Consider the following 288,358-nt stretch of genomic DNA (forward strand, 5'->3'; position numbering starts at 1 on the left):
CCCCCCTGCACTGGAACAACCTCCCGCCACCCATCAGGCTTTCTGATTCCCTTACCTCCTTCAAGCGCTCCCTCAAAACCCACTTTTTTCGACTAGCCTATCCCTCCTCCTAACCTCTTTTGATCCTCCTAGCCTGCCTCCGTTCCCCTCCGTTCCTACTTATCCTGTTGTTTTTCGTTCGTCCACCCACCTATTTTTAGTATGTTAACTCTTATGAGTAGGGTCCTCCTGCCTCACGTACTCACCCTACCTCTTTACCTCACCTGTCCTCCTGTCCTGTTCTTCCCTTCCTCTACTTCATCTTCAGTCTCCTCGACAATTTTGACACCTACTTCTGAACTGATGCTGATTTTATTTCTACCAGCTATACCCCTATTTATACTGTATTTTTCAACACACCCTGTACGTTACCTTGTCATTTGTTTTTGGTTTGCTATGTACGGCGCTGTGGACACTTTGCGGCGTCTTATAAATAAACGTACTACTACTACTACTAGGGTGCATACAATTGAGTGTAGCTGCATGGGAGGGGCATGGCTGTAATGCAGGGGAGGGGCATGGCTGTACTGTCTCCCGACAGAGACCGCACCCCCTTGTAATGCCATTGGCTCAGGTGATCCTAGGGAGGCTTACAGCAATTTCACATAGACTGTGCCTACCCGGAGTGTCCCTTACATGCTGTGGGTGGCTGTGCAGTAGTGCTACAGGCTAGAGGATACTATTCCAGGCACCCTGTAAGCTACTGTTGCTGTGGGGCAGCAATGTTGTTTTAATTGTCATCTCCTTTCTCGGTTTTGCTGAATGATTATATAACAAGGTCTCACTGATAAATTCATTCTAATGCTATATATCCTGGAATAGAGATCTTGCATTTGTTGATTGGTGGAAGACCATGTATATCCTCCGTTTAGTAAATCCAAGACAAATAGGTCTGTATGGGGTTACCGGGAACATATAAATTTTTCATGTCAATTGCCTGATTCATAAAGTCAAGTTTAATCAGGGTGAAAACCAATGTAACTGTTTAGGAATGTGGTTACCTAGAGCCATACTAAGAGCAATGCAGTGTGGCACCCACAGCACACAGCGCCTGTTAGTCTGTGAGACGCGTTACTGCAGAAAATGAGAAGTAGAATTTAAGGGCTGTTTATAATGTGGGCAGTTAGTACATTTTTCTAAAGTATAGCCCATACAACCAAAGTCAGTTCCCTGACACAGGGGAAAGAGAACAATTTTCCAAGGACTCAGTTTGGGATAGTAGCAGTGGCTGATCCCAGGCTGGTCCAGTTTCCTCTCTCTCCCTGAATGATGTGCCACTGTGGCTGTGCTGCTATTAAGCTGCCAGTGTTAATGGACATGTGAGATTGGAGGGGGGGGGGGTCTATGACACTAGCCCTGGGGTAGCCAACCCTAGTCCTCGAGAGCTACCAACAGTGCATGTTTTGCAGGTCTCCTCACAGAATCACAAGTGAGCTAATTAGCTCCATCTGTGGATCTTTTAAAATGTGTCAGTCATTAATGAGTGCAGCTGTGCAGCAGCTAGGTTGTCTGGAAAATGTGAATTGTTGGTAGCTCTCGAGGGCTAGGGTTGGCTACCACTGCACTAGCCACTCCCCATGGATCTGACCTGGCAAAGTGGACATCTTGAAAAGAACAGAAATTAAATATTGAAAATAGAGTATGAAGATCACAATGATTGTTCTGTTCCCCTCACCCCACCCCTCCCTGGATACACCAATAGAAAGTGGGTGATCTGTGAAGAACAGAAATGGGAATAGAGCAAGAGGATGAAGATTCTAAAGTACTGTAGTTCTATGTCTCCTGTCTTTTGCTCACACAACTTATGGAGATGTAGGAGGAGATATGCATTGACCTGGTTATTTACAGACCTGTCGCCATACCCCACCTGTATCTCTATGAAGAGCATGTGCTTAACAGGTAGAACAAAGGAAAGTCAGCTGCAGAGCTGGTAAAAGTTAGGTCACATTCTAGTAATCTGTCCAGGAACTTAAAATGAGTTGCTGTCTCTATATGACAGGAGCACATGTGAAATTGTAAGAATTTCTAGAAAAAGTGAGTTACAGCTATTTTGGAATCAGCTTTATTGAAAATATTGAGCCTACTGTGGCCATTTTCAGTAGTGAGTGTAGCAAAATGGTCCCAATAGACCTTACCTCACTGGGTAATCCCAGCTTTGATTCAGTTGTTTGTTGTTTGTTTTATTTGTTCAAACAAAGTATACTGAACAGGGTTGCATACTGTAATTTCTGGCTGCCCCCTCCGGTAGAGGGCAGCCAGTGCAGTGAGGCAGGTGGGACGGGGCCGCTGATGGGGTGGGAAAGAGGCGGGACAGGGTGGGAAAGAGCCAGGATGGGGGCAGTGTGGCCGGCAGATCATGCAGAGTGGAGACGTGATCAGCATGATCGTGTTCTTGTGACCACGCCCCCCGCCATGCAATGCCGGTATTTCAAGCATTGCACAGCGGGGGACAGGGCTACAAAGACGCAATTTGTGTAATTTGCTCCCACGAACCCCCTGCCAATGAGAAGGGGTCACGGGAGACTGGCCACATTCTGAGAGGCTTGCCCCCTTCTCCAGGGGCCGGGGGGGGACTGATTTCCAGGACCCTCCCGGCCATTCCGAGAGGGTAGGCAACCGTGATACTGGACCAGATTTACTAAACCTTGAAAAGTGATAAAGAAGAAGCTGAAGTACCAATTTACCAGCTCCTAACTGCAGGGCCAGGTTAAGCCTTGGGGGTGCTTGAGGCACTAAAAACAGGGTGGCCCTGGTGGAAGGTGATGGGGGGGGGTATATTAGAATGTGCATATCTCTCAACGTGACCCATTCCAGGAGGGACAAATACTCTCTACCTGGACTTCCTTGTTAAATTATGATTGGCATCACTTGTGTTGAACTATTTAATTGATAAGAAAGATATTTCAATACAGGTGACTGCAATCATAACTTGGGAAGGAAGTCCAGGCAGAGAGCATTTTGTACCTCCTGGGATGGGTCGTGTTAGGATGTATGGATTGTGTGTGTTATGTTTAAACCAATGGTATATATTAGATTTAAACTAAATCGTTTAAAAATGCCCAGGCAGCCAGGCAGGGAGGAGGAAAGGCCGAAATCCTTTTGTCACTTACAGCTCTCTCCCCCTCCTATCTCTCCTCTGGTCCAGAGCTGCACCTGATACTCCTGTGTCTCTGCCTGCACTGAATACTGTCCTGCTCATCTGACTGCCTGGTTCTACTGATGCATGAGAAGTAAGAGATAATGATGTCATTTTCCCATGCCAGGGGTTGGAAAACTCCCTAGATGGAGCAGAGAAACACTTGGTTGGACACTGATTGGCTGGCTGCCTGGAGCCCGAGCTTACACTGTGTCCCCGGGGAAACTCGGGGGTGCCTGAATCCTGCACTGGAGAGCTTGTACACCATGCACTAGTATGGCACCTGCACTGCGTACTCTCCCTTTAGGTTAGCATTGCAGGTCCCCACCCTGGGTCTTTTGCCTGGGGTAGGACAATTTTTCACACCCCCACCCTGGCCTTCTGGCTGGGGTCTTTATATTTATGAATTTCTTTTCCCTCTCTCACGTTTGTCACTTTTTCAGTTTTTTGTTAGTTTGCTCACGTTTTTTTATGGGTTGTGTGTACAACCCTTATGGACTACCCACTCCCCACGTACCAAGGCTCTCTCCTTTTGGGGGTGCTGCAGTCCCAGAGGGCGACCCCAAGCCACAAGGCGAAGGGAAGCCTACCGAGGGTCTCTCCAAACTTCGGTGCGGAGGACCCACCCGCCATCACCCTTCCGGGGGTTGAGGGAAGAGGTTCTTTCTAAGCTTTGGCGAGGAGAACCCATCGATCCCTATTTTTCCCTCTTGGGCATTATGGCTGAGAGGGGTTACGCGAGTAATTGGGTCCTTCTCCTTCAGGAGAGGGTTCATACGTACGTAGGCCCTTAATGTACAATTTAGGTCACTGCACTGGGTGTTAGAGCACCACTCGGGCTCCAGAAAAAAAAACTATTGATGTCAGTGTGCTCTAGTTGGGAGGTCCCCTGACAAAGGGGGGCCCAGGGTACAGTATGCTTCCATCCCCCCTCCCCTTTATCTGGCTATGCCTAACTGTTATTTTTTAATGCAGCCTGTAACCTGTCAGTTAGGAGGTGATTGGCTAATTCTCTTGATCACTTTTCACAGCTTAGTACATCTGGCCAACTAAGCACTCGGTGGTTGTGCCCAACACAGATAGGGGGCAGCACTCTGCAATATCAAGCACCAATCAAGATACATAACAGTATAAAGGGTAGGATTTGTGTAGCTTCTAGAGGCTGCATGTCTATATTCCAATGTGTATTACTGTACCATAGCCATGCACAAAATTATTACAGTAATCTGCTGTATGAACTTTTGAATCTGAACATTTCAATCTAATGCAATTTACATTAAGATGTGTGCTGGGACTTGAATTAAAGCAGGGTGCTTACAGGGTACTCCCACTTTCTCTGCCTGCCAATGACATGCCCCAAAACAAAACAACATGGACCTTATTCCAGTTTTGGAGCACTGGTGCGAATTCGCAACAGTGAGCGATGTTTCCTAACTGCTCATGCGCATTTCTGTGTATGTGGATGCGCCGGGTGCAAGTTGCCTCCACCAGTGCAGGCAGAGGGTGTGGGCCGTCGGCCGATAGTAACAATCATGGGAACGCCCATGGGAGTGTCTGGTGGCATCACCAAATGTCAGCTGCCCGCCATGTTCCCCAGAACACATGCAAAACTAAGACACCTTAGAGTGTCTAATACCCCTTTCACACCAGAAATGCAGGGACAAACCCGGGAATTACATTCCCCGGGACAAGCAGGGACATTCCCGGGTTGGGACCCTTTCACACCAAAAAAGTCCCTGCATTTTCTGGTGTGTGAAGGGGGCGGGGAGGAGGCCAGGAGGTGGGATGGCGGCGGAGGTGGTAAGAATACTCACCCCGGTTGCTGGTCCTCCGCACAGGCCAGGGATCCACACAGGTGGCGGCGCAAATGACGGGACAGGCGGTGGATGAAGGTGACGCAGCTCTCCGGCGCCCTCACTGCCTCCTGAGAGCTACTGAGAGCTGCGTCATCATCATCCACTGCCTGTCCCGTCATTTGCGGCGGCCGCCTGTGTGGATTCCCAGCCAGACAGCACACCGAGGACCGGCAACCCAGGTAAGTATACCCTACCCCATTCACACTAGCCAGGTCCCCAGGTTGAACCCGGGAACAACCCTGCTACCTAGCAGGGTTGGATTGCCGGCAAATTAGCCCAGTAATTTGTACCGAGCCGCAGCGAGCCACCGAGCCTGAAGCGTGGCGAGGGGACGCGCATTACTTCACAGGTATTACGCGTCCCCTCGCGGGACTTGCTGCCCTCGCCATGCTTCGGGCTCGTTGGCTTGCTGCGCTCGCCACACTATATAAAGTCAACTCCACGCCGACGTGGATAATGGGGGTATGAAAAGGTCGGAGGACGCGTACCACCGCCCCTCGCGGGCTCGCTGCACTCGCCACGCTTTGGATTGGCGTTCATCGTGGGGTGGCATTAACAATGGGGGGGGGCATTTGACATACAAATTACCCATCAGGGTGGGTATTCAGTCAAAAATTGGGGGCCCTTTAACATTGGTTCCTAAGCAAAATTGGGTCCATCGCATTGGTCGCATTGTATGCCATTATAATGGCATACAATGAACCCGATTTTACATAGAAATTTAACATTACATACAATGCTTACAATGTAAAATTGGGTCAGTCATTATAATGGCATGCAATGGACCCGATTTTACATTTGTCGGGAAACCTCAAAAAAAGCCCGAAATCGGGTTGGTCGGGTCCCATCGCATACCATAAGTTAAGGTATGCGATGGGACCCGATGGGCGCCGTGCTAGGAAACAAGTACCAAACCAATACACACATTTGTAATGTGTGCTTGCCCCAATTTCTTTCCATGTGGGTAATACATCTTCAATAAAAGCCATACCGTACTGTATCATAAGAATAGCACAATATCATGCATACATTGTAGCTAATGGGTGTTATACTCCTACAGTTTAGACAGCAATATCCATCAAGGAAGCACTGAACACAAAACACAATAAAACAGTAGAAACAAAGGTGCCCATCACACGCAATAAACCAAGGAACATCAGAACATGGATGCCTATAAAAGACTGCTACTGTACTTGTTATCAAAGTGCCTTTCTCACTGAAGATATTACCCAGGAGAACCCAATCCCATGTAAATACTTCAAAGGCCATCCATGGCCTTATGGCACTGGGTTTATGTAGAACTCATGAGTTAAAGTTAGCTAGATCCTTGTGAGAAAGTGAAATGATTTATTATCAGGAAGCAGAGCTAATGCATTCAGCTTTACAACTCTCCTGGTAGTCGGGTGAGAAACTGCATTTATTTCCTACATAATGTCCATGCAGAGCACTGTATTATTCATAACAGTGGGCTTCTTCTGCTGTCACGATGGTGATAACCTGTGAAGAAATGCATATTGTATATAAATTTATAATCTAGTTTTTATACTTATCTATCTATCAAACCACGAAATAAATATTATGCGTTAACATGTTCTTCTCCGTAAACAAACAGAAAAAAAATCAGGAAATACAAATCATTTCTCATATTTCAGATAACAGATGAATTTCTATCTTTCAACATTTAGACAAGGATTTGTTGAAATGTCAGACTCGGGAAAATGCCCTATAATCATTTTGCATTCTAATGAGAGTCATTGAAATCACAAAGACTGCTTTTCACATACTGTATCCTAGCTGACAGAATTACTGTATTCCTTATGTCAGAGCTTTTAAAATAATACAGAAAATCAGGGACTGTCATCTGCTACCCATCATTACATTGCACTGTGTGTAAGCCACACATGGAATTATTCTGCATGTGTTAGATTAGATATCAGCTGTGTAAACCATCTATGTTTAGCTGTTCAAAAATGAAAGAAAAATAGATTTATCGCATTAAAGTTTTATACAGTATGTACATAAATAGTAATGTAAATATAAAATACAACTAGGTAGCAAGTCATTAGAGCTTCAGAACCGTGCAGTTCCTGGCATGGAAGGAGACAGTTCTTTTGGAATTTAATCAGGGATGTTTTTTCAGTTGAAGTAAAATCTTCTTCCAGCTAGCGATGTGTATCAATGTAAATCGGCCCTCATTCTAACTACCGGTGGTGAAGTTCTGCTCAGTTCTGCTGTGCGAGCACCCTCGCCGACCTGCACTATCGGCGTGGTGCTTGCACAGGGGAGGGGGCGGTGCCCCGACATGGGAACTCCCAGAATTCCCAAGCAAAGGCTGGGCGTCCCCATGTAAATTGCGGTGTGACACGGGGTGCTGGGGGCGGGTGGCTGATGTCACATGACATGACCAGTTTTTAGCCGCAGTACAGGTCTCGTAAAGCCGCATTCCCCGTGATGCTGCCTCCCCTCAGCAGCCTCCCAGCAAGTGACATGCATATTTGTGACGGCACACACAGGGCCTGGAGGATGGCATAAGGCGACGTTAACAGAGGGGCTCGGCGTGGGAGCGGAGGGTGCGCAGTGATTGGCTGCTGGATGCATGGAACAGATTTCTATGCAGACTGTCAGTACGCGGAAGCCCGGGAGCGAGCCATAAGGTACCAGCTTGACCAGGCTTGGGGACCCTGATTAGGAGCAGGTGGGGATGCCCAGTCTAGGAATGGACTAAGCTGTCGCAGAACCTCGGTGCTATCGCTGATAGGCTGCTCACCCAGAGTTCCTGCGGCCACTATTGCGGTTTCTCAGTGACCCAAGCTACTGACAGTAACAGCCAGCGGGGGACACTTAGTGTGGATAATATACACCACAGTCTCCTGTTCACACTGATGTGCAAATGGATCATACTCATATGCCGCACCAGAAAAGCTTTGAACTGTACAATAGCCACACACCCTTTACACCTGACCACGCCCCCTCCCCCAATTTGTACCGATTTTGATGTATGAAATGTTGGAGGGTATGTCAACTTTGGCAAAAGGTTGACACAAGCAATTGTCGAGATAGCAATGGTTGACACATGAAAAGGTTGACATGAGTTTGTCACGATATTTTCATTCAGATAACTTGTTCTCCCTTTACAATTCATGTGGACTACAATTGGAAATGGCAATGCACAAAGCATAGCGTTGACAGACACCCTTTTGTCCATGTTGACCTAGTCCTGTGTTGATCTTTTCACTGCCGACCTCTTGATTGTTTACCTACTGTAGTTATTGTCGCCCTAATAATCCACAATCTTTAAGAAGGTTAGCAGAAGTATATTATTGCTACTGCAATCACCATAGATGGCGTGCGGTAAAAGGAAAAATACTTTATTGAAAGATTTTATTCCTAAAGTAAAGGTGAAGGTACATGAGTGGCCCTCAGCTGGGCCGGATTTCCCACTATGCACGTGAGGCACATGCCTATGGGTGGCACAGCATCACCCCTCGCTGGGGTCTGCGAATTGCGGGAGGGGGCGGTCACGGGGGGGTGGGGAGCCCGAGAATAATGGGAGGGGCGGTCGCGGGGGCCATGATTCGCGGAGGGGGGTCATGGGGTCTGCGAATCGCGAGAAGGGGATCGTGAGGGGGTCTGCGAATTGTGGGAGAGGGGGTCGCGGGGGTCCGCAAAATGTAGGAATCTCACAAATTTGTGGGCTGTTATTTGGGCAAGCACAGAGCAATTTTATGTGATTGATTCTACTCAAACTGGCATAATACTCACTTGCCATCGACCCCACTGCATACAAGGTACACATTCCCCCATTGCCTTTCTGTATATTATATTAGTGTAAAGTTACTGACATCAGCATTCCGTTTGTCCCAATTTGTCAACTAGAGAATTCGAGAGGTATGGTGGAGCATTTTTGTGAATATTTAAATATACTTTATATTATGCTAACAGCTATTTTGAGACTTGAGGCTAGAATTTCAGGTGGGAGTCTTCTGTCTGAAAACAACAGCAGTCAGAGAACACTTCTTATACACTTTCAGGTGAATAACTGCTTAATCCATTTGCATGCACTAATTTCTGAGAGATATTTGTATGCAGACCGTTCCCTGCAATATCATGGGCACCAACTGGGACGCAGGGAACTGAAGTAAAAAAAGCTGTGGCTTGCCTGGGCTTTCTCAGAGGCATAACTCAGAGCAGGCTTTTAGTCCGCAAACCTGTATTATTCTTTCAGTAAGTTATATGCACCGTGTGAAGGGTACACAGCCATCTCCTTGTCGCCATACACTGATATAAATAACATGTCACAGCACGTTCTCTTTCCTTTTCCTAAATCTCCAGCAGCTGCATTTATGAGGCATTAAAACATTTCCTAATATTTAATTCATAACGGTAAGCATATTTGCATGCCAAAAGTTTTACTTGCAATGGAATTATAGCAAACTGGTTCGTTATATATTTCGGTGCGCTATATAAGAAACTGTAAATATATAAATAAGTATATATATATATATATATATATATATATATATTTATTTTCTCTCAGCCAGTGGAGGCATAAGGATAACACATTGCTCTGTGGTGTACCATCCTTCTGGGTGATTGTTTTTAAATGGAGGATCGTTTACTCTATAAGAATTTTCAGAAGTGGGCGGTGCCTATCTCTGATATTTGAAATACAGTTTCTTTGATCAGAGAAAGACTCCATTCTTATCAAGATCTGCTTAATAGAGGTTCAATTATTCATATGATCAGTGATTGGTAGATTTTTTAACATGTTAAGTGTTTTAAGAATACTCTTCGCTGTACAGACCTTGTTGTGGGTCTAGTCTCGCCACGCCCCTGATGAAGTCGTTTTGATGAAACGTGTTGGGTTGTGTTTTAAATAAAGAACTACTTGTTTGAACGAAGCATAGGTTTTATTCCAAAAATGGACAAGAGAACTTCTATATAAAATCTGATAGTCATATCATGTCAATAGAATAATTGTACTGATTGGCTAGGTCAGGCCTGGCCAACCTGTGGCTCTCCAGATGTTGTCAAACTACAAATCCCATCATGCCTTGCCACAGTTTTGCTATAAGGGATTGTTAAAACTGTGGCAAGGCATGCTGGGATGTATAGTTTCACAACATCTGGAGAGCCACAGTTTGGCCTGTCCTGGGCTAGGCAGTACTAGATTGATCACAATCCGATACCCTAGCATCCTTTCACATATATATATATATATATATATATATATATATATTCAAGCTGAGTGCCGGGCATCATCTGCCACTATATATATATATATATATATTCTAGAAGAGGAAGAGACAAACGGATGCGCCTCATGGTGCAGTAAGTTTTTTAATAAAATAATATATCACATATAAAAATCCACGATAGACGAGCCGGTAATGCTTGTACCAAGTATTCCCACTACTCTGGGCTTCAATACCACTTTATTTTATAGCTACCATAGGCAGATCAGCTAGCTCTCTTAACAAGTTTACCGTGACTTCCACCCACGCCACGGATCTTCCTCGGAAGACACAGACACGCCGGGACCTTCTCCTCCATTCTTCAGTGCACAATGGTCAGGCACACAGCTCCGCCCAAACACGTTTCGTCACGCAGACTTCATCTCTTTTGTCTCTTCCTCCTCTAGAAAACTATTATAACTGTAGGACATGGGCAACTTTGCAGCGGGGAAGTGACGGTCTGCAATGACTTCAGTGATCTGGTTAAGCTGGACTGGTTCCAGGTGTTAACCATTACCTCAGAGGATGTTTTTAAAATACACAAGTGAAGGCGCAACTATACACTTGTCATTATATATGTACAGTATATATATATATATATATATGTACACTTGAAAAACCGCACACCTTTGGGTGTGAATTCAGGGTGCCAGATCACATAAGAAATTGCATATGTGGGGTGTCTCCTTTAACAGAGAGTGGTCTGCACACCAACTTGAAGAAAAAAAGCATTTTATATTGATGCAAAATAAATCAAGCACATGGCATTACATTGGAATCAAAGCAAAAAAGGTGCAGGTTACTTATCCATAGCCCATAACATCATCGTAGGGGACCCGCCACCGACTTCCAAAGCCAGAATACCCGACAGACTGTTTCGGTGGTATGACCACCTTCCTCAAGGGTACAAGCATAACTGAAATGCTAGCCATATATAAAGGCCCTGACGGCGCCAAAATCAGTACAAACAGCACTCACCTGTCACTTAATCTCACCTGGTACACCTGTGCGGTGAAACGCACATGACCCGCACTTCCGGTATCTAAAATCCGGACAAGCTCAAACAAGTCCCAAACAACAATTGCCAAAGTGTAAAATCACCTGTATAGCACCGCCCGCTGACCCTACCGCACAGGCACAACACCGCTCACTCCCTCCGGCGTGAGCGGCGTGTCCGGCAGCCAGATCGCTAGCTTGTGCTCACCTAACTGCCGCTGGAACGCATCCTGTCAGGCCATGGAACGCACGGCCATGACACCTGCGTCAGCACAGGCAGGGCGAATTGAACAGGATATCCTCAAACGTCATCGCTGGAACACACACAGTCAGACCGTGGAACGCACGGCCATGACAGGAGCGCCAACATAGACAAAATATATGGAACATAAGAATAATATTACAAGTGCGGGGCAATCAATAATTTGAATAAATAACTAAATCCCAAGGTGGAAAATAGACTTATAGTGAGTATAAAGCCGTCTGTCACTGATAATGGCACACATCATTAAGCCCACACATTGGGAGTGCTTTCATCTTTAGCATATCAAATATCATTGTTCTAAAAAATGCCATACAAAATATAGTACATAAATATAATGATAAAAAAACCACACCTCACCATTGAGTGTGCCCCAATCAAAGCAATAAATGTGATAATAAAGAGAAGGAAGATTGTATAGATATAGGATGCGCCAATATAATAAATGTAGAATCAGTCTAGCATCAAACAGGTTGTGGTAGCATACCAGACTACCCAATATAACACATTAGTCACCTATGACATAAATACACAAGTAGTCCCCCTACAGAAAGACATTCAAATTAATTTCTTCATTCAGGCCCTCCGGAGCTAGGGAGTTCAGGTTATAAATGAACTCACATTCCTTCTGTAAGAGGGTTAGGTGCCGATCACCTCCTCTTTTAGGGGCCCTGATTTGAAAAAGAGGCATAAACTTGAAGTCCTTCATAGTATGGCCAACCTCAAAAAAATGTCTAGCCACCGGTGGGGTGGTGTGGTCACGAACAGTCATAGCCTTTTTAATCGATGAACGATGCATTCCTATTCGTTCCTTAAGCATCCGGATCGTTTTTCCGATATACAGGTATTTGCAAGGGCAAATAATGACGTAAATGACAAATTTACTATCACAGTTCATACGATGTTTTAATTTGAACTCAATGCCAGTCCTGGGGTTGCAAAAAACATCACCTGTTAACATATGTTGGCAATTGACGCAGCCACTGCACCTGAATGCACCACTTTTGCATCCAAGCCATGTACCTTTCTTTGGGGCTGGGCTGATGTCAGAAAACGTAATCTGATCCTTGAAGTTGCTGCTTCGTTTGTAGGCAAACATCGGGATTTCACTACAAAATGTGCCCATAACTGGGTCAGATTCCAGTATATGCCAGTGCTTAAGTACCACTTCCCTCAGCTTAGTTGAAGCTATAGAGAAAGTTGTGGGAAAAATCATCCTTTTGATAGTTTTATCCCTTTTGGGTTGTGTCAACAAAGTTCCTCTATCCAATAGAAGACATTTTTTGATGGCCTCTTCAACTTCCAGACTGTCATACCCTCTGGAAGTAAAGTCATCACCCATCGCCCTCAATGCTGTTGGTAATTCATCAGGGTTCGAGGTAATCCTTACCACACGAAGAAGCTGTGAGTAAGGCAACCCTCTTTTTAACGCGGGTGGGTGAAAGCTTTCTGCCCGTAAGACGGAATTAGTATCAGTTGGTTTTTTGTAGATGGAAGTAGACAATTTACCAAAATTAACACTTACGTCTACGTCAAGAAAACACACATTTGTGGGACTACTTGTGTATGAAAACCTGATGGTGCCAGGCAGTCCATTAAGGTGTTTCATAAATAAGTCCAGTTTCTCAGGGCCTCCGGTCCATATGAAAAAAATATCATCAATAAATCTCACATATGAATTGATAAAAGAAAAATATGAGTTATTGTTCAAAATGTGAGATGTTTCATAGTCATACATATACAAGTTGGCATAGGCCGGGGCCATATCAGAGCCCATGGCCGTGCCCTGTAGCTGCAAAAAAAAGGAATTATCAAAAAGAAAATAGTTCTTGTGTAAGATGAAATCAATTAACAACAAAAAATATTCAACCGGAGGACCCTGGTACGCTGGACTGTGGGTGACTATCCGTTTGATGGCATCAATACCTGCAATATGATTAATGTTGGTATACAGGCTTGTGATATCGCATGTTACCAACAAACAATCGATAGGTACACAATCGATTTTGTCGATCCGACACAAAAAGTCAGAGGTATCCCGTAGGATAAGGTCAATCTCTAGAACTATCGCCTGTAGATAAAAATCCACAAATTGCGATAAGTTCTGGCATAATGAATTACGGGAGGAAATTATTGGCCTCCCCGGGGGCTTTTGGAGAGTCTTATGAATCTTGGGCAGTATATAAATCAATGGGGTGACTGGATACAATTGAGTTAAAAACTCACAAGTGTTTTCATCTATCCATCCATTAGTCACACCCATTGATAATATACTGTCCAATTCTTTAGAGTAGGTAGATGTGGGGTCAAAACGTAGCGGCTTGTAGCATTGGTCATCCGCTAATTGCCGTTTGACCTCTGCACAGTAGTCACTCATATTCATGACCACCACTCCCCCACCTTTGTCCGCTGCTCGAACAATTATTTCTTTATTGGAGTTAAGGGCTTTAATAGCCTGTTTCTCGGCAACGGTTACATTAGAAAAAGACATTTTTTGTTTAGACATAAAAGGTATTAAATCACGTCTAACTAGTCTAATGAAGGTGGCGATGGATGCATTGTTACAGGGTGGATCAAACGAGCTTTTTTTCTTAAAGACCTTGATGTTAGTGGTGGTATTAGATGATCTTGAAAAATAGGCTTTTAATTTTAATTGCCGGTGGAATTTATGAAGTTCCACCTCACAATCAAAGGCTCTTTGTTTGAAGGTCTGAACAAAGGATAAACCCTTAGCTAAAACCTGTTCCTCCATCATTGTAAGGGGGTGGTCAGAAATATTGTAGACTATGGCTTTTTCTTGGATCGGGACGGTTGTTCCCTTGTGCCTACTCTTGCATTTCCCCCGTCTGCATTTTTTCCTCGATTTCGTCCCCGAGGGTTGCTGGCCCCTCCTAAAAAATGTGTACTAGAGTTCGTTGAAGACTGGTCTGAATCTGAGGTTTGGGACTCAATATCCGTGTATGGTTTATTGAATCTCCTCCTTCCACCAGCCCTTGGTTTCCAAACCCTAGTCTGACTCTGTGCAAATATCCAAGGATATACTCTGACCTCCTTGTAATCCTCACGTACTCGCTTGTATTTATTCTTTTTAAAGGCAAGAAGCTCTTCCCTAAAGGTATTGATGCCATCCTCTAGCTTACCCAACCAATCTGTGCCACTATCTGATTTTACAACATCTAAACCATGGCTTTCGCATTCCCCTATTTCCCTCTCCAGTGTAGCTATGTCACTATTCACCTGCTGGATGACCAGCACCATCAGGTCCAGACTGCATTGATTAAGAATATGGCACCACTGTTTGCAAAAGTCCTTATTATTCCTTCCAAGGGTTGGCTGGTTCCTGATCCTAAACCCCCTGGGAATCAATTTCTCATGATGATATTGAGAAAGAGTCAATCCATGTAAATTCAGTTCAACAAGCCTCTTCTTCATTTTAAACAGGTCGTCATATATTTCCTGTGGGCTGTCAACATCAAATTTTAAAGACTCAGTATTAGAAAAAAGAATTTTGCTAATGTCCTTGTCAAGGAATCGCTTGGTGCCCGATAAATCATTGGCGTCTAGATCCATGATAAAAAATACACAAAAAAATGAAAAAAAACCCAAAAGAAAAAAATCGTGAAAAATTTGAAAATAATGTGAAAAAAGCAAAAAATAATTATTTACATGCGGGTGCTGGTTCCACATAGAATAGTTGCATATATGTACACTTGAAAAACCGCACACCTTTGGGTGTGAATTCAGGGTGCCAGATCACATAAGAAATTGCATATGTGGGGTGTCTCCTTTAACAGAGAGTGGTCTGCACACCAACTTGAAGAAAAAAAGCATTTTATATTGATGCAAAATAAATCAAAATAAATCAAGCACATGGCATCCAGAGGGTATGACATTACATTGGAATCAAAGCAAAAAAGGTGCAGGTTATGTCATAGGTGACTAATGTGTTATATTGGGTAGTCTGGTATGCTACCACAACCTGTTTGATGCTAGACTGATTCTACATTTATTATATTGGCGCATCCTATATCTATACAATCTTCCTTCTCTTTATTATCACATTTATTGCTTTGATTGGGGCACACTCAATGGTGAGGTGTGGTTTTTTTATCATTATATTTATGTACTATATTTTGTATGGCATTTTTTAGAACAATGATATTTGATATGCTAAAGATGAAAGCACTCCCAATGTGTGGGCTTAATGATGTGTGCCATTATCAGTGACAGACGGCTTTATACTCACTATAAGTCTATTTTCCACCTTGGGATTTAGTTATTTATTCAAATTATTGATTGCCCCGCACTTGTAATATTATTCTTATGTTCCATATATTTTGTCTATGTTGGCGCTCCTGTCATGGCCGTGCGTTCCACGGTCTGACTGTGTGTGTTCCGGCGATGACGTTTGAGGATATCCTGTTCAATTCGCCCTGCCTGTGCTGACGCAGGTGTCATGGCCGTGCGTTCCATGGCCTGACAGGATGCGTTCCAGCGGCAGTTAGGTGAGCACAAGCTAGCGATCTGGCTGCCGGACACGCCGCTCACGCCGGAGGGAGTGAGCGGTGTTGTGCCTGTGCGGTAGGGTCAGCGGGCGGTGCTATACAGGTGATTTTACACTTTGGCAATTGTTGTTTGGGACTTGTTTGAGCTTGTCCGGATTTTAGATACCGGAAGTGCGGGTCATGTGCGTTTCACCGCACAGGTGTACCAGGTGAGATTAAGTGACAGGTGAGTGCTGTTTGTACTGATTTTGGCGCCGTCAGGGCCTTTATATATGGCTAGCATTTCAGTTATGCTTGTACCCTTGAGGAAGGTGGTCATACCACCGAAACAGTCTGTCGGGTATTCTGGCTTTGGAAGTCGGTGGCGGGTCCCCTACGATGATGTTATGGGCTATGGATAAGTAACCTGCACCTTTTTTGCTTTGATTCCAATGTAATGCCATGTGCTTGATTTATTTTGCATCAATATAAAATGCTTTTTTTCTTCAAGTTGGTGTGCAGACCACTCTCTGTTAAAGGAGACACCCCACATATATATATATATATATATATATATATATATATATATATATATATATATATACACAGATGTTACATTTTGGTGAAAGTAGGAATAAGTCTATTGTAGTAATACCTCTGCTAAGTGTATAGTATAATATGAGCCTATACTCCTGCACATGCAGCTGCACCTAATGGCTATTGCACATACATGAGTTTAGGCTATCGCCCATTTGCAACATTATGCAAGTGACAATACAAAGTCTTCCTTTGTGTACCTCCATATGTCCCACTGCACACAAGACTGAGGGCCTAATTCAGACCTGATTGCTGGCTGCTTTTTAAAAAAATGGACAAAATCATGTGCACTGCTGGTGGGGCAGATATAACGTTCAGAGAGTTAGATTTGGGTGAGATATTCTGTTTCTGTGCAGGGTAAATACTGGCTGCTTTATTTTAACATTGCAATTTACATTTTCCATTTCAACACAACCCCACCCAAATCGACTCTCCCTGCACAGGTCACATTTACCCCACCTGCAGTGCATATGGTTTTGTTCTAATATGCTATAAACAGCCCAGCATTCAGGTCTGAATTAGGCCATGAGATAGAAACATAGAATTTGATGGCAGGTAAGAACCACTTGGCTCAACTAGTCTATATGCTCATTGTCAGTGTCTGTACAGTAAGTAATACCTATTGGTGCATCCGTAGACGCCACCATTGATTGCACTATATACACTTCAGAATCAGAATCAACTTTGTTGGACATGTATACATGTGTGCACTAGGAATTCTTTGTGGACAACACAGCAGCACCAGTATGAGAACAAGAAGAAAGGGGGGATCTACATACATTTTAAGCATTTTAATCCTTAAGGTACATTTTTAGTGGACAGGTAGCTAAGAGTTTACTTTATTTTAACGGGCAGAGTTCAGGATTTCGCTTGCTTGGATGCGGTTGTTCAGTTGGTGGATGGCTAATGGGAAGAAGCTTCTTGCAGATCTGGTAGTCCTCACAGGGACAGACCTGAAACGTCTTCCCGATGGTAGAATCTCAAACAGGTTGTACCCTGGGTGCAGTTTGTCTGAGACAATCCTTCCTGCACGTTTCCTAGCCCTGGCTGAGTATATATCTTTGACAGCGGGAGGCCAGTTCCAATGATCTTCTCTGCTGTCCTCACCACCCTCTGTAGTCTTTGTTTTTCATTTTCACTGGCCCCCCCATACCAAATTGTGATGGAGGAGCATAGGACAGACTCCACGATTGCAGTGTAGAAAACACACAGCAGATCCTGCGGAATGTTGAATTTCTTAAGTTGCCTCAAGAAGAACAGTCGCTGTTGGGCTTTTTTGACATTAGTGGTTATGTTTGGTCCCCATTTCACATCACTGGTAATGGTTGTCCCCAGGAATTTGAAGGATTCAGCCCTCGCCACCTCTGCGTTGGATATTTCTAGCGGGGCCAGGGATTTTTGTTTCTTTCTGAAGTCAATCACCATCTCGACTGGAAGGGTTTAGGACAAGGTTGTTGTCGCAGCACCATGGTGTCAGTGTGTCCACTTCTAGTCTGTATGCGCATTCGTCACTCTTTGATTAGGCAGATGACAGTGGTGTCATCGGCAAATTTTATGATTTTCACTGATTTCGCCATTGAGGTGCAGTCGTTAGTGTATAGGGAGAGGACGCATCCTTGAGGGGCACCAGTGCTGATCGTGCATACACTGGATGTGTGGGCACCAGCTTTCCCCACCTGTGTCCTTTCCATTAGGAAGTCACAATCCAGGAACATATTGATTCTGGCACTCTGAAGGAATGGAGTTTTGGTTGCAGGATGTGGAGGGCGATGGTGTTGAAGGCCGAGCTGAAGTCCACGAATAGAACTCTCACATAGGTGCCGGGGAGGTTGAGGTGTTGTAGAATATGGTGCAGCACCAGGTTGACCGCATTCTCTACACTTCTATTTGCACTGTATGTGAACTGCATGGGGTCAAGGTGGAGGTTGCACACTTTTTTTAGGGCCTGGGCCTTTTTTTAGGGCCCACGTGTAGGGCCTGGGGTGGGAGTTGTGGTGTGTCAGGGGGAGTGGGCACGGCCTTGCCAGGATGGTCAGGCAGAGAAATTCTGCACTGGGCATCCTGTTCAAATCTGCAGTAAAATTTGTTTAGGTCTTGATGTATTTCAGGCTGCCTGTACTTATCTGTATTTAAAATTACTGTGAACACAGCACGTTGTATCTGCCCACCACAAGTGTTTTCATTTCTACTTACCTCTCTTCTATGAATATTTTATATTTTGCAGTTTTCATAAATTTTAAATAATAGGTAAATTGTATATGTCCAAGGTGCACACCAAGAAGACATTTCTTTTCTCTCTATGGGCCTTATTCTGGTTCGGTCGGTGCAACGTACTTAGGGTCCATTTCACCGTACGTTTCCCGTATTCGGATGGTGAGCGTAAGTCCGCCCACAAAACATCTGCATACGGACGGTCACAAACACCGACAATGGTGAGTGGCGTACACTTGAGCGTACGCCACCGTATACGGACGGGTCTCCTCTTAGACACCGTTAACTGGCGTACAACAGAGCGTACGCCACCATATACGGACGAGTCTCATCTGTTTTCACACCGACATCTTCCGTATATCGGAGCGTACGCCACAGTGCATTGACGGGTCTCGCCTTTTTTCAATGGAAAACTCAGCGTGTGTCAGCGTGTGTCACCGATCCTGAGAGTGAGCGTACATCCGTACATATATGGCACTGCAAATCTTCCCTTTCAACTATTGATCTGTGGCGCTCTTTATTTGTACTGTATTTTTGTTATTTATTCAATGTTATGCTAAGCTTTGTCTCCCTGTATTGTTCCTTTGTACGGCACTGCGAAACACTTGTGGTGCCTTATAAATAAAATTATAATAATAATAACTATAATTAAGACATTTAATTAATTATTCTAATTGTTATTCAATAATTGTTTTCTATTAACTCAATTGTGTACCTTAATAAACACCCTAATAAAAGAACATTTTAACTCTCATTACATGTATATTTATTATGTTCTAATGTTGCATTTTAATCACTATCTATGTGTCCCCACATTGGTTTTACTTTTAAATAAAGTTATGTTGGTGTTACAGTGAAAAAGTTGACACATGTCAACTTCTGTGAATTGAGTGTCCTGCTTTTTAAAGTATACCAAAGCACGGTACTTATGAGTTATCTAGGCGCCCGATTTTTTGATTGTATGCCTTAAGTTAAGGCATACAATCAGATGCGATGCGATGCGATATCGCATTGCATCGCATCGCATGCGACCATCGGATGCGATGACCCGATTTTTCCATAGGAATCAATGTTAAAATGGACGGAGTCCATTTTAACATGGAATTCAATGGGAAAAAGGGGTCCTCTTCATACCCCTACTATCCAAGTGGGCATGGAGTTGGATATAAACCTGTGGCGAGCGTAGCGAGCCACCGAGCCCGAAGCGTGGCGAGCGAAGCGAGCCCCGCGAGGGGACGGTATTCTATGTCCCCTCGCGGGGCTCGCTACGCTCGCCACGCTTCGGGCTCGGTGGCTCGCTACGCTCGCCACAGGTTTATATCCAACTCCATGCCCACTTGGATAGTAGGGGTATGAAAAGGACCCCTTTTTCCCATTGAATTCCATGTTAAAATGGACTCAGTCCATTTTAACATTGATTCCTATGGAAAAATCGGGTCATCGCATCGCATCGCATCCGATGGTCGCATGCGATGCGATGCGATGTGCCCGATCCGACCCGATTTAGAAATCGGGCGCCCGGATAACTCATAAGTACCCAAAGCACTTTCTGAATGGGTGTAGATGGTTATAAAATAACTACCTTGACATATATAAGCAGGTCTTAGAATGAATCTTACCTAAAATTAAAACAACCTTTACATGTAGAAAAGTGTGGAAAGATTTGCTTCCAATGTGTTTGAGGGCTGTGTGTGGCTTGCAGGTAGTGAAATCATGGTTTTCACTTAATAGGCTGCAGTATTGCTTATTACATTCAGGTGTAGTAATCAGCGTTAATTAGCAGACCCAGGCGTCCGCTCTCATGCGGTATCTCTAGGGGTGATCTAGAGCTATCTTTGGCGTCCGCCTGTTGTGGGCCCAAAATGCACGGTGTGTTCGCCGATCGAGCGGTTGTAGCACCGTACATTTTTTGTGTACACCCCCGTGTACGCCCATGTTTACGCCCAGTTTTCCTCATTATTCCGGCTTCTCCATAAAAACGCCCCCATGCCGCCCAGGATGACCGTACTCTTGCGGACAGGTTTTTTCGCACAGAGAGACCCGTCCGTGAGCGGTGTGAGGTCGCCGCACATGCCCATAGCGAAAGCTGCGCATGCGCAGATGGAAAAAAACCCAGATGCGCCCGTATACGGTCCCACTTTACCAAGCAGAATAAGGCCCAATGGGTGCAGTTGGTACCATACCCTCCTTGAATAGAACTTAAAGCACTTTACACATTTATAGAAAGCGAGGGAGCCATTTGATTTTGTTGATTTTTTTATATAACTATATCAGAATTTACTTTAATGCAAAATAAACATGAAAAATGTATCTGGAAATATATATAACTGTCTTCTGCTGTTCAACACCAATGGAAGCCGCCCCACTTTCTACTAACACTGCTATAATACTGATGTTAATATATTTTACACTGCAGCCAAAATCAAATCAACAGATACCGCAATAAATAAATTGGAGATAACAAAAGTGCACTTTTCATTACAATAGGAAAAATGTACAATGTATTATTAATATGTTAAAAAATGCATTTTTAATTACCCTTCCTAAATGTGTATTTAATTTTCCTTCTGGAACCAATTTTCATAGTGTGATTATGAAATAAATCAAGCCTATTCTGGTGTGATATGTGCAAACCTTTCCTTGACCCATTCACACATTTCATATCTGCACTAATAAGACTATTTCTTAGAGCCGCCATTTATGTATTTGTGAGCCATAATAATACTGATGCTTCAATCGACCTTTATCATCATCAGATCAATCCTGGTTCCCCTTTGTCCCCATAACACTCGCTTCTTTCTTCAATGTGATTTGTAGTTAATGCAGCAGTTTCTTGAAATAAAGAAATGCTGAAAATATTATGTTAATCTCGAAATCTTTTTTTTTTTTTTAACATTCTACTGTATAAATGTACTGTATACTGGATGCAGTGTTTAGTTTTAAAAACCTCCATGCACTAAACCAGTGATTCCCAAAGTTTTTGAATCACGGCGCCCTAGAGTATCTGAATTGTTTTCATGGCACCCCTAGGCCACAAGTTTCTTATTAAGTACGTTAGAAAAAATATTAAATTAAATAAATTTTGTTTATATGTTATCCTTAGGTTCAGTTATGTGGTGAGGGACAGGATTTGCTCCTGTTTGTCTATATAGTTTATGACTGAAAGCCACACACACTGGTTTTGCCTATTACATTAACCATAAATAATTTCATTGACCACCAATCAAGGGTGCCACAGCACACATTTTGGAAACCCACGGATATGCAAGCGGGCCGATGCCTGCCAGGGGCGGGCTGTTGAAGTCAGCAGGGTGGCATCTCAGTCACTTGGTAAGCCGCAATGTTTGCAGCTTACCGAGCCAACCTGAAGAAGGGCCTAAATGCAGATATTCATGCATGGATTGCACTGGCTCACTCCAACAGTGGTGGATTTTACTGGAGGCTGCAGTACTATTGATGCTTTGTGCTCATAAAGACAATTATTTATTTAGTGCAAAATATTTAAAACTGGGGTTCAAAAAAGCTGTGTGTATACAAAATCCATTTCAGGGCGAAATGTAATAGGGTGCGATTTTTTTCGTAAGAAAAAAATTGCACCAAATCGCACCTTTAAAAAATGCGATTTTTGCCGCAAATCGCACCCTATAAAATATGTGATTTTCGGGAAATGCCCGAAAACGGCAAATTTTGCGGAAAAAACGCAAAAAAATAAAAATCGCCTCCCATTACATTTCGCCCTCAGTCTCCAAAGATATTGTTAAATGCTATACTAGCCAGTTTAGCTATATTCATTATAGAGATCTGCAATTCGGTTCTCTATAAATTCAAATCAACCAGAAATTTTGTGGATCTGAACCAAACCAAAACCCGTTACAGGTCTCCAGAGTTAATCAAATCTGAGTCCCTGTTTAAAACTATTAATCCAAATTTCTGGGTTTGAATTTCAAAATTGTGTAATTGTCGCTGGGATTTTTTTTACTGTTTCCACTATTAACTGCATGTCAACTTAAAAGTCTGGATCCCATAAAGAAAGGTTACATTTTCACACCTTTCAGTTCAGCATGAACTGTTTGACTGCAAATTCTGCATGTCCATCACAGTGTCCATACATTTTTATAAACAAATCCCACTTTAAAATCCATTAAAGTACAACTCTCTGAATATTTTGTTGAAAATCCACATACTTTTTAACTTAACTTTTTAACAACATGGGCAAGGTCGACAGTCAAAATGTTTACATGGGGTTTTTCCCTTTTACAGTATGTACTGAATATTGACACAGTTAACATGGACACCGTATCGGTGCACTTCATGCTACCTAGTGGATGGTAGGGCATGAAATACCGCATGTCAGCACATGTTGGCTAAAAAAAAGTGGAAAAAACCATGTCGACCTTTAGATTGTCGACCTTGGTCATGTCAACCTAATGCTTAGGTTGACCTAATGACCCATCGACCTAAGCCCAAGTCAACCTTTTTAGGTGTCAACCTTGGCCCATGTCGACCTTCTGTGGTTGACCCAATGCATGTCGACCTTAGTGGAGTCAACCTAATGACTGTATACCGATAAACTCACCCCATATCATTGCATTATGCAATGTGAACCCAGCACGATATAGGCGACAGTGGTTGCATTTTAAATGTGATCATTATTAAATGGGTGGAAAGAAGGAAAGAAAGAAAGAAAGTGAGAAAGAAAGAAAGAAATTAAAAAGTGAAATAAAAAAATTGAGCGAAAAACAGAAAGAAAAAAGAAACACAGAAACCAAAAGAAAGCAAAAGAAGGAAAAAGAAAGACAGAAAGGTGTCTATTTATCATATAATATTTGTGGCTATGTCCCTGAAAACATCAGTTTTCAGAGGCTAACCTCAAATATAACATATCACCCAAATGTAAGAAAAAGAGGTTCGCAGCAGGTATCTCCAATACCTCCTGTGAGCACTCCATTGCCATTGGCAGCCTCATCCTGCATAGGTTTCTAGGAGGATCTGATGCTGCCCAACTTAAGAATGTGAAGCATTCCCAATATTGTCCCCGGGCACCACCAATGGACCAATCTGCCAGAAAAGGCTTTTGCTCAATGTGGTCACAATGACCACACATGTGCAGAAGCCCTGGTGGCCCTCACAGTACATTGAAGGGACTGGATACTTTTGGAGCCTTTGTCCCTGTGGGTGCCAGGTGATACATTCACCCAATATGATTGCATTATGCATTATGAGCGACCACGTTTCTTCTGTAAATGTGAACATTGTTAAAAATGAAAGAAAGAAAGATAAATAAAAATGCAAAACAAAGAAAAAAATATATAAAATAAAGAAAAAATAAAAATAAAAAATAAAGAGAAACAAAGAAAGCAAAAGAAAAAAGAAAGAAAAAGAAAGTGAATGACAGAAACAAAGAGACAGAAAAAGACAACAAAATAATTAAAGAAAGAAAACAAGAAAGAATAAAAGATAAATAAAGAAAGAAAAAGGCATAATAAAATAAAATAAAGGAAAGGAAAGAAGGAAACAGAAAACAAAGAAAAAAAGAAGGAAGGAAAACAGAAAAAAGTAGAAAGGAAAAAGAAATAAAACAAAAGAAAAGAAAAAAGTAAAAGAAAGAAAGAAAAAGAAAGAAAGCAAAATAAAGAAAAAGAAAGTGAAAGCGAGAAAAAAGAAAGATAGAAAGGAAAAGCATGAAAAAGAAAGAATGAAGGAAAGATAAAATAAATCAAAATAAATACATAGAAAGAAAGTCTGGTTTATGTACTAGATTTAATTGTTATTTACTTTACATAAAATTTTTGGTTTAAGGTTATTTCAGTGTGTACTTTCTAACCACTGCCATACTGTATTTTCCTCTTTCCACTGTTGTCTAGAGGCATATTCAGTTAACCTCAGGCCTTGTGGGTGCGCACTTCTTGCAATGGCAGGAACTATTCAGCTGTTGTGGGTTTCTGTTTGCAACTTCCTGGGGATCAAACACCACAGCCTCCATGCCAACCCAGAGCTCTGGGTACTTAACTTAATTGTGGGTTTATCACAAGAGGAAATTGGCTTAAATTTGAATAGCTTTGGGTGTTAAAGCTCAACAATATTCTCCTGCAGTTATTTAGATGTTTGTATATTGTTTATTGTATGTACAGCACTTTACTAAAATATGTAGGCTAATAGTAGGGTAATAAAAATAAGTGGATTAGAAGATGGGGGCCTCAAAACTCTTATCTTGCCTAGGTTCCCATTGAATCTTAATCCATCCCTGTCTAAGAACATGATCTATTTCCCACTTGTGTGTGCTCCCTGGTGATAGTTCCTGCTAGAATGTCTGTATGCAAACTAAGTGGTGCTGTTAAAAACTAAAAATGCCCTAACTTTGGGGATCCAAGTGGACTGAGTCCTGAATTGTGCCCACTATCGAGTTTGGAACTCAGATTTTAAAACTGAATCTGGAATTATGGATTTCATGTACTGTAGGTTCCTTTCCTTGTGATTTCAGGAGCCACTTCATTCAAGAGAGTATATGGTGAGGTGGGAAAATGTACTGGAAATGGCTAGAGATTAATGCTATTAGCATTAATAATATAATAAAAAAAAAGGTCCAATTACATGATTTTAGATTTAAAGTTTTCATAGATTTTTAGCAATTTTTAAAGAAACCCAGCTCCAAAACGATAATACGGTGATAATTTACAACAAAACGTGCCGATCTGGGTTTACCCGGATTTACCCGGATCGTAAAACGGGATTTTATTAGCTATCCAGCTGTCACATGTTCTGGAGCCAAAACACATGACAGCTGATAGCCAATAAGATCCCGTTTTGAGATATGGGTAAATCCGAGTAAATCAGAGTAAATCCGCATCTGCACGTCTATTTAGAATCAAAGTAGAAACTTCTACTTGCTTATAAAGCTATTAACCATACTGCACCAGCATATATCTCTGCACTTATCACAAAATATCTCCCATCTCGACCACTACGCTCTACACAAGATCTGCATCTCTCTTCTGCATGGATCACTAGCTCCCACTCACTATTACAGGACTTTCATGGGGTTGCTCCCATCCTATGGAATGCCCTTCCACGCACATTAAGACTCTCCACCAGTCTCCAAACTTTCAAGTGTTCCCTGAAAACTCACCTCTTCAGGCAAGCCTATCATATTTAAGTTCTACATGCATAACCCTCCGAGGCACTTATGTATTATATAGCTTCCCTTCTGGACTTGTAACTGCTATGCTATTACTGGTGCCTGTCCTTATGTTTCCCCCCTATATCCCTATAGATTGTAAGCTTGCAGCAGGGCCCTCCTACCTCCAAGTCTGTCTGTTGTTACCCAGTTTGTCTTATCACTGTCTACTATTGTAAAGCGCAACGGAATCTGTTGCGCTATATAAGAAACTGTAAATAAATAAATAAATAAAACCCTGGGGTCTGTGTACATCTCTAGTTACAACCCAACTTGTTTTGACAACATTTGCCAGCCAGTGACCCTGCAGTCAGCTTTTATTAGCAGTTACAATCGGTTCCATGTCCCTGACCTTTGGGAAATTGTACCAACCCCAGTCTGTTGGCAGAAGATATCTGCTAGTGTGTACTTAGCATTACTATTGTATACAAAATTGCAGGAATTATACTTTTTAGAAACTCTTACAGTATGTTCAGCTAAATAGTAAAACGAGTTTTTAGCAAATGTATTTTGCAGAATCAAAAGTTTTCCAAATGATGGCAAGCACTACTTGTTGTATGCATTATTCATATTACTGTGTTATTGTTTAAAGTCACAGTATTCAGCAATGATTTCTTTGCAATGTTTTGTTTTCTAGTTTGCATGCAAAAACTAATTGTCATTCATTTTATAGATTGCTATAATAACCTTTCTTTTGTCATTATACACAGCATGGGGTTGCTTATTATAATATTGTTATTCTTTTCTAATCTAAGATACCGTACAGCCAGGTTTGTCTTTTGCAATAAAACATTTTACATTTGCCTGACCTAAGATTGCACTTTTTCCAGATGTATAGTTACAGTAATTAAAGAAAGCGGACACAATTATATGTGCCTAACAAGAAAGAATTCACAAAGTAAAAAATGAATGACAAAGGAAACCCCTGAGAAGAGAGAACATCATACACTGCAGCAGACTTGTCTTGTGCACCCCCTAGTGGACTATAAGTGGTTCTCCACTTCTCAACTGGAGTCCTGGGAGATCTTTATGCTGGTAAGAACAGATCAGTAAATACTATAGTACAACCTCCTACTCACCCTAACACGCAAAACTCTGATTTTCCTTGTTTACATTTAGAGAGTCATCCTTGGATCATATAGCACATGTATGAGAGCCTAATTATACTACAGGCTGTAAGGGTGCAAGCCACCCCTCTTTTCTGTTTGTTAATGCCCAGCACTGTTATATCGACGTGTCTGTTTTCTATGTTGTAAAATGCTGCATTACTGTATATGCTGGCATAGTATAAAGAAAAGTAAATTCTAATAATTAATTTTAAAGTATAGTGCTCTGCTCAGTAAGCGAGACATATTCTATGATTGTCAAACAATTGCAAGTTAACAATACGTTCATGTTTTGCAAATGGGCATTTAATGTCCTAAATAGTTAATATTGGTACCTAATTATAAGAAAAGGTCTGCAGTGTCATACAGATGGGGGCCAGAGAAGAACTACACAATATTACAGAATAGATAGCACTGAGTTAAATAGTAGACAAAGTAACTAGATATTACACAATGAACAAACAGTAAGGAGTTCCATAGATCAGAGGGTAGAACATGAAGGGAGGATTGGAGCACAATGGAGCTGGATGAGGTCAAAATCCTGGCGGCCGGAATCCTGGCGGTTGAAATACCGACGCTGGAATCCCGACCACCACAATGCCGGCACTTTGTCCCTCTATGGGTGTCCATAGAGGAAGAATTAAATAGTGTGCCGAGCGTAGCGAGGCACTGGGCCCACTGTGTGGCGAGTGCAGCGAGTCCACAGGGGAGGGGGGCGATCCACAGCCCCCCCTTGCGGAAGGTCGGGATTCCGGCGTCAGTATTTCGACCGTCGTGATTCCGACCACCAGGATTCCGCCCGCCAAGATTTCATACTGATCCCAATGGAGCATATCATAATGGAATAAGCCTTTTCCTAGGCCAAGGCATGCCATACAGGTCAATGAAACCTATGGGCAGAAGGGGCCTGACCTGATTGACATGTTTAGGGTAATGTAGAAAGAATAAACATGAGGAAAGTGGAAAATATGAGGAAGTTATATACAGTAATACATTATATATTAATATATAGGAACTTTACTTCACCATCTAAAAATAGTACGATGGGACCACAATGTCAGTGACAGGATGGAGTACAGACAGGGCAGGCATCTGATGTCATGTGAGAACAGCCACTCGCCCTCAGCCAAATTACCATAGGAATGCCTAATGTTTTCATGGGAACACCCATGAAATGCTGGGCGTTCCCATGTGCGCACCCTGTGCCCACCGTCCAATGGCTCCCCCGCTCGCACTGCTCCATCACAAACAGAGCCTGCACATTCGCGTAAATGCTTATGCTTATGCGCAGATGCTAAACATCGCTCCACCGTGCAAATGTGCGGAGGAGCGATCAAATTAGAATGACCTCCTTAGTGTAAGTGTATCTGAATAATGCCTGAGCTGTAGCTAAACATTTTATCCCCTGGGGAAGGATGCACCTACCTATGGCGCATTACATCCCACCACTTATTGAACTGATATTAATTGCACATGTATTGCAAAGGGCACCTCTCCATTTTGCCCTTTGTGATGGCCCTGGACTTACAGATTTATGACCGGGGAGTCTATCTGTGCATGCACAGAAGGATGCGGTGGCATCGGGAGATGCTGGAAGTGATCCAATTGGATCCCTGTGATAGGAATGATGCAAAAAGTAGCCCAGGGGCTTCTATAGGGTAACACCAATTAAAGATGCAGTTAGTCTATGCATCAGCATCCAAGGCTTTGTAAATATGGAAAACTCATTGTTTTTTACTGTGTTTTCCCATTAGTACATCCCGCCCTGGGTGTCGGCAGCATCAGCTCCTGGTGTTTTTGGAGGATTGTGGTGGTGCCTGGCACCTGCAGGTGATCAGATGTAAAGAGTACATGCACTCACACATACACATACACACACACACACACACACACACACACATACGCATGTCCCTAATCAGTCCAGCTAGAAATGTTGCAGCAGAACACATTATGGGAGGCTGGAGATCAGAAAAGACCCCTCCCCGGTCACAGGACATTTTACATTTACCCATTTGACAATGTAACAAAATATTTTCTTTTATAATATCTAACAAACAGCAACATATTAAAAATGTTCCTTTTTAAAACAACACATATTGTCATCCCAACTAGACTAGTATATGAGGATAGGAAAAGACTTGATTCACTAAATGTGCATTGCCAGGTACAAATAAATGTAAGTGCTATAAAATGTTTTCTTACACTCATTTATTTGATAAAGTTCTCAAATTAAGAAAGAAATGACGGAACAGCAGGCAAGCCGCCAGCCAAAAAGAAATAAGGGAGCATTTTTCATATTTAACTCCAGCACATTTAAGACTGATCCTTTGAGAGAAATGAACATTTATTTTCATGTAACAACAGTAAAGGAAGCTGACTATTACCTACAGTATGTGTAACATTACTAACAATGCCAGGCCTTCCAGCTGGAGGCTTAAATTGTCAGCCATGATTTGTGTTCATTAATCATATCAACAAATACAAGAAGGCACAGTTATAGCTTCCAAGAGGTAGTCTACAATCGTGATTAATCATCACTGATTGGCATTTTAACTCCTCTATGCCAAGCAAGCGTAATACTTTAGAAAATGAATGCAGTCCAGGCATGACATGGTTAAGCTCATTGTGAGTTAATAACACAGATGCTGGATAAGAGCACATGAAAGCCAGAAGTGTTCTGGTAATTGGCAGAAGTACACACACAAAAACAGGTCAGAAATTATAACAGTTTGGGGAGATGGAAAACTAATTATGCAAATGCAGACATTTACAATGTCAAGCACTTTCCGCTAGTATGGCACCTATGTGCCAGTTTGATAAATACTGTTAGAGAATCACTATGGAAGTTTAGCTTGCACTTGTTATTTGATGGAAGAGCTTAAGCTTTCCCTTTTAACATTTTATTTTCTTGGATATAGGGAAACTAATCTTATTTAATGCAATCTTTTAAGAGGCTTTGCATGCTAATTACAGTTCCTCTGTTTACATAGATTCCACCAACATTACAAATACACAGTGGGCGGTATTCAATGAGCCAGAATCGCCAAGTTTTATGGCGATTCTGTGTTTTTTTCATGTGTGCCGGCGATATTATGAGCTGTATAAGCGAATCACCCTATTCAATGACCTATAATCGCCGTTGAGGACCGGTGAATGAAGCACCAATCGCCAAATGTAATTCTCTAAAAATCGCCGTTTTTAGTCTATAGGATTTTGCATGGGGAATCGACGGTAGTCGAGGGGAATCGCCAAAAGTGTATTCAATGTGAAGTTGGCGATTCCTTTTTCTTGTTACATACAATCAATACAATACAATCAACTTTATTGGCCATGTGTGCTTGCGCACACTAGGAATTTTTTGTGGATTACAGTGCAGCATCAAGCAGGGATGAAAAGGGGGGGAGGGAGACATTACATATATTACATAAAGACATTACAAGCATTTAATTTCTAGCTACGACTATGGTGGTCAGGTCACCAAGTAGGGACACGTTGTTTGGCTGTTGATATTGGGATTGCATTCGCTTTGGTTGGATTGTTCAGGTGATGGACGGCTAACGGAAAGAAGCTTCTTGCTGATCTGGACGTTTTGACGGGGATGGACCTGAACCGTCTTCTGGATGGTAGGATGTCGAACAGCTTGTGACCGGGATGCAGCTTGTCGTTTGCAATCTTCTCAGCACGTTTCCTTACCCTGGATGAGAACAGATCCCTTATCGGGGGGAGGTCGGTCCCTATGATCCTTTCCGCAGTCTTCACTACCCTCTGCAGTTTTTGTTTGTCGTTCTCGCTTGCGCCACCGTACCAGATTGTGATCGAGGAACATAAGACAGACTCCACGATGGCGGTGTAAAATACGCACAGCAGCTCCTTTGGGATGTTGAATTTCCTGAGTTGCCTCAGGAAGAACAGGCGCTGTTGGGCCTTTTTGATGTTTGTGGTTATGTTTAATCCCCATCTTAGGTCACTGGACATGGTTGTCCCTAGGAATTTGAAGGAATCAACCCGCGACACCACTGCGTTGGCTATTGTTAGCGGGGCTAGTGCATTTGTTTTTTTCCTGTAGTCGACCACCATCTCAACTGTTTTGGTGGGGTTTAGATTGAGGTTGTTGCTGCTGCACCACTGTGTCAGCTTCTCCACTGCATGCCTGTACGCGGTCTCGTCACTATCCTTGATTAGGCCGATGATAGTGGTGTCATCTGCGAATTTGATGATTTTCACTGACTGCTCAGCTGAGGTGCAGTCATTCGTGTAGAGAGAGAAGAGCAGAGGGGAGAGGACGCATCCTTGGGGGGCTCCAGTACTGATTGTTCGTGTGCTGGACGAGAAGGCGCCGGCTTTGACCACCTGTTCCCTTGCTGTTAGAAAGTCCACTATCCATGAGCATGTTGATCCTGGGACTCCTAAGGAGAGGAGTTTTGGCTGCAGGATGCTGGGAACGATAGTATTAAATGCTGAGCTGAAGTCCACGAATAGGACTCTTGCATAGGTGCCTTGGTGGTCGAGGTGTTGTAAAATATGGTGCAGCCCGAGGTTGACCGCATCCTCTACACTTCTGTTTGCCCGGTAGGCAAACTGCATGGGGTCAAGGTGAGAGTTTGTCACTTCTTTCAGGTGCTTCAGTACTAGTCTTTCAAATGCTTTCATGGCCACTGAGGTTAGTGCAATTGGCCTGAAGTCATTTAGGTCCTTCGTGGGTGTTTTCTTAGGGACCGGGATGATGATAGAGCGTTTGAAGCAGGCAGGAACCTTGCACAAGTCCAGGGAGGAGTTGAATATCGTTGTGAAGATGGGGGCGAGCTGAGCTGCACAGGTCCTAAGGCTGGATGGCGACACACCATCCGGTCCTGCAGCCTTCTTAGGTTTTATTCTTTTGAGTACTGCTTCTACTGCTTACATATCGCCGTTCCTCACCGAGTGTCCCTCGTCATTTTTTTCTGGTGAACTTTGATAGGAACATGTCAAATAATTGGTTTTAAGTGTTCTATTTAACTGTGCAAGTGTAATGTATTATTATTTGCTGCCCTTGTGTGATGTGATGGTCGTAGAAGTGCTATACAAATATATATTTAATTTTTTGAGGTATTTTTTTTTTCTCCCACAAAGCACTGTTCTTACCCATGGTGCACCTCACTTACCCATGATTCTCCTCCCCACCTCACTCCTTCGTTTGCCCTTTGTGCAGATTACCCCGATTTTGGCGTCTGCTGTATTGGAATGCGTTTATTCAGGGTAATTTGCATTTCTATTGCATTTCACTGCTTTTTTTTAAACACTGACGACATTACTGACGCTGCTTTGGGAAACGCAGGGTTGGCTGAGAATCGCCGTTAGGGCCGGCGATTCTCAGCCACGTTGAATAGGGTGACTCGGCGACTCCCCACGAATCCCCATGCATGGCGATTGACAGCAAAAAACCGGCGATTGGCAGGCGAATGAAAAAACAGAATCGCTGTGACAAACGATTCATCTCATTGAATACCGCCCAGTGTCACCTGTGTAATGTGATGTATGCAGAAAGAAAATAAATATTGCACCAACCACATGACTCTGTGGCTCAGATACAAGAATGAGTGATATTCTTTTTTTCACACATTACAAATGATAAATGGTGCTCCATCCAATCAGCCGCTAACTGACGTGTTTGAAAAAAAGTGAGGAGCAGGGACTGGTGTGAATGTTCAAATATTCTCTGCAAAGTGCTGTGGAATATGTGTGCGCTATGTAAATAACTGGTAAGTGAAACACAGGGGGTTATTCTGGTTGATTCACAAGCAGGGCCGGACTGGCCATCTGGGCACTTCTGGCAAATGCCAGAAGGGCTGATGGGCAGGTGGACTGAATTTCCTTACCTCCTCCACCGCCGGCGGCCATGTTCCTGTAGCCCGTGGCGCCGGCTTTCAAAACATGGCTGCGGGCTACAGGAACATGGCCGACGGCCACCAGGGCTATGTGGAGGAGGGCCCGGCCGCCTGCACCTCCTGATGCACGGCAGTGACAGACGCTGCGTGGGGAGTGGGACGTCATGACGATGACGCCATCTGCCCATGCGTCTGTGGAGGACGGAGGACAGCAGGCGGAGGACGGGAACGGTGGCAGTGGGCAAGGAAGCAGCAAGCTGGGCAGAGAAGTGGGGAACTGCAGCAGGACACAGAGGGAGAAGCATAAAGCAAGTGAGGATCTAACACCACAAAATAAAAAAATATTTCTGCTGTTTCATGTAGTGTCCTCCTTTTAATGTGCAGGGGGAGCAGCCTGTGGTGTCCTGTTCTTTATGCAAGGGAGCAGTGTGTGGTGTCCTGTTCTTTATGCAAGGGAGCAGCCTGTGGTGTCCTGTTCTTTTCTTTTTTTTATGCAGGGGGGGTAGCCTGTAGTGTCCTGTTCTTTATTTATGCAGGAGAGCAGCCCGTGGTGTCCTCTTCTTTTTTATATGTAGGTGAGCAGCCTGTGGCAGGGGCAGATTGGGACACCAAGAAGCAGGGGAAATTTCCAGTGTGCCGTGTCCCGCACCCCTCTCAGTGGCCTTTCTCCTACCAAGCCGGGCTGATACATAAAAAACCTCAGCTGCCACAATTGGAGTTGCTGCGCATGCATAGAAGCTCAGTTAACCCAAAGCCACGTGATAATGTCACTAGCCCCCATGCATCATATATTAGGCTGGCTGTGGGAGGCTGTCATTGTGACAGCTGCGGCCAATGAGCATTATGGTGTGTTCCATAATGTGTAATGGGGATTACGGTGTGTAGCCTTATATGTAATGTGCATTACGGTGTGTGCCATAATGTGTAATGGGGATTATGGTGTGTAGTCTTATATGTAATGGGCATTACGGTGTCTGTGTCATAATCAGCGTACTACAGTATCATAAATGGAGGTCACAAGCAGGTGGGCCTGTGTGCTCAAAATGCCAGGGCCGATTTTTGGTCTCAGTCCAGCCCTGTTCGCAAGGCTGCGAATTATCAGCCTTGCAAGTCCACCAAACCCCGCCTTGCGAATGGTTGGCTGGCTCCACCCATTCGCAAGGGCCACTTGCACGCTGGGGTTTGCAAAAGGATGTTACACAGTAACATCCATTCACAGGGCCGGGAGAACCTCCCACATCTTTCGATGGTCACTAGCCAACAAAAGATGTGAAAGGTGCATGCATATAAAAGTGACTTCCAAGTCACTTACATATGCATGCACGCTGTGAAGGAAATGGGTGGGCATCTGACATCTGGGGACTTCATCTGCCCGCCCCCGGCACCCACATCACGGCCTCATTAGCATGCGAATGCCCAGCATTCTCATGGGAACGTCCATGAAATGCTGGGCGTTCCCATATGCTAATGGGGCCACCCACCACCCCACGCCTCTCCCCAACCCCCTTCCCGCTGACCTGGGTGCGTGCATATGCACATGTGCAGAAATGCGCATTGCTCCACCATTGGTCCCTGCGCAAATGTATTTTGGTTGTGAAGCAACCAGAATAAAGCCCAAAGTGACACTGCTGATCCCCAGGTGATGCAGCCAGCACACACATTATATATAACATTGCATGGAGGTTGATTTGCGTTAAACTTCCCCCCATATGACATGCGTGGATATTGCTGCGGTCACTGGTAATGAGCAATAATAAGAATATACTGTAACTTGTTGTCAAATCTGCCCCTATGTTTAGACCAAGATGATCCCTGTTACCTAAGACACACACAGCTGCATCTTTTCCTATAATGTATACTGCATTTCTCAAGGATTTAGTCTTAATTAAAATGAGTAAGTAATAGAAAAGCACAACTTTTAATCAATTATTTAATTGACTCCAGGTTATTCTTACGGGAGCACACATTTAGTTTAATTGGAAATATTGACATACAGTATACGATGCGGGCTGTCCAGTTGCACTGAGTGAGATAAAATCACCAATCATTTACTTTTTTTGTTATTACAGGAGAGGATTTGTTTTTTTATTTATGGAAAAAAAGGAAATTCCCATTGTTTAATTTTCACCAGCAACTGGCTGCAGCCCTGCCTGCTGTATTGTTTGATATCACCATCTGTTGCCTGGATATTTGTACACCAGCACAGCTAATTCAACCACTGAAAAATACAGCATACATTTATGCACCAGACATTGGGATTCATTCTGAGTTGAGAGCAAATCAAGAAAAAAATAAGGAGGGAACTTTATATCTGGAACAAACCATGTTGCAATGCAGGGGTGCAAATACTATATTTATTTTGCATGCAGGGTAGATACTGTCTGCTTTTGCATGTAGTTCAAAATATTGGGCAGTAAAATGACACGGCTACTCAACCTGCAGTGCAACGTGGTTTGGCATGTTCGTATTCTCTTTCTTTTGCTCTCAACTCAAAGGCCGATTCAGGACCCAACGCAGAGCGGTAAATTCACAGCCCTGATGATCATTGGAGGACCGCACATGCGCACAGTTTGCCGTGCGCATGCGCGAGCCCTCCATGTGGCCTGCCACGCACTGGCTGATTGACAGCTGGCCAGCATTTGTGGGCAGCACTTCAACATTTTCTGAGAGTGCTGCGGAAAAACGCAGAGGGGCCCAGCCATTGGAAGGGCCACTGCTAAAGTAATCAGTAGCCCCAATTTTCCCAGGGTTATCACAGAGCCGAGTGAGTCTAGATTTACAACAACGCACCGGGTGGGTTGGGATACATTTGGTGGTGTGTGATTGCAAATGGATTTCCTTCTCTTTGTACATCTGCAGAGCCATTTGCAGCCATGCACATGGCTGGGATTTCACCGGTAGGGAGGGGGCTAACCGATCACTGCAACCAGGTCTGAATTGACCCCAGAATCAGCCCCATAGTGTTCTGAAATATACATTGGTCAATATCAATCTGATGCAAATTGTCATATTAAAACCACCCCTTCCTGCAATTGGTCGCAGGGTCCTACCTAGGGGTTAAAGCTAGCCAGAACTGCATTCCGTGAGTTCCATTTTGGAGGCGGAACGGTTCGCCTCCATCCGCTCACTTTGCCCCTATCTGTCCCTGCCTGCAGTGCATTGCTAAAGAAGACAGCCGGGGAACTAAGAGCTTCTTGGTGCACCTTACCCCCCACAGCGGCTGGCTGAGACCAAACGACAGTCTGGACAGAGGACTGATGACGTCAGTGGCTGCCATGTATGTGGTAATGTCGGTCCCCCGCCGGGTCCCAGCGTGTCTCCCTGCCGGATCTCTCTCCTGGCTGGGCATCCACCACCATGTGGCTGGACACTGAAGAAAGCAGGACTGTAGCCTCTGTGCTGGCTGTCCGCAAAGAACGTAAGAGTGTGCAGGCTGTTAACCCCTTCCACCTCGGTCACTAGCATGGCAATGACCACTGGGACCCTGGGGGATTTATACACATTGGATACGTTTAATATTTCTGCTGAGGTCCTCACTAGTGCAGCCTGAGCTTGAGCACTGTGCATGTAACCCCCCTGGCACTGTGCATGTAACCCCCCTGGTACTGTGCATGTAACTCCCCTGGCCCTGAGCATGAAACCCACTGGCACTGAACATGAAACCCTATGGCATTGAGCATGAAACTCCCTGGCACTGAGCATGAAACCCCTGGCAAAGAGCACGAAACCCCCAGCAATGAGCATGTAGGTAAGCGACACTTGTGTGGCATAATATGTACTAGACTTTACCGTGTGCGGCATATTCTGTAATGGGCATTATGGTTGTGGCATAATGTGTAATGGACATTACGACGTGCACAGTCCCGTCCCACAAACCCATGCACCTAAATTTTTGCTGCTGGTATTATATGGCCCGCATTATTCTTTTCAATGCGTGGGGGGGGGAGTTATATCCAATAGACTGACAATATGGGTAGCTCAGTTGGCTGTAAGATGTGAATAGAGGAATTTCTGTTTATCTGTTCAATAAATGTGCATATAATGCATTACGCATTGAAGTGTACAATATTCTTGGTTACTCATAGCCAGTTGTTTCTGTGCACAGTCCAAGAATCTGTGTCAGACTGTAGCTGCTTAATGTTTTGTTTGTTTGTTTGTTTTATAGATATGGCCATAAAGATCATTTTCCATTTGTTGGATCTGGTTTATTGGGATAATTGGAAACACCGCGCTGATTATTCTAATGGCACCAGGGTTGCATTTACTACATGCAGTGACAACAGTTTACACCAAAAATAATAAATGTTTATTTATCAATAAAATCAAATGCAATGGTGGCCACCCATATCAAACCATTAATAAGTATATTTTGTCAGTAAAATCATTCACATGTATAAAAAATATACAATTGAATATATAGCCGTATAACTATGAGCCTCTACTGGTTATTAATTTATTTGTTATGGACTAATGATACTTTATAGCCTTTTGAACTTAGTTTATAATATGTCCATTATCCAGAAGTATAATATAGGTAGATATTCCAAAGGTATGTTACCAGATGGCGTAGGCAAAACTGGTTACTTGCCGCCTCTCATGTAAAGTCTGTCCTCGGGAATACGGAGGACCGGCCGCTTGCTAGTGCTGTGGTGTTGGCAGACGGCACACACGGTGATGGTCCTGGAGATGGATGTGCTCGCGTCCGCCTGGAGCGGTCACTGCTTTTCACACTCACGGTGCCACTGGCTCCAGCTCCGGCTGACACGGCAGGGAGCTCTGAAAAATGTACATACTGTAGCAACATAAGTGCATGCTTAGCTTAACTGTTGCAGATTACCTGTATGTGAGTGAGTGAGTGAGTGAGTGAGTGAGTGTGTGTGTGTGTGTGTGTGTGTGTGTGTGTGTGTGTGTGTGTGTGTGTGTGTGTGTATGTGTGTATATATATATATATATATATATATATATATATAAAATACAAATGAACAATGCATGTAAGTGATACATATATATATATATATATATATATATATATATATATACATTCCCAAGGTTTTTGGTCACTTGTATGTGAAGGGCTGATATCCTGAAGACAGGGTGGCAACCCCGAAAGCGCTCGATAGTGCTATTATTGCCCATTTGAATACACTGATTTAAAAGCTGAATGGTGTCTGTGTGCCTCTATGACTGGATCCATATATATATATATATATATATATATATATATATATGTATATATATATATATATATATATATATGTATATAATATACACAAACACACACACACACACTGTGTAGTTGTATATAAAGTAGTTAAATATAAAAATACATGAAACCATTCTGTAAGAGTTCATGGACACTGAATGCTCAGACAAGCACAAAGCCAGATTCCTTTGTCATTGCTGTGACTGATATATTGCTGTGTACAGTATATGTGGCAAGCTTCTGCTAAAGGCTGTTTTGAAACTTAATTGAATCAACTTTGTTTCTCAATATGTCTGGTGTCCTCCAGCAGCATCCTGGTAATAATGGCTCTGAGCCACTAAACAGCTTCACCGCTAGCTAGAAAAATGAAAATATGTCATAAACATGATTGACAATATAAATATACTTTATGATTTTGTGTCAATCAATAAAATGTAATTCATAAATCATATTTGCCCACCTGACAACTGAGTAACAATAATGTACGCTGTAATGAACAGAACATAGTACAGTACCTTCCTATTTGTCTGTGTTACGGTGGTAGCTATTCTGTGATATGGAGCGTCTACCACTGTACTAGCAGCCAGCCATGCATGTCTAGAAAATGGGTGGAAAATCTCATTATCTATGAAATAACAAAACAGTTATACAGGAAAAATAAATACATCTCTAGACATTAGGGAAGCAGGGTTGATCATTTGCAACGTTTTCAATGTTTTGCACCTAGATAGCCCACTCTAGAAAAATCTATTGAATGCCGGATCTCTATTCTCAATACAAACTACACAAACATGAATGTGACTAAATACAATGAGCCAGATGTGTCAAGCTTCAAAAAGTGATAAAAAAAACCAGCCGATCGGCTCCTAACTGCCATGTTACAGGCTGAGTTTGAAAAATGACAGATAAGAGCTGATTGGATTGTTGTTTATCACTCTCCACTTTATCACTTTTTGCCGTTTGATACATCTGCTCACAAGTCCAGCTACTTGCCCTTTTTACGTCAATATACATCTGAGGTTACAGAAGAATCAATTGGAAGAGGCTGATGGTGTTGTAAATGTAGGATCTTCATCCTTGCTGTCCACTGCTAAGTCTCTACATTTTTGAAGCTGGTGCTCCATGTACCATTTTATGGATACTGTACTTGTGTTCTGTGTTTAGCTTCTCCAACTCAGCCAGCTCTGCTGTAGTGAGCTCCTGGTAAGCATGTGGAGTTGATAAGAACAGGTAATACATTGTTTTGTACCTCTACGTCTGGGCTTGCTGTATGCTTGTGCTTGCTGTGCACAGTAGTTCAGCAAGATAATAAAGATACTCATTGTGTTAATGAACTTGCCAATGCTACAGGAGTATTGTGCTCTACATATACTTTCCACAAATGGATACAGTTTGTATTTGGGCCCTGCTTTTAATTAATAAATTAGCATAATTTGTATGGGATATGGTCGGTTGGTCTACCTAAAGACGGTCGACAGTCATTAGGTGGACACGGCTAGGTCGACATATTGGAAGGTCAACAGGTGTCTAGGTTGACAAGGCATAAGTCGACAGGTGACTAGGTTGACATGGCACAAGGTTGACAGGTGGTTAGGTCGACACAAGCATTAGGTTGATATGGTCTAGGTCGACATGGGATTTTACACTGTTTTATGAGCTGACATGTGCCGACAGGCGGTATTTCATGCCCTACCCCATCCACTAAGGCAGGGCTGGGCAATTGCGGCCCTCCAGATGTTGATGAACTACACATCCCAGGATGCTTTGCATTAGTTTTGCTATTTGGCCATGCTGAAACTGATGCAAGGCATGCTGGGATGTGTAGTTCATCAACATCTGGAGGGCCGCAATTGCCCAGCCCTGCACTAAGGTGTGGTGGGAGAATAAAATAGTGTGCCGAAGCGCAGCGAGACACGGTGCACTTAAAACTGTGTCCATGTCGACTGTGAAAAACCACATGTCGACCTTTGGACTGTCAACCTAGACCATGTCGGCCTAATGCTTGTGTCAACCTAACCACCTGTCGACCTTGTGCCATGTCGACTTACACACATGTCGACCTTGTGCCATGTCCACCTAGACACCTGTCGACCTTCCAGTATGGTGTCGACCTAATGACTGCCGACCATCTTTAGGTCGACCCAATGATCCATACCCATTTGTCCAACATCAATGCTTGCCTCCTCACTGGGGCCCTTATTCTGATTGACGCGTACTTTACCGCATACTTTCGGATCGCGTCTTTACGGCGTCTGCGCATGCGTGGAGAACGCTACGCGCATGTGCCACGCCTTGACTCCGTACCTGTTCGGGCAAATCCCGTACAAAACTGGTCACCGCAATCATTCGGGAAATATGGGCGTATTATGGGCGTCATGCGGAATGACACATGGGCGTAGTTTCAAAGTGGGCAAAACGGGGCGGAAACATGGGCGGACACGGGGGAGTACACTTATGTTGGGGGGCGTGCATTCGGATACCACTCCGAATGCACGCGAACAAAAAGGGAAGAAATGTGCGGTGTCCAAAAGGCCACTATTGCTTTGCGGACACCACTCGTTCCTGCGGGAGGCGAACGGACCGCCTAATGACTACAAGCATTAACACCTGAACCCAATAGAATCGACTCCTTTACTCATTACTCACTAATAGGACGCTTGTCAGTGCTTTAATTGAAACCATTGCTGCTTCAAGGAAACCTTACTAATCACCCACATATGCTGTACTTCTGACACACTTTAAACCTGCTAACAATGGACATGACTGAATATTAATACTAGCAATACACATGTGTATGCGACATGTACTAATTAAACCACACAATTGTTGTAAAGTAAAGAAATTTATTTATATACATTTCACAGTCAATGCCACTGTGATGCAATGACAAAAAAATAAAAATACCAAAAAAAACAAACCATGGCAGGAATGTACCAAAATAAATTATAATACAAAACAAATATAATTGCACACAGATGGACTCCAGCACCTCCTATGTGCCACTGCACATGCAGCCAGTGGGAAATGAGGAGGCTGCTGGCCCTTCTACAGCAGGGCAACCTGCACCTGACCATTCGACAGCAGGGCAACCTGCACCTGGCCCTTCTGCAGCAGGGCAACCTGCAGCTGGCTCATATGCACCATCAGCAGAATCATTTGGAACACAACCGGGGACTTAGCAACATCACTTCAAGTACAGCTGACAGTAATGGCAGGCAAAAGAGGGCAACAGGGGAACCAAAAAGGACATTTGAAGCAAGGGCTCATCTGGTTACCCTCAGCACGTGATTGGACATAAGAAGCTGACACACACAGCACAATGGAAGAGTTGGGATGACATAACGGTGGAGATTAATGCAGCCACAAGTTCATTTGCGACCACGTTTGGCCTTGGTAGGCTCCTTGGCCTGTGCAGCAGCTCTTCGGCCACGGCCAGATGCTGGGGCAGGTGGAGCAGATGCTGGTGAGGGGTTGGCTGGTCTACCCCTCCTGCCAGCAGGGAGTGTTGCTGGTGGTAATGCACCAGAAACGGATGACATTAGGACCCTGTTGCTGTTAACTAGCTCCACCATAAGCTCATTATGGTGGAGGAGGAGATCATTTTGGCGGGTGGCTTGCTCGGCCAGCACCTGAGCACTTGCAGCCATGGCCTGATGCGCCTCAGCCATGGCCTGCATGCTCCCAGCGATGGCCTGCTGGGTGCTGACCAAGCTCGCTATGATCTCCTCGGTCCTACGCATCCGTTCTGATGCCAACTCTCCCTGCTGGTTTATGTCCCCAAGCATGTGGGCCAAGGCGGCCAAATCGGCTTGGGCCGATGGCTGCTGCTGCACAGGCCTACCACTGGGGCCAGGTGGCACGGACTCCTCCACCTCCTGAGCAGAGTCGTCACCAAGCAGTGGGGTGTCTGTGGAAAATGATAAACACAATTAGGACACATTCTAAGATAATTACTTGCACAAGCTTATGGCATGACAAATATTTACCTTCAATAAAAGACGCAAACACTTCAGCTGGGGCCTCGCTATCCATCGTGCTCACCCCCCTGATCTCCTCAACTGATATACAGCTCTCGGCCATCAACTCCAGGGGGGTGAGCTCTAGCCCTGATGGCATGGGCCCGGCCCCAGATCTCTGGCTGTGTTCCCACCGCTTGGTCATCTTCCTCTTCAGGTTGGTTTTGAAGTCCTGCCACCTGCAATGTAAGTTGACATATTAATACATGTCACTCCAGATGTTTGATGTTGCAGCCATTGCTCTGTGCTACATATTACGACATGTGCTTAATGTCAAAAAGATAACATTACATGCAACTATGATATCAACCGTTACAAGACACATTCACAATCACCCTACTCTAACTCTCAACTAAATAACATGTCAATAATGTCTGTGTATCGTAACAACCTCACCGGTCATTAGCAAAATCCATCTAAGCATGAATTCAATCATTACTTGTCTATTACTGGGCACATGTATCACAAAACAACTTGCCTCTTTTTGACGTGCTCCGTCTCACGAACTTGTGGCGCAACTTCATTAATCTCTGCCGTTATGTCTTCCCAAATCTTCCATCTGCGTGTGTGTGTCAGCCTCTCCGATGGACACTCAATCCAATCACGTGCTCGGGGAACCAGGATGGCAAGCTCCTGTGCTTCATATGCCTTATTTCGGGAACTTGGTTCCTCTGTTGCCCTCTTTTTCCCCTTGCCACGGCCATGGCCACGCCCAATGGCACGTGGCGCTGTACTTGAAGTGCTGGCCATGGTACTATCTTGTGAAGTCCCCGGTTGTGTTCCAAATGATTCTGCTGATGGTGCATATGAGGCAGCTGCAGGTTGCCCTGCTGCAGAAGGGCCAGGTACAGGTTGCCCTGCTGTAGAATGGTCAGGTGCAGGTTGCCCTGCTGTAGAAGGGCCAGCAGCCTCCTCATTTCCCACTGGCTGCATGTGCAGTGGCACATAGGAGGTGCTGGAGTCCATCTGGTCAAATAGTTGCTGCAGCTCCTGGTCCACCTCTGGTTGTGATCCAGACATGTTAGCAACAACATTGTCACATTCTAATACACCTTTATATACTGTTTGTGTATCCTGTTTGGCGGACATCAGCGGCAGCTGCGTTCCGTGCGCGAGCGTACGTCGCTGTTTTTTCGCGCCGCATACGGTGGTGGAAATTCCATTGTGTAAAACCTGGCGAAACTTCGACATGAAATACTGGTCACCAATTCTAACATTGCATAGAATCTTCTGATACACCTGTGACTATCGCACAATACACATGCTATTTGCTAGCATGACATGACATTTGGTTCATGACTACTGTGGTATTGTGGAGTTTGATTGCAAGCTAAAAGTAGCCCAATCCCTTAGAAAATCCAGGCCACAAGTCATGCAATACTCATCACTACTGTTATAGACCACACATGTGAGAGGCCTATAAATAGTGAGTTGCTGCTAGAATCATTTTTCTCCAGATTTATTTATTTATTTACAGTTTCTTATATAGCGCATACATATTACGCAGCGCTTTACAGAGAATATTTGAACATTCACAGTCCCTGCCCCAGTGGAGCTTACAATCTATATTACCTACCACATGTACATGCACACACAGACATTCTAGGGTTAATTTTGTTGGAAGCCAATTAACCTATCTGTATATTTTTGGATTGTGGGAGGAAACCGGAGTACCCGGAGTAAACCCACGCAAGCACGGGGAGAATATACAAACTCCGCACAGTTAGAGCCATGGTGGGGATTGAACCCATGACCTCAGCGCTGTGAGGCAGTAATGCTAACCATTACACCATCCGTGCTGCCCAAATAATACATATTCTCAGTCCTGGTTCTGTGTTCCTAAGACTCATTAGCCTCAGAAGAGAAAGGCTGGAAAGCGTTACCATTGTTATCTTGTATTGTGTGGTCAGGGGCGAGCCAAGCCGCCCCTTGCGCAGTTTCAGGCGCTAAAATCAGGTTTTGGCTGGTGGCAGTGTACCTCAAGGAAAGGACCCGAGTGTCCTGAGTGAACCCCAGTCACGGCCGGCGCTGCTCAGATTGACGTATCGGAGCAGGCGACCGGTGGGTCCGTGACATTTGGACTTGTCAGGGTCTAAGGTAAGCTCTTCCATGGTCCTTGTAGATATGATATCCATTAAGCTAAGTGCATACACACTGTGTTTTATATATATCAGATTTGTTCATTCCCATACATCAGCACTACTGTATTTAAGGCATGCGAATTTGTCACCATTTGTGTTGGCGCAGAGACGCTGTTCATGTAAAGATGAACAATAAAGTTATTAACACAAATAACTGTGGAGACTTCCGGTTCCGGCATGGAGAGGTGAGCAGCTTCTCTCCGTCGCTCCGTCACCCACCTGAAAAACAGCTAGATCTCACCCTGAATCCGGCACGCAGGAACCGCTCCAGATCACCTCGCCGCCCTCACGCTGACATGGACTCAGCTCAGAGCCCGCAGCACGGAGGAAAAAGCAGCCCAGCGCCTTTACATCAGCGCCAGGACAAGCGGAGGGGGGAGCACAGCATGGCGTCCGATCCGGACAACGCCCAAGGCACTCCGGCAGCAAAAAAGCCTATTACTGCGGACGGAGGCAAACACACAGACATACAGAAGCTGCAAGGTATGTCTTTAACATCGCAGAAAGACCTCACAGCCATCATACAAGCGGCAGTGCAGCCTTTATTACAAAACGCTGTTGGAGAGATCACAGCGCAGCTGGGGAGGATTAACACACGTTTAGACATCGCTGAAACACAGATAGAAAGCAATATGGGCGAGCTGCTTACTTTGAGGAAAACTGTCCAGAAACTAGAGAAAGAGCAAAATTCGTTAAGGGAGGGGCTGGAAAACGCAGACAACAGAGCTAGACGCAACAATTTGAGGATTTCAGGAATACCTGAGACTGTGAAAGGAGCGCAATTAGAGGTTTTTATAAAAAACACTATTCCTATGCTACTAGACATCAACACACAATGTGCTGACATGGTAGTGGAACGTGTACACAGGGTAGGTCAGCTAGACCCTCAGAAAAAAGACCGACCACGTGTGGTGATCTTCAGAGTTCTGAATTTTCTGCACCGACAGGTTATCTGGTCTGCCTCCAGAAAAATTAATCCTGTGAAATGGGAGGAACACTCCCTCAGGTTTTTTCAGGACTTCTCAATTGCTCTTTCTAAGGAAAGAAGATCTTTTTCCAACGTCTGCTCTGAATTGGCAAAGGCGAATCGGAGGTTCTATATGATGTACCCCTCATGCTTACGTATTTTCTCAGGAAATAGCTTCAATGATTTCAGGTCAGCAAAAGAAGCAGAGGATTTCTTGAAGCGAAATTTGAATGGGCTTAATGCTGATGACATTTCAGATTATACTCCGTCTGCAGTTGGATGAAGAAGCATAAGTCCCCATTTGAGTTTCCCTATAACTTTCTCAGAGGTATTTATTTCTGAGACTGATAAGTGTGTTGGTCTACGGACAAATGCACTGCTCTTGAGACGGTTTCCAGTTTAAGGTATTTTATATAAAAGGTCTTTCCCACGGACTGCTCCCTACTCTTGGTTTTTAAGTTTGGTTTACTTACTTAGAATTGGAGCTGTAAAGTTTTATTGCAGCTATATGTCATAATTTAGAAGTTCAGGTTTCGGTCTAGCATAGATAATATAGTAGGAAAACACTAAAAAATATATTAAAAGGAAACAAAAAAAAAAAAAAAAAAATATAATAAATTTAAAATAACAAAAAAAAAATGTGTAAAACAAAACTATATACTTGATCAGGTGGTTGAATGGAGCCTGTCGGAATTGATTGTTAAAATTTCAGGTAAACATAATCTAAACATGGGGTCCCTAGGCTCCCCCATGTTAATTGAAACCCGGAAGTCTACCAACCAATTCCAGATTGCTGCTCAGTTCAAGTTATTGTTTGTCCTTATTCGTCTGATGTATCCCTTTTGTGTCTACCTCTCCATTCCCCAATCCTTTAATTATAACTCTTTGAATAGATCTTTAACTAATAGAGTCAGAACCTATGATGGCACTTAAAATAGCTTCACTTAACATAAGGGGAATTCACACCCCTGCTAAGAGAAGAAAGCTTTTATCATACTTAAATAAACAGAAAATAGATATAATTTGTCTCCAAGAGACACATTTGCTTCCCCCAGAGGTCAAAAAACTCCAGATGATGGGATGGAAGGTGCTGGGTTCCTCGTCATTAAGTTCTAAATCATGTGGGGTGATCACCTTGGCTAGGAAATCATTGGATTTGCAGGTTAAATCTGTGTTCTCTGACCCTGATGGCAGAATAGTGATCTTAGAGATTGTAATGGCAGGAATAGATATTATATTGGGCAATATTTATGCTCCTACAGGATACAAAAAGTCCTTTTTTACTAAGTTACTAGCACAACTATATAAATTAGATCCGACCAAGTTGATATTATGTGGAGATTTAAATCTTATTTCATCGATCAGCTTAGATAGATCATCACTACATATAACGATACCCCATCTCCCACGCATAGGAGTCCCCTATCTGTGCAAGGCTCTCAACCTAGTAGATGCCTGGAGGATTCACAATCCAATTGAAAAAAATTACACTTGTCTGTCTCTTACCCACAATTCGTGGTCAAGAATCGACTATATATTGGTGGCAGAACCATTGCTTTCTAGAGTGACACAGCCAGAGATAGAGTCTCCAGTTTTATCAGACCATGGCATGGTGTCACTAATGATGGAGCTCCGGGCATCTAGTGGGTCGAGTCCAATATGGAGGTTCCCATCGCATTTAGCACAGTCCAAGGAACTCCAAACTCATGTTAAAAAGATCTGGACACAATTTCAGGAAGATAACGAGAGTTATCAATCAAAAGATCCTATGATATTTTGGCAGGCGGCAAAGGCTGTCATCAGGGGAGAAGTTATTTCTTATATATCTAGACAAAAAAAGAAGCTAAATAAAAAATATATAGAAATACAGACAGAACTTTCAGAAGCATTTCAAATTTATAAGAGATCACCTAATCCCCAAACTAAAGCTAAGTTCTTAATGGCCCAAACCCAGAGCAGTGAATATTTGGAGACTATAGGAGATAAATATTTTTTTAACGTCAGTTCTAAGTTTTATAAATTCGGAAATAAAACAGGAAAAATGTTGACCAACCTTTTACAGGGATCTAGACATAAAACGATAGTGCAGCCTCTACTTTTAGAGGACGGAACATTGACCAACTCAGACCCGCAAATAGCAGATCTCCTGAAAATTTTTTATGAAAATTTATATTCCGTTCCTAGGGATAATCTAAAAGAGCGAGCCTATGCAGGTAATGGCCAGACACCAGCAGCCACACAACCCATTCCATTAACAAGCGATTACTGGAATTCACTTCCGTTCCCTCAGGTACCAGAGGATTCAAAGAATAGTCTGATTAGTAATTTCACAGAAGAAGAGGTGATGTGGGCAATTGGCAAACTGAAACTCACAAAGGCACCAGGCCCTGACGGGTACTCCAACGAATTTTTTAAAATGATGGCAACTCAGATAGTTAAACCACTTACAGCAGGCTTTAACGCTATTTTGGATAATGGCAAACTTCCTGCCTATTTCTCAGATGCGATAATTAGGGTCCTACCAAAAAAGGGCCGCAATTTAAATCTCCCGGGCTCTTATAGGCCCATTTCCCTCCTGAACACAGAGTATAAACTGTTCACGAAAATATTGGCCGAACGGCTGAAAGGAATTTTACCAGCTATCATTCATAGAGATCAGACCGGCTTTATCACAGGGCGGCACTCGGTCACTAACGTAAGAAAATTACTGGCAGTTATTCAAAGTTCGGGCGCCTTGTCGGCGTCCAGCGGAGTTGATAATTTGGTCCTCACGCTGGACGCCGAGAAGGCGTTCGACATGGTATTATGGCCACATTTATTTAGATGCCTAGAAAATTTTGGATTCCCGTTGTAGACATGATACGAATAATTTACACATCACCCAAATCAGTAATAGCATGTAACGGTCTCCTATCAGACCCTTTTCAGTTGCAAAGGGGTACCCGTCAGGGCTGCCCATTATCGCCGCTTTTGTTCGCGGTGGCTGTCGAACCATTTGCCATTGCTATCCGAACATCACCTCTTATACAGGGAATTAAGATACATAATGAGGAGGTTAAAATCGCATTGTTTGCGGATGACACCCTTATTTTTATATCTAATCCCACTCATACCCTACCAGCTGTTTTACACCTTATAAAATCATTTGGAGAGCAATCAGGGTATAGAGTCAACATTACGAAATCTGAAATTTTACCATTAGGTGGTACAACCCCCCAATTACTGCAATCCCTGGACTCCCCCTTTCCTGTTTGTCAATCACACTTCAAATATTTAGGAGTGCAAATTAGTAATGATATAAATAAATTGTATGGTCTTAATTATGGTCCTATAATCGCACAGGTGGGGACGAAGCTCGAGAGCTGGAAGGACTTACCGATTTCATTACTGGGGAGATTGGCAGTAATAAGATCAATAATTTTACCAAAAATCCTGTATTGTGCACAGATGTTGCCAATTACTCTGAAAAAGACGGACATAGCAAAATTGGATACGCTATTTTCTAAATTTATATGGATAGGTAAGCGCCCTAGAATTGCCAGGACAAAACTCAAGTCACCCACATCTGAAGGAGGATTGGGATATCCTGACCTACAGAGCTATGCCCTGGCAATTCACTTTCGATATGTAGGGGACTGGCTTTTAAATAAGTCCACCTATACGGATATTGCCTTAGAAAGAAGCGTTTTCTATCCATATTCACCGGGAGCACTCCTGCAATTGAAGTCAAAAGATCTGCCATCAGAGGTTAGAGAGCACATATTATTTAAAGAGACATACTTAGCCTGGCTTCAAATTAATAAAACTATGCAGGAGAATCCTAGTGAAACCCATTATATTTCATTATGGGGAAACCCTGCCTTCCCACCCACCATTATGGATAATAGATACTCCATTTGGAGAAATAAAGGCCTAGATTTAGCCAGTAAATTATTTGACCCTGGGGGCCGCATATTTTCGTTTAAAGAATTATCCCAAAAGTATGATCTTCCCAATAATCATTTATTCATGTATTATCAAGCAAGACACTTCTCGGTCCGCAGTAAGATTACTAAAACAGACCCTCCTTCGGTCTTATATGGTTCGCAAATTAAAAGTGTAGAATTGTTGTTAATATATATAAACACTAAAGCATATAAACTAAGCCTATTATATAAACTTTTAATTACAAAGTTGTTTGCGGATACTAGTCAATGGAGACTGCTGGCCGAGAGGTGGAATGCAGACATACCGCATATCCGGACTGCTTCGCAACTGGTTCATTTGCATGTAAGAGTACTGAAGTCACTTAAATCAGTTTATTTACAGGAAGTACATATCCGCACGTTACACAGAGCATATATAACGCCGTATAGGCGAAGACATATGGCACCCGCTGAACAAGGATTCTGCATAAAATGTGGCACAACTAAGGCGGATTATGCACATTGCATGTGGGACTGCTACAAATTACGGAGGTTTTGGTGCAAAGTTACTTGTTTTATCAACACAATGCTGTCAGTTTATTGGATGGTAGACCCCTCGGCCTGTATGGGAATATCATTCGATTACTGGCCCTTGGACTCTATTAGGTCAGAAGACTTTCATATTTTAATAACTACAATTACGGTAGCAAGGAAATGCATTCTGTTTAACTGGACCAAGAAAACTGCACCAACTCTGGACAATGTCAAAAGGAAACTACTGCAGATAATGTATTTTGAAAAAAAGTATGCACGTTTAGAGCAGCAGTCCGGATTGCGGAGGTTTTATACAAAATGGTCACCATTTATAAACACATTGGATGAAAACACAAAATCACATGTCCTGTTTGATGCAGAAAATCTTTAATATAATATAATATAATACAACATGATTTAATATAATATAAAATAATTTAAGTTAAATAATGTAGATCTGATTCCTTGTAAATATTTCATATATATACAGGATAAGCCGATAAATGTCTAAGGTGATAGAGACAGGGTATGGTATTATTTTTCCCCTTATAGTGTGACTCAGGCTGTCATGGGCATGTCTCATACTTTGGCCAGACATCAATGTCTCGTCTATTGGATGCACTTGGTGTAGATGATCTAAACAAAAGAGATATATATATATTAATATCTTCAAAGGAATGGAAAACCCTTCCCCCCCCCCAGACCCATACTCCACCCTCCCCCCCCCATCTTGTCTACGTGTATATGTTTATATTGTTTAGTTAAAATAATAGGTTTAGATATGTAAAGGCTAAGGTCGAACGATATTATAATTATTTGTACCAAATGCCAGCTTGTGTTGAATCTGATGCCTTTTGTTAATATTAAGGATAGTATAATTGGAAAACAGTCAGAAATATTGCATTCATAGATAATATAATATAATGTATTTAATTGTTCTGATTGTGATGACCAAACATTGTAATATGTCTTACCATTTTCCTATGTGTAACCCTTGTAACGCTTTGATTGAAAAATCAAATAAAAAGATTTAAAAAAAAAAAAAAAAAAAAAAAACACAAATAACTGTGATAAACCAATGCCACCACCTGATTGGTTGATTGATGCCATTGTTAACATGGCGGAGACACGCAGGGCAGAGCCTTTTTCGCCTGCGGAACTGAGGGCTCTGGTCTCCGTCATGGAGACAAGGCTGGGCCGTGCGGGGCCCTTTATCAGTAATGGGCAGAAGCGGCGGGCCTATGCTGCGGCAGGGCGCCGGATTTACGCCCGCACCCGGGTGCGGAGGAGCATCGGCCAGCTCGAGAGGCGGTGGTCGGACCTCCGCAGGCGCCAGCCCCAGCTTCTCCAGCAAATTAGGGGCGAGATAGCTGATTGTGAGTATTTTAGCTATGAAATTTCGCACTTACATCATACCATCTATAAACAATAAAATGTGTCTCATGATAAGTGGGTGTCCATGGGTTTAAAAGTCCATAGACTGTTATGTGTGCTTCTTCCTGGTTAACATGCAGTCATGTGGCTTTTATATGTAATGACATAGCATTCATGATTCAGATGCATACAATGTGCCAGATCTAATATGTGTTCAACATTGATAAATGCCAGGGTTGTAATGATTGAACAAATTACTAACAATCACATAATAACTTAAATGTCACATTTTGGAGTCCATTAACAGTAAGGAGCTACTTTCAAGCATCGTTTGCCAACATTATCACCCTTCCATGTATGTCTTGTTATGGATTACTACATGTGCCCCAATGACCCGACATTGACCATGATTTTGTTTTCTACCACACAGCACGAGCCCAAGCACGACAGGCACGGGAGCAGGCCGAGGCAGCCCTGGCGGAGGAGCAGGCGCAAGAGCGTGATGAGGAGGTGGCGGCGAGGGTGGAGGAGGAGCAAGTGGAGGAGGAAATGGTGGAGGAGCAAGTGGAGGAGGTGGAGGAGATGGTGGAGGAGATGGTGGAGGAGGTGGAAGAGGAGTTGGTGGCAGAGGAGGAGGTGGAGGAGGTGTTGGTGGCGGAGGAGGAGGTGGAGGAGGTGGTGGTGGTGGAGGAGGTGGTGGTGGTGGAGGAGGTGGTTGTGGCGGAGGAGGTGGAGGAGGTGATGGTGGCGGAGGAGCTGGCGGAGGAGGTGGCTGAGGAGGCCACGGTTGCCCCAGAGGTGTCCGAATCCGAGGGGGAGGAGGCGTGTGAGGCCCCGGAGTCCCATCAGATCGGTATGTTTACATAATGCATCATTCATGAAGTAGTTGGACTGGTATTTGTTATGTAGCACTGGTGATTAAAAATTTTGGTACAATACTATTAATACAGACCCCAAAGTGGGTAGCTACAGATACAGGTACGGGTTAGATGGGGTGTCCAAGGCATCCCTTTCATCCAGGACACCTCTGAATTACACAGGTTTGTGGGATGGCTTGGAGCTCCATTTTGACTGCCACATAACCGTTGCAGTTAAACAGGATCCTGGAGTAAAGGGATGAGTGGATCATTTGTGGATTAAATTCACCTGCTGCAAGCGTTGATTATGACCCATCAAATAGTGGAATCTATATTTTTGGTGAATGTTATTTATAAACTATAGGATGTATGCTATAAATGGAGTATGGCCCGGCCTACCTTGGAATGGAGTCACAAGTTGCCAGTGTCCCAGGAGCCTCCTCTACCTAAACACCCCCTGTAGTTCAGATTGTTTTTTTGGCCTCACAGAATTGTAGGTTGGTTTAGACTGAATTATGATTTTGAGGATGTGTACTGTGCATTCCTGACATTTGCATAACTACCATGCCACGAACCATCACTGAACTTAGACTGAGGAGATTGTGACAAGTTCTTATTGACGGAGGCCATGACATGCTTGTCATTGGTTAGTCATGGGTGGGTTGTGACTGAGAAGAAACACTATGACTGTTATGTCTTCTGCAGAGTAAAGGGTAGAGGGAAAAAAACACAGTATGTAGTAAATAAGTTTGCATGTATGTATATATGTATGTGTCATATCTATTTATCTATGTGTGTCTCTATCTCTCTACATATATATATATATATATATATATATATATATATATACACACACATGTCACCTAGCATTTCTGCAATGTATGTAGCAGTATGTGAAATGTATGCATGAATATCATGACTAATTTTTGCCCCTTTGACATGCCCACAGATGCCACAACACCGGCAGATGAGGGGGTTCGTGGGGCCCTCCTGCGTGCGGAACACCATTTACGGCTATTATTAGCCGATCTGCAGGACCTGCGCGATTTACTTCTATAATTTTTTCTTTGGTTTTTTTATATTTAATTGTTAATTGTTCCTGGTAATAAATAATTTATGCAAGTTCAAAGTTGTTGGTTTTCTTTGCACATTAAACAGTATATGTGTAGATTGTTTATAATATTTTACACAGGGTCTAATACAAACCATTGCACTTCAATTGCTGTAAGGGTTAATGTGTGCAATGCATGTGTTAGGCATGCTTGTAAGGATATATTGGAATCTAATTGATTCCAATTCCAAATAAGCATTTTTTTATGAGGATAGGTAATTGAATAAGTGGGTCATGTGATGTATTGCAGAATTGACATAATAGTGGGTTGTTTGGCGTAAATACACCGCTTACGGGCGGTAGCACCGCTTGGCTCCCGTTCGGATGCGGTATTCCCGAGCATACTCTGTAATACTCTGTAATACCGTGCAGAATCTGAGTGTTTCTCCCGCACACGCATGGTTTGTATGTCGTCCGTAAACACGCCCTGTTCTTAAAGAGTGAGTCCGTCCGAATGCGGAGGACACGTGGGCGTTTCTACGGACGATGGCCGCACGCGGCAGAACACCGTGGCGTGCGGACCGCTCCGTAAGAATGCGGGAATATCCGCACCGATCAGAATAAGGGCCTGGGTCCGGGCACTCCCAGATTGTTTGGAAATTCCATGTATTCCAGAAATAGTAAGTTACTGTACCCTCCTATATTATGTTCCCTTACTAGTAATATGGGTAAGAGAAAGCACCATGACACAATTCCCAGAAGCCCAATGACAAGAACCCCTCAGCCCTGCCCTCTCAGGAATTAGCTGCATCTCTAGGATTTCTCCTGGAGGAGATTTCTCAGTTGGCATGTATGATATGTGCTCGGGGAGATGGGCATTTTTATATTTTTCTGTCAAATCACCTACAAAACTTCTGACAGCACCAGGTAAATACATTGTTGTATCATAATTGTATTCACATTTCTGAAAATGAGCAAATATATTCCAAATACTGTAGTTTATTGGATGCTGGGTTATTGCTTCGCCTTACTGCTTCATCCCACAAGCAGCTCCGGCTAAGGTCTGACCGGGTGTGGTACAACAGACTGGCAATGTCTAGGTCAACCCCAAAAGTATAATATTGTACAGATTAGATTGAAATTTCATCAATGTCTGTGTCCCAAGTGTAATTCTGATTGGATAACAGAAATGTTGCGGTATATAAAGTACAGTACATAGGGGGTTCTTCAGACCTGACTGCACTCTTGCAAATTTGCAGGCCGGGCAATTAATGACTGAGTACGGCTCACAGTATGCATGGGTATGGGTCATAGGGTCAATAGCACAAAGGACGACAAGGTGTTAGGTCGACAGGGTCATTAGGTCAACACATGCAGTAGGTCGACATGGTCAAGGTCAACAGTCAAAAGGTCAACATATGGTTTTTCACTTTTTGTGTCCCAAATGTCGCCACAGTCGACATGGCACTAATAAAAAAGTGCACCGCATCCGCTCGCCATGCTTCAGGTGTCGTTCCTATGCTCGGCACACTATTTTATTCTCCTTCCAAACCCTAGTGGATGGTAGGGCTTGAAATACCAACTGTTGGCACGTCGGCTCAAAAACAGTGACCTTTGTCGACCTTTTGACTGTTAAACTAGCCCATGCCAACCTGATGCATATGTCGACTTAATGACCCTGTCAACCTAACCCCATGTCGACCTCCAGACATGTCGACTTGATTCTGGTCGACCTATAGTGGTCAACCCAATGGATGTCAACCTGGAGGCAAGGCAATGGATTTGCAGCTAATCACAAGGCTGCGATAGTGTCACAAGCTTTTCGTGGGTTTGCACAGGGCGGGATTTCACTCTGGCTGGGCCATGATTAGCCCAGTGATTAGGTCTGACCCATAAGTCATAGGGCGGGATGTACTAACGGGAAAATGCGGTAAAACCCCCGTTTTACCGCATTTTCCTATGTACTATTACCCGGCCGCCACGTCACCGCAGTGTAGGGTATCGCCACCTTTGGGTGGCGATACCCTATAGAAGCCTATGGGCTTCTTTTCGCCGCCCGACGCCTCCGCCGCAAAACCCGCCGACCCCCCTCTCCCCCTCCCTCTCTTACCTGGTCCAGGTCTTCCTGGACCCGGAAGGTAACACCTTCCTCCCCCTAGTGACGCAGCCGGGGAGGAGGAGGTGCCGGGGACAGCTTGCTTAGCTGTCCCCGGCGTGAGGGATGCAGGAGGGGGCAGGGAGGTGACGGAGACCCCCCGCACACCACATTCCAGGTATCGCGGGGGGCCTCCGTCACCGCATTGCGATGCCAGCCGCATATGTTAGTAAGGGCGGCGAAGGGCGGCGATGTATATTAATACATCCCGCCCATAATCAGTATAATTCCTGTTGGATGTTGCTTGTGCTGTGCTATGCAGTCTCCGTGAGTCAATCTCTAGGAAACAACACAATACATCATCGTAATTATCAAGCTGAATGGGTATACAAGCTTTAGTAACATAGGGGGAAATTTACTAAAGGAAATTTGTAAAAAAATTGGTGTATTTGTATCCAGAAATACACTTATTTTTGACATTTACTATCCCGAAAATACGGCAATTCGTATTCGTATTGATGTGCTATCAATACGAATACAAATTGCCGTATTTTCAGGATAGTAAATGTCAAAAATAAGTGTATTTCTGGATACAAATACACCTATTTTTTACAAATTTCCTTTAGTAAATTTCCCCCATATTCTCTGTTTATCCTGCAAATATTGAATAAGCAATATGGCAGAATATTCAGTTATTAGATTTATAGATTATCTATATTATCAAATGAAATGCTGGGAATAATGGGTTCAGGAATGTACTCTGTCAGTTCTAGCTAAGGGCCTGACTCAGACTTTAGCGAGGATTTGCTAAACTACAACTCACTAGGCTTGGGGGGCATCACAGGGCACGGCCAACCTGCACACTGGGTCTCGTCAGGTCATGCAGGAACATAAATAAAGTACAAACACTACACTACACAGCAAAGTAGCACCGATGGCTGATTAAGCTGGAGGTGACATAAATCACCGAAGGGGGATCATGCTGCATTGAAGTTAACAGTTTGTGAGATAGACAGGGCTGCGTCTGGCAGCCAATGGGTGTAGGGGGAGGAGTTAGAAGGGGAGAAGGGTCTTGTGACTAGAGAGTGGCTTCCTCTCTTGAAGTTTTTCCCCACCCTCCCATCCCTATTTTCTGTCTCTATTTTCTTCACTTGGGCGGCGGTAAAGAACGGTCAATTGTGTAGATGGAATGTGTGTAGATTAGTGGGTGCGCTCTCCAGGCATCGATTGTCACGAGCCATACTTCTTTGCACGGAAGATGGCTGCCACCACCGACCTGGGGAGAGTTGGTCACCAGCGGTGTGTGAATGCTATGGTGATCCTACCCACCCCCTTTTTCTTTAATCTGACCGTTCTTTAGTGCCGTCACCAATATTATAGTCCTTAGTCTGTTGTCAAAATAAATTTGACATTCGTTATTTTGAAACGCCAGCACTTGTGTCCGTGTCGTTATTTTTAGATAAGTTTAGTAAGTTAAGTGTTAAGGGTTGTTAAGCATGAGAATACCGATGGTGAATTTATGTGCTCGCACTTTACCAGCTGCCCTCTGCGAAACCAGACGCAGCCAACCAAGTTTTGGAACACAGTGACATCATACATCTGCCGTGGCCTTTCCCTTGGGCGGTCCTGACTTGCATGTGATGCCTGGACCACTCCCAATAAAAAGGTCCATCGTGCCCGCATCCCCCAACAGTGCATCAATGCCATGTTGCCACCCCCACTGTCTCTCAAGCTACAATAGGATATGATCTCTGTTTGCAGGCTCACACAGGCGTGCGCAGAAGTGAGGAAATCGATGAATAGTGATTTACACACTTCTGCAGGTAACTCTGAATCTGCACTATGGCCCTATTCAGATCTGATCGCCGTACAAATTTGTTCTCAAAATGGGCAAAATCATGTGCAGTGCAGGTGGGGCATATCTAACATGTGCAGAGAGATGTAACATACAGAATATAGAGGTCCATTTTTATGCAGACTTTTCCTTGCAGCTACCGAGGCCGCGTGGAAAAATTCACCCTCTAGTAGCAGGGTATCGGCCGCTAATTGATTTAATCAGTGCTGACAATTAGCCACAGGGTAAACCCTCAGCTAACTGGATATGTCCCTAATTCCCCTTTCACGTCACTAAACCGGGTCGGGATCCCAGGTCCGACCCAGTTCCGATGCTTTCACACTAAACCCGTCACCTTTTATACAGGGGGTGACCAGGGTTTAACCCTTCTTATAACCCAGGTCGAATTGCCGGGTTGGTTGACCCAGGATATAACCTGTGGTGCTTTCACACTGCACCACAATCCAGGTCCATACGTCACCAACCCAGCATTAATCCTGGTCCGAGGTGCAGTGTGAAAGGGACATCTTAATCTTCTCAAGCCCCCACACCAGGAATACAGTCACTATGTTGTGCACAGTATTATAAATCAGTGTCTATATCTTTTCAGATGATACCATCAGTTTTGTAAATCAACCAACGTTAGAAAAACCATGACTTCATGTTTCTGGCCAAGCTAATTCTTACAGTGGTGCAATTTCCAATATATTATAGTCTCCTTAGTGCTCATTGTCCCAGTTTAACATCTCTGCAGGAAGTGCTCTACTACTATCGCTGCTATAACATGCACTGATATCACCTAATGATTTAATTTCCTAAAATTTCGGTCTGATAAATCTGCATGATAATTAAGATATTTGTTTCTGAAAACCAGTGTGCAAAATACAAAAGTCTAATGCTGTAATTATATCTTTCATAAGATGCGGTTGGGCCATATTCTCCTAGTTTTTCTTACTTATTCCCCAGTTGTAAACTAAATGTTAAAGGTGACTGATAAATTGAGAAGCAAAGAGTCCAGGATGAAACTGTTATTATGGTAGGAATGCCATATAATCGACTTTTCTGCAAGAGTTTCACATAAACTGGTATATTTAGTTTGAGGTTATATCAGTTTGATATTAACAATATTATTTTGTCAAAAAAGCTGCAGATAAAAGCAAACCAGCAAGTCCATCATCTAAAATAGGCGTGTTAAATATTCCAGTGCCAGCTGAGTGTGCAAGCACAGAGTATTGCTAAACTGGTATTAGATTGCCACCTACTGGTAAACAGGAAATACGCATTCTTCGCACAGTTCACATACAGAACATTGTATTCAGTGATGGGCAATGGTGCTCTTCGAAGACCATCAGCCCTGTAATCATTAACCTTGATTTAAGGAATAACTTTACAAAATATATTTATTCAAATAAAGAGATACCATGTTCCCTTAAAGATCCTACACAGATTTTAAAACACCTTTCAGATTCCCCCTCATGCCAACACAATACCCCTTTTATGCTAAAACATTTCTCCTGCCTACTCTATAGAACTCAGCCTTCCAATATCCCTTCAAGTAACAATGTAGATATATCTAAAAGGCCCTGTTAAGTATTATAAATTCTTAAAATCTCTATTTTACCCATTTTTCTTACCATGGACTTGGAGGCATGTTACACAACTAATTCACAACACAAATCATGGTAAAATTCGCATGTTCATTAATTACACAATTTCTCTTTGGTATTTTTTTAAACTGGAATGCAGCTGAGTAATCTTTTCTTGCAAAATTGGTTATCACAAATTACAACACAACCTGCATGCACTACATATCACAGCAAAACCTTTTTTAGAGTTTTCTAAACATATAACAATCCTATTAAATAATAAAGGCAATTTACAAATAACCAAAATAAGATTGCATCACCTATGGGGGCCCATTTATATCTATTTTGTAGTTCACGTTGGAGTACTCAACTTTAATCCCGATAGCTCCTTATCCAGGTGACTAAGCTCAGAGTCTCATGGTAAGTATGGACATTGTGCAGGTCTAGGCCGGTTGTATTGTATATTGTATTGAATATGATACAGTTCAGCACCCAATCAGCGGCTACTATTTAACTTTCTTCAGATAACTTTCTCAGTCAAAGGATCTCCTTCTAGCTGATAATTATTTCACTTCTTGTGTGTAATGTAACTATGAATGATGGCTTTGCACTGGAAACATCAGTTGACATTGCTGCAGCAAATCCTTATGCTGTAGCTAGTATTTGCAGTTCAGGGTTGGGTTTGGTGACTGTTCTGATACCTGGCTGAAAGCAGCTTCTTGCCTTATTTGGAGACCCCAGCATGCCTCAGTCAGGCGGGACATTGTGACTGCTCACTGCAGTCCTGCATCCTGGCTCCAGAAACAACCCGGCCACCGGGACTCTGCACAGGGAGCCCCCGGCCACTGTGCAGCGTGACGTAATGATGTCACGCCGCACATGAAAAACGAGGAGCAGCACAGCGGCAGCACAATCACAAGACTTGCCGCATGCTGCATCATATCTGGAGAGAGGAGCTGACTGCCTGCCACGCTGAACCCGGCATTAAGGTAATGAATTAAAAGTGTCCGGAGGGGGGAGAGAATACGGGGGGAGGGAATTGAGGGGGAGGGGGGGGAGGGAATTGAGGGGGAGGGAATGTGCAGAGTGCCCACTGCCCACCAATGTGTATATTTTTATACACCCACTGCCCACCAATGTGTATATATTTATACATCCACTACCCACCAATGTGTATATATTTAAACATCCACTGCCCACCAATGTTTATATTTTAATATGCCCACTGCCCACCAATGTATATATTTTTAGATATCCACTGCCCATCAATGTATATATTTTTATATGCCCACTAATGTGTATATTTTTATATAGCCACTGCCCACCAATGTATATATTTTTATATGCCCACTGATATATATATATTTTTATATGCCCACTGCTACCAATGTATATTGAAACACCACTGCCCACCAATGTTTATTAACAATAGGTGGTAACGTATAAATTACTGGTGTAGGTCAGCAATGTACTGTATATGTTACTGCCTATTATTAATAAACGTTGGTGTGGGCAGTGGTGTTTAAATAAATATACATTGGTGGCAGTGGGCATATAAATATATCAATGTTTGTGGTCAGTGGGCATATAAAAATATACATTGCTGGGCAGTGGGCATATAAAAAATATATACATTGGTGGGCATCGAAAAATATATACATTGGTGGGCATATAAAAATATATGCATTGCTGGGCAGTGGGCATATAAAAATATGTATATATATTTTTAACATTGGGGGGCCTTCCTATTTTGTCAGTCCTGGGCCCCACAATTTCTGATGGCAGCCCTGCCACCCTGTACAACCCACCCCCAACTGAGGCGTGCCTGGGTCCCATTAACTACCCCATACCTCCTATATACTAAACTAACAAACTCTCCCCCCCCCCCTCCCAATAACAGGGTATTGTAGAGAGGGTACTTGTGTATTTTGGCGGCGCCCATCGCATCGCATACCATAACACATACGATGGTATGCGATGCGACGCGATATCGTACGATAGTGCACGATGGCATACAATTTTGAAATTGTATGCCATTGTACATGGCATACGATGCCATACGATGCGATGCGATTAAACATTGTATAAGCACCCTAATGGGTGCTTATACAATGTTAAGCACCCAAATGGGTGCTTACAATGTTAAATGCACCCCCACGCCACCCCCCACTATAAACGTGAACCCGAAGCGTGGCGAGCGCAGCGAGCCCGCGAGGGGCGGCGGTACGCGTCCTACGACCTTTTCATACCCCCACTATCCACGTCGGCGTGGAGTTGAGAATAGAATAGTGTGGCGAGCGCAGCGAGCCACCGAGCCCGAAGCGTGGCGAGCGGACGCGGATACCTTCACAGGTAAACGCGTCCCCTCGCGGGCTTCACAGGTAAACGCGTCGCCACGGACACCTGTGAAGCCCGCGAGGGGACGCGTATAACTGTGAAGGTATCCGCGTCCCCTCGCGGGGCTCGCTGCGCTCGCCACGCTTCGGGCTCGGTGGCTCGCTGCGCTCACCACACTATTCTATTCTCAACTCCACGCCGACGTGGATAGTGGGGGTATAAAAAGGTCGTAGGACGCGTACCGCCGCCCCTCGCGGGCTCGCTGCGCTCGCCACGCTTCGGGTTCACGTTTATAGTGGGGGGTGGCGTGGGGGTGCATTTAACATTGTAAGCACCCATTTGGGTGCTCAAAAGCACCCTTTAGGGTGCTTATACGATTTTTGGTCGTATAGGGGGTCAAAATCGCGTCGCATCGCATCGCATGCCATCGGGTGCATGGCATGCGATGCGATGCGATCTGTTCGTCGTACGACGGACATCGGGGGCGCCGCCAAAATACACAAGTACCGTAGAGAGGAAAAAGGAAAGGGTGGTTATCCGCGCAGGATCCTCACTGTGTTTGAGGAATGTCTGGACCCCCCTGGGTTATAGTTGATGAGATATCAATCTACTGTACAAATCTGTTTATGGGAGGTGTGCTACCACTGGACAACAATTGGACAATCTAGCAAAAGAAGAAAAAAAAAGAAAAGGATGTCCTTGATGGGTGCACCTAACGGTCTTGGTTAAAATGTAACCTGCAATAGTTTTATTTAAAACTTAGCGAAATATGACAAACAAACATGTAACACTAACATCAAAACGTGAATACAGGGAAAGGGTAAAGTGTGTTTATTAAGAACAATGGCTCACTCTTTGCGCACAGATGTTCTTTGAAATATTATGTATCACCGGTTATATAGTGTGTCGACACGCTTGTCTCGAATAAATTCAATTCATATTATGGTGTCTTTATTTTGGTTGGGGTGTCATGCCCAAATGGGTACACATAGGGGTGTGTATGTGGGGGATTATTAGCCTGTCTGAGGTTATTGACAGGTAGGTTTGTTATCCCTTAAGTCCTGGATTGGGGAGGAATATTGATCAAGGGTGACAATTTGATGCCAACAGTTTGGCTATACAGCACTCATCTGAAGTCAGTCTTATGGATCAGGCATTATATACAACCGACATTGCAGTGGTCGACATCCCGTCGACATTTCTAACACATCATGTATAGTATGTACCGCTGATGCTTGTCTGCGGTGGATACTTGTGGATCACAGCTCAAATCCACTCGACCTCTCCGTAAATCCATGTTTTGTTATAAAATAACACTGCTGTTGAGGCACTTGTGACAGAGGTTCCCCTTATTATTAATGTGAGCTCTGTGGCTTTAATACACCCTATAACAAAGAGTTTATATTGGTGTGCCCGTGATTATACTTCCAGTAACCCAAAAGGTTAAAACAGAAGGTTGACTGTATCCTCTCTCCAACTATAGAGTTATAGGTTTGGGAATATTGATATAAATATGTGTTACTGCCCGGAGCTTGTAGTAGCTCAGTCTTTTATTACTGTTCCAATTTCATGTAAATCAGGGCAGTGTTAGTGGTTCCCCTTATATAAGTGGTGGCTCTGTGGCTCTGTGGCTCCATGGGGTAACCTCTAATATCTCACACATTCACACTGTAACCTGCAATTTAAACTGGCATGTTCATGGTTATACCTTGTTTAATACTGGGGGTTGGACACAGAGTTGAAACACAGTTGTATCAGGCTATAAGATTGTAGCAACTTGGGAATAATATTACCATGTAGCAGAAGTATCTATTACACAAAGTTTGCAGTAGCTCGATCTCTTATGCTCTGATTCAAGCATATCCCAAGGATAGATTTTTATAAAACGCTGGTCAGCATTGTGTCAATTCCCTAGTACACTTTAGAACATATGCCAGGTATTTGTCTAGTATCGTGGGTGGTAATAGTTTAGATGTGGTTAACCCCTGTGTTTCCACACAATTGGAGTTAGATCGAAATTCAGTTTCCCCACTTGCATAGCTGACGATTTTACACCTGCCATATATAGTATATAGTACACAGGATACCATATTTGAGATATTAGAGATTAAAATAACTGCGGCAAAAAAAAAAAATTACAAATAGGATACGTATAATGAGACGATCAATACCACCTAACGTGTATCAAAAGAGCACTGCTGCCACAATAATGTAGCATGGTGAAGTGTTTAGCATAAATAGAAAATATCAAACTAAAATAGAATAACCTTGTGAGCAAGATAGTATGTTATGTATAATTAGTAAGACAACATCATGAACCCTGGAGACATACTAAGAGCGGCAAACATAGGATCTGGAGGATGCTAGTCCGGCCAGGCCTGCTTCCCATATAGAGCTGGAAATAAAACAGTCCCACCATCATAAATCCAAAAGTGCATATAAAACAATCGCTAGTGTAAGGATAAAAGTTCCAGAATTATCCTATCCGTCCAAGGATATAAAGGCGAGCACGCAAGGAGGGAATCCTTTGACAAAAGTACAGTCATTAGAGGTGTAGGACGAGGCTTCACGACACACATCATATAAACTGGGATCGTATTATGGATATCAGGTGGAGCCACAATTTGACAGGGTAGATTCAGTACCGGTGTCTTTATAGAGGCTACTTGTAGCTCAGGCACAGGATGTGAGATAGTAGTATTTTCTTCAGCAAAAGCAGCAAGGATCCTCCGCATGGAAGCAATAACGGCCACAAGGATTTGATATAGAGGGTCAGACATCGCTGAAGTATTATAGCTAAAGCACGCTCCAAGTAGTGGAGGCGAGGTAGTGGTGGCTAGCACACCACACACCGATTCAATCAGAATGTACTAGCAAGTGTCAATAAATGGAGCAGTATAACTTAATTCAGATCCACTGACAGGAGTCCTCTGAGTTATAGCTAGCACCAGTGAAGCATGACACAACCACAAGTATATAGTCTAGCTGGTAACTAGTAACTGCGGTAGGAATCAGCACCTCACCACAATATAGACCCCACCTCGCAGGCTCCAATTAGAACAGGGAAGCCTGTGGAATCTAGCATATATGGGAGTAATTCGGCACAGGTACCTCAGCCCAGGTGCCAGGCGAGCAAGATGGTGTGGCATATCCGTGCGGCTAAGCAGCGTGCCTCAGCAGAGACAACTCCTGCTCACCACCGCCAATCCCCCAGAGGGTCACCAGGCATCCCCACCCGCCGAGACACAGGATGGGGCACCAGCGCAGTCAGGTCACAGGGCCGCACTCCAGGAACACCGGAACCCAGCCAGAGCAGCCGGAGGATCCAAGATGGAGCCCGCACTTGAAGGAGAGGACACACAGATCTCAGCAGGCCCAGATCATCGCCCAGATCTCCTCGGAGGAGTATCGCAGGTGGTGCAGGGGACACAGGAACAGATCCTGAGCCAATGGGGTTAAGTATACGGCGTCCAGGGGTCCCGGGACAGGATATATGTAAAGGATTTTGTCGGAGCTCTCACTCCCCGCTCCCGCTCACGTTACCATCCAGGCCACGCCCCCAGCAAATTTGATTTTTAAATAAAATAACTTTATTGTGTTAAGGAAATTACGTTTTTTTTATTCTGCATTATACGTTAGGAAATATTAGCCCAAGCTTGGCCAGTCATTCTAAAGCTGGCCATACATCAGAAAGATCGATCTTAAGATCGATTGCGCTCATGATTGTTTACAATTTCCTTTGAAATCCCGGCAGTCCTTGGTGGTTTTTGGACACACTATCTGCATACAATCCATCATACAATCAGTCATACAATCCATCTGCAGTATGATTGTGTATACAAGATGTGCACACAATCGGCATACAATCCATCATACAATCAGTCATACAATCCATCTGCTGATGGATTGTATGATTGTGTACATAAGATGTGCACACAATCTGCATACAATCCATCTTACAATCAATTGAGATTGTATGATTAGGTACAATATCTTTCAGATGTATGGCCACCTTTACAAGCTTGTCCTATAAGAGGACCAAGCTGGTGGTAGCCTCGTGACTCACAAAGAGTCATCCTTCAGCACTCAGAAGAGGGAAAACCCCCTGTGGGGGAAACCTCCCCTTTCACTTCCTTAATTCATATAGACATGCTCAGAGGGTGCTATCTTGCTCAGTACATTGCACTGTCCTTTGCCAGGGCCAGCTGCAGTAGAAGAGTTGGAGTCCTGTGTTACCAAATTTGTAATATAATATCTTGTTGCACAGATAGCCCTCATAATTTTTCATCACAATTCCGCAATTCACAATTCCTCTTAATAGACCCCTAATTCTAATGTGATCTATAAATCAGACGGCAATTCCCTGATGGCGATCTGATCCAGGAACCAATAATGCTGATCGGTGTACATCGATGAACGGCGATTAATTAGAGAAAAAACGGCATGTTATAAAACTCCCAGACTTGCTAATCATGATCATTTTGTGGTCAGAACATGATGGATTTTCCCAATCACCAGGGATTGGGAGAATGGGGAATTGCCTTGATTCTGACCTCTTGTATGGGCCATATGCCCGTAGAACAAGCGGCACTTGGAGACTTGCAAACGGTAAACCAAAATTGGTGTTTTATTTCATCAAGATGATGAAGGGGATGGCCCTTATTCAGATCTGATTGCAGTGCAAATTTGTTCTCAAAATGGGCAAAACCATATGCACTGCAGGTGGGGCAGATGTAACATGTATAGAGAGAGTTAGATTTGGGTGGGGTGTGTTGAAACTGAAATCTAAATTGCAGTGTAAAAATAATGCAGCCAGTATTTACCCTGCACAGAAACAAAATAACTAACACAAATCTAACTCTCTCTGCATATGTTACATCTGCCCCACCTGCAGTGCACATGGTTTTGCCCATTTTGAGAACAAATGTGTACCGTGATCAGATCTGAATAAGGGCCTATGTTCCCTGAAATGTTGAGCAAATAAAACACCCCTTTTGGTTTACCATTTGCAAGTCTCTGAGACTTGTTCTATGGACATATAATCATGGATTTTTTTCATGGAGTTCCGGAGGACAACACGTTTGTGTGTGAGTGTGTATGTATCAACCCACCACTCACATCTAAAGGAGCAGCAACCACGGGTGCCTGGCATTCTCTCACTGCAGGGTCTCCGGGTGACTTCTGTCCCTTGCACTGCCCAGCAAACAATTAGGGAGCACCACATAAGCAGCACTCCCCTGATTGGTTGAGTTTCACTGACCTGTTAGTCAAGCAGAGCTCATGCATAGTTTACTATGGTGAAGATTTCCCCACAGTAAAGTAGATTTGGGAACTTTGCAGTTTAGCTAAACCACAATGGTTATTTATATCAAGTGTGTGATCTTAGATCAGACCACACACTTGACATAATTAACCTTTGTGGTACTTTAACAGTTTTTATCACAAGTGCATTACTTGATGCACTTTCTGAAACTTTGCACTTTCAAAACAACAGGATACTTTATTTGGATGCACCAGCACTTAAATTGAGGACTCGTATTAATCAAGCCATCTGTGGTGGTGCCGCAGACCTACCATGGAGGTATAGCCCACCGTAATTCACTTATATGGTGAGATTAATTATTCTGTACCTCATGTTTCCTCAAAAAGTGTGATATCATCCTACAAGTGTATCATAAGTAAATTCATTCAAATATTTAATAAACCTGTGTTGTTATTATAGCCACGGTGTTTGAGACATATATTTAAGAGGGTTGCGCCACACTGAAATCATTTTTTTTTCTTTCTGGTTCTAGTGGATAGGAGGTGGTGTACCTCCTTTTTGGTTTTAGTGGGCTGCACCCTCTTAATTTGTTGCACCACATCATTTCACAAAAGAACAGCTTTTTCTAGCTTTACTGTGATTGTTACCAATTTTTTATGCATGTTTTTATATATTATTGCACAAATAGCCCTCATATTTTTTCATCACAATTCCTTTGTCTGGTGTCACTATTGACAGATATGTACAGTAACAATAAATCAATTTTCCCATAATCTCAATATGTAAATTAAATCTATAATACAATACATAACATGTCTGGACTACTTAATTCATAACCTTTGAAATAAATTGTGCTGTCTTGTCTTGAAATCTGTTATATTTAATGAGGCATACAGTTTAAAAATAATAATTTATAGACACCTTACCTTGCAAGCAGCAGCCCTCTTCTTGGCTATGGCTCTCAGGAGTGCTATGCAGTGCCGGAACTTCTTCCGGCATTCCAGAGCTGATAGCTGCAGTTCCTTCTCAATTGCTAAAAGCTGAGCCATTACAGACTCCTCATGCTTATTCCAATTGCTAACTTGATATGTTAATTTATGCTCCAACATTCCACATGCCCCATAAACATTATTGACTGTCATGCCAGGACCTTTTTCTGTTAGATTTAGAACATAGTGATGTTTTCTATCAGTTTTAGGTTGGCATTGAAGAGGACAATGTCTCTGCTCCATCACCCAGGTTAAGACACAGTTAGGGCAGAACATATGCCCACAGCTGGCTAAGACATGCTCCAACAGTTCTTTGCCACATTGAGCACATTTTAAATCAGGATCCATTGTTTGTGAAAACTGATCCAGATCCATGTCTGTAGTGTCAGAGAGTTTCCAAACTATAGCAGAGGTACTGTACAAAGCAGCTGGATGTAGGAATTCATTAGGTCTGAACAGCATCAGCTGGGGACCAGGCTTACTGCTAGCTTATGTTAAGTAGCTCAGAAAAACTTTTCTATGTTCCAAATAATATCTAATATAAGCTCTTCTACACTTCATAATTTCCCAGTAAAAATACCTAAAACACACAGGGGGGAATTTACTAAGATGTGTATTCTACTTCACATGTGATGTTGCTATGGGCAACCAATTATAATCTACTTATTTATTTAGCCCCCTCTAGAAGATAGTAGACAGGATCTGATTGGTTGCCCATAGCAACATCACATGTGAAGTAGAATACACATCTTAGTAAATTTCCCCCACATTGCTTTATATAAGAGAACTTATTTTATTATATTTGCAAATATAAATTGAAAAGCGTTTGTAACTTATTATTCATTCTTTGACTATTTTCCTTGTCCACTTTCCTTCTTTGACTGCTTTCCTTCCCTGTCTTCTTCCTTTCATGGATACTGGTTATTGTCTGGTGTTTGTAAAGATGTATGTTCGTGCAACATTAATAGAAAAGTGCTGGCGAGTAAATCAGAGCTTGCTACATTACCAACCCTCCCATAACAAGCATAACCTAGGTATATTCACATTTGTTCAGTCCAACAACAGAGATCAAGAGGAAGGCACATAAAGAATATACAACAAGCAAGAGAGTGGTGAGATTAAGAAGGTAGATACTAGAGAAGAACGATACGAGGAATACTGGCATAATTATTTTAGGTAGCTTTAGGCCACTTCCTAGGGCACCAGCCACTAGACGGTCCACTAAACAAAAATAAATGATGTTTCCCTTCCTTCATAAAGTGCTGACACCAGCAATGTTCTAATCAGTTGCCTCTGCCAGTATTCCTGTCACAACATCACATATGAGCTCAATGGTCATCACCAATACTGCCACATCTTTGCCGCATGCATGCTGTTGAAACTGGTAGCGTGGTTGTACACCCACAACTCTTTCTTACTCCTCCACTTCTCTTTCCTACCCCATTTCCCTGCCCTCCCTTTGGAGAAGAGCGAGCTTCTGCCTGGGCAGGTGCTACAAATATTAACAGTGCTCAACACTGCACGCTGACAGTGTGTTGTGTAGCTAATTTAGGAAATTAGATTTGCTGCTGCCACAAGGTGTTTCTATTTAATAAACCTATAAAACTGTGACATATTCATGTGAACGTTCCTTAATTAATCAACAATATATTCTTCAGTGCTGTACATTCAGAAAACCTTATTCGGAGGAGCTTACTATTTCATTAAACCTTGCACAGACATGCACGCGCATCACCATTCATACACTTAACTTATCAACATAGGCGTGCGCACATAGGGTGTTAGGGGTGCACAGGCACCCCCTAATGCTGTGCCCGCCCGTATAAACACCTCCCTGCCGCTAGCAACCAGCAATATATTTACCAAAGACTTTTGCTTTTTAGAACTGTATTCTATTAAAAGAAGAGCCCATCGTTCAATTATGTGTGTTTTGCATTGTTAATTGTACTCGACCATTGTAGTGTCACTACATACCTGTGTCATCCATATATTTTTTTTTACTTTATTTGCATGAACTGTTACAGAGAGTAATAAGAAGATTAAAAACTGACTGAAATAGGCAGGAGATTATGTTGTGGCTGAGAGACTTTTATATTTTAGTGAGTGCCAATAGATGATGATGGTAGACACGTCTGATTGGTGGTGTTAGATGCACCCAATGGGTGTTGTTAGACATGTACATTAGGTGGTGCACCCCCTAATAAGATGTGCTGTGCACGCCTATGCTTATCAATAAAGACACAGACAACTGAATTGGCGTGAAAGGGGTCAGCTTTTTATTTGTAAAGGAGGGCGGCCTATTTGAAATAACTAAGCATTAAATCTAGAGAATCTAAAAATTCTATAAAGTTATTATTAACTCCCCGCACTATGGGGTTTATTCTAGTTCATTCTTTCTGACAAAATCCTTCTTAGATGGACAAAACCATGTGCACTGCAGGGGGGCAGATGTAACATGTGCAGAGAGAATTAGATTTGGGTGAGTTATTTTGTTTCTGTGCAGGGAAAATACTGACTGCATGATTTTACACTTCATTATAGATCTCACTTTGAAGAAAAACCCCAACCAAATCTAATTCTCTCTGCACAAGTTACATCTGCCCCACCCGCAGTGCACATGGTTTGGTCCATCTAAGAAGGATTTTGTCAGAAAGAATGGACTAGAATAACCCCCTATCTATGGTGGCGGGGAGAAGAACAGTGAAAAATATATAGATAGGACTCAAGACTCATTAATAAGCAAAAATAAAAAAAATCTTAAAAAATCATCCAAGGGGCCATCTGCCCCAGTGTCCAAGGACAGACCTCCTGCCATATTCTTGTACAATAACAACTCACGAGGGAATTGCTCAACGCCCTTCCCTCGCGGGGCAAATCACACAACAAAACAAATCACACACAAAAACAAATCGGGCCACCTGCCCATCCTACCACAACTTGAGGAATATCGCTCAACTAAAATGGCCGAAGGGCCCACCTGGAACGGCAATGCCCTCTCTCCCAGATGTAATAGGATATGCAATTTTCTACATTGGAGCTATCCCCAGGGCAAAAACTATACAAATGAACTAACTACCGTTCTGAAACTAGCCAACTGCCAGGTTCACCAAACCTGCACCGCCACCATAAACACTACACTAACTAACGCATTAACCTCAAACTAGTCACTATATCCACCATAAACCTGACCATGCCCTCCTCTGACAAGTGAACGCCGTCAGACCTGTACAAATGAGGACTTCGAAAAGAGATGCCACCGTGGGAAACGACAATCCCCTCATTTTGAAGGACCGCTCTACCCACCACGGAATTGACCCTCCTTCGTACCACATCAATTGCACCTGGTCTTACAGCATCACGCCATAAACGCCTAGGTATGATCTGAGACCAAAAAACCTTCCAAAAAGGCCAGTCCGACATAAATTGCAGCAAATCCCTCCGGATCTGAAAACAGATATCTAATCCAGTTCTAACTGTCAGATCATTACCCCCTAAATGTACAACAAGGAATATATGATATCCATATGCCACGACTGCTTACTCAAGCAACTGTCTAAAACTGTGCCATCTGAGACCCCTATGGCTAATCCATCTAACCATGGCCAATTCGGGGAATGTGACATAATCAGTCCCTAACTGAGACAACGACAGCCAATAAATAAATGAATGGCCAAAAATCCAAATAATTTACGAATCACATAGCATTCCTTCAAAAGAGATATATAAAATTAATTAATATCTGTAATGAAATACTTGATTTGAAAGGGAACATCCTGACCTAACTGGGAGGGGAGGAGTGGGGCAATGTAGGTCACCCAATTTGACTTGAGGCAACAAATATAAACATCCGACAGCCGGTAGAAACTGTAACTAACACTGACAGTAAAAATCAAAAATTCCTCAAGGCCCCTGTAAAACACAGCGAGCGGCTAATCCTCAAAGGGGTGCACTGGAAGATGTAGGCCTGATGTTCCTACGATAGGCATCAGACCCGGTCACGCAAAAGGTTACCCCATATTTCCAACGCTACCATAATGGGAAATATTTCCAAAAGGAGCATATTTCCTGTCAATCCACCGGTGACCCAATCAGATGGCCACTTCTCAGCGTACCATCTACCCGTGAAGAAGGCGCCGAAGCCTGTCGAGCCCGCCGTGTCGGTAAACAGTTGCAAAGTCAAGTTTGACGCTGGTTTTTCTTTCCAAATACAGACCTCTTTGAACTGGGATAAGAAGGAATCCCATATCAACAGGTCTCTGCGAATTTCAATTGACAGCTTTAAGAAATGATGTGGTTTCTTTATCCCTACTGTGGCCCTTTCCAACTTCCTGCAAAAGATCCTCCCCATTGGGATAATCCTGCATGCAAAATTGAAGCAGCAGTGACTGAGTCTGCTTCAAGGTAAGTTTACTGGCTGCCAATGCATAGAGAATCTCATCATGCAGACGAGCAATCTTCTCATCCGGCAACCTGCATAAACCCAAAACAGAATCAATCTCAATACCCAGATAAACAATTCTAGTTGGGGGTCCCTCAGTCTTCTCTTCTGCGATGGGTACTCCAAAATTTTGCATCAATTCTAATGACTTGACCAATAAGGAGCCACATCGATCGGAGCCTGCCGGACCCACAAGTAAGAAATCGTCTAAGTAATGCGCCAACCCGGACTCCGCGGATTTCTCTCGTAAGCACCATTCCAGGAAGGTGCTGAAGAGTTCGAAATAAGTGCATGAGATAGAACATCCAATGGGTAGACATCTGTCTATGTAAAAGCCATTGTCTAACATAAAACCCATGTAACGGAAAGCGGAGGGATGTAACGGAAGCAATCTAAAGGCTGATTCAACATCCATCTTGCACATGAGGGCACCAGGTCCAAAACTACGGACCATCACTAAAGCCTCATCAAATGACTGATACACCACCCTAGAGTACTCTTCAGGTATGGCATCATTCACTGACACTCCCTTCGGGCAAGACAGGTGCTGGATCAATCTAAATTTACCCTTGGTTTTCTTAGGTACCACTCCTACTGGAGAAAGCACCAAATCCGCAACAGGGGGCTTTACAAAAGGTCCCACCATTCTGCCGAGCTCCACCTCCTTAACAGCTTTTTCTCTTACCACCTGAGGAAACTCAGAAGCTGAATGCAAATTCTTGATGGGACCCTGTGAAATGCACCCCTGAATGGGCAAAGTGAAACCCTCCAAAAATCCCTTCTTTAGGAACTCAGCGTCCCTCCTAACAGGATACAGGGCCAACCACGGCAGAATGGCCTGCAGGTTGACCGGGGACGAGGCCTTAAGCAGTATGTTGGACCGCGGGACCATGGTTCTGCGATTGATACTCGCTCCCGGAAACCGCTTTGGTACAGTCTCTAATGGGATGATTTGCTCCACATCTAATGCATGAATGTCGAAAACGACATTTCGAGCCTGCTGCACAGGTCCCATTATGGAAGGCAAAGCACTTTCCATGAGACACTTTTGAGGATGCCCCACGCTTTTGTAAAGAATTCGGGGCAAACTGCCTACCCCAAAACTTCCCAACCACTGCATCTCCAATGGGTCCAGCTTCCTGGGTCACATCCACGTACAATTCGACATTCTTCTTACCCAAGTCGAATATCTCCTTGCCGTGTTGCTTCCTACGGAACTCTTCATCATAAACACGCCAGGCAAGCCCTTTGTATTTATTGAAGAGGCTATGTATCAAAAACTGATAGTTTCTGATAGTCACTGTTAGTGATCGCACTAACCCCATGTACACATCCAGCCTAGTCTCTAAATAACAGGCAGTAAAGGTCAACATCCCTTGCACCCAATTATTTTAAGACATGTAGGCCTCTTCCGCCCCTAAACGCTTTTTCCTAGCTGCGATTAACGCCTTCCTGGATTTACTCATAAGGGCAAAAATGTTTACATAATGCCCTTTCCTAATCCGATCCCCCGCATGACAGCTGTGTTCCCACAGTGCACAGTATCCGACTTGACAGAAAGAAGAGAAGAATCAGTACTACTCGCCCATCTAGATCTTCTTCTCCTCTTCTTTTTCTTACTAGCCCCATCATCCAATGATTCAGAGGAATCACCGGACGTGGAGGCCAAGGAATTGTCAGACGTGTCACCCCCACGCCTGCCTCGTCTGCCCCGCCTGCGTTTTCTGCTACCACTTTTTCTTCTTATGGCCCTTAGAAAATTCCTGACTATCTGAAGCGGTACCTCCTGACTGACTCGACCTGACCCATTCAGGATCAGAAGAGGACCCACTTTGACGTTGGGAACCCCGGTCGGATCCGCTGTTGCCCTGACTTCGTCCCCCCATAGCTCCACTTCCAAACACACTTGAAGGACCAGCAGCAGCACCACTCTCCATTCCTGATGAAGGAATACCTACTGATTGCACAACAGGTAAAACATTGCCCGCAATGACCTCACTAGGTTCCCCACCAGGATTATTCAAAAGAGGATCAGGCACATTTCCTATAGCAGATGCTAAAGCAGGCACTAATGCCCTCATTAATGAAGCTGACAATGCAGATGCATTCGCACTCCCAGCATACTCACGCCCCTGCCCACCTGGACCGGTGGTTAACAGGGGCACTACAGCGGCAACAACTGCAGTGCACACTGAAGTAAGCGAGTTCAGAGAGAATCCTGTCACAGATTCACCTCTGCTGCCCCCCCCCCCCCTAACTACGTCAGCATAAGACCTCTGAGGAGCATAGCTAACTAACTCACTCCCAGTGGGCTCCAAATTATCTCCTTGCATGCGCCTTCCACTATCAAGAGCAGAGCCCTGCTCATCTAAGATGGCTGCAGAGGCTAAATGGTGCCGCCTCCTTGCAGCTCTCCGGGACCTAACAATGCCTATCACCACAACCCCAGTATCAGCCTGACCTGGGGCTCTTAGCGGGACATTACCGGCATCTGCAGGCACCCTGTCCCCGTCCGCATTACTACTATCAAAAACTGGCGCCACTTCGCGCCAGCTTCCCTGCAAGCTAATATAATAGTGATCCCGAAACCAGGCGAGGACCCCTCGAAGTGTGCCAACTACAGGCCAATTTGTATACTTAATGTTGATCTCAAAATTTATGCTAAAATTCTAGCGACACACCTTGCCACCCACCTTCCCCACTTGGTCCACCTTGATCAAGTGGGTTTCATCCCAGGCCGACAAGCATCAGATAACACCAGACAAACTCTAGACATAATACACTCCATACATAAGCAGAAATTGCCATCTCTAATTCTAACACTGAATGCAGAGAAGGCATTTGACCGTATCTCATGGAGTTTTGCTTTCCAGGTCCTTAGAAGGATGGGTTTTGACAGGAAATTTCTTCAAGGTATCCAAGCCCTTTATCAATCCCCATCTGCCACTGTATCAGTCAACCGCTGCACCTCCTCACCTTTCGGCATCGCAAATGGCACCAGACAGGGTTGCCCACTCTCACCCTTAATATTTGCCCTAGTAATGGAACCCCTTGCCACAAGAATACGAAACAACTCAGATATCGGAGGAGTGCGGGTTGGGCAGACTGAACACAAGATTGCACTATATGCTGACGATGTTCTGTTGTCTCTAGGAAACCCAACTCAATCCCTACAGCCCCTACTAACCGAAATAGACTTATATTCCCAATTTTCCGGCTATAAAATTAACGCTGACAAGACTGAAGTCCTAGACTTTTACCTTCCCGGGCCAACCAAACTAACACTGGAGACCTCCTTCCCATTTAATTGGCACAAGTGAAAAATTAAATACCTTGGTATCTTTTTATCTCACCAGCTGCACCAGCTATTCCAGGCAAATTTTCCCAGGGTTATAGATCAAATTAAAACAGACCTACAGGCATGGTCCTTCCACTTCATATCATGGATAGGTAGAATAAACTCGGTGAAGATGAATGTGCTCTCTAGACTCCTTTACCTTTTTCAGACCCTCCCAATCTTTGTCCCTCCCTATGTGTTTAAATTCCTGAGATTTCAAACTTCCCGTTTTATCTGGGCAAATAAACACCCCAGAATCCGTCTGCAAACACTACAACGCCCCACACATAGTGGAGGACTGGGTATCCCAGACTTTAAACGGTATTATATAGCAGCACAGTTAGCTCACTGTGTTCAATGGTGTAACCCCGAGGCAAAGAAGGTCTGGACAGAAATTGAGGCAGCTGAATTGGGGCTCTCGTCTGTCTCTTCCCTCCTTTGGATCCCGAGACTCAAGGGCCCCAAGGGAATTACTTCGCACACAATAGTGTCCCGGTCTCTATCTGTTTGGGATTACGCAAATAAAAAATATAAATTAGCACCCAACCCATCTCCTATTATCCCCATCCTACATAACCCTGCCTTTCCTCCGGGCATGCACAACACCGCTTTCCTCCCATGGAGAGACAGAGGCATAATGTTTCTTAACGATATCACTAAAGACGGGACTTTTCCCCAATTCTCTCAGATCCAAGCCGACAAAGGAGTACCTACAAGGAACTTCTTTCAGTTCCTCCAACTCAGACATCTTCACTCCACGGTGAAGTCTATTATCACCAATAGGCCCTTATCTACCTTTGAGACACTTTACCTTCGACGGTCCACCACTAGAGGACTAATCTCTCTTATATACACGTTGCTCACTGATAAATCAACCCCCCAACAACCTGCTTCTGAAAAGGCCTGGGGAACAGATTTAAATGGTTCACTAAGTGAAGAGGAATGGTCGGAGATATGGGGCAACGCTGCCTCAAGTTCTATATGTGTCAAAATTAAAGAAAACACCTATAAACTGATTTATAGGTGGTATTATGTTCCCTCCAAACTTAGCAAAATATACCCCGATGTATCAGACAGATGTTGGAGAGGATGCGATGCCGTAGGATCATTCATGCATATATGGTGGACATGCCCTAAGATAGCGGATCTATGGAAAGAGGTTATCCAATACATAGAAAATCTATTACCGGCACCCATTCCAAATGACCCCAAATATTTTCTCCTACCACTGGATGTCCCGTCCCTCTCCAGGCCACAAAACAAATTGATGCGTCATGTGGTCTCTGCGGCCACCTGCCAGATCGCGATGGATTGGAAAAAGCCGGAGGCTCCCTCCATGCACTCCATAATATCCCGCTTGTGGCATGTGTACCGCATGGAGTATATGACAAGCATCCTTAAACATACCTCTACAAAATTCAATTCTGTCTGGGCCCCCTGGGCTACCCTCCAACAGATTACCTCCCCTCTCACTATATAATACCAAGCCTTGCTGACTGACCCCTGATATACTACCGTCACCATCATATGCCACCGAGGACCCAACCTTCTTCCTCTCCTTTCGTTTTCCTTCTCTTTCTACCTTTCTTACCACCTCCACTCTACTTCCTCTATACCGCTTGGTTTCTCTCTCTCCCCTTTCTTACTTTCCGCTTCTGACAATTTCTTCTTATCTTTCTATAAAACTCTTAAAAAAGAAAAACTGGCGCCACTCCAGACTGACACAAAAATATGGATCTTTCAGGAGCTACTACTAAAACATAGCAGATTAAGGTATCTATAACTGCTCTAAGATTACTCATTTCACTCTACTATGGGGTCAATATAAAAAATCAGCAGATCATACATAATGAAATACCCTGGAGGTAATATTTGAATTACAATTTCTTATATACTGTAAGTTATCTAGGACAGTGCATAACATTTTAATCTTCATTACACATCTTTTTTCAACACTTTGTTCACAATTTGATTTTGTTTATATCTCACTGGCTTTTGGCAATTTTTATAAAAATATCTTTTGGTCTGTAATTATCCCCTGTATGATAAGCTTTGAATTATTATTTATATAATAAGTTGAAGAGTGTGTGTGCTTGTCTGTCACATTGCGGAGACACCGTGGCACTCAGAGCCGCCAAATTTGGCAACAAGGTACCTCTGGACCTGGTGGTGTGCATCTCAAAGTCGTTTTTGGAAAATTTCACTTAGAAATTTAAAAAACACCAAGGTTCAATTTGCCTTGACTGATGATCTGTAAAAAAGATCGACAATCTGGGAAACAGGTCATGATCATGAAAGAACAACACCACACCTGATCTCATTGCTATCAGTGAGTATGAATGCAAACACATTCTAACATGTATGGTGTACTGTAGGCTTTCAACAATTAGGAATAATTTGGGAATATAGGGGCAGATGTATTAAGCCTGGAGAAGAGATAAACTGGAGATAAAGTGGAGATAACATGGAAGAGATAACGCACCAACCAATCAGCTGTGTTTGAAATATGACAGTTGGGATCTGATTGGCTGGTGTGTTATCTCCTTCCACTTTATCTCCAGTTTATCTCTTCACCAGGCTTAATACATCTGCCCCATATATACATACATACATACATACCACACATCACACACATACACATTGTACACACACATCTCACACACACACACACACACAGTACACCACATATGCAAACACAGCACACTACACACACATACTGTATATACGTAGCATACCTCACACACTTACACATTGGACAGATACACACAACACATACACACATAACACCACTAACAGTACAACACACATCCACATTCACTACAACACACACCCAAAAACAGTACAATATGCACACAAACACACAGAACACACGCACACACTTAAATATTGCACAAACACACAACAAACACTTAAACATTGCACAGATGCACACAGCACACCACACACACACACACACATATATACATAGCGCAACTCATACACTTACACATTGGACAGATACACACAACACATATACACACATAACATACACAGTAAAACACATGCCCACATACACTACAACACACACACACAAAACAGTACAAAACACATTATCACACCGAACACTCAAAAAAAGAAATGCATCATCATCAACACACAAAAGATATCATGTCAGGAGTGGTGCTTCAAACAACAACACCGTACCTGGATTCATTGCTGTGATTGAGCATCAATGCAAACTGATTCTAACATTATGGTGGAGGTTTTAACAAATTACACAGCATAATTTGGCACAGCATAGGATGAAATTTTACAGAAATCGTGGAAATTAAAAATACCCCCTAGGTTTTCCCGGGCAACGCCGGGGGCAGGTCAGCTAATGAACAATAATTAGTCCAGCGCGTGCCCCTATCCACAAATATATTTTTCTTTATTGATCCTATGCCAGTATTTAATACTGTCAGCAATAATGCTTAATAATTGAAATGCATGTAATTACTTTTTATAGGCTGCATTAGTGCGTCTTCGATAAGTCAACAACAATGCCTTTTTGCTGTTAGTAGATACAAATGCATCGGCTGCAACCAGTGTTGCCAAGAGGATGATTGAGGGATAAACTTTGTTCGACCCAGTCTTGTGGAGGGGCTCAGGAGAAGACTTATATGCATGGCATGGCACACTGCAAAGGGAGACATTTTTCCCCCCTTTGGAGTGTGCAATGGCATGCATAGTGGCTCAGGTCAGTTGCTCAGGGTGACACATGTCACTCTTTGCAGTGAATAGTGCAGTCAATAGTGGCTCAGGTTACTAAGGAAATTTACAAAGCAGTCATATGGATTCTTATTTTTTACAATACAAAATCATATTTTAAATACAAATTCGTATTTTTAACTACAAATTCCTATTGGCAGCCTGCAGGGATCAGTCATAGTCTGACCGGTCAGGGGGTAATGCTTTGGCCGGGGGGACTTGTATAAAAAGTTTCCCCGCAGGTGTGGAATTACCCTGCTGGCCTGGTGCTGGTTCTTGAAATACGGGGGACCCCTACTCGTTTTGTCCCTCGTATTTTGGGAACCAGGACCGGCTCTTCGGCCTTGTGCTGGTTTAAAAAAATACAGGGAACCCACTACTCAAACTTGTTCCCTGAATTTAAATCAAAACTGGATACATTTTTGGCCACTAAGGGAATCCTATATATACAACTTACTCAAGTCAGTAGTAACAAGTCAAATAGGTTGAACTTGATGGACTAACATCTTTTTTTAACCTTAATTACTATGTTAGGTACTTGTGTCGCATCGCAGACCATATCGCATGCGATGCGATATCGCGCGATGTTCCACAGTGTCATACAATTTTTAAATTGTATGGCATTGTATATGGCATACAATGCGATGGGATGCCATTATAACTTGTATAAGCACCCTAATGGGTGCTTACAATGTTAAATGCACCCCCACGCCACCCCCCCCAAGTATAAACGTGAACCCAAAGCGTGGCGAGAGCAGCGAGCCAGCGAGGGGTGGCGGTAAGCGTCCTACGACATTTTCAAACCCCCACTATCCACGTCGGTGTGGAGTTGATTTTATAAAGTGTGGCGAGCGGACGCGCAGAGCTTCACAGGTATACGCGTCCCCTCTCGGGGTTCGCTGCGCTCGACACGCTTGGGGCTCGGAGGCTCGCCACACTTTATAAAATTAACTCCGCACCGACGTGGATAGTGGGGGTATGAAAAGGTCGTAGGACGAGTACCGCCGCCCCTCGCGGGCTCACTGCACTCGCCACGCATCAGGTTCACATTTATACTTGGGGGGTGGCGTGGGGGTGTATTTAACATTAGGGTGCTTATACAATTTAACAACGTATAAGGGGCAAAATCGCATCGTATCGCATGCCATCGGCTGTATGGCATGCGATGCGAGCAAAAATCAGGCGACAAATTATCGTGGGTGCAGTGCTAGTACACAAGTACCCTATGTTACTATGTAACTGAAAATAGTTGTATTTTAGTCACAACTAAAGTCATATACCTGTAGGGTCTGATTTATATTTGTACAGAAATGCATACTCAACTGCTAATCATTGCAAGTGAAGATGCCACCTAGCAAATAAGACAGATGCCTACCAGTGCTGCAATTCTATAGTCATATGTAGCACCAACATAATAATGAGGAATAGTGACTCCTGGGATTGACTTATGGTGACACACAGACTGGCTGTGGCAGTAGCATTGCTGGCGCCATGTTTTTCTATGGACATTATCGCAGCTGAAAGCATATACATGCCTCAGGAAATGGCACACCTGCATTTTTGCCACTCTTTCCATGTTAACTCGCACAGGTGGTCCATTCCTGTTAATAACGCTACATACAAAATAAATAAGAATAAAAACATTACTCAATAGGAAACATAGTTTGTGAAATGCCTTTATTTTGGTGATTTTTTTTTTTAACAAAACATAACATTTTGGTAAATTTGAAAGCCAGCAGTTACACTGTAAGTAATACTGATAATTAATTTTGACCAATGCCACTCAAAGTAAATTATAACAGAACTCTGCCTAGTCCACTTAAAAATAAGTAAACGACTAAAGTTAAAAAATGCAACTAACAAAATAACATATTGTCACTTTAGCATTGTAAAGGGAAAAATAACATTTATCTTGTTATAATTAGAAGCTCGGCTTTAAATAGTTGATATATTTAGTTACATTTGCTCACAGAAAGTTGAAAATCAAGGTAGCAGTCTTGGCTGTAAAGGTGAAAAGCACAATTTTGATGCATTCCCAGGTCTGGCTGAAACTTTTTAATTGCTTATTTTACAGATAGACAGGAGCACAGACTTCCCTTTAAATGCCCCAGAACTAAAGAAAAAAAAATAACAGCTATTATTCTATTTATTTCTGCATTATAAAAATAAAAAAAATAAAAGGCCTTTAAGAGTTTGGCAAAACAATCATTGAGATTAAGGGTTCACAGATATAAACTGAAGATGGGAACTATGCAAATGAAACGTGCGCCTGTGCTTTAGCATACTACTGGGATGCATCACTTTCCTATGAAAAGCGAAATCTGCAAGACAAAGCATAGTTATGGTATAACTACAGTGCAATAATGGAACAGGAGAGGCACTGCGCCCCAAATCATGGGTCCACTAGTAATACCCTTTGGGGCTGCACACCTGATCCATCTACATGAGTATTCATTATGTACCCTGCCAGAAAAGCCTTGCACTACATATTTATTTTAGAAACAGTGATACTTCCCATTTAGCATTTTATATTTCTTGGTACTGTAAATGTATTAAATAAAAAGCTCTGTCTCGGTAATTGCTTACTATACTGACACCTAAGTGATTTAAACAACAGTGAGATATTGTTCATGTATGTAGGCAATACAAAAAAATATAAAAATTAAAGACAGGGGTACACAGTAGAATCACAGATTTGTTTTAATTCTGAATCTATTTATTAAAGACGTCTATGGTATTGACTATAAAGATAACATAATCCCCGATCAGATAACAAGGTTGTGCTAATGATAGAAAAGAATACAATTTCATATTTCTTGGAAATAAGCTGAAACATTATACACTATTACTAGACCCGGTTTTATAATACTGAGTTGTACCATTCACACATGAACTGAATACTGAAGCACAACTTTAAAATAAGTATGACCGAACAGTACAAAAATCATAGACAAAGTCAGAACAAACACATTCATTAATTTCGGAAGTGTCAGTAACACAAACTTTCAGAGCGGTAGTGGTTGTGTTTATCATCATTCACTTTGTTTCTCCTAATATACTTTTTCAACTTATATAACTATACCACAAGCTGGACCACATCATCAACTCTACACAACTATTCTGGAATAAATTCACATTTACATTTACCGTACCATACCATACCATACGGAATTAACAGCTTGATATCATGTTCTTTGTCCATAATGACGTCACTGGAGAACTATCTCTACAAGGAAATTGACAAATAAAATCCAATCAAAACGTCTATTTTTCTGGTTGAACTCATTTGATCGATGCACGACGTGTGTGATTTGGAAACTTTAAATAATACACAACATGTATAGGTGACTTTTTTATAATTTCACAATAACATTAAAATTTACATAATTTTTTACAGATGTAGTTTGACTATTATGTTTTTCTACATCTGCACCAACATTCAAACTGTAGACGGGAGAGACTGGGAAATCCCATTGCCAGCAATGGGCATCGTAATAGCATGACTACTGTATTTGCTTCACGTAACATAGGCAATAAATGCTTATACATCTACACATCGAATCAAGAAAAGCTTTCATATTAATTCAATTTCTGGTTAGAATAGAAAAAAAATCATTCTGAATTAAATAAAACCCTAGCAATCATACCATCGGACGGTTATTAAATTGAAGATGGAGCACATTACTTCTAGACAAACTTCACAATCATGCCTAACTTTTCAGTGACATATAATTCAGTAGGTGGAGTCAGTGCAGGGCGAGGGATCATGTCCCTCCCACTTGGGAACACCCGATGATGCCATTTGTCCATGTGGAATATGCAGTACTACACAGCGTACCAAAGGTGGCAGTATTCACAGCAACAAATCAGATGTTCACTTTTAAAATGTAAACTGTACTTAAAAAAGAGAGATCTGATTGGTTGCTAATGGCAACACCAACTTTTCTTTACAGCTACCTGTAATTTCACATATGTCCTCATCCAGTATTTTCCAATGTACCTGACTGAGTGATACAGTATGTGCAGCTTTGGTAAAAAGTGCTTCCTCTATTTTGGATGGGTGCTTACCCAGCAGCCCACACCACAAGGAGTTCTAGGAAATCAAAGTCTGACTGTATAATATTTCTCATTCTTAGTAGTCATGGCTTTGCAAGTTTTCCTATTGTACATACATTTTTTTTTTTTTTTTAAATATATGAGTGGTTTGCTACTTTTTAACTGTGTTTTATATGCTATATATACTATACATTCATAAGTGAGCCATTTATTGCACTATTTACAGTGTAACAAAGCACTCCCAAGTAATGGGTCACTCTGGTATTAGGATCATTTTACAGGATGAGTCTCCTATATTCAAAATGCTTGGGACCAGAAATATTTTTGATATTGGATTTTTCCGTAATTTGGAATAATTGCATACCATAACGACATATCTTCGGGATGGGACCCAAGTTTAAGCACAGAAAGCATTTATGTTCCATATACATCTTATACACACAGCCTGAAGGTCATTTTTATATATTTTTTTTATATAATTTTGTGCATAAAAACAAAGGTTGGGTACACTGAGCCATCAGAAAGCAAAGGTGTCACTACCTCAGTCATGTTCAAAACATTTCATATTTTGGAATTTTGTATATGGGAGACTCAACCTGTATCACATTGCCTGCACAACGATATGTGTAAATCTCTTATATTCAATTGTCATTTTCAGCAATATGAATCTACATTCAATTGTTTTAGAAATTAAGTTCTAATACAATGTTTTTGATCTGACTGTTTGTCTAAAGCCCAGGACAGGGTTCATTCAAAAATATGTAGCACGCAAAACAGATAGTACAGACAGATGTAGTTACTCTTACACATACCACATTTGTATCTCTAGTATATTTCACAATTTATTAAAGTTTATTCGCCTATGGATGGCGACTCACGGTACAGTCTAAGTTATTGTAATTTAACACTGCAACTTGCCCCGTTTGATCATGCAACCGTCACAGATTGGCGTAAGTGTTTCATAAGGCATATTGGAACAAGTTAAAAATGATCTCTTATCCTTGAAAATGATCCCACGGAGGAGTTCCTGAATGCCTTAATCCTCTTTAAAGTTCATAATAAACCTGTTGGGTAATATATATATTTGTTGTTGGGTTTTTTTTATTCATTTTTGGCTTAAGGTGGTGCCGCAGTAGTCATAGAATGATATTATCCTCCAAAGATGGGAAAGGAGTACACTGCACTCAGGACGTTTTAAAGAGGCCTACATTCAGAATTCCAGGTAAACCAGGACAAAAGTTGGTAGGAGTATACCAAGAATACTGGGAAGTATTCCCGCTGTATCACCTGCAATGAAAAAAAAAAAAGGAAATATTTATTCTGAACAATAATTATTTGAAGGAGCATGAATCCTGGCAAATAGATGCTAGCTGTAACCAAATGGGAGGTACCATATTGCACTGTACCGCTTTTGCATAAGGATAATTGATTACTTTTACTGAACCTGGCCTTCTACCCTCCCATCTCCAACCCCTAGTTCTGCAGAGCCAATAAGCAAAGAGCACCCCTTAATGGGCATCAATGAATGCTAGGTCTATCCTGGAAAAAAATAGTGTTTTTAACGGAGCAGCACATATTGTGTGGGGTGTATAAACATCCATACAGTAGTATTGAAAGACTGATAACAGGGTAGAGCAAGGTTTGTCTAGGTGTGGTGCACCAGGAGAGGAAAGATACCTCTAAAATGTAACTTTTAATAAACATGTTTAAAACTGCAAATCATATACAACACAACATATAACCCAAACAAAGTGAATAAAGTGTGTGTTAAAAAAGCAGGTATCTTTCCTCTCCTGGTGCACCACACCTAGACAAACCTTCCTCTACCCTGTTATTAGTCTAGCCAATATTTGTCTGTGGTAGCACACCCCTAACAATAATTGGGCTTACACCAAGTAATAAAATACTGACAGGGGGCCATTATATTCCAACGTGGTATAAAACATATTTATTCTCCTGTCTTGTGCGACCGACTCCCACATAGCATCAACAGACTGCCCTCTACCAAAACCTAAAAAAGATATTCTATTGGCCTGCTGAAAAAAATGTTGAACCCTTGAGGATATGTTAAAGGTAAGACCCCGATATGGGGTAGCTTGCTGGTTCTGTGGTATTGCCTGCCAGAACAGGGTAACTAAGACCTAGAACCCTACCGTGGCAGTGGAGTTTGTCCAAGCGGCTAGTATCCTTAACACAAATACCTGAACATAGGCAGTGTGAGGACGATAGCAGTGAGCCTGGTTACAGGATTATTTGTGTCTGAACTCTCCCTGCTTCATAGAGAGACATAGAGCTCTGCTTGCTTGTGGGACTCTGGACTGATATACAGTAGACATTATGTGGAGTATTATTCAGACTGGTAATTACATAGCATGTTAGTTAATGTATTATAGTTTGCAGTGGTTATTTAGACTAGTGTATTGCACTTGCATGTGCTGTTTGTGCAAAAAAAGTTGCTGTTATACATTGTCCTCCTATCCTGTGTGATTGCCGAACTACAGTTCCTCACACTTATATTTTATAAACTGCCACAGCATATTTGAATGCTAAAGTGTCCATCACACTGGCTAGAACACAGCACAATCTGGGGGCATAGCTTGGGTTATTCTATGGTGGTTTGCACATAGAGATGCACCTCTGTAGAAAGATTAAGGGGCAGATATACCCCTTTTACACCAAGGAATAACCCAGGTTGGACCCAGGTCGGACCCAGGTCAGCCTTGGTGTAAAAGGGGCCAACCCAGGTCCAGTAACACTGGTCTCCTACCCAGGTCCTGACCAGGGTTGAACACTGGTTGGACCTAGGTTGTGGGCGGTGTAAATGGTCCCAACCCAGGTTGGGACATCCGGGTAGTGCTGAAAGGATACCAGAAGTGCTGGACGCCTTTCCACAGTGCGCTGCAGTGGCAAAAGACAGCAGCCAGGAAGGATACGGGCAGTGCACACAGAAATCATAATTAGATGCAGTATCATTTATATTATTATTATTATTATTATTTTGGGGGGGGGGGAGCACATGGGAGATTCGGTCTGCTGCTGCAGGGGAGGGGGCTGGGGAGAGCACATGGGTGATGCTGCACCTTTATACCGCTATGTGCGCTTGAGCACTGAATAAAACTTTTTGAAAATGATTTTACTAAATAAACAAACCAACATTTTTCAATGCTAACTTGTCATGTCTTTTAATTTTTATTTAAAATCATTGAGGGAAAGTTGGATGCCAGTTTATCAGTCCTAAAATGGACATTTTTTATGTCATTCATAGGGAAAAGCAGTGCTGACCCAGGTTCAGTGTAAACGGCGCAGACCTGGGTCCGACCTGGGTCACAGTGCTGTGTAAATTGGGTATGAAGCTGGGTCCAACCCTGGAAACTCCCGTGTTCAAAGACCAGGGTCCGACCAGGGATTTTGGTGTAAAAGGGGTATTATTAAGCTTGGAGAAGAGATAAAATGGAGATAAAGCGGAGAAAAGGTAAAAGGAAATAAAGCACCTGCCAATCAGCTGTGTTTGAAAAACGCAGTTGGGAGTTGATTGGCTGGTGCTTTATCTCCTTTTACCTTTTCTCCACTTTATCTCCAGTTTATCTCTTCTCCCAGGTTAATAAATCTGCCCCTAAGACACATAGCACTTCTGATTTACCAATACCATACCCTAGTTACCTCTACCACTGTTACATCAGTCTATTTAGCATAACAGAAGAGTAATTTCCCTGCTTCTCTCCCATATTGGTCAATGCCCTCTTTGGGCTTGAGAGAGAGTTCGGAGTACATTTATTTAGAAGATATAGTAGCTTTGCATCTAGAAGAAATTATGTTGTTTTTGGAACACAACATATCTTTCATAATAATCCATGCCCTGGAAATACTGAATTGTGTCTGCATAACTAGCTACTGGCACACTCTTTATACTGCAGCTGTAAGGAGGCACACTTTTTGCTGATCACATACTTCTGTGCAATCAGTATCTCACTTGTTCACGCTCACTAAAACATGCACTGGTGTGTCATTGCCACTGACAGCTTCATCTTTAGTTGTGCTTCTCTGATCTAGGATCCATTTGTACTATCCAGCTCTTGTGTTTGTGACATCTGACTGACTATGTTTATTTGCCACCTACCCTGACCTTAGATCTGTTTAACTTTGTATTTTGCCTCTTCCTTATCCAACTTGCTGAGAGTTTGCTATAATTGCAACTAAGTTATCCTTATATATGTGTGTGTGACTGGGTCTGTATATGGAGCAGAACAAAGCTTGTATTGGAAAAAAGCTGCTGCTGCTGCTGCATTGTAGCACTTTGCATACCGATTCAGAGACTCGGTCACACACAAAAATACAGTGGAGCCGCACTTATCAAGCCGGCCAGCTCGCCAGAGAGATACGCCTTAGCATGCCTTTCGAGATGGAACACAGAGGGCTGGATGAGCAATTCTCCATCTGTACAAGTGTCACAGTCAACTGGTGCATCTTAGCCACACTGTTGCAAAGACGCATTTTTATCAACAACAAAAATTAAAAAAAACACCCAGCGCTAACAAATTCTAAATTTTCTATTTTAAATTCTAAAGTGACCTGGCGTGCCAAAAGGGGCTGTTTGGTGTGACTGCAGCAAACGTGTGCAGTGTGCGTTCTATTTCCAGGATCCATTCACATTTGGACTTGAGTTTGACTCAGACATTATCACATTTGTTTGTTTCCAGGTTACATATTCATACTGCATTTGCTCTTCTCTATAAACTAAATCAGAAGTGAAGACACTTACTAGAAAGTTTGATGAAAGCAACGGCTCCATCTCCTCCTTTACTGACGGCTCTAACTTCTACAATGTACTCTCCTTCCTTGGGGGCTGGCAGTTCTATAGAATGTTTTGCAGTTGACAACACCCTGCCGTTGTGTTCTCCATTTGGTCTGTACAGAACCTGGAAGATAGACAAGTTTAGTTAAATACATGCTGGACATACGTGTTTGTAATGATAATATTTATGGTGACAGATCTAGATTGTTAACTTTTTTTTTAATGGAATAGGTTTGACTTCCAATGGAGGACAAAAAACAACTCCCACAACAATTCTTATACAATATTATAATCCTTATAGTTATCATAGGCAGACATTAATAAAGCTGTAACTACCATAGGCAGAACTAGGGTTACACTACAAAACCAATGCTTTTTATCTTTACCAGAGTTACTGTACTTTATTTGTTACAGTATATTAAACTGTAATGTACCCTTAAAGCTGGGAGGTTAATCCCAGGGAAACGTGATGAGCCTGAGCTAATTTATTTGCACAACATACTACTACGAAGATCACTTTATGGACACTTTGGACATTGCTTTCTCCTAAAAAAGACATTTCCCACAGTGGCGTAGCTAGTGTAGGGCAGCCCCCGCTGCTGCTTGGGGGAGCGGGAGCTGCGTGGGCGCCGGTACCCGCCCGGCGCACTGAGTGATAAATAGAAGAGTCTCTGACAAGTCACAAATTACTTGTGTGTGACTGGTTGCGTGCTGCCTGCTGCTGCCGCACAGGCAGGAAGTGTTTTTTTATAATTTAAAAGAACTGAGCAGCATGAGGCAGATGGAGTGGCCAGCCTGCTGCTCTGTCCTTGCTTCCGGGCTCTCCTGTCTGCCTGCTGCAGCGGCAGTGTGAGCCCAGCTCTGCTGCCCCCAAAGCCCTGCCTGCCGCTGGTACTTTGTTCTTCCTTCTATCCCTGGAGGCGTGCACGGCTCCTGCTGCTGCCGGAGCCTGACTGCCTGTTTGCCGTCTCCGATTCTCCTCCTTGCCACTGCGGGTGCTTGGTCAAGTCCTCCTCCCTGCAGTCCCCGGAGGCAGGCAGGCCCGCCCCCCACCACCGCCGCCCCTCCCCCCACCACCGCCGCTCCTCACCACCGCCAAAGCCCAGCTCCCTGCCTGCTGACCCCAGAGTCCAGCTCTCCGGCTTGCCGCTGTGGGAGCCTGGTCCTTCTCTGTGCTGCCCCCGAAGGCAGGCTCTCCTCCGTGCCGCTGCAAGAGCCTGCTTCGTCTTCATGCTATGCCCAGAGCCTGGCTCTCCTCCATGCTGTAACCCGACCGGCTCTTTTTCCTTCTGGTGAGCTCTCTTCCATGCTGCTCTCTGACCCTGAAACCCCCCACCATGAACTAGGACCCCCCCACCCTGCACCTTCTTCCACTCTACATTCCTGTCTCACCATGTTATTCTTTCCCATCCTGAAACCCCCACCTCACCATGGAACCCTTCTATCCATTTCCCCCCTCTCAGCATGCTACTCCTCTCTCAATCTGCACCCCATTCCATCCTGCCCTCTCACCCTGGTCCTTACCCACCCTGCGTTCCTCTCTCTCACCCAGAGTCCTAAACCCTGAGTCTTCTCCTTCCCTCCCTCCCTCCCAAACAACCCACCCACCCACCCTGAGTCTTCTACCTCCCACCGACCCACCCACCCTGAGTCTTCTCCCTCCCAAGAGTCTTCTCCCTCCCATCCACCCACCCACCCTGAGTCTTCCTTCTCCCACCCACCCACCCACCCTGAGTCTTCTTCCTCCCACCCCAAAAGAGTCTTCTCCCTCCCTCCCACCCTGAGTCTTCTTCCTCCCTAACACCCACCCACCCTGAGTCATCTCAACCCACCCTGAGTCTTCTCCCTCCCACCCACCCACCCTGAGTCTTCTCCCGACCACCCACCCACCCTGAGTCTTCTCCCTCCCACCCACCCACCCTGAGTCTTCTCCCAAAAAACCCTCCCACGCTGAGTCTTCTCCCAAAACAAAACCCTGAGTCTTCGACCCTAGTAGTGTGTATATATATGTCATCCATCAGCACAAGTCAGCATCACTCCGGTCTTGTAGCTGTAGGTATAAAAGAAATCACGCCATGCACAGAGTTTAAAAGCTTTCAAACTCTGTGCATGGCGTGATTTATTTAATGCCTACAGCTACAAGACCAGAGTGACACTGACCTGTGCTGATATTTGTGAACACGCTGCACATGTTCAATTCAGAAGGCACCCGGCAAGTACTTTATGCAGTAGCTTGGAGTGCCGGCCCGCTCTACGCTATATAATCATCCATAAATGAAGGCACTCGGAGACTTTTCAAATCAAATACATCTGTACTTGATGTGAAAAGTCTCAGAGTGCCTTCATTTATAGACGATTGTGTTTATCAGGATATGGAACCGGGGCAGTTGTTGGACTAGAGATATATACAGTATATATATATTTATATATATAACCCAGTGGCGTAGCTATGGTCCCACAGCGCGGGGGGGGGGGGGGTGCTGTGGGAGCTAGAAAATGTTTTGGCTTGGGGGAGCAAAATTTCTAGTTACGCCACTGATTTCCCACCAATATTCAGAGGCTTTCCAAGGCGGCAACAGAACTGCACAGTCCCCCAGGTTTACCCTACACCCACCCATGTGAATTTGTTGGAACATAACCATCTACTCCCCAATTGGGACTACTGTATGCTTGCTACCTTATAACTCGCTGCTAAATGGTATTGGAGATGCCCTAGGATCCTATTCAGGTCTGTACGCACGCACCCAACATTGTGCACAGTGGCCGCGGGAGGGGGGGTTGGGGGGTGGCAGGATGGGGTACTCGTTTATGGTAATGCCCAGCTTTTCATGGGTGATTCCATGAAAGTGCTGGCTGTTGCCATGGTATTTGCCAGGTGAAGTGGGCGCCGGGGGGCAGCTGACATCACCAGATGTCAGCTGCCCGCCTATTTCAGTCCGAAAGTGCACACATATATAAGTGACCTGAGAGTCACTTTAGATATGCGTGCATGCACCACATCTTTTGATGGTCATCGACCATCAAAATATGTTGGTGTTTCCCCGCAGCCAGCAAATGAATGTCTATGTTAAACATCTATTCGCAGCCAGTACATGCAAACACATGCTGCGAATGGGTGTCGGCCAGGCCACCAATCGCAAGGCGGGTTTGGTGGTCTTGCAAAGCTGTGAATTCTCAGAATAACCCCCCTAGTACATCTCATATTATCTACATGCATTCAGTTGTATTGTGCTTTGTTTGATTTTATATTTCTAAATAAGTACACATTATATGTAATTTTAATATGGAATTCCACATGGTTTATTATTCTTTTATATTGTTTAATTCAAATGATTTACTTTTAGAAGAAGCCGTTCCTATTTTATATAATTTCTTAGTTGTTTCAAGACAGTTACACAGCCAGCGTTAGTACATCTTTGGTTTCTGTGTACAGTAATAGGCTAAGGAACACAAGCAATGATACATTCGTTATAAAGATGGGCAGAACATACTTTGTATCCATCTACTGCAGATTCATTGGATAACGGCGTCACGTGTTGCCAAGTGATGATATACTGGGAGCCAGACTTCACAGCACTTATAATTTGAGGTTTCTGACTTGGAGCTGGAGGAAAAAAGGTCCAATATAAGTGTGTGAGCACAAATAAAAACTAAGATAATCAGGTTACAGTTCTAAAAATGTTGTAATGCATTAACTGAGAAACAGATGCAGACTGATAAGATATAAAATATCTGTTTCATAATCAATGAAAATATATACCTCATAGTAGACCACAACATTAAAACCATAGTTGAGTTTGGTGATGATAAATATATTTGAGATCTACTCCTCCCAAGATATAACATTACAAAAAAGTTCAGACAAGAAGTGGTACCACAAAAAAGAGGACTCGTCTCTAATATTTTTCTTTTCCCATGTTTCTATCTGACACTATGGGGGAGCTAGTGGAGAAGTTGTTCATGACAACCAATCAGCTTTGAGGTAACATTTACAAAGTTCATTTGATCAAATTATATGTAGCAGCTGATAGGTTGCCATGGGTATTAATTGTTAGAAAAGTGACATTATTAAATTATTAAATGTATGCCATTTAAGCTTGATAATGTGGTAGCACGATGTACATTTCTATATTGTTTTCATACAATATCTCTGTACAATCGAACAATGTTTACAAATGAGTGTGACAAACAAATATGTAACAAATATACACAGCAGAATTGAAGTATTAATAAGTGGTTAAAAGGCTAATATATCCACATGCAGTGGCGGAACTACCGAGTGTGCAGCTGCTATGGGGCCCGGCGGCTGGGGGGGCCCCATGGACAACAAGCAATCCCCTGCACCAACCTGTAGTTTTAGTATTTTGTTAGCCGCGTCAGCCACCTGCATTTGCGCGCCATCCCCTGGGAGCATGAGGTGTCGTGCGGGGTCACGCAGGTTGCGCAGTGAGGGAGAAGCCGGGCGGGTAGCGCCGTGAGGGAGAAGCCGGACGGGGAGAAAAGCAGAAGAAGTGAGACACTCAGAGTCTGCTGGACAGGCTCTGGAACGGAATGGAACTGAAGGTTATCCGCCCCCGCTGCCAGCAGAGTGCCTGGGGCTGGGACATAGTGAGGAAGAAGGCAATCTTGCAGGCTGCTGCTGGTTTGCTTGGTTGCAACAGCAGCAGTTATATGATTATATTGAAAGCATAAATGTAAAAGTTTTATTTACAGTTTTCTTGTGGGTTTTTTTTTAATGTGTTCTTTTATCTGACCTATACAATGTTAATGTTTGCTGCCATCTGGAATGCTGTGACTATTCACAGGCGGTGATTGTACCATTAGAAATTAATGGAGCGATCACCAGTTACAAGTAGTCACAGGCCGGCGCAGCATGCCGCATCGCAGCAAACATTAACATGGCTACATTGTCCTGCAGCGGCTTGGGGGAGCCCGCACCGGCGGGGTCTGCGGGAAGTGTCACCGCTAAGATGATGTTTGCAGAGTGCAGTCTGTTTAAGTACTGGGGTTAATCACTGGGGCTTGCTGTGCCGCAAGAGTCCACCCCCCATTTGTTTTTAAGTTCCGTCCCCGGTATATTGACAGCAGTCAGGATACTGACTGCCCGGATGCTGACCACATCCCATATATAACAGGCATTATGGTGTGTGACATCTTGTGTGTTGCGCATTGATGCATGTGGTATAATGTGTAAGGAGAAATACAGTGTGTCACATATTGTGTAAGGGCATTGCAGTGTGTCACATGATGTGCAATGGGCATTGTGGTGTGTTGCATATTGCTTAAGGGGCATTGCGATGTGTTGCATATTGTTTAGGGGTATTACAGTTTGTCACATAATGTGTAAGGGGCATTGTGGTGTGTCGCATAATATGTAAGGGGCATTGCAATGTGTCACATATTGTGTAAGGGGCATTGCGGTGTGTTGCATATTGTCCAAGGGGCATTAAGGTGTGTCACATGTGTAATGGGCATTGCGGTGTGTTGTATAATGTGTAAGGACATTGTGGGGGGCCCCATTATAAATTTTGCTATGGGGCCCACAAAGTTCTAGTTACGCCTCTGTCCACATGGGGCCTGGTGGAAACAGTTGTCTGTTATTGTGCACAAAATTCCAGCAATTAATATTTATTAAACAAACGGCAAGAAGCATTGACAAGCAGCAAGTTATAAGCAGTTTGCTAGTGAGGGATACCTTCATCAACAAATCCCTGCAATATCAGACTTCCGCTGACCACCATGTACATGTGTGATTGTGTGATATCAGTATTTATATTTAGATCACATGATTATCAAATTTAGAGATTTTGGTTACAAATATTTGCAAATATATGTGAAGCCCTAAAGCCAATCATCGAGGCCTCTCTGTCTATCGGGAGTCTCTATTGCTAAATCTAGGTTCATGGTGCAAATTAATAGGAGTAGCAATAAAGTCTGCATACTACCAAGTAGATACGCACACCTACTCTGTGAGATTGTACTCTGTAAAGTTGTAGGGCAGACACTGTGTAGTTAAGCTAGGTGGCACACCATATCCTGGTAGCTATGCTACTGTAGTCAGAAGCCTGCTTGTGCTTAGTTTCAGGTGCAGTGGACAACAGTGCACTGTTCATTATCAGAGCGGCCTGAAGGTAAAAGCATGTGGAGTAAGGTACAGTAAGTGCACAAGTACACCTTACCACACTAGCCTCCGCCTCACACACTAGGACAAGTAAAGGATACCCGTCAGGTATTTAGGCAAAAGTAGGTGTAACATACAAATCTGCACATGTGTATACGTGTGCACTTAATATCTTAAGTGTGAAACCATGATAGGGTTTCATACTTAAGACACTGTACATAATTTTCAAATATTTCAATGAAGCAACAAAATAAGTGTGTTGATGATTGGCCTTACGTGCTTTGCTGGTGTGGAAATTAAAGCTGTGGCTTCTAGGCCCATCGCCTGCACTGTTGTATGCACATACATCTGAGTGGTAGATGGTATTTGGCAACAATCCTTCAATCTTGACTACTGTATCTAAACTTTCCAGCTGTAGTCTGTGCGCTGCAGTTTGTTTGTCTTGACTGCGCCAGTAACGGATCTGTAAGCAAAAATGATATTCATTCAAAGTACTTCTTGCCAAAACAGACATGTGAATTTAGATTGGAGAGAAAAGAACTTGTAAGTGGGCGGCCCCTCAATAACTATTTGGTGGTATAGATTAGTATATTTAAGGAGGGTGTGCTACCACGGGACATCGATTTATCACAACAGAACTTATGGACAGGAAGAAATGTCACTTTGTGGTGCACCTTTAGGAGATTTTATTAAAATGTAACCTTTATTAATACATGGTTAAAAATATAGCGAAATAAAAGACACAAAACATGAAAAACATACACAATATTTAAAAAAGGATATAAATTATCCTTACAACGCGGGACCCCACACCGCGTGGGGGTGGGGTTTGGGGTCCCGCGTTGTAAGGATAATTTATGTTGAGATAATGTGTGAGGTGAGTCTGGGTGTTGTAATGTATATTATAAAGCCATGTATGTAATTCATTGTGGCTTAGTAAAACAGAATTTGACAAATACATGCCCTTGTGTTACTTATTTGTAAATGATCCAACTAGAAATCTCACCTGGTATCCAAGAATAGTCTGCCCAATCACTGGCTGCCATGATATAGTTACTTCAGTAGATGTTGGTATTCCTAAAACTTTCATTCCTGTAGGGGGTTCTGTGGGAGCTGGGAAGAGACCAGGAAAATAGATAGCTCAAAACCAGATAGAGAAGTGAGAAGATATAGAAACATAGAATTTGATGGCAGATAAGAACCACTTGGCCCATCTAGTCTGCCCCTTTTTTAAACATGTTACCTCAAACCATATTTGATCCTTATTTTTTGTAAGGATATCAATATGCCTATCCCAAGCATGTTTAAATTGTACTACTGTATTTGCCTCTACCACCTCTGATGGGAGGCTATTCCACTTATCTACTACTCTTTCTGTGAAGTAATTCTTCCTCACATTTCCCCTGAATCTTCCTCCCTCTAGTTTCAGTGCATGTCCTCGTGTTCTGTTGCTCCTCTTCCTGTGAAGAATGTCTCCCACCTGTACCTTCCTCCCTCTAGTGTCAGTGCATGTCCTCGTGTTCTGTTGCTCCTCTTCCTGTGAAGAATGTCTCCCACCTGTACCCTTGATATATTTGAACGTTTCTATCACGTCTCCCCTTTCCCTTCTCTGCTCTAAAGTATACATATTAAGTTATTTTAGTCTTTCCTGGTACGTTTTGTGATGTAGGCCATGCACCATTTTAGTTGCCCTTCTTTGTACAGTCTAATATACATACAAGACATACTGTAAGAAATGGCTGGATAACCAATGGTAATTAAATCCTTAACATCATTTGTAAATTCAATTAAAATGTCACTTCTTGGCCCAATGATGGAAAGATATGTGTGTGGATGTTGTTTGTAATATGCAGACAATGCTCATATGCCCTGTAATTTCATTTGTTTAATTAAAGTATAGAATAAATATAAAAATAAAATATAAAAAATAAACTTTAGTTTATTTATGTTACTGAATATCACTTTGACCTAATATAGGGGTTCTAGCTGCTCTGACCACCATTCCACCATGTAAGGTAAGATGTGCCGAGGATAGCAGAACAGCTTCCTCCTCATCATTGGACAGAGGGCCTTATTCAGATCTGATTGCAGTAAAATTTGTTCTCAAAATGGGCAAAACCATGTGCACTGCAGGTATGCATGTAACATGTATAGAGTTTTGTGAGTTATTTTGTTTCTGTGCAGGGTAAATACTGGCTGCATTATTTTTACACTGCAATTTATATTTCAGTTTCAACACACCCCACCCAAATTAAACTCTCTCTGCACATGTTACATCTGCCCCACCTGCAGTTAACATGGTTTTGCACATTTTGAGAACAAATTTGTACTGCGATCAGATCTGAATAAGGCCCTCCGTCCAATAATGAGGAGATAGGGGTTAATTACTATGCTACCAGCTATACTGAGAATAGAAAATAAACACACCTTGTACCCTCTGATATTTACGTATAATGAAATAATCACAATATTCAGAGTTACACTACTGCAGAATATAGTGGCTATGTGTTTTGTGTTTCTTAACTTGTGTTATACTCTATGTACTTTGTATGTGTCATTCTTTATGTGAACATTACAAGTTGTAAACTCAGGTCTAACATCTTATCTGAAAAATAACCCAACACATTTCTTTTAATTGTACATAAGCAGGGACAGAAATGTTCCTTCTTACCTTCATCTGCTGAATAAATGATAGCTGTGCTGCTGAACGGGCCGTCTCCAATTTTGTTGAAGGCCTTTACTTTTACTTGAAACTGGGTAGCGGGAGTAATGGTGTCATCTTTATGTACATAGCGGCCACTTTCAGGATTGGTAACTGTTACTTTCCTCCATTCGTTTTCAGTAAAAGGTTTAAAGGCAACGATATAGCCAAAATTGTCCCCATAATGATACTCCCGTGCTAAGGGCTGTAGAGAAAAAGAACTATGTAATCCCCATATCAATTATACACTGTCTTGCTGATACGTGTTATTAATTGTCCTGCTGCCTTATGCTTTAATACAAATAAACCATTGTTTCAATATTCTATTGTGTTAGGAAGAAATGGCTATCCAGAGAGTACGGTAGGATTGATCGGAAGGGACAGAAGGAAGGGGCACGATGGTGAGGGTCTGCGCATGTGCGGATATGCGCATGTGAAGGCCCCCTGTGCGAACACCCTCGCTAAGTATCACACTTGATGAGTCATTTGCAATGCATGAAAACGCTGGGAGTCCTCCTGGGAACACAGTCGGGCCTATGCCTGCTGGAGGTGGGTGGATGACGCCACATGACATTGCTGTGTGTGGAGGGTTTGGTTGGTGTTTTGGTGGTGGTGGGGGGGGGGGGATGAGAACATTCTCATTTATGTTTATTTTGTCTGAATGATGTGACCACAGTCTTTTGGTACCCCATGTATACTATCATAACCTTTGCCTCACTCCACTACACTGCACAAAGACTTATGGGTTCAGGGACCTGAAGCCACACACCCTGCACCGCATGATTTTACACTCTGACCGCCATGTTTCCAGTTATATATTCAGAAAGATAACTAGCAAAGAGAGTTTTTGTTCTCCCTCTTTTAAATATATCGCTAGAAAGAGTGCGACTGGCCTGAGGGGTCTGCTGAGCAGTCAACAAAGTCACCCAATGGTATTACAATTGAAGATGCATTATATTTTGTACTGGGGGAATTTTGAAAAACAAGCAAATGAATAAAGGAGCCCATACACGCTCCGTTGTGGTCCGGCTCCGTTCTGTACTATGCGATGCGCGCTCCCGCGCATCACATAGTACAGTACAAAAAGAATGTGCTGCACATACTTTTTGTACTAGCTACACATCGTATCGGATCGCAGTGCATGCTCAATGCATGCACAAGGCATGCGATCCGATACGATGTGTACTTTAAAAGTACATAACGGAGCCGCAAAACGGAGCATGTATGGGCTCCTTTAATCTGCATAGGAATATTATTTATATCTATCTATACTTACCACCCATGTTACTGTGAGCTCTCTATTGCTTCCACCTCCTCCTCCAACATCAGCAGGAGCAACATTGGGAGCTGTAACAAAATCACATACGCTCAAGTACAAATGCTAATATTTTTACATACGGAATAAACACAACAAACTGTACACAAAACTGAAAAGACATGTGCAATATTGTCATTGGCGGTCAAGTTTAACCACTTACCTGGCTAAGAAATTGTCATTTTTTATTAAATTCATAAAATTTACGTAAAACTTGTATAGCTAGAAATGACTAAAAAAATCTGCAGGGTTTTATTTTTACATATTTTGATAAACAGTACAAAGTCTAAGGTCTTGAAATAGGGGGAGACTATTCACCAATGCTCTATCCATATATTATTAGCTTAATTACGCTGGCGAAAGTAATAACAGCCCGAGTGTGGTTTTCGTCTAAATATCCAACGCTTGTAAAATGGAGAGCACTGGTCAATGAGGTGATGAAACATGAAAAATATATGTTCTACTCTAGAAATTCACATAAGAAATTTCACGATAAGTGGGACAGATGGCGGAACTCGCAAATAGTAAGCATAGGAGATGAAGAGTTAATGGCAACGTAAAACAAAAAGGCATAGTGCAAGCAAACAGTGTTGAACATCAATGCGACAAAACTAAATTAAACTAATATAATACAATACTGCTCGCGACTTGATAACTGTGATAAAAACATTGATACAATATAGTGACTTGGTGAATAATGTCTAAGGTATATGTATATTATTTATGTATGTATGTAAGTTATGTCAATGTGATGTAAAGGGAATGTATCGTTGTATGATGTTTGTAAATTTTATATGAAAAAGATGAAATAAAGACTATTGAATTTAAAAAAACAAAGTCTAAGATCACACTTTCTTGTTTCTTTTGGGGTCAATCTAGTTGACTCGGCAAGATGCAAGGATTGCAGCTCACCTAGCACCAGAGATGTCGCCCGCCCGAATGTGGCAGAGGGTAAGAAGATGGGACGGGTGGCTGACGAGTAGCCATGGGAATCCCCGGCGTTTTATGGAGACACCCATAAAACAATGGGCGTTCCCCATCCCGCTCTCGTCAACCCCCGGCCCGCCCCGATGTTTGCAAAGGGCTTGTCGAATATGCAAGCCGCTGAAGCCATTTGCAAAGGCCATAATAGGACATGCATATGCGCAGTCCCACAAACATCAGGACTGGGCTGAACTCGCAGGAATCCGAGTCAATCAGAATGACCCCCTTTATGTGTTTTCTTGCCCCTTTTATCTCTGTGAGCAGCAAACAGCACATGTTCTTGATAGGTTTTCAGTCTACTCCTCTGGAAAGTGCTTCTCAGATTGCTTAAATGGTTTGGAATAACCCCAGTTTGAGATCAAGGCCTCTGCTAAATGGTCATCTTTAATCAGTAGCTCCATTACCAAACTGCAGATTTTTTTGTATAAAACAATATTTGGTCCACTAAGTGGGTCAAATTTGTTACCCTTTTTATAATATATAGGCAGTTTAAAGATGTTTATCTGAACAAAAAAACTAAACCCGTTCTGACATTGAAGTCAATCAAGCGCTTTAACTGTGGTTGTGCATGCTCTCTGTATTCCCACAACCTTTGTGTTGTTGACTGCCTATAAATATAAGATGCGATTTTGGTCCTTTCGTTTTCTTATTAAAATGGGGTTGGGATCATTTGGTCTACAGCATGATGGTCGACAGTCATTAGGTCGACATGGGAAAAGGTCAACATGGGTCTAGGTCGACATGGGAAAAGGTCGATATGGTTCTAGGTCGAAAGGTCATTAGTTCGACAGTGTCTAGGTTGACAGTCAAAAGGTTGAAATGGGGGTTTTCACAGTTTTTTGACCCGAATGTCAACACAGTCGACATGGACACAGTTTAAAGTGCACCGCATCCCCTCGCATCCCTCGTTGCGCTCGCAATGCTTAGGGCACACTATTTTATTCTCCCACCATGCCCTAGTGGATGGTAGGGCATGAAATACCGCCTGTCGGCACATGTCGTCTCAAATAACAAAAACCCCATGTCGACCTTTTGATTGTCGACCTAGAGCATGGGTCTTCAAACTGTGGCCCTCCAGATGTTGTGAAACTACAAATCCCAGCATGCCTTGCCACAGTTTTGCTATTAAGGGAGTGTTAAAACTGTGGCAAGGCATGATGGCATTTGTAGTTTCACAACATCTGGAGGGCCACAGTTTGAAGACCCATGACCTAGACACTGTACAACTAATTACCTGTCGAACTAATGACCTGTCCAACTTATGACCTTTCGACCTTTTCCCATGTCGACCTTTTCCCATGTCGACTTAGACCCATGTTGACCTTTTTCAAAGTCGACCTAATGACTGTCGACCATCATGCAGTAGTCCAAATGACTGCATCCCATTAAAATGCTATGATATCTCCCCTTTGTATAGAGGTAGTTTCTAGTTTGACCATAAAATAAAACTGCTATATTGCCAGGCCACAGTTTTATTTGACTGGTGTTCAAAATTGGGGCACATCTGTTTCCACAAGCAAATCTTCTTATTTACTAGAGGTGATATAGATTCCATTATCAGCATTGCTATCACTAATGAAACATTCTGTCTGAAGTGTAGTCACAAACAGATAAGGATTCCAGCTCTATCGTATGGGGCCTACACACGTAGGGATTTCGGACAGCAATTTAGCTTAGGCGATTTGCTTTCAGCTTCATGGAATCTAGATCGCTCAGAAAGTGGCAGCGATGTGCCAGCGATGTGCGCCAGCGATTGTGCTAAGCGATTAAGCATAAGAGATTTCAAGTTTAGCAAGGGAAAGAAAAAAGGATCGCTGATCACTATCGTTCATTTCACAAAAACACAGGCCTAAAGATTTATTTATCTTAATTTTGCCTATATGCTTACAAACTTCTTCCCTAGTTAAACAAGTATTAAGTAACGGGACGCTATCATATGACCATTGCCCTCCTCTTGCACGGTTACAAATTATTGGAATGAATTACCATCACATGCTGTATTCCAAACTTACCAGCTCCCTCTGTTCTAATTCTTGAGGATGGTATACTTGGTTCACCGATTCCTAATGTATTGGTTGCTGTAACACGAAATTCATACTCCATCCATGGAATTAAATCTATTAGTCTTGCCGACTCCATATTTCCTTCAATATTGGGAATTTCTAAATAAAGAATGTAACATTACTACCTGGATAAAATGTGCAATATGTGATCTGTTATCCAGAAACCATTGATGCAATTCTGAAACCAGAAACACTTGCTGATACTTTATGATGTGATACATAATGACATAAGGGAATATGTACTAAGGTTCAGAGAGAGATAAAGTGGACAGCTACTAACTGCTATGTTACAGGCTGTATTTGGAAAAATGACATGAGCTGGTTGGTTGGTAATTTGGGGTAGGTGTATGAAGCAGTGATAAGGGAGGAGAAATGAGCCAGAGGAGAAGTGGCCCATGGTAACCAATCAGCTGCTCCGAATAATTTTATATCATCCAAATTGTAGATGTTACTTTAATGCTGATTGGTTGCCATGGGCCACTTCTCTGGCTCACTTCTCCTCCCTTATCACTGCTTCATACATCTACCCATTTTTCTCCTTCCAAATTATCTCTATCCAAAGCTTAGTACATAGCTCTTTACATCATTAAGGGGCTGATGCTAAGTTGAACATACACCAGCTCTCACACTGTGATTACCTGTACTTAGGACCTTATTCTAATTCAATCGTTCCCCTATGTGAGTGATGTTTTGCATCTGCACATGTGCAGACACAGGGTGCGAGCGGGCACGGCGAACTACATGATTGGGAGGCGTGGGGTGGTGGCTGGGGGCATAGCCCATGGGAACACCCAGCGTTTCATGGTCGTTCACATGGTAATCGGCCAGTGATTAGGGGGCGGGGAGCAGGCAGCTGATGTCAGCTGCCTGTCTGTTTCCCGCACAGGGCAATCGCATATCTACACATGACTGCAGCAGACTAAATGGTTTGTAACTGTGAATTGCTGAGTAAGGGTGACAGAATGATGACTATTAGCAAAACTAAGGGGGACATGGTATCTAAACAGTGGACAAGCGGTGAAGTTGCCGATAGCAACCAATCAGTTTCTAACTAGCATTTACCAAGTATATTCTATAAAATGACACTGATTGGTTCTAATGGACAACTTGTCCACTTCTCCCGAGAGGTGTGCACATACAGGCAGAACATCCCTTAATTGGATCTGCCCTTAATAATGTTAAGAGTGCCTGCCGCTTATTTAATCATATCTCACAGTGTAAAAGTACCCCATTAATAGAACAGTTACATTTTTTTATTGACTCATTATAATTATTACATTTCCTATTTCAGAAAATTCTGGGGAAATGTGAAATGATTTAACATTGAGGTTTGGATGAAACAGATGGTTAAACATACCTGTCTTCACATCCTTCCACTCCTCTGACAATGGATTTCTAGCTTGAATAATATATTTAGAAATTGGCTGATGATTGTCTGTCCCGCTACTCCAAATGAGTTTTACAGATGTATCTCTCACTTCCTCTGTCCTGACTCCTCCTGGAGGACCGGGTGGACCTTGTAAATAAATATGATTTTTAAGCACAAAATATAGTATGTAGCCTCTATAACTGGGGTAGCCGACTCCAGTCCTTGAGAGCTACCAACAGTTCATGTTTTCCTTCTCCTCGCAGGTGCACTCATTACTGACTGACACATTTTAAAAGATCCACATGTGGAGCCAATTACTTTACTCGTGATTCTGTGAGGAGACCTGGAAAACGTTAACTGTTGGTAGCTCACGAGGACTGGAGTTGGCTACTCTGCTCTATAGCAACAAACATCAAACTATCTGCAATCCAATGTAATCTTATTAATGAAAGAATGCACAGTTCTCTTTATAAGAGGCCGAAAAAGCAGTAATGACAGCTGTTCATTTACTAATTTTTTGGGTCACATTATAAGCGATTTGTTAGAGGAATTAAAAAGTGAAACGTTATCTTTTTTTTATACACCATAAATTATATATTGAATGAGAATATCTGTCCACTTAAGGCAGCACTGTCCCAGTGTCATGTATAGGTATATGATAAAAAGATGTTTCCAGTGAAAAATGTAAAATGTGTGCATAGTGAATTATCCCTCAATTATTTATATAAACAGGTATTCTGATTTGCATAATGCTTTAATCCTTTAAGTGACAAGTTAATTTGTCAAAATAGGTGTGAAATTTGCCAAGCAAACATTTTTATTCATCATAATGACCTGTAATGTAGACCTTATATAGGAAATATAATTTTTTTTACACATTTTTTATTTGTTTATATAACAAATGTGAGCAACGCTGGTATTTTTAGCGGATATATAGCAAATCTCTCACAGAGATGTTGGCACTCAAAGAGTGAAGTCAATCTTCGTGTTAAATGGGAGTTCTATTGAAGATGGGATGTTGCCATAGCAACCAATCAGATTCTACTTCTTATTTATTTATCACCTTCTAGAAGATAATAGAATCTTCAATAGAACTCCCATCATTAGTAAGTTACCCCTTCAGTACTTGTGGACTGATTACTGCAGCCAATTCATGTGGCTGGGGTGTCATTTTCTGTTTTATAAGCTGATACTGTACATAACAAGTTTGCATTGAAAAAGTAATACTGCCTCATGTGCAGATGACTCGGTGCCATACTTTTGAATAAAGCACCAAAATAATGGCATGGGTGATCGCAAGGTATATAAATGCAAGAGGCATAGGGTGTGTGCAATGTGAACCCCCCCCCCCATGACTCAAGATTCAGGGTTTGACCCATCCTTACGATGTGAAAGGGGTATGATTGATGTACCAGAATATTACATTCTATTACTTAATTTAAATAAGTTCAGAGGGAATTGCTTGCTGAGCTAATTAGTAGAATAGGGAGGGATAGCAATGGTAAGAGGATGGTGAGCTAAGGATAGCAATGAAAGGAGACAGTTGCATTGATTACTGAAATTGTCTCCCTGCAGGTATTCACAAATACAGAATCTAACCCTGCAATCACTTGCTGCTCTGCTCACTTAGCCCCCCCCCCCCCCCCAATGGTTACCTGTACTCTGCTATATTCAATCTAAAAGAAGATTATTTACACATAAGGCTGGTAATCAAACTACACCATTATACATCTCTTTGCATATCTTCAAATATCTCCCTACCTGTCCTATCCGCTCTGCACAAGGACCGGTTCTTTCATCCACACGCATTATTCACTGCCACTCAGGACCTTTTTTGAGCTGCACCCACTCCCATGCACAATAAGACTCTCCCCTAGTCTCCCAACCTTCAAGTGTTCCATAAAAACTTATCTTTTCAGGTAAGCCTATCAAATTTCAAAACTGTACACATAACCTTCATAAGCTATCCAACCCAATTACATCGCTCTATACAGTCCGTACATAAACTCACATATTTTCTCTTTCTTCACTTAAACATTCCCCTGACCCCTGGCTGTGTGACTATACCAGCAGCCTACCAAGAACCTTTGCAATCTGGTGGACCATTATGCAATAGATATGAGAGCAAGGCCTTCCTACTCCTATGTCTGTCTGTTATTACCCAGTTTTGTTATATTTCTGCTGTTTCCAATTGTAAATACTGCGCTATATAATAACTGTTAATAAATAAATAATGAATAAAGGTAGAAGGGTGAGAAGGAAAGCCAGAATATCCAAGATTAAGAGGAAGATGACATATGGGGTGAAATGTAATAGGATGAGAGAATCAGAAAGTGAGAGATTTGGTAAGAAATCTCCGGGTTTTTTAATGCGGCAATCATTTACACTGCAAAACCAGTTTGATTTTGCAGTGTAAATGATTGCCGTTTAACAAAACTGGAGATTTCTTACCAAATCTCTCACTTTCTGATTCTCTCATCCTATTACATTTCACCCAGGTAGTCAGACGCCAGAGGTTCCTTGTTCAGTATGATAACCTGCTTCCTGAATGTCTCATAGACAGAAGTGCTCATTTCAGCATGATCATTTTTCTGCAGAAACTGAAAGTTTCTAGTCACACTAATGGTGCCCATACACTTATGCGATCAGATGCGATGCAATGTCCTATCGCACCTGATCGCATCAAGTGGTGCCCAGTGCAGCACCCGATGTCACAAGCTATCTGCGATGGACATCGGGTACTGGAAGAGGGGTGGCGGCTGTGTATCTGAGATCTCTAAGCCAATCAGCGGCTTCACATTCAGGCGGCCACTGATTGTCTGAGACAGCTCTCTCTTAGCCAATCAGTGGGCTTTCCAGTTTTTTAAAGTCATCTTCTGCCGATGCTGAGTCCCACCACCTGAAAGCGCTTCTTCACAGGCTCCACCACAGTCCCCAGCTCCACGGCCAGTCAGGTACGTACCCGCACCCCGCCAGTGCTCCGGTCCCACTCCTCTGCCACCAGTCCCCTCTCTGGTCCCCACTCCGGTCCCTGAACCCGAAGCTGATTGCATTCGAGCATGCAATTCGATAAATATTATGTGCAGCATATAGTATTTATCGATGCGACATAGATGGCGTGCCTGCGCATCGCGTCGAATGTCCCCTTAAAAATGCATGCAACCATTTGTTTTATTGGCCAGATGTGGCCGAAGTTGAATGATTCATTGCTGCCCATACATATGTATGGGCAGCATAAGATTGATACAAAAATCCTTTCATAAGAGATCTCCGAAAATAATTAGTTTCCTTTCATTTCTACTGTACCGGAAAAATACAGATATTGTCTATGATACATGGCCATACAAAGTCTTACCTCTGACAACCAGATCAGCGGATGCAGAGGAGTTGTCCACAATGGTTTGAGCGGTACAAACGTATCTTCCAGCGTGCTTCAGTTGGACATTTCTAATGATCAGCTCACTGCCAATATCATTCTGTTAGAAAATAAGTCATACAGCAGACATTTAGAACAAATACAATATATATTTTTAAATATTTAAGATTAGCTAATTTATTTTCTATTTCTCCAGTACTACTACATATAACATACAGTACATTGTAACACAGATCATATAATATTAAACTTTTATTTTTATGTTAAATGAAAAAAAGTAATTACAATATTATTACCAGGTTCAAACATCAAGATCTATTAGCGAATAGTACATGTACTATTGACTGTAAGCACTTTAATACTCTATAATAGGATGAGTAAGCCTGCTGCGATTTGGTGATTGGATTATTTCATTATATTACATAGTAATTGTTCTTGTCACCTAATCTTTCTGTGCTGTACTATGGAAGATGCCATATGCTTTTCTGGCAGTTGTCAGAACTTTTCATTCCATAAATATAGTTCTTGTCATGACATATTCACTGTATGTGACAAATCCGATTAGAAAATGCTAAGATTATGCCCATTTCTAATTAGGTATTTTTAAAATGAATTACAGGTTGAGTATCCCTTATCCGAATATCCATTATCCGAATTTTTCCGAAAACCATACATTCCACAAAGTGAAAAAATGGGGACATTACTGGGGACATTTGTAACAGCATTGCTGAGGACATGATGACAATGATTGCTTAGCATTCAAAGTCAGTGCCTGAGATAGTACACAAACTTTGTTTCATGTTTTGAAACCTTGTTTATTGAACAAATAAAATATATTTGTGTATATTTCATGTATTTGATGTGTTTATACAACATAAATGCAAGATACTTCAAAATACATCAGTGAAATATTAAAATATTCCAAAATATGGAATAATCCATTATCCAAAGTTCTCCTGGTCCCGAGCATTTTGGATCAGGGATACTCAACCTGTTTTTTTGTAATACCAAAAGATCAATTTGCACAAAAACTTCTAGAACACTAACTTATTATAAAATTAAAAGTTTTTTTGACCAATTTAGCGGCGATCCTTAGATGCAGATATCCCCACAAAGGCTAATGGGGACTACATACCAGGTGATTTGAGCCTATTTTCTAAGTGATCTGGCCCCGTGTGTCGCTATCACCTGGTGATTAAGATCCTTCATGCAGGATAAATCTAGTAAGCTCACTGGAGAACACTGACCCTGACAGATCAATCAGCATACAGCGCTGTGTGCTGGGCGATCTTGCTGCGATCTAGCATCGCTCAGCACAGTTGCCCCATGGGTAGGCCCCATTAGCAGTCCTTGGATTGGTATGTACCATACTATGCTTCTAAAATGCATAATTTCAAGCACTAAGTGGTAATGTCAGTGTTTAGGAAGGCATTTCATTGAAGCAGATAGCTGGGCAGTACATGCTAAATAAAATGCATTTATATAATACTAGTTACCAGACATTCAAATGATGGGACAACATAACAGTAATAAAGTTGCTGTGCATGCCCGATTGGAAAAAAACTGTAATTGCTCCGCCAAACGCCATCTAGTTAGCAAAGTTAGCCTTTATTATATAGGATAAGTATAATACATTATGGAACTTCCGGAAGTAAAGATTAATGTTTGGATGTAGTTCTCATTAAAGAATGCTTTTATCAATTGAATATGCGAGGATGAATGCATTTATTACTATACATTTTTTTTTATTTAATAATTTTTTATTTTAGTATTGACCAATAACAATTAACATAAATATAAATAAACAAACTAAAAATACAACAATGTATGTATTCTCATTCACTTGGGTAGCCCAATAACATTGAGCATACATAATGACATTATATCCACATAGTAAGTACTTTTCAAATATAAATATATTCAAGTGTATAATGAGGATTGTTGAACACAATATATAACTAGGTTGCAATCAATTGAAGTACTGTGTACAAAGGAAAAGTGGCTAACAAAATACTTGGTTGCGCAAGCGGGAATATGGCATACTAGAAACCCCATTCCACGTTCATTCTAAACTGAATTTGTTGGTAGCGGAGTGCTGTGGTGGAATTACATGGGGTTTCTAAACAAATGTACCCACTTATACTTGAGATTGGAATTATGATGAGCTTGCAGTATAATCAGATAAAGGACAGATAATAAGCAGTACATTTACAGTACTAAGATGGGAGTTCTATTGAAGATGGGATAATTTCATTGGCAACCGATCAGATTCTTCTTATTTATTTAGCACCTTCTAGAAGATAATCAATATAATGTGATTGGTTGCTATGGGCAACATCCCTTATTCAAGCAAATTTGCTCCTAAGTGCCTAGATTCCTTACATTGTAGCATACTTTTATCCAGAGAATCCTGAAATATTGGAAAAGCTGATGCAAATTGTGTATGTATAGCATGCCTCAATTCAAGGTATCTGTCAGAGGCACTTTATGAGAGGAGGAGGTCCGTGTGCAACATCTTCTGCTCGGGCCCTCTCCTCTCTCCCGGCTGCCGCATTAGTGCACACCACAGTAGAGCATGGCTTGGCCATTTTTTTTTAGATTCTGGCAGCCATGCAGCCTTCATCGCAGAACTCCAGAGGGGCTGCCTGGCAAGTCTATTTCTGCTTCAATCTGGAAGAGGTAATTACAGTATGTTACTGTCTACATCCTTGCTGGCGGGTCGCCAGAACGTACGCGCTGGCGACCCGCCAGCAGCCTCGCCATCGAGGAGATTGAGACGCACGTGCGTCTCACGCGCACGCGCGTCTCAGTCTCCGTCGCTAGCGCGACGGAAACCCTGTCCGTCTCCGTCTCAGGGAGACGGACAGGGTTAGGGGGGGTTAGGGGGGGTGCGGGCAGGCGGCGGGGACCCCGGGTTACCGCCGGCAAGCCGGCGGGGACCCGGGGGAACGGATCGAAGCGCCGTCGGAAAGGGACGCGCGCCGCTCGTGCGCGCGCGTCCCCTTCTCACCATCGCCATGGCGCTGGCGGGGGATGGCGGCTGGCGACGCCAGCGCCATCCCCTGCAAAGATGGGACCTGACCCATCTGTACATGCTGCTCTATGCAGCATCCCCCCTCCACCCATGCACTGTCCTCCCTCTGCCCTCCATCCATCCTGTTCTCTTCTGGCAACCCACCGGGTCCAGGCGGCTGTCAATTTCCAATTGGTATCGACGCCCACCGTGTGTACACGCCAAAAGACAGAACTTTATCATACTATTACATTTGGCCCAACTTGTTTTGTAATTTACAATAAAAAAAACATTGATTGTTGTAGTAACATTTTAATAAGTCTTTATAGGATAAGCAGGCCCCATCTCCCCATGTAGAATGTGATATGTAAATATGGAATCAAATCTGTGATTTCATTATAATTGAAGTTACCTACTATGATTGAATAAGACATATTCATCAACACCGTAAATGAAAGATAAACACTAATAGATACCAGATGTTTGTGATCTGCAAAATGTGATGTTATTAAATGATGATTTTGGCAACCAGCGCACAAACAACTATAATTATAACTGTGTAATTGGTCACTTGGTGATTTAGTATACAGTAAAATTGTAAATAATTGTAAAATGCTGCCACATCTTAATAAACATGGGCAGATAATGAAACATAAAAATGCTTCAGACCATATCCTTTATGCAAAAAGCCAGTTTAATAACATATTGCCTTTGATTAATTCCTATGACGGCTAATTCTATTGGGATGCTCACCTTTCCAATAAATATGACATTCCCCACGAAGTGCTATCATGAGAAAGCAGAAGTCAGCAGAGCAATTAACCGAGGAAGACCGGCATAACCAGCAATGGTGCCATAAATAGAGTGTTACTGTAGTTATGCTTAGCTGAGATTAATATATAATCAAAGTAATAAAAAAAGCAATAAAAAGAAATTGCATATATTGAAATATAGCATAATTAATGTTCTACATGTACTATTAAAATAAATTAAACTTTCTAAACTGTAATTCATAATTTCCAATATGCGCAAAACTTTTTCAGTGTCATCCATTTTGGGGGGAGTCATGGAATGAGTGCTCCGACCTTTTCTAAAAGGGAAGGCGATCCCCTGTTTGATGCATCTAGCTAGGAGGTTCACAGACTGCGATGTCTGTGAACCTCTGGGCAGGCCGGAAGCATGCATAGTTGTCAAAAATTTCTTAGCAACGTATGTGTGACCCAAATAGTTTAGAAACGGCACTGCTCACCATATTCATGCATTAACAGTACTGACACTTAGACTTATGGGCCCACCACATAAATCCTATTAAAATTGCATTTCTGGTCTCCTCCCAAAAAGAAACAATTTTTCAACTTTTACATATTTAGGGAGAACTGGAGCCGATAATGTAGGGGGAGTACATGCCCACATGGCACTGGTGACACCTCCACCGCTTCTCATAATAGGTGTCAGAAATCGTGGCACACGTGCATCTGCGTGCTGGTGCGTCCTGCGACATAAGTCCCTGTTTAGCGATGTCCCCAGTTATTCTCCATGGCCCCTGCCTACTCCCGCCTCCAGTTGTCGACGCCACAGAAGTATGATAGGAATCTCAAACATTGCCGGGATTTCATCAACCAGTGTGAGGTCCAGTTCAAGTTGGTTCAGCAGAATTTCCCAACATACCGAGTTAAAGTGTCCTGCATTATTTCTCTGCTTACCAGCTCTGCAATAGAGGGGGTTTATCCCTTACGGGAGAGGTTTGTTCCACTTCTTGTGGACTATGAAGGCTTCATCACTGCCTTTCAAAGAATCTTTTCGATTTTCGATGAACCAGGGCCACCTGCCACTGCAGCCACTGAAATTTTTCGGGTGAAGCCAGGGCCACAGTATATGGATCAATATGTCACCAATTTCAGACTCTGGCATCTGAACTCCCGAGGAACAATGAAGCGCTGACAGCAGTCCTCTGGTTGGGCTTTTCCGATCCTGTCAAAGATGCCTTACCAACTAATGACTTACCCAACAAACTGGAGGACCTGATCTCCCTATGTATCAAGATGAATCTGCATCTTTGTGAACAAAATCAAGAAAAAATAAAGAAAAGACCGCCCAAGGTCCCGTCTGCTTCCATACCCCAGTCTCTATCACGCCCGGTGTCAACAGCCCTGGAAGAACCTATGCAGCTCGGTAGAACGTGCTATGAGACAACGAAACAACTAAACAATCTATGTCTTTATTAAGCCGCCCGTGACCATACAGTCCCAGTCCGGTCCCCAAGTGTTCTCTGCTCTGATCAATTCAGGAGCAGCCGGGAACTTCTTCGCTCTAGATGTGGTTAAGAAGTTCAACTTACCTGTAGTCCCGTTGGACTTGTACTTCTTCCTAACTGCAATGGATGGGAGCAAGATCATCGGCAGTGACATCACTCACCGTACCAGTCCCATAGCCCTACAAGTCGGTGTCCTACATAAAGAAATTATGGAATTCCTTATCATTCCTAAAACATCCTATAGTATTGTGCTGGGTATGCCCTGGCTATGGGTACGTAATCCCTGGATCAACTAGGTAACATTACAGATCGAAGAATGGAACCGCCATTGTCAAAAACACTGTCTATCCAAAGTGGATCATCTCCGTTCTTCAGAGCCATAGACTGTGCCAGGGTTACCCAAGGAATATCAAGAACTCCAAGACGTCTTCAGCGAGCAAGCTGCCGGTCAGTTCTTCAGCGAGAAAGTTGCCAATCAGTTACCTCCTCATCGCTGTGTCCTCAGTACCCACTGTTCTATGAACTGTCCATACCTCAAGCCTCCCGTGTTCCAGTTCCCTGACCCTTCCACTGGCTCACTGCTGCCACAGATGGGGACACCAGATAACCGAGCCCTGACAATAGGCCCTTGAACATTTTCAGACTCAAGCCCATGTGGTCCTGGTGGTGGTGCATCTGTAATTGAAGATTCCCATGGGTTTCTTTTAAAACACGTGGGATTGTGTAACATTATGGTGTTTGTACAGCAGCAACATATTGTGAGGTACCCAGGTGTAGATTTACTATAACTTTAAAATAGGGAAAGTGCAGGTCCATAGTACCAAATCAGATTCTAGATAATACTTATAACAGGCAGTAGACACACCATATCTTCCTGCTACTTATGGGTACTCACTGTTCAGATGTAGTTTAGTCTGTATGATTTTTTACTGCACGATACATAACATAATGAAGAACACAGATCTGATTATTTACATTCTGGTCAAATAGTGGCCTCCACTTCATTAAGGAGCTTAGCTAATCCAACGGAATGCATAGTTAAAGGATTTCATTACTAATAATGCAAACTGATCCCATCAAAACAATCCTTAAGAATTATTCATGGGGAGCACATTTTTAATGACAAAAGACCATAAATTGGACTGATATCAAACAGTACTGGAAACATAAGAATATAAACTATGTGTACAGACTGTATGTGGAATGTGATTTACACAGCAAAGCTATAATATTCTTACAAAAAGATGAAAGAAGCAGGAACGACCATAGAAACCATCTATTGTATACAGTACTTTGCATACTTAATTGACAAATAACTAATTACACTGTACAGATTTAGAGTATTACAGTAAAGGGTGCACTAATACCTTGACCAAAACAAGATAAACATGCAGGAGACACTATCACAGTACAAACACATACTCCCAACAGTCCCAGTATAGGCTGGAAAGTCCAGACTTGAGGGTTCTGTCCCTCTATCCTTATGCTTTGTCCAGACTAGGCAGGAATGTGTTTTCATAGCAGATTGGAAAAGAAAGTGAAGCCTGGCAAGTGAGCATGGCATACCAAGGGTTCTTTCAGGAGATGGGCATTGGCTGTGTGTGTGTGGATCAGAGCGCCTGAAGCCCAGAACATTGCTAATTTGTTCTAATTTCCCACACTAAAGATCCATACACACTGGGCAACCATGCCCAGCATGTATGGACAGCGATGATGACAATCACTGAGCGGCTATCCTCCTGCCCGGTGCCGACGGAGGGGGGAGGATGGCGTTGCATAGTGGAGTGCTATGCAAAGCCGTCCTGTAAGCCGCTCATCTGCTGGTATAACCAGCAGATGAACGGCTTTCCCGGCGATGTTGCGGGAGCGCGCAGCAGCGCTCACCGCTCATCGCCAGGCCATACACACTGGGCGGCTTTGAGCTGAAAGCCACTCAAACCTGCTGTTTTGAGCGACTTTCATCTCAAAGTCGCCCAGTGTGTATGGGCCTTAAAACATTTTGTGGTATGCAAACATTTGTGTATTGTTATATAGATAATATAAATTCTGAAATAAATACAAAGTTTTAAGAGCACATGAGAACTGAATGTGGTAAAATATGATCAAACTCTGCAGGACAGTGCCAGAAGGGCTGTTACTGTATGTCTAACACTGCCAGAAACAGGTCTTCGCTCCTACATTTTATTACAATAAACTGCTCAGCATATGCCCTCTAACCTGCTATTGTATCAAGCACCAGCCATTGGGAATTATGCACACTACAGTACTGGGTCAGTAGTAATACCCATAGGAAGGAATGAATGTGGGCTGGTATGCTTTGTATGACAGCTGTTCTTGCTTTTCATCCCATGTACCTATAAATCATAGGCGTGCGCAGCACATTTTATTAAGGGGTGCACCATCAAAGGGGTGTGTGTAGTATAACCTATTGGGCCCATTAGGTGTGTCTAACACTGCCAATCAAGCGTGTCTACCATCATCTATTGGAACTCTCTACAAAACGTGTCTCAGCCACACCATAATCTCCTGCCTATTTCAGTTTTAATCTTCTAATTACTCTGTGTAACAGTACATGCAAAAAGACTCAAAAACATATATGGATGATGTAGGTATGTACTGATATGACAATGGTCTAGTACAGGTAACAATGCAAAACACACATAATTGATTGACAGGCTCTTCTTTTAATGGAATACAGTTCTAAAGAGCAAAAGTATTTTGTAAAAGGTATTGCTAGCGGCAAAGAGGGGTTCAGAAGGTTGGGTGCGCACAGCATTAGGGGGTGCCTGTGCACCCCTAACGCTCAATGTGCGCACGCCTATGCTATAAATGTGTATGATAGGCAGGGCCGGCGGAACCCGCTCAGCGAGGGATTCAAAGCAGGGAGGCGCTGGCCAGTAGAGGAGCTCTCCCCACTCTGCACCCTGCTACTGCTGGCTGCCGCTGTCTGTCACACTGCATGACAGACAGCGGCGCCGGCAACATGAAGCACTTACCAGTGCCGCGGGAAGCGTGAGGGTCGGGGGAGGCAGAGGACAGTGATCTGTGGACGGCTCTGGAGTTACTGCTGACTGTAGTACTGCCAGGTGCCACTAGATGCCCCCAGCTGATCCCAGTACTGTGGAGCTATGCCATGTCATGATCAATGGAGATGGCCCGGGACCCCACAGAGGAGCTGGCTGACTCAGTGAGTGTTTTATGTGTGTGTCTCTCTCTACCTGTCTATATCTATGTCTAGATATCTATCTATCTCTGTCTGTCTAATATCTATCTATATCTGCCTATCTGTTTAGGCCCCCATACATTAGGCCGACTTGTCCTTAGGACAAGTCGGACCCAATACTCCTGTGAGCCGCCCGGCAGCTCCCCGGGAGGCTCAAATACAATTTGGCACTTGATGAGCCAAATTTTACATGTGATAAATCGCTTGCGATTTATCACATGTACGGGGAGCTGCAGCGGGCGGTGAGGGGCATGGGGGCCGGTGGTGATCAGGGGCAGCAGTGGGGCGGGCAGCGGGGGTACTGAGTGCTGACCTGGGGGCGGTGTGGTCAGCAGCAGGGCTCATCAGGGGGACGCCGGAGCGGGGAGCGTGTCCTGACGCTGTAACTAGCCGGCAGCGCCTGTGTGTGATGATCTGGCCGGGCGGCGGGCGCTGTGATCATTCACATATATCATTCATTCAGCAGCGCTGCGGGACGGACGGGGCCGGGCAGTGGCGGGTATTATATTTTTAAAACACCTGTCAAATGACTAGCCGTTCTCTGATTGGCTGAGAGCTCTCAGCCAACGGTCAGTCATTGGCTGAGAGCTCTCAGCCAATCAGAGAACGGCTAGTCATTTGACAGGTGTTTTAAAAATATAATACCCGCCACTGCCCGGCCCCGTCCGTCCCGCAGCGCTGCTGAATGAATGATATATGTGAATGATCACAGCGCCCGGCCAGATCATCACACACAGGCGCCGCCGGCTAGTTACAGCGTCAGGACACGCTCCCCGCTCCGGCGTCCCCCTGATGAGCCCTGCTGCTGACCACACCGCCCCCAGGTCAGCACTCACCGCCAGCTAAAGGTCCCAAGTCGGGTGGTCGGACGTGCAGCAGGTCCGACCACCCGACGCAGATCCGATGCGCACGGGACCGCGCATCGGATCTGAGGGGACATCAAAAGTAGCCGATTTTGGTCCGATTTCGCCCAGATCCGACTGATCTGGCCTAAATCGGACCAAAATCGGCTAGTGTATGGGGGCCTTTTGTCTCTATCTATCTATCTATCTATCTATCTCTGTCTGTCTGTCTATTATCTATCTATATCTGCCTATCTGTTTGTCTCTATCTATCTATCTATCTATCTATCTATCTCTGTCTGTCTGTCTATTATCTATCTATATCTGCCTATCTGTTTGTCTCTATCTATCTATCTATCTATCTATCTATCTCTGTATGTCAGACTCAGACATAGATATTAGACAGACAGAGATAGATATTAGACTGTCTATAACTATCAATATCTGTGTCTAATATCTATATATTCTATATATATATCTGTCTGTCTGTCTGTCTATTTATTTAATTATCTGTCTGATGAACTCCCCCATACCCATACCTCCCAACTGTCCCGCTAAACGCGGGAACGTCCCGATTTTTGGGGACGTTCCCGCATCTTTCCCGCGGCCGGCAGTGTCCCGCTGCGGGGTGGCAGTTGGGATTCCCCCCCAATCTGACAGAATAGACGCTGTGTGCATGCGCACAGCATCTATTCGCGACCGAAAATGGGGACGCGGCTTAACTTGCATAAGCCGCGCCCTCATTTACATACACCACTCCCCCTTTTCGGGCGCCGCGCAAGTGTCCCTATTCTCTTATTCACAAAGTTGGGAGGTATGCCCATAGCACTCACTTATTATTTTTCTTAAAAATGGGAAAATAGGAAAATGTTATAGTGTACATAAGACCTCTGCTTCTCGGATGCTAAAAATATATTCACGTACACAGTATCTTAAGTAAGGTAAAACTCACCCTTACCTGGGTGAAAATAGGATTTAAAGGTGTATATTTTAGGATTTCCCTCTGGCGGTGCGTCCTATCGTGCGGTTTTAATTCACGCCAGACGTTAGATCAGGAAATAAAAGCAGTGACCGGTCATTATCTTGTGATGTTGAAGGTGTTCTTCCCTGTGTCACTTTCCCGGTCTGATGTCCAGCGTGAATCGAAAATGATGGGGTGCAACTTTTTTTGAAGCATGAGTTGTCCCTGTATGGGCTATGGAAGGGAGGGCGCAAAATTTAATTTGCAGGGGGGCGCCAGACACCCTAGCACCGGCCCTGATGATAGGCATATACAGATAAGCGCTGCATGCCTGCATATTGTACAGCTCAATTAGTATGTTTATGTGCTTGTATATACACTGTATATGGTAAGAAAGGTTAAGTTCCAAATGTCATTTTTTTGTATTAAATATTAGTCCCATGATTGGACCATTTTCTAATCTAATAGTGATAATATACACCTTTGCAAATGTTGCTGTAAAATACAGTTGATGCTTCTTAAAAATAAAATAGTTCTAATGCCGCCCATACACGCACCGATCCCGGCGGTGCGATGTGTGCGCACAGTACAAAAAGTATGTGCTGCACATACTTTTTGTACTTGATATTCATCGCATCGCATTGCATGCACAAGGCATGCAATGCGATGGATGCTAATTAAGCCCACAACGCACACCGGGATCGCAGCGTGTATGGGAAGCGTAATAATTTATTTCAATGTGCTTCTGCATTCTGATTCTACCTCCAGTGGTTAGCCAGCTTTTATCAATATTATTCATAAGGGAACATTTGTAAATTGGTGTACAAACAAAATTTCCTCCTCTGAGGACATAATAAACTGAAAATATGGGGCCTAAGTCAACATGGATCAATAATCAGATTCACAATCCATTTGATTATCGAATAACTGTGCAACCTTTAAATTGCGCATGTGTGGCTGCAAATAGCAGCTAAATATCTGTACCCATAGGAGTCACATAGAAGTCACAGTTTGATTGAAAGGAAGCCAGCGTTTTGGGGCAGGAACATAGCATTTTATGGGTGTGTTTGTAAAAATGCAGGTGTGCTCAGGCAATTTTTCGGTGGGTCTCTGACATTAGTGATAACCACTTCCAGCCTGTTTCTTTAGCAAGGGGTGGCTATTCTTTCTTTCAGGGCGGCGACTTTTTGATCGCAGGCAACTGCTCTTTCTCTATCTAGAGATACATGCTGAAATAGGTCCATGGTTTGCTTTACAGAATAATTGCAATTTAACAAAGAGCATATATTTGCTAAAGTGCAGGTTAATAGGCATCAAGATATTGCACATATTAACCAATCGGATTATCTGGTGGAAACCTGATGTTTCTGTCCGCGATGCCCGGGGCATGCATCCCAATGGTTACTGCCAGTTACTCCTTGGTGGTGACTGGAAGGTATCTTTTGTTGGTGGTCAAGTTGATGGCATCAAACATTCTAAGAAACCATGTCTGCCATCATAAGCATAAATTAACTGTAGCAGCTGCGATAAAAGTCACAGCCCCTACAGAATCAGCATAAACCTGTGAATCAGTCCTGGTGTTTCATATAAAAGATTAAATGAAATAATATACACAGTCTAAGTAAAGCTCCGTACACACGGGGCTATGTCAGCCATAATCGTGCGGGTCGCCGGGAGCGCGCACTCCACAGTTCTGCATTCCACAAGCAGAGTGTCTCATTTTTATCAGCAACCATCCCTGGTAGCTGATGAAAATTGCTGAGCAATATTAAGCCAACATTGCTCAGCGATCCTATTGCTCCGTGTGTACGGAGTTTAATAAAGGATTTAAGCTGTGTACACACATGGGTGAATTCAGCACATATCGCTGGCAATATGGTCGCTGACAATGATTTCATGTGCTGTGGGAGATAAATCGCAGGGAGCGCGCTCCCGCTGCCAGCCCTTCATGGTCGCTGGTCGCTAAAGCATGCTCCTCTGATTATGGCAAAAAATTGCTGTTCGCTGGTGCACAATGCACTGTGCACCAGTGACCAGCGGTTTCTAGTCAAAATGAGACAGAATGAGACAGAATAGCTTGCAATTTTCAGCCACAATTGCTGGTTGCTGATGAAAACGGTACACTGAGCAATATATTGCTGAGCGATTTTAAGCCAAAATCGATCAGCGACCAAATCGCACCGTGTGTAAACAGCTATATATTACATTTGCTATCATAAACCAAAATATTTTCCATTATATTCATATATTTATCAACACAACAGTAAATGGCCCATATCCATAACTTGCAGCATTACAACTATTGTTCACAGCATAGATACTATTATCTCAAGAGTGAACATTACCACACATACACTGCTACTCTTGTTCAATTCTGGGGAGCTTGGTGCAGCTGAATGGGGGGATATGACTGATACACATCATGGGTGAAATGTAATAGGATGAGAGATTCAGAAAGTGATTTGAGATTTGGTGAGAAATCTCCAGTTTTTTTAAAGTGGCAATCATTTACACTTCACAATCAAACTGGTTTTGCAGTGTGAATGATTGCCGCTTTAAAAAAAATTCTTGCCAAATCTCTCACTTTCTGAATCTCTCATCCTATTAAATTTCCCCCCATGGGTCAGTAAGAGTAATATATTACTTGGTGACAATACTAATCATGAGGGGCAGCCAGTGATATTACATTTCCCTCATCACTACTTGAAAGCAGTGTCAGCCAAACGAATTGGGTCACCGCCTAGAATTCATCAGGCCTCACAAATCAAGTTTGGCATGCACAGTATTTGTCTTGGAGGTGACCTCAGCTCAACAGCTACTTATTTTACAGATATTACACCATGCAGCATGTACAGTATTGTGCGTGACTGAATCTGTATATGGACCCCCATGTAACTTGTGTTGGAAAAAAGCTGTGGCTTTGTAGCACTTTGTATCCATATTTAGAGTGGTGGTAAATTTACTAATATGCGAGATCTATTGAAGATGGGATGTTGCCCATTACAACCAATATACATGCGTCAAATATCACCACAGTGATGCATGCATTGAGCAGATATTGGCGGCAGGGGAGTCTTAATGGGGGGGTGTTGAGGGGGCAACTCGCTCTCCCAAAACATGAGAGAAGCTCTTTGAAGGAGTAGAGGGCTTGTAATGTCCGGCAGAGCTTCCGTCTGTTGAGTAGCCTGGTGCACTGTAGTGAAGAAACAGAAAATAAACTACAATTCCCAGCAGCCCTTTCTACAGTGAGCTGTAATTTATTCTGGCTCAGTGGAGCAAAATGAAGAGGGAATCAGGGGCAAGTTACCTCAGCCCACACCCTAGTTTGACTACCTAGTATTTCAGCCCAGCAGTGCAGCCAGAGATCCGAAAAGTGGGCAGAGCAAACAGCACTGTACTGTACAATGTACAGCCAGTGCCAGCAGCATGAGCAAGGGAGGAGACCTCAGGGACCAGCATGAGCCACCCTAAATAGTGAGTGTGACTCATGGCAGAGGCACTGTGTGTGTGTGTGTGTGTGTGTGTGTGTGTTGTAACTGCTAAATATTTTATACAGTATTAATGTGTACATGCCTATGACTATATATGTGTGTGTGTGTGTGTGTGTGTGTGTGTGTGTGTGTGTGTGTTTAGGTGTATGACAATAGGTGTGTGAAATGTATATAGGTATGTGATTTTAACACACCCCTCCTGCAGTCTAATCCTCTCCCATATCCTAACGCTAACCTCCCATCACGCAACTTAACCCACCCCTTTCACAGCCTAACCCTAACCTAACTTTCCCTCCCGCAGTCTAATTCTAACCTCCACTCCTGCAGCCTAAGCCTAACCCACTCCTCCAACAGCCTTTAAAGATATCATGTGGGGGGGACTCTACGCCAATTTTGTAATTAACCATTTGCAACCATATTAATAAAACAAAACCTGCACAATGCATAGCGATCTGTGCAGTGCTTTTACTCCAGTGCAGACTGACAGCGTATTTGTCTTCGGATATGTTGCGAAATAAGGAGTTTAAATATGATAGGTTTCAGAAGTGTAACACAAATAACATATCCACGTTCAATTCCAATCCAATTAGCAAATTAACCGGTACTTATGTATTATCTGGGCTCCCATGTTAAATGCACCCCATTTTTTCATACTCCTACTATCCAACTATGCATGGAGTTGAATTTATATAGTGTGGCGAGCGCAGCGAGCCACCGTGCCCGAAGCATGGCGAGCGCAGCGTGCCCCGCGAGGGGATGCGGTCTCATAAGAAAAACGGGAGCCCAGATATTACATAAGTACCAATTAACCTCATAGCGTCACACAGTATAATGGGCCTAATTCAGACCTGATAGTTAATGTGAGTATCTGTGGTGGACTGTAAGGAGTAAGCCGCCACCCAGACAGAAAGAGTAACCGTCCTTTCCAAAATTACAAGAGAATTACGAGAAGATATCTAATCTACTGATATCTAATTAGCAGCCATTTGCAATTCATGAACCATCAAAAGGATTTTACTGTCTGTGCAAGTGTGAGTGGGTCTCAGGCTTCCCCTAATCCCTGACTGAGACAGAGCCTCACAAACGCCTGGGCACACATGCATATTTGCAGACACACTCAGAAAAGGAAGGTTGCCACCCCTAAATGATGGCTTCCTGTCAATCAAACTGCCAGAGGATTATGTTTACGATACATACGCATTTTCTGCAGTTTATACCCCTGTCATTTGATAATTGCTTGACTTGCAAATTCTCTAAATAGCGGTCAGGTCTGAATCAGGCCCTTACTTGTTTTTTCCTAAAACATATGCAAGTATTACCATCGGCTGCAGGTAGGCAACATGCAGGTATTGCTATTATTATCAGGTGCGTGTAGTTAACAGGCAGTTATTATTTCCTCAGACAGTGTTACCTAGAATATGTTCATTAATTGAAGCAAAATACTAAACAACTAACAGTATTTGTTAGCTTACCCTAAAATGCCTTTCATAATGGCCACTGTCGTCATCGAATTCGATCACAAATCCATTTAAAGACCAGATGAAAGTAAGGTCCAGAGAAGGATCATGAGATGCATGGCACTGCATGGAAGCATTCTCCCCGACTGTTACATCTGCATTGGATGGTGCAAGGGTGATCTTGGTGGCAGCTGCAAATTACAACAGTGTATAACATTACAAATCAGTAAACAGAGGAAAAACAGTAATAAATATTTAGAAATTTATTTGGAAACATAAGTAGAATTTTGACAGCTCCACAGAAAACGGATTCAAGGTGTTGTCAAGACGTCTATGGCCCATCCCATCCTATGCCTCTCAACTCACAAATACCCCTTACAGAAAAAGCGACCCGGCAACTACTTGGCATTAAGAGTGCCGGATCATTTTGCCGGGAGAAGCCTGACACCCTATCACAGTGAACAGCAAAGTGCCAGGTTAAAAATTTCAAACCTGTAATTTGGTGAATAACATGGGTATTTCTTCTGTGTGAAAGGGTCAAGCCGGGTTGTAAATTCCGGGTCCTCAACCCTTGTAAATTCCAAGGTCAGAGTCCAGGGATTTACGACCCAGGTTTACCCTTTCACAGAAAAAAACAGACCCGTGTTGAACAGCAATTTACTGGATAGAACTGCTTCAAGCGTAATTTAGTTTTCAGTGAGAAAGGCGTATTACAGTATCTTAACATTGTTGCTATCTCTTCATGCCCCAGTGCAGCAGCCAACCTGCCTTTCACTTCTTGTTTACAAATGAAGGGAACACCACAGTTCTTTGCTTATTGAAGAACAATATGTCCATTACGGTGCCAGTGATCAATTAAGCTCCCTATTGACAATGGATAAAGCAGAGGGAAGCAGGGGCAAAAGTAGTGCAGGTGGCAGGTGCAATGTTATTTTTAGCTGTCAGGTCCTGTAGTAAATGCTAAAGTCTGCTGGGCTGGCTGTCAGTCAGCCTGTAAGTCCGCCCTTGGGTGGGACAGGGTCTGTCAGTATTGGCTCCCCTGCACATCTGATCTGTGCAGTGCAGAGGAGCCAATAAGCAGATGCAGCCTTCCCACTTTCCCGGTCTCCCACCTTACCGCCATTGTCGGTGTCCATCCCTAGATGGCGCAGGCACTGCTGCTTTTTGCCGCAAAACATCCTGAGCCTGGGTTCGGCGCCAGGATTGCCAGCGGGACACACACACAACAGACTGCCAGCGCCCATCGGTCAGGAAGACTGGAGGAGCCTGTAGATGTTGTCCTGCACTGGGTCTGGTGAGTAGCTGAGCAGCTGCACAGTGCTGGTCTGCTCTGTGGGGAGAGGATCAGGAGCCGCAGGGCTGGAGGCTGGCTATTAACTGCAATGCTTAATGTGGTGGGGAGGGGGGCATCAACATTGCATCAACATTGCACATTATTTTCTCCTCACTGCACCCCAGGTCAGGGCCTGCCAGGAAGGGGCCCTGTCCTGAGGTGCAGTGAGGAGATGGGACTGGTGTCAGACTCATACGCTGCTTTTTGGTATTGGCAGTAATGTATAATGGGCATTACTGGGTACATTTTTGATGCATGGCGAAGGCGAACAATGTCCCTGTTTATGGAGCATATTGTGAATTTTGGCTTAATCCATGTACCATTATGTGAATCTTGGCTTAATCCGTGAACATTATGTGAATTTTGGCTCAATCTGTGTGGCACTATGTGAATTTTGGCTCATTCCGTTTGGCATTATACAGTGTTGGTTAATTATTGTAATTATTAAAAATTAACCATTTCGTTTTCTAGGCCCTTATACCATTATGTGACGCACAAAAATTTTAATTTCCTTCCAAAGTTGCACAGCCAGTATCTTTTGCCGCACACAGCCTTTGTAAAACTAGAGGGAACATTGGGTGGGAGTTCAATGAAAGAGAAAACCAATTTATCTAAAACTCACAATTTGTGTTTGACAGTAAATCTAAAATGTAATAAGATTTTTCCTGGTTGCTCATACAAATCCATAAACCTGAAGAGAAGTATTGTTTGGCTGTGTTAATCTTTTGAATGCTAATGTGTTAAGTGTTAACTGTAGATATCTCAGCAGAATAGTCCCTCTCATACAATTATGCAGAATGTGTTTGACTGCAGCCAGAGCCTGATTGAAGGTTCCAGGTGCCCTAGACAAATACACATGTAGCTCCCCTTCTAATGCTGCAAAACACACGTGTATGGGCTCTCAGGGACTCGCCATTGATATTGCCCATGTGCATGTAACAAAGGGTATACAACTGGCATGTATGATCTACTGCTTGTAGCTTGAGAAGGAGGCTTTGGCTTTAGACTGCCCAGCTTGCCCTGTAGCTCAGTGTACATAAATTAATGGTTCTATCAGTAAGTTACATTGACACAGCCATCTGACAGTCACCTCAAAATTTACCCACCACAGTACATTAGGACGGGTGATAGCTAACAAGGATGGAATATATTAGGCCTTAATTTTGTTCCTCGGCTGTTACCTGCAAAACCACAGCTCAGCCTGAAAGTATATATATACTGTGTCCAGCAGTAGCAACATGCAGTATCTCTGCTGCTGCTGAAACATAGGCAATTCTCTACCAGTTAACCCGCTGCATACCATTCCTCATTGGCTATTAGTTCGTTTTAGATGTTGCCAGGCTCATCCATGCCACGAAAGAGATGCATACGAGTGTATGCACACACATGCCATTCATTTATATGAGCAGCCATGTAATACTGCAGCATCAGAGGCTTAAAGCTGTGTACACACGGGGGCGATATGGGCTGAAATCACTGGAAATATGGTCGCTGGTGACCATATTGCCAGTGATGGAAGTGTGCCCCGGCGATAAATCGCTGGGTGCGCGCTCCCGTTTTAAGTCCCATTGTAATCGCTGGTCGCAGGAGCTTGCTACTTGCAGCTGATTACCTCTGCGGCACCGCCGGCAGAGGTTCCCTTTCATCAGCGACCATCTCTGGTCGCTGATGAAAAGGAGACACTGGGCAATATATTGCACAGCAATGTATTGATCAGCAATATATGGCTGAGCAATATATCTCCCCCGTGTGTAAGGGGCTTAAGTTCATCACAGTTGCCCGGAGGCAAGTTGGAATTTGGTGTCCCCTTAAGCCCCATACACATGGGGGAGATATATTGCTCAGCCATATATTGCTAGCAATATATGGCTGAGCAATACATTGCTCAGTTTCTCCTTTTCATCAGCGACCTTTATGCAAATTCGACCTTAAGTCATGTCGACCTTGGCCCATGTCGACCTTAAGTCAGGTCGACCTTCCTGCCAGTCGACCTAGTGGGGTCGACCTAATGACTGTAGACCTAATTGTGGTCTGACAGATGTACCGATTCCGTGTACACAGCATTAGTCTTTAAAAAGAAAGTGTGATAACGGTCAATGCATCTGCGTCTTTTGCTAAGAAATAGCAAAGAATTCTTCACAAGAAATGTCTTCCCCGTCTTTTGTACTGTCTACAAAATATCTTGGGAGCACCACTAATCAGTGGCAGCATTACATTACACATACGCCTTTATAATGGTTAATCAACAATTCTACCTAATATAGATTTTTTTCAAAACCAGTGTGAACTCCACCTCTTTCATTTATCTCTTTGTTAACTTAGGTTAACTGTATTTATTGTATAGACAAGACATTGTTGTGATCTCTTTAACTATTACCCTTTATATATCTTCTTTTCCCTTCTATCTAAACTATATTTTCTCACAATACATGTTTCACATCTATAAATATTACTCTATGATTTGTGTAAAATCTTCTAATAAAAAGTTGAAACTAAAAAAAATATGAGCAATTGCCTACAAATTAAAGAAGGGTTGAGCAAAGGGCATACGGTCGGTTGGTCGACCTAAAGATGTAACTGAGTAAAGGGGGGTGTCCGCAAGAAGCAGACCAAAAGACAAATGTGCCTTTTTGGGCGCACTCTTTATTGTATAAATTCAATATGGTTACTGCATTAAAACATAACTTTTAATAGGCTTCTTACACTAAAATACTGGGAGCATTCATCAATTTACAATCAGTCATTTGATGCATATTCAATTAACTGTGCTTCAGAAATCAGAATTCACATATAACATTGAGACAAGACATAGACAAACATACATTAAGAGACAAGCTGTACCATTCGCTTGTCTTGATGTGCAACAAAATCTCTAGTCGCACTCTGAGATTTAATAGCCTCAGCAAGATATCGATTTATCTATAGTACCAAATCAATTTGAATATCAATTGCCTCAGCAAAATATCAACTGATGGCTCAGCCGCTTCAGCTCTGACCATCTCTCATGCTCTTCAATTGTAATGCAGAGCCAGTTACTGCCCCTTATGATCAGGTGGAGAGGAGAGAGACCCTTTATAGTATTTAAAAATGAAGAAGAATGACCCCCGTGAGCAGTACTCCTACAACCGGTGGCTCCTGAGCATCTACTGTTAATTCACCCGTCTGAGTTACCAACCAGTCAGTTCGCCAAGAGTCTCCTCTCTGGCTAGTGAACTGGCCCCCTCCAGACTCAGCTGGATTCTGACCTATAGGGGGGGTTAGGTAACCTAATGGACTATGGGTAAAGTAAGAATGCCAGGTTGGTTGTTATAGGGGAGTTATGGTATAGTGCACTTCTGCTTTCCAATTCAGCTTCGTGAGTCACCCTGGTGCTTTACAGTATTGCAGGGAGACACTCCGGGCTGAATGGATGAGAGAGTGTTTTCGGAAAAAATGAATACCAGCGACAGATTGTCAGTTTACCATTTGATGGGACTTCTACTTTCAGAGATCTGCAAGCATCGAATCACTGATGAGAGAGTCCCAGACACATGGATGCCTAACCGACATATAAAGAGAGATTTAGATAGAATAAAGGTAGGATTTGAAATAGGCAAGAAAAAAGATGGAGATTATATTAGACAATCATACTCGCCTCCGGGTACTGTATGGCAATTTACAATAGAGGACTTAAATCCAGCATCATTCTGGATGTGCCAGTGTGTATCAAAACACATCCAATCAATTGGTAATCCCTTAATTAGGTAGATTGTCCCCAAAAAAAGAGGGGGAGGGGGGTTACAACGAGTTTATATTATTGATATGCAGGGCAGTCAATTACCTCAAAGTTAAATCACTGCTAACATTTGCTGTGTAGCTTTTATCTAAAATGGATACAGTATAGACTATGTGCAAGTATTCAGACAATAGTCACAGTTATACTGGATATTGTTGCAATTGTGCATTTATTGACACTCTCTGTATTTAGTCCACCTACAGTAACTGTTTGGTGGGAGGTCAATTGGTGCACAGTATTATAACAGCTAAAAGTAGCACATACATATATCTGACATTATAAATCCAACTGTAACCACACAAATTTGAGCATGAAAAATGGTATAAGCTGCTATCCAATAAACACATCAAGGAGCTACTGTTGGTAAAGCATGAGAGTAAATCATAAGCCGTGTTTGCTCAGTAAATGAGGAGTTATGCTACCAACAATCACCCCGGAGCTGTAATGGGGATAACTGTGCGAACAAGCATAGATTTGACCAGTTTAGAAAAATAACATAGTCTATAGAGATTTGCTAACCAGGTTTTGCCATTAGAGTCTGCTCATTTAGAGGTGCAGATCACTGCCTGGCTATGACACATGTGAATTTGATCACTCAAACAATTGGCATACACCTAGCCTGCACCAGCTCATAAATAGCGTTAATACACTTTAGCAGATTAAGTATCTAAAGACAGAGTCATGCTCTAATTGAGGTATACAGTACGGCATAAGGTAACTCCATAGAGCAGTGCATACACACTAAGTGTGAGCCTGCAATGTCAGCCGCTCGCAAGCCCAGCTGAGCTGCGGCGGGGGTTACCTCCTGTCTATGCTCGTGTTCCCCAGCCGGGGACAGCGTTTCCTGGATGCGGCAGCGGTGGTGAGTCCTCTGTTCCCGCTGATGGTGTGTGAAGCAGGGGATGGTCAGAGCGCGAGCGGCTGGCGGTGGCGGGGACGCGTTTCGCCTGTGGCTTCCTCAGTCCGCCATCTTGCTTGTGGGCTCTTGCCCACTTCTTATCTCATGTCTAAAATCAGCCATTGGTTAAAACCTTTGATTGACATTTTTGGGAGCCTATGTATTTGCGGCTCTGGAGGCAGATTGGCCTATCGTATTAGACGTGCTCCCAATCAGTGCAGTGACATTGTTACGTTTTTACTCCAGCTACATATCTGTAGCTATTAACATGTTCAGCTCCGGCTCAAAGTACTCGGAGAATCAGCCCTTATATGGGTGGTCACAATAAGTACATTCAGGCACCGCGGTGAGTGGTATTGTAACATTAGTACAAAGAAGAACTACAAACTGTAATGCTTACCCATACATGTAGTGATTTTATGTCGACATGTGGGATGTTGACATTATTATTGTCGGCACTGCTCGATACCTTACTGTAACATGAAGGGGCAGAATACGTGATTGGTAATTATGGAGTGGATTCCAACCTGGAAATGGTCTAAAAGATCGGGTCATGGCTGAATTTAAGGGATTATATATAGTTGCTGGCGTCATTACTGATGAAAATGATTGTTAATGCTAAAGAAAATTTTATAAATAAAAATGAGGATATGAATATATGAAATGGGGAGGGATATTATTGTTGGGTTAAAGAATATTACTGAGATACATATTTAGGCGGTACTCTGACCCAGTAAATGCTAGAGATATTGAGAGGTGACAACATTTTGAAAAAATAATGCAGTTAATTTGTTCCAATAACGTGGCTGGGTCAAATAATTAATGACACCACCGTGACCTAGTGAAATGTGTACTGATCTACAATTATATGAATAGAGTGAAAATTGCAAGTCAAAAGGTGAAAAGGTTGAATAAAATGAAAATAAAAATAAATATAAAAGTATGAATAGGAAATAAAAAATAAGGGAAGATGACTTAAACAGTGACATTAAGGGTTGACCTGAAACATAGGTGAACCTTGAGTGAGAATGGGACTGTCGTTGCAGTGCCATCCTTAGACGGGTGTGAGTGAATTGTCCCGTTATGTTGATAAAGGTAAAAATAATCACAGTATATCAAACTGTGATATTTAGTGAGGTGACAGGTCACTGTTGATTCCGTGACTCTGTATCAATAAAAATACATTGTGGCCCAAGCTGTGATATGATAATTATCTAATAGAGTTCAATCTAATGATATGATAGGACTGAAACAGTCCATTCATATATTGAAGTGAATAGTGCGAAAAACAATAAGCATAAAACACACACAAATCGCAAACTGGCACGGCAAAGTGAAAACTAGTGAGAATTAGACTGCACAGAGGACTAAATTAGAGAGAAAAAAAGAAACAAGGTGGATACATGTAAGAAGATATGTATATAATACCGCAACTGTAAATTTGTTGTATAAACCCCAATTCTATCATTGGAATGTTGTTACAAAGATGAATGAGGTAGAGATCAAGAATGGATTTCGGATCATTGTTTTAGGAAGGCTGCATAATTGATATAGTCATTCAAGCCTCCTGGTGTCAGGGACCCCAAAAGAAAGATCCACTTGCTCTCTTTTTTTAGGAGTGCTTGTGTGAGGTCTCCTCCTCTTAGACCCAATTTGACCTGTTCCAGGCCCCAAATCTGAAAACCAGTCGGTTTGCCTGAATGTTTATGCAGGAAATGGCGTGCCACTGTAGTTATTTTCCTCATTTTAGTCTGGTCTGTGGTGGCGTTTCTAATGTTGCCAAGATGTTCCAAGGCTCTTTGTTTTAACATACGTGACGTCATTCCCACATACTTCAGGTTGCAGCTACATGTGATGCAATAAATCACATTCTTACTCTTGCAATTAAAGTAATCCCTGATTGGCATGTTGTTGCCATATTTGTCCATCATTTCAGTTGTTCTACTTATGCATAAGTAGAACAACTGAAATGGTGGACAAATATGGCACCGCCAGCCGCTCGCGCTCTGACCATCCCCTGCTTCACACACCATCAGCGGGAACAGAGGACTCACCACCGCTGCCGCATCCAGGAAACGCTGTCCCCGGCTGGGGAACACGAGCATAGACAGGAGGTAACCCCCGCCGCAGCTCAGCTGGGCTTGCGAGCGGCTGACATTGCAGGCTCACACTTAGTGTGTATGCACTGCTCTATGGAGTTACCTTATGCCGTACTGTATACCTCAATTAGAGCATGACTCTGTCTTTAGATACTTAATCTGCTAAAGTGTATTAACGCTATTTATGAGCTGGTGCAGGCTAGGTGTATGCCAATTGTTTGAGTGATCAAATTCACATGTGTCATAGCCAGGCAGTGATCTGCACCTCTAAATGAGCAGACTCTAATGGCAAAACCTGGTTAGCAAATCTCTATAGACTATGTTATTTTACTAAACTGGTCAAATCTATGCTTGTTCGCACAGTTATCCCCATTACAGCTCCGGGGTGATTGTTGGTAGCATAACTCCTCATTTACTGAGCAAACACGGCTTATGATTATACTCTCATGCTTTACCAACAGTAGCTCCTTGATGTGTTTATTGGATAGCAGCTTATACCATTTTTCATGCTCAAATTTGTGTGGTTACAGTTGGATTTATAATGTCAGATATATGTATGTGCTACTTTTAGCTGTTATAATACTGTGCACCAATTGACCTCCCACCAAACAGTTAGGTGGACTAAATACAGAGAGTGTCAATAAATGCACAATTGCAACAATATCCAGTATAACTGTGACTATTGTCTGAATACTTGCACATAGTCTATACTGTATCCATTTTAGATAAAAGCTACACAGCAAATGTTAGCAGTGATTTAACTTTGAGGTAATTGACTGCCCTGCATATCAATAATATAAACTCGTTGTAACCCCCCTCCCCCTCTTTTTTTGGGGACAATCTACCTAATTAAGGGATTACCAATTGATTGGATGTGTTTTGATACACACTGGCACATCCAGAATGATGCTGGATTTAAGTCCTCTATTGTAAATTGCCATACAGTACCCGGAGGCGAGTATGATTGTCTAATATAATCTCCATCTTTTTTCTTGCCTATTTCAAATCCTACCTTTATTCTATCTAAATCTCTCTTTATATGTCGGTTAGGCATCCATGTGTCTGGGACTCTCTCATCAGTGATTCGATGCTTGCAGATCTCTGAAAGTAGAAGTCCCATCAAATGGTAAACTGACAATCTGTCGCTGGTATTCACTTTTTCTGAAAACACTCTCTCATCCATTCAGCCCGGAGTGTCTCCCTGCAATACTGTAAAGCACCAGGGTGGCTCACGAAGCTGAATTGGAAAGCAGAAGTGCACTATACCATAACTCCCCTATAACAACCAACCTGGCATTCTTACTTTACACTCAGTCCATAAGGTTACCTAACCCCCCCTATAGGTCAGAATCCAGCTGAGTCTGGAGGGGGTTAGTTCACTAGCCAGAGAGGAGACTCTTGGCGAACTGACTGGTTGGTAACTCAGACGGGTGAATTAACAGTAGATGCTCAGGAGCCACCGGTTGTAGGAGTACTGCTCACGGGGGTCATTCTTCTTCATTTTTAAATACTATAAAGGGTCTCTCTCCTCTCCACCTGATCATAAGGGGCAGTAACTGGCTCTGCATTACAATTGAAGAGCATGAGAGATGGTCAGAGCTGAAGCGGCTGAGCCATCAGTTGATATTTTGCTGAGGCAATTGATATTCGAATTGATTTGGTACTATAGATAAATCGATATCTTGCTGAGGCTATTAAATCTCAGAGTGCGACTAGAGATTTTGTTGCACATCAAGACAAGCGAATGGTACAGCTTGTCTCTTAATGTATGTTTGTCTATGTCTTGTCTCAATGTTATATGTGAATTCTGATTTCTGAAGCACAGTTAATTGAATATGCATCAAATGACTGATTGTAAATTGATGAATGCTCCCAGTATTTTAGTGTAAGAAGCCTATTAAAAGTTATGTTTTAATGCAGTAACCATATTGAATTTATACAATAAAGAGTGCGCCCAAAAAGGCACATTTGTCTTTTGGTCTGCTTCTTGCGGACACCCCCCTTTACTCAGTTACAAATACTGAATGTGTTGGGCGCACCACCAATCCACGACTACTTTAATCTAATATTAGTAGTCCAACATATTGGTTTTTCCATGTTTTCCAGATATATATAAACTTAATGTATTAGTCTGTGCGGATCTATACTCCCTTTCCTTCTTGCAAATCGACTTAAAGATGGTCGACATTCATTAGGTCAACACTACTAAGTCGACATACTGCAAGGTCGACATGGGTCTAGGTCGACATGGGACAAGGCCGACAGGTCATTAGGTCAGCACAAGAATTAGGTTGAAATGGTCTAGGACGACAGTCAAAAAGTCAACATGGGGATTATCACTGTTTTTTGAGCCGACATGTGTCGACAGGTGGTATTTCATGCCCTACCATCCACTAGGGCATGGTGGGAGAATAAAATAGTGTGTCGATCACAGCTAGGCACAGGGCCTGAAGCATGGCGCAAACAGCGAGCCATGCGAGGGGACGTGGTGCACTTAATCCTGTGTCCATGCCGACTGTGTCAACATTCGGGTCAAAAAACCATGTAGACCTTTTGACTGTCAACCTAGACCATGTTCACCTAATGCTTGTGTTAACCCAATGACCTGTCGACCTAGACCCATGTTGACCTTGCAGTTTGTCGACCTAATGACTGTTAACCATCTTTAGGTCGACCAACCAATCCATACCCGGGCATAGTAACTCACAGATTATTAGAAGAGGAACTACATTGTTGCTGTAACCCAGACATTCCTGACCTCTGGGTTCAGGGCACATTAACAGTTCAGGTTTTATTGATATCCATGCTTGAGGTGACTTAATTAGTACCTCAGTTATTTTGATTCGACCATCTGTACTTAAACCTGATGGGAAATTTAATAAGATGAGAGACTCAGAAAGTGAGAGATTTGGTAAGAAATCTCCATTTTTTTTAACCAGTATGATGTTGCAGTGTAAATGATTGCCGCTTTAAAAAAACTGGAGATTTCTTACCAAATCTCTCACTTTCTGAACCTCTCATCCTATTAAATTCCCCCCCTGGGCTCTGTCCAATCTACCTGATGGGAACACAAATCTGGTAATGTTTGGGCGCATATGAGAATTGAACATTTGAACTGCAAAACAGACAAAAGTCATTCAGACAAAATGATTAAATCTATCTAACTTAACAAATGTATCTAAACAATGGTTTTTGTGCATTTCCCAGCATTTGGGAGAGAATGGTTGATTGTAATATGCTCCCATACATAGCCAGATACTAGTAACCACCAGACAAATTGAAAGGATAAATCTGTAGGTATGTATTGAGGATCGAGGTTGAGTATGCCTGCTGTATAGATTATGATGTCCTTGCTATTACCAATAACATAATAATACAGCCGATATAGTTATCAATATTGTGCATCCATGCTGAACGATATCGGTCACCAAAGATGCAGGTCGTTTGGCTATATTGACCTGCATTTTCGGTAGATTTCAATCATCGTTAACGATGCCTGGGAGCACGCATCCTTAATGATATTGAGTGTACACACTAGACGATATTGTGAAAGATATCGTTCAGAAAGCCCCACTTTATCTTCCAGTGTGTATGGGGCTTAAGAAAATAAATCTCCACACATCCATAGTCATTGCAACATTGTTTAGCAGATTTACCTGTAACAGAAAGTGTTCCAGTACTATTTGCTTTTCCTCTATCATTCTCTGCAAAACATGTGTAGCTGCCTTCATCAAGAACTGTTACGTTTACAATTTCCAGACTGCCATCATCCCAGATTGATACCCTAGTAAGAAATGGCAAAGTTTAGCAAATATTTATATAGCTTTTATTTGGCAGTATTTAATGAGAAACATTAGAAAAAAAAATCATGTTGGCTATTTCAACCCATCTACTTTTTTCATTGTCATTCCATTGGGCGTTGACCTTTTCACTGTCATCCCTATGTACAGTAGAAAATGTGCACGCTTGTTTCTGTTATGTTTATGAAACACTAGATGGCAGCAGAGTTGCCCACATCATTCCATAAGTACAACAAGCTGATGGCGAAATTGAAAGATTTTTAGTTTGCACATTTTTGAGATGCCCATATCTTCGAGAAGGTGCTAAATAAATAAGCAGAATCTTCAATAGAATTCCCATTTACCCTTTTGGTGGTTTATGTAAATGTCACTGTAAATGTTTTTTTTTTTTTTTTTAAACAACCAGATATGAGCGAATGTATTAATAGTACAGCATGATTTAAATAGTTTTACCAGAACTAGGGTGCATAGGAGAAATATATCAATTTGTATGCAACATAATGTACAATGTAATGAAGACAAAAATAAATACAGAGTTTCAGACAAAATAATCTAGAACTGTAACACATTAGATTAGGTACTTTCTTCATTTGACATTCAAAGACACTGTGAGTATTGATTATGGAATGCTTAATAAAAAAAACTCAGAGTTTAAAGGTTAACAAATAAGGCATGGTAAATACAACATTTTAATACAGAATCTAAAAGTTCAGTTTACAAAATTGTTGACATAAATGATGCAATAGGGGGTATATAAAAAACTTAAGTTCTTACCCCTTTTAAAGGACAAATTAGATCAATCTTCGTGCTGAAAATGTATGGGCGAAAAAGTACTCAAAAATGTTCAAGAAATTGCCCGTGATTTAATACATCAGTGAATCATTGCCGGTTTTTACCCCTAATGGGTTAACATTAAAATTAATACTAGTATGAAATGGGCAAAATAAAATTAATGATTTAAATGATCACAAAACACCTCACGCAATGTGGGTGAAAGGGTGTCCAGTGCCACCCTTCATACCCAACACCACCCCACCCTACCACGGAAATTATAAATGTGTGCCTTCCAATATTTCCCAAAGGCACAGCACTTGACTTCGGCATGCATCATGAAAAAAGGTTTCCCTAATTCAAATTATGCCACATTACCCTTATTCATATTACCAACAATTAGGTCTGTTTCTGTCTACAGCCTTTAAAAGCATAAAAGTGTTTGCATAAACAATGAGTACATTAGTAGACTCCAATACCAACAGGAAAATAAAAATGATTTGTACCAACCGTGTATTGTTTATAAGTAGCTCCGTTCCTTTGCTCCATGAGAATTTGGGTTTTGGAGCTGCCTTTGGTTTACATTCTATAATGACACGACCGCCTTTTGCTGCTAAGATCTTCTTACGCATAGGATTTAGTTCAAATGTTGGTGCTAAAGCTAAACATAAATGAAACATTATATGAATTAAATACTGATACTGTAAGGAATGTAAAGGTTTTGTAATGAGAGTTGGTTATTGAGTGATAAAAAGGCAAAGCTGTTCATTCAAGTTATAACTAGAAAAATGTCCAAATAATGGGGGAAATGGGCAATACACTACTAGTGCGTATACAGCACTCATGTGCCAGTCCAAAAAAACCCCAGTACATTACAATCCAACCTCTAATATTATATCTAATATATATACTATAATATATATACTATAATAACTTTCATCCAATCAACCAAATATTTGGTTGGATGTAAAAAAAAAATCTGATATCGGATGAGAGCAAACCTAATTTGTAATTCAGTAAATTGCTCCCAAAAGCTGGTTGTTAAAACAAGTGCCCTCATTCCAATCTGTTCGGTCCCTGGCATATTCGCAACAGGTTCCGATGTTTATGCTCTGTGTATGCGCATATTTGCATGTGCAGGGCTGCCTTGCGGACACCTTCGACGACTTGCATAATTGCCAATGTTTTCACCTGGGGGGGGGGGGGATTGAGGCGAGCTGGGCGGTGTTCGCATGGAGATGCCCAGTGTTTACTGGACGTACCACAAAAATGCTGGTAGCATCTAGGAAAACGCAGACCGTCCCCTTGCGAATTCAGGTGGGCAGCTGCAGATGTATACAACCAAGCTGATATATTTGCTGATGTATTCATCAAAGCTTGATATACATTCACTTTCTGTACCGGATCCACCAGAAAGTGAATACAGCAACACCAGCTAGAACAGTCCTCCTAATGATCTATTAATCAGGGCCATGATGGGAAACAGTGAGAGGAGAACAAAAATGCCACAATCTTTGCAGCTGCTCCATCGTTCCTTTAAAAAATTTAGAGCACAGTAATTACTGACCACTACTTTCAGAGCCATTCAGGAAGTTATTATCTTCTGGTGAAAGAAGTACATAAATTACAGATATTCATGAATACTAGTCCTTAGGCATCACATGCCAAGTCACATCGTTTGTTTCTGGTGCAGTTAGCTACTCCCATAGATCACTGATATACATTGAAGCCTGGCGCTGGTTTCAAAAATAGGGGAAGCCCCAATGCCTGTATCCCACAAACTCACGCAGACCACAAGTCTGGTGTTGGTTGTTAAAATACAGGGGGACCATGCGCAATTTTTCCTCTGTATTTTTTTTTTCAGCCAGGACTGGCTCAAAGAACCCAGGTCTGATTATGCTTTTGATCAGTGTGCCAAAACCCGTACCTTGTAATAAAACTCCCATTACAATGTGCGCGTTTACATACAAGAAAACATACACAATCGCAGAGTGTAGTAGCCTTGAACTTAAAAAATTTACAGGCTTTTACACTGGCTGAGTTTTTAGACAAGCCTGCACCTTTTACTGTGTAAAAAGGTGCAATTGTACATCTAAAAAAAAAAAATTAGACCCTATAACAGGGGTTCCCAATCTTTTTTGAATCACAGCAACCCTAGAGTATCAGAATTTTTTCAGGGCACCCCTAGGCCAAAGGAAAAAAAAACAGAATAAATATAACATTAAGTAGATTGGGTTTATATGTGATCCTTATGGTCAGTTATGTGGTAAAGGGCAGGATTTGCTTCTGTTTGTACACATTTTTTGATTGGCAGCCACCAGCACCAATACAATTCTTATTATTTTTATAAAGTAATTAGGCAAAACCATTTTAACCCTTTGAGTGTCAAAATAGGTGTTAAAAGTGGCAAGCAAACCTTTTTCATTAAACCCTTTGAGTGCCAACGTTGCTGTGAGAGATCCTCGAAATATCCATTTAAAATGCCAGCGTCGCCCACAGCGACTGTTCTTTTTTTAGGTGCAATATTTAAATATACTTCAATGAATTGACCTGGCTGTATTTGTATTTATTTATACTAAGAGAACAGTCGCTGCGAGTGACCTTGGCATCTTATAGCAGATATTTTGAGGATCGCTCACAGCAACGCTGGCACTCAAAGGGCTAAAAAACTATAAAATCTACTGCATTAAATGAGGAGAACTCTGGGTTTATTTAAACTAAGATGACATATATCTAAAAAAGATAACTTTTCATGTAGTGTTGGCTGTCATTGTCTGGTGATTACATGTGACCACCTGATAAACACTAAGCGGATACAACATTGAAAGAGCAGACTTCCTCACATTTGTTTGTGCCAATGTTTGGGAACTAAGGCACATTTAGCGCATCTCCTCCAATTACTGAAACATTATGTGGAGATCTTCCTTAACCTGTCAATTTAGTATTAGGGGCCCACCAGATATACAAGGTTATATACTAGCCCACCAACCAGATATGCTGGTTGGTGGGCCAGTATTTCTTGGCCATTAAATATAAGAAGATGGATTATTGCTCATTATTAGATAGCAGAGCTTAATATTGTGTACTGTGCATCAGCACTGTATGTCTTTCTTTGTACAACTACAAGTCCCAGCATGGTAGCACCTCCTGATACATGTGTGTAAATAGGGTGTGCATTTCAAGATCCTCCACCCCCCTTTCAATCTGTTGACTTATATAAGGATATTTGCCAAGTTATAACCGCACAACTCCTCTTTCATACAAAGGTGTGGCAAGCTTTCTATGTAACAAGATGGATAGATCTGTCCACCCTCATCTTATAGCGCTATCAAGTTTATTGATGTCACTACAGACAGGCACAACAACGTGAGTCCTCTCCAACCAGTTTTGATGAACAGTATATGCAGACAACAATACCCACTCATTGTCAGCAGTAATACATTTAAATGTTAATTTTTTAACAATCTAATGCATCTAAATTAATGAGTTATATTAACAAATTCATTATGTTCATGACACAGGGAAAGTAGTGTGACTAACCAAGGATCTTTAGCTCAGCATTTGCTTGAATAACTCCATAGTGGTTTTCTGCTATACACTGATACATTCCAGCATGTACCATAGTTAGTCCACGGATTTTCAGTTCACCTTTAGCATACTAAAAGAACACAAATCAATATGAATTAACATATTTTGAACAAGTGAGATTTATATAATACTTTGCTAATCTGCATTAAAGGATCATAAAACTATACATCGAACATGAGATAGGTCATTAGACCATTAATAAAATATAGCTGTTGTGCAAACATGAATTATTTACAATACATAGGGGACATTTTGTTATGATTATGGCACTCGGTGCTGCCAATGCTGTGTGTAAATGATTTGAAGCTTATCTTAAATCAGTAATATGACAGCTCCCATTCACATTTATCAATGCAACTAGACTAAAATGAAAGATAAAGGTTTCCTAAATAGTACAGAATGTTACAATTAATTTAGAAAATCAATAAGAATAATTGCTTAACACTGACAACTACAATAACGTTCTCCAAAGATTCAAAGGGCAAAATTTCCTAAGCTGCTATGTTCCAATGTGATCAGGTCTGTTTTGCGTGAGAATAAGCAGCTTATTTACTAATCTGCCGTGTTCTCAGGATTCATATTTTCTAATAATCACGTGATGAACATGAAGCACGTATGTCAGATCCGTGCAATGCTTTTATTTGTAGACAGTACCAGTCAAAAGTTTGGACACACCTTCTCATTCAATGGTTTTTACTTATTTAAATTATTTTCAAAACTATGAAAGAATATTTATGGAATTATTTTGTAAACAAAAAAGTGTTAAACAAATTCAAATATGTTTTATATTTTATATTCCTCAAAGTAGCCCCCTTTTGCTTTGATGACAGCCAGCTTTGAACACTCTTGGCATACTCTCAATCAGCTTCATGAGGTAGTCTCCTGGAATGGTTATACAACAGTCTTGAAGGAGTTCTCAGAGGTGCTGACCACGTATTGGCTGCTTTTACTTCACTCTACGGTCCAGCTCATCCCAAACCATCTCAGTTGGGTTTAGGTGGGGTGGCTGTGGAGGCCAGGTGATCTGGCGCAGCACTCCATCACCTTCCTTCTCAGTCAAGTAGCCCTTACATAGCCTGGAGGTGTGTTTAGGGTCATTGTCTTGTTTAAAAATAAATGATGGTCCCAGAAAGTGCAAACCGATGGGATGGCATGGCGCTGAAGAATGCTGTAGTAGCCATGCTGGTGTGATAGATAGATATATATGTATTTATTTTTTTTTCATTTAAATTTTTTCTTTATTTTTAGTCTGGCCCAGAAAAAACTACCTGGGATTGGCCTCGCTAGTCTGTGCTAGGGGTTCCCATGGTTTAGGGGCCCATGTGCAGCGCACACCATGATATTTATGTCAATATACCTGAGATCCAATACATTTCAAAGGGTCTAAAAGAAGACTGCACTTCTAAAAGATAGACAGTAAGTATAGTATACTATAACAATATTTTGTTAAATATTAATGTACCACAGAAGCATACAGTACATAGCTACCTGTAGAATGATGTTAATATTTGAAATTACAACATGAGTGTCTTTTCTTATAACAGTACTAGTCTTAATAAATATTACAACAATGGCATTACTTATTACACATTTGATAAAATGTACTTATTAAGTACTTACCGATTCTCCATTTTTTAACCATCTAATGGTAGGTATTGGTTTCCCCTTAGCAATACAGGGCCAGTGCAAATCACTGCCTATATCCCGTTCTGTATCATTTATATGTTCTACCCATTCTGGCTGAGCTAAAATGCAAAATAGAGAACAAGTAAAATATCATATTTAAAAAGCTGTACAAATATATCAAGAATTACTATTCTATAATACAGGTAGATACATTGTAAAACCTTTCAGTATCAAATAGCAAGTATAACTAAAGAGTGTCATAAATCTAGGTGCAATATAATAACCAATGTATATAGATTGATTTGAGATGGGTAGTTGGCAAGAACATGCACTCATGTTGGTCAGAAATCTATAGGTGGTGGCCAGGACTTGGAAGGGGGGAGTTTGGGGAGAAATAGCCATGCATCATAGAGACTGACATGCTAGAGTAGAAATAAGTCAGAAGAATTAGGGTACTTTGCCAGTCTGGACTTAGGCAAAACCATGTGCACTGCAGTTGGGGCAGATGTAACATGTGCAAAAAGAGTGCAATTTGGGTGGGGTGTGTTGAAACTGAAATCTGAATTGCAGTGTAAAAATAATGCAGCCAGTATTTACCCTGCACAGAAACAAAATAACTCACACAAATCTAACTCTCTCTATACATGTTACATTTGCCCCACCTGCAGTGTAGCATGGTTTTGCCCATTTTGAGAACAAATTTGTACTGCGATCAGATCTGAATAAGGGCCCTAATGTTTTCTGCCATGTCGGTAATGCCTAATTAATGCAAGCAATAAGGCTATATACTGTATATATAAAAAGCAAGTCCTTAGACATAGGAACCACATAGAGATGCCAGCATAGAGCACAGGCTTGTGACACCTTATGCAGGGAGAGATGTGATTTTTGGTACTCGGCCATATATCATAATTTTTTATTGCAATGTTTATGATTAGAGAGGTTTTAGTAAATGTATTGGAAGCTAATATCGGATTTATCTAATAAAGTATATGGTCAAGAATGTAGGAAGAAGTGAGACCTAAATGATACAGTATTGCCCCTTTCAGACCGCACTTTGTAAACGGTATATTGCCGTTTTTTTACCGTTTTAAAACGGTAATCTGTGCGGTCTGAAAGGTGCAGGACCACTTAACCGGTTAGAAAATACCGTTTTTTCTAACCGGTTAAAATGCAGGGTCCTACCCGTTTCAGAACCGGTATTTTAGGCTCAAAATCGATTCTGAAACGGTATTTAGGACCCAGCCAATGAGCTGGGTCCTAAATGCAGCGTAGTGAATATTTAATGAGCGCTCATTAAATATTCACACCACTGGAGCCGCCCCCCCCCCCCCCCCGTGTCGACCTATACCGTTTAAGAGCTGCGGTGTGAAAGGGGTTTTATCTGGCAGACCCGTTTTTGGAAACGTTTTGAAATACAGGGTCAAAGCCAGTTATGCGGTCTGAAAGCAGCATAAGTGTCACGTGCCTGGTATACTCTGTACTACTGCTGCTGACTGTTGAATACATTAAAATAGTGCAAGCAAGTGTAGCTTTGTAGACAAATAAAAATGATGCTTCAATATGTAGCAAAACGTAAAGAGTACTAACAGCTCCTAACTGTACACAAACTTTTCTGTGAGTAGTTAGGTGCTGATTGATTAGTGCATTATCTCTCTCCATTGTATCTCTCTACAAGCTTTAATAAATAGCCCCCTTAGGGGTGTATTCAATGATGTCCGGATTTTTCGGCTAGCTAATCAAAGCAGCCGTTTCGGACAGTAATTCGCCAACGCACGTGTTTCCAACTGTGCCAATTTTTCCGACAGTTGATTTTCCGGAAAAAAATGTCACGGATTGAACACCCCATAAGTCTTATATTAATTTATACATTGTTGTATTAATCATGACCTACTGCTATTTGGTATGACTCAAATAAACATAAGTAAAAATGATTCTTATGGCTCTCCTTGTGCTTCTCTTTGTGTGCTTAATTCCATTTAATGTAAATTTAAGAAATGAATACAATTAAATTTAATGAATCGACTTTACATCAACTTAAAGGCAATGAATAATAGCACTGTACACATAATTATTTTCAATTACTAACTGTCATGTGAAAATGAAGAAAATTGCAGAGGTGCAGAGTAATTACATCTACTGTTCTTTTGTGGTGTTGGGCGCCTATCTTTGTGGAGCAAAGTCTCACGCGTTAGCATATAACTTAACACACCTAAATAGTGTCAGCAGTGGTGATTGAATATGGACCTATGTGCACCATACTCTATACTGAACACAGGCTACCTGAAGTATATTGCACTTCAAAAATATATATATATAGCTACAGTAGGTACATCAGTATGGCAGCACAAGGCTGGGACAGCAATTACCCTCAGTTTATGAACACTGCACTTAGTAGAGAGCATTCACAGTTCAGCTGGCGGATGCAGAGCTATTTTAGCACAGGTGGTGTTATGGAAAGCAGCACTCTATGATGACTTTTACTTTCTGCAATTCTACATAGGGGGGGTGATTCTAGTTGAATCGCTCCCCTGTGTATTCGCACAGTGGAATGATTTTTAGAGACTGCACATGCACATAAGTATTTATGTGCATGTGCAGCCTCTGTGTGCCAGTGGGCATGGCAAATTATTATTATTATTAATATTATTACTCGCCGGCCGTCAGGGGCGTAGCTAGGGCAGAGCATGGGCTCCAGGCGTCAAAAGTTCACAGGACGCCGGAGTATTGCTCCGTAAACTCTGCTGCCCGCCCAGCTCCCCTGCCCCGCTCTGACTCCTGCGCCGCCGGGCCGTATCAGCTGTGTGAGCCATGGCCCTCACACTGCTGTGCAACTACAGCTGGTGGTTACTTCCTGGTACTGCTGGCCTGGAACAGCAGGGCAGCATCCACACTGTCGGTATAGCCGATACCACATTCCTGGAGCCGCCTTTGTAGAGGACACCGATTGGCAGTGTCAGTGTGGCCTCCAAGTCGACACCTGCGCTCTGCACCCTGCTGCTAAGGGCTTTCCTGTGCAACAATCCAGAGGGTTACCCGAGCCTCCCACCACTAAGATGCTGGGTATGAAAGAGGTAGTAATGCCTGGGGTTTGGGGTGCGGGTTTAGTGCTGTGTGTGAGGGGGTGCTGTGTGTGTATATGAAATAGAGAGAAGGGGGTGCTTTGTGTTTGCATGTGACAGGTGTCAGATGGTAGAGGGGGTACGATTCTGTGTATGACATAGTTGTCAGGGAAATACTGTGCATGTGTGATGGGGAAGGGTGGTGCTGTAATGCCATCTCTCCTTTTCATTAGGCTGCACCCCTTTTTTGCCGCACAAGAACCCCGTGCAAAACATGCCCTTCCTCCGGGCACCATGGCAACTAGCTCCACCACTGCCGGCCGCTAGCAGTGCGGGAGGGGGGCCCTGGGGCGGCAGCCCACTGTCATGCCCATGAGAAAGCCCAGTGTTTCTTGGGTGTTGCCATCACAAAGCTGGGCATTCCATGGAAATTCGCCTGTGACACATCTGCTGACATCAGCTGCCCTCCTGCTTCCCGCATAACAGAGAGGTGTCTTAGATCTGCGAGAGCTTGCAAAATCATTCGATAGTCGGCAAGCGAGGGGGGGTTTCGTGCGGGCGCCGGGTCGGGCCACAGGTTTACTCTGTGTAAACCATTGCTGTGTAAATGATAATCTATAATATAAATCTCTTAGAGGGCAGGATGTACTAAAGCAAAAATGTGGTAAGAAAATATATGAGTGTTTTTAGCACATTTCCAAATATACTAAGCCCTGGTCGCCAGAACTCTGAAACAAAGAATATGCTTGCCTATCTGAGAGCGATCCAATTGGAAACCTCCCTGAAGGCCCCACAACCACTGCATCCTTATGCGCATTTGCATATGGACTCCTGGGTCACAAACCCAGAAGTCTGGGGACTGGCGTCCATTGCAAAAAAGAGCTGTCCTTTGCGTTAGTAATTGAACAAGCTAGTGTATATACCATTAGTTTAAGTGGGATGTACTGCAAGAGATTAATACATACCGCCATAAATGTCTGCCAAACAGTTGCGTACTGAGACAATAGGAGCCCAGCTCTCAATGGCTGAGAAGAACATATCGAGAAAGGTACCCCTTTCCATGCTCACATAAAAGGTCAATAATACCGCTTTCAGTCGCACACGGGATTAGGACATGGTTCCATCCCAGCCGCGACCCGGCATTTGCGGTCTGAAAGCTCCGAGGCCGACTCTGCTTATTGCCGGGTCGGTGCCGTCACACGGGGCGGGGCTGAGCAGTGGCGCGTCATAGGGGGGCTGGGACGGAGGCAGCACTTACAGCTGACAGCATTGCCTCCTCCATACTGTGAACAGGACCCGGGTCGCTCGACCCAGGCTACCCGTGCACACTGCACCTGAGAAGGGTCAGAGCCAAGTTCAACCCTGTTCGTGAGGTAGACAGAGATGAGAGAAAGCTGGAGGTGGGAACAGAGATGAGGGATATATATGGTGGAACAGAGACAAACATGGTAGGGGAGACAAAGATCAGATAGACAGACGGGGGACAGAAAAGATAAAGAGTATCAAGAAAGACATAGGAGGGAGGGCAGGAAAGACAAAAGATGAAAGAAAAATACAGGAAATGGCAACAGAGTTGGGAAGATGAGGGAAAACAGAGAGGAAAAACATTCAATGCCAGGCACAAGAGTTAGAAGTCCAGGGAATTATGGGTCCAAACTACTAGCAGTAGTAATAATGGGCCAGGTGCACTAAGCTTCTGTGATAACATGGAGAGTGATAAACAACCAACCAATCAGCATGGCAGGTAGGAGCGGATTGGCTGGCTGTTCATCACTCTCCATTTTATCACTTTTGAAGCTTAGTGCATCTGACTTTAACTCAATGACTTTAACCCATTGAGTGCCAACATCTCTGTGAGATATGTGCAAAATATCAGCTAAAAATGCTAAATTCACCTGGCACTCAAAGGGTTAATTTGAACTAGACTACACATTCCCAGCCTTTGTTATCTTCATGAATGCTAACACCTCACTAGTCCAAATATACTATCTAATAAGTACAAACACCGGCTGCTTTTGTATGTAACCCTCAAATTCTGGTCATGTGCATGTGCATGTTAGATGTGATTTTGGACACGTCCCTCCCAAGTGTAATCTTCTTCACTCTATTCAACTACCCAATCTGCAGTGCAACATGTTTTTGCAAGATACAGGTACTAATTTTTTTTACTTTGCTTTACTCAAAACTTAGAATTAGGCCATACACTATTGTTGCAGTAGCAACAAATATCCCTTTGCAACTTTGTTTGCACCGAGTGTCTTATCGTTCAAATGTGTGTCTTAATTGGAATGCAGTGAGGCAAGCCACTCCAGGAGACTGCACGGATTACTTTCATTTCATATGTGACACTTGTACATCTGTGTGCAATTTAGGCCGAATCTGCATACAAAGTGCTACAAAGGAGGGCCACAGTTTTTATTCCATTCCAAGTTCCATTGTGTTTCATATACAGATGAGTGGGTGTCATGGTCCTTACACATTAAGGTGCATGCCTGTACACCAGGGGAGTGTCTGATAGTAGCATTTGCATAGCTCTCAGCCGTGACTCCTGCAACAGACATAAGAGCGGACCCAGCAGCATCCATATATCCATCCATCGGGGCAGTATGGATGGTGTAATGGTTAGCATTACTGCCTCACAGCGCTGAGGTCATAGGTTCGATTCCCACCATGGCTCTAACCATGCGGAGTTTGTATATTCTCCCTGTAGTTGCGTGGGTTTCCACTGGGTACTTCGGTTTCCTCCCACGATCCAAAAATATACTGATTGGCTAATTGGCTCCCAACAAATTAACCATAGAACATCTGTGTGTGCATGTACATATGGTATGGAATATAGATTGTAAGCTCCACTGGGGACTGATGTGAATGTTCAAATATTCTCTGTAAAGCGCTGTGTAATATTTATGTGCTATATATGAAACTGTTAATAAATAATAATAAATAAATCTATGAATCAGGCCCAAAGTAACTAAGGTCTTAAAGAGCTATAAATAGACCCACATTGCAGCCTGCATAACTCTTTGAGACACTGTTGTAAAAGCAGTGACCATAACATTATAATACAGTATTCTTGCTAGACTTTGTACTAATCAACACTGAAGTAATTAGTAAAATTACACAGCAGTATTATCATTTACTAAATTATTTTTATTAGAGTGTTTAGAAAACATGCCGTCACCTTACCTTGTACATACACATAGGCTCTGTGCAAATCCTTCCCCTTAATATTCTCAGCCTCACACTCATACGTTCCTTCATCTTCAGGTTGTATATTGAAAATCTTGAGCACAGTGCCGGCTTGATTAATTTCAGCAGAAGCAGGCATTGGTTCATTCAGCTTACGCCATCTTATCACTGGAACAGGACTTAATGTGCAGAATGAAAAGTATATTACATTTTGTGAAGCGGAGACAACCATTTTATACTTCCTTAAAATATGCATTAAAATATCATATAGCTGGAGATGAACAGCTGAATGAGTAATTAGGAATGATGCAGAGTAAACCCTAAAGATGGGTTTTCTGTATGTAACCTGGGAGATACAAGAGGTTAACAAACTTTAATGTCAATTGTATTAGTATTGAGTTTGATTAATGATGCTATGTTTGGGGTTGTTTGATTTATATGGTAAAGCCCTTCCTAGTTCAGCCTCTTTGTCTAGCGCCCATGTTGTCCCTACAGATACATTTATTAAGAAATAATCAATTTAAACAACACACTTGGTTAAATATTAAAAAATCACACAATAAATGAGTTGACTTATCCTATGCTTTGTGGACTCTGTAATACCAAATTCTTCACTCAGGGCATGTTAAATAATTATAACCATATACAAGCATGCCTCTCATAAAAGGGAGGGATTGGGCCTCACTGGGAAGAGGGAGGAGCCTTGCAATAAACCTTTGCATCACTCTCATTCCATATCGAGCACTCTCCGAGATACTGAGCTTCCCCCAGGCTCTCCCGCTGCACTGTGATAAGATGCTGTTCCCATCTCACATATCTGTTGACAAGCTGCTTTGCATAGAGCAGCAGTGACAGTGCTTCTCCCTCAATTCCCCTGCCCATCCCAGTGGGAAACTACAGACTGTGGGTGGACAGCTGGACAGTCCCAAAAAACATGACTGTCCTGCTTGAGAGGTTGAGTATAGAATCTTGAACATACGATATGATGAGGACATTCTATGAGAGATTGTTGTGGTTTTTAATATTTTAACCAAAAGTGTTATTATTTGTAATTGATCATTTCTTTGTACATGTATCTAGATAACACACAGTAGTATCCATAAGTTTCCTGAGCTTTTCTTTTGAAAATAAATTTGACTCTCCCTATTCAATCCCAGTGCTGATTTTTTGCCTGGACGAAAAGTCCAGCATCAGCGAAAAATGCGTGGATTGGCAATATTGCCGCAAATTTGCGTATTTTTTGAGAATTTGCAGCTCGTTTTGCCCATGCCTATACGCCCCCAAAAAGTGAAATTGCATCTGCGAAAATGGACTCAAAACCGGCAAAAACCGCCTGTGATTGAATACTAATCTGCAAATTATTGATGATTTTTCACCTGGCCAGGGAATTCAGCCAAGATTGAATACCCCCTAAGACTTTGACCATTTGGATGTTTATCACAACTGTGGGAAAGTTCCTTCTTGGAGAGGCACAATGTGTCCCTCCTCATATATTTGTAAATTTTTACATTTTTCTATCACTTTGATAATCATTGGCTAACTTCTACTGCTATTATCAGATTGGCAGTGGAATGGATGATAACAGAATGAGATGTATGATTATACATAATGATGTTCAGAAAGGATATCTACCTCCCTGCAATTGCTGTTATGTTTTATTCTGTGGTTAAGGTTCTGTGCTTGAATTACACATGATAATGTATTTGCTATAGAGGTGTTCCACTATTTAAGCATTCAGAGCACTGACTGATTACTGCAGTACTTACTTTCCTAATGCAAAACATTCCAGTGTCACATTCTGCTCTTTCAGAGCATAAGTATCTGTGAATGCAACTTGTATATCCGCTGCATATCGTTTCGCACCTAAAATACAAATACATTTACGTTCAGAATACATTAATAATCACATATGTTCCCAATTATCAACTTATCTGTCTTTAAGACAAAGTATCAATGATAATAACCAATTAACTAAATGTGACAAAAAGTAATTGTTCTGCCCTAGCAAATTTCAGGTACATTTGGGAATTTTAAATGGCCAATATGGCAGCAAAGATTCATCACTTTGGTGATGCAACAGTTGCTGTTACCATTATTAGAATACCAAGTAGAATATCACAAACTGATTTGAATCTCTGACTGAATCCTTCACTTTATTTACCCAAATTATCAAAACAATGAACTGTTACTTTTGCTTTCCTCCCTCTTCACACTAAAATGTTTTCCATGTTTGACAAAGGGGATCTGCAGGATACTTGCAGGCTGATTCAGGCTTGATCGGATGAATTCGGCCCGGTCTCCGATGATGTGGGGTCTGTGCATGTGCAATTATGCACATGTGCAGTGTCTCTTTGCGAACGCCTTTGGCAAGTATCACACTCGCTGAGGCGTTTGCACAGGCAGGGGAGGAAGGGGCAGGCAGGGGTGTGGCATCAGGGGAACTGACAGCATTTTATGGGCGTCCCCCTGAAAATGCTGCCCTTTCCCCTGGGACCGCAGGCGCGGCGTTACCTGCTCAGGGCGGCTGATGTCACATAACGTCAGCGTCCGCCAAGACTTGGCCATCAGTGGCAGAAATAAAAGTCTGTTCAAAAGGGAAGAGAGGTCATACTATGGTCAGCGACCTTTAAATAATTTCTTACCCCTTCGGCTGCATGCGAGGGGATGTCACCTCGTACATGCTAGCGAGGGGATGCTGGTGGGGGTGTTCGGCAGGGCGGTGTTGACCTGTTCGCTAGGCTGCGAGTGTACGCAGCCTTGTGAGCAGGTCTGAATTAGGCGCTTAGTACTAAAGTCAGACAACTTTGATGTGGTAAAAGGATCCATCACTGAAGCTTGTGGCCGGCTGTGACAGTGTGCTATATAAGAGATAGCTCACATACTCTAGGTACCTGAATGTACAGTAAGTAAAAAAAAATTTGGCATTAAAGTTATTCAAATCACTCTAACAACACAAGTTCATATGAGACACTTTAATAAAATCTAAGAAAGTATGAAACACAATAACTTTTGATTAGATAGGTACTGTACATACAGGAGTGTGTACATAAATGAACATCCCTTGTGTATTATGAAAACATTACACATAGGGGCATATAACAACAATGCACTTTATCGGCTATTTTATAACATGACTCGAAGTATTTGATACATCTTTTTATATTTATTAAAGTTATTGGTACTTACTTTCAGGCTGCGGCAAAAGTGATGTATATCTGCTGAACACACTTTTTGTAATTGAAGGGCTGGACACAAAACACGAGTAATTGCCCCGGTCTGATTGCTCGACTTTTGCAATATAGAGATTTCCATTTGTCTGAGTAACAAATTTTTGTTTATTCATAGAAATAAAGTTTGGAAATTCATTAATAATCCATCTGTAATTAAGATCATCTGAGATAAGGGAAAATGGGTCAGTTATATAGTAATTTGCAGTATTATTTATGCAAATCATATTAAAAGGATTTAAACTAAACAAACAACTTAATTTTACTTACAATAAACATCTTCTAGAGAGGAATTAAAATATCATAGAATAAGTAAAAAATAATAATAATAAAAAAAACATGTACAGTACCAAAAGACATGATGAAGAAGTATTAAATAAGTAATTATCAGACAGACAGGTGTTCTTTAATGTGCATTCTGCAGTGGTAAGCACAGGGGCATCTTTATTTGCATTGTAGACCTTGGGCATAGCACCAGCCCATGAGGGTATGCAAATCCCTATATAGTTATATACTAGTAACCTGCAGCAGCCATTACATCAGAGGCACAAATACATATCAGCGTGTTATTTTATTTTTATCACCTGGGAAGTGTGGAGGCGGGTCACATATCAGCATTACGCCCGTTCCTTCCTTCACTTTCACTTCGGGGCGCTCTTCCGCAGGGAAAGGATCAAGATCTAGGTTCAAAATACATCAAAATACATCCCAATTCTCATTATGTTCAATAATGACCTAATAATATACTATGGGCTAAATATATTAAGCTGTAGTTTGTTTTCTTTTTTTGCAATATCCTAATAATCTTCACACTTTAATGCATCTCTGAAGTATTGATGGGGTGAGTTGCCAGCAGAGGGTACAGGACTGATAGAAATCTGACTAGAACATTTCTATAATTACAGGAGTTATATGCTTTACATGGCACCGTAGGTTACTGCACATCTGCCAGCTACACCAATAAATGTGAGAATTATGCGACAACACAGTCATGTGTCAGAATGACTGGATATAGATTAATATGGCGAAAACTGGCAAACCCAGGCAAGGAACTGTGCAAAGCAGCTTGTTGTGATTGAGACTTGGTAGCACATGGAGAAAAAAAAGGGATTCTTAGTGAAGATAAGGGTGCAAGATCTGCTTTAGTCCCACTGCTTAGCTTTTGATATGAAGTTTATAGTTGCTATTTTATGGCTTGCCACATACATTACATGAGCAGTTATTTCCAGTGCATCACTCTCATTGCTGTCGGGCTCGTATTGATGATGCTACACAGTGGACAACCAGGAGAAGTTACACAATGTGGCAAATGGATGTTGCTCTATGATAAAACATTGTGAAAAGATGTGAGGATGAACTTGATGCTACATTATAACACCCCTTGTCGATTAGGACCTTGGAGCTTTATTTAACAGATTTGAATCCAGTGATAGTGGACTACACATGCACCTGCGTTCGCAGCCATGCACACGGGAAAATCCATTCTAATCACAGGATCCCCCCTGTTCACAGCCGCTGAGTAAGTCTAGACGCTACGAAGGCTGTGGGGAGAAGGTGGCCGCTCCTGATGTCAGCGGCCCTCCCATCCAATGGCCAGGCAATATCTGCGGTTTTTGGGGCACTCCCATGCTGGCACTCCGTCTCCAAATGTCTGGTGCCTGTCAATCAAGATGCGAATGGCCAGTGATGGCTAGCCATCACTGGCTGTGATCGAAAGGACGGGGCACTGTGGACCATGCACATGCGCGGTTGTTTGACAATCGTTTGGGCAGCGAATATGGGTCTGAATGGGGACCATAGAGTATAGTAATATAATAAACAATCTACAAGCTTGTTATGTACATAAATATATAAATATACATGGACAATTATGGAGCTTGTAGTTTTAATTCAGTAACAGATACCTATAAATATGCCAATCAAGCTATTTAATAGTTTAATGGTTTATGCCTCATAGATGTTATAAAAATATGCATTTACTGTAATGTTCACTTACATCCAAAGTTTAAGCTGGCTTCATTGCTCCTTACTGTTCCATACTCATTTGTTACTATACAGACATATTTCCCTGTATCCCTTGACTTCTCTGGATTGTTGATGACAAGGTTACCTCCTATCATGCTGTATCGTGGATTTAGAAGGTCAATGTCCCAATTATTTTGTCTCCACCTACAAATTATAATTTTAAGCACACATTTTAATATCAGGTAATAAAATGCAAAACTTTCTATTACCAGGTTTTACAGATACTTAGCAATTATACATGTATATAAACATTTACTATTTTATCACAATTCATTTTATGCACCCATTAAAGAGGACCTGTTCCATTTCAAGCAAATGTAAAATGAATCAGACTAATCCTGACATTTTGAGTGCATTGTGCCAATAGCCAAGCTGGCTAATACTACTTGATCTCATTTTTCATCTCTGATGTGGCATCATCTCTAAACAAATTATTGGCTTTTGTTTGCCTGCTCTTATTTAGAAAAGTGTGTTTTTTTCACAATACAGCTTCTGCCTTTCTAATTGCATGCCTTCATTCTATACTGCTATAATTACAGTTTGTACTGTCTCCTGTATTTCACTATAAATACAACATGTCTCCTTCCCTGTGTATACAGTAGATACATCAACGCTATAACTATGCCTTGCCTGTTGCGTGCTGTTTGGGATCTGATCAGAAATTAACAGCCACTGACCTCTAACCCCTGAAGCAAACACCATAACAAAACAATCATGATTACATTTGGTGTGTACTGTGTCTCATTCTATTACACTTCTGATACAGAACAGTATCCAAGTCCTAAGAACTATATAAATAAATGTCAGAACCATGCTACTAACCAACAGAAGCAGATTGTGCACCTAAAACTCAATTGTAATTATAATTGGCCCTGAACCCCCAGTACGGGCACAATGATAGATTCATGCCATACGGGCAACAAAGCTGGGCAGGGATCATGTATGACCATAGGTGTGCGCACATTGAGTTTTAGGGGTGCACAGGCACCCCCTAATGCTGTGAACCCCCTTATGAACACCTACTGCCACTAGCAATGCCAGCAATACCTTTTACCAAAGTCTTTTGCTTTTTAGAACTGTATTCCATTAAAAGAAGCACCCATAAATCAATTATGTGTGTTTTGCATTGTTACTTGCACAAGGCTATTGTGAGAGTAACGTTTTATATTGTAGCGAGTGCCAATAGATGATGTTACATACGCCTGATTGACAGTGTTAGACACACCCAATAGGTGATGCTAGACACACCGCTTTGACGGTACACCCCCTTATAAAATGTGCTGCACACACCTACTGTATGTGTATAATAATGGGCATTTTAACATCTGCGCCATCAGCATTTCCAGATTTTGGCCTTATAGTTACTCACTGAAAGAATAAAGAAGCAATACATTCTCTATGTCTTCCCAGATGAACCTGAACACTAACAGTGCTGTAGATTGAACAAGAAGATCCTGATCTTGGGTATCTTCAGTGCGCTATGGAAGCAGGCTTTGAAAAATCCACTGTAACACTAATGAAATTATAGATCTAGAACTGTGTAGATGGTATGCATCAGATTGTGCATACGATTGGTTTGTGATAATTACCCGACACCTCCTAAAATAACTCTGCTAAGAAGCCACATTTTAAATAGAGCTTTTGGAACAAATAAAGGCCTATACACACTAGCCGACAAGGGCCATGGCCAATATAGTTAACCATATCAGCCACGACCGCAGGTGGACGATATTGTGCGTAGACACTGAATGATATGGGCGCCGATATCGTTAAGTGATTATATTGCTAAATTGACCTGGGAGCGCGCATCGTTAACAATATTGGGTGTACACACTAGACGATATTATTAACAATATCGCTCAGAAGCCCATCATCATTTCTGGTCTCCAGATCAACCAGAATTCCCTCAGTGTCCTGCAATGTACCATTGCACCGGGAAACCTCATTTACCCTCACACTGCATATAAATAATAAATATTTGCCAAACCAATGAAAAGGATTCACAAGCGACAAGAAATTCTGATTAGTTTACTCAATATACCATTACACTGGAATTGAGGACAGAACATTAATAAATCTATTTATCCACAATTATCTTCATGATGGCGGCTCACAATCCTACCACTGATTGGAAAAAATTAATATTTAATTAATAAAAAAATCACCAAGGCGTGCAGTGTTAAAGTCAAAATGTGTATTTCAGCAGCTCTCTATATATACAAACATTTTAAATGTAGGTGATTCTGTTAAACTCCTGCCTCAGTACTGGAAACAGAAGATTGATTAGAAATGCAAGAACCTTCTCCACAGGCTGGCAAGTGGCCACTATATTCATTATAAAGGGCAGAATGAAGCTCCTGCATATGCCCATTGGCAACAGATTACCCTGCCGAGGTCTGCGCCTGTTGATCTGAGTCGGGGCCGGCAGTGTCCCATGAGGGGAAGCTCAGTATTCTCATTATGATTTTCGGATTTTTACCTGGAATGGGCATTCCAGTATACTCGAACTGGAAATAAAAGACAACTTAAAAGTATATTCATGAAATAAATCTAATTTTGTCAATTTAATCCTCTAGCAGGCGCCACCCTACAAACAATAGGTAATCATTGCTGCACTGTTCACTGCATGATTGGAAAGAATAGATTCCCACATACAGTACGTGAGTAGCAGGAACATTTAAGGTAACAAACATCTTCAAAAAAGAAGACATCTGCGGGGCATACAGCCTGAATCATATTCGCCCAGGAGACAACTAAAGATAGCATATGCTCCAGCAAATGTTTATGCAGGTGCAAAGTTACGCTTTTTTTCTTCTTCTTTTTGCTTTTTTACACTATGCCCCAAACTGTGAATACACCCTTTTGCCTTTATACTAAAATGTAAAACTTAAAAAAGGGGGAAGTCTAAGAACAGAGCACTTGACCCTCCTGTAATGAGAAATGTTTGGAGGTATGTATTGGAGACTTTCTGGGCATGCTCAATTGTATTCTTGAAGAGGAAAAATATCTACAGTATGTGCCTGGGTAGGATCGGTAGGTGTTCTTTCAGAGCATGCTATCTGCTTCTCTCTCAACTAACAATTGCTAACGATCACGAAATAAATGGACTATTTCAATAATTCACTAAAAATCAGCTTTAAAATATTGATTATTTTGCCTGGTTTCCCAACACTTCAGCCCTTATGTAATATCCTGCTAATAGCCTGCTTCTCTGCGTATTGACCTGATGTGTTTGTAAGCAACCAGCTAACGTTCTCTAGTACAAAAACACCAGCATTTATTTAGAAGCTACTGTAATTAACTTGCCAGTATACTTTATGGAAGTAAAACACTCTACATTTTTAATGAAACCACTCTACATTTTTTATGTTAATTACTCAAATACTCAAATAACAATTCTACCAACCAAATTTCAAATTCAATAGAATCAGCAATTAAAACAATACAACTTTCATGGAGGCCCCCCACAAACAATACATGGTTGTAGCTCCAATGTTCAACTTTTAAACTTGGCTATAAGTTCCTATTCTACTGTATGTGCAAGTCAATAATTTCATGTTTCATCCAGTACTTCTAAAACTATACGTGTAAACCCTATTTTTAGGGAGACATGTAGCACCCCTATATCCAAATGCTGCCAAGCCAACGTTATATGGGGTAGATTCTAGAAAGAATCATTGATTCAAATCTATTCATAAAGAGATTCCATCATAAAGCTATTTCTTAATATCTCAGATTATTTTTTATGCATTTTTTTTCCATCATCAGTTTTTTTACTCATCATAACATGTAAACATAAGTGAACCCGTGGCCAAATACCAGTTTTTATTGAGGTTTCAAGAGAGTGAACCAAAAACAATGGAGAATACTGTGTAAGAATGGTATCACAAAAAAACCCACATGCATACCAAGAAAGCATAGTTGTAAGTGAGGCATGCAAATCTATTCCTGTGCTCTCCCAGTCTGGCCCTAAGTAAAACATCCTTTGGATGAAACAAGTCAGGTCCTTTCCAAAACTAATGCATATAAAAATGATATGTATTTACAATTAACTTATTTAACAGCCTAAAAATTAGAAACATATTCTTTACGTACTTATATGTGGGAGTAGGGTTTGCCCTTGCTCGACAATTAATTGAAACCTTTCCTTCTGAAGATTCTTCTGGATGAATGGTGTCAATCGGCTGCTCTTCAAAAACTGGCCCATATCTTTTTCCTTCTTCTAAAATACAGAAGACATAATTAATTAGAATGAGGCTCAGGGGATTCCATTTTCATAAAATCATGGATAACATAAATCAAAATGAAAAACATATCTGAAAGTAAAATCAGAAGCTCTTAGGGGGAAATTTACTAAGACGGGAGTTCTGTTTCAGATGGGATGCTGCTATGGCCAACCAACCAGATACGATCAATTATCTTCTAGAAAGTGCTAAATAAATAAGAAGTAGACTCTGATTGGTTGCCCATAACAACATCCCATGTGAATAGAACTTCCCCCTTTAGTGCTGGCTAATGAATTATATAAGTGACCCATTTTGAGGGAGTGACAAGGCCAGATTCTCCATCTTTCATTGAAGATTCCCTGGCACCATTGATGGAGCTCCAGGAGCCAGTCTGCGTATCCTCAAAGTTACTCAGTAGGCTAATGGTGTAGCAGACCATGCTGCATCCACGAAGGCAGCAGTTGATCACACATGCATGCATGATGCGCCTGCTTACTCCAGACACCTTCTGCTGCATTACCAAATGTAAGCATTGCATGCTTACTACAGCCAGAGGTACAAGCTGCAGTAAAGCCATTTGTCTTTAGTGTGGGTCCAGAATACTTATCTCCTTTATTTCAAGATTGATAATATGGTAAAAAGCATTAACTGACTAATATTTTGGAGGAAACATTTTTTTTTTATTTAAATGAAATTAAGTTATACACATCTTTTTAAAACCATCATTCCCGACATTGTCCTCCAGGAAGGAGTGAACATCAGTCTCCTAGCTGGTTTCTGCAGTCAGATAGGAACTGTAGTTCCTCTATAACAGTTTAGCTGTCAGGCATATGAGCTCCACAATAATGCTTGCATGGCATTAGGAGGTGCCAAACATAGTAACATAATAACATAGGCAGGTATTCAACTGCACGGCAATCGCACAGCAGCGAATCCTGTTTTGGATTCACTGTGCGCTCTGCGTGATTCTCCATTGTCCACGATTCGCCGCCAGCCTGCCAGTCACCGCATTCAAAGCCTCAGGCGCTTGTTGCCCCTGACAGTGAAAATAGAACAATACAGCAACAGGCATGATGGTGGACAAGCGGCACAGGAGGGGGACAGGGCGGCCGGTGTGCAGAGGGAGATGGAGGGCTGCAGCTCACACCCACTGGCCGGAGCAAAAGGGAGGGCCGGGTGACCCAGGCAGCAATCAGTGATGAGCTGGTGCTGCTCCGTGCATAATGAGCGGGACCCCGCGCAGTGAATATTTAATGAGCAGGTCACTGTCACTGTAGGCCAAGCTTGCACTGGTTGCACGCCATGTAAGATCAAGGGGAACAGCAAGAGTAATTATGACTAGTTTCCCTTCCATTCTTTCCCATTGAAAAAGCCTATATTTATACCAGATGAAGACTGTCTTACTCATTCCTGGTATGACAGTTACATAAGCCATCAAAAGGAATACATGGACACACATAACAATACCAATCTATAAAAGAGTCAGTTATGTACAAGAGGAGAGGCAGTTGAAACTACTACTTAAGGCCTATTACAAATTGAGGTTGCATTCAAATCATGTACAAGCTAAATGTGAAAATGAATTCGGACAATCTAGAAAAATGGAATATTAATGAAACTATAGAAGTTGATAGCTTTCCTAAATATGTGGATGGACTCTTCCATCAAAGTCTCCCTTTTTCAACTTTCAATGGACTATCATTTAGACCCTACACACAAATCAATTAATCCAAAACGGATGTCTGACTATCTACCTTGCCTTAACTTAACCCAATGTAATTATTACAATGAAATCTTCCTATCCTTTATGAGAAGATCACTAGTGAGCAGCGAGCTACTATGCTGGCAACAATTTAGAAGCCTTTGAAGATATAGCTATTTCATCCAAAACTACAGTAGACTTTGCTTCACTACTTATAAACCTCCTGAGACCTTTAAAGCACTTCATGAACATTCCTTCAAACTCAAATGATATGTTTTCTAAGATACATTCTGTTACAGTGTGGGGATTGTACCCACTACTCGGCTCCGTACAAGTTGCACTTGCACCTCGGTTTATTTCTTGTGTGTAACCTTAAACCAGTGGATATCTTTATGGTGTCCTGGTCTCTCAACCATCCATGCTGTCCTCATTATCCAAAGTGCAGAACACTGCAGATTTCAGAATCAATGAGAAAAGCAAATCAAGGCATTACCCTCTCACACCAACCATGCCCTAAATACAGTTTATCTGACCCTCTCTGGTAGTGCTCCCAAGACCATCTTATGATTGCAAGGCAGGCCCCATTGTTTACCATTGCCTCAGAGATAAACTTAAAATAGTTGTTTATTTTAAAGATGAAAAATGCTCCCTTACTTTTGCCCCCTGGCCCAGAACTATGGTGGCCAATCCCAGGATCAGGATTGGCCTGTGTATGCACAATCTAATGCCAGGCTGCACCTCAGAACCCGTCCAGACATTTCACAGCTGCTCCTGCCTCAGCACTGCTTCAACCCCCGCCACACAAAATCCCTTCCACTGCAATAATCTCCTCCCGCCTGTCAAGTCCTGATGCGGTCACCACTGGCTAGCCCCGTGTAAGTAATACTGCAGGGCGGCTGATGGGGTGGCAGGGCTGAAGATACCACATAGATACTAAGGATGCTCGATCCTTGGTATCCTGGGATTGAAAAAATGCCCTGGGATTGGCCACCCTAGCCATAACCCACTGCTTCAAGGCCACTATTCTAATCTGCATTACTTTTGCCAAGTCTCCATTCCATCCTTCAAAACGGCTCTCATGAGAGAAAGCAAAATTCTTTTAAAAAAAGACATCCCTGGAATCACTTCCCAAACAGTAACGTAGACCAGAGGGTTCTGTATGATTTTCACTACAAATAAAATAAATAAATAAAATGAATCCACTCTATAATGCTTTTAGATATTTTATCACAGCCACCAAAGCTAAGTTATACTTATACTAAGTTAGCTTATACTCTAACTATAGAACTATTTCTTTAATGAATGTGGCCCCTAGCCTACTTGCTATGCCTCTTGAGAATGACTTTCTAAAGGTCTTTACATCATTAGTCCACCCAGATTGAGTCTATTCATCCTAATACAGCAGGTTGTGAAAAATACAACAAAAACCATAAACCTAATACCCAATGGTACTCAGCCTAGTCAAAGTGTTAAGTCCTAAGCAGTGGTGTTCTAAGAGGTGGTTGGGGCTGCAGCGCAGTGCAATACTCAAATAGGAGAGTCACACCAACTGCCACCCCAACTGCCCCTGCATATGCTACCAAACATCTTTGGCAGTTCGTGTTGCACCCCTATCATCCCAGACAATGCGCTTACAGTCTTACAACACTTGGAACATGTTGCTTTGCCACCTAATCATGTCAGATGACACAAAACATTCTACCCCCTTTTAACCCCCTTCGGAGTTGAATTTTGAAAATTCACATTTACTGAATACATTCCCAGAATTTCATATTTCCAGGTCCATGGGTTTAGGTTGGTTGTGGATCAGTCAGTCAGGTCTATAGTGTAGTAATACATCAACACAAATGTGACTTTTGTAAGGTTATTGCTGGTTGAAGGGAAACATATGTTGCAGCTCAATGTCAAGTCCAGTCTCAAATTGCCTGTAACTACTACTGACCTCTTTATGCAAAGCTACTTTAGGGAGAGACACACATAACACTGAAAGGATGGATAGATAAATGTCAACAAATACACCACAGTATCACAGTATTCACATATATTTTTAATGGATTTATTGTGTATTGTGAGTGTTAGCTATAAGGTTCATCTTCTTATAGAACCAATTAACTGGCAATAGATTAATAAATGACACCAATAAATCATTTCTTATTGCAGCAACACACAGGGATAACAAATTATAGTTATCCGGGCAACTTGGCAGGGATCATAAACAGTGCCATATACAGATTTGCCCTCATACACCCAGCATCTATACGCTATGTGGCACAAATGGTACCAGGGGATAGATTTACATTGTCTAGATAGACAGTCAATAGGTCGATACCAAACATTTGTTTTATAATTTTATTCTATTGTAAAGCACAACGGAATATGCTGCGCTATAATATAAACTGTTTATAAATAAAAATAATAAAACAGGTTGGATATTCCACCCACAAAAGGTACCAGATAAGGCAGCTGTGTTGGCTGCACTACATAAAGGTGGAATAGTCCACTCGTAGAAGATATGACACAAAATGGAGTGACTGCAGCATCCTAATGCTCAGAGTAGCAAAACATCAGGTCCATGTGTTTTCACCCATCCAAGAGCATATCAGGTGAGGCAGCCATGTTAGGCTCACTACAAAGGTTACACTATGGGAGGTGAAATGTGTATCATAGTCTGATATGTCCTATAGCAGATGTGCGGAAGGAAAAAAATGTAAATAGGATACAAAGAATATCCTGCAACAGCCCCACAGAGGAGGCTGCAGGGCAATGAGAGGCCTCCCTGTAGGGTATGGTATTTGCTGGCCAGCCAAAGGCGTTGAATGTTTTCTGATGCTGTGTCCACAAATGCATCCTAGGAGGCATCTATTTATACCAGGCACCTCCTGCTGAATTAAAAAAGAGAGTATACAGCGCTGGGTATTTCTGAATGATGACCACTAAACACTTGGTTTAGGAAAATACAAATACATTTATTGTACAATATAACAATTAAAGAGAGTACTCTCTAAGCATAAAATGTGAAGAATACATATGTTTAAAAATTATTATTTTTTTGCGCAATGTATAAAAATCGTGGGAGGGGATATTGAAGAAGAAAAAACGGGAGTTAATGCATGCACTGGGCTCCAAGAAAAAAATGATGAAGACAGTTCAGGTGCCAATATTTGGTTATAATTACCACCAGTGGATTAAGAACGTCAGGATCTCATCTGGGGACCTGAGGAAGTACCGGTTAATTCCCAGCTTGTTGGTCCAATATACCTCAGATGTTTAGGAACAGGAATGGTGGGTGGAAGATGGAGTGGCCACCGCCGTGAATCTCTGTCTGGGAGGTATGGACCTGGCTCTCCGGTGGTTTGAAGCAGGAAAGGTGGGTGGAGAATGGTAAACCACCGCCGTAAATCACTGCACAGGGAGGTAGGGACCAATGGCCCGAGATGATAAAAGCTGGTCCGGAGTGGGTTCGCTGTGATGGAGCCTGGTGCAAGGTGGTTCAGGCTCTTGATAAGGTCCAAGTGGATGAATGGACCTGGGTGGGTATCAGGATCTTGAATGTGGCTGAGCTAAGCCACATTCAAGATCCTGATACCCATCCAAGTCCATTCCTCCACTCGGATTTGGCACTCACTATAACCAGTAATGCAGTTGCGCCGGTGCCAGCACAAAGAAGAAATGTAGGAGATTTGCGGTGGGGCACTCGTGGCTATTCTTCAATAAACTAGACTGGCCAGCTAGTATGCTGCATACTAGCTGGTCAGTCTAGTTTATTGAAGAATAGCCACGAGTGCCCCACCGCAAATCTCCTATATATATATATATATATATATATATATATATATATATTTTTTTTTTAATGGCCAGTATACATTCAGAAAGTGGTCATATGGGTTTCCATGGCCACACCCCTTTACATATTGACCACGCCCCTTTCTGAATGTGTGTACCGATTTCTTCCCTTCATATGTTGGAGGGTATGGTATACATAAGTGCTCTGTCAAAGTACTGGCAATGCAGCATGTATAAGAATGCTACTACATGAACCAGGATGTCAATGAAAATAACTAATTCCAGTGCTGTGGGCAGGTCCTATTTGTCAGGTCAGTACAACACAGTGCACAGTTTGCTACTGAGGGCTGCATCTGTATAGGTGTCTTGTCAACAGTATATAATTACATGAAGGGACACTCTGCAAATGAGCATGTGAGTGAAATCTAGAAAGACCTTCGTATACTATAATCTCTATACTACCATGATACTAATGTACTCTTTTTCATTTTGAATAGATTTTTAATACTGTAACTACTGTACTAACTTACAAAGCCAACATAATAAGAATAGGCATGCAAATACATATTAAGAAATGCTGTACTCAGGGCCGGTACAAACTCTTTGGGTGCCCACCTATCTCCTCTGGCACACACTATGGCATTTTGTGTCATCCCCAGGGCCGGACTGGCCATTTGGGGCCAATGGCTAGATGGGCCGGTCCAAGCAACACTATACGCAATACAGCTGCTATAGTAGTGAGCAGTGTTTCTTTAAGATGCAGCTGCGTCATGGCGTTGTGACGCACGGCTGTCTCACTGGCGCGAGGAGCGGATGTATAGGATGTGCCACACGCAGTGGCGTAACTACTACCGAGGGTACGGGGGTGCAGCTGCCATAGCCCGAGCTGCTTTGAGGGCCCAATGCTCCTCCCTGCACCCTGTCATTCATGGATTGTGCTGCTGGAACTTCTCTACACCCATCTATCCCCTTTCCGCACCATCTTCCTTAAGTCAGTCCCTGCTTTTGCTTTGCTCATGTCTGTGACTTTAGTATCATACATATATATATATATATATATATATATATATATATACTGATCACTGCACTACAATATGGTGCTAATAGAGTCTAGAGTTCTGAGTATGTTTTTTTTTTTTTTCATGTGGGGACCAATATGTTGTTTTTTTTTTAAACCTTTCAAGATTTTGCTATGGGGGCCCTCAAAGTTCTAGTTACGCCCCTGGACGCACTGGTTTATTTCCTTCTCCTTCTCCCTGTCTCTCACATCTCCAGACTTTTCCTAAATCACCCTCACTCTGACCAACTCATACTTTCTTCCTCCATCTTATCCCCTGCATGCTCCCTTAAAGATACCACAGTTTCTCTATATCCACTTCCTTTTAACCACCCTGCCTCTTCTCTCCTTCCTACCCTTCCCAACACTGTCCACCTCACGCTACCACTGCCTCAGAACAACTAAAGGGGCCGGCCAACGCAGAGTAGCAGCGACCATTCTGGAAGCTGCATACCTTGGCTCCTGCAATGTTACTGGAGCAGCTCCTTTTCTCTGCATCAGTACTGCAGCGACAGGAGGAAAGCCACAGCTTACACCAGCAGTAGCTGCACATCAGAGTAACAGAGCTGCGGCAGCCGTGACATAGAGGGCTGTGCAGAGGCACCTGGCGTAGCAGCAATGGGAGCCGGGCAGAGAGTAGTTAAGATGGGTGTGTTCTCTATGAATCTCCTTTTCTCTCTCCCTCCTCTCCTTCCTCTGTCTTGTAACCTCACTCTCTATCTCCTCTCCCTCTTTCAACCCTCTTCTCCCTTTCCCCCTCTCCCATTCCCCCTCTTTCACACACACTCTCCTTCACTCTCTCTCCATCCCTCCTCCATTTCTCCATCTCCTTCTGACACTCTTTAGCTCCCTTCATCTCTCTCTCTTCTTCTCTCTCCCTCAATCTCCCTTCCCTGCATCTCCTTACCTGTCTCTTATGCCACTCTCTCTCTCTTTCCTAGCAAGACCACATCCCTATTTTTTTTAGATACACGCCTTTAGCACGCACACTTTTTGTTAAAAGTATGGAGGGGTGGTTGCAGTGAGATCAGAGGAGTCAGGAATAGTAAGGAGAGGAGTCCAGTAGTAAGGGGAGGAGTCTATGCCAAGTCTCAGATGCTGACTTTAAAGTGGGCCTGTGTGCTTTAAATGCCAGGGCCTATTTATAGTCCCAGTCCGGCCCTGGTCATCCCCTTTGGCTTTGTCCTCCCACACCAAAAGGAAGTCTCATAGGTAAGAAATGCTGAAAGTGACAGTACTGAAGTGAAAACAAAAACACAGAATCAGTGTCATTATGTCACCCATTCAGTATATGAGCTATCCTTTATACTGTGGCCCCCTAGGTGATCAACTTATTACAACTAGCTGTTCACCTGACGGTTCTGTGCAATTAAAAATTTTAAACCAGAGACATTTACAGGGACTAATGTGAAAAAATTGGAACCATCCCTGGAAATGACAGTTGACAACTATGCTTCTGCATTGTGGTTGCCATGGAAGCTTCCATAATATGGAATGGTTGCAATGGAATCTCAATGTCAAAGCAGAGGAAGCATCTTCTGTGTTTCTATCACCCCTCAGTAGCAATCATAGTTAATTGTGATCAAATTCTAGCAGATAAAAAATAAAAACATCTTCTTAACCCTTTGAGTGCCATCTTTGTGAAAGATGTTCAAGATATCTGCTAAAAATGCCAGCGTTGCTCACATTTGTCATATAAATTCAAATAAAAAATGTTATGTAAAGAGATTATATTTCCTATATAAGGTAAACATTACGTGTCATTATGATGAACAAAAATGTTTGCTTGGCAATTTTCACACCTATTTTGACAAATTCAGTTGGCACTCAAAGGGTTAAAAAGTGATTTAACATTGCTTTTAGTGGCTGGTGAGACAAAACGGTACTCTTTACCTAGAAGGGCGCCCGTCGTGGTGATCGCGGGTACATTTATGTCTGGCCGCGACGCGACCGACGCGATGCCCGCGATTTCCCATTGAAACCCATGTTAAACATGGAAATCGCGTCGGTCGCGTCGCGGCCGGCCATAAATGTACCCGCGATGCCCGCGACGCGATGCACCCGATTTCCCATAGGAATCAATGTTAAATGGCCCGACCGACGCGATTTTACTGTTAAATGCCTCAATGGACCCGATGTGGCCATAGGAAACAATGTTAAATGGGCCACAGAGGGCAAATAGGCAACCTTGACTGGGAAATGGCCCCCCCAATTGTTACCGCCACCCCACGATCAACGTCAACCCGAAGTGTGGCGAGCGCAGCGAGCCCGCGAGGGGCGGCGGTACGCGTCCTCCGACCTTTTCATGCCCTACTATTCTTGAGAATAGAATAGTGTGGCGAGCGCAGCGAGCCACCGAGCCCGAAGCGTGGCGAGCGCAGCGAGCCCCGCGAGGGGACGCGGATACCTTCACAGGTAAACGCGTCCCCTCGCGGGCTTCACAGGTGTCCATGGCCACGCGGACACCTGTGAAGTCCGCGAAGGGACGCGTTTACCTGTGAAGGTATCCGCGTCCCCTCGCGGGGCTCGCTGCGCTCGCCACGCTTCGGGCTCGGTGGCTCGCTGCGCTCGCCACACTATTCTATTCTCAACTCCACGCCGACGTGGATAGTAGGGCATGAAAAGGTCGGAGGACGCGTACCGCCGCCCCTCGTGGGCTCGCTGCACTCGCCACGCTTCGGGTTGGCGTGGATCGTGGGGTGGCGTTAAAAATTTGGGGGGACATTTAAGGGTTAATTGTGCCTATTTGGGCTCTGTAGCCCATTTAACATTGATTCCTATGGCCAAATCGCGGGCATTGAGGCATTTTACATGAAAATCGCGGTCAATCAGCCTTTTTAACATTGTTCCCTATGGGAAAATCGCGGTCATCGCGGGCAGCAGATTTTTATGTACCCGCGATTTACCCGCGATGACCGCGATTTTTACCCCCGACGCCCGCGATTCCAATCGCTGGCGCCCTTCTAGGTAAAGAGTACCGACAAAACTCCTATTAATACGACCAGTATGTAATAAAAAAAAAAATGGTGTTATTGAACCAAAAAATACAGATCAAAGATTATCTGATTAGTTAAAAAGAACCATTGGGAGTGAAAAACTGTCATTTTAAGAGTTTCTCTGATCATTTTTATTGGGCTACTCAATTTGGTTACCCCCAAAAAAAAATTCTCAGAAAAATCGGAATGCGAAATGGTACGTTAGAGTGGTTTACTGGAGAATTTGCATTTTAATCAGAAGAAGCTGCTTGTGTATCCTATTCATTCTGTGTGGTGAATAAGATACATAGGGGGACATTTACTAAGATGGGAGTTCTATTTCACATGGGATGTTGCTATGAGCAACCAATCAGATCCTATCTTCTAGAATGTGCTAAATAAACAAATAAAAGTAGATTCTGATTGGTTGCCCATAGCCACATCCCATGTGAATAGAACTCCAATCTTAGTAAATTTCCCCCATTTTATCTGAAAACTTCACACGCATAGCATGGCATGACTAGAAGGCCTGTTTAATGCAAAAGGAGGCTAGTTGTATGTGGAAACATCTGTATAATTAGTACTAATAAACATACAGTATAGACATCTAGTTCTTTACAATGAATAACTGTGTGAAATTATTAGACATGAAACATTACCTGCCCAGCAGAAGAAAATGTACAATAAAAGCTGTGTTACTATAGGCCACATTTTCATTGGAGTACGATATGGAGCAACTCGCCAGATAATTCGGATTAAATTCTTTAGTTTCTCTGTTTAAAATAAAGGAAAACATACAGAATATGAATTATTAGTACATGATTCACAAATAATATCTAACTGCAATTGCTCTTTTTAAAAAGTAGTTAAAATAGGCAGACACTTGTCATTATCACCACCCAACATAATATTATTATAAGAAAACTTACTGCAAAAAATATCAACTCATCAATAGTGGTTTAAATCATTAATCTATGATGCCAGAGACAGAAAGATATATACAGTATATATTTTACACTTGTTTATACACTGTCTACTCTCCTGTATTCTTCCTTTACCCTTCAAAGTTATCTCTGCTTGAAATTACTGCACTGCATAAAGCAGGATCATCCCTGCATCAGGCCCCACCCTAAGCCGTCTGCATCTTGCTTCCGAATCATCTAACATGACACAGCATGTGACTGGCTGATAACTTTCCTTTATCTTCTAAGAAATAAAACAGCAAATTCTAATTAAAAAAAAAAAAAGAAAAAAACTGCATACCATAACATTTAACAGTGATAATGATAATACTTGATTTCAATGTCCTAAGACTATTAATATATTAAGGAATAATGCGTTCCTTACTGACATATATTTATTTACAAGGTGATGCAAATTGCATCATATCTAATATTCTTTTTTAACATTAATATTTTATTGGAAATCTTTCAGTTTAAAGAAAAAGGAGGTGGGAATAATCAGTGGGGCAGGTAGGGTTTGAACATACAGTAGATTATGTATATATACAAACAAGAAATAGCATCATACTGTACACAATGAAATTGTAGGAAAAGTAAACAAGAACCTCAAATATTAAATCGTCCAAGATTGTAATACAGGTTAGTTTCGTAGTGGCCAAGTGAATTAGTAAAAGGTAAATCATGAAGATAATACAGGAAATGGGCCATATCTAATATTCTTAAGGTGTCATTTAAATCTGATTTGAGATCATGATCTACAAGTACAGATGGAGCTGCAGTCTTCCTTAAAAATCATTGCCAGCAACACACACCAGCTTCCGCCAGGGGGGCGCGCGCGCACAAGACGCTCACATGCCCTGTGGCAACGGAGCTGCCCGCTGCCACCCGCCACTTCCCCCGCCTCTCCCGCCAGTCCCCATCGCCGCCCCAACACCCCCCTAACCCTGCCCCTCTCCCTACACTCAAGGACACGCCCACTTTTGAGTGGCCACACCCCTTTTCCGGAGCGTGGCTTTGTCGCCAAGGAGGGCCTGTGCACTTTAAACGTCAGGGCCTATTTTTAATCCCATTCCCACCCTCTCTCTGCTCACCTCTCTCTCTCGCCACTCTATTAGCGTGTAAACTGGCACCACTAACACCCCCCTCCCCCTCCCAAACCCTCTCCAATCATGGTGTCCCCCCTGTCATTTTCTCCTAGATCTGCCCCTGTATAGGTAAGATAAGAATTTAGGAAAGGGCTGTATCATTAACACCTAGCGAGTGTAGTGTTTGTTTGTTGTATAAATACATCAAACACATGAAATACACACAATTATATTTTATTTGAGCACGAAACAGTTCAAAACATGAAACAGTTTGTGTACTGTTTCAGGCACTGCATATGAATGCCAACCAATCATTTTCTTGCAGATATTCAGAGCCAGTTACATATCATGTCCCCAGTAGTGCCCGTTACAGAGGTCCCCATTAGTGCCAGATACATACTGTATCATGTCCCCAGTAGTGCCAGCTACATACTGTATCATGTCCCCAGTAGTGCCCGTTAGAGGTCCCCAGTAGTGCCAGTTACATACTGTATCATGTCCCCAGTAGTGCCAGCTACATACTGTATCATGTCCCCAGTAGTGCCAGCTACATACTGTATCATGTCCCCAGTAGTGCCAGTTACAGATGTCCCCAGTAGTGCTTTTAGACAAAAAAAAATTACATTCTGGGCATTTTGGAATAATTTGGATAACGGATATCTGGATAAGAGATATTCAACCTGTATTGAGAGATTTACTGAGCCAGTATACGCACTGGAAAAAATAAATAAAATGTTACCACGTAAAAAATATTTTACAAAAATGATTTCTGCAAGCATTACAATTTGAAAAAAGTTTTAGCTACTGTATAAAAATAAATATAAATATATATAAATAAAGGAGAGTTTCCTATGCTTTGTCAGGTGCATTTTTAGGGGGAGAAAGCATGAAAATTGCTTCTGTTATCCAGATGAAGCTTCCCATTGCACACAGAGGTGTGACCAAGCTGGATCACCAACCATCCTGTTTCCCTCCCGAGAAAACATACTTTGCATGCCACACTTAGGGCCTTATTCACTGTTTCTGACAAAATCCTTCTTAGATGGACAAAACCATGTGTACTGCAGGTGGGGCAGATGTTACTTGTCCAGAGAGAATTAGATTTGGGTGGGGTTTTACTTCAAAGTGATATCTATATTGCAGTGTAAAAATAAATGCACAGAAACAAAATAACTCACCCAAATCTAATTCTCTCTGCACATTTTTCATCTGCCCCACCTGCAGTGCACATGGTTTTGTCCATCTAAGAAGGAATTTGCCTCTAAGAGTGAACTAGAATAAGGCCCTTAGTGAGCACGGCACCTGTTCACCACTAAAGCAAGACAGTTGGGAGTAGAGATGAATAATCACTATAATAATATAACTATATTTATTGTAATGGAGAACAGCAGTTTTGTGCAATAGACTGATGACTGGTGATTGTAATGAAAGGGAAAAAACTTTAATATGAGTTGGGGCACATTACATACTACAAATGATTACTGGTGAAATTTTTGCACTGATCCTGGGAAGTGGCATCACATGTTGGCTGTGGGTCTCACTGGGTGACCTCTGAGGGGTTGGCAAAATAGAACAGCTGGTGCCATTGTGATGGAGGAGTGCTAGGAGAGGCTGGGGGCTGCCAAGCAGCCCACGCACCACTGGGAAGAGACCAGTATGTTGAGAATGGAGACATGAAACTAGGTAATGCCACCAAAATGTCACACATAAGGTGGTGTGACTTCATTGACACAAGGCCACACCCCTTTCACAAGAACGTGAGTAACTGTGTGTTACCATTCACAGTAATACCACAAATAGTGACACCATTGATCCTGGGATGCTAACAGATAAATGGGTAACAGTGACACTCCTAATCATAGCATTAGGGTCTTTGGATTATAGGGTCTTGGGTTTATTTTCTAACAAAAAGGTACAAGTGTTGGGAGGTTATCCTGATTTGATCACTCCCCTGCGCATTCACAAAGGGGAGCAATGATTTGCAACTGCGCATAAGCATAATGTGCGGCTGCCAGGGGCATGCAGCTGATGTCAGCGTATGTCAGCTGCCAGCCCTCTTCCCATACAGGGACGTCGCAGATCTAAGACACCAGAGAGGTGTCTTAGGTATGCGAGCACTGTAGAAATCATTCGATAGTCGGCAACCATAGAATGATTTCCCCCCTGCACACAAGGCTGCAAATTTATGCTAAACATCCATTGACATGTGTGCTGGGAAATCGGCATGTGAGGGGGCGGTGGATGGCGGGCGGCGTTTAGATGACCGAACTTTGCAGCTTTGCGGGTCAACCAGAATACGGGCCTTTGTCTGCTCTCTACGGGGTTTTAGTTACTAACATTCCAGTTCTATTGAAGTTAGGATGCTGCCCATAGCAACCAATCAGAATCTACTTGTTATTGATTCAGCCCCTTCTAGAAGATAATATAATCTGATTTGGTTGCCCATAGCAATATCACATCTTCAATAGAATTCCCATCTTAGTAAATAAACCCCTTCAGTAGAGTTTGGGTGTCCTGTAGGTTCTCCTGATTACTTACTTAGAACAGCACCCATGATGGCTGCCTCGCCCTCTACAACAACAATAACAAATACTTATCAGAATATTGTATTTTTCTACATTTAATCCTTTAAAAAACTTTTTTTTAATACTTACAATAATATAAATATAATTTTGAATTTATATTTTTTAATAATGGAACTGACACCCAAATCTGAGCTTTACATACTACTGCCCATACAAGCTATCTCAGGCTCCGGCAGAGCAGTATTATTAATAACCCATACCAATCCAGTGTCACCGGGATGGGTAAATAAAGCACAACTGCCTCAGAAACATTACATTTGTCACAATGATTGGGATTTGATGATAAAGTATTCACTACAGTAATGCATTATTTGTTCCAGTAGAAATTTACTTTGTCCAGATTAATCCAGTGACCAGATTTGATAGCGTCTAGCTTTGTCTGAGTCAGTGAGATGGAAAAGTCTAATTTGATTGGATTCATGGATTGCCTGTCAAAAGCTGCCAAGTCTTTTCAGATCATTTGTTTTCATTTTCATACCGATGTCACTCTGGTAATTAATTTTACATTGGCATTAATTACTGTGTGACCTACTCTATGGGTAATCTTTTTAAATGGCACAGTCACAAAGCTCCTGGTAATATGTGCTGTCTGAAGCGTTATCAGAGCCCTACCATGTACTGTAAATGGTGTCCCTCATCAACACTTGGGTTCCCCTTCTTGCACCAAGCATGCTGCCTAGAAACTTTTTTCTCTCATAGGGGTACATTTACTAAGATGGGAGTTCTATTGAAGATGGGTTATTGCAAACAATCAGATCCTATCTATTATCCTCATAACAGTGGTTCTCAACCTTGGTCCTCAGGACCCCCATCAGTGCACATTTTCCAGGTCTCCTCACAGAGGGCCTTATTCTGATCGGTGCGGATATTCCCGCATGCGGACGGACCGCCGATGTTGATCGTCTGCGCATGTGCAGAGGTCACTCTGCGCATGTGCAGGCGATTTCGCCGCACGGATTCTTTATACGCCGCACAGGGGGCGTAGAGGGGCGTGAGGGGCTACTTAGCCTCATTACCCTATGCATACGCCCCGCGTTTCATGGGCGTTCCCATGCAAACGCGGGGCGTATGCATGGTAATGAGGCCGTGACGCGTGGGTACGGGGCGGGCATCTGACATCGCCGGATGTCAGCTTCCCGCCCCCATACATGATTTCACACGGACAAGTGTCCGTGTGGTCTTGTGTTGCGGGACCTGGTGGAGCGTGCGGCCCTGCATTCGATGTTCGGCGACCATCGAATGCAGGGGCTGCTCCCAAGACGGAGGAGGCGTATCCCCGTCCAATTTCATGCGGATCGCCACATATCCGCGTACGGACGGCAGGTGGCGATCCATATGGAAGGCGGGGATTCGCCTGCACGGTTGCGGCCGCATATTCTGATCGGGCCGCACCGATCAGAATAAGGCCCAGAATCACAGGTGAAATAATTAGCTCCACTTGTGATCTCTGCCGGGTGACCTGGAAACCGTGCACTGTTAGGGGGTCTTGTGGACCGAGGTTGAGAATCAGGGTTCTAGAAGGCACTAAATAAATAAGAAGCAAAATCTGATTGGTTGCTATGGGTAACATCCCATCTTCAGTAGAACTCCCATCTAAGTAAATTTGCCCCATAGCTTCAGTCCATACCAACCCAAACCCACAACATTCCTGTCATGATATGTAGTTATATATGTAGTGATACCATAGAACATGGTGGATATTTTATGTATATACAGTATTGTCAAACATCACTCCTACAATATACAGGGCCTGATTCAAAGGTGGCTATGGATGTATTTGCAGATGAGTATTTGCACACAGTGAAAGTGTGAAAATATGCTAATGTCATAGGCATTGTGATTGGCATTGGCAAACCATACATCCCCTGAACAAAGCCTATGGTTGTTATGTCCCCTGAGCTTTTACAACACAGGATCCATCATGCCGCCTTTCACTTGTAATGCCCCATTATCTGTGGCTCACTGACTGTCATTCAATTTGTGACAAAATTGCGACCTCCATCACAAGACTTCTGAGACACATTGTCAGTACAACAATATCATTCAACTAGCAAACTCTCGCATTGCAAACTCTTTGCGTCCACCTCTGAATAAGGCCCACAGTAATTTTGTTTCAGTTAAAACAGTCCATTATACCACATATACCTGTGCACATTTTATATGTACTTTAATGTTACAGAAGAACTCCCCTGCACTCTGCTATATTATCTTTGTGGAGCTTACACATACAAAAGTGTGTAAGCTCCAGTGCCTGCAAGGATATAGCATGCTACTGTATGTGTGCTGTGCTACAGTAGGCTGATGCGCTGTGGGGGCTCTGGCAGCGATCACTAGAGTGGGAAGTTCTCACTCCCCACTCTGGCATCCAGTGCCAGATTAAGCCTTCGGGGGGCCCGGGGTACTTTAGCCAGGGGGGCCCCCTTGCACTTGTCATTACTGGCCGCACACTGCATGGGAGAATATTACACTGTCAAAACACAGAGTAAAGGCAGTATAAACTTGGTCAATGGGTAACTGCATATATATATATATATATATATATATATATATATATACACATATATATACACACACACACACACACATACACATAAATACATACCATATGAAAAGCCTGTGTTTGTCCCTCTGCACCTTACTCTGTAGGAGACCTCACAGTCCTAGTGCTGCCTTTGATTGAAAACCCTCCCATGACTAAGCTGCTGCTGCTGTTCTCCATGGGCATGTAATGAGCTCCACCAATTAGAGCTCAGCACAATCCTCTCAGCCTCTGCCCTCTGTTTTAAAGTGTCATGGGACTTAGACAACTCCCAGGAATGCACTGCACACTTGTGCAATCAGTGTGCCTTGGCTCCTGATGCTCAGCACCATTAATCATTGTCACATTGGCAGATAGGTGAAGCTGCAGCACTACCCCACTCCCATGCACAAAACCTTTAGCTAAAAAAAAAAAAATTTATATATTTTTTTTAAATACATGCCAACCACAGGGGTCCCCTAGCTAGTGGGGGGCCCAGAGGCACTGACCCCTTGTGCCTCCATTATAATCCGGCCCTGCTGGCATCGCAGATGTCTCTACCTCTTGGCGATGTGGTTTCCTGTTTTGCCTCATTATAGAGGCGATTTAGGAAGCATTATACCCCATTTCTTGGATAATCAAATGCTGCTTTGTTCCAGTTACATGTTAGGCTGCTCTACCAAAGGGTAAATTAAGTGCAATTTACCAAACAAAAACAGGCCTTCTCTTTCTGTAAGCAGCCCTGTTACTCTGCATTGGGGCTGGTTCTGTAGAGGGTTTGTTTGGTCCCTTACATCAAGACATACTTGCCTACTTTTGAAAACTAGTTTCAGGGAGATTATAGTTGTTAATAGAATTTGGCAAAGCATCCTATTGAGGGGGCGTGTCATGCTCCACCCAAAGGGCGTGTCTAGTTCTATATATGGAGAGATTGTGAAAAGAGATTGTGAACATGGCAGCTAGAAGCGTAGGTGTGTACTGTCACATCTGAGAGGAGTCTTTTAAAATGACATATATTCAAATGTATTTGAGTCCTAAAGCTGTTAGTAAGAGCTACTATACTTGCTAAAGTGCTGGGAAATAATGATCATTATTCAATGTAACTGTATCTGTCTCTCATTCCTTTTCCCCCAAAAATGCAATGGTGTAATGTGGGCTAGGTGAAATGAGGGAGATTGCTAGATTAATGAGGGAGAGAAGGAGATTGCTGCTATTTCAGGGAGTCTCCTGCAGAATGCAGGAGGGTAGGCAACTATGCATCAAGAGATGCCTGGTTCTATCATAAGCATCACTGGACCCCACTTGAGGGGGATTAAATACTGATGGCCAATATTTCCGCCTGTCGTAAATATCAGCCAAGATTGAATACCCCATTAGTGGGTACAGGGAATATCCAAAACACTAGAGGCCCCATAGCAATATTTTGAAGGAACCCCAGAAGTAATAAGTAATATTCTGTAGTAGTGTAATAGTTAATATTTTACCCCATAGTGGTGCCTAATGTTTTGGACCATAATAGTGCCCTACAGTAGTTAATGTTATGCCCCATAGTAGTGGCCTGGTAAATGTCATAGTAGTGGTCTAGTTAATGTGATGCGCCTTAGTAATGCTCCATTTAATGTGATGTGCCATAGTAGTGCCCTAGTTTATGTTATGCATCATAGGAATACCCTAGTTCAGGGGTCTTTAAACTATTTTGCTCTGGGAAACCATCAGACAATAAAAATAATTACGGGACCCCAGCAAGTGACTCCAGAAAGTCAGCAGACAGCACGTGCATGGCAGCATTGTGGAGGCACAAAATTATGTAAAATAACAGACAATTTTTTAGACTCTTTAAATCACTGACTGCGATTAGAAAAGTCATCAGCCTGACGGTCACAACATGGAGTCGTGACCCCATGCTGAGAAGGTCGGGACCCACTTTGGGGTCAGGACTCACAGTTTGAGAACCGCTGCCCTAGTTAGTGTAACACCACATAGTAGTGTCCTAGTTTATAGTATGGATCATAGTAGTGCCCTAGCTAAAACTATGCCCCTTAGTTAATGTTTTGCCCCATAGTTGTTCTCTATTAATGTCAAATAGTACTGCACTAGTGGCAGCATTTTGAAGGTACCCAGGTCCCAATGCTTCTAGATGACACTTCTCTCTATAGCCTTGATGGACTTGATGGATAACCTTGACACTCCAGATGTTTTTAAACTACACATCCCAGCATGCTCTGCATCAGATTTACCATGGCCAAAATAGCAAAACTGAAGCAGAGCATGCTGGTATGTGTAGTTTAAAAACAACTGGAGTGTCAAGCTTAGCCATCAAGGCTCTATAGCAATTAATCATTGTATGCTGCTTAGTAGGGTTCTAGTTACCTTTATGGCCCATTCTTGCTGAACTGAGTTATCCTAGCTGGTAAAATTCTGATAATTTCGAGATTATATACAATAAATTCTGTATAAAAAAATGGCCAGTAATTTATTACATGTGTATTATAAATAAAAACATGCATTAATTAATCCTGCCACTGTTTTCCACTTATAAAAGTAATCATTTGCATTTGACGTGCAGTTTAGATTTAATGCACAATGATTTAGTTCTACGTGTTGCAGTATCACAACTGTCTTATGTTTATATACCTATGCCCATGCCTTGGCACCTACAAGACATAAATACTGCTTAAATATATACACAATAATACATCAAATTACCATAGTGCTTTCACTAATAAAATAATTAACAGTGTTCCCTACTGCTTTATATACACTTTCATAGACTGAACATCCACCATATTGGTTTGCTTTTTCTAGCTGTACAGCTAAGGCACACTATGCACAAAGCTACTGTAGTGTACTTCACAAGATACCATCTTTCTATAGATGTGGTATGCACATAGGATCATGCTAGGTTCTATAATACAGTAGGTGCAGGTCCTTTAATAAAAATGGCAGTTATTTTTTTTATCATAATCTCCCAGATTAATCTTTTTTATTTTCCGTTTTACTGCAGATCATGCTGACTTGTAGAGATTACAGCTTATTCTTGTAGCCACATAACAGAATATGGGTTGACAACTGAGTTCTTGCATATCTAAAGGTTAGCTCAGTGGGGAATTGCATTTACCAGCTCCATGTTACCTAGCAACTCTCAGAACTGGTGTTTTTTTTTTTTTTTTTTTACATCAACCTTACATCTGTCAAGGATTCTTAAAAACATCCATTTCATTCTGTGAATGAACAGAGAAAATTAGTCACTGACAGATCCAATGTAAACAAGTGGAAACAGAGATCTTAAATTGCACCGATACCTTACACATTGGGGATTATCTTTAGAAATTGACAAACTACTGTAGATAAAAAAAAAAAATGAGTACATAGACCAAAGCATTCCCAGACTGAACTGCATAAAAACAAAAATGTTCAAAGAATATCAGCCCTTAACACAGAGGATGCTCCAGTTATGCACACGGGAAGCGTTTGAAAAAGTTTCAATAGGTCGACACAAACAAAAGATCGGCATGTACCAGGTCGACATTCACAAAATGTTGACATGCACCAGGTCGACTTTGGCAAAAGATTGACACAAGTAAAAGGTTTACATGACAGTTTTCAACACATGTTTCCATAGTTTTCCTGCCTTTTTTTGGACATTTTCATACTTTACCATATACAGTAGGAAGACTACAATTGGGAACGGTAAACATGGTGAGGGTACATGCTACACCAATTGAGTGTCCATGGAGACAGGTGACGAAATTAACATTAAAAACATGTAAAACATGCCAACTTCTTCATGTATCAACCTGTTCCATGTTGACCTTTTGTCTATGTCAACAGTTTGACTGTCTACCTAGGCACTGTAGACGTTTCAATACACACATTAACTTGTTAAGAATGCAAATCAAATATAGGAGCAAGGAGATGCTACAAAGTATACAGGGTTGTATAAAGAGTACCTCACAAATAGTAGAGCACCTACTGTAGATGGTATTGGAGAAGAAAATAGTGATCTCCCAGGCAGCAGGCATGTAATACGCATCCCATTGAGCATCTGACCTGGGATACTGCTGGGCAACCCGAGTCCTGGTTTGGTGTGAAAGGAGAAGCAGGGTGTGTGCACTCGGAGAAGCAGGGAATAACCTGGGTCCAAGGAACATTGTGAAAGGGGTTTGAACAAACGTGACAGGGGCTGAAACCTCGATCAATAACCGATGTCCAACCTAAAGTGTTAAAGCTTCCATTTAATTATTTTCTCCAGCTTTAGACTAAAGAACTCACCAGGATACCACCAGACAAGCAAGCAGTATTTCTCAACTGCTCTATTTCAGATGAGCAGGTCTAATCTGAGACCAGCATCCCAATCTGAATGTCATTGTCCAACTCAAGCCAAATAGTTGGGAAGCATCCTCCCTTCTCAGTGAATGGGTGGTTGGAGGGGGATAAGAGAAAGTTTGGAAACAGCTCTCTTTGTAAGGCCAAGCACTCCAAGTGGCCCTGCACCTATGCCCAGTATTTTTTAAATATCAATAATTTAAATGGTAAAACAGTTTTGCCTATTAAATTATGCTACTTAACCTATAGGCCAGGCATGTCCAAAGTCAGGCCCGGGGCCAATTACGGCCCGTGCTGTCATTTCAAGCGTCCCGCAGCCTCCAGCTGGAAGCGGGCAGAGCATCAGATGTGGGAAGCACAGCACAGGACACTAAAGGTGGGGCCTTTACCTTGCTGTCTGCTGCAGTGAGGAGGTGCCGGCCGCCACAGTCAGATGTGTTTGGCGTCCTACCCCTGCTGCTGCTAATCTTATATCACCCTACTCCACAATCACAGTGACTGCAGTGTTTGGGGAGGGGGGCAGCAAGGGGGAAGCTTGCTTCCGTAACATGCAGAGCGGAGGAGGGCAGCAGCGGGAGCCCAAGCATCTCCTGTCCTTGCAGTGCCTGCTTTGCCTCTCCTTCCTCTGGCTCACACAAGGGGCTGGGAAACATACAGAGAAGGGAGGGGGCAGAGAGGGGGGACATACAGTGAAGGAGGGTCAGGCTGGGGGACATACAGTGAATGGAGGCAGTGATGGCCATTCAGAGAAGGGGGAGCAGGGGCAGGCTGGGGGACATACAGTGAATGGAGGCAGAGTGGGGTACATAGTGAATGGGGGTCATACAGTGAATGGGAGTCATACAGTGAAGGAGGGTCAGGCATGGGGACAGACAATTAATGGAGGCACTGATGGACATTAAGAGAAGGGGGGCAGGCTGGGGGACAGAGTGATGAATGGGTGCAGAGTGGGGAACATACAGTGAATAGGGGACATACAGTGAATGGGGGTAGGCTGGGGGAAATACAGTGAAATGGCAGGCTGGGGGACATAGAGTGAATGGGGGTTGAGTGGGGGACCATTCGGATGTGATAAATGATTCAAAGAATGTCAGGCTGAATGGTCGGGCCCCACACATTTACACTTCACCAAATCTGGCCCTCGTCACACCCCTGCTATAGGCAAACTTGCCAATGCCTCCCTCTCGCAGGCTGTTATATAAAGTCCAAAACCATATATAATCTGGTTTAAGAAGTGCCAGGTGTAAACCGATTTAACAACATTTTACTGTTAATAGTTCATGAGAAGTGAAGGACACCTTGAGACTAAAGCACTATACAGGATTTATTAGCTCAGCAAGGTGTAAGAGAGGATGCTATGCTGGCACTTATTATTACAATGATGACATTAATAGCAGTGCTTCTAAGAGATGTGTGTGCGTGTGTCGCTATGCATGCTGTGTGTGTGAAAGAGAATACACAGATTGTAGTTTATCTGGGGCTGTGTCTAATACAAATGATGAATAAATAACAGTAATAACTATTAATGCCGTAACTGCAGTGGCATGGTGGTTAATCCTATCTGTGCACAATATGGGACAGTATATTATCTATTTTAAATACTGCATAGAAAGGGATACCTCCTCTGCCAGCTATATAGGGCACATATATAAAGTCCATTGCTGGTCATATACAGCACATGCATTGGAAAGGGTCCCGAATACGATTTCACACTCATTTTCAAAGGTTGTTGCCAGATATACCTTGTACAGCAATACTCGGAATGTCAGGCATATATTGCATATATCTTCCCTCTATTCTGAACCACATATTGCACAAGAACTCCTGTCCATTAAGGGAAGGTTTGGTAGGTATGTTCCATTCACTACTGCCCTGCTCTGTAAAGCAGAGAGGAATGGGAGATGTGCATTATCAGCCATGGTGAGTGCAGCATGCAATGGTGTTTTTGGTTGGATAGTAACTGGACAAGAGGCTGTCGAGTACTGGTCATGCCCGAACACATGTGACCACACTTTGTATTGTGGTCATGCTCCCTTGTCCTGGGGTCAGAGTTTGTTCCCATCCGGGTTGTACCTGTGTACCTGTGTTTAAAATCCCTGGTGCCACCTGGCAATTAGATCTTAAAGGGATATTAGGTAATCAGGACAAGAGTTGGGTTTTCGAAATCCAGTCCACAATCTCTGTGGAACATTGGAGCAAGAGTGGGAGGTAGGGGGAGCAGTAGAAAAACCTTGTAACAACCATGGACATTAATGTAAGCATTGGCCTTTTTATACACTGGATACTGTATGACATCTAACACTATAGATGGTCTATAGTATAGGCTGTATCAAACATTTAAATAATAAATGGTCAGGAATCACACCAAAATAAATAAATTCACAAACATAATAGAACCAGTACTGCACTGTCTAAGCATACATTCTCCTACCACATGGTACGGCTTCTATCCTCCTGGCAGCTACTCCTTGTCCTGTGAACTGAGGACTCATACTCATATGATCCATCCACACAGCAAACTTGATAGAAGCTGCAACCACTGGACATATCCCTAAACTGCATGATGTACATTATATGTAATTTCTATGACTGTCATAATTTGAGCTACTTGTCAATAGGAGGGGGTTCCCTGGGCAACCAAAACACCACCACCCACCTTCCCCTGTTTTCCCTATGGGAGTGATGACTGTAGCCAGATCAAGGGCATGTGGTTGGAGAGAATCCAATGCTGCTGATGGAAATACCAACTTTGGATCTGATTATGGGAGTAATTATGCTTGGAGTACCCCTGTTAGTGCTGATGCCGGGAGTCCGCCTCCTCACATAAAATATGCATGAAAACCAGCAGGTAGAATCAGTGAAGTGGACATTCAGTACCCAGTGGGGGCAGGCACTGGACATTGTGGGGCCAATTCCCTCTGGATGTGCTGTGGGCCCTGTGGAGTGGAGGCTGCATGGATTGCACATTGAAGTTCAGGTTCTGTGTGGTAATGCGGGAAAGCAAGGGGGTGCTGGAAGTACTGTCCTACAGGGGGAACAAGCAGTACCTGGATTTAAGAACTTATGGCGTATGGATATGAATACGTTAGGTTTAAGTGTGTTTCTTTTGTTATCATACATTTTTGTCATTATGCCCGCTCTTAAAGTGTAAAACAGATATATGGAAGTAGGAGAGGAGAAGAGAAAAAGAAGTCTGTTTGTGGCGCACTAAGGAAAATATTAAAATATAACTTTTATTGAGTTTTTATAAAAGAGAATAAATTCTCTTGCCACAGCAAAATTATTAAAAGCTATTCGTAGAATAAAGTGTAAAGAAAAAAGTGATTTAAAATAAACTGTGTGACCAGCCGGACTTTGTGTGTGTGTCTCTTTAATTTATTTATTTGTAGAGTTACAAAATGATGCTTAAATGTTTATAATTCAACATGGACTTTGATTAAGTATTTTGATAATTTTATAGCAAGCTGGGTTCTCAAGTTCTGATAATAATGTTTATTTCAATGTAACATTTGCACTCTTATATGTATTACTGGTTCAATGCCCATGTTCCTTTACAATACTAATTGTCTTTTCTATCTAACGGTTCTATATTATCACACCTGATGAAGTCTTGATTGACGAAACGCGTTGTTTCCACTATTCCTATAGATGTATTTACCGATGTCTTACATGAATTCTGACTGAAAATTGTCTACATGTGAAGACTTACTAAACTGCTATATGTCAAATTGTATTAATACATTTTAATAACTGTAGAAGACTTTAGACTTTAAGAAGTCTGTTTTCCTATCTTTTAGTTTGATAATGATGTTTGCCATTGGCGCCTTCTGATAACTCCCCCCCCCCCCCCCCCCCCATATATATACATATAGGAAACCAGGAAGGCTCCTGGCACAAGTAACTTCTGGTCCTAAATGTGAGTGCCAAGCCCCAAGGGCTATATATATATATATATATATATATATATATATATATATATATATATATATTCTTGCTGAGCCAGACTAGAGAGAACACATCCAGGTATCCTATTATATAGGCGGACGATCTACAAAGCAACTGTAGAGATTTCCCCAATATCTGTCTTTCTCTCTATCTCTGGGCACTCAGAACGACTTAAATAATGGACACACAGTCCTAGAATTTATCTTCTTCTTGTCTTGAAAATGGAGTTAAATCTGAAACATTGGGAAACATTATTAGTGTCGGAGTCATCTTTTTGGAAGTCCTATCAGGTGACACTTTTTCCTGCCTCTCTACCTATTCTAAGCGTTGGTTGTGCCGTTCCTCTCCAAGTTTAGCAGCATCAAATAGGTATTAAAGGTATATCCCCCTTGGTGTGTTTTCCATAGATTGAAAAGATCAATTTATTAATCTATACAGTCTTCCTATGCAGTGAACATGTTACATCTGGAAAATACTGTATGTTTATATTAAACATTTAAAAAGTGAACGTAAGGTATCTGATGTTACATGAATTAGCATTTTTTTTTCTCACTCAAATCCACAAATCTATTTTCTTGTTAACATTTCATTTCACCCATTGCATAAGATGTAAACGTTCCTAAATAATACTGTAATAGAATGCATTCTTGGTACCTTGATTTAAAGGATTATGAGGTTACTTAGCTGTCTGACAAGGATTAACCAAGGGACTCAGACAATCGAAGGTACTAAACTTCAGATGTGTTGTTTTTGCTTGGCGTTCAATGCAGTTACAAAATGAATTACATTTTAATTTAAATGTTCCTTAATCTAAACACTGTTTGTGGCTGGTCACAAAATGATGTTCCAAATAAATTACTGTTAAATGGCCAACTAAACATGGCATACACATTTTTACGAAAATGTGCTGCTAGTAACATATATAAATGTATACTGTAATTCCCCCTTTTACACTTAAAATCCCGGATCCGACCTGGCATTTGGAACACAGATCCAAGCCATGTCGGATCCGGGATTTGCACGGTTTACACAGCAGTGCCTACCCGCAGTGTAGATGGAGGCGGCGATTGGAGATGATATCATTTCCAAGTGCCGGGACAAGCGATCACCCCCGCCGGGACTGCCACTCACAGCGCTGGGGGCAAGCCCAGCACCAAGGTAAGCTGCTGGGCTGCCCCTTCCCCCCGCTGCTGTCTGCAGAGTACATCAGACAGCAGCGGAGGCTGTGTGCGCCCCCTGTCCAACATCCATGTTGACCAAAGGATGCTGCAGTCCGAAGGTTGGGCTTCCCCAATTGATGTAAATGGGAGCCGGGTCGGGTGACCCGACGTACACGTTTAAACTGCCCTCTACACAGGTCCTAGCGGTGTTCAACCCAGGTCAGGACCTGGGTAGAAGTCCTGTGTAAATGGATACGGGTTGACCCCTTTACATCGGGTCTGACCCACCGCTGACCCGGGTTTTTGTAGCGGTGTAAAAGGGGTATAAATAATAGACACAGCAGACTATCACAAAAAGCAATAGTGTGGCCCAAACTGCATAACAAACCTATATACATACAATGGCAAACATAATAGTAGTATTGGCTATAATAGTTACTTTAAGTGATACAATTTCCAGTCATTTAGGCAGGGTTGTAACTAGCGTGGTACAGAGTGTGCCACAGCACATTGTGATGCAGGGTAGAGGGCACTGTTGGTGGCACTCATCAATTATCTGATATAATTACTTTCACTTCTAGCTTCCCTCCCCTGACTGCTTTCTCCTTCCCCTAACCCTTCTATAGCTAATACCTAAACAGCATTCATGAACTTAACTTGAGAGCTCTTCGTTATTCAGACATGTGTCCTTTATTACATTTCAAAATGCTGACATAACTGGGCACTGCAGTCAAATACTGTATTTTTTGATGTACAAAGCTAGAGCATTCTAACTATATGAAGCTCAACTTGTACTCTGTGAAAAAATAATCAGCAAGGCAGCTGAGCAGATCTATTTAGTGTGTGACTTTGGGTCCGATGGTGATGTAGAGCGACATTAAGCATCCACATCACCATCCGATTCAAAGTCTCCTCCCGGCTGGGAGTCGAGTGCACAGACCCGGCAGTGACTGAGATGCCGGTGACCGGGATTTCGCGAAACCGCAACACGGAAGTCACGCCGCCTCCTGGAATTGTGCAACCAGACTGGTTGTGCGCTCGCTGCACCAACTTTAGCTGAGGGCTGAGAGGATTATCGCGACGTGGGACCATAGAAGGACTACGGCAACTGGAGTTATTTCCTAATCACTGCAGGGACCCCGCCAGCTTAATACACAGTGCCGCAGGTACCCCCGCGACACGGACCCCCCTGCCCGCTCCTGCCAGCTCCAGTCTCTTCTGCACCTCCGCTCATCTCCATCCGGGGGGGGGGCGAACTCGACCAGACGGCACAGCAGGTACCCCTCAGGCCCCCGCAACCCCCCCCCCCCAGACCCTCGCACCCCCCTCTGTGGGCACCGGGGTGCCCCCACCCCCCCTCGCCTGGGGCTCTCCGGACTACAGGCAGACGTACCACACAGGTTAGAGGTGCACTGCGGAGGGGATGGGACGCCAGCCCCCCGCACCACCAACCTGTGTTATACCCCTCTGCTAATACCAGACTATCTCTACCCCTGACTGTGCGCATTCCCCCACCCCCACAGTTGTTCTATACAACACAGCAACCCCTGCCATACATCCTGGCACTACTGCAATTTAGCAGGATATCCCTTATGTAACTTTGAACTTTGATGTTTTATTTTCTTTTCTTTTGCATGCATATCTATGATTTGTTGTGTTCTTTGTAAGAGTGAACTCATAGGCGATTGGCACTGTGACCAATTTTGAGCTCATTACACAAATAAATGTAAGCCACAGGAGAGAAGTGGTTAATGGGAAGTCCGGCAAAGTACACTCTAGCGCGCGCGGGGTTAATGCACCCTGACCCGCTGCGTGAGTGACAGGGAGGAAGACTAACCGGATCGGAGGAGACCAGGCGGAAGAGGCAGGCTGGAGAAGAGGATGAGTTCCTGGAGAACAGGAGGATCGTGCAGCGTGAAAGAGGCTGAAGCGGGGGACGGGCAGCACGAGCAGCCGGAAGACGTGAGCCGGAGAGAGGGAGGCTGAGCGGCAGAGCGGTGCCGCAGCCAGGCAAAAGAGGGAGCGTGGAGAGGTCTGTGACCCCCGCTGACCTCCCCGAGTGTTAGCCACACACTTAGGGGGCTAGAGAGGGAAGAACCCCTCAGTGCCCAGCATCCACCAGACACATCCAAAGCGCGGGAGGGTGGTGACCCCGCTGACCCCTCTACCTAGCAGCCAGCCACCCACAGAAGCGAGGGGAGAATGCACTGCACATCAGCAGCACAGGGAGACCGAGCTGAGGGTCCCAGCGTGACCGGCCTTGTTTGGAGGAAGAGAGAGTAAAGGAAAGAAGCCAGCTGTCCCAGCAGGGGTGCAAGACCTACACAGCCCACCTCCAGCGCGGCCAGCCCCTGCACTGCAGCAGAAGCAGCCGACCGTCTGCCACGATCCAGTGTGACCTACCTAATCGTGAGTCTGCCCGTGGGGCAATTAATGTTAAAAGTTCCCTGGTACCAGGAGGGGAGAACCAGTACAGGGAGGCCTCTTGATTGTAGTATTGACTGTGTAGCCTGACAGACATTTTGGCTAGTTAAACCGACCTATTGGGGACTGCTTTGCTGTTAAACACCAGCTGGGATATTATTCGGCTACCCTGGTAAGGAAACAAATGAAACTATAAGGGCCACGGAGGCCTCCTTACCATGCGGGGTTTGCTGTCCGCTAGTTTAATCCTTCCAGCGTAAGGGACTTTCCTTGGAGTAACACTGCCACAAGGGGGCCTAAGGACCAAACCATCCTTGTGCAGGATTTTCCGGAAAAGCAACTGGTTACTTTAAGTCCTATGCATAGGCCTTTGTCGGGACTGACCGGTCTTAGCGGTAGAAAGTGTACCCGGGTACTTAAGGCTAAATCAGTATTGCTGTGACGTATGTGCTAAAGTTATCTGTTCATGTAATAATTGGTGGTAACTCCATAACCTTTGTGTGGCATGTCACCGTGGTTCACACATTATCGCGTGTGTTCACGCTGTTTTTGGCATAGAGTAAAGTGTACTGCATTTATTGTATTGTGACGTTGTGAAAATATTGTTAAGTTATCATCTGAATGAGGTTGATGTTCTCAGTGACCAGTGTTAAAATAAAAGGTCAACCTAATCCGGCTGTCGAGTGTTCTGTGTCCATTCCTGCATCAAGAGAAGACTCCCGACTGAGGCCCTTATTCTGATCGGTGCGGCCGGATCTGATTATGCGGCCATGACCGTGCGTGCGAAACCCCGCCTTCCATACGGATCGTCAACTCCGTCCGTACGCGGTAAGAAGTTGGCCGAATGGACCGCACGTGTATTTTCCACGGAATACGCCTCCTCCATCTCAGGGAACCTCCCCCATCATTCGATGGTCGCAGACCATCGAATGCAGGACCGAGTGCTCCACCAGCTCCCGCAACCTCAGACCACACGGACATTTTTCCGTGCAAAAGCAGGGATCTGGGCGGGCAGCTGACATCCGGCGATGTCATATGTCTGCCCCCTACACGTGCGTCACGGCCGCATTACCATACGTACGCCCAGCGTTTGCATGGGAACGCCCATGAAACGCGGGGCGTATGCATATGGTAATGAGCCCAAATAGCCCTTCACGCCCCTCTCCACCCCCTGTTCGGAGTGTTCACATTTCATGCGGGATTTGGCCGTACGCCCCGCTCGCACATGCGCAGAGACGCCTCTGCACATGCACAGATACAAAACATTGGCGGCACGAACGCACGCGGATATTACCGCACCGATCAGAATAAGGGCCAGAGATCCGTGAGATCGGGGAAGCACGACCCCCACCGCATCCATAAGGTAACCCTAGTCTTCGGGTGGTTACATAAACATGTGTTGACAAATCCTATACATTGTGGGCAAAGCATTTCTCACCCATAACTATATTTTATGTTTTCATTGTTCACATATCTCACTCCACAGGTAAACCACTTTATATACACCTACATACACTTAGCGCAGGACTCAGAAACCCCCGTTTTCGTTGTAAATCATCACTAGAGGGTGGCCCACCCTCTTCCTGAGACCAGCAGCTTGTGTATACACCAGTTCCCATTGGGCAAGCCCCACCTTCACCCCTCTCTCCGAAATACATATATACTGTATGTGTGTGGTGTGTGTGGTGTGTGTGGTGTGTGTGTACACTAACGATTTATGTCACTTCCTGGTTCAGGGCCACTGACAGGTGATGACTGTGAAGAAGGTACTTTTGGAGGTTGTGGACATTTGTGTAGCATGCTCATGATGACGGTGTACAGTATGTTTGACACTGAAATACCAGTTGAGCTGCTACAACAGGAGGATGACTTGCCTGTTTATTCTCTGAATCGTTGATAAGTATATCCAGTATAGTATAGCTGATGTGATGCTGCTATTCATACCCTTAAGCCCAGTGGAAAATTTCCAACTAGGCACTTGGGGCGACCCAGCAAGCTGTCATTAGGATGTATTTTTTATTATTTCATTATGCAACCAATGAGTGTGAGACAATGGGCAGCAAATAGTGGTCAAGGATATAGTACCAGGGTGAAGTTGGAGCTGTTTTGGCGACCTGGAGACTGGCTGCAAAATGAAGGGATGCGGGGAACCAATAATGTGCGTAAGGGTGACCTGACCTTTTAATCGGCCAATGGTTAGGCCTTCTCATGACTACTGCACTTTATGGTTTGTACATAAAAGCCTTTCTCTATGGTCTAGGTCTCTCTCCATCTCCTTTAGGTCTTAGTTAAGCTAGCTGAGCCGTCACTTGAAGCTCATCACCTACAGCTAACACTGCTGTGGAACAGCACTTGTCTTTAGCTGCCCTCATTGGTGAAGGGTGGAGGGGGTAAGGTTTTGACAGAGACACATAGAGGAGGTGAATGAAAGACAGTGTCACAGGGCAGAGCATACAAGTCTACTTATAACACAGAAGTACTAATCATGCTCTTTGTCTATGGCAATCCATACTGACATATACTGTACTGTACCAGGCCATTCTGACCAATGTTTTTGCACATAAAGAAGCTTTGCAAGTCCACAGATTTTGTGAAAATTACTCTTTTTGGTATTTGATACTCTCAGTTGTACCATATTTGGCAATTCTTCCATGCACACTAACACAATTAAATTAAAGTAGTATTAAATATAAATTTTTACACTATAAAATAAATTCTGCTAGTTAAAAATACAACACAGCTGATTCATGTCACTTTAAAGAAAAGCTATATACTTGCAACGCCCTATGCCCTCCCTCAACCCTTCCCTCCTCACGACTGACAAAATGCCATGGATAGACACATATAATGGCAGCAGTAGCACCTATATTGGAAATCCTGAAGAACGCACAGAGCTGCCTCCTATGAGTTAATGCTAAGGTTTATAATATACTGTATCTAGCTCATACATCATCCTGTAAGTGGATAGAATTAAGATCCGGAGACAGCCACTACATGCAAGTTATGCAGAGGACAGCACAGTGGGTATGCTGCAGTGTACAGTCATGCTGCATAACTGGAGTCTGAAAATAGCAGCTATCAGATAATCCTGACTGTGTACTTCAGATCCGGTGTATGAGCACTCAGCGGTGTCATGCATAATAGTATGAATGTCTCTATATCAGCATATCCTTCCTTAACAGCATATTTAAATATATATATATATTTTCCTACCTGAACACAGGCACTAGTCCGTTATTGGAAATACAGATGTAAATTAGAAGTTTGTCCCATCAAAATGATCCACATAGTAATCGCCTGCAGCAGGACAGAAAGGGAGACATATCACAATGCGATCTCAGCAAAAAAACCATGTTCATAACATCCTGTATTCTGCTTCCAGTAAACAGCCTGTTAATGAACTGTGCAACATTATTGGAACATTGCGGGACTGCTCTCAGATCAGACATTCCGTGTGCTCTGCCAATTGTTCATCTTCTCCAGTTTTGCAACCAATACCAGATCTTGTGCATGTGAATGTATGTACTACAGTATGTAGCTTCACTGCAGGGACTTTATGCAGAAAAATCTCCTAGTCAGTAGATGCACCACGCTCAGTCCGCTCGGAGACAGTGAATATGAGAGCAGCATGCATAATTCAATGCATTAAAATCTCCTTGCACTTCCTGTAGCCACAGTTACATCCAGTAATGGGTTATTGATTGCACAGGCAATGGAAGTTACAGTACAGTAGGTAATAGTCTTTTTCATTTTTTTGGCAAGAATTACCAAACAACTGGAAAGGTGAGTTTATATCTTACAGTAGTGTAACCATTCAGTAGCCTCTAAGACATGACATTTAGATACTGCAGTGTCTTTTTTCCTGTCTTCTATCTTTGTCCTTTAAAAATGCTGCATCATCCTTTCTCTACTTTCAGGCCCGATAAACCTCTGCATTATCTGCTTTTAAAAAGCCATCTAGCTATTGTCATATTTAATAATGCATTTAGCTGTTTTTGCTGGCATTTGTGATTTTGCTATTTATCAAGCAGTACAGCATCTGCTGCTGGTTGTCACTATGGGCCTTATTTTAGTTCACTCTTTCTGACAAAATCCTTCTTAGATGGGCAAAACCATGTGCACTGCAGGTGGGGCAGATGTAACTTGTGCAGAGATAATTAGATTTGGGTGGGGTTTTTCTTCAAAGTGAGATCTATATTGCAGTGTAAAATCATGCAGTCAGTATTTTCCCTGCACAGAAACAAAATAACTCACCCAAATCTAATTCTCTCTGCACATGTTACATCTGCCCCCCTGCAGTGCACATGGTTTTGTCCATCTAAGAAGGATTTTGTCAGAAAGGGTGAACCAAAATAAGGCCCTATGTATCGCATATTTAAGACGATTACTATTGCGATGAAAAAATATGCGAAGGGTCCCCGACTGGCCAGTGAAGCGGTAAATAGGTATCGCTGACTGACGTTATAGGCGCCTTGGCATTTTTTTTTTTTTATAAAACCAGCACCAGGCTCAAGGTCCGGCGCTGGTTCCCAAAATACGGGGGACAAAATGACTAGGGGTCCCCCGTATTTTAAGAACCAGCACCGGACACAACCAGCCAGCAGGGTAATGCCACAGCCGGGGGAAACTTATCATATAAGCTCCCGCGGCCAAAGCATTAACCCCCTGGCTGGTCAGCATGGGCAGGGGTCCTGGGGAAGTGGGGACCCCCCCAAATGAAGGGGTCCCTCCCCTCCAGGACTTACCAGCCCATGCTGATAGTCCGGGGCTGTCCCCAATGCCCCTGGGCGGTGGGCATCGGGCTGATGACTTGTGTAAAAAAAAAGAATTAAAACTATTGTTTTACACTGGCGAACTATGAGTCCCAGCAAGCCTACCCCGCATGCTGGGACTTGGGGAACCACAAGTCCCAGCATGCGGGGCATTAAAGGGCCCGCTGGCACTTGTAGTTCTGCAGTGAAAAAAATAGTGCACAAAGGACTTTGACCGGCGCTGAGATGTTTCCTCCTCGGTGTCTCTGCACAGAATGATTTCTTGGCCAATCAGGAGCCGAGAAAGTCGGCTCCTGATTGGCCAGAAATCATTCTGAATACAGACGCCGAGGAAGTAACATCTCAGCGCATCTAGAGCAGAGATGTTTCCTCCTCGGCGTCTCTAGTTAGAATGATTTCTGGCCAATCAGGAGCCGACTTTCTCGGCTCCTGATTGGCCAAGAAATCATTCTGTGCAGAGGCACCGAGAAGGAAACATCTCAGCGCCGGTCAAAGTCCTGCAAGCCGGGTACCAGTGTGGAGCAGCGCTGTCATCGGAGGTCGCCGCCGGGGAGCAGGTGAGTTGGATTTGCCTCCTTAGGTACCCCTGGGGACTACCACGGATCCCGGACCCCGGATTCTGCAGCCCAGGAGCCCCGGAACCCCAGAACCAGCCCCGGAACCAGGACCAAGGCCCCGGAACCGGACTCTTCTGCCCTGGAGCCCCGGAGGACGGACCCAGGATCCAGGGACCGACCTACGGGCTCAAGGTAGGTAAGTATCAGTGTGTGTGTGTTTTGTGTGTATTAAAGTTTTATTTTACAGGGTGTCAGTGTGATTTTGTGCACTATTTTTTTCACTGCAGAACTACAAGTGCCAGCGGGCCCTTTAATGCCCCGCATGCTGGGACTTGTGGTTCCCCAAGTCCCAGCATGCGGGGTAGGCTTGCTGGGACTCATAGTTCGCCAGTGTAAAACAATAGTTTTAATTCTTTTTTTTACACAAGTCATCAGCCCGATGCCCACCGCCCAGGGGCATCGGGGACAGCCCCGGACTATCAGCATGGGCTGGTAAGTCCTGGAGGGGGGGGACCCCTTCATTTGGGGGGGTCCCCACTTCCCCAGGACCCCTGCCCATGCTGACCAGCCAGGGGGTTAATGATTTGGCCGCGGGAGCTTATATAATAAGTTTCCCCCGGCTGTGGCATTACCCTGCTGGCTGGTTGTGTCCGGTGCTGGTTCTTAAAATACGGGGGACCCCTAGTCATTTTGTCCCCCGTATTTTGGGAACCAGCGCCGGACCTTGAGCCTGGTGCTGGTTTTATAAAATCCAGGGAACCCCAACTTGATTGTTCCTTTGATTTTATGATACCAGCACCGGCTTTTTGAGCCCGGGGCTGGTAATGCTTAGGAGGGGGACCGCACGCCAGATTTTTATTTAAATTTCTTTTTTAACTATTTTTTTACAGCAGAAGCATGCACAGATCTCAATGATCTGTGCATGTTTCTGCCTAAATCGCCAGTCAGAAGCTGGTCTATTTTTTTTGCGATTTTTTTTAAGCTCCCATATGCGACTTTAGAACTCGCATCCTATTACATATGCGAGTTCTATAGTTTACTATGGGAAAACATCTGGATGCGATTTTCAGTGTGCTTGAAAATCGCATCTTTAAAATGTGCGATTTCGCGGTAAAAAATTTGATTTTTACCGCGACTCGCATCCTATTACATGTGCGATTTTTAGAAAAAATGCGATTTTGGTCAATTTTGACAAAAAATCGCAAAAGTCTAAAAATCGCACCCTATTACATATCGGCCTATAAGTATTGTGGCTTTACAGGCATTACCTTGTTAGAAAAGCTTAAATGCTGTGAAATCCTTGTTAAGTTTTCTTCCCTATTGAAATCAGTCCACAATCTTAGCACTTGGTCATCCTAGGCATAGACACAAAGTCCTTCCTGCTTGCAATAGGGTGTTTATACTTGTACATAATTATACTGTTTGATTTTAAGTTTTTATTCTATACAACACATTAAAAGGCAAAAAATAAAATAACATTTAAATAAAAATATGTATTCAAGGGGGGGTGGCCAGCCACCAGGGGCGGGCTGGGCTGGGGGGCAGGGTGCCATGTGCCCCCCGGGCCGCTTAGCCAGTCACTGGCTGCGGGCCACGCTGGTCACCATCCACCTCCTCCAGGCACAGGCAGCCCTCCTGCGCTGGCCGCGGCTTCCAGAGCACGGCCGCGGCTACAGGAAGATGGCCGCCGGCCTCCTGCACTGAGGACATGTCTGAGGGCGGCCTGGAGGAGGTGGATGGTGATCCAACGCGGCCAGCAGCCAGTTACTGGCTAAGCGGCCCGGGGGAGCAGGAGGGCTGTCTGTCCCGGACCCCCCAGCCCAGCAACAATGGTGAGTTGCTGGTGGGGGCATGTGTGTCGTCTCTGTCACTGTGGGGGCATGTGTGTCGTCTCTGGCACTGTGGGGGCATGTGTGTCGTCTCTGGCACTGTGGGGGCATCTCTGGCACTGTGGGGGCATGTGTGTCGTCTCTGGCACTGTGGGGGCATGTGTGTCGTCTCTGGCACTGTGGGGGCATCTCTGGAACTGTGGGGGCATCTCTGGCACTGTGGGGGCATATGTGTATCTGGCACTGTGGGGGAATATCTGGCACTGTGGGGGCATATGTGTATCTGTCACTGTGGGGGCATATCTGGCATTGTGGGGCATATGTGTCTCTGGCACTGTGGGGGCATATGTGTATCTGGCACTTTGGGGGCATATGTGTATCTGGCACTGTGGGGGCATATTATGTTTCTCTGGCACTGTGGGGGCATATTATGTTTCTCTGGCACTGTGGGGGCATATGTGTCTCTGGCACTGTGGGGGCATATGTGTCTCTGGCACTGTGGGGGCATATGTGTCTCTGGCACTGTGGGGGCATATGTGTATTTGGCACTGTGGGGGCATATCTGGCACTGTGGGGGCATATGTGTATTTGGCACTGTGGCGGAATATCTGGCACTGTGGACATCACATTGTGCGGTGTAATGGGCATCATGGTATGGGGCGTAATGGGCATTACGGTGTGGGGAGCATTGGGTAATTGCCATCACAGTATGGGGTGCAATGGGCATCAAGGTGTGCGGCATAATGTGTAATTAGCATCACAATGTGCAATCTGCAGGTACACAATACAATCAAGGTACAGGCCACGCCCCCTTATGATAGGCCACACGCAGTATTATGTATCATGTGTATAATAATAAATATATAATACAAGTGCACAGTCTGGAACCAGATCCTTAGAGGAGATGGGGCCTGAGGCAGTGGCGTAACAAGATACATGTGGGCCACATAGCAAAGTTTGTAAGTGCCCCTATTTAGCACCTAATGCTGAAAAGTGTATACAGCACATGATACTTTGACAGGTAAAGTGGGCCCCTCTCAGCTCTGGGCCCCATAGCAGCTGCACCCCCTGCACCTATGGTAGTTACACCCTTGGCCTGAGGTAATCCAATCATCTAGGCCAGTCCAACCTTGATTGGGTTCTTCCCCTGAGACATCTACTGTTTGTTCTAAGCGGGATTTTACTACATGCCACTACTGAATACCTCAGTTGACTAGTGAGGGGTATAGGAATACTATTGAGGGAATATACAATTATTCAGAATCCGAACACTACCAGCTTTGTTTGGAGGAACAGAATAATGATCCAATAAAAGGCTGGCTACCATATATACTATGGGCTTCAGGTAATCTGACACACTGAAGTGACTAGCCAGATGAAACCTCTTAAAAATTGGGGTTATTTATTGACAGTTACTTATATAGCAAACATATCGTGCAGCGCTTTACAGAGAATAGTTGAACATCACATCAGTCCCTGCCACAGTGGAGCTTACAATCAATATTCCCTACAACAGGCTTGTCCAACCCGCGGCCCGCGGGCCGCATGCGGCCCAGGTCGGGTAGTAATGCGGCCCAGTGCATTTTAAGAAATTCTAAGTATAATATATTTAGGGCAACTACCTAGTCCGCCCGCAGCAGCGTCTCCGTGCTGGCCGCGGCACTGTGCCCAAAGTAAAGTTGGCCGCGGCCAGCATCGAGTTCTCCCAAACCTAAAATGGCCGCGGGAGCGCTGGTGCGAATGCGCAGGCGCACTCAGCTGCTCCCGCGGTCCGAAGGATGCCTGAGCTGGCGCTTCCCCCACGTGATCCATCCCAGCAGCGCGCAGGGCTGGATGATGATCTGATGGGTGGCGGCGGCAGGAGCAGGCAGCCAGGCCAGCGGTGCCTTCTCATACCCCCACTACCATCAGTACCTTTGTGAATTGCTGCACTCATCCCCTGTGTCAACAGCTGTGGTGAGTAAACACTACAGGGGGCATTATAAAGATAAGTGGCATTACCAGGTGGCATTATGAATATAAGTGGCATTACCAGGGGGCATTATGAATATAAGTGGCATTATGAATATAAGTGGCATTACCAGGTGGGACTATGAATATAAGTGGCATTACCAGGGGGCATTATGAATATAAGTGGCATTACCAGGGGGCATTATGAATATAAGTGGCATTACCAGGTGGCATTATGAATATAAGTGGCATTACCAGGTGGCATTATGAATATAAGTGGCATTACCAGGGGGCATTATGAATATAATGCCCCCTGGTAATGCCACTTATATTCATAATGCCCTCTGTAGTGATCACTCACCACAGCTGTTGACACAGGGGATGAGTGCAGCAATTCACAAAGAATATATAGAAAAATATCCTGCACTTCACAATCATGCCTTATTCATGTCATCGCTATTTGGAAGCACCTACATTTGTGAGCAGCTATTTTCAAGGATGAAGCACACAAAGAATAAAACTAGAACCAAAATATCTGATGAGCACCTCGAGCACTCGCTGAGAATTGCAACAAGTTCCATCGAAGCAAATCTGGATGCATTGGTGGCTGAGAAACAATGTCAAACATCTCACTAACTTCATTTCCAAGTAAGTTTAATATGTTAACTATGTTTTCTATGTTTTTTTGGATGATCAGGTATCGTTACTGTTATTTTATTTTATGTGCGGCCCAAACCAAATTTTCAACTTCTAATGTGGCCCAGGGAAGGTGAAAGGTTGGACACCCCTGCCCTACAACATGTACACACACGCCCGTTCATTCTAGGGTTAATTTTGTGGGAACCAATTAACCTACCAGTGTATTTTTGGAATGTGGGAGGAAACGGGAGTACCCGGAGGAAACCCACGCAAGCACGGGGAGAATTTACAAACCCCGCACAGTTAGGAGCATGGCGTGGCCTCACAAAAAAGGATTACACATTATGGAACACACCGTTATGCCCATTACACATTGCCACACACTGTATTGCTCATTACATATTATGACACACATCGTAATGCTCATTACACAGTATGGCACACACCATGATGCCCATTACAGACTATGACACAATCCGTTATGCCCATTACACATTAGGGGAGGAGGTGGGGGCGGCGCGACAGCGGGCTCAGCACTAGTGCCGAAAGTTCTGCAGGTCACACTGTAGGAAACAATCAGTGGGGGGTCCGCTAGCCCCTAATACCTGTCCCTTATCATCCAGTAAGCTCTCTGGGCTTTAGCAGTGGGTGTGGTATAGGGTTCTGACAGTTGGGATCCCGACAGTCATTAGCCTGACGTTGGGATCCTGACTGGCCAGACTCAGACAGCATGGCGAGCGCAACAAAGCACATGCAGTTCAGCCTCAGGGGAGAGTCATAAGCACAGGCCGCAGGATGGGATGGTGAGCAGGCCTCAGTGTGCTGGGAGATGGATGGGCATCCTCCCCACACTAATTAGGCATTGACCTGTTCCTTGGGTAGCTCCACTTGTCAGTGTGAGGAGGTCTTCTGCCACACACTGCCGTCTTAAGCTCCGGGGAGCCGGCCAGCAGATGAGCGTGTGCCGTCAGGCAGCAGGGATCGTTCGGGCAGAGGGTAAGCGCCGTCCCTGCCATTGCTGAAAGCCATAGTGCACTCGCGGCCAGCGACGTAGGCACTCAAGGCCGTGGCTGCATCTCAGGGGTAGGCCGCAACCTGCAGGGGCTCATGGAGAGACCCCCCCCGGATCCGCAACCCATCCCTTTTGACATTGGACTGTGTGGGCTGGTGGGGCACGCTATTGGGGAACAGTTAGGGTGAGTCCTGGACTGGGTAAAGGGCTCCGTAAAGAATCAGCAGGGAGAGCTCGGGAAGACGCGTCTCTCCTGCTTGCACCTACTGCAGAAAGTTCTAAGAACTTTCAGCACAAAATTAGCCCACAAGGCCATCGGCCCTTCTGGCATTTGCCAGAAGTGCCAGATGGCCAGTCCGGCCCTGCCTGTGATTCAAATTTTAAATCGGTACTTGTTTCCTAGCACAGCGCCCACAATTTTGATTGAAGTGCATCTTATAGCTGCATGCGATGCGATTCGATTTTTAATTGTACAAGCACCCTAATGGGTGCTTACAATGTTAAATGCACCCCCATTGTCAACGCCACCCCCCCTATCAACGCCAACCCGAAGCGTGGCAAGCGCAGCGAGTCCGCGATGGGAGGCGGTACGCGTAATCTGACCTTTTCATACCCCCACTATCCACGATGGTGTGGAGTTGATTTTAGAGCGCAGCAAGCCCCGCGAGGGGACACGGATTACTTTACATGTATTCCGCGTCCGCTCGCCACGCTTCGGGCTAGTATTCCGCGTCCCCTTGTGGGGTCTCGGTGGCCACACTATCTAAAATCAACTCCACGCCGACGTGGATAGTGCGGGTATGAAAAGGTCGGAGGACACGTACCGCCGCCCCTCGCGGGCTCGCTGCGCTCCCCACGCTTCGGGTTGGCGATGATAGTGGGGGTGGCATTGACAATGGGGGTGCATTTAACATTGTACAAGCACCATCAGGGTGCTTGTACAATTAAAAATCGCATTGCAACGCATCGCATGCAATTTGCTGGCATGCGATGCTATGCGATATTTCATTGTACAAGCACTACTGTTAATTTAACGGGAAGATCGCATCACACACCACTAAATACAGTATGTGATGGGCGCCGTGCTAGGAAACAAGTACCGAAAATTCTTATGCTTTAAAAATATCACCTCTACAATATGACATCATATATTTCTAGCACTCAACAGAAGGTATTTTGCAATAGAATAAAAGCATGCTGTGAAGTAAATTGCATACAACCTGCAAGGCAATTTTATCCTTCAGTACTTCTTGCAAAAAAGGAAACAGCAACAAACTACTCAATGGGAGATGTGATCCAGTGTTCAGTACATTCTCTGAATATAAAAGATATCTAACTTAAAAGGGTCTAAAAAAAAACCTAAAATTGTACAGGTCACTTGGAAAACCATTAAGATATATACAGCTCTGGAATGTCTAAAGTATCAGTTGGCAAAACAACATATTTTTTCATCTAATAAAATATATGAAAATTGCAATTTGAATTATAAGAATATCATGTGCAGATAATTCTGTGTAAAGAAATAGGCAGATAGAAACCAATCATACAGTATATGTGTTTCATAGTTGTGGTGGTAATATGCACCAGATTAAGTTTAAACCATGTCTTCTACAAGGTCAAATGCGGGACTGTTTTGTCTTCTACAAGGTCCTATGCGGGACTGTTTTGTCTCCTACAGGCAACATGTGGGACTGTTTTATCTCCTACAGGCAACATGTGGGACTGTTTTATCTCCTACAGGCAACATGTGGGACTGTTTTATCTCCTACAGGCAACATGTGGGACTGTTTCATCTCCTACAGGGTAACATCAGGGACTGTTTTGTCTCCTACAAGGTAATATGTGGTCTGTTTTGTCTTCTACAAGGTAACATGCGGGACTGTTCGTCTTGTTTTCTCTCCTATAAGGTAACATTCGGGACTGTTTCATCTTCTACAACAGTGGTTCCCAACCCTGGTCCTCAAGTACCCCCAATAGTGCACGTTTTCCAGGTCACCCAGCAGGTGCACTCATTATTCAGACACATTTTAAAAGATCCACAGGTGGAGCTAATTATGTCACCTGTGATTCTGTGTGGAGACCTGGAAAATGTGGACTGTTGGGGTACTTGAGGATCAGGGTTGGTAACCACTGTTCTACAAGGTAACATGCAGGACTGATTGTTTTATCTCCTACAAGGTCAAATGCAGAACTGTTTTGTCTTCTACAAGGTAACATGTGGGACTGTTTGTCTTGTTTTCTCTCCTATAAGGTAACATGCAGGACTGTTTTGTCTTTTACAAAGTAACATGGGGGACTATGTTGTCCTTTACAAGGTAACATGCAGAACAGTTTTGTCTCCAACTTGGTAAAATGCAGGACTGTTTTTATGTCTTCTACAAGGTAACATAAAGGACTGTTTTGTCTTTGTATGGTGAACGCAGTGCCTGTACTTCACATTTAATTGAGAAAAATAAAAGTTACAACCTTCCTTACGATTTGCTGAGTAGAAGAACACTGTACTGCTTACCAGAGCCTAAACGCTTTTCTCCTCTAATCCTGTCATGAAAGTGATTCTGTCATTTAAGTGATTTTAAGATCTGGCCTGATTGTCCCATTTGAGGTACCTGTATGCTCCACTGTCTGTTCTTCCCTAGTAAGTTACTATGAAGCATTAAGGGGAATACCCATCTACTCAAGATACAGATGGATCCCTTCACCTTACACATGATGCAGATGCATCATAGCAAGCACATTGTGGCAAAGGTACGATGAAACAGGAGCATTCACACATGCATATGCAATGCATGTACGATGAACAAGGACACATCTTTATTATAGGGACTGCCCATTTACTTGAAGTTTCAAAAGGACTACCCATCTGTTTTTCTTTCCTGTAATTGGTAATATCAGAGGTCGCTAGTAAACTTTTCTAGCTGCCCTAATGTCATAGAATAGCCCTAATAAACTAGTATTTCATATTGATGACCAGCAGTCTCTCTCACCTTTATTTAATTGTCCCTCCTTGCCCTGTACCCATGCTCAGACACTATATATGATGAAAGCAGACCACCTTTACACAAAAGAAGGAGGTAATTTACTACCTCGTCTCCCACATTTCTTTTTGGACAATAGACTACTCTATGCGGGCAGATAAGGGGGTGGTTTCAGTGGCATGTGGTGGCAAAAATAAGGGGTCTGATTGTGATGTGTTTTTATTTCCTCACAAGTAGCAAGTCTATGTGGCATGTGGGAGATCAAAGAGGCATGTGACGTCATTTATGGCACTTTATTTAAGTGGGGGTTCAAGAATATGTGGACAAATTTCTGAGCAAGTGTAAAGTTCCACATGTATGTTCTAAGGGTTATGTCAGGGAATTTTGCAATGAGTGACAGTTTGTAGATTGGTTAAGGTAAAGCAGTAGAGGCAAATGTATGTAATATGAGGCTTAAAACTTTTTTTACTTTCAATAGTTTTTTATTAAGAGTTTTGTTCCGTTAGCCACGGAAGGGAAAGGGGTACAGAAAACAGAGATAAATGGGGAGGGGTGAGGGGACATGGGAAGGGGAAAGTCCAGGTACATAGCGTTATAGTAAAAATTATACATCAAGATAACATTCTTAAATAACACGGAAATAATAGCAGTAACTCACAAACGCACAGTATCAATCAATCTCCAGCAGAAGGTTAGCGCCCTCACTTGAGGTGGAGTAGTCTTGCCAGCAAGACCATTTAGTTAGGGGAGAGTTGGCCCTAAGAGAGTATGGTAGTCCTATGGTTTCCATCTGAAAGGCATGCTGGATCTTCCTAATGATTTTGGTGAGAGATGGGGGAGGGGGTTTTCCAGTTTTTGTGCTATTGCAGCTCTGGTGGCTATTAGAATATGGCCTAATACATAGTGGCAAGTGGCAGGTAAATTATTCGGGTGTATATGGAGCAGTGCTAGTTCGGGAGATCGAGTGGTGTAAAACTTTTGCCGCTAGGGCGAAAATATTTTTCCAGAGCTGGAGGATTCTAGGGCAGGACCAAAACAAATGGAAAATATCTCCCAACTGGCCGCAATTCCTCCAACATTGATTGGATATTGTCGGCCAAATCTTGTGCAATTTAACCGGTGCGAAATAAAGACCATGTAACAATTTGAAATGCATTTCCGTGTGGTTAGTACATTTGGACATGGTATGTGATGAAGTGAAGATTGATTCCCATTGTTTCTGGGTGAATGAGCATTTCAGATCAGCTTCCCATTTCAGTTGTGAGGATGATTTGCTATTCATAGGGTCTGTTTGTACTATAGCGTACCAGAATTTGATACAGCCCCTGCAATTTCCAGAGGATATTTTGGGCAAAATCTTAGGTGGGGGGAGAATTATCGGCCCAGTGGATCGTATGGATCTATTTATCCAATGTACTACTCGAGTGTATGTAAAGAGTTCAGAGGAGTGGAGTTTAAATTGAGATTGTAGTGAAGTAAAAGATGTGATTGATGTGCCATCTGTTATGTCAGTAATAGAGTCAATGCCTAGGGATTGCCAGGAGGGCAAGTTCAAATCTGGGATTATATGTGAGAGCGCCTGTAAGGAGAGTGAGGCTTAAAACTTTTTAAAGAAATTCAAGGGTACAATAAGTGGGACACCTTAAAGTAAGTGCACACATACATAGGCTTGATCTCACTATCCATTACCTTGCACAATATTTCTGCAGCTGTCGAGTAATCTGTTCAGATTATTACAGGTTTGCAGAACACTAAAGAGGCAAAAGGACCTATTTCAAAATTATTATATGTGGAATACTTACCTAAAACATACATTTTTGGGGAGTATCCATAAATAATATCTATCTGCTTTGGCCCTCATTTTCAAATGCCAAAGCAGCCCTTACAGAATTCTATGGGAGCAGCTTTGTCAAATTTACCAAGTTCTGGATGCGAAGCCTTAGTAGCTTTTGTGGCCTACAAGCTAAACTGTCTTCACCAAAAGGTTTAGAATTTGGATTCTTAGGATCCCTCCCTAGTGCTCTCCACTCATGCATGCTTGCATGCATCGCCAGAAGATCACTCAGTAGTGCGATGGTCCCCAAACACTAAAAGTAAAGTGAACACACTGCATTGAAAGGCTCTCAGTCTATGAATATGTCATGGATATGTTCAATAATACATCCAGGCAATATATAATTTGCCTTGAATAGCAGAGATAAAAAATTATAATTAGAAGTCCAAAAATCCCAAAAGTTAGTAAACAGGCACCAGAGTTTGAAAATAAATCACCAAACAACATATATTTTACTTAATTAATAGCTATGAATATATAATTATACTTAACATAGTTAAAAAAATAAAAAAATTTCTCTGATGACATAAACACCAATATTTGAAATCATTTTCATATATATTGTTGGAAGTGTCCAATATTTTTAAGTTAATATCTAAAGAAGTCAGTCCACCTGATCCACAAATGTAAGGATCGGCTGCTTATTTAAGCCACTGTTAATCTAATATAAAAATATTTAAATCTTTTCTGGAACTCTGATATTAATAAATTAAATAATATCCTACTCTGAAATAGTCTTGATTCTTAATCCTGAATGCATTAGACATGTACATTAAAATGCATAAATCCTAATTTTGATACCATGATTTTATTTTATTTTTTGTTTTTAATTATTTTATAAAACTGAATGTAATGAACAAGAAACTGTCCATTTCTTGAGACAATTGCCGTGCTGGTGCTGACTGACACTGGTCAATTTCAAGAATACACTATTTATATGTCAGAACAGACATCCTTTTGTAACATGTTTTTTGTGCAGATAAACGGGATGCGGTCATTTGGTCTACAGCATGATGGTCGACAATCATTAGGTCGACATGGGTCTAGGTCGACATAAGAAAAGGTTGACATGGTTCTAGGTCGAAAGGTCATTAGTTCGACATGTTGTTAGTTTGACAGGTCATTAGTTTGACAGTGTCTAGGTCGACAGTCAAAAGTTCGACATGGGGTCTTTTACTGTTTTTTTGTGCCGACAGGCGGTATTTCATGCCCTACCATCCACTAGGGCAGGGCTGGGCAATTGAGGCCCTCCAGATGTTGATGAACTACACATCCCATTATGCTTTGCATTAGTTTTGCTATGTGGCCATGCTGAAACTGATGCAAGGCATGCTGGGATGTGTAGATCATCAACATCTGGAGGGCTGCAATTGCCCAGCCCTGCACTAGGGCGTGGTGGGATAATAAAATAATGTCCGGCGCATCGCGAGCGCAGCGCAGCATTTGTGTTGTATAAGCACATCAAACACATGAAATACACACAAATATATTTTATTTGGATATGGGATACTCAACCTGTACACTTTAAACTGTGTCCATGTCCACTTTTGACTGTCAAACTAATGACCTGTCAAACTAATGACCTTTCAACCTAGAACCATGTCGACCTAGAACCATGTTGACCTTTTCCCATGTTGACCTAATGACTGTCGACCATCATGCTGTAGACCAAATGATCCCAACCCGGATAAACATGAGAAACTTTAGAAGAATCCTAAATAATACTGTTTAACCACTTAACTGACTAATATGTTTTCCAAAAATGGCCCCAGAATTATCGATTTTTTTCTTTATTATCGGTTATGTAAATTATAACCATTTAAACCTGATTCAATATATTTGTAATAATGTGATCAATTAAAAAATGAAGAACAATTGCATTAAATGTAAAATCAAAACAAACAAATAAAATGTCCGAAATGCATTAAGCAGGTGTACCCGTGGCTGGACAATTCACCTTGTATAGTGAACGGAGGTTACTATTCATCGCCCATCCACCCTGGAGTTCCAATAAAGGTTCCGGAGCCTGAACAGAACCACAGGAGTGGTTGGTGAGACCTCCCCACAATCCTCTTTATCACCAGCTGGTGATGATATGCTTGTTTAATTTTTAAAACAGATTCTATATATTGGTATAATTTTTCAATCAGTGGAAATATACAAATAAAAACTCTCCCTAAGGAAACTTTGAGGACTCATATGGATTAAACTTTGTACACTTTCAATTAGTGTAAGTGTTTTGATTTTAAATTTTATGCAATTGTATTTAAGCGCTGGTACCTTTCCAATGCTATGTACAGCTTGAATATCAATTTTGAACCCCAGTAGTGCAAGTTATAGATGTACCCAGAAGGTTTTTGGATGTACCCTATGGTTTTCGGAATTATTTGGATAATGGATGAATGGATAAGGGATACTCAACCTGTGTATATATAATCTTTTGATAATGAAGTGATTAGCGAATAGGGAACTGATTGTGGTGGAGGGGTTTTTTTTTCCATCTCAGACCTCTGGTCTATGAGCACAGGATCACAACGATATATTTATTTATTTAGGTATCTATACCCATTTGACTTTGATATTTTAGACATTTTATTCTCTTTCCCTTTTTAAACAGAATGAGTCATTCTATCATCCCAGGTATTATACATTCAAAGTCACATAAGCAAACCCAGACTGATTATAAGAAAAGCAAATATAATTTAAAACCTTGATGGAAAATGTACCTAAGCTTTTTATTTTCATATGGATTGCAAGAGGTTTAACTTAGAGTCCTTAAGAATAATTGCATTACTTCAGGTAAAATATATTTTTGGTTAGAAATAGAACACAGCACGACTGATAGTGAATTGAAGAACACATAAGCAGAGCCTGAAGAAAGAGCACAGATATTGGTTGAGATGTAATCTGAAATCTTTGAAATACAGAAGATTCAAAAAGCTAAGATAGAATGGAATATCTTTTCAAGAAGAAAAAATAACAGAGTTACCCTTTAAGAGGGATATTTGTATTAAACTGAAACTGTTTGGAGGTGGTTTTTAGAAGCAAAGCAACAGAAAATATTTCAAAGAATCGTGTTGGGTCCAAGTTTAAACACGATTGGCATTACTGAGAAATTCTCAGGTTCAAACACTCAATTTATTAATAATCGAGTTATCTGCGGTCATGTTTAATAGTGTGCGAGTTCAGCCATGGTCATGCCTGAATTTGAAAGTCCTGCCTGTGAGCAGCTTGTTTGGAGTCTCTGTGTGAAAGTAAAATAATAGTTAAAAATCACCATATTTAATGAACCAGCACCTGGCTTTGGAGACAGACGTGGTTCCAAAAATATGGGGAAAAGAAGAGAAGTGGGTCCCCCATATTTTTGGAATCAGCATCGGACTTCACCAGCAGGGGGTTAATGTTACAGCCAGGGAATACACTTGACAGGGCCCCCAATGCATTATTCCTCCTTAACTAGTCAGGACTCTTGGGGAAGTGGGTATCCCCTATCAGTGTACCCCAGCCTGATTGAAGGATGCATAATTAACAATGACACATCGTTAACAACACCCCCCTCCAATACTCTGTACAATCAGCTCAATCTGACTATCACTTGCCCCCTGGAGCCCTATATCTTACACCCCCCCCCTAACTTCACCGATATAGGTAACAATATTGACATTGCCAGGAATCACTTGGTGTGAAAACAGCATAAGTTATTTGCAGACGCGATTGAATTTTGTGGAAACTTAGCCTCATAAAGGAGCAAGAAGCAAGACCTACATTCATTTTTGCAACTTGTTTTATGAATGGAAATAATAAAAAAAACAAATACAGGTTTAGTATAGCTTATCCAAAATGCTCGGCACCAGAAGAATTTTGAATAACGGATTATTCCGTATTTCAGAATATTTTTATATTTCATTGAGGTATCTTGTGGTATCTTGCATTTGTGTTGTATAAGCACATCAAACACATGAAATACACACAAATATATTTTCTTTGGATAAGGGATACTCAACCTGTACAAGCAAAACAGATTTGTTCTCTTTTCAGTGTATTCCTTATAGTAAATGGCGGGCTTACACTATATATGTTCCTAAGTTAGAAAATGAAATACAGTATTGGTCTGAATCCAGAAAATGTTTGTAACCTACCCAATAATAATGCTCAGAAACTAAGAGCTAGTCTTATTTGTTACATACTAATGTGCTAGTGGAAAGTTTCAATCTGGTAACAAAAGAGACAGAAATGAGAGTCTAGACCTGTTTGGGAGCATGTCCAAGCATAGGCATTACTGAGTGCTACACCATGGTTACCTTGCTTTGTAAGACAGCATTTGAAAACGTTCATCCCATTCATAAGTCACTTCAGACAAAGAAAGTTGCTTAATATGCAACAGCATTAAATAAGTGTTATGTCAATATCATAAACTACCCATCATTATGTTCAGCATATTGAGATGACAACAATATGAGAAACAACTGTTCAAAATCACTTCCTTACATTTCTGCTAAAACATGTTATGTTAGACATTTACCAATGACATTTACTAGGAATACACTTAAAATAGGACTAAATGGCAAACAACGCTTAACCCTTCGAGTGCCAACATCTCTGTGAGAGATGAGAAAAAAATCAGCTAAAAATGGCAACATTTCTGTGAGACATATGAAAATATTGGTTCAAAATGCCAGCATCGCTCACATTTGTTATATAAATTTAAATAAAAAATGTTGTATAAAAAAAGATAATATTTCCTATATAAAGGTAAACATTACAGGTCATCGTGATGAATAAAAGTGTTTGCGTGGCAATTTTCACTCCAATTTTGACCAATTGACTTTGCACTAAAAGGGTAATGCCAGTGGGCCCAATCATTTAAGTCAGATCATTGACCTGGATATTAATGCAGGTGATGAATAATCTTCTGTAATTGGTCAGGTGTATAATGACATCATAAACATATGAAGTTCGAATATAATTGTCTTATAGTGCCCATCTATACCAATAGTACAGAAGACATGTTAATAATGAAAGGAGAAACTGCTCTCTGAGAAGGCAAGACAGTAGAAGAATAGGTACTCTTACTACTTAGAGAAGTTCTCGGTGACCATGTGATGACAGGTGACTGTGAACTTGAGGGAACAGAGCTAACATGCCAGACTGCTCAGTTGGCTGCCATTTAATTTGTTGACTAGAACAGTCTTGAAAGAGTCCTAAGGCACTGTAGGATGAAAACGACTATTGTCTGTTTAGCTACGTCTTTACCAGCTACTGCCTCCAGTTTTTCAGCCACCGGACCACAGCACTACAGTGGCAGAATGGTTGAGGTAGAAATACACTAGTGATAATGAAAAAACAAGTATAACACATAAAGCAGAAGTAACTCTCCTTTTGACGGGAATGATGGAGTTAGGCAAAAGTCTGGACAAACCAACTGAAGACCCATTATCTCCGTGATGGGATCGCTCACTGCAAATCTTTCACAATTCATTGATCACCACCGTCAACCACTATTACTTAAAAATAAGTACCATTTGAGGGACACCAAAGACTTTCTCAAACACTTAAAATACATCACATGGCAGGTATAGATCACCTATTGGGTACTGCAGATGTCTCCTCTCTGTAAACGATCATCAATCATAACCAAGGGAATTCAAGCAACTAAGGAAGCTTTAGACATGTCTGACATACCTCACAATATGCAAATGTTTCTTTTGAAAGCCTTTTTTTTAGAAAATATTTTTTTTGGTTTTAAAGGTGATTTATTTTTACAGAACAGTGGTACAACAATAGGCACCAGGTTTTCCCCAAGTTATGCCAATTTGTTTTTAGACAAATGGGAATCCAATAACATCTGATTTATATTATATATATTTTTCACCAAACCGACGGACTTTGGCACTTATTTTGGGGCTACCAGCTGTCACCATAGTAACTGGTTGAACTCAATACCTAATGGCCAGTTTAAGCACCTCAAGAGAAATACAGAGGATCTTTAAGTCACAAGTTTTGGAAATGCATAATAAATTCAAAGCATGTGGTTATAACTTGGACTTGGAAAGAAGTAGAAAACTGGAAAGAGATACACTATTGGAAACAAATGGGCCACCTAAGAACAATATTAAAGATCAATTTGAATGGACATTCATTACATATTATAATAGTCAATTTTTAAATATTGAAATATATGAGTAAGCATTGGCATGTGCTAAGTAAGGATCCAATTAAAGGATATCTAATCCCTAAAAACCCTACATGTATCTAGAGAAAGGACCCATATCTTAAAAACAAGTTAAGTTGGTCTCAAACAGGTTAAAACCCATTGAAAAAACAGGCAGGATCATCTCTATAGGGTTTTATAGATGCGGAATGTACCTAAGATGAAGGCACATAAGAGGGAACATTACAAGAAAAATTTGTAATATATGTATAAATGATAAAGATCATATTATGAAAAACTTTATTACATGTATGTAACAGCCAGAATGTAGTGTATGGCATCAAATGTACCTGTAACAAATTGTATATAGGGAGGACCTCCCATCCCCTGAAAGTTAAATTAGGGGAACATTTAAGCAACATAAAGAAAGGTTTGGAGACATATGCCCTCTCTTTCCATTTCAAAACTGTTGTTTGACCGTGGACATTAAAGTTTTTTATGGGTTAACGTTTATTAAACCAGACATCTGTAATAGTTATTTAGCAAGTAGGCTGCCAAAAATATAAATGCAATATATCACTTTCAATACAAGACATTATTACCATTGAATCTCAATAGTGATTTTGAAACAAATTATTTTTATGATTTACTGGTACTACATCTCATGTGTCTTTCTGTTCAGTTGAAATCCTTATTATGCATGAATTCACTTATAAGAATATAGGAACTTCCTTAAAATCCCAAGCACCACTCTTTAATATCGGGAACATTTTCTGCTGGGCCATTTTTATATGGTTTTTATTAATCTGTTTATTGTTTTTATCATTCTGTATTTTATGTCTCTGATGTACATTTTAAGTGTCAAATGTATTCAATTAGCATGTTATCATATTTTCGGTTATTGGTATCTACTTAACATTTTGTAATTTTTACATATATTGCCAGTTCGATTATTTATGTATCTATTTGATGTGCACTTTAAGCCTTCAATGCATTTAATTGGTTGATTATCACATCCCAGTTAAATTACACCCCGGCCATTGAAACGCATGTCAGGCTTGTGGAGCATACACGCATTTCCGGCACATCGCTCCCGGACTTCTCAGGTGCCCCTTGGAATGCACTCACACTTTCTGGCGCGGCATCCCCGGGCTTCCGGCAGATGGATAGCATGCGCCCCAGACACTTCTGGTCTGTAAACCCATGCTGCACCTCCGGACTTCTGGAGACTTCAGCTGTAAGTTCATACTAACAGACAGACACTTGACTCATGGTTCATTATGCTTTTTCAGTCTTATGTGAATAAATTGGAGGTTATCATTTTATGTATAGCAGAAATTGGGATATGTGTTTGATATATATGGGGTAATCGTGTTGATGTCACTTCCTGTTGATGTCACTTCCTGTTCCCAATTAATGTACATGAGTTTAATAGCCTGTATGAGTGCTCCTCAGCACACCTTGACAAAGATCCAATTGGACTGAAAAGTGTTGGTTGTGCAGAGGGCCCTTCTATGCTTTACATTTGTGACTAAACAGGAATTGGACCAACCTGTGTTTGGGTACTTGTGTCCGATGCAAATATCCCAAATTCATCTACACAAGTCATTTAACATCTTTCAGTCCTATCTTCTGTTGAGCACCCTTTAGACGGCCAGCTTGTATTTTACAGCTTATGTTTTTATGTTTATTTTATATGTGGATTCCCGCTCCTATGAAAAGTGTGTTTGAAGATATTGCCTCATGAATATTTCAAAGATGCCTTTATGAGATTTCATCATGCATGTTCCCAATGAGTTGGAGTATGTCCAATCCTTTGTAATGGTTACCTTTTTAAAGATACTTTTATGTGCTTGACTTTGGCTTCATTTCCTTTGTTGTGAGTCGGGGTATGAATATTATACAAATATTAGAGTATTGCACCTCCCACAGATGTGAGTGGAGTACGGAATCACTGATTTAGAACCATATTGTGGGATCATATGAAGATATTGTGATATCAGTCTGTGCACACTACCCCATTGTGTGCTCCACCAGACTCCTCTTTTGTTTTTGCATGGAACTATCTGCTGAGACTGAAGTGGGGACATCAGACACCACTTCAGGGAGAACACCATTATTCCTGACAAAAAAGAGAGTTACTTCGGCTTTATTTGTCATTGTTTTGTCATTAGCGCTAGTATATGTCCACCTCAACCTTTTTGCCATACTTATTCTCTGAGGGTGGTGACCCTCACTGAGGCACTGACGTACACAAGGTGCTGCTCTTGAGGTTAATTCTAACTTTTACTTGTCACAGCACTACAGTGTTAATTTCTGCAGCACCATTAGGCATGGTCACTGATACAGGACTATGTGCTGCCACCTGAATAGAGACAATTACACTGTGGAGAGTATCATGACCACTGCACCAGACCTGCACCTGACCTCCCGCTGATGCTGTTTCTAAATGGGTCTCCATTGTCTCACAACAGAGAGAACTATACTGACTCTTATATTGGCCGGTGGTAACGCGAGAGCCCAGCACAGCGAGGATCAGTAACTGTCAGTTTATTTCAGTAAAAAATAGGTCAGTGACCAATTCAAATCAATAGCCAAGGCAATGGCACCTATTTGAATTCAAAGTACCAAATTGTGACTTTTATCATTTGTTATTGTGCACCTGTTTGCCTCTGGCCCTGCACCTATCTTTGGCTGGATATACTTATTCTTAACAAGGAATTTGACACTCATTCTTCTACTGATACATTCTCTATGTTTTAAGCTTGCATGCCTTCAGCTAGCTACTAATTAACGCAGCTTGCAAAGCTTCAACTCAGTAGAAAGTTACAACAGGAGTCTGTGAAGTGTTATCTGTATTAGAAAGAACTATGGACCTTAATCTGGTTCACTCGCAAGGCTGTGAAATTCATCCACCAGATGCCGCCCACCACCCGCAGTGCTGGCCGCCGCTGCCCCCCCCCCTTGCTCGCAGCAATCCCCCACGATTCCCTGCATGGCTGTGAATGATTGCCTTGCATAATCATCCATTCGCAGCTGGGGAGAAATCATTTGATGATCTGCGACCACTTCTATGGTGTTTCTGATCTGCAAGCGCCCTGTGCAGGAAGCAGGCAGGCAGCTGAAATCCACTGCTGCCCATCCCCCCCCCCCCCGCACCCACATCACCGGGTGATTACAATGGAGGAATGCCCATGAAATGCTGGGCATTCCCATGGACTGTGCCCCCTGTGCCGCCCAATGGTCCCTGTCCACACTGCCGGTGTGAACGGTACGGCAAACAGGTAGTTCACCATGCCCGCTCACACCCTGCATCTGCGCATGCATGGGGACTGAATGAACTAGAGTAACCCCCTATGTATATGTTTTTATTCCATAACTAAATATTATAAATTTAACAATAAATGCACTTTAAAGTAATAAGTATTTCTGTTAACTAATATTTGTCCTAATTTATTTATTTATACATTTACTATTTTTTTATTATGATTTCTATATATTGTCTTTTATGTTTTTAATAAAATGTTTACATTTCAAGGATCACAAGTGTAAGGATATTCTGTGGATAATATTTTTTTTTATATATATATTTTTTTATACCTGTACCGATCACTGTGATTTATATCTTTTTTCAGTTTACATCAGATCGAATGACATCAGAAGGCGACTGTGACCTTGAGGGAACAGAGCTAATACACCAGACTGCTCAGTTGGCTGCCATAAAATTTTGTGGATAAGCATATTGTGGACCACTGCACCGAGAACAGGGCAAGGTAAGTGATACAGCAGGAAGGGGATGGGAAGAGACTGGATGCGGAGGGTATAAGTTGGCAAAGCAGTAGGGCTATTATGCATGATTTGAGGATAGGTGAATGTGGACACATATTTTAAGTAGAATTAAATTGGTTGATATAGGCAACTTTATTACCAATATTAGATAGATTTGATACATCTCCCCTAATGTGAAAAAAAAAGCCTGCAGATAAAGGGATGAGTGGAGAGGTTTGGATATTTTATTAGGAGTGACAAAGAAGATTGAGGGAGGAATTTTAATTTATAGTATAAGCTAGTGAAATAAAGAGATGGGCAAAGTTAGGTGGGTAGCAGAATTGGGGATAGACTGGAGAGGAGGAGGCATGAGTTAGGGAGGCCAAATGCATGTCACTATGAAATGCACATAAACATCATCTCTACAGTATGTGTTTCAGGCATCAACCCAACTTTGTGCTACTGGCACACATATAGCTGTGTCCACGTACATCTAGCCTCCATTCATGATAAACTGCAATCTAGTTGTGCCACTTGGTAGCGCTGGTTGTCTCATTTGCAACTGTTTCCTTTAAATACAGATGTAGCCCTCTTCATCCATTCCCAATGCCTGCCAGATCCCTTTCACTGGCGAACGCCGGCGATAGGGACTGGGACGCGCGTCCATCTCACGCGCGCCCTAGTATCATGGCGGTTGGGCAGCATCTCCCTGTCCGCCTCCGCTTCAGGGAGACGTTGCCCAGTTCGGGGGGGGGGGGTCGGGCCGGCGAGAATCGCCAGCCCCTGCAAAGTTAAAGCCAGCTCCATCTGTAGCATCTTATTTGCAAACAGAGTGAATAGGACCTACAAGCATCTCCTGCTGATTAAAATCATATGGGGCCAGTCTATATTCAGGTTGTGATTGTAGCTGTATCTACAAAATGATACGCTACAACATTTTTCCAGGAAAACAGGGTAACATAACATTTTTTACGCAGATACAGCGTCACTTGCTCTATCTATTCCCTCCGTTTTGCAAATAAGATGTTATTAAAAACACAAAGTCACAAAAAACGCCCATCGCTAAAGAGTCACACAGAGCTAAAGGATTATGTGTAACATGACTTGTATATTACATGGAGGAAAGATGTATGTGGACACATCTGTATAACAACAGAAAACACTTCCACACACAGTCATTAATACAGTACACGCAAACTATCTGCAACTTTCCCAACGTAGGTGCCATTTTGTCTTATGCGTGCAATAGAGCCTACTGTGAAGCCTATTACAGTGCCCTGCCCCTTTATGCTAAAACATGCTATTGAGTATATTGAATACTGTACAGTACATGCCTAACTGGAGCTGAATAAACCACTCTCCCTTTCTCAAGTTACATTGATAGGTTTTGGTCATTTTGGAAGAAATGGATGTAACACTGAGCATAACTGGTGTCAATGTACTATGAACACCCACAGTATATGTTGGGCTTTACAGTTTCTTTGCAATTTCGTAAATAATATTTACCAAGCCAATCCTATAATTATATCATCCAGTAAGAGAGAATATAGTCTCCAAGGGCTACTGTTACGTTACTTGTGTAGTTTCACGGCGCCACTAGATAGGATACTAGATAGGATACGATTTAGTATGCGATTTGACATAAGATATCGCATAAGATATAGTATAAGATTTACTATCCATTTCATTACCCCACTATCCACTAGGGCGTGGAGTTGATTTTATATAGCGTGGCGAGCGCAGCGAGCCACCGAGCCCGAAGCGTGGCGAGTGGACACGGATGTTTTTTCAAAGCTAGTCACCAATATCGCATGCCATTTGCATGCAATTCCAAAAAATACATTCCGTGTACCCTCGCGGGGCTCGCTGCGATCGCCACGCTTTGGGCTCGGTGGCTCGCTGCGCTCGCCACGCTATATAAAATCAACTCCACGCCCTAGTGGATAGTGGGGTAATGAAATGGATAGTAAATCTTATACTATATCTTATGCGATATCTTATGTCAAATCGCATACTAAATCGTATCCTATCTAGTATCCTATCTAGTGGCGCCGTGAAACTACACAAGTACCACTGTTACTAGTAACAACAAACTCAATATGCTTTTTTCTTTCAGATTTAAATTAAATAAAGAATAACGTATAGTAAAAACAGAGTATCAGTGATATTAGATAATGTACAGTATATGACCAGTTGCGGATTGGGACTCGAAACCGGCCCGGGATCGGGGGGGGGGGGGGGGCGGCAGCGGTATGTAATGTGCAGGGGGGTTTGGGGGGTGGCGGCGGCGGTATGTAATGCACGGGGAGGTGGCGGCGGTGGTATGTAATGCACGGGGGAGGTGGCGGCGGCGGTATGTAATGCACATTCAATCATCTGAGTAAAGCCTTGGTGAGGACATGTTTGGTCTGCAATAATCGTTACACACTAAGCTGCTCCCCATTTATAGATATCTGTTATCGCTCTATTTAAAGTAGATGATGACAACATGCAGGTATCACTAATGAACATGAGCACCAAAAAAAGGTAAAAAAACGCATGTAGACCTTTCCAGTTTTCAACCTTTTCCATGTTAACATTTTGCTTGTATTAACCTATTTCCAGTGTCGACCTTGTGCATGTCAACCTTGTGGTGTTCACCTAGTCATTGTCGATCTAATGAACTACAGTACTCTCACTGACTGCACACAGAAGAGCACTGGGAGCACGCACAATGCATGCTAGTGGCCACAGTGCATAAATCCATTATCCCAAATTTTTTTCCCATATTATATCATTGCAGATCCAATAATGTAAATAATGTAGGTTTGTTACAAGAATACTGCCTCAGGGGTCTATTCAATAATACAAGAAAAAAGTAGCGCTTGTTTGATGAAAGATTTTTACAGATTTAATATCAACATTAAAAACATAAGTACATATAGCACACAAATCAATATCAGTACAAATAATTAAAATCAAGGTGCATAGATATTGAACCACTAAAATATAAATCTGGACGTCAGTCAGGAGTTATCTTCTGGACTGGGTACCAATGGTATAACCTTTATTTGGACAACCATCACACTTGGAGCCTTTATCGCTATACTGTGATAGCAAATTGCCCATCTCAATTGATTTACCACCTGTGAGCATATTAGCCTCTTCACTGGCTCCCTGCACCCGACTGGGAATACAGTAGACCCTTTTTTCCCTTCTCTACTAAGCCATTTATATTTGAGGATATCAGTGCTGAACCATCACTTCACTGAAACCAAGACCTCGAGCGGCGTCGGGTAAATAATAGCCCCGATTCGGCATTGCCATCACTTCACAATTCGTTGACTGGCACATCTTCCATAACATCTACAGTGAAAAGAACTTTACCACATAGCCGTATACAACTGAGGACACAATCGCTGCAGCACAATCCCAAGGGATCCAAGTCCTCGAGCGGCACCGGGTAAACAAACAGCCCACATAGGGCAATTAACTGTTCTCAAGCTGTATGATTGCCACATCTTCTATATATTTGCACATGAAGTGGGACAGTTATTAAGTCCAAAAGTGGTTCAATATCTATGTACTTTATTTTAATTATTTGTACTGTTATTGATTTGTGTGCTATATGTACTTATGTTTTTTAATGTTGATATTAAATCTGTAAAAATCTTTCATCAAACAAGCGCTACTTTTTTTCTTGTATTTTGCTCTAGGTTTGGGACTAACAGCCCCATTAAGTAGCAGCTGTTAACAAATCACCTCTGGTGGCACCAACTCGAGCTACTTAGGTAGTCTCAATTTCTTGGTCTATTCAATAATGCAGGCAAAAGCAAGACAAAACAGCCACAATGAGAATATAACGGCAGATATTTCAGATACAAATGATCATAAATGCACTTTACTATAAGAGATAAAATCACCACAAAATAAGTAATAACACACAAGCTGGATGCTTTTGTAAAATGAATATATGAACTAAATGGACAGTTCTTGGTACCAATAAATAAGCGCTGCGGAATATGTATGCGCTATATAAGAAATTGTTAATAAATAAATAAAATAAAGGCTATACTGATGAGGAAATACAATAAGAAGAACATAGCCAATCTGTGGTATGCTTTTTCTGGACTCTAGAGATCCATCCTATCTACCAAATGGTCACTGAAGGCAATAGCAGGGCATTTGCTGAAGGTGGTCCCCACCAGCATTATGATTCCCCACCCAGGTTTTGCCAGTGAAAGCCTTTTTGTGCAAAGCAGAAATTCTTGCAGCAGCAGAAAAATTTATGAAGAACTATTTATTCTAATAGAAAAAATAAAGTTATTCATTTTCAGGCTAAAATAGGCATGGCCAAACTATGGCCCTCCAGCTGTGAAACTACAAGTCCCATCATGCCTTGCCATAGTTTTGCTATTAGGGAATGCTAAAACTATGAAAAGGCATGCTGGGATGTGTAGTTTCACAACAGCTGGAGGACCACAGTTTGGCCATGCTTGGGCTAATTAACATTCCCAGCCAGTATCTCCAAGGCAACTGAATATTGCTCAGGTTCCTCATGGAGATGTTATTGATAAATGATGGTAGTCTGTAATTGTAACTCTATATATATTGATTGAAATGCCCGCAGTGTAACCAACAGATGGAGGAGCTATCTTTGCAGTGAGCAACACACAAAACAAGATATTTTTTATCGCTTGAATATACCAAGCTATCCATAATTAAAATTATATCACAGATGTTCTACTTAATCTTTGGCCATGGCGAACTATACTCTGCATGAAAACCTATTTATATAAACATAATTTATTTAAATTGAACTTTAATAATTGAATACTGTTCTCAAACTATGATTGCAGCAGTAAAAAAACTAATTGAAAAATGCAACTTTTTGTGTTAACACATGACTATCTAAAGATCATTAAGAACAGGTAGGACTAGGTAGCTTTGTTTACATTTTTAACCTGTAGGATTTATTTGTTCAATATGGGACAATTAAACCAAAAACACTGGTGCTCTCCCACATATAATTGTAACCAAAAGAATCACTGAACCACATATTCCAGGGGGCTATATGGCTTTGTGTATCCCAACTAAAAATAGGAAAGAACAACATGACCTACTTTCTGATACATAACTCTTTTATCATTTGTGAAGCCAATCAAGGCCTCCCAACAAAAGTTTACTTATTCATCACATACTGTAGCTAATGTGACTGTGCATCCACTGATATAAAAACATGCATAACATGCAAATAATAGTCCACCCTCTTTGGTCAATCCTCAGGTTATAGTTGCCAAACCACCTCAAATTTTTAAGTGACTTTCCAACTTTAATAAAATACACGTCCTTGGAAAGTGTTACCACTTACATAAATAAATGTAATTTTTATTTATGCATGTCCTGTGCAATTCTAACCAGGGACAGGCTATTCTGGAATTTATTTGCGGGCTATTCTGGAATTTGTTTGCCAACATTTTTAAAGTGGCCTTATATGGGCAGACTCGTAGAAATTCCAGAACAGACTGCATCTCGCAGTTTGTTACAGATGTGTCCTCATAAATCTAGTCTCAATATTCTATGGGCCTGCTGTGAGTGAGAAATCGGGTTGTGTGACGCTCTGCTAATGTTGAACATCTCTTCTTGCCAGAAATGAGTCTTAATAGCAAAGTAATGTGCTTAGGATGCACAAGGAGACTGTGCCTCCCTGCCCACCTGCCCACCTGAAGAAGGTTTGTAATTCTGCATGACCTACGTGCCAACAGCTCGACGCTGCCTTTGAGTCAGGCTTCGGTTGACACAATATGCTCCTTGTAATGCCGTATGGAGGAAGCCAACTCCAACAGCATGGAGCATTCTGAAGGTCAATTTAGAAGCTAAAATTAACAAATAAGTTTCCGTGTGTGCGCAAAAAAGGCACCTCGCTCACAGGCAAATAAGGAGGCAAGTGAACATAATTCTATTTGACAAGTACATAGGGGCTGTGTATGAATGCATGTTTGCACAAATTTGCTAATAAAATACACATTCAGAATACAGCACACACCCTAACTCTCCCCGTAGGAAGGCAAGAAAATTGGGCTAAAATTACTGTAGCTAATTAAAAGGAGATGGATCTCATCAAGAGATATAAGGTGTAAAAATTGCCCCTGCCACCAACTAGCTTCTACTGTAGCTATAATTAATCTACAACAGTCTATAAAATGGCAGAGGCTAATTGGTTGCTATGGTTGACTTCTCCACTTTAGCTCTCTCAAACTTTTGATACAACTCACAACGAACAGCTTAAGAGAAAAGAGGGCCAATGTGCATCCTTCATATGAGCCCCCTCCCTTACCCTTCCTGTGCCTGCGTCTGTTGTGCATGCAAATGTCTCTGGGAACATAGGGACCTAGACATATTTTATGGCTGATATCTCCAGTGCCAACACCAAAGAAGTAAGTGTGGTGTATGATGCACAGGGTGAGCAATGTGGGCCTTGTTGGACCTAGAGGCCTGACCACATTATAGATATGCCTATACATCTCCCCCTTCACAAAGGACTTACAGTAGGAATGAATCAGCAAAGAGCAAGTGGACAAACCATGTTGCAATGAAAAGGGTGCAAATATGTATGTATTTATTTTGCAGAGTCAATACTGGCTGCTTTTGAATGTAGACCAGAAATACTGGTACTAATATGTTAGATGGGCGCCCACTAAGCTATTTGCTTAGTTTTCCATGTCCCCACGCTTCAGGCTCGCTGCGGTCGCCACACTATATAGAATCAACTCCATGCCGACATGGATAGTGGGGGTATGAGCGTACTAACTATAGTGGGCGCCCAACTAACAGTACCGGAGTACTTAACAGCTTCATTTTTTACACAGCAAAACTTTCAGCACATTTTACAGCTAAAATACCTATCAATCAACATTGTGCAGTTATGGGGCCCATACATAAGCAATAACGAAAAAAACAAAATGTTTCCAACAAACAATTCCATAAATCGCTGGAATTTTAAGATGGCCATACACCTAAAGATTTATTGTCCAATCTGGCTGATTGAAACAAAAATCTGGTATAGGAACAAATTACATTATTAACATTTCCTCTGAAATCCTGGAAAATTTAGAAAAATGGTAATTTAGACAAATTGGTTCAATTAAAGGGTTTAATCAATTTGTTTTATTGATCATTTTTTGTCTGTTTTTCAGTGTTTAGTAGAAATTATCAATTGTAATTTGCAACAATATATTACAGATTTGTGTTCCAACCAGCCAGATTGGGCAATACATTTTTAGATGTATGGCTAGCTTTCGTGATTTGCAGATCATTTTTATGAAAAAAATCTGGATTGCAAATCAGGAAAATTAAAATTTTAGTAGTGAAATACTAGAAATGGTCTTCAATTCAGCTGATCCACTAGCAATCTACAGTACAGTGTGGTCAGTGAAATCCAACATGGTGGACTACATGGTTTACTGCTTTCAATCACTCTTTAGAGATAAGTGAACCCCATGCGTTGTTGAGGTTTTTGACACAATCATCTGCTAAACACAGAATTGTCTTAATTGATTGATTATGTATGGGCTGAATTACTTTATTTTTTGCTATACTCCGACCTCAGAAATCAGACCCAAAATGTATGTTCAAAAAATGTAGAGTCCCCTATCAGCTTCAGCTGTAAATAATCATTAAGCCAATCAGAAGAGGCTAACTAGTGCTGGCAGCTGTCTTCATCATTAGTGTGTATAAGCACCTGCCCTCAAGCACCCACAAGTCTTACAGTTTTGACAGGTGTATACGTGTCTTTTGGGCTGCATTTGCTAGCGATTAGCCAAACACTCCATTACTAAACTCAGGCCAAGCTAGATGACTTTTCCCCCATACAACTGAACATCGGTAAACATAAACAAAAGAGTTGCAAAATGAATAGAACATATAGTCAAGACAGTGGCAAGGTTAGAAATAATGATTTTTTTAAAATAATAATTTTGTCCTTCAAACCTTGCTGTCGTCAAAGAATGCTTCTTTTGTAGAAATTGAAGCATTGCAGACCTTTGGCTTTCTAGCTGTTAATTTGTTGAGGTAATCTGAAATTTCACCCCATGTTCTCTAAAACACCTCCCACATGTTGGATTGACTTGATGGGCACTTCTTGCGTACCATATGGTCAAGCTGCTGTCACAACAGCTCAATGGGGTTGAGATCTGGTGACTGCACTGGCAACTCCATTACAGACAGAATACCAAATGCCTGCTTCTTCTCTAAATAGTTATTGCATAATTTCGAGGTGTACGTTGGGTCAGTGTTCTGTTGGAGGAGAAAATTGTCTCCAATCAAGCACTGTCTATAGGGTAAGGCATGGCGTTGCAAATTGGAGTGATAGCCTTCCTTATTCAAAATACCTTTTAGCTTGTACAAATCTCCCACTTTACCAGCACCAAAACAGCCACTCTGCCTAGAAGGCCAGTATCCTAGAGTCGCCTTTTCACTGTAGATGTTGACACTGGCATTTTGCAAGTACCATTTAATGAAGCTGCCAGTTGAGGACCTGTGAATAATCTATTTCTCAAACTAGAGACTCTAACGTACTTGTCTTCTTGCTCAGTTGTGCATTGGGGCCTCCCACTTCTCTTTCTACTCTGGTTAGAGCCTGTGTTTGCTGAAGTGAGTAGTACACACCGTTGTAGGAAATGTCCAGTTTCTTGGCAATTTCTCACACAGAATAGCCTTCATTTCGAAGAACAAGAATAGACTTGAGTTTCACATGAAATTCTCTTTTCCTGGCCATTTTGAGAGTATAATCGAACCCACAAATGTGATGCTCCAGTTACTCAACTAGCTCAAAGGAAGGACAATTTTATAGCTTATCTAACAAGCAAACCCATTTTCATATGTGCTAACATAATTTCACAAGGGTTTTTCAAGGGTTTTCTAGTCATCCATTAGTATTCTAATGTGATTGCCAAGCAAAGTACCATTAGAACACTGGAGTGAAGGTTGATGAAAATGGGCTTCTAAACATCTATGTAGATATTCCATTAAAAAACAGCTAGTATAGTGAATTACCACATCACCAATGGATAGAGTGTATTCCTGATTAATTTAATGTTATCTTCATTGGAAAAAAAAAACAGTGCTTTTCTTTTAAAAATAATGATATTTCTAAGTGACCCCAAAGTGTATATCTTGGAACATGTATACAGAATGTGCATCAATTCCTAATAGACATACAGGGTGAAATGTAATATGGTAAGAGAATCGTAAAGTGAGAGATTTGTTAAGAAATCTCCATTTTTTTTAAAGCGGCAACCATTTACATTTCAAAATCGAACTGATTTCACAGTGTAAATGATTGCCGCTTTAAAAAAACTGGAGATTTCTTATCAAATCTCTCACTTTCTAATTATATCATCCTATTACATTTCACCCACAAATTCACACATAGACAATAGCAAAATCTGAAAGAACAAAGGAAAATCATTTAGTACAGCTCCCCAAAAAGATAAGCAGCACTATACCCTCACACATGATATATGTCCCTATAGATTGTAAGCTTGCAGCGGGGCTCTCCTACCTCCAAGTCTGTCTGTTGTTACCCAGTTTGTTTTATCACTGTCTACTAAGCGCAACGGAATCTGCTGTAAATAAATTTTCTATCTACAACGGAATCTGCTGTAAATAAATAAAACAAATGCTTTTTGCTCCATCATTTCAATAAAATAACAGCACAATAGCAAATATACTGAAGGTAACAAGACACATAGATCCCATCATAGTAAGTTATTTAATCAGCACCAGGTGTGTGGTGATGCATTACAAGGACATGCACAGAGGTTACGAAGCACTGAACTGGAAAGTGCAGGGTAACTTGTAGTTGCCCATGGCAACATAATCAAAGTAGCTTACAGGAAATATAACCACTAAAGTAAAGGCATCAGGAAAATGGTACATTGCCATGGGCATACTCAATGTTATAAATACATACAAACATACATACATACATACGTACATACATACATACATACATACATACATACATACATACATACATACACAGACCCTAAACCCTTTGATTGCCAATGTTGGTGTGAGCAATCCTCAAAATATACACTAAAAATGCCAGCACCACTCACAGCGGCTGTTCTTTTAGTATAAATACAAATACAGCCAAATCAATTAATTGAAGTTTAGTTAAATATTGCACCCAAAAAATAACAGTCGCTGTAAGGGCCCCGACTTTTTTAACAGATATTTTGAGGATATTTCATAGCAATGTTGGCACTCAAAGAGTTAATAAAAAAGGTTTGCTTGCCAATTTGCACACCTATTTTGACAAGTTAATAATTATCATTTTACATACATTAGTCTCTCTCTATATATATATATATATATTTTAGGCATTATTAATGTTTGCATGCAGTGCTGAACTTTCGATTAGGCACACGAGGCACATGCCCAGGGGAGGCACATGTTTGAGGGTGGCACTTGGATGCTTGTGATGATACTGTCAGCATGAAATGTACCAGTAACTGCTAAATATTTCCACTCTACTGTACTATATTCCATCTTGAATAGAGTGTAAATCATACTTGCCTAACTGACCCTCTCCATGCGGGAGAAATTGCTCTGCTCTTGGACTTCCCTGGTAATGTATCATTGCCATCACCTGTGGTGAAACACCTTTACCTAGCTCCCCACAGGTGATGGCAATCATAAATTACCAGGGAAGTCCAGAAACAGAGCATTTTCTCCCGCATGGAGAGGATCAGGTAGGCAAGTATGGTGTAAATGGATAGGACATGCACATACTGCCCCTGTAAGCTGTCCTACTTAGTAAATATGTATACAAAATAAAAAAATTAAAATGTCAGTTAGTGGCTTTTTTTAGTATTCTATTAAATTGGCAATAATCAAATAAGGGCCTATAACTAATCAATAAAAATAATACAAAAGGGCAAGAGAGGCAGCCATTACTGTTGTGCCTAGAGGCGTCCTCACCCCTAAGCTGGTGGTTTAGAGTAGGATGAAGTGGGCAATGGCGCTCGAGTTATAGTATAATTGTGTCTGGTAATATTGACCAAGCATGGGCCTAGTCAAATGGTATGTGATGGAGCCTCTATGTTACGGTTGAGTCCAAATCACCCTGTTGAGTAACAGTGAAGAAAAAAGGGAGAGGATACACAGCGCTCACCTGTGCGTCAAGTGTTGTACATGTATATGGGAAAATAAAGAAATGAGGAGATGGTACAAGAGGAAGTATAAAATATGATGTTTTATTTGTATTGCAGATCTATCTAAAATAGTAGGTATGTTTGGAGTCCTGGTAAATAACAGGAATAGCGAGGTATAACTCCACGAGGCCTAATGCTAGGCTTAAGGGTATCCTATAAGGTCCCTTTAAACCATAGGTCCCTCACCAGAGAGTGGGACCTATGTCCAAACGTGGGTGACCGCAGCGGACTCTGATTGGGCAAAAAGGATGCGATGATCCTGGTGCTCTGTAGGCACTAATTTCAAGGCAGGGTTTGAATGCCCAGGGATAAGGATGATGTCCTGTGGGTACCTGTAACATACGTGGGTATGTGAAGGCAATGGTGCAGGATGAGCAATGTCCAGAAATGCAGGTGATGGAAGTGTGAGAAAAAACTCAGGTAAATGTCAATGGTGTAGTCAAGGAGGGCAGTGAGCGGCTTCCTGCTGTCTGCGTTTACCCGTTTGATGGTACTGTAGGTGCTGTTATGCAGTTGATGTAACAAGCACGAGTGTTTGCACTGCCGTGCGCTAATACCCGGCTCCACAGCAGCCGTCAGACTAGACTTCCAGGTGTCCGTTCCCGCGAGAGTACGGCACCCTTGGTCAGACTGATAGGCTTCTGCGGGCTCGACTCCCGGCCGGGAGGAGGCTGCAGCAGGAGAAGATGTGGATGGAGGGTGTCCTGGATTGGTTGTATTAGGTGTCCCAATGCGTTTCAGCCACTCAGGCCTTTGAAAATGGTTGTTTTGTCCAAGGCCCGAGTGGCTGAAACACATTGGGACACTTAATACAACCAATCCAGGACACCCTCCATCCACATCTTCTCCTGCTGCAGCCTCCTCCCGGATGGGAGTCGAGCCCACAGAAGGCTGTCAGTCTGACCAAGGGTGCCGTAGACTCGAGGGGAACGGACACCCGGAAGTCTAGTCTGACGGCAGCTGTGGAGCAGGGTGGTTTAGAGTACCTTAAAGAACCTATACATGAGGCAACTCCCCATTTTTACACTACATTACCTTGTGCAATGAAATTGTCAATTAAAACATTTTTAAACCTCCTTATTACTTTTTAAATTGTGCTATAAATATTCCCTCCGCTATATTATCTCCTTATACCAAATAATTTGTGCTTTTGGTATGTAGAACAGTTATGTAAGTTACTGTAGCTTTCACTTTACTAACTCCTTCACAAAGGTGCCACATGAACTGCAAGAAATTGGGTTTGCATCAGAAGAAAATGGTGGTCACCAGTCAAAACCAGATGAAATAGCACTTTACATACTGTATGCTCAGATGAGTAGTAGAAATCTACCAGGCAATGTCCCAGTTCGGCAGACTCCAATGACTACTTCTCAGGTGACAGCTAAATTCTACATATACAAAAATCTCAGATTTTGATCATTTTTGGTTCCTAAATTGAATAAAGAATCTTGATATTCAGAGACAGGAAGCACAGATAAAAAGCTACTCAGGTGGTTCAAGAGGCCTCCTGGTGACAACCTGCGACTTCAAATGGGTGCTACAAACACTAATGGGTACTATGGGTGTAATATCTAGGCGCCCGATTTTTTGATTGTATGCCTTAACTTAAGGCATACAATCAGATGCGACGCGATTTTTAGACAAAATCGAATTGCATCGCATGCAACCAAATCGCATGCGATGCGATCTACGCGATTTTCCATAGGATTCCATGTTAAATGGTCCTGTTCGTTCCCCCACTATCCAAGAGGTTATGGAGTTGATTTTATATAGCGTGGCGAGCGCAGTGAGCCACCGAGCCCGAAGCGTGTCGAGCACAGCGAGCCCCGTGAGGGGATGTGGATTACTTAAAATGTATTTCACGTCCCCTCGCCACGCTTCGGGCTCGGTGGCTCGCTGCGCTCGCCACGCTATATATAATCAACCCCATGCCCACTTGGATAGTGGAGGTATGAACAGGACCATTTAACATTGAATCCTATGGGAAAATCGCGTCCATCGCATCGCATGCGATTTGGTTGCATGCGATGCAATGCGATTTTTCCGACCCAATCATAAAATCGGGTGCCCAATTATTACACAAGTACCCACTAATGTTAATGGAAAACCATGTGGCCAATGCCAAGATCCTGCACACTGCCAGACAATCCTCTACCACAGATATAACAAGGTAAAAATGTCAGTGCACACGATGATTCTTGGATTGGCCCACTGCTGCCGAGAGAATCTGAATCCCACAGCCAGTTCGTATTCCATTCTGGCCCTGTGTTCTCCATACTGGTGGTAATGAGATTTGCTGGGATGGGACAATAGTGTCTCCATGTAAAGGGCCGTGAGAAGGACTGACGCTGCTAATTAAATCTGGAGCATGCTGTGATAAATCATACATGCCACAGGAGGGATTCTCTGTCACAGATCAATAACATGTCAATACACATTCAAAGCATATATGCAAGAGGGCATATAAAGGTATGCATGTGTGTATATATGTATATACTGTACATACATACTGAATGTGTCTACTACAGCATATACATATATTACATACTATACATACCTCGTCCTGTTCCCTTATTTATTCGCGTTTGTATGGATGTCTGTCTCTGTCTATCTCTTCCCATGTTTGTTTCTCTCTGTCCTCCTAGTGTTTGTATATATGTGTCTCTGTATTATGGATATCCATCTCTTTCTTCCTCTTTCATTTCATCTACAGTATATCCTTCAGGGAGCCTTCAGTTGCCCAGAACCAACTCCCTCCTTACCAACCTTATGATATCAACTCTACAGACAGATATTACATTTATTAAAATAATTCATAAATGTTCAAAATTGTTCATTCAAAATCTGTATACAATACACCATAGCAATATCAGAAAATGTATTGCATTATGTGATGCTTGTGAAAAAAGATTCTACAGTATATTCAAGCAAGTAGAAACCGCCCTCAGGAAATCCCGTGTTATGTATCCTCTTTATAGATTGGTACCAACACCCAGATTATAGGGGCCTACTACTATCACAGTAGAGATTGTGGTCACCTGTGCTGCCACTGTAATGGGAACTATATGAAGGTTGAAATTTACAGTAAGTACACACACACACACACACACACACACACACACACAATAATGTGTATATCTACCTCTCTCTCTCTCTCTCTCTCTCTCTCTCTCTCTCTCTCTCTCTCTCTCTCTCTATATATATATATACAGACACATTATTTTGCATATAATTTGCAGAAAATATCAATATATACTAAAATACCATAAATAAATAGCTGGAACCTAATGTATAAATGCAATGTTCAGATTTAATCTATACAAAAAATATCCAATCTTAGACATATTACATGTAAAATAAACTTGCTCATTTGTATGGAAGCAATTTTTTTTTGCTACTGTATAATATCACCCTTCCCATATGCACATCACAGGAAGATCCCTTACAAATGAGCAGGGAGTAATGGCAACGAAGCAGAAAGGGGAGGAATCCTGTCTATGCAAAATGCTGGAAGAAGGAAGTGTTTTGTGATGGCATCTGAGGTTGCATTGTCCATTATTCAAAGTACACCAAGAAAAAAAATTCTAGTCATCATTAATGCCACGATTTTGCCACTGTCTTCCCTTCTGACTACAAACACTGAGGTTTCAGCATATCAGTATACTGTATACAGCAAATGCTAAACAAAATAATACACAATAGAAAATAGTATTACATTTTTCTATTAAGCTGTGTGCTAAAAAGAGAGAATGACTGTTCTAAGTATCACCAAGAGCTAGGAGGCAGTGCCCTCTTGGGAGGTGAAATATGCCACCATGCAAAACTGCTTAATATCACATTATGGGGTTAATATTTTAATAGTAGCAACTGATTCCCTACAGAATGTCTTTTCTCACCAGCAGGTGTTACCGCAACCAGTGGGAATTACAGATCATGACATTGCAGAGACAGTACTAGACATCAGCATATACATCTTATGATCAGGTTACATGACCAGCCATAGAGAAAGGCCTTTTCAGTAGTCTTTTTTGCAAGTGCACAGAATGGAGCAGATGCTGGGGGGCAGATACAAGACAGTGTAAAGAAGCCACACACATCACAATGTGATAGTGTTTAGGAACTATTGGGCTACAGTATGTATTACAACAATTATCCTACACAATAAACAGCAATCTGCATTTATTCTACTGTTTGACTATGACGATGACATACTGTACTGTATGTAACAGCTTCTAAAAAGAGATACAGTATAAACCTCTGTGCCACCAAATTAGACATTCTGTCTTCAAATATATCAATTCTTAAAATGAAAATGTAGTAAACTGAGTAGGGTTAGCAAGAAAAAGTTATCGCTTTAAGCAGCAGTTCCACATTTCAGATATGTCTTATTAATTTAAATTAAATACCATGACAAGGATTTAGGACCCTTGAAGCTAGATGAGACCCTGGGCAGAGAATTAATCTTCTTAGGGAGAGCCAGCACTGATTAGATGTGATGCTGGCTGATCCCCCGGCCACATCCATCACTCCCAGTGCAGAACTGGGATCATGGACCCTCCACATCCATCAGTAGCAGTCGCAGCGCTCTCTCATGTAGCCAGGGATTATACAGCGACAGATCGCTATATACACAGCCCTGTACGGGGGTGGTGACATGCAGTGACACAGCTGCAATACATATGATGAGAAGGATCACCATGTATGTGGCTGCTGGCAGGGGTTAATGGCATATAGGTTCTATGCAGCATGTGGGCAGTGGCAGCAGGATGCGGCGCATTAGGATGCTGGTCACAGCACATACTCTGTAGCCATCAGCTCTCCCCCCATAGCAGCAGCCATTGACAGCGCACAGCACCACCAGCCATGGCTTCCCCATCTCCTCTCTCACACCTGCCCTTGGACACATATCCAGGACCCTGAGACACAGTCTCCCCCTCCTTCCTGGCATGTAACAGAGTCGCTCAACCATGCCGGGATGCTGGGGGGAATGGCTCCTACCTTCGCGCTGCAGCACCGGACTGCTGTCACTTGTGTTCCGAACACCTGGGAGAAGCCCCCTCCCCCTGCTCTGCTTCTGTGTGCCCGCAGTCCCGGCCCGGCCAGCCCTCTCTGCGGCTCTGCACCCTCCCCGTGCTGCTATTGGGGGGATGAGGAAGGGCAGACGGCTCGGGCTAGAGGCGGCGATCAGCGATTGGCTGAGAATGATGTCATTCCAAGACGGCGGCGGCCTGAGGAGCGCTGCAATGGATGCTGGCGGCGGCAGCTGCAGTGTGTCCGCAGTCTCCCAGCTCTCATGGACCAGAGGTGCTCGCAGGGCGCAATTCACAGTGCGGCCGCAAGGGGCGCTCGCAGCCTGTAACAGGGGCACTAGGCTGTGACTGCCGCGAGCCCTCGTTACGCCTAATAATGCGCTGGCATGGGCACAGCACGGGGGTGGGTCGCCGTTACTAGGGAGATATCTGGAGGAAGCGGTTTACTGGTGCCGGGTGTCAGGGAAACTGGTGCATGCCCTAGCCTAGGGGGAGTCACCTGTAGTGGCTTTCCTCTGTATATCACTGGCAATCAGCATATTGTAAATGAATTTGTTCACACAGGTATGTTTCTCTGCATGCTGCTAAGAAAGGGGTAGAGTTATTTGCAAAATTTGTTTCCATTAAAAAAATGACCATTTTTTTTACCATTTCTGTCTCAAGGTCTGATTCAGATTTGTTAACTGATGTGCAAATTTGCATCACAGCGCATGCCTACAGATCATGCCTCGCATGCCCGAGCCAAAATAGCAACAGAAATAGCGAATGGATATAATCGCAATCCCCTCGCAATGTGACTGCCTTTGGGGGTGTTACACGGACATCTTCTCAGTAAGGTTTAAAAAATGGAGTCGTGAACATAGGCGAATCTAGAATTATGGTAATGGGTGGTCCCAGATCTAGATACAAGAGCAGGGTGACCTTTGCGCGGCGTAGCCGCGCGCCAAAAAGGGGTGTGGCCTCATGGGAAGGAGGCGTGGCATCACAAAAAGAGGTGTGGTATTACACTTTAGACCATACACAGTAATGCCCATTACACATTTTAGCAAACTCCGTAATACCCATTACACATAAAGCCACACGCTGTAATGCCAATTACGCTGTAATGCCAATTACACATAAGGCCACACACCATAATGCCCATTACACATTGTGCCACACATCATGATGCCCATTACATACTATATAACAAACCATAATGCCCATTACACATTTGCCACATAAGTGCTGCTTACCTACGTGCTCATTGCTAGGGGGTTCTTGCTTGATGGCACTATAGTACCCATTACACATGATGCTGCACACCATAGTACCATTACACATGATGCCGCGCACAATAGTACCCATTACACATGATGCTGCACACATAATGTCCCTTACACATGATGCTGCACACATAATGCCGCTTACACATGATGCTGCACACCGTAATGCCCCTTACACATTAAGCCACACATTATGCGTAATGCCCCCACATAATGCCACTTGTAGCATCCCTTAAGCAATGCCCCCAAAAGTGCCACTTACTGTAAATTTTTATATGAGCCTACGCTGCTGCTGCAGGGAGAGATGGAGAGCGGTGCAGCTGCTTCTTTGGGGAGAGGAGCAGAGCGCAGTGCAGAGCACGCTCCCACTCCCCTCCTGATGTCCCCTCTAGCCGAGAGGACATTTTAAATAGTGTGCGCGCTGTTGTTGTGCGTGAAGCTGCAGGGGTGACAGTCATTAACAGTTGGGCAGAGAGCAGGGTGCTGCCCGGCTGTATTCAGAGCACTGCAGGTCACGGCTGTTTGAAATAATACCCCTTTCACAACAGAAAATGCAGGGATTTACACGGGAATATGGTCCCAGGATCATGCAGGGACATTCCCACACTGACCCCTTATACACTAGCCTAGTCCCTGCATTTTCTGGTGCGAGGGGGAGAGACAACCACTCCCCTCTCCCTACCCCCCTTTAACCAACCAACTATATCTTCGGAACCAACTGACCCATTTACATGAGACCAGTATCATATTGAAGAACTTTTGAGAAATCTGCCCTCAAAGAACATAAACAGCCATCTAATTACATTTAAGAAATGAAAAAAAAACGGTTTAACCTCAATATTCCTGGAACCAATTAACACATATAAATCCAGCCTGGTATCAGATTGAAGGCCCAGCGATTTGGGTTCGACTGAGATAAACCTCGAGCTTCAGTGATGCCGAAGGGGGAACAGGTAGCCGTTGAACTGGGTGGGGGTCGGAATTAGCGTGTCCCATGTTATCCTATAGGGAAAACGTTCCAGCTTTGCCTGGCTGTATCTCCGGTTCCCAGGGGGCTAGAGACACGGGGCTGGGCTTGTTGGAAAGCCCTGGTCCTCAGCTACAAAATGGGCACCCCCGGACCACCCCCTAGATTCGCCTATGGTCGTGAATAGCAATATTTTCTCAGTTCACTTGCTGACTTGCATGTCGTGGGATCTCACTCTGATCACACTCCTCTGCAAATATGTGCAGCAGCATTCAGGTCTGAATCAGACCCTCTATGCAGAGATGGTGATATCTGCCTGGCTCAGCAGTGTATGCATCTGGGGTCCTTTGAGCCATCAACAGCAGGGGTGTGGTACAGCGCACAGGCAATGTTTAGGTAAAGAATGAAAAGGTTGATGTTGACAAAAGGTCGACACATGAAAATGTCAACATAAGTTTTCATATTTCTTTGGTGTCAACTGTGGTGGAGCTAGGTACCACAGTGCCCAGAGCAAGGGCATGTTTACTTCCCTCAAGCCCCCCCAAAAAGGGGACTTGGCCTAATAGAAGGAGGCATGGCATCACAAAAGGGGGCATGGCATTACACATTATACCACACACCATAATGGATATTGCACATTTTAGAGAACTTTGCATTACCCATTACACATAAAGCCACATGCCGTAATGCCAATTACACAAAAGGCCACGCGTGATGCCCATTACATACTATATAACACACCGTAATGCCCATTACATATGTGACACATAAGTGCCGCTTACCTACATGCTCATTGCTAGGGGGTTCATGCTCGATGCCAAGGGGCTTCATGCTTGATGCCAAGTGGCTTCATGCTCGATGCCAAGGGGGACTGAGATTGCTTGTTGCCAAGGGGGGGGTGAAATCCTGCTGCAGCCCACTCCAACAGCCGTGCAGAGAGAGAGAGCAGTGAGCTGCCCGGCTGCATAGTTAAAGCAGGTCTGTCCACTGCTATTTTCAAGTCTCCCGCTGCGACCCAATAGGAGCTCGCAGTCCAGCAGCCAATCAGGAGTGGCATTGGTGGCTGCTGGACCGCAAGCGCCTGACTCCTGCGCCGCCCGGCTGTGGCTCTCATAGCTGATATTGTGAGCCACATCCAGGCGGCGCAGGGAATCAGGACACAGGAGCGGGCGGCAGAGTTTGCGTTACACTGCTCGCCGCCCGAAAGCTCGTGCTCTGCCCTCGCTACACCCCTGGGTATCAATGTCAAAACATCAGCACAAGGAACCCCAATTAGTAAAACATGTATCCTCACTGCTTCAGGCAATTGTGACATTCCCATTCACACTTCATGTGGATAGAAAAGCATGAAAATTGTAAAAAAAATTGTGAAAAACAAATGTTGGCCTTTTTTATATGTTGACCTTTTTCGTGTCAACCTTTTGCGTGTGTCGACCTCATTGTCAGTGGCTTAGCTAGAACTTCATGGGCCCAAAACAAAATATTAAAAGGGCCCCACCCCATTGTCACTACAATGGCCCTTACGGGAGCAAGAGTGAGAAAGACACTAGAGCATATTGGTCACAATATTGCTCAGAAAGGGCTTTTTGAATGATATTGTGAGCAATACCATCCAGTGTGTACGCTGTGCATCATTATGATGCACACTCCCACGCATCATTAACGACCCCCTCCCTCATCCAAGCATACTACACCAACATACATACTGTATCTTCTCTTATCTCAAAGTATCTTCCAACCCGACCTCTACGCTCCTCCCAAGATCTGCATCTCTCATCCACACTCATTACTCGCTCCTATTCCTGATTGCAAGACTTTCTTCAGGCTGCACCCTATAGATTGTAAGCTTGCGAGCAGGGCCCTCCTACATTTTGACTATCTGTAAATACCCTGTTTATTGTATCACTGTTTCCTTTTGTAAAGCGCAATGGAATTTGCTGCGCTATATAAGAAACTGTTAATAAATAAATAAATAATAAAATGTTCGGGTGAGAGAGGACATCTTCAATGATGGCCATGCTGCATAATGACCATCATTCTCCCTGCCAAAACCCCTCCCCCCCCTCCTCCATCGGCGCCGTCATTTGCGGCATCAGCAAGTGTGTCTTAACCAAAAAAACATGAAAAACCTGTGTCGACCTTTTCAATGTCGACCATGCTTATGCCAACATTTTGCTTGTGTCAACCTGTCAATGTCAACCTTGAGTATGTTGACCATTTAAAGATATCGACCTACCCACTGTTGACCCCCGCATGTGAATGTACACATACATTCACATGCGGGGCATTCGCTCGTCTGGGGGGGCACTTATTTACCCGGCGAGCTGCGGTTACCAACTCACTAAGCAGCGAACAAACCTGAATCAGGCCCTTAGTGCAAGTTTGACAGGAGTATAACACTTGGGGTCTATTTGCTTTGCCCTGGAGATAAAGGGCCTGATGTGCAAATTTGCAGACTGAGTGATTATCGATTGACTGCACATGTGTACAGATCATTGCGTGCATCCATATGCCCAGTGACAGAAAAAACTGACGTTTTCTGGGAGTGTTAGAAAAAAAAGCCGGCATTCCCCGGCATTTTAAGAGAGGGACTTTGATGTCAGCCCCGGCCTTGATCCGCCTGTCTGAGTTACAGATGACCGTTAGGGTCAAACTTACATTTGCGCAGACTGGAAAATTAATTTCATGGTTTTGGAATTGCGTTTGGGTTTGAAACTGGACAGCGAATAGCGATATTTTCACAATTCCCAGATTTGCACAGGGCGGGTTTTGTTTTTGACTGGCCGGCTGCAATCTATTCACAGTCATCTGCAATTTTGCAGATGAGCGATGAAGTCGGAATCAGTAGCAACCATTCAGCTCCTGTCATTTTTCATACACAGCCTGTAACATGGCAGTTAGGAGATTGTTGGCTGGTACTTTATCTCTCCCCAAGGCTTAGTATCTAGACCCCCTTGTTTCAGGTGCGTTTTAAGAGGGGAGGCCTGTCTGCAGTCTCCTCCATCTGGGCCGGCAGCAGACAGTGCTATAGAGTGAGTACTAGAAGGATCAGACTCCAATGTGTATGTGCAGATCTTACCGGAAAAATGGTTATCACACCATAATACAGGTGGAGCCCCTCTCATTGTTGTCTGGCGCCCGCCAGAATGTCCCCTCTGGCGAGCACCGGCGGAGAGGGACTCCATTAAACTGGGACGCGCATGCGTTTCACGCACACGTGTGTCTCAGTCTCTCGGCAGTTGGTCAGCAGGTCCCTGCCCGTCTCTGCTTCAGGGAGACGGGCAGGGTTAGGGGGGGTCGGGGCGGCGGTGGGGACTGGCTCTATCGGCTGGGACCGGCTCTGTTGGCGAGTGAGGAGGCGGACATCGGCGGGGAGGCCGAAATCCTGACACTTTCTACCTCCCTCTACACCCATAGAGGGAGAATAAATTAGTGTGCCGAGTGTTGCGAGGCACCGGGCCCTCTGCGTGGTGAGCGCAGCGAGCCCACAACGGGGGGTGGCGATCCACGTCCCCCCTTGTCGGGATTTCGTCGGTCGGGATTTTGAACGTCGGGATTCTGACCACCGGGATTTCGTATGTATACCACATATATATGTGTGTGTGTGTGTGTGTGTGTGTGTGTGTGTATGTGCGTGTGTATATATATATATATATATATCTCAACAGGAGGTGCGGTACAAGCAGGTATTAGTCCAAATTTTTTTTCTAAATCTGTCTAAATCTACTTCTACCTACTGTTGATGGCACCAGGGAAGTTATACTTCTAAGAGCTGAGTGCCAATTCCTCCTGTTGAAATGTAGAAAAAAATTCTTTATTGAGACTATAGGCAACGTTTCAATATGACAGTATTTGGAGCCTGACGAAAATACTGTCGTATTGAAACGTTGCCTATCATCTCAATAAAGAATTTTTTTCTACATTTGCAACAAGTCTGGAGTGCCACGTCCTTCCTTCAAAAAAGTATATATATATATATATATATATATATATATATATATATAAAATAATTATTATTAATATATATTTGGTCTATCACAGCAGTTCTCAAACTGTGGGTCCTGACCCCTAAGTGGATCCCGACCTTCTCAGCCTGGGGTCACGACTTCACGTTGCTGACCATCAGGCTGATGACTTTTCTAATCTCAATCAGTGATTCAAGAAGTCTGAAAGATCTGTTGAATTGTCTGTTATTTCAGACTCCTCCCATCATGTTGTGCCTCCACAATGCTGCCATGTATGTGCTGTCTGCTGACTACACATCTGATGTGATGACCTTGCTGGGGTCCCGTAATTATTTTTATTGTCTGATGGGGGCCCAGAGCAAAATAGTTTGAGGAACCCTGGTCTATCTATAATACTTTAAGTGACCCGGCATATACTGGGTCACCTAAGTGTCCATCTTCATGCTTTGCTCCGCACCTCGGGAAACCCACTTTCTGAAAATCCTGCATTTGCCCCTGAGGTCAACACATGAAAATGGTTGACGCAAGCAAAAGTACAACTTGTGTTTTTAACTTTTTTTGTTGTCAATGTCGGCATCTGAGCATGTGGAACCCCAATTAGCCTGACCTCACTTGTCAACATTTTGTCAGTCCTGTGCATATCGACTATAGCAGCATAATGACTATATGGTGTTGACCTATTTACTTTAGACGCACTGTCAACCTATCACAGGGATCCGATGAAAGTTAATACATACATACATGACTGTATTACAACTTGCCATGATATATTTTAGTTTTAGAGACACTTTAACCTATTTACCATGGACTTAACAACAGTGGAATCCATCTTAATAAACTCTACTGCATTTCAGCTTTCATAATCACAAAGGCATAAGCAATATACATACAACCACACTACTCCTGGGATTAGCAGGAACTCTATTATAGCAACAATTATGTAATAACAAAAGCTTTCCTGGAGTGAGGAAGGAATAATGGATTTACTGACATTAATAACTCTACAGCACTTTTCTATAATATTCTCTATTGTTAAAAAATCTTGGCATTGCTAGGTTTGCCCATAGTCTGTCCAATAAACATCAAACTACTGTACATACCAGCTGTGAGTTTCCCCAGCTAGCGTTTAGCTTTTGTTTACTCTGTATTGGATGGTCATTCGCAGATGGCAGCCTGAGACAGATGCTAAAAATATACATTTCTACATTTATTATTTATAAAATATCCCCCCCCCCCCCAACAAAAATCCATACACGTGGCAAAAATGGGCATGGTCACATGTCAAGATGGGGCGTGGTCACACAAAGCTAGAAGCTATTACACATGATGCCACACACTGTGATGCCCATTACATATTATGCCACATAAGTGCCACTTACCCACATGGTCATTGCTAGGAGTTTCTTTCTCAATGCCAGGGGCTTCATGCTCAATGCCAGGTGCTTCATGTTCGATGCTAAGAGGGTTTCATGCTTGTTGCCATAAGGGATTACATGCTTTGTACTATGGTGGATTTGATGCTTGTTGCCAAGGGGGGTTTCATGCTCATTGCCACATGCTTGTTGCTATGGGGGATTACCTACTCTGTCAAGGGGGTTTCATGCTTGTTGCTATGGAGGATTACATGCTCTGCCAAGGGGGTTTCATGCTTGTTGCCAGTTAGGCTTGGGGAATTAGGCTTGTGGTGACAGACACAAACTGAGGCTGTGGGGGGGGGGGGGGTCCTCCCGGCAAACTAATTTACAAGGGGGGGTGGCAGTGAATTAGTTTGCACAGAGGCCCTCACTAATGTTAATTATCCAACCCCCTCCCAAAATATTTTTAAAAAGCCTAGGCTTTCACCTTTAACTCGCTGTAGTCTTGAAGTGTGTACTCCAGGGTCGCTCAATCACCACCATGCAGTCCTGGCTGCTGTTGCCTGTTGCCTGATGTCTCCTTGGCCGAGCACATTGTTAATTAGTAGCCCTGCTTGCTGAGGCCGGACCCTCAGTGAGGGAGATTCGAGGAGACTGGGTGGCTGTGGGAGGGGAACACAGCTCATCCCCAGGTGTTGCCATGGCACCCAGCGGATTGGAGCCCTTATTCTGGTACACTCTCAAAGGGGCAAATTCCTTCTCAAATGGACAAAACCATCAAAACCATGAGCACTGCAGGGAGGCAGATGCAACTTGTGCAGAGAGAATTAAATGGTTTGGATGGGGTTTTAAACAAAATAACTCACCCAAATCTAAATGTCTCTGCACATGTTACATATGCCCCCCCCCCCTTGCAGTGCACATGGTTTTGTCCATTTGAGAAAGAATTTGCCCTTGCGAATGAACCAGAATAAGGGCCTGGGTGCGAGATCTGTGGGGAGAACCAAAGGGCTGTAGGCTGCTGAGTCCGAGCATCCAGGGGTTTGGAGGGGAGAAGCTGTGGAGATGTTGGCTGGCTGCCTCTGGGTGCATGGAGTTTGGGACTGCGGTAGTGCCGTGCTTCACTACCTACAGCCATCAGAGTGGGTGTGGAGCAGGTCATCCAAACTGCAGGAATGTGAAGGGAGACGGTGGGAGCATACATGTGCAGCTGTGCAGCTTCCGGCTCAGCGAGTAGAGGCCTGTCTGTAGCATCATGCTGACTGCCCAATCCTTCAGAGCGGGTCTGCAGCTATTTGAAATCTCGCGCTGAGTCACCAGCCAATAGAAGCTTGTGGCCTGGCGCCCAATCAGGAGTGGCAATGGTGGCTCCTGATTAGCTGCCAGGCAGCTAACTCCTATTGCTGCGGACCAGCTCTGAAGACAGCCAGGCAGCCCAGCTGTCACAGGTGGGCTGTCTGGCTGTCACATCGCTTCCATTTTGCCAGGCAAGCTGTGCCTCAGCTCAATAATTATGCCCCCCCTATCCAGCCCCCGAGGCAGGTAAAACTGAGTACAGTGATTAGGTGGCCATTACAGAATAGTAATAGCTCCTGGACATTTAGCATTTGTTTTACTGCTACTATAGGTTATGTTTATGGATGAGGTCATTTAGGTGATTGAACAGCACCATACCCTCTATATCAGGCATTCCCAACCACGATCCTCAAGGCACGGTCATGAGCCACTATTATCGTTCATTACTTTCTTGTCAGTTCTGTGGTCTTTCCAGTCTGTTTCTGGTAATGGTGGTGAGTCTGTGCCTTTCCAGCTCAATCTTCTGTGAGTTGATTTATGTACAAGGCTGTGGTATAATTACCTCATTATCCCAGGTTCACCTGGCAGCATTAGGACTGGGGAGCTGATCTGGATCTTCCCCAGCACTGCCCTGCCGGTAATAGTTTCCTGTTCCTTTTGCAGATAGTTGCAATTTCCTGTTTCCTGCTGGTCACCTGTCAGGTTACTGCTCTGTTTGGAGCTCACCAGCCGTCTGCTGGTCCTTAGGCTGTTTCTCCCAGTGTCACAAACCTGGGTGTTTGTCCTTCCATTCTCCAGTTTCTACAAGGTCTTTCAGTGTATTCTGCCGGGATAAATTCAGCCTGCACCTAGGCTGCAATCACTGTTTGTGTGAGTGAATCTATGGTCAGCTTTCCCTAATTAGAGACCTGATTGACTCTAGCCCAGAGTTCTGACAGCTGTAACCCCTTAGCTCCCTGCAAGCAGTAGTTCTGAATTTCTCCATTTGAACTCTCATTAAATTCCTCCCTGAGTAATTATTACAGCCTTGGTGCAGCCCTTGATAAACCTAAGCAAATCATCAGTTAGTATCCGGATTTGAAAGCCAGCATTCCCTGTGCATGTTAGAAGTTAGGCTTCAGTGTTTTACGGCCTACAAGGCCTCTCTCCAATTCAAAGCCTACCTGGAGTACTGATATCACAGGGTCTGAACATCTGACCATCTGACCATGAATCATCCAATCCTGTGTTAGTCTGGGTCTCTCTGAATCACCTGTCTCCAGTCATCAGTCACCTAGGTATAAATAGAGAGACCTGGGACTCAAAGGCTGTCAGTTCCTCAAGTCACACAGCTCAGTGTGAGCTTAGCATCGGAGCTTCCTGTGTGAATATACTGGCTTCCCAAGCTCTTGTGAAATCCTGCTTTTGTTACTCAGTTGTTCCAAAGCCACTATCCAGCTCCAGTGTCCACCGGTGCAGTCCGGTCCAGTGTCCATCAGTGCAGTCCGGTCCAGTGTCCGCCAGCGTAGTCTGACCTAGTGTCTGCCGATGCAGTCCGGCCCAGCCTCAGAGTCCACCGGTGCAGTCCAGTTCCAGTGTCCAGTATCCAGTCTACAGCAGTTGCTTCCAGTATCAGCCAGTACAATCTGGTACAGACATATCTGGGATTCAGTCACATCTTGTATCCTGTCTATGTCAGTCGTATCCTACATCCAGTCTACATCAGTCGCACCCAGAACTTAGTCTGCTCATGTTGTATTCAGTAACCAGCTCCGGTTAACAGCATCAACACAGCCTTCTCCACAGCGAACTGATAACCTGATCACCTCAGACATTCAGCTTTACTTTTCCACCCTGCTAACAAAGCCCTGGTGATCCAGTGGTCAGGATATGTCTCTCTCTGCCAAAGCCCGGGTTCGATTCCCGGTCAGGGATTGTTCTCTGTGTTCACCTGTTTCCACCCTCTCGCACAGACTTCACACATACACCGGGTTCACAAAACTCATAGCCATGACACCCAGTTCATAGCCCAGTGCAGCCTTTCCTGGCCTTCTGCAGTCTCAGCCTGCTTCCATTCAAATCTGGAATCCTGTCAGTCTGCTTTAGTCTGTCCCAGCTTACTACTTCCCACCTGCAGCTGCTGGAAGTTTTCTGGTCCGCCGTGCCTGTGTGAGGTCATGTAAGTGCTCCATTGGAGCCTGGTTCAATTTCTTTATCTCTGTTAGCTGGCAAGCTGCCAATTTCTTGTGTTGGGTTTTCATTTATTTATTCCATCCCTGTTCAGTCCTCCCTGGCGTGGCGAGGTGTGTTATTCTCCTTGGTTTGGTCATTTTGGGGTACCAGTTTATTGTGCTATTGTTTACGTTATTGGTTAGCTGTATTTCCGGTATAAGTACTGCTGGAGGTACCCCAGTTCTCTTGTCTGAGGTGTCTGCGACTAGGTAGCATTCCCTGTCATTGGCCTGGTGCCATCAGGCAGGTTGTTTTCCCAGGTAGGCTCTTTTAGTTAGATTTCCTTTTGACCGTACCCTTAGAGGATCGCTGATTCCTTGTCACTCCCTAACACCTGGTTGCACCGGATCTGGGGCAGGCTTAATTTGCCCTTTCCAATGTGGGACTAAAGGCAAATCTTAGCATTTGCAGGAATCAGCCATCTCCCTTTGGTGGTGAACAGAGTGAGTGTAGGTTTCGCCGTGGCCATTCTAAATAGCAGTCCCGGCTGTGGGTTCACACCCAAAACCGTTACACTAACAGTACAGATTTTAGTGATATACAGGCTTGACCACAGGTGACTTAATTAGTACCTGAGTGATTATGATTAAACCATCTGTGCTGAAGCCTGGATATCACTAAAAGCTGCACTGTTGGTGTGTCTTGAGGACCGTGGTTGGGAATACCTGCTCTATATGTTTACTTCATTTGTGTGTGATATTTTGTATTTGTGGCCCAGGCTTGCTGGGCCTTGTAGTTCTATTACAGAACCCAAGATCTGTTTTGTACACTTTAGTTTAACACTTTAAATTCCATTAGCCCAGTGTCTACTGCCAGGGATGCTGGGGACAGCCCCGGGGCGGCATGGCACCACTGGTTGTTGGAGCCCAGTGCTGGTTATAAAAATACTAGGGACTCCTATTTTGTTGCCCCCCATATTTTTGTAACCAGGACCAGTTCAAGAGCCCAGTGCTGGTTTCTTTAATACAGGGAACCCCTACATTTTTTCCCAGTATTTGAGAAGCCAGGACTCAAAAAGCCCGGGACAGGTTATGCTCATTTAAATTATTTATTTAATTTTCTTATTTTTACACATATAAGCATCACACAAATCTGACGGATACATACAATGCTTCAGCATTGCTTGGCTGCCAGGGAAACTTGGCAGCCAAATAAGATTGACATAAGGCCGACACCACTAGGTCCACATGCTGAAAGGTAGACAGGTCCTTAGGGCATTTGGTTGGCATGGGCTTTGTTAGCAGTCAAAAGGTTGACATGGGGTTTTTCACTGTTTATTTGAGCTGACATGTGCTGACAGGTGGTATCCACTAGGGCATGGTGGGAGAATAAAATAGTGTGCCCGGTGCAGCGCAGCATGGCGAGTGAAGCGAGCCATGCGTGGGGATGCGGTGCACTTTATCCTGTGTCCATGTCGACTGTGTCAACATTCGGGTCAAAAAACAGTGAAAAACCCCATGTTGACCTTTTTACTGTCAACCTAGCCCATGTTGACCTAATGACCTGCGGACCTTGTCCCATGTGGAACTATACCCATGTCGACCTAGTGGTGTCGACCTAATGACTGTTGACCAACTTATGGTTGACCAAATGATCCATACCCTGGAAAATATGAATTCTGAGAATTCGACAACTTAGTAAATTTGCGTATTTTCATCCTGTATTATCGGATCAATTGTAGCCGATTCTGGACGTACTCATTTTTACACAGGATCAACCGTAATCGGAATTCTTAATAAATTTCCCATGCTGGGTCTAATTAAAGAACAAGGGTCTGGACAGTTCAGTGCACTACCTGAAACACCTGCATACAGACTGGTTTTTGTTATGGAGACCTGCCTGTGAGCGGTTCAATTTTGTGGGGGTGCTGTGGTCAAAAGGATTGGTGCATCGGTTGTGGTAGTTGATGAGCCGGGCGCCGATGCCCCTCTCCCTGCACAAAGACTTACCTGACGCTCATTAGACTTCAGCTGCTGTTGCATCCCTTCTCCTCTGGATCTTCTGTTTATCCGGGTCACTTGAGAGCAAGGTACGCTCTGTGTCTGTTTGCTACAACTCCCTGATTAGTCGCTGTATGCTCTACTCCCTGCCAGGAGGAGCTTTAAAGATGGTGTGGTATTGGATCAGGCAAAGGAGCCTGAATAATGTGCTGTCACCAACACGTTTCAGCACCAAAACGGGCCTTCTTCTGGGAGAGGCAAAGTATGCACTTGAGCCTTGGCTGCTTTTTCTGTACAAAACACATGAAACGTTCCACAAATCCAAAGTATTACGCACAAATTAAGTAAAAACATAGAGGGTATAGCACCTTTTACCAAAATTACCTTGCTAGTGACTAGACAAGGATAACAAACCTTGTCCAAACCAGCTGCTGACCCAAAGACTCTATCCTGATAACCTACCCTATTTCCTGTATGTTTATGGATGGATGTGGCACACAGTCACCATATTGAGTGGAATACATTTACATCTGCTCAACCAAAAGCATGTCTACATTATACATGAAACATGCTGGCAGTGGGCAGGAAAAACATAATTACCTTATAAAGGGGGAGATGTATTAATCCTTCCATTGGTCATAGTGATTTTACCCATAAGCTTCTAGCTACCATTATCTAGCACAGCCTATAAAATAACAACATTTTAATTGGTTGCTGTGGGCCTCTTCTCCATCTTCCCAGTAACAAATCAATATAAAGGCTCAATGGTTGACAGCTTTACACTTTTACACAGAAGCAGCAAATAGTATTATACAATCAGTTAAATCTAAATTCAATAATTGACATATCAGGAAAGAACAGTCAATATAATGGATTGGGGTGTACTGTTCATCCAGGGCTGTATTAACAATAGCATAGATGGAGATGCAGCTCAGGCCCCCTTTGATAGTAGATGTATGAAGCAGTGATAAGGGAGGATAAGTGATAAAGTGCCTGGTACTTTATCACCAGCCAGTCACCTCCTAACTGTCCCTTTTTAAACCCAGCATGGAACTTAACAGTCAGAAGCAGATTGGCCGCTTAAAAAAGTACCAGTCACTTTATCTATTCTCCTCCCTTATCACTGCTTCATACATCTACCACATAGTCCCACAGGCAGGGCCGAAAACAGAAATTTTGGGGCCGGGAACACTGATATCCCTGGGGCCCCCCAACACTGAATGCGGTATATTGAATGTATTTTTTTATTATTAGAAATAAACAGATAATTAATATTTACTATGCAATATAATAGGGAAGGGCAGATGGGAGGGCACAGCATTGTGCGTTGTGTGGTTTGTTGTGATGCCTGATGTCACTAAACTCATTAGTATGGTTAGCCAGACAGGTGACTAGGCAGCCATGCTTACAGCCCCATGCTCAAAGCCTTGGGGCCCATCAACTGGTCGGGGCCCGGTACAAGTGTCTCCCTTGACCCCCCCTGTCGCCTGCCCTGCCCACAGGACCAATACAGAGTAGACCCCACTAATGGGGAAATAACATGTAACTGCCACTAAATATGTGCAAGGACATGATTGCTTGGCATTCAAATTCAGTGTCTGAGATAGTACACAAACTTTGTTTCATGTTTTAAAACCTTGTTTCATGCACAAATAAAATATATTTGTGTGTATGTCATGTGTATTATGTGCTTATACAACACAAATGCAAGATACCTCATTGAAATATAAAAATATTCCAAAATATGGAATAATCCATTATCCAAAATTCTTCTGGTCCTAAGCATTTTGGATAAGGGATACTCAACCTGTATTATGATTATTTCTTTAGCTATTTTAATTTAAAATTGTACTTTGGTAATATTTACGTTGGCATACTGTATGTAGAATTTGATTTGAGTATAAATTGTTCATGTTATTAAATAGTTAATAATATTTGTTTCATAAATCAAAATTCCTTACCTCTTTGGCTACAGTCAGTTCCTGTATCATCCACTCTTTAGGCAAGCATTAGACTCATTAGCAATTACTATAAGTTTTAATGGAAGTAACATTTGGGACTTCCTCTGCTAGCAAGCATTAAACATAGCTAATCTATAGCTCTTAAACTTAATTTCTGAGTTCAATATTTTGGCTCTAAATTTCAATTGTGTTATAGAATATCCAGTAAGTGGTTATACACCAACCACATTTCCTCTCATTGCAGATCATGTTTGCTTTTCCCAATGTTTATTTTTTTTTTAAACAGCATTATTGGATGATTTCTTACAGAATAATAATAAAAAAAGCCCAAAATAAAAATAATCTGTACATACATATGTACAAATACATATACAAAGCAGAGGGGGCGAGTAATACATACCCATGAAAGTGAGGTGCAATTCTGTTTATTGCATACTTTGTGTTTTGTCTTTTTTGTTATGTTTTATTAATAGTCATTTATTTTTTAGCTCATGCTTAAATGATCTAAACAAAAGAAGCTTTTCTGTGAATTACATAACATGCATTAACCTTTAATGGTAATTTGTACTGCTTTAATAATTAAGCAACGGAAATGTCTTTGCTGTCCCTTTTTTAATGTTTATTTGGCTGTGAATTTTATGGTACACAGAAAATATGGGTTCCACTCTGAGAGGTTTTGGCTAAAGAGAACGTAGCAGTGCTTTCATTAACATAACTGGCACTTTCAGCCAGTCTAAAGCTGCCCATATATGGAGAGATGTTCGGGTGCGATGCGATGCGTGCTCCCACGCACATTACATCATACAGCACATAAAGTATGTGCGGCACGTAATTTTTGTACTAGATCGCATCGCATCTAGAACAGAAAGCATGCTGCTGTAGCACATTGTGTGCTTTTTGTTCTAGATGCGATGCGATCTAGTATAAAAAGTACAGAAAACATTGCAGCATGTCTGTGCACTTTAAGGCTGGCTACAGATTTGAATGATGTGTAGCTGGCTGACCCGATGGTCGACAGACCCTGCATCAGCAAGTGCATACACACTTTCACGATGCAAGGGATGATGGTGCGATCTAACATGACATGCTGCGTTTGGCAACTAGTGATATGTTTTGTTTGACCCTGCTGACCAGAAGATGTCACCTACAACTGTGGGAGAACACAAATTGGTCATACACATTTTATGATGACACATGTGTTAAAAAATTTTTTTTCCTAGAAATGACATGTAGATGTAGTGTGGTCATACCTAAGGTGGGGAGGGGGAGGTAGGGACATTTGCCTGGGCCATGGAGGTTGGGGTACAGTACCAGCATGGGAGCAAGTTCAGACAACCAATGACTACATCTTCAAATGGAGTGGTTCTGTCCCTAGCAGTCTTTCTGAGCAACCATAGGGTTGCTAAAACATCCGATGGTGATACCGATGTTCCCGATTTGACAGTGACACTGACTGCTGGATTGACTTGAATAATGGCTTTGCAACCCAAATTTGATGTGTTACTTGCAGAAAGCGGGGAAAAGCATATCTATTGATTTTTTTTTACTGTGGGTAGTACCTGCCTGGTCTAAAATTCTGTATGGCGGACACAACTACTCTAGCAGTCACTGATGATCTCTTTATAGCCTGGGGGTCACCAAGGTGTGGAAAGTTATAAAGACACAAAGGTAAAGAGAAAAAGAGAGACAGAGAGAGAGGAAAAAAGTAAGAACGAGGCAAAATAAAAACAAATACAGAATTCCACTCGAGTAAATGGCGTGTATAAAATATTGTTATAAAGAAATAACTGAATCAACATATATATATATATATATATATATATATATATATATATATATATATATATATATATATATATAGGTACTTGTGAGTTATCCGGGCGCCCGATGTTGAAATTGAATGTCAGTACAATAAGAGTACGATGCGACGCGATGCGACGCGATTTCCCTTGAAATTTCCTCGTATCCAAAATCGCGTCGTAATCGCGTCGCATTGTATGGTATACAATGCCACGCGATGCGACGCAACGCGATTTTAACACTTCACGCCCAATTGTAATCCCGCCCTCTGCCACATCTGGCACAATTTCACTCTGAGGGAGTTTTGACAGGAGAAAATAAGTGATTTGCTGTGTTGGTGTGTCTGAGAGTTTTTGTGAGGTGAAATTTGTGAAATTTGCTTTCAATTTATTTGGATATTGCCCCATTTTGCCCCTTACACCCTATTTCACAGTATGGCTTTGCCGGCCAGTATCTTCAGCCTCCCCAAAACTGAAGAGGATACAGTTAAATTCATGCAGGACAATGGGCTGCTTCCATCCACAGCTACCTGTCCAAATGGACACCCAATGCGCCTGTCCGTGAAAGAGCGGAAATGGCGCTGCTATATCAAAAGCTGTGGGAAAAAGTAAAGTCTGCGGGCCTCACTATTTTACCCCGGATGCAGGCTTCCATTTATGACCATACTCCGCTTTATTTTCTGCTGGTGTGAGGAACTGACATCTATAGACTTTTGCGACAAGCATTTGAACATATGTAATAAAACCGCTATCTTTTACAATGCATTGATGCGGGAGGCATGTCAATGCGACCTCATGTCCCAGCCTCAACGCCGGATTGGTGGACCAGGCAAAATTGTTGAAATTGATGAGTCGCTCTTCGCAAAGAGACAAGCCAATGTCGGCAGAGTTCTCCCACAGCAGTGGGTCTTTGGATGAGTGTGTCGTGAAACAGGGGACTGTTTTATGTTGCCAGTGGAAAAGCGAGATGCGACGACCCTGATGACTGCAATTGCGGAGCACATTGAGGCTGGAAGTACAATTGTAAGCGATTGCTGGCGTGCGTACAACACAGCAGAACTGGAGCGGGCTGGATACAGTCACTTGAGAGTCAATCACAGATATAATTTTGTGGACCCGGACACTGGAGCACACACCCAAAATATAGAAAGACTATGGGGATGTGCAAAGTGGCGGAACAAACGCCAGCGGGGCACAGCCCGCCATCACCTGGACTCTTATATGCAAGAGTTTGTGTGGCAAAAGTGCCTGGCGGGTGACAGCCCATTTAACCGCATTCTACATGCACTAAGTTTGTTGGCAAAATAATTACGCCTATTAATTATTGTATGCTATGTGTTGTTGTTGTTATAATTTATTTCTGATATATGCTAATTACAGTTATTCCTTAAATTCTGTTGTCCTTAATGTGTCAGATATGAATGATATTGATGAATGATATTGGATGTTCACAACCAGGCCACTATCAACGTGAACCCGAAGCGTGGCGAGCGCAGCGAGCCCGCGAGGGGCGGCGGTACGCGTCCTCCGACCTTTTCATGCCCTACTATCCACTAGGGCGTGGAGTGAGAATAGAATAGTGTGGCGAGCGCAGCGAGCCACCGAGGCCCGAAGCGTGATGAGCGCAGCGAGCCCCGCGAGGGGACGCGGATACCTTTACAGGTAAGCGTGTCCCTTCGCGGGCTTCACAGGTATCCGCGTCCCCTAGCGGGGCTCGCTGCGCTCGCCACGCTTTGGGCCTCGGTGGCTCGCTGCGCTCGCCACACTATTCTATTCTCACTCCACGCCCTAGTGGATAGTAGGGCATGAAAAGGACGGAGGACGCGTACCGCCGCCCCTCGCGGGCTCGCTGCGCTCGCCACGCTTCGGGTTGGCGTCAATAGTGGAGTGGCGTTAACAATGGGGATGGGATTTAAGTTTTGTCACTTTTTGGGGGTTTTGGCCATTTTTACATTGAAATTAATGTAAAATCGGGTCTCAGGGACCATTTTACATTGATTCCAATGTTAAAATCGGGTACACTGCTAAAATCGGGTGCTGATCTCGTCGCGTCGCATCGCATGCCATTTGGTTAACACGCGATGCGACGCGATCCGATCCGATGGTACCCGATCTAAAATCGGGCGCCCGGATAACTCACAAGTACCTATATATATATATATATATATATATATATATATATATATATATATATATGTAAAAAAAACCAGAGAAGACGTCAGCAGCGTCACAGGGATGTCATACCCTGATGAAACGCGTTGGGGCAGATCCTTGGCTGACGCTGACATCCCTGTGACGCTGCTGACGTCTTCCGATCTGTCTGGTCCTGGCTGCTAAGTTCCTACACCGGTCTGGTGTTTCTACATCGTGCTGTTGCTGGACTTCTGCCGCCTGGGTTAAGAATTGCAGGTCTCCTGCTTACATATTGTCTTAAACCTACATGTACGTGAGCTATTTTATTATAGTAAAGTGTTACTTTTATATTGCTCATTTGTGCGCTTCTCTGGTTTTTTCTACATGTCTTTCTGCGTGGGATATGGTGATTCCCACAACTGAGTAAAGCTGCACTACATGTGAAACCAATTAATGGACGGATCCATATAAATGCTGGAACTTTTTTGCGCAAACATTGGAAACCATTGTATGTATATATATATATATATATATATATATATAACAGATTGTTTAGAAATACGCCCTAACATGACCCAATGCTCTGCTCCTGGACTTCCCTCTTAAATCATGATTGCCATCGCCTGTGTTGAACAGGTTAAGTAATAAGAAAGGTGTTTCAACACAGGTGATGGTAATCATAAATTAAGAGAAAAGTCCAGAAACAGATCATTGTGTCCCTCCTGTAGAGGGTCATGTTGGGAAGTATGTATAGCTATGCTTGATTCACCTGTCAACATCAAGGCATCTCCTGTAGAAGAAATTGTGAGGTGGTTCAGGCATGCACTGGACCACTCATTAGGCCATTGCAGCCCCAGATTTTATGTCATTATTAAAACACTAAAAAGTGCTATGGCCAAGGGCTGGCACAGAACAGCTTTACTTCCTGCACTCACTCAGGTGGTATTAAATCCTGGGTCACAACTATCGGTCCATCCCGGCTGACCGGTTACAATGTCCTTTCTGCCTAAAGTGGGCATGTCCATGAAAACAGCCACGGATTGTCGAGATATGGCCATGATCGCGACAATCCATGGCCATTCTCGGCAAACTGAGCCCAACGTCTTTTAACATCTGTCCTGTTCTGTTGTTCTGCCTCTTCAATGCTGTCAGGAAAGAGAAGCATTGAATAGGCACCCGCCACTATTTCCCCCGTCGGAAATAGTGGCATGAATTGAATATCCCCCTCAGTTTGGCTGCACGGCATGCCCAGTGACTTTCTGCTTATTATAAATGATTATGATGTCACGTTGCACCTGCCAACACTGGGACCAGTTTGCATGAGGAGGAGCTGAGGATAAGCTACAGACCAGTGCATGAGTGCTTATTGCTCTTCAGTTTCCTGGCTGCAGCTACTGATGTGATGATGACCAGGTGCTGCAGATCCACCAGGCTCACATTGGTCATTGGGCTGGAGGTTCAGAGGGTAGAGAAAGGGACAGTCCTTGTAAAGTGTCTGATTCAGAAATGCAAACCCAATAGTTTTATGCTTGTAATTCACAGCATTTGTCCAGGTTTTCAGGGACTGCTGGGACCCAGGTCTGCATCTTTCAATGCAGATTTCCTGGTCATTCTGTGTAAACTTTAACTTACTTAACTGATGCTGCGAACATCACAACTGGTAGTCTCAATGGTGATCTGATTCTGTGTCTACGGACATAGCACTTGGATCACAAATGCTGACATGAGGGGCCTTTATCCTACAGACACCTTGCGGTGTTTTTACACATCACTGTTGCGTCCAAAGAAAATATACAGTAGTACATGTGTAATACCCTGGTACAGCAAGAATTAATACTATTTAGTTTTATCATGAATCGCTAGAGCTATTTCCTGTGCACTGATTGGGGGAAGTTTGAAGATCAGGCAGTGATCACATGCAAGCCTCCTGCAGAGGGGGAAGACAGGAAGTGTAAGTTAGAAAGTAGCAGATTCAGGACAAGTTAGGAGGAAAAGCTAGGAGAAGGATGCATCTTGGCTGGGACCATGGAATAGCTAGCTGTCATTTCCATGGTCCCCAGCTTTGGAAACAGCAGTCATGAGAGCAGCAGCACATGTGGGTGTTTTTCTGCAGAGAAATATGAGGAGAATGCAGCATCAGTGAGAGCCCTCACAGCACATGTGGGGAGTGCTGCCAGTCCCAGCAAGGCACCTGAGATAGCAGTGTGAGAGCAGCAGTACTGAGTCTAGTGAGAGGGTGATGCCCACCAGTAGAGGTGCCCTAGAAGAGTGCCAGGTGTGAGTCTCAGGAGAGGACGTATCTGGGTGAGTGGTCTAAGCCACGCGGCATGCTGAGTAGCCCCCCATTGACAAGAGTCCTTGTTATGTATGAGCGAGACAGTAACCTGTTATGTGTAGCACTACTGGTCCCAGGATGCCCTGGTATGAACTGCTGTTTTACCATATTTATGCCGCTGCAATGAAGTGATGTGCTGGTGGAGGTGCCTTGATGTAACTGATACAAATAATGTGCTGGAGGAGTTGCCGTGATAAGTGACCATTATGCTTTGTGCTGGAGGAGAGTGTTCAGAAGTTATCCCTGCTTTATCCCTGCTATATGTTCAATAAACTGTTTATTACTTTTTTGTGAGATGGCCCGGTGCCCAATTCTTTCTGCGCTGCACTGACACCTGTAGTCCACTCCCACAATGCAACTGTAATTAAACTCCTGATTATTTAGAGGACCCCCTGGTATCTGTGCCTTACCCATGACCAGGAGGAAAGTAAGTGTGATGCACTGTACACAATGACTGCAGTTATGCATACCTAGTGCTGGTGGGGTTTTACACATGAATGAAAACATGATAAATACAACAGAAGTAATATTTATTACAACTATAATAACCAACGAGGCCATGCTCCAATTGCTTTGCATTCCAGAACTCGGTAAACCTCACATTAAAGCAGCCTCATTGGCAGGGCTTAAAGTGGTCATAGAGAGATGGTGGAACTAATTTTGCTTCCGCCGTTGCCTGTAAATAGAGTAACTCTGAATCAGCTTGTTTTCTTCACACCGTATTAACATTTTTCCTGAAAAGTCTGTTTATTAGTCAGTACAGTAATTAACTCCATTGAACAGGATAACTCAATACTGATCATTATGGATCACCCGAGTTTATCCTTTCATCATAAAGGTCATTATTCACTATGTCATACACTATTATTTATACAAGATTCAGACGAACATGACACACAAATAAAGCAAAGCAAACACAGAAAATAGAGAATATAGGTAGTTAAACCAAGACAGGTTATTTGAATGCAAAAATAAATATTTTTTTCATACATTAATGCACCAAGCTTAGGAAAATCCTAGCAGTGGTAGGTAGAACTGTTCTATTCCAGGAAACACATCCTCCCCCACAATTTAGCAGGAAGTAAATCTGCTTTGATTGCTTCTGTTCCAACCAGTATATTAAATATGATGTGTATTCAGCCCTGACAAAAAAAAGAACTAGCAAATAGTCTTTTACAATATATTATTCAACTCCCACTCTCCCAGCTAGACAAATCTGCAGAGATGTGAGTCATTTTTTTTAGTCTTGTAGTTAGAAACGCTGATGTATATAATAACAAGTTTAATGAGGTTAAAACGTAGATGAGTATTGGCACAATGGTTAATTAGTAGAGAAAAAAATTATTAATGAGGAGTAAAGTGCATGATTTGAGGGTGATTAAATTTTGGTTCCCAATAAGGGAGTTCCTAGGTCCTCATGCTGCCTGGCAGCTCATCTATATGGAGAATATGGGGAAAGGGAACCAGCTCCCTGACTACTGCTATTGACATTAGCAATGGTCTATGCAAATGGCTTCCACCTGGGTGTGACCAATTGCCAGTCCTGCATTAATATTTTGAATCACCAGCAGAGACAGTCTGGCGATTCGCCAGCAAGAGGGAGCCCGGCTCCATCTGTATAGCCTGATTATATCATAGACACTGAAACGTTTGCCAAGGGATACATTAGATACTCTGTGGTTATATGCTCAATGAATGTTTTGTGACCACTATTGCGTGTGATATATTATACGCTGATACACCTTTATTACTGTGTATGTGTATTTAGGGGACTCTCATTGTGGCCAACCTGGGACTAAACCTTTGCGCTGGGAAACCATCAGGGGTAAAACCAGGTTTAGCTGACAACAGCAGATCCTCATTGTCTTCCTTCACTTGCCCACCTTTTGGTCCTCATCTTATTGTATTCTGGTGTAAAGCCGTTCAACACTGTCCTAGAGACACACAGTTGGGCAGTGAGTGCATTTTGAGGTACAAATGGGCAAGTCTAATGTTCTCTTTATGTATGTCAACCTCTATAACTGATACCTTACAAATAAAGGTAAGATTTAAGGATCCCAGTAATCAAACATTATAAAATCATATAAGAAATTTTCACCAACTTTTAATCTGAAACTATTTTTCTTACGTTATTGTTTATTTGTGTTATTTTTGTATTCTATTCACTGCACAATAATAATTCCAGCTGGAGCAATTGATGCCTTATAGGATCATTGTGAATCCTTGTTTATGAGAACATTAAGCATCCAACTGGTACACTCCCTTTCACTTTAATTAATTAATTTTTATTACACTTCTATCACTTAATAGCATTCAGGTGCCTCTGTGCCTTATATATTTTTGTCGATCGAGTTTTTTCAATTCTAGTGATAATGAGTGAGTAGCCAATTTATCAACTTTTTATGAATACCAATAAAATGTTATAAATTTTAAATAATACACAATATTACAAGAAAGTGCCCCAGCAAATAGAGTTGTCTTTTTCTCTCTCCCGGATGTGCACCAATAATAAGTAAGAGGGGGTTGTCCTATGAAGCAGTAGTTCCGTGCAGAAATAAATGCACAGAGCAAAGCTGTTATTAGACTGCACAGCTGTGCAAGGAAACTTCCCAGTGCCAGAAGTGGCGGCATGGCATACCGCCATATACCACCCCACTTCTAGCACAGCATATATAGATATATACTATATATATAGAGTAACCCTTTAACCACCCCACGCTTCCTTCACACATACTTGTGTGTGTGTGTGTGTGTGGGGGGAAGGGGGGGCAGTACCTGCACAAGAGACACAGAGGCTAATGAGAAGAGGCCAGAAGTTCCTGTGACAGCGGTAGGAGGAGTCTGGGACTGCAGTACCCACACAGGAGACACAGAGGCTAACAAGAAGAGGCCAGGAGTTCCTGTGAAAGCGGTAGGAGGAGCCTGGCATATCGCTACATACATATATACGCAAGGTGAGGCGGCTGGCCACCGGGACCCTAGGTCTTTGTACTTGCATTGCTGCACGGACCGTGCACTGAGGCGGATGTAATGTGCAGTCTTTCACCTAACAGCACATAGCTCCTCCGCTCCTCCTGTCCTGATAGGTGCCTGGGGAAATGCAATTGCAGGTGACAGCTGAGCATTGTGGACGGCTGCAGAAGGAGGCGGAACTGAGTTCACCTTCAATTAAGCTATAAGGGGATCAGTACCCCTGGGCCCCCTCTATCTAGGGGCCCCCTGTGGTTGGCATGTATTTAAAAAAAAAAAATATATATATATATAGAAGAAAGGGTTTTTGACTCTGAGTTGCGCTGGGTTGTGTGTGCAGCACCACCAAAATTCCTCCTGTTAGTGAGGAACGGTGTAGTAATCAGGGAAGTGGGGGGTGATTGGGGTGCGCTACCTAGTATAGAAACTGTACCATCCAATAAAACATTACAATTTCAAAACAGAATACACATTTCTGAAATAGTGTTCTTGTATTTGAGGATGTTCCCAATGAATAAGCTCAGTCCATCTCTGGGTAAATAGTTCTTTTATTGGTGTATGTATGAGAGCGGTAGGGTGTATGTGTGTATGAGAGCGACAGGGTGTATGTATGTATGAGAGTGGCAGGGTGTATGTATGTATGAGAGCGACAGGGTGTATGTATGTATGAGAGCGACAGGGTGTATGTATGAGAGCGTCAGGGTGTATGTATGTATGAGAGCGACAGGGTGTATGTATGAGAGCGACAGGGTGTATGTATGTATGAGAGCGACAGGGTGTATGTATGAGAGCGACAGGGTGTATGTATGTATGTATGAGAGTGGCAGGGTGTATGTATGTATGAGAGAGGCAGGGTGTATGTATGTATCATGTGTATGTATGAGAGCGGCAGGGTGTATGTATGTATGAGAGCGGCAGGTTGTATGTATATATGAGAGTGGCAGGGTGTATGTATGTATGTATGAGAGCGGCAGGGTGTATGTATGTATGAGATCGGCAGGGTGTATGTATGTACAGTATGAGAGCGGCAGGGTGTATGTATGTATGTATGAGAGCGGCTGGGTGTATGTATGTATGAGAGCGGCAGGGTGTATGTGTGTATGAGAGCGACAGGGTGTATGTATGTATGTATGAGAGTGGCAGGGTGTATGTGTGTGTATGAGAGTGGCAGGGTGTATGTGTGTGTATGAGAGCGACAGGGTGTATGTGTGTATGAGAGCGACAGGATGTATGTATGAGAGTGGCAGGGTGTATGTATGTATGAGAGAGGCAGGGTGTATTTATGTATGAGAGAGGCAGGGTGTATGTATGAGAGCGGCAGGGTGTATGTATGTGTGTGTATGAGAGCACAGGGTGAATGTGTGAGAGCGGCAGGGTGTATGTATGTACAGTATGAGAGGGGCAGGGTGTATGTATGTATGTATGTATGTATGTATGTATGAGAGAGGCAGGGTGTATGTATGAGAGCGGCAGGGTGTATGTGTGTATGAGAGCGGCAGGGTGTATGTATGTATGTATGTATGTATGAGAGAGGCAGGGTGTATGTATGTATGAGGGTGGCGGTGTATAAATGTATGTATGAGAGTGGTGGTGTATAAATGTATGTATGAGGGCAGCGGTGTATAAATGTATGTATGTATGAGGGTGGTGGTGTATAAATGTATGTATGTATGTATGTATGAGGGTGGCGGTGTATAAATGTATGTATGAGGGTGGCTGTGTAGAAATGTATGTATGTATGAGGGTGGCGGTGTAGAAATGTATGTATGAGGGTGGCGGTGTAGAAATGTATGTATGTATGTATGTATGAGGGTGGCAGTGTAGAAATGTATGTATGAGGGTGGCGGTGTAGAAATGTATGTATGAGGGTGGCGGTGTAGAAATGTATGCAGGGCCGGTGCAAGCCTCCCCGCTGCCCCAGGCAAATCCCCGCCAGCCGCCCGCTGCTGGGGAGATTTCAGCGGGCAGCGGTACCACAGGGTGGGGGTGCGGGCGACACTGCGGGCGACACCGCAACTCCCGTGTCCAGGGGGGGGGGAGAGAGGGAAACTACGATACCTTTCTCCCCTGCTCCCAGTCCCCGCTGCAGGGGAGATTTAAGTGGAAGGCAGGCAGCGGGCGGTGGGTGGGGGGTGCGGAAGTTACTGCACCACAGAGTGGGGGTGCGGGTGACACTGCAGCGTGCGCCCGCAACCACCTGCTCCCAGTCCCCGCGGCGCATCCTGGTTTACCACAGGGTGGGGGTGCGGGCGACACTGTGGCGTGCGCCCACAACCCCCGTGTCCAGGGGGGGGAGAGAGGGAAGCTACGATACCTTTCTCCCCTGCTCCCAGTCCCCGCTGCAGGGGAGATTTCAGTGGAAGGCAGGCGGCGGGCGGGCGATACTGGTTTCTATGGTACGGGTACCTCTATGGTACCTCTCCTCCTCGGCGGCTCAGTACCGCCCTCCAGTGGCCGGCGCCCTAGGCAAATGCCTAGACCTGCCTAGTGGTGGCGCCGGCCCTGAATGTATGTATGTATGTATGAGGGTGGCGGTGTATAAATGTATGTATGTATGAGGGTGGCGGTGTATTAATGTATGTATGTATGTATGTATGAGGGTGGTGGTGTATAAATGTATGTATTATGAGGGTGGCGGTGTATTAATGTATGTATGTATGAGGGTGGTGGTGTATAAATGTATGTATGTATGAGGGTGGCGGTGTATAAATGTATGTATGTATAAGGGTGGCGGCGTATAAATGTATGTATGTATGAGGGTGGCGGTGTATAAATGTATGTATGTATGTATGAGGGTGGCGGTGTATAAATGTATGTATGAGGGTGGCGGTGTATAAATGTATGTATGTATGTATGAGGGTGGCGGTGTATAAATGTATGTATGAGGGTGGCGGTGTATAAATGTATGTATGTATGTATGAGGGTGGTGGCGTAGAAATGTATGTATGCACATGATGTTGGCTCTTCGGCATCCCTAAACATATTTCTCTTTGTGTCTGGCTGGTTCCTCCATGTGTGCCGTATCAGTCCAGGGGTGCCGCCATGTGTGCCGTATCAGTCCAGGGGTGCCGCCATGTGTGCCGTATCAGTCCAGGGGTGCTGCCATGTGTGCCGTATCAGTCCAGGGCAGCTGTCTTTTTTTTTTAATTAAAATAATGTTTTTTTTTTTTTCTTACTGCAAGTTTGCTGTTAAGTGTGCCATATCAGTCAAGGGGTGCTGCCATGTGTGCTGTACAATTTCAAGGGTGCTACAATGTGTGCTGTATAATTTCAGGGGTGCTGCTAGGTGTGTTATATAATTCCAGGGGTGCTCCATGTGTGCCGTATCAGTCCAGGGGAGCTGGCTTTTTATTTTATTTTTAATTAAAAGAAAAAAAAAAAGATATCTTTTTTTTCTTACTGCAAGGGTGCTGTTAAGTGTGCCAAATCAGTCAAAGGGTGCTGCAATGTGTGCTGTATAGTTCCAGACACTATTGATGCTTTAGTCTTGCCTGCCATCGGTGTCTCTAAGAATAGTGATGTAGTAATGACGTCTACTGTTATGCTGGCTCCACCTATTATTGATTTGTTGCCGACTACATGAGGCCACTTCCAGGAAATTTCCAGGGCCACTTTTAGTCCCCAATCCACCCTGTGGGTGGTAATGCATTTTGCGAGATCACGGTATATCTATTGCACCATTAATGCATACAAATAAGAAAATTATTAACAAAATAAAAGCAATATAGGGAAGGGATCATACCAAAACAAAGATCACCCTTCTTCATTGACTATTTAAGGAGCCCAGTTGAATGACAGTTGATGCTTTTCCTGGCCGCACATCCTTTTTCTCATTAGTTCCCTAAGAAGTATCTGGCGCCAGCCACTCTCTTTGTCACCGTATGATAAATAGCTACATTTTTGTATGCTGTATCTGTCAGATTCAAGATTACTTTTTGTGCTTCTATATTCATTTGACCTAATTTATGATATTAGTAATAAATAAAAGCCTTCCCAATATAATATTCCTTTGCGCCTTAGAAATACATAATAAAGCTTTGTTTAAAAGTGAAACAACTTGCCAGCAGTTATGGGAAACTCAAAGCATTCCAGCGCAAAGAAACTGTTTGGTTGATTTCCAAATATAGACTATTTAGCCGAAAGCAATGTATTTGCAGAGTTTTGAAACAATTAAATGAAACCATTTAGAGGGAAATTAGACTAGTGGCAACATTAGTATCAGTAGCAGATGTAACTGTTCTATTAGCAGGGCCAGATTAAGGGCCTAATGGGCCTAGAGCTGGAAATGTTCAACAGCCTATTATGAGAAGTGGAGGAGGTGATGCCGTTGCCATGTAGGCATGTTGAAACCATATACTATACTCAATGTCTCCCTAAATATATAAAAGATCAAAAATTGTATAAATGTGTAAAATAGGAATGCAATATTATTACTTATGATTTATGGATGACCATGTGGCCAGCTGGTGTCTCTCTGGTGATCATCATGCTGTCATGGTGGGCCTATTTTTATGTGGGGGCCTGGAGCTTCAGCTTTTCCCGATAGATTGTAGTCCCGTTAGAAGAAAATATTGGTTTAGTTTCCTGCCAAATATATTTTATACAGTGTTGCCAGTCCTTTGCCAGACTCTTTGAAAAAGCTTAGTAGATGAGCGAAACGCGTTGGAGACCTACCCATTGCCTATTGGGATACATTATTGCCATACATCTAAGCAGTGGCGGATTCAGGGGGGCACCCGGGCACGTGCCCCCTGTCATTTATTTTGTAGCTGAGGACCAGGGCTTTCCAACGAGCCCAGCCCTGTGTCTCTAGCCCCCCGGGAACCAGAGATATCACCTGGCAAACCTGTAACATTTTTTTCCCCATAGGATAATATGGGACCCGTCAATTCCGACCCCCACCCGGTTCCGATGGCTGCCAGTTCCCGCCCTGGCATCACAGAAGTTTGTGGTTGATTTTGTTCAATTCCAAATCGCCAGGTTGGTCCAAATCGGTCAATCGGTTCCAGAGATATTGCGTGTAAACCGATTTTATTATTTTTTAAATGTAATCTCATGGCTGTTCATGTTATTTGAGGGCAGATTACTCTGGAACCAAACGTTCCAGTTTCACTGGACCAAAATCATTCAAAGCCCACTCAAAAGTTCTTCAATATGATACTTGTCTCATGTAAATGGGTCAGTTAGTTCCGAAGATATAGCCGGTTAAATGAGATAACTGGTTAAAGGGGGAGGGGTGGTTTTCTCTCCCCCTCACACAGAAAATGCAGGGACTAGGCTGGTGTAAAAGGGGCCAACCTGGGAATGCATTTTCTGGTGTGAAAGGGGTACTATTTCAAATAGCCGGGACCTGCAGTGCTCGGAATACAGCCAGGCTCTGCCACTGTCAGTGGCTATCACTTCTGCCTGGCGGCGGCTGTCCCCCATTTACCACGAGCATGTATTCCCCCTTGGCAATGAGCATGTAATCCCACATGGCAACGAGCATGGAACCTCTGGCAATGAGCATGGAACCCTTGGCAATGAGCATGTAGAGAAGCAGCACTTATGTAGCATAATTTTTAATAGGCATTATGGTGTTTGGCATAACACATAATGGACATAATGGCGTGTGACTTAACGTGTAATGGACATTATGGTGTAAATGTTTAATGCGACCCTTTGGTGGACAATGTCCCTGTTTATGAAGTGTATTGTGAATTTTGGCTTAATCTGTGTGGCATTATGTTAATTTTGGCTCAGTCCATGTGGCATTATGGAAATTTTGGCTCAATCCATGTGGCATTATGTGAACTTTTTCCCAATCCGTGTGGCATTATGTGAATTTTGGCTCAATCCGTGTGGCATTATGTGAATTTTGGCTCAATCCATGTGGCATTATGTGAATTTTGGCTCAATCCGTGTGGCATTATGTGAATTTTGGCTCAATCCGTATGGCATTTTATGCATTTGGCTCAATCCGTGTGGCATTATGTGAATTTTGACACAATCCATTTGGCATTATGTGAATTTTGGCTCAATCCATGTGTGTTATTATGTAAATTTTAGCTCAATACATGTGGCATTATTTGAATTTTGGCTCAATCCATGTGGCATTACATCAATTTTGGCTTATTCCATTTGGCATCATGTGTAAGGGGCAAGTATAATGGGGTCTAGTATTTTGTTGCATAATGTGTAGAAGTTGTATATGGTGTTGACACGCCCCCTGTTGAGTGGCCACACTCCCTTTTCCAGAGCGCGCCTTCGGCGCGCGCACAACTGCATCCTTCACTTTTGTCGCCATGGTGGGCCTGCGTACTTTAAATGCCAGGGTCTATTTTTAATTCCATTCCCACCCTCTCCTGCAGCTCTCTTAGCATGTACACTGGCACCACTAACACCGCCCCTCCCCCACCCAAACCCTTTTTTATCATGGTGCCCCCCCTGTCAGTTTATCCTGGATCCACCCCTGCATCTAAGGACAAAATAGCTTTCATTGACTGTATTGGACGTATATTAAAATCAGCTCTATCCTTAGATAGCCCCAGAAAAGGAGACTTGACACACCTGCCCATAATCACCAATGAAGGTGCTGACGTAGACACAGGTGAGAGGCACCTGTGTTACAACGCCCACCTTTCACAGCCGGAGATATCCGAGTACATCGGCATCGCGGGTGTGAGCCGCACAATCAATCTGCCGCTCCAACACTTCAGAGACCGTGCATATCCACAGACGCCGACAGACTTGCCGCGAACTGGCCGGATGGAGGGAGATACGCCGCGGGTGAGAGATGTGGCGCTCCCCAGCACTCAATAACAGCATATTGTGCATCCTGGAAAACGGCAACCAGACGGCGTCTTTTCTGTGGACACCTAATACACAACGGACTGGTCAGTGGAGCTAGGACCGGCAACACTGTATAAAGTATATATGGCAGGAAACTAAACCAATATATTCTCCTCACCGGGACTACAATCTATCTGGGGGAAAAAACTTACAGGCTATTCCCATTACAGGTCGTATGGCATATCCAAAGGCAGTTTAATATGTTAAAAGTATATTAAGTATTTTTATCATTATATTGCTTATTGTTTTATATAAATATTTTTTAGAAATATTGAAGTGCTGTTGAATGTATCATATTTGAATTAAGGTGGCCACCTATTTTTTACTATTGCTTATCTATTGTTAGATAACTGAAATAATAATAATATAAATAATATACATGTTCAAACAATATTGAAGTTATTCATTGTGAACTCAGCCTATGGTTAATTGAAGAAATTAGCGCAGAATTCTCTTTGTTCTAAATTGTATATGTTTAGATCTATGCGTCTGAATCACAGGTTGTGAACCGGACCTAGACTAATTAGAGGTGTCTACACTAACACTTCACTCTAATTATGCAGCTCATACAACCAAAATCCTTGTTGAAACAATTTATTTATTATTTGATCACCAGATCCTTCCCTTATCTATATTAGCGCCCGCCCCTCTAGAGATATCTAGTGTTCTTTGGTTTAACAGTTTTTGCCAACTGTAGGTAAAAAGTATACTCAGCTCGGTGAGCCCCGTGCCAGTGGATAAGTTTCAGCTTATATCTGCGGGCTGGCTGGCACTTGCCTGTTGGGCCAGTGCACTCTGCCTGCCAATGCTGGATGCTAGTTCTGGCCACTTCTGGGTGCCATTAGCTGGGAGCAGCAGTGGAACTGGAGTATATGTTCAAGTTCAGACACTGGGTCTGGTGTGGGGGTTAGGTTGGGGTCTATAGTTAACCTGTCCTACCTCATAGCCTAAAGAGCACACCTGTATCTTACCCTCTCCTCTGGAACGTAATATACAACTGTGGTACCCCTGTTTCCAGCCACATGCCATAATGCCGATAACACATTATGCCACGTGCAGTAATGCCCCTTACACATTGTGCACACAATGAAATGCTCATAAACAAGGGGGATGGTTATTAAGAGTTTTCAACCAAAAGGAATAGTTCCTTAGCAGAGCACTCTTTTATATGATAAATTTATTGAATTAAAACATAAATTTTATTATTATTCCTTTGAGAAAAATTACTTCCAGAAAAAAAACCACATACATTAGATGATTTAGTAATATGACAGTGCTGTATCATTCTTCAGAAAAAGCTATTTTACTTGTCATCACAAAAATCTGTAATAACTGTGGGGAAAACATAATAGTAAGGAGAATATTTTCCTCATTCACTTATGAAAGGAAGTACACACAGATGTATGTATTTATGTATGTATGTATGTATGTATGTATGTATGTATGTATGTTTTAACAAATGTAACAAACATACTAGACTGTTTAATGTGCAACAAATTTAACATTCTTTGATCATTATGATTTGACAATAATAGTAACAAATATATACATGCATCTGCTACATAATACCCTCAGGATACACACAGCAGCAGGCAGAGCTGTGAAGCCTGAATGCACCTCTTTTATTTCTTTAATAATACCATTTTCACTACATCCTATTTTCCTGGGGCCAGGCCTGGGAAAAGTGCTGGTATAAATGGGTCCTGGGACAAATTCTATTTCAACCCTGCTAGCTATCAGAGTTGCTCTCGGGAGCAGCCTGGGATACAGGCTGTGTGAAAGGTACTAACAACCCTGTCCTGGCCTTTAGTACCGGATTTCCTGACCTGGCCGCAGTGTACAAAACTAGCACAACATGCACTCTCGCTGATGGGGAAGCCACCGGTCTCTGCCTCTCTGTTCATGGATATGCTCCTGCTGCTGGGGCATCCCCCAGTTGGCCTTTCCCCGACTCCCCACCTTCCTGCTTGCCCTTATGCTGACCCCATCTCCCCGCTGGCAGCTGCATTATGGAAGGGGGGGATCGAAGGAGGTAGCCCAGGTCCAGTGGGGAGTGCTGTCCTCAAACAGCATCTAGGAGGTACAGCTCCTGGTAACAAGGCCCACTACCCCCCTCACAACAGAAAATGCAGGCTGGTGTGAAAGGGGCCAAACCGGGAATGTCCCTGCATGATCCTGGGACTGTATTCGTGGGTAAGTCCCTTTCTGGTGTGAAAGGGGTAGGCATGCCGAAATGAGAAGAAGACATTTGCTGTAGTGGCGTTGTAATGTGCACCTGCCTGAGACGTGGAAAGTCCTTGATGCTTTTGCGTCTCGCCTCATAACGCTGACACCACCGGAATATGGTGCACCATGAGAGACACTGCTCTCCGTACACCAACTTTATCCTGTAATATATTTCTGAAGCATGCTCGCCTTCTGCACAAATAACAGCTCTTTGTGCTGATCTAGAGGAATCCATCATGCATCCAACCACGCAAAAAAACTTTCCAGGAATGAAGAATCTGAGGTGAAGCCGTTCACTACACGTGTCACGCCATCTATCAGCAAACACATTAACCCACCCTGATTAGAAACAACGCCACTACAGCAAAAGGCTCCTTTTCATTTGGGCACACCTTACATATTAGGCATGCAAGCATACCAGCAGCTGCCCTATGAGCCTCTACTCAAACATCATCTCAAGCAGAACTTGAAAAGGCGAATGGAAGGAAGGAGGCACATAGCTTCAGGGCTGCTTAAGCAGGCAGTTAGCACCCACACACCTGTAGACATAACAGCTGCATGCAGACTCAGATGGCCCTGGATTCCCAAAGCCACTGCGGGGTCTGCATGACCATTACTACCAGTGGTGGTTTTTACCTATGGGCTGCACTGGCTTCACTGTGACTGGCAGTGACTTCCTATTGGAAGTCAGTCCTGCCAGTCACCCAAGGCAGTCCTGTTGGGAGGTGCTCCCTCCTGGGCTACCTCTTTAGCTTTGAGCACGATACTGTGTATACTCTGGTCCCAGGGCCTTTCCGGTGCCGGGACTGTAGCGAGGAGCAGAGGGAGAGCAGTGGCGGGATGGGGGGGGGGGTTGCCAGGACTGCTGCAGCCTCCTACTACAATAAGCTACAGATGGAGCATCCATAGTGCTTGCAGGAGGTGGCAATAGAATCGCCAGCCCCAACAGCTGCCAGGCTCTGCCAACTGTTTGAAGGGGGCACGCGCATTAGATGCTCATGTGCCCCATTCCACCTGAGCTCCTCATCGGTCCACGCCGCCAGTCCCCGTTGGTCGCCACTGCCCCTTTCCAAATGCTTCTTGAAAGACACCTCTCCTCAGCAGTTATTAATTTTATTCCACCCAATAATGCCTTAGTCCATTTAATTAACCATTGTAATGCCTTAGTTTATATTATGAACCATCATATTTCCCTAGTTTGTGCCCTTAAATATGTACCATCCTAGTGCCCTAGTTTACATGATGTCATACAGTATTGTAGGACTCCCATTACATAATATGCCACAGAGTATCCCCAATTCACATTAATACACACAGTGTCCCCAGTTCATTATATGTCACATTAAATGGAACCCTGGTCATATTGTGTCAAGTTACAGTACCCAGTTCATGTAATGACGCACTGTAGCGCCTCCATTTTATATTGTGCCGGATTAAAGAAGTTATTACATTATTATGTAATGTGCTACCCACATTACAATGAGCAGATCAGATTATGACAGAATATAATGCCCTCAAATTCATATTATGCCACACTACATTGGTATCCATGAGAGACGACCAAATGCAGCCTGCATGAACATCTGCCCCCCCCCCTCCCCCCTTGCGCTACATGTGAATGGATGTTTTGCATTCATAGTCTTGCGTGAAGGCCAGAAATCATTTGTTACGCTCGCAAATCTCTAGTGACTTTCTTTTGCAGTGCCTATATACAGAAAAAGGGCGGGCAGCTGACATAGGGTGATGTCAGCTGCCTGTCCCAGACACCCCCATCCTGGTGCAATTTAAATGGGAACACCTAGTATTTTCATGGGAATCCCCATGAAATGCTGGGCGCTACCCATAGCTGCCATCCCACGCCCTCACTGCTATGTGCACACAAATAATCAATTTGCCACACTCGCTCGCACAAAGAGGCTGAACATGCACATAAATGTGTATGCGCATGTGCAGTTGCATAACATCTCTCCCCTGTGCGAACACGCAGAGGAGCAAACCGATCAAAATCAGAAAGATCCTTGAGAAAGGCCGGGAAGGCTGAAACGCGGCACACCCACATTAACATTCTTTCACAAGGTACACAGTCCTCAAGTCTCCTCTCTAAATGAGAGTTGAGCGCACAGAGCTCTGGAGATAGCGCAACTACGGGAAGGGTAGTCTCGCGACAACACCAACCCGGAAGTGCTGCTGGGCAACGTTGAGCACCGTGGTACGGCGGCCAGTGAGTCTGAGGTGAACGCAGATCCTAGCATTACATCCAGTGGTGGGGGATGGAGTGCATATCGGGGGACCAGACGGGCGGTGACCTGGCATCATAAAGGCGACAACCATGGATGCTGGAGCACCGTAGCACACACCAATCAGTAAGGTACCCAAAAGCGGTGGTCAACTGTAGGAGGGTAGGGATTCTAGCCCCCTACAACATCCTTGCTGTTGTGCTACTGGCCAATTAATCACCCACACCTCCTCCCTATATATGTGCTGTTGTGTTATTACATTGATTTGTCAACTCCCCCCCCCCCCCACACACACACACACTTATTTTTCTTTCTTTACACTGTTTAGAGTGTGATTTTATAATAAAATAGCCACTACTACAAAGTATTGGATAACTGTCGTATATATATATGAATAGAGGTTGCATCATTCAGCATCACCCATATACTGTATATCTAGAAGGTGAGCATGGAGCATTTATCACTTTATACAATTTACCCCTGGTGTGGAGAGTGGACAACTCCAGCTTGGTATGCCCTTCGAACCACATTGTATTTGAGCGCAGGTACTTAATATATTTGTGTCGATCAAAATCAGGGCCAAAGACGCAATGGCTGACCAACTGCATCCATCTCTGAACCAGGCTACAATAAAGTAAATGTTTCATTCATTTTACAAATCATTTACAGGTTATATTTTCGATTCTACACTTAATGATGGATTTACTGTGCAAAAAAAATGAGGGGCATTAATCAAGAAATCACAGCACTCCTACATGACGTGTGAGATCCTAAACGTTACTGGGCAGGTACATTATACCATTAATTAATATCACTATTTAAAAATACAATCTCTATGTATACTGTACATCCCGCAGGCTTTCTTTTGGACTACAATTCCCACGTACTTCTTTATTTTGCATTTATAGCTGCTTTGCATTTACATTTAGATCTGTAAGTGTCTCTGGGAAATGGATAAAACTTGTACTTTAATGCAATCTTCAGTCCTCTGCAAAGTGCTGCGTGGTTTACTTTTAATTGTATCCAAAAGATTGCTGTAGCGTAAGTGCACACAATAAAAACGCGTCTTTTAAAAACAAACAGTCAGTGTAAATGTTCCATATAAAATGTTAGGAGCATGGGGGAAAGTTTAAAGATGGTCCTTTCAGAAGTCTGAAGAAGACAACAGAAACCATCTACATGGCACCACCTACCATAAGAATTGTGCTGAAACGTAGAAACCACCTGCAGCCTGTAGTGAGGCTGCATATGTCTGAAAGTGGCACTAACAGAGCAGTATTAGTCTCTGAAGGAATTGCTGATGAATGGTGACAGCATCTTCCTAGTCAGAGAATCTCCACTTGGCCTCAGGAGATGGGATCGTCTGGGCGTGCAGACCTCACTAGCATGCTGTGTCATCTCAAATCAATGCACATTATTATTTAATACGTTCCCATCCTGAGATCAGCTCAGGAGAATGGTATTTTCCTGAGCAAGCAAAAAAATAAATAAAATGACCAACCGAAATAAACTCTTGTATACTGGTTGCAAATCCCAGTATTATGTTTGTAATAATGTTTATACAAAGATTGTCTTTAAATCATGTCTTACCAAAAATGATGATCGCATGGATTAAATAAGTTTTTTTTCAGATGTACAAATGAACAAATAAATGCATTTATCATGGTATAAATTATATATAGGGTTAAATTAGTGCTAACTATAAGAATTCCAGAATCTATTATAAGGACATAAAGTAGACTGCAGATCTGGAAATTGTTTAGGGGAATCTATTTATAATCAATAGCTGTGGTCAAGTTGTTTTAGAATTGCCCATTAAACCTCTGTAAGATATATGCGACCACCACCACAGTGGCATTGGAGAATGTCAGCTGTAATCAAAGAATTCGAGAAATTATATCACACCAGGGACACAAAATAGTTTTACGACTTTGGGAAGATGTGACATACCCTCCAACATCTGAAAAGCAAAAACTGGTACAACTGCCCCTTTTCTATACATACAACGGCCAGTTGGAGACCCAAAACAAGGTACAGGCCATAAAAAAACACTACTGTACCTGCCAAAAAGGTCAGTTGGAGTGTATGGTGTGATGTTTGCAAGTCTTATTGCATTTAAAATATGTAACTCCTTTACAGTCAAGTTATTTTTTATGGTGCTTTGGGAATGATCACGTTCCACTATCAGAACTAGTGCTATTTCTTGAGATACCAACACAAATCAGACCTCAATTTTTCTGAAAAAAACTAACACTTTCAGAAATATAACTGAAGTTGAGTACATCTATAAATATGTAAACTTCAATGGAGAATGGCAATATGATATCTATGTTACAAATATATAGAGACATGCATTATATGGCATGCTTGTGTTGTTCAAAGTAGGGTTCAGAGAAATATTTTTATTAAACTTCCACCTAATAGTGAAGAAAGGAAGAATCAGATGAAAGGAAAATCTTTGAAACCTCAATTAGGAGCATAACGGCTTATATTTGCTAAACCTATTTTGCATTGACAATCAGAGACGGAAGTCTAATGTACTTTTGTATTGGAAATATTTTAGTTAAACTTAAAAACTCTTTTCAAGATGGAGAAATGATGAAGCAATCATCCCTTCATGCTTGAACTGTGTTTATTTGATAAATGCGAGAAGAAAGGTCAAATAGTGCAAGCAATGGAAGACTGCCCTCTACCTTTCTAGGACATGCAGAACACAGTTTTTATTTTTCTATACAGATTAATGTAGCTACTGACAGAGCTGATGCTAGGGGGCTTGCCCCCCCCCCCCCCTTTAAACTATACTTTTGTGCCCTAACATATTTAGGCCACACAGTACCACAATATTATTCCCATTACACCATGGGCCTTATTCTGATCGGAGCGGCCAAACGTGCGTACGTTCGCCATTAACGTACGCTAGCCGTACGTGGCCGTTAGGGTCAGGTCCACCCACAAATCAGCCGCTTACGTACGGGCAGAAATACCGTAGAAGGGGAGCGGCGTACAAATGAGCGTACGGCAACGTACGCGGACGGCTCAGCCCTTGCACTCCGACAACAGGCGTACAACTGAGCGTACGGCGCCGTTTACGGCCGTCTTTCCTCCGTCTCCCCACCGACTTCTTGCGGAGATCTGAGTGTACGCCAGTTTGCACGGACGGGTCCCTATTGTTTTCAATGGAAAACACAGCTTATGTCACCGCTCGTGAGAGTGAGCGTACGTCCGTGTACGCTGACATACCCTTCACATATATGGACCTGCAAATCTTGCCTCTCAACTACTAATCTGACAATTGATTAATTAATCTATTTGTTATTCAATTATTGTTTTCTATTAACTCAATTGTCTACCTTAATAAAGACCTAATAAAACTACATTTGAACCCTCATTACATGTATATTTGTTATGTTCTAATGTGGCATTTTAATCACTATCTATGTGTCCCCATATTGCTGTTACTTTTACATCAAGTTATGTTGGTGTTTCTGTATATGTACTAAATTATGTCCATAATTACTTTGTCCACAATGTGTAACATGTATACCTACCCTGATGTTATGTGTGATGTTTTAATCTAACAACAATAAACATGCATGCATTTTCACTATGTGTTATTTTACTCAAAAACACACACATTCACACATCAATCATTACCCCTCACCTCAAATTACAAGTATAACGTACAGTACACATCTGTATGTACCTACCCTTACAAGCCCTCTAACATATTTATTAGTAAAAACACAGGCAATTTCGAACTGTACATAAACATTTATTTTGGGCAAAAATAATAAGGGGGGGGGGGATAAAAAAAAATTAAATCCGGGCCTCCAACAGTCCAAACAGGATCTGGAGGTACAGGATGGTCAATAATATCTCCCTCATTAGGGCTGCCACCTCCTCCTGCTGCTGTTCAGTGTCTGTAGTGAAGGGATAAAAAAAAAAAATTAATATATAACATACACAAATGTTTGTTGTATTTGTACATAATAAAAAGTTCAGAGTTATGTGTGAAGGCCACATACATTTTTAAACTACATTGAAGATGGGTCTGCTGTAAACACAGTACTAAAAAATAATATGTTAACACACACATACTGTACATAGTAAATAACATTAATTCAATTACTCCTTCTTGAATGTATGTATGCTGAGACCCAATTGGTAGTTTGGTTTTGGGGGACTGTCCTCTAACCTCACAATTAGGCTGTGCTATTTAAGGGTTATGACATTGTTGTGGCTTAAGCCAGGGGTTCCCAATCTTTTTTGATTCACGGCACCCTAGAAAATCAGACTTTTTTTCACGGCACCCCTAGGTCAATTTTTTTTAATTTTGATTGGGTTTATATGCGATTCTTAGTGGCAGTTATGTGGTAAAGGGCAGGATTTGCTTCTGTTGGTACACATTCTATGATTGCCAACTACCAGCACTGGTTTTGCTCATAAATAATTAACCACTAATAATTTGAGTTGGTCCTAGACCACCAAGCCGTGGCACCCCTACATGTGTCCTGAGGCACCCCAGGGAGCCACGGCACACAGTTTGGGAACCACTGGCTTAAGCACTCCTTACTATTTAAAATTTAGGACATTGCTGTACAAATTATAGGCCTCCAGCTATGTTTGTAAAGCATGCATCCGCATGGCCTCACACACTATTAACAAAACAATCTCTACATTTATGTTGCACATCATGCTGGGAACTGGAGTTACCCAACACCTGGAGCCACATTACTACCACACCACTAATGTCGGATATCTCATTGGATGTACTGTTATGTCAATTATTCAAGGGGTGAGGCATGGCCACACTCAAAAAAACCACCAAGGGGACCCTTGTTCCTGGAGAAGGACAGGACACACCCAGGGGCGTAACTAGGTTTTCCGCGCCCCCCCGCCGGATGTTTTTTCGACGCCCCCCCCACCCCCCCGCCGCCGCCCGCCCGCCAGCCGCCACCGGCCACCCCCCCACCTAACCTGACCCCCCTTCTCACACTTACCTGTCCCCGCAGTCTGCATCTCGCCCGGCTCTCTGCCGGGACCTGCCTGACGTCACGGTCCCGGCCGGCTCCTGCAATGAAAACTGACTCTTAGAAAATGGCTGCCCCCATACTGCAGACAGAAAACTGTCTGCAGTATGGGGGCAGCCATTTTATAAGAGTCAGTTTTCATTGCAGCAGGAGCCGGCCGGGACCGTGACGTCAGGCAGGTCCCGGCAGAGAGCCGGGCGAGACGAAGACCACAGGTAACTATACCTCTGCAGCCCCCCCGGCGGCGCCCCCAATTTCTCTGCGCCCCCCGCCACCGCGGGGGCTGCGGAGGTATAGTTACGCCACTGGACACACCTCATGGTCGCCCTGCAGTGATATGTTGCAACTAATGTTGATGTTGGATACACATATGTGGTTGTTGTGATTGTTTATGTGTAGAAATGTGTAGGTAAACATTAGACACATTATTTACTTACGGCTACTTGAGCCATCCTGGTCACCGCTGGTTGGCTGTGCGTTGGTTGTGGGGATCAGGAGCAAGGGGGATGGGATGGGAATTTGGATAGAGGTAGTGGGTGTGAGTGGGGATTGGAGAGGTTTGGGGGTGGGTGGTGGAGAGGTGTAGGGGGGTAGGAAATGGGGTGGGGTGGGGAGGGGGTGGGGGTGGGGGAGGGGGTTGGGGAGGGGGTGGGGGTTGGGGTGGGGGTTGGGGAGGGGGTGGGGGTGGGGGAGGGGGTGGGGGTTAGGGTGGGGGTTGGGGAGGGGGTGGGGGAAGGGGATGGGGAAATTGTGTGGGACCAAGCATGAGCCATTGTCTCGGCCTCCTCTTCCTCCTCCTCCTCTTCCTCCTCCTCTTCCTCCTTCTCCTCTTCCTCCTCCTCTTCCTCCTTCTCCTCTTCCTCCTCCTCTTCTTCCTCCTCCTCCTCTTCCTCCTCCTCTTCCTCCTTCTCCTCTTCCTCCTCCTCTTCCTCCTCCTTCTCCTCTTCCTCCTCCTCTTCTTCCTCCTCCTCCTCCAGGGCTGCCTGGTCCAGGGCTGCCTGGTCCCGGGCTGCCTGCTCCCGGGCTTCCATACGTGCCCTTGCCCGTGCTGAAATGTTCATGTTGATGGCATAGAAATCGAAGATTGGGTTTCATAAAAAAGGGGGAAAGAAAAATTCACATTAGTCATGCTCATAACCTTCAAAATTATCATTGCTGTGATATTTCAGACATTTATCATGCAAACTAATTGATATCCTACACCCAAAAACTGAGCAACTACTTAAACCCCCCCCTATACACCCCCTATACACCCATATCCCCCCCATATACCCCCCATATACACCCCATATCCCCCCCATATACACCCCATATCCCCCCCATATACACCCCCTATACACCCCATATCCCCCCCATATACCCCCCATATACACCCCATATACCCCCCATATACACCCCATATCCCCCCCATATACACCCCCTATACACCCCATATCCCCCCCATATACCCCCCATATACACCCATATACACTCCATATTCCCCCCATATACACCCCATATCCCCCCCATATACACCCCCTATACACCCCATATCCCCCCCATATACCCCCCCTATACACCCCATATACACCCATATACACCCACATACTCAGGAACATATTTATAAAAAGTACAGAAAACATTAGCTAAAAAACGCAGACATACTAGTAATCAAAACTTACATCGGGCAATATGGCGGCGAAAGCTGCAGAGCAAAACTGGCTGCCGCCGGCGCAGGTCGGACCAGCGCCGCTCAACTTGCCCCAGGCTCCTGCGGACGCCGGTCGTCGAGTATATTAGGCGGCGGGCTGCAGTATACGCCCGCCGCTTGTCCATGTTGCTGACATATGGGCCCCTGGGCCCCAGGTGACGGTCCATTACATCAACCAGGGCCAACAGCTCCTGGGTCGTAAACGGCCTAGCCCTGGTAATAGTCATAGTGCCAATGGCGCAGTTAATAATTGCAGGTACATATATCACTTTTGGTGCTTGCTGATTGGTGTAAAAAATTGTTTGTTTGGTATTAACTTTATTAATCCCTCTTACATTAACAAACTGGATGCGAATAGAAACTTACGCGGACCGTTCCGATATACACACACCATAACCACCAGCATGCATTCAATGTATAGAGAGGAACTGTATATACCGTGTGCGGAAAATAATACACGCAACCCTCTACTTATAACTACGCTGCTTAAAGGGGGCACGATACACCGATATCCATGGAGAGGAGTACTGTATTTACAGTGTGCGGAAAATAATACACGCAACCCTCTAGTCATAACTACGCTGCTTAAAGGGCCACAATGCGACATGTTGCTGTATGACAATTTCATACACATTACATATGTAAGGAAAGCATTGTAACGTGATGTTTTGAAATGTGACTCACAAGGCATACACGAACTCCAACAGATACCAGCTGACAACAGTCATCATTGGAATGACAGGTGCACACATTTCACGATGTAGCCCACAATGCTCCACAACCTGTGTATGTGCATATACAGGTGATTGATCAGGTGCGTTGAGACCTGCGTAATTTAAGCGGGAATTATCGGCGGAAAATATCGGCGTAAATTTGCATCTACATTGCGGGAAAAAATATACGCCCCCTTGTTCATGGCGGGAGATTAACATATAAATATTCAGTCAGATGCAGCCCACAATTGCTGCAAACATGTCTGACTCAGACGATTCCGCAGCTGAGGACGCTCTGCAGAGAGCTACAGCACAATCCCTGCTTGATGCACTGAACAAGAGGGAACAGGAGCGGAGAAGGAGGGCCCAAGAGAGGAGTAGCCTGCAAGATCAAGCGGGCCCCTCAGTAACAGGCCCTGGTGAACCTCCACCAGCTCCACAAGGGCCAAGCAACCAGCCAGAACAAGAGGTTGCATCTCTCCAAACAGGTGTGACCCAGCAGGTGCATGGTGAGAGAACTGGGGCCACCAGAAAATGAGCTGCAACATCTAGGGTGAGGACTGAGCAGGATACCACCAACAGAAAGAGAAACCCTGCATTTGTAGAGGCCGAAATGCGAATTCTAGTGCCCAGGGCACGCGAATGGATTGAATTGGCAACCAGGAAGCCGGGTGCCAGTGCAAGGAGAAACCTTTGGGAGAAGATCACAGAGGAAGTGAACCAGGTGGCACCAGTGGTCAGAAATTGGGAGGCGGTGAAGAAAAGGTTAGTGTGTTTGTCAGGGCTATTTTTCAGCAGTCTCCAGCAGGAACTGAGGCCCTTATTCTAGTTCACTCTTTCTGGCCAAATATTTCTTAGATGGACAAAACCATGTGCACTGCAGGTGAGGCAGGTGTTACTTGTGCAGAGATAATCAGATTTGGGTGGGGTTTTACACCTGCCTCACCTGCAGTGCACATGGTTTTGTCCATCAAATAAATATTTGGCCAGAAAGAGTGAACTAGAATAAGGGCCTCAGTTCCTGCTGGAGACTGCTGAAAAATTGCTCTGGTCTTTGTCCCCCTGATGTCATATGTGTGTACATATGTTACATGTATGTTTTGAGACTAATAGAAAGGTGTGTTTGTAGATAGTGCTACACTTCAATGTCACATGTGAGCACAACCATGTCTAATAACCCACATTGATATATGAAACATGCACCATTGGTGTGATGTGAGGTTATGGGCACAGTTCTGCTCATGTTAAGTATGTGATGGGACAAGAGAAAGTGTGTTTTTGAAAGAGTTGTAACATGTTCCATATGATGCTACTGAAACAAGAATGAGCAAACTGTGCACATGTAGCTGGTGAGAAACTACACATCCCAGTATGCCATTCCATAGTTAAATTACTCCATAATAACCACATTGTCAAGCTATGGTGGAATGTGTAGTTTCACACCAGGTGGAGGTGCCTAATTTGGCCATGGATGATGTCATTTCTGCATAGTGATGTATGTATGTGCATTTAGTGGCCTAATGAATGAGATGAGACACTGAAATGCCTCCTAATTTAGACATGAATGTGTGTGTGGGACACATATGGCAAAAAAACATAAGAGCACCCACACTAGGAAATGTCACGTAGCTAGGGGTACCACATAGTCCCTTTAATTCCGGACACATATTAATTACACAGGGCCTGTGGCTGGCTGACTTCAAGACTCCACTTCACCTAATTTTAAACTGCCACAGAACCTGTGTAATTAACATGTGTCCGGAATTGAAGGGACTAGGTGGTAACCCTACACGTAGCACAGTGGTGCACATATCTCATGGTGATATTTGTATTTTTAAACTTGTAGGTGGACTGACTTCAAAAGTACACTGAAGAGGAAGATGACTGACCGGTACAACCACAGCATGTCCACCGGGAGCGGTCCTATGCCTGACCATTTGGAGTATACCCCCCTGGAGCAGGACTCCTTGGACGTGATTGATGTGGGGGAGATCAGGGGGATCTCCAATATGGACAGTGAGCTCCCGGCGCAGGTCTTTGATGCTGCTTTTGATGGTAAGTCACAGTAATGCATTGTATTTAGAAAGATATTTTTTATTGCGTATGTGATGGTGACATTGATTTCAATTCTTATCCTAGCAGAAGCAGAAACCCAGGATGTACCGGCAGCATCTTCCTCTGCAGAGCCACAGGTGGAGCAAGTGGTCCAGCCTCCACCAAGACGTCGCCCCCAGCCCCAGCCACAGGAGACATGGGATGAGAGCCTGTTGGTGACGCTGGAGAGGATCGAGCAGCAAGGGGTGGATGCTGCGATCCGTCAGCAGCAGGTGGCGGATTTTCTGGGGGAGTGGAAGGCCACAAACAATCTGCAGGTTGAGGCCTTGAACCGCATTAATGAAACTCTGGCGGCTGGCATAGTAAGCATTGGCCAACACCTCAGCCGCCAGAATGAACTTCTTGCGGAGCAGCTGTCCACCGCCAGGTCCCTAAGGGACAATCCCCCATCTGCTGCCCCACCCCAAGCTGCTCCCCAACCTTCCACCTCGGCTAACCCTCCTGTGTCGACTAGGGGAAGACGCCGAAAGCCAGCTGAGCCAAAGGCCCCTGTCCCCAAGGCCCCATCTAAAAGGGGCAAAAAAGGGCCCAAATGAGACCTGGTTCACTTCCTCTGTGGTTGGAGGCCAAAGGTTTAAATTGCACTGGACATCCGCTTCCTGAGTTGGCCATCGATCCATTTGCGTGCCATGGGCATGAAAGTTCGTATTTTGACCTCTACAAATGCAGGATATTTTTTTTTGGTGGTGTGTATCTTGCTTAGTATTCACCCTGGTTGTTGCAGTACGTATTCTGGTGTCCCCATTTCTTTCACCATTGCATTTGCAGGGTAACACATGTTTGGAGATATGCAACCTCTTGTTCTGGCTGTTTTATTATTTGTGTGTCTATTTTATTTGTTTATTTGATTTCTCACATTAAAGTGTCAAGCTGTGATGCTGAACAGCAAATAAATTTATTTTACAAATTAAATCTAAATTCTGGTATGTGTCATTTCTTGTGTGAAACAAATACTAGATTTATGTGTACTTACTGACCAGGGTATTTTTGAACATTTGTGGAAGTGTGGTCGAAGTTTCCCATGTGTAACCCTCTCCATGGCCATTCCCATGTTCCTATCCAACTTTTCCCTGCTAATTAGTTTGTGTCAGCACATGTGCAGAGCAACTTAATAGGTGAGAAAGCAGTTTGTGTGCAGGTGAGGTAGCTCCTACAGTAGTAGGTAAAAGCAGGTCCAGAACAATGCTTTCCTCATGGAGTGGGTGAGGCAGACAAACAAGGGTGAAAAGGTACATTTGTGTAGGAATGCATATGTGTCCTCCCTAAAAAAAGATGTGTGAATGGGCCAAACATGATAAATTAGCTTGTGAACAAACATGCATAACTTTTTAAATATATATGATTTTACAGTGTCATAAGCAGATGTAGGAATCCTTTGTTAGAGAGATGAGAGTGCAATAATGTGATTGGTGGCATCTTACATCCAGAGTGTAGTCAAATCCAAATCATAGCAGATGAGATAGTGGTACAGGTCATTATTTTGGGTACTATACAAAGATTGTGTGGAAAATAGTGGTCATGGGCTTCAAACATTGCTGAAACATCCTTTGTAGGTGTTAGATGTGGTTTATGTTATTGTATCCTAAATACAAAACCTATGTTAGTATTAGAGTGAACACGTTGACACATGTCGACTTGTGTAGATTGAGTGTGCTACTGCGTAAAGTCTATGAAAGCAGGTAGTGAATGTGTCTGTTTAGCAAATACCTACCTTAGCGTATAAAAAGATTCTTACCTTAAATTAAACAAACCTTTAAATGTGGAGAAGTATAGAAACATAAGCTTCCAATGTGTTTGCGTGCTGCATGTGTGGCTTGCAGTCAGTGAAATCATGGTTTGGAGTTAATAGACTGCAGCATTGCTTATTACATTCAGGTGTATGTGTTTGAGTAGTAATCAGCGTTAATTAGCCAACTCAGCCGCACGCTGGCATGCGGTATCTGTAGGGGTGGTTTGAGATGGCGGTTGGCGGCCGCCTGTTTTGTGTCCGAAATGAACGGTGCCTTAGTCGATCGTGCGGTAGTAGCACCGCTCATTTTTGGTGCACACCCCCGTGTACGCCCATATTTACGCCCATTTTCCCTCATTATTTCGGCCGCTCCCATCAACACGCCCCTATGCCGCCCCCATTACCCGTACACTCGCGTACAGGTTTTTTCGCACGTTGAGACCCGGCCGTAAGCGTTGTGGAGTGTTCGCGCCGGCGCATTAGCGTATCTGCACATGCGCAGATCGTGAAAAACCCCGGGACGTACGCGTACGGCCCGGCCGCTCCAACCAGAATAAGGCCCCATGTGTAGTGCTCCTCATTAATATTATACCACATAGTAGTGTCCTTTATTAATGTTACGATTCACAAGAGTGTCCCTCAGTCTTGTTACACTTTACAGTAATACACCTTATACACATAATGCTGAAGACTGAAGTTGCTGTCTGTCATACAGGTGCAGGGGGGAGAAGAAGAGATGCGTTTACATTATGTTTGGAAAAACACATTCAGATGAGAACACAAATAATTCCCTATTAATAAACAGATAGCTGGGGCGAGATTTTGTGAAATTAGATTTTTTTTTACAAAGTGCGATTTTGTCCAAAATTGCCCTATATCGCCCTTTTAAAAAAATCGCACTTTTGCTGTGAATTTGCAAATTTAATGAGATGCAAATTCACGGCAAAAAAGTGCGATATGGTGCGATAATGTGCGATTTTGAGTCATGAAAATCTGCAAATTTTCAGAAATGTGCGATTTTGTGTAAAAAAAAAGTAAAAAAAAAAAAAAAAAAAACGGCGTGGGGTCCCCTCTCCAGAGCATAACCAGCTCCGGGCTCAAAGAGACGGTCCTGGTTTCATAGAATCACGGGGCTGAACAAATAAGGGTCCCCATGATTTTATAAAACCAGCACCAGGCTCAAGGGCCGGTCCTGGTTCCCAAAATACGGGGGACAAAATGAGTAGGGGTCCCCCGTATTTCAAGAACCAGCACCGGGCCCAACCAGCCCAACCACAGCCGGGGGGAGACTGTTTATACAAGTCCCCCCGGCCAAAGCATTCACCCCCTGACCGGTCAGCATGGGCAGGGGTCCTGGGGGAGTGGGGACCCCCCCCGAAAGAAGGGGTCCCCCCTCCAGAACTTACCTGCCCATGCTGAAGCCCGGGGCTGTCCTGGATGCCCCTGGGCGGTGGGCATCGAGCTGATAATTGGTGTAAAAAGATAGAAATACTATTGTATACTGCTGTGGAACTATGAGTCCCAGCAAGCCTGATCCACATGCTGGGACTTGTAGTCCCACAGTAGCACAAATAGTTAAATAAATACACATACACACTGATTAAACTTTATCACATACGGAGCCCATTCATCCAATACTCACCTGTTTTGACACGAAGCATCGGTCCCCTTCTCCAGTAGAATCCTTAATAATTTCTTTGGTCTTGTTCACATTTGAGACCAAACAATTTTTCCTACTCCAAGACTCCAGCCTGGATACTTCCAGCCTGTAGTCAGACTCATTTTCATTAACAATAATACCTACCATGGCAATATCATCTGCAAATTTAACAATTTGAACAGAATTAGAGCTTGAGGAGCAGTCATGGGTGAACAGGGAATACAACAGGGGGTGCAAAACACACCCCTGAGGGACCCCTGTGATGAGACACTCGGGGCGAAATGTAATAGGGTGCGATTTTTTAGACATGTGCGATTTTTGGTCAAAAACGGCCGAAATCGCACATTTTCCGAAAATCGCACATTTAATAGGTTAAAAATCGCGGTAAAAAGCGCACTTTTTACCGCGAAATCGCACATTTTAAAGATGCGATTTTCAGTCACACTGAAAATCGCATCCAGATGTTTTCCCATAGGAAACTATAGAACTCGCATATGTAATAGGATGCGAGTTCTAAAGTCGCATATGGGACCTTACCAAAAAACGCAAAAAAAATAGACCAGCTTCTTGCTGGCGATTTTTACAGAACCATGCACAAATCTGTGTGATCTGTGCATGGTTCTGTCCAAAAAAAGGCTAAAAGTTAAAGTAAAAAAAAAAAACGGCGTGGGGTCCCCCCTCCAGAGCATAACCAGCCCCGGGCTGAAAGAGCCGGTCCTGGTTTCATAAAATCACAGGAACAAACAAGTTGGGGTTCCGTGCATTTTATAAAACCAGCACCAGGCTCAAGGGCCGGTCCTGGTTCCCAAAATACGGGGGACAAAATGACTAGGGGTCCCCCGTATTTCAAGAACCAGCACCGGGCCCAACCAGCCAGCAGGGTAATGCCACAGCCGGGGGGAGACTTTTTATACAAGGCCAAAGCATTTAGCCCTCTGACCGGTCAGCATGGGCAGGGGTCCTGGGGGAGTGGGGACCCCCCCAAAGAAGGGGTCCCCCCCCTCCAGAACTTACCAGCCCATGCTGAAGCCCGGGGCTGTCCTCGATGCCCCTGGGCGGTGGGCATCGAGCTGATATTTGGTGTAAAAAAATAGATAAACTATTGTTTTTTACTGTGGCACTACAAGTGCCAGCAAGCCTCCCCAGCAAGCTGGGACTTGGAGAACCACAAGTCCCAGCCTGCTGGGCATTAAAGGGCCCGCTGCCACTTGTAGTTCCACAGTTAAAAAAATAGTGCACAAAACACACTGACACACATTTTAAATAAAACTTTAATACACACATTACACACATACTAATACTTACCTATCTTCTTCCCGTAGGTAGCCCTGGTCCTGATGTCTTCCGGTCCTGTGTCGGCGTTCCTCTTCATGTCGACGTCCTTCTTGAAGTCGACGTCCCTGTCGGCGATGGCGTCCGGTGTCCGGGTATTGGCCGCCTTGTGGCCTAGCGGCTCCTGATTGGCCGCTAGGCCGCAAGGCGGCCAATAGCGGCATTCGGGAGGCGGAGCCGCACGATGTAAACACCGTGCGGCTCTCTGTCCGGCTGGATTCGGGTGTCGGTTTGTTTTTTTTCCAAGACCCTTACCTGGACTACGTCGCGCTGGGACAGGTGAGTATGGTTTCCTTCCACAGCTTCCTCCATGGATTTCGTCGGACCCGGACACTGGACGCCATCGCCGACAGGGACGTCGACTTCAAGAAGGACGTCGACATGAAGAGGAACGCCGACACAGGACCGGAGGACATCAGGACCAGGGCTACCTACGGGAAGAAGATAGGTAAGTATTAGTATGTGTGTAATGTGTGTATTAAAGTTTTATTTAAAATGTGTGTCAGTGTGTTTTGTGCACTATTTTTTTAACTGTGGAACTACAAGTGGCAGCGGGCCCTTTAATGCCCAGCAGGCTGGGACTTGTGGTTCTCCAAGTCCCAGCTTGCTGGGGAGGCTTGCTGGCACTTGTAGTGCCACAGTAAAAAACAATAGTTTATCTATTTTTTTACACCAAATATCAGCTCGATGCCCACCGCCCAGGGGCATCGAGGACAGCCCCGGGCTTCAGCATGGGCTGGTAAGTTCTGGAGGGGGGGGGACCCCTTCTTTGGGGGGGTCCCCACTCCCCCAGGACCCCTGCCCATGCTGACCGGTCAGAGGGCTAAATGCTTTGGCCGGGGGGACTTGTATAAAAAGTCTCCCCCCGGCTGTGGCATTACCCTGCTGGCTGGTTGGGCCCGGTGCTGGTTCTTGAAATACGGGGGACCCCTAGTCATTTTGTCCCCCGTATTTTGGGAACCAGGACCGGCCCTTGAGCCTGGTGCTGGTTTTATAAAATGCACGGAACCCCAACTTGTTTGTTCCTGTGATTTTATGAAACCAGGACCGGCTCTTTCAGCCCGGGGCTGGTTATGCTCTGGAGGGGGGACCCCACGCCGTTTTTTTTTTAATTTTATTTTTTTACCCAAAATCGCATATATGAAAATGCGCACATTTTCATGACTGAAAATGCGCACATTTTCATGACTGGAAATCGCGGCAAATCGCATTTTTTGCCGCTAATTCGCATCTCATTACATATGCGAATTCGCGGCAAAAAACGCGATTTTTAAAGGTGCGATTTCTGGCGAGTTTGGAACTCGTCCAAAAATCGCACCCTATTACATTTCGCCCTCGATCTCTTATCCTAACAGCCTGAGGCCTGTTTGACAAGAAGTCCAAAATCCATTTACACATACAGTAGACCCACTTAAACCAATGTTAAAAAGTTTGCTCACTAACGATATCTTATAGTGTGTATGTGCCTTTAGTCTATGTATCATCCTGATCTCTCCTCCCTTTATACTAATCAGTGATTGCACTGTACAACCAAGAAATACTTTTAATTTGTTTGTTATAATCTATTATATTTTACTAATCTGAGGTTTAGAAATATAAACATGACTTCACAACGGTTTTATTAGATTTAATTGCTGAGCTACACTACTTGCACTGTATGTAATTCAGTGATATAATCATAATTAAAACCAATTTTAAAAGAATCTAACATTTTCTTGATACAATACAAATAAAAAGTATTCAATTCAATCAATTGCAAGTAAATATATAAAACAAAATAGGAACCAAAATAACTATCATCATCTATATATATGTCTACTGTCCGTCTCTGAAACGCTGCCATCTGTTGGCAGCGAGTGAAACTACATGTCTTTCTCTCTCACACGTGCACAAACACAGAGGCAATCACAATATAGCAGACTAGCTTTCGAAGCATTTGCTTCGAGCGGGCTTACTAGTCTCAAATAGTGTCCTATTCATGAGAGTACTTTCTCTTTGCTTGCCGCTTGTACTTTTCTAGGGTATTTTTGTCACTGTCCAAACAGGGACCGATTGGACACATGGATCTTGGCGAATTTGGGCTGCCGTAAGGTTCAGATGGTGTCGTGATGATTTGCACTTGCGAATCATCCACACCCTTCGGGGGTAATATGATCGACCACCTAATATGCATAAATGATACAAGTATACTTCATATTTCCGGCTTCTCAGCAAACGCACGCGTCCTGAAGTCGTTGTGAGTTCCAGTGCCTCCCTATGTAGCGGATGCTGATGTTAGTTACAGTTATACCTCCTGACTTGTCATCTGGGCGTTCGGGTACCTACATTACTATATCTACATACTATAGATTGTAAGCTTGCAGCAGGGCTCTCCTACCTCCAAGTCTGTCTGTTGTTACCCAGTTTGTTTTATCACTGTCTACAATGGTAAAACGCAACGTGATCTTCTGGGATTCGGCATGAAAAGCCGGCTGTCGGGATCCTGGTGTTCAAAATTCCAACGCCGGAATCCCGAACGCCGAAATCCCGACAAGGGGGGGATGTGGATCACCCCCCCCCTTGCGGGCTTGCTGCGCTCGCCACGCAGCGGGCCCGGTGCCTCGCTACGCTCGGTTCTCCCTCCGAGGGCGTCGTGGACACCCACGGGTGGAGAAAGTGTCGGGATTCCGGCGTTGGGATTCTGAACGCCGGGATCCCGACCGCCGGGATTTAAACTGCATCCCGATCTTCTGCACTATATAAGAAACTGTATGTATATATAAATAATTACCTCTGACTATTCAACACACATCTTGGAGTACAGTTCTGATCCGTTCCTCCACTTGCCATAAACATAAGGTATATACCTGTACTGTATGACAAGCTAACTACATAACATACATTTATGAATGGATTTACAGTACTACATAGAAATAGTTTCATGTGGATCATTCTTATGGCTCACATACAGATCAGTATTACGAAAACCATTCTTCTTTTCCCCATTTCACATTTGGAAATAATTTTCACAAGAAAAGAGTACAAATAACTATTACAGAGGAATGTAGCATATTTTTGTTTTATTTTGGAACTTATGACATTAATTCTAGACTGAAACATTCCAGAGTGCATCAATCACTTTTCTCTTCACTGCTCTGCTTTTCCCCCAATTGTTAATGCATCAATAGTCTGTTTCTACAGCTCCCGAGCTTCCATCAGTGTCTGCAGAGACATGTTGTATTGGTCATGTTTATCGGAATGTGAATGTTCTGTCACTGCCTTTTAGACATTGTCACTTCTATCCACTGAAACAACACTGTGATACACAAATAGTTTCTTTTGAGATGAAATTGCTTACACATTAAAACATGAACACAATCTCAGCCATATAACTATATTTATTATACTTATAGTATAGATATTCAAATGGAATTAAAAATATCTAAAAAATTGAAAATTAATGCTGGCAGCCTTCATTAATACTGTATAAACTGGATAAAAAAAACGACAGTTTGAAAGCCTAAAAGTAAACCTCGCTATTACTACAGTAAAGTAAGATTTCTATGGAATGCTAGAATCTCTAATATGTATAATAATATATATATAAAGGACAGGTACTGCATCACAAACTGGCCTTATATGGTACAGACATAATTTCTTGCTCTTGCATACCTCTCAACTTCTGCCGAGCTCGAACCGGGACGCAGCTGCTGCGCGCCGGAAATCCCGGGGGTGTGGCCTAATTCCGGGGGCGTGGCCTATACTCGTGGCTACCCCGCGAGGCCACGCCCCCATTTTGCTGCTATGGGGGCATGACCCAGAGGCTCTGTGAGCCTCTAGCCATGCCCCCAGCCCCCTGGCTGCGGGAATAGACGCTGTGCGCATGCGCACAGCGTTTATTCCCCGCTGCTTAGCAGCCAACAGGGGGGACTCCCAACAGCCCCCCCTCACCGCGGGACACTGCCGCCCACGGGTGGCACAGCGGGACAGGCCCTGATAATCGGGACTGTCCCGCTGAAATCGGGACTGTTGGGAGGTATGCTCTTGTCTATATCTCTTCCCAAGATACTGTAACTGCAATACTCTTTATCTTTCTCAATTCATCATTTGTTCTCGTGAGTGTTATTGCAAAATACATCATCTCATATCCTCAAAAGTATAACAAAAAACACACACTAGAGTTAGATGAGGCCACGGTCCACACTGATGAATAATCTCACCATCCGATGGATGGGGGAATATGATTCCAGGGTGGTCCTGTCCTGCTGTGTTGGTATTCCTGTTTGAACGATTACTATGTATCTGGAAAACTTGGTAGTTAAATATGGCTAGCATCACAATTAGTGTAAAGGCCCCCATACACCTGAAAGACATTGTACCCAATCATACAATCTCGAGGGATTGTATGATGCATTGTATGCAGATTGTGTGCACATTAAGTGCACACAAATCATGCAATGCCGGCCCCGGGGAGTTGGAGGACTGGTCCTCTGATCTGATGTGCCGCACGTCCAATCAGTTGGGATTGGGAGCAGATTGCATGTGCTTTTAAGCACATGCAATCTGTCTTTAGATGGCTCATACAACCGGACTCATGTGACACTCCCTCCCTGACTAGCAGAGAAGAGAGGTGCAGCTTCCGGGTGGCCTGTGGCAGTGGAGATGCTGGGAGCCGCAGAAGTTTACAAGTGGCAGACAGGCGGGAGGCTGAAGAGAGCGGTGGGCGTCCTTTTGCTCAGTTTTGTCATTACTCTGAAACAGTTTTCAGAGGATTGCTGCATTCGGGCTATTTAATAATGGCATAACACAGCAGATTGTAGTGTTCATTCTAGCACCCGTTATCTTTGAAAACCCATGCAGTTCCTCTTCCCTACATGGGTGTCGCTGTCTGCTGTAGTGCTTCTACCACAGTGTGGTCTGTATATCAGCACTGATATGCAAACCAGGCCTGTGCTAGAAACAACACAGCAGACAGGGACACCCCAGGCAGGGAAGAGGAACTGCATGGATTTTCAAAGATAGCGGGTGCTAGAATGAACACTAGATTGGTAATTGCTGGCAACCTTTAAATTTACATTTTTGGTACGCTTATCCTTTTGATCCTAGTAAGTCAGCCCCCTATTTAAATGAAGCTTCAATCATACAATCATGCAGAAGAGTGTGATTGTGAGTACACTGTGGGCCAAATGTAATAGGGTGAGAGTTTCAGAAAGTGAGAGATTTTGGGAGAGTTTTCCCATGTTTTTTTTAAAGCAGCAATCAATTACATGGCAAAATCGACCTGGTTTTGCAGTGTAATTGATTGCTGCTTTAAAAAACATGGGAAAACTCTCCCAAAATCTCTCACTTTCTGAAACTCTCACCCTATTACATTTGGCCCTGTGTTTCCAAAAACCACCAAGGCCTGGGAGTTGAAGGGGAAAGTTGAGCACAATCACGATTGTAAGAATATCTTTCTGATGTATGGCCACCTTTACTCTGATTGGAGCTAAAATCTTACTGATCGGTACACAGTTTAAAGCTTGATTGGATGAATATTAGCATGTCTATTATTCTTTATTTATGTTGATGATTAACCAATTCTGGCATTTGCCCACCTCCAGTGTGTTCATACATTTCTGGATATGTGTTATTTATGTCCAAGGGTTTCTCTTAAGATGGTCATTGTATGTTGTATGATAATATATGTCCCATTGCAGTGTCTTTATTAAATACTATAAATAATTATTTAATGCACCCTCCAGAAGTAGCGGCGATAAGGAACAACTGATCCTCCGCTGGGATACTAAATAATCTGGTGCTCATTTCGGGTTGGATACTAAATAAGCTGGTGCTCTATTGACCTTCCTTTGTAACCTGTAGGGATCTGGATAATGAATGAATGGGATCCCCAAAATGGCTGCTTTTCCATCCTTGTTATCTTCACATAATAACCAAAAAGTCCACGAGAACTGTATCAACCAGAAAAAATAGGTCTAACATACATCAATCAATCAATATATTTTAAAGAAACAAAACACATAAACTCCCAATTAATCAATAATTTAACACAATCTTCATTTTTATGTTTTTATTCATCACAGTGAATCACCAGCTAAGCTTTTAACATAAACAAACAAACTAAAGATAACAAAGAAAACAAACATCTGAATACAAGCAATCAATTAACATTTTATACAACAGAGGCAGCATGGGTCTATCATATACTATCAGGGAACCACAAATATCCAGGTAGCCAATGTGCTGGGACTTGTTGTTCCCCAACAGCTGTAGTGCATCAGGTTGCCCAATATTTATGTATAAGGGCAATGGAATTTTTGTTGTTTTACAGAAACTCTGTAGAAGTGAAAGCTTTCTCCAGGGAGACAGACAGTGGAAATGTGGAGGAAAGATACACAGTCCTAACAAGCAATCGATAATATTTATGTAGCACTGGTATCCCCTAATGGCTCCTAAACAGCTAATCTCAGCGATGCCTCAGGACTGAAGCGGTCATACGGTACTGTACATCTAGAACTGAAGGTACTATGGTGTTCTCCGTTTCCTCAGATCATAAGGTCTGTACTATACTGTTATATAAACTAGTCGCAGATTTGTCCCGTTAGTCATAATAATGATAAAATAATCATTACACATTTTTTTTTTTACAGAAGCTGTTACTGAGCGGCCAATCAAGGTAAGTGTATGCACTGATAAGCTGATTGATATGTTCGTTCCCTGTCATGCAGTTGTGCGGCATTTGAATTTGTCCATCCAGCAGTGATGTCAGAACCATAGCCAGTGTACAAATGGTCAGCAGACCGCCCATACACACAGCACAATGCACCTACTGTATATGCAGATATTTCTACCATTGGCTGTAGTGCAGGAATGATGCGATATATCTATGAACGTTAATCATAGACATATTGCTGGTACACATACATTGACGTGCCTACAATATATTAGCCATTCAGTTAACCAGCTTATGCAGTATATTGGCCAGTGTCTATATCATTCTAGCTTTTAAACCTATTTACATTTCTCCAGAAACACAGGGCAATTTCAGCCATTATTGCCGGGGATATGGTCGCTCAGTGACTGTCGCCGGGAGCATGCTCATGTGACCGCCGGCTTCCCCCGGCGGCTTCCCTTTTCATCAGCAACCATCTCTGGTCGCTGATGAAAACGAGGCACAGAGCAATATATTGCTCCATGTGCACGGAGCTTAAGAGAAGCCAACATCATGCATGAGCCCTTAATTGACAGGAAAAAAAAAATCATACTGACATCTCTCCATATAAAAAAGGGTTTAATGAAACAATTTTGAAAAGCATTGGACAAGTCCAGCTATTTTTTTACTTATTTTTGTCAAACATTTCCATCTCTCTAAGTATTGAACAATTAAAGGCAGGAATTTGACAGCCCACATATATGGAAATTGGTAAAGGATCCACATCTATGACTGACACTGAATCATGGCTGAGTTGTGTCTGCCCAAATGACAACAACATGCTAAAATGTTTAGACAAAGTAGCTGCCAACATATTAAAGCACATTTTTTTTTTGCACAGTTATTTAGATCACGTCCCGTCCAATTAGGACATTTAAGAGAAGAACAAGGTGAACAGTTCCACCGGGATATTTAGGTAATAAAAGAAAGATATCAAGGAAGGTGGGATCATTACATGATGGCGTGGCCAAATACTGTTGGCGTCTGCAGAGGGACAGTACGCAGCAAGTATACAAAAGAAAATCCTATAAGAAAAACAGTTTCCATAGCTTGCTAACACTTATGTACTGTATGTAATCATCAATCCTGTGTCTTTTTATAATATTTTCCAAATCAAATTTAATAAAAAAAATATATATATCTTTTTTTAATTATTTAATGGAAGTTTTCATAAATATTAAAGATGTATACATACAGTATCTAAAAAACTAGAGCCAATTGGAACATAAGCATGGATATTCATGATCAGTAGCACAAATTAATCGAAATCGACTCTCCATGGCAACAGATTGACTGTTATGAAGGCCACCAGATGGTACTAGGTGTTACTGTTGAACGTTATAATTACGCTTTCCCAGAAGTCCTCTAGACTTCTGCTTACTAGGACTTCACCTATAACAGCCACTTTTCCCCAGCAGATTAGGTCCACCAGGTACTAAGGTGCTGCAAGTACTTATTAGGGGACAAGAACTCTTCCAACTCCCCCAATGAGATAGCAGTAGTACCATATATACTCGAGTATAAGCCTACTTTTTCAGAACATTTTTTAATCTGAAAAAGCCCCCCTGGGCTTATACTTGAGTGAGGGTCCCACTTGAGTCAATAAGTTTTCCCAGTTTTTTGTTGTAAAATTAGGTGCCTCGGCTTATATTAGGGTCGACTTATACTCGAGTATATACAGTAATTCAGGATTATCAGGCAGTGTATTAACTGATGCAATACTGCACGGAATGGAGTGTACACCGTCTAATATTATGCACAAGTGCAACAATGCACAGGATGAAGCAATAACACTCTAATAATATACACAATTGCAACAAGACACAGGATGCAATACCATGACACTCTTGCAATATGGACAGGTGTAACAATACACAGGGGTAGATTTATGGTACTTGTGTATTTTGGCGGCGCCCCCGATGTCCGTCGTACGATGAACGTATCGCATCGCATGCCATGTACCCGATGGCATGCGATGCGACGCGATTTTGACCCTCTATACGATAAAAAATCGTATAAGCACCCTAAAGGGGTGGCGGTACGCGAGGGGCGGCGGTACGCTTCCTACGACCTTTTCATACCCCCACTATCCACGTCGGCGTGGAGTTGAGAATAGAATAGTGTGGCGAGCGCAGCGAGCCACGGAGCCCGAAGAGTGGCGAGCGCAGCGAGGGGACGCGGATACCTTCACAGGTAAACGCGTCCCTTCGCGGGCTTTACAGGTATCCGGGTCCCCTCGCGGGGCTCGCTGCGCTCGCCACGCTTCGGGCTCGGTGGCTCACTGCGCTCGCCACACTATTCTATTCTCAACTCCACGCCGACGTGGATAGTGGGGGTATGAAAAGGTCGTAGGACGCGTACCGCCGACCCTCGCGGGCTCGCTGCGCTCGCCACGCTTCGGGTTCACGTTTATAGTGGGGGGGTGGCGTGGGGGTGCATTTAACATTGTAAGCACCCATTAGGGTGCTTAACATTGTATAAGCACCCATTAGGGTGCTTATACAATGTTTAATCGCATCGCATCATATGGCATTGTATGCCATGTACAATGGCATACAATTTCAAAATTGTATGCCATCGTGCACTATCGTACGATATCGCGTCGCATCGCATACCATCGTATGCGTTATGGTATGCGATGGGCGCCGCCAAAATACACAAGTACCCGATTTATTAAGCTCGGTGGAGTGATAAAGTGTCGATTTTTCAGCTGCTACCTGTCATTTTTCAAACCAAGCCTGTAACTTCACAGTTAAGAGCTGTTTGGCCGGTGATAAAAACCAGACACTATCACTTCATCGAGCTTAGTAAATCTGCCCCTCAGTATGATGATGTAATACAGAGATACTTTTCCAATATTCATAGGTGTAACAATACACAGGATGTGATACAGAGATACTCTTGCAATATGCACAAGTGCAATAGTACAAATGATGGAAAACTCCAGAAACATAGATTTCACAGATAGCCAGAAACACAGGACTGGGCCACAGACTGGAAGGGCTCGAAAACCCACAAGAGCACAGGATACCAGACCAACAGCACAGACCAGAATCCGGTAAAAAAAAAAAGGTACTTGTTTTCTAGCACGGCGCACGTCGTGGTAGATCGCATACCTTAAGTTAAGGTAACTTAAGGTATGCGATCGACGCAATTTTCTGTTAATTAAGTGGCTTTATTGCCGGCAAAGAGAAAATCTCGTTGATCGCTTCCATCGCATGCCATTATAATGGCATGCCATGCGACCGACGCAATCAACGCGATTTTACATAGGGCTCAATGTTAAATTACCTTTCAATGTTAAAATCGTGTTGATCGCGTCCATCGCATGCCATTATAATGCCATTATAATGGCATGCGATCGACGCGATCAATGCGATTTTACATAGGGAACAATGGGAAATGGGCCAATGGGCCCAATTTTTCATTAAGTATGTGAAATGTCCCCCCATTGTTAACGCCACCCCACTATTGACGCAAAACCAAAGCGTGGCGAGCGCAGCGAGCCCGCGAGGGGCGGCAGTACGCGTCCTCCGACCTTTTCATACCCCCACTATCCACGTCGGCGTGGAGTTGATTATATAAAGTGTAGCGAGCGCAGCGAGCCACCGTGCCCGAAGTGTGGCGAGCGGACGCGTATACCTGTGAAGTTATGCGCGTCCCCTCGTGGGGCTCGCTGCGCTCGCCACGCTTCGGGTTGGCGTTCATCGTGGGGTGGCGTTAACAATGGGGAGGCATGGGGGGGTATGCAATTAAAATTGGGGTTTCGGGGGCTTTTTACATTGGGCCCAATGTAAAATTGGGTCTCAGTGACCATTTTACATGGATTCCAATGTAAAAATCACGTCGATCGCATCGAATGCGATTTGGTTGCATGCGATCGACGCAATTTTTTTTGGTCCCGATGCTTAAGATAAAAATCGCTGGTGCCGTGCTAGGAAACAAGTACCAAAAAAAAGAGTTGCCTGAGTACAGGGCAGGCTGGGTGATATAGGGAGCAACTCCCAATGAGAATGACCAGAAAGGTCAAGCCCCTAATCACCACAGGTGGACAACCAGACACCCAGGCAGAGTGATGATGACCTAATTATGTGACAGGTGAGTGGATACACAGCTGCAGCTAAACACATGACTCAGCAGCCTGACATATAGAGATTATGGGGGTGATATGTGGTAGATGAAACTGCACACAGAACACATACAGGAATCAAGCTGCAGTAACCAAGACTAGCCAGAGGCGGCTCATAACAGACTGTTTACCCAATTTTATCTTCTAGAACAGGGGTTCTCAACCTCACTCCTCAAGTACCCTCAACAGTTCACATTATCTAGGTCAGGGGTAGCCAACTCCAGTCCTCGAGAGCTAGCAACAGTTCAAGTTTTCTAGCTCACCTCGCAGGTACACAGGTGAACTCAGTACTGACTAACACATTTTAAAAGATCCACAGGTGGAGCTAAATACTTCACTTGTGATTATGTGAGGAGACATGGAAAACATTACCTGTTGGTAGCTCTCGAGGACTGGAGTTGGCTACCCCTGATCTAGGTCACCCAGCAGGTACACAGGTGCACTCATTACTCACTGACGCATTTTAAAAGATCCACAGGTGGAGCTAATTATTTCACTTGTGATTCTGGGCCTTATTCTAGTTCACTCTTTCTGGCAAAATCCTTCTTAGATGGACAAATCCATGTGCACTACAGGTGGGGCAGATATAACTTGTGCAGAGAGAATTAGATTTGGGTAAGTTATTTTGTTTCTGTGCAGGGTAAATACTGGCTGCTTTATGTTTACACTGCAATATAGATCTCACTTTGAAGTAAAACCCCACCCAAATCTAATTCTCTCTGCACAAGTAACACCTGCCCCACCTGCAGTGCACATGGTTTTGTCCATCTAAGAAGGATTTTGTCAGAAAGAGTGAACTACTGTAGAATAAGGCCCTCTGTGAGGAGACAAGGAAAACATGCACTGTTGGGGGGTACTTTAAGACCAAGGATGAGAACCACTGTTCTAGAAGGTGCTAAACAAATAAGAAATAGAGCATGATTGGTTGCTATGGCGAACATCCCATCTTTGGAAATTTACCCCCTAGTGGGTGTATGGCTCCAGTGTGGCACATTGCCTGCAGGCCTAAAAGCCTATGGCGCCTTCTGTCCCAGCAATGTGGCATCTCTATGCCTTTGCGTATACACTACACAGATGTACAAGTGTAAATAACACAAGAAGAAAACTAGCATTTACAGATTAAAGTTATAGTTTTATTCATAATCCATGGTACCAGCTCCACTTTTTCTTTGGCAGATGCTCACCTACATTTCAATTTTCTATCAGTGTTACTGGTCTGTGTGATATCTGTTGTGATGGGTGAGAAATGGTATGATCGAAAATCCTGCACTTTCATAATGCCAATTTAATGTATGTTTCATAATCTATGATGCTGGGTTTTACAACATAATCCCAACCAGTAATGGCTAGTCTAATTTCCTATTTATCAGAAAGAATGAAGTCTTTCCATTTGCATCAAAACTGTCAGCGTCGTATTTTGACAATATTTTCGAGTTTTAATAATACTTTTCAAGTTTAAGTATAAAATGTTTAAAACATTCTATCACTGAGTCTTATAACATCTGTGGGCCTATTTATCAATTCTGGCAGATAGGAAAGAATTTAAAATGACTCTGAGTAAATAAAGACAGCAAAATACACTTATTTTATCTTGTTGTTTATGGTCTTACAGATGCACTAAGCTTTAAAAGTGATAAAATGGAGAGTGATAAACTACTAACCAATCAGCTCCTACCTGGCATTTTTCAAACCCAGTCTGTGACATGGCAGGTAGGAGCTGATTGGCTGGTGGTTTATAACTCTCCATTTTATCACTTTTGAAGCTTAGTGCATCTGACCCAGAGACATTTATCATGAACTGTTCAAAATTCACAATAAAACAGTTAGAATTCATGTCTGTGCAAACTGTCCTAATGTGACCCATAGAAGGCACACTCCTTGGGCGGTATTCAATGCCCTCGGCGAGCAGTGGCGAGGGGGGTTTATACAGCGAGAATGGCTTTTTTTAGCAAGGAAGAGCCATCCTCGCCGGCTACTCAACGTATTCAACCTTCCGGGGAAATCCTCCCCATCAGAGGATGGCAAGGATTCCCTGGAATGGCGAGGTTTGCAGCAAACCCACTGCATATAGCGGTGATTGGTGAACCTCGTCATTTTGACGGCCGAACTTGGAATTCCACCGCGCTAAAAAGACCCAGCAGAGGGGAACAGCGAGTGAAGGGTGGTCAGTTGAATATTGACCCGCGAGCTATGACGGTGAGCTATCGGCACAGCTTGCCATCATAGCTCACCATATAGCATTGAATACACCCCCTTGTATTGCTTCCTCTATATCTCACAGCAGTACTGCTGAGTGGTGCTGAGGAAGCCTATATAAAAGATAGCATAGTACTGTTATGAACATTTAGTTTTCTTGTCTGGCTTGATAGTTAACAGAGGGGGACATTTTCTAAGATGGGAGGTCTATTTCACATGGGATGAAGATAATATTAACTGATTGGTTGCCGATAGCAACAACCCATGTGAAATTTCTTAGTAAATAAACTTAGCAAATTTCCCCCAGAGTAGTTGAACAAAACTTATAGCATCATAGGATATTATGACGCGTAATATATAAGTGACAAATAACAGCTATTTATATATTCACTCACATGGAGCATGGTAGAAAAGTTTAACAATTTCAAGTCAAATAAGGCCCAAGGCAGAAATATTGGTTCATTGACAGTACACATTAGCAGGATCAGCCAATGGGCGGTATTCAATGAGCCTGATTCGCCATGTTTTTATGGCAAATATGTGCTGTTTGGCGAATTTCTGACTAAAACGGTGAATCACCCTATTCAATGACCACATGGCGAATACATTTCAAGTTTTTTTTCACCATGATTCACCGAGTAGCAATCGCTATCTTTTTATGGTGAAGTGGAATGTGAACTTTTAAAATAAAGTGTTTTGTTTTTTACATTTGATGTAAAAAAATCAGGAATTTTATTCTGAGGAGGGGCATGCTATTGTTATTCATGTGCTGTAAGCACATGAATATATATTTAATTAAAAAAATATATATATATATATATATATTTTTTTTTTACACAGCATCCAGCAGGGGGCGCCGGAGCCGAGCCGCTCATTACATATTCATATATTCACTGCACCCGATCGTTACGATCGTGTGTAGTGAATATACGCTCCCCTGCTGGCACCCCCGGGGGGCAGCCTGTGCTGCCTGGCACCCGGGGAGCCCACCTACCCCCCACAAAGTTCTGGGGCAGGCAGAGAGACTACCATCTCTCTGCCTGGCACCGTCCTCAGGCTCCCTGCGGCAATTGCCGCAGGAGCTCATATTCGC

The 288,358-nt window shown here is 43.0% G+C and overlaps 1 protein-coding gene across 3 annotated transcripts; it reads right to left on the reverse strand.

The window, feature by feature from the left end:
• Nucleotides 1-80,275: 80,275 nt before the first annotated feature.
• On the reverse strand, nt 80,276-224,910 carry CNTN1 (contactin 1). 3 transcript variants are annotated; one of them, XM_083182700.1, is made up of 24 exons: nt 224,458-224,761; nt 185,988-186,071; nt 164,429-164,542; nt 154,122-154,248; nt 149,998-150,170; nt 148,586-148,681; nt 147,961-148,167; nt 146,541-146,637; nt 144,772-144,953; nt 138,518-138,642; nt 136,850-136,967; nt 133,820-133,970; nt 132,395-132,522; nt 120,649-120,824; nt 105,372-105,492; nt 102,005-102,163; nt 100,597-100,746; nt 97,562-97,632; nt 96,256-96,490; nt 94,591-94,697; nt 93,861-94,047; nt 90,955-91,067; nt 87,431-87,587; nt 80,276-83,958 (listed from the first exon to the last, which is right to left on the reverse strand). In XM_083182700.1, exons 3-24 carry the CDS (start codon nt 164,484-164,486, stop codon nt 83,882-83,884), a joined length of 3,015 nt encoding a protein of 1,004 aa, XP_083038826.1. In that variant the 5' UTR covers nt 164,487-164,542; nt 185,988-186,071; nt 224,458-224,761; the 3' UTR covers nt 80,276-83,881. The 3 variants fall into 3 exon arrangements, with proteins under 3 accessions (XP_083038826.1, XP_083038827.1, XP_083038828.1); XM_083182701.1 differs by lacking the exon at nt 224,458-224,761 and adding an exon at nt 223,866-223,889; XM_083182702.1 differs by lacking the exon at nt 185,988-186,071 and having other exon boundaries at nt 224,458-224,910.
• Between the last annotated feature and the right edge of the window lie 63,448 nt (nt 224,911-288,358).

This window comes from Crinia signifera, chromosome 4, assembly GCF_055691185.1.
Source record: "Crinia signifera chromosome 4, ASM5569118v1, whole genome shotgun sequence".
NCBI lineage: Eukaryota > Metazoa > Chordata > Amphibia > Anura > Myobatrachidae > Crinia > Crinia signifera.

Excerpts from the sequence above, each read along its gene's own strand:
- CNTN1 (XM_083182702.1), bottom strand. The coding sequence starts at position 164,486 with ATGAAAATGTGGCCTATAGTAACACAGCTTTTATTGTACATTTTCTTC. Across the intron at positions 154,249-164,428 it reads CATTTTCTTCTGCTGGGCAG|AAGAAGGAAAAAGATATGGG; the intron begins GTAATGTTTCAT and ends TCTGTATTTTAG. Across the intron at positions 133,971-136,849 it reads TGCTGAGCTAAAGATCCTTG|CTTTAGCACCAACATTTGAA; the intron begins GTTAGTCACACT and ends ATTTATGTTTAG.